The 253,174-nt window shown below is 48.7% G+C and overlaps 2 protein-coding genes across 13 annotated transcripts; one reads left to right on the top strand and one right to left on the bottom strand.

Annotated features, from left to right (window-relative positions):
* Positions 1 to 19,057: 19,057 nt before the first annotated feature.
* Positions 19,058 to 116,329, bottom strand: chtopa (chromatin target of PRMT1a). 6 transcript variants are annotated; one of them, XM_041179750.1, is made up of 6 exons: positions 116,176 to 116,329; positions 90,273 to 90,354; positions 86,116 to 86,266; positions 60,753 to 60,918; positions 28,885 to 29,007; positions 19,058 to 21,694 (listed from the first exon to the last, which is right to left on the bottom strand). In XM_041179750.1, exons 1-6 carry the CDS (start codon positions 116,231 to 116,233, stop codon positions 21,489 to 21,491), a joined length of 786 nt encoding a protein of 261 aa, XP_041035684.1. In that variant the 5' UTR covers positions 116,234 to 116,329; the 3' UTR covers positions 19,058 to 21,488. The 6 variants fall into 6 exon arrangements, with proteins under 6 accessions (XP_041035684.1, XP_041035685.1, XP_041035689.1 ...); XM_041179751.1 differs by having other exon boundaries at positions 60,753 to 60,915; positions 116,176 to 116,328; XM_041179755.1 differs by having other exon boundaries at positions 90,035 to 90,354; positions 116,176 to 116,243.
* A 258-nt stretch (positions 116,330 to 116,587) lies between these two features.
* gba (glucosidase, beta, acid) lies at positions 116,588 to 141,105 on the top strand. 7 transcript variants are annotated; one of them, XM_041179798.1, is made up of 11 exons: positions 116,588 to 116,606; positions 124,518 to 124,626; positions 125,785 to 125,976; positions 129,255 to 129,401; positions 129,591 to 129,724; positions 130,216 to 130,388; positions 131,119 to 131,356; positions 132,282 to 132,506; positions 132,910 to 133,073; positions 133,677 to 133,793; positions 140,113 to 141,105. In XM_041179798.1, the coding sequence occupies exons 2-11, from the start codon at positions 124,566 to 124,568 to the stop codon at positions 140,216 to 140,218; spliced, it is 1,557 nt and encodes a 518-aa protein (XP_041035732.1). In that variant the 5' UTR covers positions 116,588 to 116,606; positions 124,518 to 124,565; the 3' UTR covers positions 140,219 to 141,105. The 7 variants fall into 7 exon arrangements, with proteins under 7 accessions (XP_041035732.1, XP_041035727.1, XP_041035735.1 ...); XM_041179793.1 differs by having other exon boundaries at positions 116,593 to 116,644; XM_041179796.1 differs by having other exon boundaries at positions 116,598 to 116,663.
* The last annotated feature ends 112,069 nt before the right edge of the window (positions 141,106 to 253,174 follow it).

Here is a 253,174-nt window from a genome sequence, read left to right as displayed (position 1 = left end):
GGGGGGGGGGGGGAGTTTGGGTGAGGGGGGGTCCGGCGGTGGGGGGGGGGAGTTTGGGTGAGGGGGGGTCCGGGTGAGGTGGGGGGGGGGAGTTTGGGTGAGGGGGGGGAGTTTGGGTGAGGGGGGGTCCGGGTGAGGGGGGGGTCCGGCGGGGGGGGGGGGTGAGTTTGGGTGGGGTGGGGGGGGGGGGGGGAGTTTGGGTGAGGTGGGGGGGGGGGTCCGGCGGGGGCGGGGGGAGTTTGTCCGGGACCAGCGGCGGCTGCGGGGATCTCGGGCTGAAAAGTGAGACCCGCCTCCCGGCCTCTGCCGAGTCTGAGCTCCGGCTTCAGGCTCCGAGCGGCCGGGGGGAGAGTGTCCGGCGGATGCTGGTTCCCCCAATGCCGCCCTCGCCCCGCGCGCTTCACTTACCGATTCCTCCTCCGCCGCCGCCGCCGCCGCCGCCCCGGCGCCGTCCTCACTCCGGCCGAGTCCGATTCTAATCGCTCCGCCACCTCGCGCTTCACAACAACAACAATGAGCGTCTGCGCCCGCATGGGGCGCCAGCCCGCTCCACCAATCCGCGCCCACCTCACATCGCTCCTTTCACCGCGGCCCAATCAGCAATCGGCTCTCAGGCGGCCTTGACCAATCGCGGCGAGCGTTGCATCCGCGTACGCTGTGTGCGGCCTTGACGTCATGCGCCTGACGACTCCGGACGGCGCGGAGGCCTGGCGCCGCGAGTCTGCGCAGTGGCTACTCCTGTACAGGTGGAGGCCATTCAGCCCATCGTGTCTGCCCCGACCCTCTGAATGAGCAATGCACCTAGCGCGAATCTACCACTTTATCCCCATAACCCTGCACATTCATCCTTTTCAAATAACTCTCTCCTTCCCTTTTGGATGCCTCAATTGAACCTGCCTCCACCTCACTCTCAGGCGGCGCATTCCCAATCTTAACCATTCACTGTGCAAAAACAATTTTCCTCATATTATATTTCCTTCATTTGCAAGATACTTTAAATCTGTGCCCTGCCATTCCCAATCCTTTCACAAGTGCGGCTAGTTCCGTCCTATCTACTCTGTCCAGATCGCTCATAATTTTGACCTCTTCTCCAATCTTCTCCAGGCCTAACTTTTCCAATCTATCCTCATGCCTGAAGTTCCTCATCCATTCTCACAAATCTTTCCTGCACTCTATCCAATGCCTTTACGTCTTCTCTAAAATGTGGCACCTGGGACTGGGCATTTCCCCAGCTGCGACTGAAGGACAAGCTAACTGTAACCTCCTTGCTTTTGTACTCCGTGCCCCAATTAATAAAGCATAGGACACCCTATGTTTTTTTTAACGATTCTCTCAACCTGTCTGCCACCCAGGTCCCTCTGTTCCTGCACCTCCTTCGGTGTTGTATCCTTTATTTTGTATTGTCTCTCCATGATGTCCCTACCAAAATGAATCACTTCACATTTCTCCACATTGATCTTCAACTGCCACCTGTCCACCCATTCCACCAACATCATCCAATAAGCTGCTGGATATTGAAGGGGCAAGTTCCTCAAGAAAGAGGGCACAGAATATTTACGTAAAAGTGAAATACTGTGGATGCTGGAAATCTGATAGAAAAAACTCAGCAGGTCTGACAGCTTGATTAGAAGACTCATATTCAACTCAGAATCACAGTGCAGAAGAGGCCCTTCGGCCCATCGAGTCTGCACTGACCCTTGAGAAACACCTGACCTACCAACCTAATCCCATTTACCAGCACTTGGCCCATAGCCTTGGATGTTATGAGGTGCCAAGTGCTCATCCAGGTACTTTCTAAAGGATGTGAGGCAACCCGCCTCCACCACCCTTCCAGGCAGCGCATTCCAGACCCTCACCACTCTCTGGGTAAAAAAGGTTTTCCTCACATCCCCCCTAAACCTCCTGCCCCTCACCTTGAACTTATGCCCCCTTGTGACTGACTCTTCAACTAAGGGGAACAGCTGCTCCCTATCCACCCTGTCCATGCCCCTCATAATCTTGTACACCTCGATCAGGTCTCCCCTCAGTCTTCTCTGCTCCAACGAAAACAACCCAAATCTATCCAACCTCTCTTCATAACTTAAATGTTTCATCCCAGGCAACATCCCACCCAGGATTACAAGTATCTCCGGGACATAAAACCTTTCTCGGACTGCTGTTCCTGTCACATTCTGAGATCCACGCTCAGTGCCATGCGCCGCCATATGAACACACTCGACCTCTCCCTCCAGCAGCATCGCCATACCCTTTCTCAAAGCTGCACGTGCCCCCAGTTTCATTTTATTCTTCGTCTCATCCGACGCCTCAACAAGAAAATTTTGCTCTTTCTCTCAAGTGCTAAGGAATGCAAGTTCCAACAACTCATCGACTCCAACACCCATCTAGGACCCTCCACCCCTGCCTGACCCTCCGTCCCCACCCCATCTTCCAATCCCAGCCCCAGCCGTGTATTCACTATACCCCTTGACCTTCCCCTCTCCGATGCTGAACGTTCAGTGCTCAGCAAAGGACTTAGTTTCATACCCTTACGCCCTCACCTCAATGAATTTCGGGCTCGGTACGATGCTGAACTCTTCTTCCACCGTCTTCGTCTCCGGGCTCAGTTCTTTGGGCAGGAGTCCTCTCTCCGTTCAACGGATCCTTTTACCCACCTCCAATATTCTCCCTCCACCTGGACCCCTCCCTCTGGATTCTTACCTTCTCTTGATCTTTTCATTGAGAACTGTCGGCACGACATTAGTCGTCTCAATTTCTCCGCTCCTCTCACCCATTCTAATCTGTCCCTCTGAACTTACTGCACTCCATTCTCTCAGGTCCAACCCTGACATTGTCATCAAACCCGCTGACAAGGGTGGTGCTGTTGTTGTCTGGCGCATTGACCACTACCTCGCGAAGGCTGAGCGTCAACTCGCAGACACTTCCTCCTACCTCTCCCTGGACCATGACCCCACCACTGAACATCAAGCCATTGTTTCCAGGACTGTCACTGACCTCATCTCCTCTGGAGAACTTCCTCCCACAGCTTCCAACCTGATAGTCGCCCAACCTCGGACAGCCCGCTTCTATCTCCTACCCAAAATCCACAAACAGAACTGTCCCAGTAGACCAATCGTCTCAGCTTGCTCCTGCCCCACGGAACTCATTTCTCGTTATCTTGACTCCCTTCTCTCTCCCCTTGTCCAGTCCCTTCCCACCTACATCCGTGATTCCTCTGACACCTTACGTCACATCAACAATTTCCAGTTCCCTGGCCCCAACCGCTTCCTCTTCACCACGGACGTCCAATCCCTCTACACCTCCATCCCCCACCAGGATGGTCTGAGGGCCCTTAGCTTCTTCCTCGAACAGAGGCCCGAACAATCCCCATCCACCACTACTCTCCTCCGTCTGGCTGAACTTGTTCTCACATTTAACAATTTCTCCTTCAACTCCTCTCATTTCCTCCAAATAAGAGGTGTGGCTATGGGTACCCGCATGGGCCCCAGCTATGCCTGTCTCTTTACGGGGTACGTGGAACATTCCTTGTTCCTGTCCTACACTGGCCCCCTCCCACAACTCTTTCTCCGGTACATCGATGATTACTTCGGTGCTGCTTCATGCTCTCGGGAATTGGAAAAATTTATTAATTTTGCTTCCAATATCCACTCCTCCATCATTTTCACATGGTCCATCTCTGACACTTCCCTTCCCTTCCTTGACCTCTCTGTCTCGATCTCTGGTGATAGACTGTCCACCAATATCCATTACAAACCCACCGACTTCCACATCTACCTCGACTACAGCTCCTCACACCACGCTTCCTGTAAGGACTCCATCCCATTCTCTCAGTTCCTTCGCCTCCGTCACATCTGTTCTGATGATGCTACCTTCAAAAACAGTTCCTCCGACATGTGCTCCTTCTTCCTTAACCGAGGTTTTCCACCCACAGTGGTTGACAGGGCCCTCAACCTTGTCCGGCCCATCTCACGCGCATCCGCCCTCACGCCTTCTCCTCCCTCCCAGAAACATGATAGGGTCCTTGTCCTCACTTATCACTCCACCAGCCTCTGCATTCAAAGGATCATCCTCCGCCATTTCTGCCAACTCCAGCATGATGCCACCACCAAACACATCTTCCCTTCACCCCCCCCGGTAGCATTCCGTAGGGATCGTTCCCTCCAGGACACCCTGGTCCACTCCTCCATCACCCCCTACTTCTCAACCCCCACCTATGGCACCTCCACATGCCCATGCAAAAGATGTAACACCTGTCCCTTCACTTTCTCTCTCCTCACCGTCCAAGGGCCCAAACACTCCTTTCAAGTGAAGCAGCATTTCACGTGCATTTCCCCAACTTAGTCTACTGCATTCGCTGCTCCCAATACGGTCTCCTGTACATTGGAGAGACCAAACGTAAACTGGGTGACCGCTTTGCAGAACACCTGCGGTCTGTCCGCAAGAATGACCCAAACCTCCCTGTCGCTTGCCATTTTAATATTCCACCCTGCTCTCTTGCCCACATGTCTGTCCTTGGCCTGCTGCATTGTTCCAGTGAAGCCCAACGCAAACTGGAGGTACAGCACCTCATTTTCCGACTAGGCACTTTACAGCCTTCCGGACTGAATATTGAGTTCAATAATTTTAGATCTTGAACTCCCTCCTCCATCCCCACCCCCTTTCTGTTTCTTCCCCCTTCCTTTTTTTTCCAATAATTTATATAGATGTTTCTTTTCCCACCTACTTCCATTATTTTTAAATCTTTTATGCCCCCCCCCCACCCCCACCCCCACTAGAGCTGTACCTCGAGTGCCCTACCATCAATTCTTAATTAGCACATTTGTTTAGATAATATCACCAACTTCAACGCCTGGGTTCTTTTGTCTGTGACATCTTTTGATGACCTGCTCCTATCACTGCTTGCTTGTCCCTACAACAACACCGCCTCCCCCACCGCAACCCACCCTCCCCCCCCCCACCTTAATAAACCAGCTTATATTTCACCGCTCTCCTTGGATTCAACCAGTTCTGCTGAAGGGTCATGAGGACTCGAAACGTCAAGTCTTTTCTTCTCCGCCGATGCTGCCAGACCTGCTGAGTTTTTCCAGGTAATTCTGTTTTTGTTTTGGATTTCCAGCATCCTCAGTTTTTTGTTTTTATCCTAGTGAATCTCCTCTGCACCCCCTTCAGTGCAATCACATCGAAACATAAACTGTTTTTCTCTCTCCATGGCTTGACTGGCTCAGTTGTGCAAAGAAAGATCCCACTAACAGCAATGAAATAAATGATAATATAATCCAATAAAGTGACATTTTTTGAGATATCTATATCGGCCTACTCTGGAATACTGCTGTGAGATCACTTAAATCACCTGAGATGTTGGGCTTCATTGGAAAGTTGGCACCTCCAACTGTGCAGTGCTTGCAGTATCTATATGCATATATCTATACCCAAATAAACAGATCATAGCAGAGATAGGGAGGACAGGGACCCATAGGGGTTCCTCCTGAAAAGCAATGTTTTATTCATTCACGGTGTGTCAGTGTCACTGGTGAATAATATTTATTGTCTATCCCTAATTGCCCTTGAGAAAGTGGCAGGGAGTTGCTGCAGTCCATGTGGTGTAGGTACATCCAGTGTTAGGGAGGGAATTCCAGGATTTTGGCCCAGCAACAACGAAGAAATGGCAAAAGAGATCCAAGTCTGAATGGTGATATGAAGATGTGTTAGAATATCAATTTATAATGTCATCAGCTGGACTTGTTTACATAATAATGTCACCTGTTGAACATACATAAGCATTGAACTTTTGAAAAGGACACTTTTGCTAAGCAAAGGGCACTTGCCTACAACAGCGACCATGTTGCATTTGCAAAGGACACAAGCAGCTTTATGCAGACACAGTCTACCGCGCTCAGAGACAGTGGCTAAGTCCAAATTGAAGTCAGAGAGAGGTCACATGGCCAAGCTCTTGGATGTAAAATATACTAGATTTAAACTAACCACAGAGCCAACAGCCTTACCACTTCACTTTCTCTGAAACCTCTCTCATCAAAGCTGTTTGTGATTTGAAAACCCACCAGAAGACCTCATTGCTGCAGAGTTCTTAAAGGAGGATTTTGAATCAACACCAATGTCTCCAAGAGAAAAGAGAATCAATCAGCCATGCCTGCTGCAGTGATAAACTAAAGTACCAGCAACTACTGTGGAAAGTGGCCCTTCAGTTGCAAACAAGAATCCAGACAATCTATGTTTAATTTTCTGACTTTAATTTTTACTTGGCCAAGTTTTAAGATCTGATACTCTGCAGAGTTCTATTTCTATTTTAATGCTTGGGATGGCTGGGAGGTGGGCTTTGTGTCTGTGTTGTTTTTGCATCAGTGGTTCATTGGACATATTTGTACATTTTAAACCTTTTAATAATTTCTGCATCTTTGAGTGAGTTTTAGCAATAAAACTAACTTTTTACGTGTTAACCTAAGGAACCTGGCTGGCTTATTTCTTATACTGAGCTACACACAGTTAAGTATATATATTGAATAGGCAATATCACCTTAAGTTCAAACTCTGTTATAACCAAACCCAGGAGTGGGACAAAGAGAGGAGTCAGTTCACCCCTCCTAACCTGGTTATAACAATTGTGTGTCACTTGGAGGGGAATTTCCAGGTGTTGTCCCTAAGTGTCTGTGCCCTTGTTCTTGTGGATGGTAAGGGTCACAGCTTTGGAATGTGCTATCAAAGGAGCCTTATCAAGATGCTGTTGTGTATTTTATAGAGCTTAAACACTGCAGTCACATTGCACCAATGACAAAGGAAGTGAATATTTAAGGTGTTGGATGGGTTACCAATCAGATTGCTTTACTCTGGATGGTGTTGAGCTTCCTGAGTGCTGTTGAAGCTGTATTTATCCAGGCACATGGGGAGTATTCCATCACACTCCTGACTTGTGCTTTGTGGATGGACAGGTTTTGGGTAGTCAGTTGGTGAGTTGCTAGGCACAGGATACCTACTCTTACCTGTTTTTATGGTTACATTATTTGTATTCAGTTTCAGGTGGTCATCCCCAGCATGTAATGGTGGGAGATTCGATGGTGGTCATGCTGTTGAATGTCAAGCAGCAGATGGTTAGATGCTCTGCTTGGTTGGAGATGGTCATTGACTGACACTTGTATGGCAGGAATGTTAACAGCCCATTGAAAAGTTGGCCAGGTCTTGCTGGGTGCAGGCACATACTGTATCATTATCTGAGGAGTGGTGATGGAACTGGACGTTGTGCAATCACCAGCAAATATCTCCACTTCTGATTTTATGACAGGAGGGCCATTGATTAAGTAGCTGGAGATGGTTGAGCCTTGGACACTGCCCTGATGAGCTCCAGAAACAATGTCATGGGGCTGAGATAATTGACTTCCAACCACCATAAGTATCTTCCCTTATACTAGGTATGGCTCCAGCCAGTGAAGACATTTTTACTATTGACTGGTTTACCATTAAATTCAATTTTACTGGAGTTCCTTGATGCCACACTTGGTCAAATGGTGCCTTGATGTCACGAACTGTTACTCTCGCCTTGCCTCTGGAATGCAGTTCTTTTGTCCATGTTTGGACCAGGTTGTAATGTGGTCTGGAGCTCAACAATCCTGGCAGAACCCAAACTGAGCATCAATGACCACATTAAGTACCACCTGATAGCACTGTCAAAAAAAAATTGCCACTAACATGTAATCGTCCAGCCAAAAATACATTCTGCCTATCTCACAAATGAGTAATGTGGTATGTGAATTTCAGTGCTAGTGTCACGCTAGGTATGATGGCTCTATGTTCCAAAGAGTGGCGGATCATATCAAACAGCATGTTCCAGCCGCTGTTTGCAATGGGCAGGGTACAGGCAGTACCCAACCAGCCCGTGCTTGCTAAACTCAGAACAGTGTCCAACATAAGATGTGATTCCGTGATTGGACAACATTTGCTAAATAATCCTCAGTGTGCTAAGAATTACGCTGACAACCCATTTAAGGTGGTCAGTCAGGCTCGCAATGTGGTGCATTTGCGTGTACTGGAAGCTACATACATCGATACACAAGGCTCTGTTCTTTGCAGACAGAAAGAACATGTGCACAGTTTGTGCTTGTGGCAGTTAAAAAAAATACATGACAGCCATTCGCTGACTCATTCCTCAGGGCAATACCTTGACCAATCAGGGTCAAGGTGCCTGGTTTAAATTTCAATTTCGGCAGTTAATTATCAGTCACCATCACTGATGCATTCTCCATGGCAACACCTCTACCAGAGTCCACTTGCCAATCAGCACTCTCTTCACATACAGTATAACTTGTTTTCCCTTTATATTGGTATTCTTGCAAAGTGTCCTCATGAGTACAAGAGGAAAAGCTTATTGAATAATTTAATTGTACAATACCTTAAATCACAATGAAAGCTTTTTAAAACCCATCAAATTCATTGTCGTCGATGTACAATGCAAAGCGTTCGTTGAATCACTTTGGCTATAGCATCTTTGCAGGAATCCTAAATTTGGATCGAATATGGTGCTTTGTTTCAGAATCATTCCTCCACAACAAATCATCTTCCTCTCTATCCACTGAATTGGAAATTTTGCATTTTTTGAATGATCTGATGACAGTTTGTGCACTAACAGCATCCCAAGATTTGATGATGAAACCACACAAAACATCAAGCAGGGCAGCACACATATGTTAAGGTTTTTTCTCTGTGAACCATCCACTTATTCCATTTGGTGTCATGATCCTTGAATGGCTTGTTGTGGCATACATCCAAAGGTTGAATTATGGACCTAAGACCCCCTGTATACCTGCAATGTGGGTGGTGTTTCTTGGCAGATGCCTTCTGATCGGTTATATGGGATCACAACATGTCCCATACTAATAAAGCTGCATTCATTACATACACCACTGGGATGCCTAGTCCAAACATTATCTGTCCATAACTTCACTCCATCCTGATCCAACTAATTTTTGTCATGGATATGTACAAAACCTCCTGCAGGGAACTTGATTTGAAAATTACCAAAGGCTTTAATTTTGTCCCACTGCCCATGCAGGCTGGTACCACAATGAATCTCGTCGTCGTGTCCTGTGGTTTTCACTCGAATGGTTTTTCAAACCTTTACAGTCTGGTTGCTGGGCAAATTGAAATTCATGGACATTTCATCCAAGTTTCCAATGTGGCATGATGGATAATCATGTTTTTGTTGCTGCCTGATGATGAATCACTGGAAACTGGTCATTTTGGCATCGATGTCTTTTGGTAGTCTGAGTCTTCTGCCACAACACTCGATACTTTCATTCCACAAAGTGACTACTCCAGCTGGCTGTTGTTCTAAAATCGTTGCTGGACTCTTGGTTTGATTTGACCCACTTAACTGCAAATATAAGCATTACATTTCTGGTGACGATTTTCAAGGACACATTCCAATACATGCCTCTCAACATTAGGCCAGTGGCTGGCCCCTGTTCACATGGTGCCTTTTGTCTTAGGCAACTTCTTCAGGGCAAATTACTTCTTCCACCGGTTTTTCACTAACATCGAATTCCCTTGCTGCAGCAGTTATTTTAGGAGTTAGCAAATGTTCAGACTTATAGCTTGAAACCAGCTTCATACTTCATTTATATTGCTGGAAGACTAATTTCTCTTCATTGTTTGCCACGATGGGAGCGGGGTTGGGGGTGGGGTGAGGGGGTTTGCTGTGTGTCGGTGTATCTTAAACTCCCACACATCTTTACAACACAGCCCATATCACCTGCTCAATCCTCTGTGTCCAGTTATAAGTAAAACATGCTTTTTGGGGCAAAAATTTGAGACTGACTACTGATGCAAGCTGAGCATGGAGTGGCTGAAAAGGAGGGTCAACTTATATGCTCAGTACAGGCAAAAACAAAACTTTTGAGGCCAGAAAAATGGGGTCAGTTTATATGCTACAATTTACAGTAAGTAAATTTAAAAGGGAACTGATAACAAGGGCTAACAGTACTAAAAAAAATCATGAAAAATAAAGATAGTGTACTTGGGAGATTAGAACAGTAAAATAGATTATGCAAATGCAAGCAAATAATCTATTAAAAATGAGACAGCTAAAAAGAGATGCTATGACCACCCAGTGAAGGAAGAAGTCTAGTACAAATGATAAAGGTATGCTGGAAATATGAAATAAATAGTTTGCATCAATTTTCACTAACCATAGCAGCAGCAAGAACATAATTGATCTACAAAAGAATATAGAAAAATTATTTCCCCTCTTCAGCACAGTCTCCTTCTAATTCCATCCCCAACATAATCACAATTCTTCTCCATCGGCTTCTCCTCCTTTCCTGCAAGGTCACCTTTTCAAACCCATTCCTTGGCCTTCTTTTACCCGTAGAATTGACCCTCAATGAACTGCAAAAATGAACACCGCTGACACCTACCTCTTTCCACTACTGTCACTGAGCCTTCTAATTGCTATCTTACACTGAATATGGGATTTTGTATAAATTACACTCCCATAAGGGCATGTCAGGGATACTCAAGTCCTCTCCGTGGTTAACTCAAAAAGTTAAAGCATCAAACTTTAAGAAAAAGCATATAATTACGCAAAGATGGGTGGCAGGTCAGAAGTTTGGACAGAATATAAAAATCATCAAAACATGACTAAAAGATTAATAAGGAGGAGGAAATTAGAGCGCAAGAGAAAGCTACCTAGAAATATAAAAACAATTAGAGTTTCTAAAGACATTTAAATAAGAAAAAAATTAAAGTGTGTATATCCACATTCCTGCTTTCTCTCCATACATCTCGATGCCCTTAATATCCAAAAACTTTATATCAATTTCTTTCTCCATGTACTCAGTGACCCAGCCTCCACAGCCTTCTGTGGTAGAGAATTCCACAGGTTGACCACCCTCTGAGTGAAGAAATTTTTCCTTAACTCAGTCCTAATTGGCCTGCCCTGTATCCTGAGATCGTGGCCCCAGGTTCTAGACTCCCCAACCAGGGGAAATATCCTCCCTGCATCTAGTCTGTCTAGCTCTGTTAGAATTTTATGTGTTTCAATCAGATTCTCTCTCATTCTTCTAAACTCTAATGAACACAGGCCCAGTCGAACCAATCTCTCCTTTTACGACAGTCCTGCCATCCCCAGTATCAGCCTAGTGAACCTTTGTTGCACTCCTTCTATGGCATATATATCCTTGCTTAGGTAGGGAGAGCAAAACTGCACGCAATATTCCAAGTGTGGTCCCACTAAGACCCTGTATAAGTGCAGTAAGACATCCTTACTTCTGAACTCAAATCCTCTTGCAATGAAGGCCAACATACCATTTGCCTTCCTAATTGTTTGCTGCACCTGCCTGTTTCCTTTCACTGACTGATGTACAAGGACACCCAGATCCCTCTGTACATCCACATTTCCCAATATATCACCGTTTAAATAATACTCTGTCATCCTTCACAACAAAGCATTTAACTTCACATTTATCCACGTTATACTGCATCTGCCATGGTTTGCCCACACATACAATATGTTTAAAACACCCTGAAGCCTCTTTACAGCCTCTTCACAACTCAACCCCGCCCAGTTTTTTGTTGTTAGCAAACTTGGAAATATTGCATTTGGTTTCCTCATTCAAGTAATTTACATATATCGTGAATAGCTGGGGCGCAAGCACTGATCCCTGATCCCTACACCACTAGTTACCACCTGCCACTTGGAAAAAGACCCATTTATTCATACTCTGTGTTTCCACTCTGTCAACCAATTCTCAATCCATGTCTGTGTATTACCCCCAATCCCATGTGCTTTAATTTTGCCCACTAGCCTCTTATGTGGGCCCTTATCAAAAGCCTTCCTGAAATCCAAATGCACCAAATCCACAGTGAATCCACCCGCAGCTCCAGCTCCGAAATGCTGTTAGGCAGTAGCTGCAGCTAGACACACTTCTTGCACACAGGGTTATGAAGTGTCATGGCTTCCCACATAGCGCAGGAGGAGTATATCACAGGTGCGAGCTCTGCTGTCTTGACTTCCCTTTAGATTAAGCTCATTTGTTACTCCCTTTAAAAAAATACTAATTATGCTAGGGGCCTTATTCTACTCGAATCACTCCCACTACAGTCCAAAGTCCTCACCATATTTTGTTTAAGCTAATGGACTGCAGGGTGGTGATGGCGTAGTGGTATTGTCACTAGACTAGTAATTCAGAGACCCAAGGTAATGCTCTGAGGACCCGGGTTCAAATCCTGCCACGGGAGATGGTGGAATTTGAATTTAATAAAAAAATCTGGGTTTAAAAATCCAATTATGACCAAGAAACCATTCTCGATCATTGTAAAAACCTAATGCCCTTTCGGGAAGGAAATATGTTGTCCTTATCAGGTCTGGCTTACATGTGACTCCAGACCCACCCTTAAATGCCCTCTGAAAAAGCCTAGCAAACCACAGCAGACACAAAAAAGGAATGAAATCGGACAGATCACCTGACATCGACCTAGGTACCGACAATGGCAATCGCAGCCCTGTCAACTCTGCAAAGTTCTCCTGACTAACATCTGGGGGCCAGCTGCCTCCCAGATAGTCATCCTCACGGAATCATATCTTACAATTTCTCAGACTCCACTATCCCCTGGATATCTCCTGTCCCACTGGCAGGACAGTCCCAACAGAGGCAGTGGCACAGGGTATACAGTCAGGAGGGAGTTGTCCTGGGAGCCCTCAACATTGACTCCAGGCCCCGTGAAGCCACATGGCATCGGGTCAAACAGGGGCAAGGAAATCTCCTGCTGATTACAACGTACCACCCTCCGTCAACTGATGAATCAATGCTCTTCCATGTTGAACACCACTTGGAGGAAGCACTGAGGGTGGCAAGGGCACGGAAGGTACTCTGGGTGGGATGTTCAATGTCCGTCACCAAGAGTGGCTTGGTAGCACCATTACTGACCGAGCAGTAAATTACATAGCTGCTAGACTGGGCCTGTGGCAGTGGTGAGGGACCAAGAGGGTCCTCACCAACCTGCCTGCCGCAGATGCATCTGTCCATGACAGTATTAGGAGTGATCACCGCACAGTCATTGTGGAGACGAAAACCCTTCATCGTGTTTGTGGCACTACCATTGTGCTAAATGGAATAGATTTTGAACAGATCTAGCAACTCAAGACTGGGCATTCATGAGGTGCTGTGGGCCATCAGCAGAATTGTACTCAAACACCATCTGTAACCTCATGGCCCACTCTACCATTACCATCAAGCCAGGGGATCAGCCCTGGTTCAATGAAGAGTGCAGGAGGGCATGACAGGAGCAGCACCAGGCATACTTAAAAATGAGGTGCCAATCTGATGAAGCTATAAAACAGGACTACTAGTCTGCCAAACAGCATAAGCAGCAAGTGATGGACAGAGCTAAGCGATCCTACAACCAATGGATCAGACCTAAGTTCTGCAGTCCTGCCACATCCAGTCGTGAGTGGCGGTGGACAATTAAACAACTCACTGGAGGTGGCGGCTCCACGTATATCCCCATCCTCAATGATGGAGGAGCCCAGCACATCAGTGCAAAAGATAAGGCTGAAGCATTTGCTACAATCTTCAGCCAGAAGCGCCAAGTGCATGATCCATCTCGGCCTCCTCCGGAGCTCCCCAGCATCACAGATGCCAATCTTCAGCCAATTCAATTCACTCCACCTGATATCAAGAAATGGCCAAAGGCACTGGACACTACAACGGATTGTGCTCCAGAACTTGTCACACCCCTAACCAAGCTGCTCCAGTACAGCTACAACACTGGCATCTATCCGGCTTTGTGGAAAATTGCCCAGGTATGTCCTGTACACAAAAAGCAGGGAAAATCCAACCCGGCCAATTACCGCCCCATCAATCTACTCTCCCCGTCATCATTAAAGTAATGGATGGGTCATCAGTGCTATCAAGTGGCACTTGCTTAGCAATAACCTGCTCACTGATGCCCAGTTGGGGTTCCGCCAGGGCCATTCAGCTCCTGACCTCATTACAGCCTTGATTCAAACATGGACAAAAGAGCTGAACTCCCGAGGTGAGGTGAGAGTGACTGCCCTTGACATCAAGGCAGCTTTTGACCAAGTGTGGCGTCAAGGAGCCCCAGCAAAACTGGAGTCAATGGGAATCAGGGGGGAAACTCTCCACTGGTTGGAGTCATACCGAGCACAAAGGAAGATGGTTGTGGTTGTTGGAGGTCAGTCATCTCAGCTCCAGGACATCACTGCAGGAGTTCCTCAGGGTAGTGTCCTCGGCCCAACCATCTTCAGCTGCTTCATCAATGACCTTCCTTCCATCATAAGGTCAGAAGTGGGGATGTTCGCTGATGATTGCACAATGTTCAGCACCATTCACAACTTCTCAGATACTGAAGCAGCCCATATCCAAATGCAACAAGACCTGGACAATATCCAGGCTTGGGCTGACAAGTGGCAAGTAACATTCGCACCACAGAAGTGTCAGGCAATGACCATCTCTAACAAGAGAGACTCCAACCATTGCCCCTTGATGTTCAATGGTACTACCATCACTGAATACCCCAATATCAACATCCTAGGGGGTTACCATTGACCAGAAACTGAACTAGCCATATAAATATTGTGGCTCCAAGAGCTGGTAAGAGGCTAGGAATCCTGCGATGAGTAACTCACCTCCTGACTCCTCAAAGCCTGTCCACCATCTACAAAGTCAGGAATGTAATGGAATACTCCCCACTTGCCTGGATCAGTCCAGCACTTAAGCTGGACACCGTCCAGGTCAAAGAAACCCGCTGATTGGTACCACATCCACAAACTCTCACTCCCTCCACCACCGACGCACAGTAGCAGCAGTGTGCACCATCAACAAGATGTACTGCAGGAATTCACCAAGGCTCCTTAGACAGCATCTTCCAAACCCATGACCACTACCATCTAGAAGGACAAGGACGGCAGATAGATGGGAACACCACCACATGAAAGTTCCCCTCCGAGCCACTCACCATCCTGACTTGGAAGTATATTGCTGTTCCTTCACTGTCACTGGACTAAAATCCTGGAACTCCCTCCCGAACAGCACTGTGGGTGTACCTACACCACATGGACTGCAGCGGTTCAAGAAGGCAGCTCACCCACCACCTTCTCAAGGGCAACTAGGGATGGGCAATAAATGTTGGCCTAGCCAGCGAAGCCCACATCCTGTGAGTGAATTAAAAAAGTTTAATTAGTAGAAAAAGTAGAAGTACTGACCTGACCCTACTTACCAATCAGCTGCCTCCCCTGCATCGTCACTTTTTGAATCATGACGTCCTTGTGCAGCTTTCAGCCCCAGCTCCCACTCTTCTTAAATCTCCACTCTCTCAGCTCCCGCTCTTATTAACTCTCCACTCCTGCACTTCTTAAATCTCCACTCTCTCAGCTCCCGCTTTTTAAATCTCCACTACCGCTCTTCTTAAATCTCCACTCTCTCTGCTCCCGCTCTTCTTAAATCTCCACTCTCTCAGCTCCCGCTTTTTAAATCTCCGCTCTCTCAGCTCCCGCTTTTTAAATCTCCGCTCTCTCAGCTCCCGCTTTTTAAATCTCCGCTCCAGCTCTTCTTAAATCTCCACTCTCTCAACTCCTGCTCTTATTAAATCTCCGCTCCCGCTCTTCTTAAATCTCCACTCTCTCAGCTCCTGCTCTTCTTAAATCTCCGCTCCCGCTCTTCTTAAATCTCTGCTCTCTCAGCTCCCGCTTCTTAAATCTCCACTCCCGCTCTTCTTAAATCTCTACTCTCTCAGCTCCTGTTCTTATTAAATCTCTGCTCCCGCTCTTCTTAAATCTCCACTCTCAGCTCCTGCTCTTATTAAATCTCCGCTCCCGCTCTTCTTAAATCTCCAGTCTCTCAGCTCCTACTTATTAAATCTCCTCTACCACTCTTCTTAAATCTCCACTCTCTCAGCTCCTGCTCTTTTTAAATCTCTGCTCTCACTCAGCTCCCGCTCTTTTTAAATCTCCGCCAATCTCTCCTCTAGGTGCTGCAGACTGCCTATCCCAGGATCCTCCTCTTGCACTCAATAAGCATGAAGCTATTGAATATTATGGACTGTAAGATCATACATTGTGAAAGTGGCCACAAACCTCTTAAGATGACTGCAACTTCCCATGTGACTATGGGAATTCAAACTGTGGACAGTATTCACTTCTGTGGCCAATATTTAGTTAAACACAAACCTAAGGTTACTTCACAGTTACCAGTGAAGATCTCATTGTCTAAGGATGGACCAGTGTTTGAGGAATATGGGATCTCTGGGCTGTTTTTCTCCGAGTGCTTTATTGAACAAAAGGAGAATATTTGAGCTCAAGTTGGGACAGAGATAAGAGTGAATGACCACTGTCAACTGTCATTATATCATGGTGGTTTGGACAGAAGTGTTAACCCTGCAGTCATGTGACTGAAACTAAGTTTCAGGGGCTGCAGTTTAAAATATCCTGACCAAAGCAAATCCAGGAGAAAAACATCTGAAACACCAACATGCAGGTACAGCAAGTAATTAAGGAAGGCAAACGGAATGTTGGCTTTTATTGCAAGGGGGATGAGGTATAAAAGCTACGACTGTACAGAGTATTGATGAGACCACATCAAGAGTACTGTGTACAGTTTTGGCCACCTTACTTAAGGAGGAACATACTTGCTCTGGAAGTAGTTCAGAAAATGTTCATTAGGCTGATTCCTTGGATGAGGGGTATGTCACATGAGGAAAGGTTGAGCAGGTTGGATCCATATTCACTGAGGATGTTTCCTCTCATGGGGAATCTAGAAATAAGGGGCACAACTTAAAAATAAGAGGACGCCCATTTAAGACAGAGATGAGGACATTCTCCCCTCAGAGTCGCTATCTTTTGGAATTCTCTTCCCCAGCAAGCTGTGGAGGCTGGGTCATTAAATTTATTGAATGGGAGGCAAGCAGGAAAGTGGAGTGAAGGCCAGTCAGATTAACCATGATCTTAGGGAATGGCAGAGCGAGTTTGAGGAGCCAAATGCTCTTAATTACAGAGCTGACACTCGCAATGCTCAACCATTCAGAATTCTTTTCTAACCCTTGAACTCTGGATTGGAGACTCTCATCCTGATTATCCAAGGAGTCACCCAACAGCTGTACCATGCTGGTAGTTGGCACACAAAGATGTTCCACAGTTCATGTGTCACATTATGTATTAGTTGTGGCTGTGTGGGTTCCAGAGGCTGGAGTACAAAATCTAGGCTGGCACTCCAATACAGTACTGAGGAAGTTCTGCATTGTTGGAGGTACCCTTTTTTCTGGCGAGACATTAAACTGAAACTCCATCTGTCCTCTCAGGTGATGCCATGGCACTATTTTGAAGAGGAGAGTTATGCCCTGTGCTTTGGTCAACATTCATCCCTCAATCAACATTGCTAAACAGATTATTTAGTCCTCAATTGTTAGAATCCTCTCTCTTTAAACTGGATTCTTATTTTTAAAATATGCAAAGACATTGCATTATTTGGACATTGGGGGCTGCCTGCGAATTTTTGTAAAAGAGTCAAAAGCAAACTTCAAGTTTGAACCTGTGGTTTTACTGTCTCTTTTTGGGGAAGGGCTGAGAGCGGAAGGCTACCCTGTCCAGCTTGCTCTCTTTCTGCTTTGTGAAACAATGTGGGGTTCACCACCTGTAGCCAGATAATCCTCATCCGAGTGCAGTTTGTCTGCATAATTTGGAACTTGCTAGTTGAGACAGGGAGAATTGGTCCAACCATACTCTCCTCCACATGTAGCATTGGTGGTGAGCTTCCTGGCAACTACAAGGTACAAAAATCTAGGCTGGCACTCCAATACGTACGGCGAGAGTACTCACCCGAGGGAGCTTCAGACCTACAGCATTGAACCTCGGTGAACTTTAATTTTTTTCTCTAAGAAAATTTTCTTTTCCATCTGCCCAAGTCTGCAGAGACTACCTGGGGGCCTGTTTGCCCGTGTGCGCGCACGTGAGCTGGGGAACTGTAAAAGGGTTACTTACACTTCCAAATTACAACCGTGTGTCAGCCAGTTCTTCAAACTTGTTTAAAGGGAGTTTTTTTAAAAAAAAAAGCCTGGTTAGTATCTTTTCTTCTGGGTACTAGAAGTACAGGTAAATAATTGGCCATTTTGGTGAGAAATTAAACATTTAAATTAATGGTATAGCCTGCAGAGTAGTGGGGCTTGATAATTCACACACTCCTCCCAGCCCGGTTGTTACACAATCTAGACATTTCCTACATTACATCATTTTGTGGCACTCTCAGGTCGTGAAACGCTGCATAAATGCAAGTCTTTTATGTAACTGAACCTCATGAGACTTGCATTCTGTCCAACATTTGCAACAGGGTTACCAGTCCAAATGTGATACATAGGGTACTGATGAGGCCACATCTTGAGTACTGTGTACTCTTTACTATATACTTTGGTCTCTTTAAGGATGTAAATACATTGGAAGCAGTTGAAAGGCAGTTTACAAGACTAATACCTGGAATGGGAGGGGGTTGTCTCATGAGGAAAGGATACAGGCTAGACTTGCATCCATTGGTGTTTAGAAGAGTAAGAGGCAACTTGATTAAAACATAAGATCCTGACAAGTCTTGACAGGGTGGATGTGGAGAGGATGTTTTCTCTTGTGGGAGAATCTAGTATGAGGGTCCTCTGTTTTAAGATAAGGGGCTGTCCATTTAAGAGAGAGATGAGAATTTTTTTCTCTCAATGATTGAGTCTTTGGAACCCTTCCTGAAGAGGTGACGGGAGCAGTCCTTCAATATTTTTAAGGCAGAGGTAGATTCTTTATTAGCATTGGTGGGGTGGGGAGAAAGAAGGGTGTGTGAAAGGTTAGCAGGAATGCAAAGTTTATTCTACAACATAATCTTATTGAACGGTGGAGCAAACTTGAGTGGTCTACTCCTAATATGTATGTTCGAATGTATATGTTGTGCCAGGTCATTTGTGAATGTTGTTCCAAGTAAATGATCTGTTATTAATAGATTTGTGTTCATTGTGACCTGGCTAGACTCAGGATCCAATATCATAAATTTAACCATTTCTTACCCTTGGGTGTATTACAGTATTTATTTACAAAGGGCATGGATACCCTTTACATCACATGATAATAAATGGGTTAAAAGTATATTCCTTTCACATTGTAACAAATATTTTACAAATGCAATTAACTGTTGAATGAAAATTTAGTCCACAGGATATAGGTACAGACTCTAACTGGCTCCAATTAACCTGAGGCAGAGCTCCTGCTTCTGACCATCCCACAGCTGTAGCAGAAAAGGCACATGCAGACATCAGGTAACTTAGGTGTTAAACCCTCCACAGTTAAATATCTAACCACCACACAGCTGCTTGCCAGTCCCATGATTATTCTCTCCTTTCCATGTAGCTAAAGAACAAACAACATGAACAAATTGAAAAGTAAATTACTGCCACTGCCAGAAATCTAAAATAAAAACAGAAAATGCTGGAAACACCCAGGTCTGGCAGCATCTGTGGGGCAAGAAACTGAACATTTCAGGTCAGCAACCTTTCATCAGAATATGCAGAAATAGGTCTGTTCAGTAACTCCAAGGCGACACTCACAGGAGCTGGTCCCTTCACTAATGCAGCAAGAGAAAACACCAAACTATTTACGTAGTAACAAACCTAAGAGAATAGATTCAAGCTGCGATGCCGGAAGATGTCCTGTGCTGCGCAAGTCCCTTTTCGACAAAAAGCTGCAACAAAAAAAATCTTTTTTCAACAAGACTGAAGTTCTCTACTACCAAACGACTATCTATCTTCTTACTTCTGCTGCTACCACCTATATTTGGAACAACTTGATCTCAGTAACAACTGGCAGATCAAATAAGGACTCATTGCCTGCTGTGCCAAGTTAGCAAATTTCAATTTGGCAGAAATGAAGGCAATATAATCAGCCTCAGTGCCTCTAGGTTTACAAGATAGCAGCTTAATAATGAGCAATACATTGATCCACAAAAGTAACTGACTTTCACACACCGCAGAAACCAGGGAACTTGGGAGGCATGGGCTTATGGTACCAGGTGGTGCACCAAAATGTGCCCTTATGAAACTTTCTCAAAGGGTACGATGTATGTACATCCAATGCGATTTGCCCAAATTGGCCTAAAATTTTGACCTGGTGTTCAATTAGAGGGTTCAATCCTCAAAACACCTTAAATTAGCTTCAATCCATGCCTGCATTTATGCATCAAGCAAATACAAACCTGTTCCTTACCTGCATTATTTGAACAAATGACATCATGTGACTGTGACAAAGGTAACTTTCCCTCCTCACCCTTTTGACCCGTCTGCAGAATTTGACACCCACATCATCTTCCTCCAATGCCTCTCCCATCCTCCCCTTTTAAAATTCTTAAACCACTCCTATCTTGCCAACTGGACAGAACTCCTGCAATTCGCTGCTTATATTCCTTCAACACAATTGATGCAAGGACTGTACATCAGTGAACAAAATGCAGCCAGTTGTCCAGCTTTCCTCCTAAGAGTTACCTGTAGTTGAAGGATGCAGTGATGAATAAAGGTGAATAAGCAGCACCCAAGTGGGACACACACACACAAAACACCCCAGAGATGGGATCTGGGACAAGCCCAGAATGCTGTGTCGGAGAGGTGGGGCTGTGGAGTAGGGCTGGGCAGTCCTGGAAAGCTGTATCTGGATGCGAAACTGGGTTTTCTCAGAATGATGTAGGTGGGGACAGGAAGATGGGCATTTCTGGAATGCTGTGCCGGTAGGTGAAGCTGGGAATTCGGTGTCACGGGTGGGGTGAGATATGATCAATGGAATACTTGGCTTCAGTAGGACACCAGTGACATCTAATGGAGAATGTTTAGCAAAAACTGCACAATGTCATCACAGTACACCTCAGGCACACCAGATGGACACTCCATTTTCATTCCTGAAAACTAGACCGAGGAGCCTAACAAGATTGAGAAGGTTATCCGTCCGTCTGCTTAAATTACCACAACCTACTGCCCAAAGACAGGGGTGAGGTGAAAGAAAAACAAACACATTAAGACTGCAGCAGAAAAAACAACAGCAGATCTTTAGAACTCTAAAATTTTATGATAAACAGATTCTGCCACAAAGTGGCAGAACGTTAATGCAGTCTCCACTCTAAAAACAAGGGACGGGAAGGTTTTAACACAGTAAAAACAACCTTTGAAACTACAATATCCTCAGTCTCTAAGGAAAGAGAATAAACTTTATACAGTGGCATGATGATTACACAATTGAAAAGAACAGAGGGGTTTCCAAACAGAACCATGAACTTCTCAAAATGTAAAAACGTCAAAGGAAAGGAATTAAAAAGCAAAACCTTTGACATCCGACCATTTGTCAGTTCAAATACAGCTTATATGTTTCCCGAAAAGTCTTCTTTCGTTTCCTGTATAGTTTCGCTAGATTTGCGATTCAAGTTCGGATACTATCAGTAAAACTAGCATCTCCCATACAAATGGTGCTAATCATTTGCTTCGCCATCTGCTTGTGCCATGTAAGCATCAAGCTCAGCATCAAGGTGACCCTTCGTTTTCGACATGTACGCATCCAGTTGATTGTCCAGCTGCTCTCGGGTCAGTGGGGGACGGGTTGCTCCTCTTCCTCGCCCCCGACCCCTGCCTCGACTTGGGAAACCACCTCTACCACGACCCACTATTCCTCCACGACCTGAAACACAGATAGGTAAGAAAGCAAGTTGTGAAGAGGACACAAAGAGCCTGCAAAGAGATATCGATAGGTCAAGTGAGTGGGCAAACATCCGGCAGATACAGCATATAATGTGGGAAACTTGAGAATGCCCACTTTGGCATGGAGAATAGAATATTATTTAAATGGAGAGACTGCAGAATGCTGCTGTGTAGAGAGATCTGGGTGTCCTTGTACATGAAGCACAAAAAATAGCATACCAGTACAGGAAGTAATTAGGAAGGCAAATGGGATGTTGGCCTTTATTGTAAAGGGGCAGAGTATAAAAGTAGGGAATTCTAGCTACAATTGTACAGCGCATTGGTGAGACCGCACCTGGAGTGCTGTGTAGTTTTGGGTCTCCTTACTTAAGGAGGTACACTTGCATGAGAAGCAGTTCAGAGGTGGTTCACCAGGCAGATTCCTGGCATGAGGAGTTTGTCTTATGAGGAAAGGTTGAGCAGGTTGGGCCTGTACTCAGAGTTTCGAAGGATGGTGATCTTATTGAAACATAAGATTCCGAGGAAGCTTGACAGGGCAGATGCTGAGAGGATGTCTCCTCCCACGGAAGAATCTAGAACTAGAGAACAGAGTTTAAAATTAAGGGATCCCAGAGATAAGGGGAATTTTTTTTCTCTCAAAAAGTTGTTAGTGTTTCTAGTTCTCTTCCCCAGCAAATAGTGGAGGCTGGGCCAATGAATATATTTAGCTCTGAGTTAGACAGATTTTTGATTTGATAAGGAAATTGAGGATTATGCAGGGCAGGAAGGAAAATGGACTTAAGGCCACAATCAGATCAACCCTGATCTTATTGAATGATGGAGAAGGTCTGATGGACCGAATAACCTACTCGGCCCCTAATTCGTATGATCTTATGACTAGGGCACAATCAAGTGAATCATCATTTGTTTGGTGAGACTTTATGTTGGTGCTTTGTGTAAGCCCTACACACCAAAAGTTTCAGGTAAAAATCCAGGGCCTGTATCTCAACCAAGGTTAGGAATGGGGCTACAATTATCATTGGCATCATTATCATCACTGCGAATGGAAGGCAGAATCAGGTAGGAGTATGGCTCCTGATCACTATCCAAAGATTCTTGCTGGAAAGGGACTTCTGCAGACCTGAATCCTACCATGGCATATGCTGGAATTTGAATTCAATAAAAATCTGGAATTAAAAGTCTAATGACCACAAAACCATTGTCGATTGTCATAAAAACCAATCTTGTTCACTAATGTCCTTTAGGGAAGGAAATCTACCATCCTTACCTGGTCTGGCCTACATGTGACTCCAGACCCACATCAATGTGGTTGACTTTTAAACGCCCTCTGAAATAGCCTAGCAAGCCAATTGGCAAACCGCTACAAAGTCACCAAAAAAGGAATGAAAACGGATGAATTGCCCGACATCGACATGGCACCGGAAATGACAAAGGTAATCGCAGCCCTGTCCACCCTGCAAAGTCCTCCTTACTAAAATTTCTGGGAGCGAGTGCCAAAATTGGGAGAGCTGTCTCACAGACTAGTCAAGCAACATCCTGACATAGTCATCCTCACAGAATCATATCTTAAAGATAATGCCCTAGGCTCCACCATCACCATCCCTGGGTATGTCCTGTCCCACCAGGACAGACCCAGCAGAGGTGGGGGCACAGTGGTATACAGTCGGGAGAGAGTTGCCCTGGGAGTCCTCAACATTGACTCCGGACCCCATGAAGTCTCATGGTATCAGGTCAAACGTGGGCAAGGAAACCTCCTGCTGATTACCATGTACCGCCCTCCCTCAGCTGATGAATAATGCTCCCCCATGTTGAACACCACTTGGAGGGAGCACTGTGGATGGCAAGGGGGCAGAATGTACTCTGGGTGGGGGACTTCAATGTCCATCACCAAGAGTGGCTCAGTACCACCACTACAGACCGAGCTGGCCGAGTCCTAAAGGACATAGCTGCTTGACTGGGTCTGCGGCAGGTAGTGAGGGAACCAAGAGGGAAAAACATACTTGACTTCCTCCTCATCAAACTGCCTACCACAGACGTATCTGTCCATGTCAGTATCAGTAGGAGTGACCGTCATACAGTTGTCGTGGAGACGAAGTCCCACCTTCACATTGAGGATTCTCTTCATCGTGTTGTGTGGCACTACCACTGTGCTAAATGGGATAAATTTCGAACAGATCTAGCAACTCAAGCCTGGGCATCCATGAGGCGCTGTGGGCCATCAGCAGCAGCAGGATTGTACTCACACACAATCTATAACTTCATGGCCTGGCATATCCCCTGCTTTACCATTACCATCAAGCCAGGGGATCAACCATGGTTCAATGAAGAGTGCAGGAGGGCATGCCAGGAGCAGCACCAGGCATACCTAAACATGAGATGTTAACCTGGTGAAGCTATAACACAGGATTACTTGTGTGCCAAACAGCATAAGCAGAGAGTGATAGACAGAGCTAAGCGATCTCACAACCAACGAATCAGATCCAAGCTCTGCAGTCCTGCTGTATCCAATCGTGAATGGTGGTGGACAATTAAACAACTCACTGGAGGAGGAGGCTCCACAAATATCCCCATCCTCAATGATGGAGGAGCCCAGCACATCAGTGCAAAAGATAAGGCTGAAGTATTCGCAACGATCTTCAGCCAGAAGTGCCGACTGGATGATCCATCTTGGCATCCTCCGGAGGTCCCCAGCATCACAGATGCCAGTTTTCAGCCAATTCGATTCACTCCACGTGATTTCAAGAAACGCTGAAGGCACAGGATACTGCAAAGGTGACAGGCCCTGACAATATTCCAGCAATAGCACTGAAGACTTGTGCTCCAGAACTTGCCACGCCCCTAGCCAAGCTGTTTCAGTACAGCTACAACACTGGCATCTACTTGGCTATGTGGAAAATTGCCCAGGTCTGTCTGTACACAAAAAGCAGGACAAATCCAACCCGGCCAATTACCACCCCATCAGTCTACTCTCAGTCATCAGTAAAGTAATGGAAGGGATCATCAACAGGGCTATCAATTGGCAACTGCTTAGCAATAACCTGCTCACTGACACCCAGTTTGGGTTCCACCAGGGCCACTCAGCTCCTGACCACATTACAGCCTTGGTTCAAACATGGACAACAGAGCTGAACTCCCGAGGTGAGGTGAGTGTGACAGTCCTTGATATCAAGGCCACACGTGACAGAGTGTGGCATCAAGGAGCCCCAGCAAAACTGGAGTCAATGGGAATCAGGGGGAAAACTCTCCGCTGGTCGGAGTCATACTGAGCCCAAAGGAAGATGGTTGTGGTTGTTGGAGGTCAGTTATCTCAGCTCCAGGACATCACTGCAGGAGTTCCTCAGGGTAGTGCCCTCGGCCCAACCATCTTCAGCTGCTTCATCAATGACCTTCCTTCCATCATAAGGTCAGAAGTTGGGATGTTCAGCATCATGCTTGACTCCTGTCCAAATGCAGCAAGACCTGGACAATATCCAGGCTTGGACTGACAAGTGGCAAGTAACATTCGCACAACACAAGGGTCAAGCAATGACCATCTTGTTCCATCTCCAACAAGAGAGAATCCAACCATCGCCCCTTGACATTCAATGGCATTAGCAGCAATGAATCCCCCGCTATCAACAGGTCAGAGGTTAGGAACCGTGCGATGAGTAACCCACCTCCTGACTCCCCAAAGCCTATCCACCATCTACGAGGCACAAGTCAGGAGTGTGATGGAATACTCCCCACTTGCCTGGATGAATGCAGCTCCCACAACACTGAAGTCGCTGGACACCATCCAGTACAAAGCAGCCCGCTTGATTGGCAACACATCCACAAACATTCACTCCCTCCACTACCGACGCCCAGTAGCAGCAGTGTGCACCATCTGTAAAATGCACTAGGAATTCACCAAGGCTCCTTCGACAGCATCTTCCAAACACACGACCATTACCATCTAGAAGGACAAGAGCAGCAGGTACACAGGAACACCACCACCTGGATGTTCCCCTCCAAGTCTCTCACCATCCTGACTTGGAAATATATCAGCTGTTCCTTCACTGTCACTGGGTCAAAATCCTGGAGTCCCTCCCTAACAGCGCTGTGGGTGTACCTACACCACATGGACTGTAGTGGTTCAAGAAGGCAGCTCACCACCACCTTCTCAAGGGCAACTAGGGATGGGTAATAAATGCTGGCCCAGCCAGCAAAGCTCATACCCTGTGAATGAATAATAAAAAAAAAGCAAAGATAGGGCCTGGATTGGCTTTGATACCTGCCCTTCTCCAGTTTGAATAGCTTGCCAGCACACATTGCTGCACAAATTAAGAATTGAAAAAGTGAAAAATACCCTGCACCAGCATAGAAATCCATGGAAACAGGCCATTCAGCCCAACTAGCCTGTACTGGTATTTAGCAAGCACATTAGCAAATTGTCTTCTTCACATCATGTTTGTAACTCTTCAAACACATATCCTTTCAACCATCTACCAGTGCACTTGAAAGTTGCTGCCTCAACCACTAATCAAGGTAGCGAATTCCATAGCCTCACAATTGTCTAAAGTGTGTGTATTCTAAATCTCTTGTATTTAATCTTGTATCTATGGTAATTCGCTCAGATATTTGGATCAGTTTGGTTCTAACTTACTTCATCATTTCATAAGCTTAAAATTCATTCTTGAGATGCATGTATCACTGGCAAGGCTAGCATTTACTACCCATTTTCAGCTGCACTCGAGAAAGCCATCTTCTTGAACGGCTGCAGTGCATGGTTTAATGGTGCTTCACAGTGCCAACAGGCAGTGTGTTCCAGAATGTTGACCCATTATTGAAGGAATGTCAATAAATGTCTAGGTCAGGATGGTGTGCCTCCTGAAAGGAACTTAAAGGTGATGATTTTCTCATGCTCATTCTGCCCTTGCCTTTTTAGGTGATGAAGGTCATGGGTTTCAGAAATGCTGCATCAACACCTCTGGCAGAAGGTGGTCACAAACACTTTAGCCTTGGTAATTGCATTCATATGCTAGGCTCAATCATCATTGAAAACGGACATGCTCATTCAGATGACTTCTCCTGTTAGTAGTTTAATTGCTCACCACCATGACAGGGTTGCAAAGCTTTGACCTGATCAATTGTGGGATTGTTTTATTCTGATTATACAATGCCTTCTCTATTAAGGATACATGCAGTCCTGTACATCAATACTGCTCTGAAATTATTTTGAATCAGTCTTCAGAGGTTAGGATGAGGATAATGCACCTGACATTGTAGGGAAAATATTAATCAAGGAAGGACTGGAGCACTATAAAAGGTTAACGTAAGCAAGAAAATAATATTGAAAAAAATAATGGCACTAACGACTGATAAATCCCTAGCACCTGAAAACTGGCACTGCAGGGCCTTAAAGAAACTAGGCGAAGGAATTACAACTGCTTTAGCCAATACTTTTCAAAGCTCTCGAATCAGGAATGACCCCTTTAGTTGGTAAATTGCCAATGTAACTATTGTTTAAGAGGGACGAGAAAAAAACCACAAATAGATATTAAGTCTAACAGCTGTTGTGGGCAAGTTATTAGAATCTATAACTTAGGACAGGGTGACTGAGCACTTAAGAAGAATTTGAGTGGATCAGGGGAAATAACCTGAATTTGTAAATGCTAGGTCATGATAATGGACTTAATTGAATTTTGAGGAGGTAACTAAAGCAGTGAACAGAGGAGAGGAATGTACATGGGATATGCTTTAAATTGGCTTTGATAAGGATACACACAAGAAACTTAAAATCAAAGTTCTGTGCTGGGGCCTCAACTATTCACAACATTTATTAATGACAAGATAACAGATAGCCATTTATCCAAGTTTATAGATGACTGTATAGTAAGTAGCAGAAACAGAGCATAAAATTACAGACACAAAGACTAAGCAAGTGGGCAAAACCGCAGTAGATAGATCTCAATGGAAGCAAGTGTGAGGTCATCCATTCTGGACAAAAACGAAGGAATTTTGGCTAGGAACAGCGGAGGTCCAAAGGGATCTAAGGGGCCCTTAACATAGCTCACTAAAATGTAATTAAGAGGCTAATGGAATTTCAGTCTTTATAACTAGGGGGCTATATTATAAAGGGAAGGAAGTTTTGCTACAGCTATGCAAAGCCCTGGTTAGATCACACTGGGCTGTGTACAATTCTGGACTCTACATCATAAAGGATATACTGGCCCTGGAAGGAATGCAGTGTAGATTCACTAAAATGTTACCAGGGCTCAAAGGAGAAGAAATTACATGCGCTTGGCTTATGTTCCATGGAATACAGGGTGACCTATATAGGATATAGGTTACAGGGCAATTTGATCAAGGTTTTTAGGATTTTGAAAGCAACATATAGGGTAGAGAGAGAAACATTTTCTGCTGATGGGGGGAATCAACTTTAAAATCAAAGTCAAGCAATTCAGGAGATAAGTTAGGAAACACCATGCATAGGGTGATAGAAGCGTGGAACTCTTTCTCACTAAGAACAATAAATGCTAGCTCTATTAATAATTTTGAATCAGGGAAAGATGCACTTTTGCTAGCCAAAGGTATAAAAGGATAAGGAGTGAAGGCAGGTGATGGAGTTAGGACACAGATCTGGCATGGTCTAACTGATTGGAGAAATAGATTCAAGCTGAATTGCCTCCTGTTCCCATGTAAATAGTAATTTAATCTTAAGACTAAAATTTTCCTTATTGCAGATGTTAACTGACCTGTAGTTAATCACATTCGCTCTGTCATCCTTTCTAAAAATGGATATCACATTCTATCCAGTCCCCCTCTGCAATATCTTTCACTTTAGTAAAGACTAACTTGCTCCTTATGAAATCTCTGCCCCATCTTCTGACAATCCACAAGAACTCAACATCTCTCTCCAATCACCCTCCGACATGCTGTGGCCTCTGCTGATCCAATACATGCTCCTATTATGCAGCGAGACCCTGTTCAGCCTCCTTCATCCAACAGGACAAAACGTTTTGCTGCTTCACTCCAGTGTGTTGAATTAGAACATTAGGGATTCTCCTCTGATTCCCAGGTCAGCATACACTACCCTATAGCTACTCTGGTGTGTAATAGGTTGAGTCATTGCTGAAATTCAAGACAAATGTTTGAGAAGGTGAACAGTCAGGAACATGACGTATCCACTGGGTCAGTGGTAGCACTAACCTCTGCCACTGATCCCTCCTCGCCCAGGTGGGCCCCCTCGGCTCAGGCCTCCTCGGCCTCTCATTCCACCTCGTTTCAGTCCCAATCGTGGAACTCCACCACGTCCTCGGTTTGGACTCTGACCTAAGGAAAACAAATACATACATTAGATTAAAGCTGCTCTGTGCTCCACTTTATAGCTACTTGCTTCAGGGAGGCTGAAATTTGACTAAAGAGCGCCAAAGGAGCCACCATAAAAGTGCTGGTGGCATAAGATTAAAAAAGATGAAAGGTAAGACCCTGAAAAACCCTAGAGCTGGGGAGCGTAGCCAAATAATACAGATGTTCTTTTAGAAACAATTACAGCATGCCAAGCAGAACAAAGGGGCAAGGATCACTGTCACCACAGAGGGAGGGGGACGGCAGGGAGAAAAGAGAACGGTACATAAATAATGAGCCACACTCAGTGTACCACAAGATGATGAGGGTAGGATACAAAACGTTACCAGCTGCCCTCTTCCCAGGCCTTGTAAATGTTAAACAAAAACAGGATGTCAGAGCCCCAAGTTGAAGTGAAGCACAAGAATCTTAGAATACACTTGAACATTCCTGTGAATAGTCTGGTCTCCATTTTACAAAAATAACATAAGTACTAGAGGAGGTGCAAAAAAGATTTACTATACAATGATGTGATAGAATCATCAAAATTATGAAAGGATTTGATAGGGTAGATATAGAGATGTTTCCACTTGGGGAGACAAAACTAGGGATCATATAAGGTAAGCATCCATGAAACCATGAGGGAACTCAGGAGAAACTTCTTTATCCAGGGAGTGGTGAGAATGTAGAACTCATTGCCACAAGGTATAATTGAAATGAATAGCAGTTACATTTCAGGGGAAAGCTACTCTGCCTATGATGGAGAAAGGAATAGAATGATCTGTTAATGAGGTTAGATGGAGGAGGCTTGTGTGTGGGACATAAGCACAGAATGGGGCTGTTAGGCTGAAGACGTGTTTGTGCTGTAATTATCATGTACTACTATGCAAAAGCAGATGGGAAGTCTGGGCTGGTTCCTCAGGCAATGCAGGTAGAGTCCCTCATGAAACTGGATCTACTTTTCCTCCCCATCAGGAGATATATTAAGCCTGGTTGAGGGCCAACAAGTGCAGGGCAGCCATATGTTTACTACTGCTTTACATCAATGCTCACTTTATTGATTTTCACTCCCTTCCTAAATGTCCTGGGTTGCTTCTGTTCTTAGAATGATTGTATGCTGCAGGCCTCTCTCCAGCTCCCATTCCCAATGCATACATCTGTTAAGCCCTGGCAGCAGACACCAACAAGCTGACACAGGCAAGGGAAAGCCCTCTGCTTTCAGTCAGACAGACTGTGGTTAATGAGCCACAGGAGACTGGACTTCTGTTCCATTTGAGTTTGGCTTCACTTACTTCCAGTCATTATAAGAATGCTTCACTCAGCTTTACCTCAAACTTTGCCACCTCTAAAATTCTGAAACTACAAAGCTCTAGTATGGCAAACAGGTCCTCTTCTCCATAAGTTCCCCTTATCCCCCCCACCCACCACTTTCCTGACTCCCACTAGTCACAGCCCATTACCTCCTACAAGCACAAGCCATTGCACTGGGCACCATTTCACTCCACTAACCACACACTGTTAAACTCTCTCACACATATTCATTGGCATACAGTACGATTTAACAACATCCCAAGCCTATCCCCCTCCACCGACCAACTATCCTGATTGCCTTCCCCCAAGACCTACCTACTGCCCTGGTTGCCTAGCCTCTAGTCCCTGTCTACCTCTAAGCTGCTTTGCTTCTTTAGATTCACTCATTATAGAGATCACTCACACCCTAATAAACATTATTACCTGTAAAACAAACTACAAAGCTGATTACTCAGAAGCCTGGACCAGTAATGGCAGTTCACAATCAGCTGCCTTCATTGCCCACAGTCTCGTGCTAATATAGAAGCCCTTAGTTCCAAATGCCTTCCAAAATCAATGTACTTGCACCCCAAGACTTGACATGAGTTATGTCAATTGTGAATCATGGCACCCCACAGATCAGAGAGTGAGTAATCAGCAAACATAAACAAGAAAGCATTGTATGGCTGCTGCTCTAAATGGTTTCCAAAGTAGCGTGTGCAAATGTGGATGAGATTTCACAACTGGGTATCAGTTTGCTGTTATACATCAGGAGAATCAGGCACCTAATCACCTAGAACACCAGTCCTTCCCTTTGAGATCTAGAATCAAATCTACACAAACCAACAGGGAAAAGGTTCCTCTCAAGCACCTCGAGAGGTAGGAAATAAAATTAATGAGGATCACAACCCAGTTCCTAACAGACAAAATCATAACAAATAACTATCACATTTACTCAGAGCAACCAAAATGGAGCCCCCTTAAGTGCTCTTCAATTTTGGTCAGTGAGAAGCTAAGCTACATAGTGCAGGGATGCTCCAGGTTCCAATCACAGACTATCTAGACTTAGCACAAGGCTGTGATCACTGGCCATGGTGCCCCTCAGCTAGGAAGGTCAACCACTGTGGCTATGTGAGCACGTAGTGGCAATGACCAAACATTCATCCTCAATGCTCACATTAAAAAAGACCAGGCGGACAAGCTAACAATGTGGAACTGCACCACAGCGATGAATTCCTGCCTTTGAGGAGAAACTAAAATAAAATAATTCGGTGTTACAGCACAGAAGAAACCCTTGCATCTTAAGTCTGTTCAAGTGTTTTTCTCCATGCACACGAGGCACAGCTGCTTCATTTCAAACCTTAACACAAAGTAGGATTGCAAATGGGACACCCTTGTTCAAAGGGGATGCAAGGATAAGCCCAGCAACTACAGGCCAGTCAGTTTAGCCTCAATGGTGGGGAAGTTTTTAGAAATAATAATTGGGGATAAAATTAATAGTTACTTGGGAAAATGTGGGTAAATTAAGAAAAGCCAGCACGGATTTAGGGCAAATTGTGGTTAACTAAGTTGTTTTGAGTTTTTTGATGAGGTAACAGAGGGTAGATGAGGACAATGAGGTTGATGCAGATGTACTTCCAAAAGGCATTTGATAAAGTGCCGCACAACATACTTGGAATAAACTTATGAGTGCGTGGAATAAAAAGGACAGCAGCAATATAGATACAAAACTGGTTGAATGGACAGGAAACAGTAGTGGTGAACAGTTGCCTTTCGGACTGGAGTAAAGTTCCCCAGGGGGTCTGTGATAGGACCCCTGCCCTTCTCGATCTATATTAATGGCTAGATTGGTGCACAGGACACAATTTCAAAATTTGTGGATGACACAAAACTTGGAAGTATAGTGAACTGACTTCAAAGGGACATGGGCAGGCTGGTAGAATGGGCAGACATGTGGCAGATGAAATTTAATGCAGACCAGTGTGAAATAATATATTTTGGTAGGAATAACAGGGAGAAACAATATATTATAAAAGTTACAATTCTAAAGGGGATGCAGGAGCAGAGGGACCTGGGTGCATATGTGCAGAAAACATTGAAGGTGACAGGACAGGTTGGGAGAGCAGTTAATAATGTATATGGGATTCTGGGTTTTATAAAAAAGTGCATGGACTACAAGAACAAGGAAGTTATGATAAATTTGTATAAAACTCTGGTTTGGTCTCAACTGGGGCAATGCATCCAGTTCTGGGCACCACACTTTAGGAGGAATGCAAGATACATAATAATAGCTCCAGTGATAAGGAACGCCACTTAGAGAAGACTGAGGAGAGATATGATAGAGGTATTCAAAGCCATAAGGAATCTGGTCAGAGTAGGTAGGGAGAAACTGTCCCTATTGGCAGTAGAATCAAGAACCGGAGGACCAACTTAACTGACCAAAAGAAAATGTTGACCTGAGGAAACCTTCCTTATGCGGCAAGTCGTTTGGATCTGGGATGCACTGCACGAGTGTGTGTGCTGGAGGCAGATTTCATTGCGGCATTCAAAAGATCTTTATCTGAAGAGAAGTTTGTAGGACTGTAGGAATAAAAGTAGGGCAGTGGCAATAGGTGCATTGCTCTTGCAGAGCCCGGCACAGACAACAGGGTGAACTGCCTACATCTGTGCGTATTCATTCCATGTTTAATTCTATCCCTATTCCTGATTTTTACATTCAAAATAATGTTAGGTATATTCCTTTCTCCAACAAGTCAGGCTCAGCATTTCAGTCTATCTCCACTAGTGTAAAAACTTCCAAGCTGGTGACCGACTAGTCAAACAATTCCAGAACCTCATCAAGTACCAGAACCCCTGCTCCAACACACCCCCTACACCAGCACCAGGTCCCGAAATCAAACACACCCCCTACACCAGCACCAGGTCCCGAAATCAAACACACCCCCTACACCAGCACCAGGTCCCGAAATCAAACACACCACCTACACACCAGCACCAGGTCCCGAAATCAAACACACCCCCTACACCAGCACCAGGTCCCGAAATCAAACACACCCCCTACACCAGCACCAGGTCCCGAAATCAAACACACCCCCTACACCAGCACCAGGTCCCGAAATCAAACACACCACCTACACCAGCATCAGGTCCCGAAATCAAACACACCACCGACACACCAGCACCAGGTCCCGAAATCAAACACACCCCCTACACCAGCACCAGGTCCCGAAATCAAACACACCCCCTACACCAGCACCAGGTCCCTTAGGCAACACACCTCCTACACCAGCACCAGGTCCCGAAATCAAACACACCCCCTACACCAGCACCAGGTCCCGAAATCAAAACACACCCCCTACACCAGCACCAGGTCCCGAAATCAAACACACCCCCTACACCAGCACCAGGTCCCGAAATCAAACACACCCCTACACCAGCACCAGGTCCCTTACACAAACACACCCCCTACACACCAGCACCAGGTCCCTTAGGCAACACACCCCCTACACCAGCACCAGGTCCCGAAATCAAACACACCCCCTACACCAGCACCAGGTCCCGAAATCAAACACACCCCCTACACCAGCACCAGGTCCCGAAATTAAACACACCCCCTACACCAGCACCAGGTCCCGAAATCAAACACACCCCCTACACCAGCACCAGGTCCCGAAATCAAACACACCCCCTACACCAGCACCAGGTCCCGAAATCAAACACACCCCCTACACCAGCACCAGATCCCGAAATCAAACACACCCCCTACACCAGCACCAGGTCCCGAAAACAAACACACCACCTACACACCAGCACCAGGTCCCTTACCCAAACACCCCCCCGACACACCAGCACCAGGTCCCTTACGCAAACACACCCCCTACACACCAGCACCAGGTCCCTTACGCAAACACACCCCCTACACACCAGCACCCTTACGCAAACACATATCCTACACACCAGCACCAGGTCCCTTAGGCAACACACCCTCCACACACCAGCACCAGGTCCCTTATGCAAACACATCCGCTACTCAGCAGCACCAGGTCTCTTACTCAAACACACCTCCTACAAACAGGCACCAGGTCTCTTAAACAAACACACACCCTACACACCAGCACCAGGTCGCTGATGCAAACACACCCCCTACACACCAGCACCAGGTTCCTTACGCAAACACAGCCCCAACACACTAGCACCAGGTCCCTTACGCAAACACACCCCCTACACACCAGCACCAGGTCCCTTATGTAAACACACCCCCGACACATCAGCACCAGGTCCCTTACGCAAAAACACACCCTACACACTAGCACCAGGTCCCTTACGCAAATACACCCCTACACACAAGCATCAGGTCCCCTACTCAAACACACCCACTACACACCAGCGCCATGTACCTTACGCAAACACACCCCCTACACACGAGCACCAGGTCACTTGGGCAACACACACTCTACACTCCAGCACCAGGTCCCTTACTCAAACACACCTCCTACACACCAGCACCAGATCCCTTACGCAAACACATCCCCAACACACCAGCACCTGGTCCCTTACACAAACACACCCCCTACAAACCAGCATCAGGTCCCTTACTCAAAAATACCCCCTACACACCAGTACCAGGTTCCTTACGCAAACACACCACCTACACACCAGCACCAGGTCCCTTACTCAAAAACACCATCCACAAACCAGCACCAGGTCCCTTAGGCAAACACACCACCTACACACCAGCACCAGGTCCCTTACGCAAACACACACCCTACAAACCAGCACCAGGTCCCTTATGCAAAAAAAGCCCCTATACACCAGCATCAGGTCCCTTAGGCAAACACACCCCCTACACACCAGCACCAGGTCCCTTACGCAAACACACCCCCTACACCAGCACCAGGTCACTTAGGCAACACACCCTCTACACTCCAGTACCAGGTCCCTTACTCAAACACACCCCCTACACACCAGCACCAGAACCCTTACTCAAACACACCCTCGACAAACCAGCACCAGGTCCCTTACGCAAACACACCCCCTACACACCAGCATCAGGTCCCTTAGGCAAACACACCCCCTACACACCAGCACCAGGTCCCTTACTCAAACACGCCCCCTACACACCAGCACCAGGTCCTTTACGCAAACACACCCCCTACACACCAGCACCAGGTCCCTTACGCAAACACACCCCCTACAAACCAGCACCAGGTCCCTTACGCAAACACACTGCCTACACAACAGCACCAGGTCCCTTACGCAAACACAGCCCCTACACACCAGCACCAGGTACCTTATGCAAAAAAAACCCCTATACACTAGCACCAGGACCCTTACGCTAACACACCCCCTACACACCAGCACCAGGTCCCTTACGCAAACACACCCCCTACACCAGCACCAGGTCACTTAGGCAACACACCCTCTACACTCCAGCGCCAGGTCCCTTACTCAAACACACCCCCTACACACCAGCACCAGAACCCTTACTCAAACACACCCTTGACAAACCAGCACCAGGTCCCTTAGGCAAACACACCCCCTACACACCAGCATCAGGTCCCTTACTCAAACACGCCCCCTACACAGCAGCACTAGGTCCCTTACGCAAACACACCCCCTACACACCAGCACCAGGTCCCTTACGCAAACACACACCCTACAAACCAGCACCAGGTCCCTTACGCAAACACACTCCCTACACAACAGCACCAGGTCCCTTACGCAAACACAGCCCCTACACACCAGCACCAGGTACCTTATGCAAAAAAAACCCCTATACACTAGCACCAGGACCCTTACGCAAACACACCCCCTACACACCAGCACCAGGTCCCTTACGCAAACACACCCCCTACACCAGCACCAGGTCACTTAGGCAACACACCCTCTACACTCCAGCACCAGGTCCCTTACTCAAACACACCCCCTACACACCAGCACCAGAACCCTTACTCAAACACACCCTCGACAAACCAGCACCAGGTCCCTTACGCAAACACACCCCCTACACACCAGCATCAGGTCCCTTAGGCAAACACACCCCCTACACACCAGCACCAGGTCCCTTACGCAAACACACCCCCTACACACCAGCACCAGGTCCCTTACGCAAACACACACCCTACACAACAGCACCAGGTCCCTTACGCAAACACACTCCCTACACAACAGCACCAGGTCCCTTACGCAAACACAGCCCCTACACACCAGCACCAGGTACCTTATGCAAAAAAAACCCCTATACACTAGCACCAGGACCCTTACGCAAACACACCCCCTACACACCAGCACCAGGTCCCTTACGCAAACACACCCCCTACACCAGCACCAGGTCACTTAGGCAACACACCCTCTACACTCCAGCACCAAGTCCCTTACTCAAACACACCCTCGACAAACCAGCACAAGGTCCCTTACGCAAACACACCCCCTACACACCAGCACCAGGTCCCTTACGCAAACACACCCCCTACACACCAGCACCAGGTCCCTTACGCAAACACACCCCCTACAAAACAGCATCAGGTCCCTTACTCAAAAACTCCCACTACACACCAACACCAGGTTCCTCACGCAAACACACCCCCTACACACCAGCACCAGGTCCCTTACTCAAAAACACCCTCCACAAACCAGCACCAGGTCCCTTAGGCAAACACACCACCTACACACCAGCACCAGGTCCCTTACGCAAACACACACCCTACAAACCAGCACCAGGTCCCTTACGCAAACACACCCCCTACACACGAGCACCAGGTCCCTTACGCAAACACACCCCCTACACACCAGCACCAGGTCCCTTCAGCGAAAACACACCCTATACACCAGCACCAGGTCCCTGATGCAAACACACCCCCTACACACCAGCACCAGGTCCTTTACTCAAACACACCCAATACACACCAGCACCAGGTCCCTTCCTCAAACACACGCTACACACCAGCACAATGTCCCTTACGCAAACACATCCCCAACACACCAGCACCTGGTCCCTTACACAAACACACCCCCTACAAACCAGCATCAGGTCCCTTACGCAAACACACCCCCTACAAACCAGCACCAGGTCCCTTACGCAAACACACTCCCTACACAACAGCACCAGGTCCCTTACGCAAACACAGCCCCTACACACCAGCACCAGGTACCTTATGCAAAAAAAACCCCTATACACTAGCACCAGGACCCTTACGCAAACACACCCCCTACACACCAGCACCAGGTCCCTTACGCAAACACACCCCCTACACCAGCACCAGGTCACTTAGGCAACACACCCTCTACACTCCAGCACCAGGTCCCTTACGCAAACACACCCCCTACACACCAGCATCAGGTCCCTTAGGCAAACACACCCCCTACACACCAGCACCAGGTCCCTTACTCAAACACGCCCCCTACACACCAGCACCAGGTCCCTTACGCAAACACACCCCCTACACACCAGCACCAGGTCCCTTACGCAAACACACACCCTACACAACAGCACCAGGTCCCTTACGCAAACACACTCCCTACACAACAGCACCAGGTCCCTTACGCAAACACAGCCCCTACACACCAGCACCAGGTACCTTATGCAAAAAAAACCCCTATACACTAGCACCAGGACCCTTACGCAAACACACCCCCTACACACCAGCACCAGGTCCCTTACGCAAACACACCCCCTACACCAGCACCAGGTCACTTAGGCAACACACCCTCTACACTCCAGCACCAAGTCCCTTACTCAAACACACCCTCGACAAACCAGCACCAGGTCCCTTACGCAAACACACCCCCTACACACCAGCACCAGGTCCCTTACGCAAACACACCCCCTACACACCAGCACCAGGTCCCTTACGCAAACACACCCCCTACAAAACAGCATCAGGTCCCTTACTCAAAAACTCCCACTACACACCAATACCAGGTTCCTCACGCAAACACACCCCCTACACACCAGCACCAGGTCCCTTACTCAAAAACACCCTCCACAAACCAGCACCAGGTCCCTTAGGCAAACACACTCCCTACACAACAGCACCAGGTCCCTTACGCAAACACAGCCCCTACACACCAGCACCAGGTACCTTATGCAAAAAAAACCCCCTATACACTAGCACCAGGACCCTTACGCTAACACACCCCCTACACACCAGCACCAGGTCCCTTAGCGCAAACACACCCCTACACCAGCACCAGGTCACTTAGGCAACACACCCTCTACACACCAGCGCCAGGTCCCTTACTCAAACACACCCCATACACACCAGCACCAGGACCCTTACTCAAACACACCTGACAAACCAGCACCAGGTCCCTTACGCAAACACACCCCCTACACACCAGCATCAGGTCCCTTACTCAAACACGCCCCCTACACACCAGCACCAGGTCTCTTATGCAAACACACCCCCTACACACCAGCACCAGGTCCCTTACGCAAACACACACCCTACAAACCAGCACCAGGTCCATTACGCAAACACACTCCCTACACAACAGCACCAGGTCCCTTACGCAAACACAGCCCCTACACACCAGCACCAGGTCCCTTATGCAAACACATCCCCTACTCATCAGCACCAGGTCCCTTACTCAAAAACACCCCCTACGCACCAGCACCAGGACACTTAGGCAAACACACCCCCTACACACCAGCACCAGGTCCCTTACTCAAAAACAGCTCCTACACACCAGTACCAGGTCCCTTACTCAAACACACCTCCTACAAACAGGCACCAGGTCTCTTAAACAAACACATTCCCTACACACCAGCACCAGGTCCCTTAATCAAACACACACCCTACACACCAGCAACAGGTCGCTGACGCAAACACACACCCTACAAACCAGCACCAGGTCCCTTAAGCAAACACACTCCCTCCACAACAGCACCAGGTCCCTTACGCAAACACAGCCCCTACACACCAGCACCAGGTACCTTATGCAAAAAAAACCCCTATACACTAGCACCAGGTCCCTTACTCAAACACACCCCCTACACACCAGCATCAGGTCCCTTAGGCAAACACACCCCCTACACACCAGCACCAGGTCCCTTACTCAAACACGCCCCCTACACACCAGCACCTGGTTCCTGACTCAAACACACCTCCTACAAACAGGCACCAGGTCTCTTAAACAAACACATTCCCTACACACCAGCACCAGGTCCCTTAATCAAACACACACCCTACACACCAGCACCAGGTCGCTGACGCAAACACATCCCCTACTCATCAGCACCAGGTCCCTTACTCAAAAAACACCCCCTACACACCAGCACCAGGACTCTTAGGCAAACACAGCCCCTACACACCAGCACCAGGTACCTTATGCAAAAAAAACCCCTATATACTAGCACCAGGACCCTTACGCAAACACACCCCCTACACACCAGCACCAGGTCCCTTACGCAAACACACCCCCTACAAACAGGCACCAGGTCTCTTAAACAAACACATTCCCTACACACCAGCACCAGGTCCCTTAATCAAACACACACCCTACACACCAGCAACAGGTCGCTGACGCAAACACACACCCTACAAACCAGCACCAGGTCCCTTAAGCAAACACACTCCCTCCACAACAGCACCAGGTCCCTTACGCAAACACAGCCCCTACACACCAGCACCAGGTACCTTATGTAAAAAAAACCCCTATACACTAGCACCAGGTCCCTTACTCAAACACACCCCCTACACACCAGCACCAGAACCCTTACTCAAACACACCCTCGACAAACCAGCACCAGGTCCCTTACGCAAACACACCCCCTACACACCAGCATCAGGTCCCTTAGGCAAACACACCCCCTACACACCAGCACCAGGTCCCTTACTCAAACACGCCCCCTACACACCAGCACCAGGTCCTTTACGCAAACACACCCCCTACACACCAGCACCAGGTCCCTTACGCAAACACACACCCTACAAACCAGCACCAGGTCCCTTATGCAAACACACTCCCTACACAACAGCACCAGGTCCCTTACGCAAACACAGCCCCTACACACCAGCACCAGGTACCTTATGCAAAAAAAACCCCTATACACTAGCACCAGGACCCTTACGCTAACACACCCCCTACACACCAGCACCAGGTCCCTTACGCAAACACACCCCCTACACCAGCACCAGGTCACTTAGGCAACACACCCTCTACACTCCAGCGCCAGGTCCCTTACTCAAACACACCCCCTACACACCAGCACCAGAACCCTTACTCAAACACACCCTTGACAAACCAGCACCAGGTCCCTTACGCAAACACACCCCCTACACACCAGCATCAGGTCCCTTACTCAAACACGCCCCCTACACACCAGCACCAGGTCTCTTATGCAAACACACCCCCTACACACCAGCACCAGGTCCCTTACGCAAACACACACCCTACAAACCAGCACCAGGTCCCTTACGCAAACACACTCCCTACACAACAGCACCAGGTCCCTTACGCAAACACAGCCCCTACACACCAGCATCAGGTACTTTATGCAAAAAAAACCCCTATACACTAACACCAGGACCCTTACGCAAACACACCCCCTACACACCAGCACCAGGTCCCTTACGCAAACACACCCCCTACACCAGCACCAGGTCACTTAGGCAACACACCCTCTACACTCCAGCACCAGGTCCCTTACTCAAACACACCCCCTACACACCAGCACCAGAACCCTTACTCAAACACACCCTCGACAAACCAGCACCAGGTCCCTTACGCAAACACACCCCCTACACACCAGCATCAGGTCCCTTAGGCAAACACACCCCCTACACACCAGCACCAGGTCCCTTACTCAAACACGCCCCCTACACACCAGCACCAGTTCCCTTACGCAAACACACCCCCTACACACCAGCACCAGGTCCCTTACGCAAACACACACCCTACAAACCAGCACCAGGTCCCTTACGCAAACACACTCCCTACACAACAGCACCAGATCCCTTACGCAAACACAGCCCCTACACACCAGCACCAGGTCCCTTATGCAAACACATCCCCTACTCATCAGCACCAGGTCCCTTACTCAAAAACACCCCCTACACACCAGCACCAGGACACTTAGGCAAACACACCCCCTACACACCAGCACCAGGTCTCTTACTCAAACACACCTCCTACACACCAGCACCTGGTTCCTGACTCAAACACACCTCCTACAAACAGGCACCAGGTCTCTTAAACAAACACATTCCCTACACACCAGCACCAGGTCCCTTAATCAAACACACACCCTACACACCAGCACCAGGTCGCTGACGCAAACACATCCCCTACTCATCAGCACCAGGTCCCTTACTCAAAAACACCCCCTACACACCAGCACCAGGACTCTTAGGCAAACACAGCCCCTACACACCAGCACCAGGTACCTTATGCAAAAAAAACCCCTATATACTAGCACCAGGACCCTTACGCAAACACACCCCCTACACACCAGCACCAGGTCCCTTACGCAAACACACCCCCTACAAACAGGCACCAGGTCTCTTAAACAAACACATTCCCTACACACCAGCACCAGGTCCCTTAATCAAACACACACCCTACACACCAGCAACAGGTCGCTGACGCAAACACACACCCTACAAACCAGCACCAGGTCCCTTAAGCAAACACACTCCCTCCACAACAGCACCAGGTCCCTTACGCAAACACAGCCCCTACACACCAGCACCAGGTACCTTATGTAAAAAAAACCCCTATACACTAGCACCAGGTCCCTTACTCAAACACACCCCCTACACACCAGCACCAGAACCCTTACTCAAACACACCCTCGACAAACCAGCACCAGGTCCCTTACGCAAACACACCCCCTACACACCAGCATCAGGTCCCTTAGGCAAACACACCCCCTACACACCAGCACCAGGTCCCTTACTCAAACACGCCCCCTACACACCAGCACCAGGTCCTTTACGCAAACACACCCCCTACACACCAGCACCAGGTCCCTTACGCAAACACACACCCTACAAACCAGCACCAGGTCCCTTATGCAAACACACTCCCTACACAACAGCACCAGGTCCCTTACGCAAACACAGCCCCTACACACCAGCACCAGGTACCTTATGCAAAAAAAACCCCTATACACTAGCACCAGGACCCTTACGCTAACACACCCCCTACACACCAGCACCAGGTCCCTTACGCAAACACACCCCCTACACCAGCACCAGGTCACTTAGGCAACACACCCTCTACACTCCAGCGCCAGGTCCCTTACTCAAACACACCCCCTACACACCAGCACCAGAACCCTTACTCAAACACACCCTTGACAAACCAGCACCAGGTCCCTTACGCAAACACACCCCCTACACACCAGCATCAGGTCCCTTACTCAAACACACCCCCTACACACCAGCACCAGGTCCCTTACGCAAACACACCCCCTACACACCAGCACCAGGTCCCTTACGCAAACACACACCCTACAAACCAGCACCAGGTCCCTTACGCAAACACACTCCCTACACAACAGCACCAGGTCCCTTACACAAACACAGCCCCTACACACCAGCACCAGGTACCTTATGCAAAAAAAACCCCTATACACTAGCACCAGGACCCTTACGCAAACACACCCCCTACACACCAGCACCAGGTCCCTTACGCAAACACACACCCTACAAACCAGCACCAGGTCCCTTACGCAAACACACACCCTACACAACAGCACCAGGTCCCTTACGCAAACACAGCCCCTACACACCAGCACCAGGTACCTTATGCAAAAAAAACCCCTATACACTAGCACCAGGACCCTTACGCTAACACACCCCCTACACACCAGCACCAGGTCCCTTACACAAACACACCCCCTACACCAGCACCAGGTCACTTAGGCAACACACCCTCTACACTCCAGCGCCAGGTCCCTTACTCAAACACACCCCCTACACACCAGCACCAGAACCCTTACTCAAACACACCCTTTACAAACCAGCACCAGGTCCCTTACGCAAACACACCCCCTACACACCAGCATCAGGTCCCTTACTCAAACACGCCCCCTACACACCAGCACCAGGTCTCTTATGCAAACACACCCCCTACACACCAGCACCAGGTCCCTTACGCAAACACACACCCTACAAACCAGCACCAGGTCCCTTACGCAAACACACTCCCTACACAACAGCACCAGGTCCCTTACGCAAACACAGCCCCTACACACCAGCATCAGGTACTTTATGCAAAAAAAACCCCTATACACTAACACCAGGACCCTTACGCAAACACACCCCCTACACACCAGCACCAGGTCCCTTACGCAAACACACCCCCTACACCAGCACCAGGTCACTTAGGCAACACACCCTCTACACTCCAGCACCAGGTCCCTTACTCAAACACACCCCCTACACACCAGCACCAGAACCCTTACTCAAACACACCCTCGACAAACCAGCACCAGGTCCCTTACGCAAACACACCCCCTACACACCAGCAGCAGGTCCCTTAGGCAAACACACCCCCTACACACCAGCACCAGGTCCCTTACTCAAACACGCCCCCTACACACCAGCACCAGTTCCCTTACGCAAACACACCCCCTACACACCAGCACCAGGTCCCTTACGCAAACACACACCCTACAAACCAGCACCAGGTCCCTTACGCAAACACACTCCCTACACAACAGCACCAGATCCCTTACGCAAACACAGCCCCTACACATCAGCACCAGGTCCCTTATGCAAACACATCCCCTACTCATCAGCACCAGGTCCCTTACTCAAAAACACCCCCTACACACCAGCACCAGGACACTTAGGCAAACACACCCCCTACACACCAGCACCAGGTCTCTTACTCAAACACACCTCCTACACACCAGCACCTGGTTCCTGACTCAAACACACCTCCTACAAACAGGCACCAGGTCTCTTAAACAAACACATTCCCTACACACCAGCACCAGGTCCCTTAATCAAACACACACCCTACACACCAGCACCAGGTCGCTGACGCAAACACATCCCCTACTCATCAGCACCAGGTCCCTTACTCAAAAACACCCCCTACACACCAGCACCAGGACTCTTAGGCAAACACAGCCCCTACACACCAGCACCAGGTACCTTATGCAAAAAAAAACCCCTATATACTAGCACCAGGACCCTTACGCAAACACACCCCCTACACACCAGCACCAGGTCCCTTACGCAAACACACCCCCTACAAACAGGCACCAGGTCTCTTAAACAAACACATTCCCTACACACCAGCACCAGGTCCCTTAATCAAACACACACCCTACACACCAGCAACAGGTCGCTGACGCAAACACACACCCTACAAACCAGCACCAGGTCCCTTAAGCAAACACACTCCCTCCACAACAGCACCAGGTCCCTTACGCAAACACAGCCCCTACACACCAGCACCAGGTACCTTATGTAAAAAAAACCCCTATACACTAGCACCAGGTCCCTTACTCAAACACACCCCCTACACACCAGCACCAGAACCCTTACTCAAACACACCCTCGACAAACCAGCACCAGGTCCCTTACGCAAACACACCCCCTACACACCAGCATCAGGTCCCTTAGGCAAACACACCCCCTACACACCAGCACCAGGTCCCTTACTCAAACACGCCCCCTACACACCAGCACCAGGTCCTTTACGCAAACACACCCCCTACACACCAGCACCAGGTCCCTTACGCAAACACACACCCTACAAACCAGCACCAGGTCCCTTATGCAAACACACTCCCTACACAACAGCACCAGGTCCCTTACGCAAACACAGCCCCTACACACCAGCACCAGGTACCTTATGCAAAAAAAACCCCTATACACTAGCACCAGGACCCTTACGCTAACACACCCCCTACACACCAGCACCAGGTCCCTTACGCAAACACACCCCCTACACCAGCACCAGGTCACTTAGGCAACACACCCTCTACACTCCAGCGCCAGGTCCCTTACTCAAACACACCCCCTACACACCAGCACCAGAACCCTTACTCAAACACACCCTTGACAAACCAGCACCAGGTCCCTTACGCAAACACACCCCCTACACACCAGCATCAGGTCCCTTACTCAAACACACCCCCTACACACCAGCACCAGGTCCCTTACGCAAACACACCCCCTACACACCAGCACCAGGTCCCTTACGCAAACACACACCCTACAAACCAGCACCAGGTCCCTTACGCAAACACACTCCCTACACAACAGCACCAGGTCCCTTACACAAACACAGCCCCTACACACCAGCACCAGGTACCTTATGCAAAAAAAAACCCCTATACACTAGCACCAGGACCCTTACGCAAACACACCCCCTACACACCAGCACCAGGTCCCTTACGCAAACACACACCCTACAAACCAGCACCAGGTCCCTTACGCAAACACACTCCCTACACAACAGCACCAGGTCCCTTACGCAAACACAGCCCCTACACACCAGCACCAGGTACCTTATGCAAAAAAAACCCCTATTCACTAGCACCAGGACCCTTACGCTAACACAACCCCTACACACCAGCACCAGGTCCCTTACGCAAACACACCCCCTACACCAACACCAGGTCACTTAGGCAACACACCCTCTACACTCCAGCGCCAGGTCCCTTACTCAAACACACCCCCTACACACCAGCACCAGAACCCTTACTCAAACACACCCTTGACAAACCAGCACCAGGTCCCTTACGCAAACACACCCCCTACACACCAGCATCAGGTCCCTTACTCGAACACGCCCCCTACACACCAGCACCAGGTCTCTTATGCAAACACACCCCCTACACACCAGCACCAGGTCCCTTACGCAAACACACACCCTACAAACCAGCACCAGGTCCCTTACGAAAACACACTCCCTACACAACAGCACCAGGTCCCTTACGCAAACACAGCCCCTACACACCAGCATCAGGTACTTTATGCAAAAAAAACCCCTATACACTAGCACCAGGACCCTTACGCAAACACATCCCCTACACACCAGCACCAGGTCCCTTACGCAAACACACCCCCTACACCAGCACCAGGTCACTTAGGCAACACACCCTCTACACTCCAGCACCAGGTCCCTTACTCAAACACACCCCCTACACACCAGCACCAGAACCCTTACTCAAACACACCCTCGACAAACCAGCACCAGGTCCCTTACGCAAACACACCCCCTACACACCAGCATCAGGTCCCTTAGGCAAACACACCCCCTACACACCAGCACCAGTTCCCTAACGCAAACACACCCCCTACACACCAGCACCAGGTCCCTTACGCAAACACACACCCTACAAACCAGCACCAGGTCCCTTACGCAAACACACACCCTACAAACCAGCACCAGATCCCTCACGCAAACACAGCCCCTACACACCAGCACCAGGTGCCTTATGCAAACACATCCCCTACTCATCAGCACCAGGTCCCTTACTCAAAAACACCCCCTACACACCCGCACCAGGACACTTAGGCAAACACACCCCCTACACACCAGCACCAGGTCTCTTACTCAAACACACCTCCTACACACCAGCACCAGGTTCCTGACTCAAACACACCTCCTACAAACAGGCACCAGGTCTCTTAAACAAACACATTCCCTACACACCAGCACCAGGTCCCTTACTCAAAAACACCATCCACAAACCAGCACCAGGTCCCTTAGGCAAACACACTCCCTACACACCAGCACCAGGTCCCTTACGCAAACACACACCCTACAAACCAGCACCAGGTCCCTTATGCAAAAAAAGCCCCTATACACCAGCATCAGGTCCCTTAGGCAAACACACCCCCTACACACCAGCACCAGGTCCCTTACGCAAACACACCCCCTACACCAGCACCAGGTCACTTAGGCAACACACCCTCTACACTCCAGTACCAGGTCCCTTACTCAAACACACCCCCTACACACCAGCACCAGGTCCTTTACGCAAACACACCCCCTACACACCAGCACCAGGTCCCTTACGCAAACACACCCCCTACAAACCAGCACCAGGTCCCTTACGCAAACACACTGCCTACACAACAGCACCAGGTCCCTTACGCAAACACAGCCCCTACACACCAGCACCAGGTACCTTATGCAAAAAAAACCCCTATACACTAGCACCAGGACCCTTACGCTAACACACCCCCTACACACCAGCACCAGGTCCCTTACGCAAACACACCCCCTACACCAGCACCAGGTCACTTAGGCAACACACCCTCTACACTCCAGCGCCAGGTCCCTTACTCAAACACACCCCCTACACACCAGCACCAGAACCCTTACTCAAACACACCCTTGACAAACCAGCACCAGGTCCCTTAGGCAAACACACCCCCTACACACCAGCATCAGGTCCCTTACTCAAACACGCCCCCTACACACCAGCACCAGGTCCCTTACGCAAACACACCCCCTACACACCAGCACCAGGTCCCTTACGCAAACACACACCCTACAAACCAGCACCAGGTCCCTTACGCAAACACACTCCCTACACAACAGCACCAGGTCCCTTACGCAAACACAGCCCCTACACACCAGCACCAGGTACCTTATGCAAAAAAAACCCCTATACACTAGCACCAGGACCCTTACGCAAACACACCCCCTACACACCAGCACCAGGTCCCTTACGCAAACACACCCCCTACACCAGCACCAGGTCACTTAGGCAACACACCCTCTACACTCCAGCACCAGGTCCCTTACTCAAACACACCCCCTACACACCAGCACCAGAACCCTTACTCAAACACACCCTCGACAAACCAGCACCAGGTCCCTTACGCAAACACACCCCCTACACACCAGCATCAGGTCCCTTAGGCAAACACACCCCCTACACACCAGCACCAGGTCCCTTACTCAAACACGCCCCCTACACACCAGCACCAGGTCCCTTACGCAAACACACCCCCTACACACCAGCACCAGGTCCCTTACGCAAACACACACCCTACACAACAGCACCAGGTCCCTTACGCAAACACACTCCCTACACAACAGCACCAGGTCCCTTACGCAAACACAGCCCCTACACACCAGCACCAGGTACCTTATGCAAAAAAAAACCCCTATACACTAGCACCAGGACCCTTACGCAAACACACCCCCTACACACCAGCACCAGGTCCCTTACGCAAACACACCCCCTACACCAGCACCAGGTCACTTAGGCAACACACCCTCTACACTCCAGCACCAAGTCCCTTACTCAAACACACCCTCGACAAACCAGCACAAGGTCCCTTACGCAAACACACCCCCTACACACCAGCACCAGGTCCCTTACGCAAACACACCCCCTACACACCAGCACCAGGTCCCTTACGCAAACACACCCCCTACAAAACAGCATCAGGTCCCTTACTCAAAAACTCCCACTACACACCAACACCAGGTTCCTCACGCAAACACACCCCCTACACACCAGCACCAGGTCCCTTACTCAAAAACACCCTCCACAAACCAGCACCAGGTCCCTTAGGCAAACACACCACCTACACACCAGCACCAGGTCCCTTACGCAAACACACACCCTACAAACCAGCACCAGGTCCCTTACGCAAACACACCCCCTACACACGAGCACCAGGTCCCTTACGCAAACACACCCCCTACACACCAGCACCAGGTCCCTTCAGCGAAAACACACCCTATACACCAGCACCAGGTCCCTGATGCAAACACACCCCCTACACACCAGCACCAGGTCCTTTACTCAAACACACCCAATACACACCAGCACCAGGTCCCTTCCTCAAACACACACGCTACACACCAGCACAATGTCCCTTACGCAAACACATCCCCAACACACCAGCACCTGGTTCCTTACACAAACACACCCCCGACAAACCAGCATCAGGTCCCTTACGCAAACACACACCCTACACACCAGCACCAGGTCCCTTATGCAAACACACCCCCTACACACCAGCACCAGGTCCCTTACGCAAACACACACCCTACAAACCAGCACCAGGTCCCTTACGCAAACACACTCCCTACACAACAGCACCAGGTCCCTTACGCAAACACAGCCCCTACACACCAGCACCAGGTCCCTTATGCAAACACATCCCCTACTCATCAGCACCAGGTCCCTTACTCAAAAACACCCCCTACGCACCAGCACCAGGACACTTAGGCAAACACAGCCCCTACACACCAGCACCAGGTCTCTTACTCAAACACACCTCCTACACACCAGCACCAGGTCCCTTACTCAAAAACAGCTCCTACACACCAGTACCAGGTCCCTTACTCAAACACACCTCCTACAAACAGGCACCAGGTCTCTTAAACAAACACATTCCCTACACACCAGCACCAGGTCCCTTAATCAAACACACACCCTACACACCAGCAACAGGTCGCTGACGCAAACACACACCCTACAAACCAGCACCAGGTCCCTTAAGCAAACACACTCCCTCCACAACAGCACCAAGTCCCTTACGCAAACACAGCCCCTACACACCAGCACCAGGTACCTTATGCAAAAAAAACCCCTATACACTAGCACCAGGTCCCTTACTCAAACACACCCCCTACACACCAGCACCAGAACCCTTACTCAAACACACCCTCGACAAACCAGCACCAGGTCCCTTACGCAAACACACCCCCTACACACCAGCATCAGGTCCCTTAGGCAAACACACCCCCTACACACCAGCACCAGGTCCCTTACTCAAACACGCCCCCTACACACCAGCACCAGGTCCTTTACGCAAACACACCCCCTACACACCAGCACCAGGTCCCTTACGCAAACACACACCCTACAAACCAGCACCAGGTCCCTTACGCAAACACACTCCCTACACAACAGCACCAGGTCCCTTACGCAAACACAGCCCCTACACACCAGCACCAGGTACCTTATGCAAAAAAAACCCCTATACACTAGCACCAGGACCCTTACGCTAACACACCCCCTACACACCAGCACCAGGTCTCTTACGCAAACACACCCCCTACACCAGCACCAGGTCACTTAGGCAACACACCCTCTACAATCCAGCGCCAGGTCCCTTACTCAAACACACCCCCTACACACCAGCACCAGAACCCTTACTCAAACACACCCTTGACAAACCAGCACCAGGTCCCTTACGCAAACACACCCCCTACACACCAGCATCAGGTCCCTTACTCAAACACGCCCCCTACACACCAGCACCAGGTCCCTTACGCAAACACACCCCCTACACACCAGCACCAGGTCCCTTACGCAAACACACACCCTACAAACCAGCACCAGGTCCCTTACGCAAACACACTCCCTACACAACAGCACCAGGTCCCTTACACAAACACAGCCCCTACACACCAGCACCAGGTACCTTATGCAAAAAAAACCCCTATACACTAGCACCAGGACCCTTACGCAAACACACCCCCTACACACCAGCACCAGGTCCCTTACGCAAACACACACCCTACAAACCAGCACCAGGTCCCTTACGCAAACACACTCCCTACACAACAGCACCAGGTCCCTTACGCAAACACAGCCCCTACACACCAGCACCAGGTACCTTATGCAAAAAAAACCCCTATACACTAGCACCAGGACCCTTACGCTAACACACCCCCTACACACCAGCACCAGGTCCCTTACACAAACACACCCCCTACACCAGCACCAGGTCACTTAGGCAACACACCCTCTACACTCCAGCGCCAGGTCCCTTACTCAAACACACCCCCTACACACCAGCACCAGAACCCTTACTCAAACACACCCTTGACAAACCAGCACCAGGTCCCTTACGCAAACACACCCCCTACACACCAGCATCAGGTCCCTTACTCAAACACGCCCCCTACACACCAGCACCAGGTCTCTTATGCAAACACACCCCCTACACACCAGCACCAGGTCCCTTACGCAAACACACACCCTACAAACCAGCACCAGGTCCCTTACGCAAACACACTCCCTACACAACAGCACCAGGTCCCTTAAGCAAACACAGCCCCTACACACCAGCATCAGGTACTTTATGCAAAAAAAAACCCCTATACACTAGCACCAGGACCCTTACGCAAACACACCCCCTACACACCAGCACCAGGTCCCTTACGCAAACACACCCCCTACACCAGCACCAGGTCACTTAGGCAACACACCCTCTACACTCCAGCACCAGGTCCCTTACTCAAACACACCCCCTACACACCAGCACCAGAACCCTTACTCAAACACACCCTCGACAAACCAGCACCAGGTCCCTTACGCAAACACACCCCCTACACACCAGCATCAGGTCCCTTAGGCAAACACACCCCCTACACACCAGCACCAGGTCCCTTACTCAAACACGCCCCCTACACACCAGCACCAGTTCCCTTACGCAAACACACCCCCTACACACCAGCACCAGGTCCCTTACGCAAACACACACCCTACAAACCAGCACCAGGTCCCTTACGCAAACACACTCCCTACACAACAGCACCAGATCCCTTACGCAAACACAGCCCCTACACACCAGCACCAGGTCCCTTATGCAAACACATCCCCTACTCATCAGCACCAGGTCCCTTACTCAAAAACACCCCCTACACACCAGCACCAGGACACTTAGGCAAACACACCCCCTACACACCAGCACCAGGTCTCTTACTCAAACACACCTCCTACACACCAGCACCAGGTTCCTGACTCAAACACACCTCCTACAAACAGGCACCAGGTCTCTTAAACAAACACATTCCCTACACACCAGCACCAGGTCCCTTAATCAAACACACACCCTACACACCAGCACCAGGTCGCTGACGCAAACACATCCCCTACTCATCAGCACCAGGTCCCTTACTCAAAAACACCCCCTACACACCAGCACCAGGACTCTTAGGCAAACACAGCCCCTACACACCAGCACCAGGTACCTTATGCAAAAAAAAACCCCTATACACTAGCACCAGGACCCTTACGCAAACACACCCCCTACACACCAGCACCAGGTCCCTTACGCAAACACACCCCCTACAAACAGGCACCAGGTCTCTTAAACAAACACATTCCCTACACACCAGCACCAGGTCCCTTAATCAAACACACACCCTACACACCAGCAACAGGTCGCTGACGCAAACACACACCCTACAAACCAGCACCAGGTCCCTTAAGCAAACACACTCCCTCCACAACAGCACCAGGTCCCTTACGCAAACACAGCCCCTACACACCAGCACCAGGTACCTTAGGCAAAAAAAACCCCTATACACTAGCACCAGGTCCCTTACTCAAACACACCCCCTACACACCAGCACCAGAACCCTTACTCAAACACACCCTCGACAAACCAGCACCAGGTCCCTTACGCAAACACACCCCCTACACACCAGCATCAGGTCCCTTAGGCAAACACACCCCCTACACACCAGCACCAGGTCCCTTACTCAAACACGCCCCCTACACACCAGCACCAGGTCCTTTACGCAAACACACCCCCTACACACCAGCACCAGGTCCCTTACGCAAACACACACCCTACAAACCAGCACCAGGTCCCTTACGCAAACACACTCCCTACACAACAGCACCAGGTCCCTTACGCAAACACAGCCCCTACACACCAGCACCAGGTACCTTATGCAAAAAAAACCCCTATACACTAGCACCAGGACCCTTAGGCTAACACACCCCCTACACACCAGCACCAGGTCCCTTACGCAAACACACCCCCTACACCAGCACCAGGTCACTTAGGCAACACACCCTCTACACTCCAGCGCCAGGTCCCTTACTCAAACACACCCCCTACACACCAGCACCAGAACCCTTACTCAAACACACCCTTGACAAACCAGCACCAGGTCCCTTACGCAAACACACCCCCTACACACCAGCATCAGGTCCCTTACTCAAACACACCCCGTACACACCAGCACCAGGTCCCTTACGCAAACACACCCCCTACACACCAGCACCAGGTCCCTTACGCAAACACACACCCTACAAACCAGCACCAGGTCCCTTACGCAAACACACTCCCTACACAACAGCACCAGGTCCCTTACACAAACACAGCCCCTACACACCAGCACCAGGTACCTTATGCAAAAAAAACCCCTATACACTAGCACCAGGACCCTTACGCAAACACACCCCCTACACACCAGCACCAGGTCCCTTACGCAAACACACACCCTACAAACCAGCACCAGGTCCCTTACGCAAACACACTCCCTACACAACAGCACCAGGTCCCTTACGCAAACACAGCCCCTACACACCAGCACCAGGTACCTTATGCAAAAAACACCCCTATACACTAGCACCAGGACCCTTACGCTAACACACCCCCTACACACCAGCACCAGGTCCCTTACGCAAACACACCCCCTACACCAACACCAGGTCACTTAGGCAACACACCCTCTACACTCCAGCGCCAGGTCCCGTACTCAAACACACCCCCTACACACCAGCACCAGAACCCTTACTCAAACACACCCTTGACAAACCAGCACCAGGTCCCTTACGCAAACACACCCCCTACACACCAGCATCAGGTCCCTTACTCAAACACGCCCCCTACACACCAGCACCAGGTCTCTTATGCAAACACACCCCCTACACACCAGCACCAGGTCCCTTACGCAAACACACAACCTACAAACCAGCACCAGGTCCCTTACGCAAACACACTCCCTACACAACAGCACCAGGTCCCTTACGCAAACACAGCCCCTACACACCAGCATCAGGTACTTTATGCAAAAAAAACCCCTATACACTAGCACCAGGACCCTTACGCAAACACACCCCCTACACACCAGCACCAGGTCCCTTACGCAAACACACCCCCTACACCAGCACCAGGTCACTTAGGCAACACACCCTCTACACTCCAGCACCAGGTCCCTTACTCAAACACACCCCCTACACACCAGCACCAGAACCCTTACTCAAACACACCCTCGACAAACCAGCACCAGGTCCCTTACGCAAACACACCCCCTACACACCAGCATCAGGTCCCTTAGGCAAACACACCCCCTACACACCAGCACCAGGTCCCTTACTCAAACACGCCCCCTACACACCAGCACCAGGTCCCTTACTCAAACACGCCCCCTACACACCAGCACCAGTTCCCTTACGCAAACACACCCCCTACACACCAGCACCAGGTCCCTTACGCAAACACACACCCTACAAACCAGCACCAGGTCCCTTACTCAAAAACACCCCCTACACACCAGCACCAGGACACTTAGGCAAACACACCCCCTACACACCAGCACCAGGTCTCTTACTCAAACACACCTCCTACACACCAGCACCAGGTTCCTGACTCAAACACACCTCCTACAAACAGGCACCAGGTCTCTTAAACAAACACATTCCCTACACACCAGCACCAGGTCCCTTAATCAAACACACACCCTACACACCAGCACCAGGTCGCTGACGCAAACACATCCCCTACTCATCAGCACCAGGTCCCTTACTCAAAAACACCCCCTACACACCAGCACCAGGTCACTTAGGCAACACACCCTCTACACTCCAGCGCCAGGTCCCTTACTCAAACACACCCCCTACACACCAGCACCAGAACCCTTACTCAAACACACCCTTGACAAACCAGCACCAGGTCCCTTACGCAAACACACCCCCTACACACCAGCATCAGGTCCCTTACTCAAACACGCCCCCTACACACCAGCACCAGGTCCCTTACGCAAACACACCCCCTACACACCAGCACCAGGTCCCTTACGCAAACACACACCCTACAAACCAGCACCAGGTCCCTTACGCAAACACACTCCCTACACAACAGCACCAGGTCCCTTACACAAACACAGCCCCTACACACCAGCACCAGGTACCTTATGCAAAAAAAAACCCCTATACACTAGCACCAGGACTCTTACGCAAACACACCCCCTACACACCAGCACCAGGTCCCTTACGCAAACACACACCCTACAAACCAGCACCAGGTCCCTTACGCAAACACACTCCCTACACAACAGCACCAGGTCCCTTACGCAAACACATCCCCTGCTCATCAGCACCAGGTCCCTTACTCAAAAACACCCCCTACACACCAGCACCAGGACTCTTAGGCAAACACAGCCCCTACACACCAGCACCAGGTACCTTATGCAAAAAAAACCCCTATACATTAGCACCAGGACCCTTACGCAAACACACCCCCTACACACCAGCACCAGGTCCCTTACGCAAACACACCCCCTACACCAGCACCAGGTCACTTAGGCAACACACCCTCTACACTCCAGCACCAAGTCCCTTACGCAAACACACCCACTACAAAACAGCATCAGGTCACTTACTCAAAAACTCCCACTACATACCAGCACCAGGTTCCTCACGCAAACACACACCCTACAAACCAGCACCAGGTCCCTTCAGCGAAAACACACCCTATACACCAGCACCAGGTCCCTGATGCAAACACACGCCCTACACACCAGCACCAGGTCCTTTACTCAAACACACCCAATACACACCAGCACCAGGTCCCTTCCTCAAACACACACGCTACACACCAGCACAATGTCCCTTACGCAAACACAGTCCTAACACACCAGCACCAGGTCCACTACACAAACACACCCCTTACACACCAGCACCCTTACGCAAACACACACCGTACACACCAGAACCAGGTACCTTACTGAAACACACACCCTACACAACAGCTCCAGGTCCCTTACGCAAACATACCCCATGCACAGCAGCACCAGGTCCCTTACTCAAACACACACCCGACACAGCAAAAGGTCCCTTGGGCAAACACACCCTCTACACACCAGCATCAGGTCCCTTACTCAAACACACTCACTACACACCAGCACAAGGTCCCTTACTCAAACACACCCACTACACACCAGCACAAGGTCCCTTACGCAAACACACAACCTACAAACCAGCACCTGGTCCCTTACGCAAACACACCCACTACACCAGCACCAGGTCCCTTACGCAAACACACCCCCTACACACCAGCACCAGGTCCCTTATGCAAACACACCCCCGAGACACCAGCACCAGGTCCCTTACTCAAACACACCCCCTACACACCAGCACCAGATCACTTACTCAAACACACCCCCTACACACCAGCATCAGGTCCCATACGCAAACACAGCCCCTACAAACCAGCATCAGGTCCCTTACTCAAAAACACCCTCTACAAACCAGCAGCAGGTCACTTAGGCAAACAAACCTTCTACACACCAGCATCAGGTCCCTTACTCAAACACACCCCCTATACACCAACACCAGGTCCCTTTCGCAAACACACCCCCTCCGCACCAGCACCAGGTCCCTTACGCAAACACATCCCCTACACCAGCACCAGGTCCCTTACGGAAACACACCCACTACACCAGCACCAGGTCCCTTACGGAAAAACACCCCCTACACACCAGCACCAGGTCCCTTACACAAGCACATCCCCTACACACCAGCACCAGGTCCCTTAGCCAAACACTCCCTCTACACTGCAGCACCAGGTCCCTTATGCAAACACACCCCCTACACACCAGCACCAGGTCCCTTACGCAAATACACCCCTACACACCAGCACCAAGTCCCTTACGCAAATACACACCTACACACGAGCATCAGGTCCCTTATGCAAACACACCCACTACACACCAGCACCAGATCACTTACTCAAACACATCCCCTGCACACAAGCATCAGGTCCCTTACGCAAACACAGCCCCTACAAACCAGCATCAGGTCCCTTACTCAAACACACCCCCTATATACCAACACCAGGTCCCTTTCGCAAATACACCCACTACACACCAGCACCAGGTCCCTTACGCAAAGACACACCCTACACATCAGCACCAGGTCCCTTATGCAAACACACCCCCGACACACCAGCACCAGGTCCCTTACGCAAACACACCCCCGACACATCAGCACCAGGTCCTTACTCAAACACACCCCCTATATACCAACATCAGGTCCCTAACGCAAACACACCCCCTACACACCAGCACCAGATCCCTTACGCGAACACACCGCCTACACACCAGCACCAGGTCCCTTACGCAAACATACCCCCTACACACCAGCACCATGTACCTTACGCAAAAACACCCCCTACACACCAGCACCAGGTCCCTTACTCAAACACACCCAATACACACCAGCACCAGGACCCTTCCTCAAACACACACGCTACACACCAGCACCATGTCCCTTACTCAAACAAACCTCCTACACACCAGCACCAGGTCCCTTAATCGAACACACACCCGATAAACCAGCACCACGTCCCTGATGCAAACACACCCACTAAACACCAGCACCAGGTCTTTTACTCAAACACACACCCTACACACCAGCACCAGGTCCCTTACTCAAAAACAGCGCCTAAACACCAGCACCAGGTCCCTTACTCAAACACACACCCTACACACCAGCATCAGGACCCTTACGCAAACACACCCCTTGCACACCTGCACCAGGTCCCTTATGCAAACACACCCCCACCAGGTCCCTTAGGCAAACACACCCCCTACACACCAGCACCAGGCACCTAATGCAAAAAAAGCCCTTATACACCAGCACCAGGTCCCTTACGCAAACACACCCCCTACACACCAGCACCAGGCACCTAATGCAAAAAAAGCCCTTATACGCCAGCACCAGGTCCCTTACGCAAACACACCCCCTACACACCAACACCGGGTCCCTTACGCAAACACACCCCCTACACACCAGCACCAGGTCCCTTACACAAGCACACCCCCTACACACCAGCACCAGGTCCCTTACACAAGCACACCCCCTACACACCAGCACCAGGTCCCTTACTCAAACACACCTCCTACACACCAGCACCAGGTCCCTTACTCAAACACAACTCCTACACACCAGCATCAGGTTCCTAACGCAAAGACAACCCCTACACACCAGCACAAGGACCCTTACTCAAACACACACCCTACACACCAGCACCAGGTCCCTTACGCAAACACAACCCCTACACACCAGCACCAGGTCCCTTACGCAAACACAACCCCTACACACCAGCACCAGGTCCCTTACGCAAACACAACCCCTACACACCAGCACCAGGTCCCTTATGCAAACACACCCCCTACACACCAGCACCAGGTCCCTTAAGCAAACACACCCCCTACACACCAGCACCAGGTCCCTTATGCAAACACACCCCCTACACACCAGCACCAGGTCCCTTACGCAAACACATCCCCTACACACCAGTACCAGGTCCCTTACGCAAACACACACCCTACACAACAGCACCAGGTTCGTTACTCAAACACACACCCTACACACCAGCACCAGGTCCCTTACGCAAACACAACCCCTACACACCAGCACCAGGTCCCTTATGCAAACACACCCCCTACACACCAGCACCAGGTCCCTTACGCAAACACACCCCCTACACAGCAGCACCGGGTCTCTTACTCAAACACACACCCTACACACCAGCACCATGTTCCTTCGGCAAAAACACCCTCTACACATCAGCACCAGGTCACTTCCTCAAACACACCCCCTCCACACCAGCACCAGGTCCTTTACGCAAACACACCCCCTACAGACGAACACCAAGTCCCTTACTCAAACACAACCCCTACACACCAGTACCAGGTCCTTATGCAAACACACTCCCTACACACCAGCACCAGGTTCCTTACTCAAACACATTCCCTACACACCAGCACCAGGTCCCTTACTCAAGCACACCCCCTACACACCAGCACCAGGTCCCTTACTCAAACACAGCCCCTACACACCAGCACCAGATCCCTTACGCAAACACACCACCTACACACCAGCACCAGATCCCTTATGCAAACACACCCCCTACACACCAGCACCAGGACCCTTACTCAAACACACCTCCTACACACCAGCACCAGGTCCCTTACGCAAACACACCCCCTATACATCAGCACCAGGACCCTTACTCAAACACAGCCCCTACACACCAGCACCAGGTCCCTTACGCAGACACACCCCCTACACACCAGCACCCGGTCCCTTACGCAGACACACCCCCTACACACCAGCACCAGGTCCCTTACGCAGACACACCCCCTACACACCAGCACCCGGTCCCTTACGCAGACACACCGTTATAAACCATGACTGGGTCGCCTGCTCAAACTCATACCTTACACAAGCTTCACACAAAGCAGATTTAAAATATATATATATATATATATATATATACTGAGCAACTCAAAGTATGTTTCCCATTTGTCATCAAATGCATGTCTTGACGTCCCCAAAAGAAATACAAACACACAAGTTGATTGATAAATAAAGTGCCGATAGCTAATTAAAATTTAAGGGAAGGCGGTGGCAAAGTGGTAATGTTGCTGGACTAGTAACCCAGAGGCCCAGGCTGATGCTCTGGAAACCTGGGTTCAAATCCCACCATGGCAACTGGTGGCATTTGAATTTAAGGAGTAAATCTGGAATATAAAGCTAGTTTCAGTAATGGTGACCATTGTTGTAAAAACCCTGTTTCGCTAATGCCCTTTGGGGAAGGAAATTTGTCATCCTTACCTGCTTTGGCCTACATGTGACTCCAGGCCCACAGCAACATGGTTAACTCTTAACTACCCTCTGAAATGGCCAAGCAAGGGCAGTTAGGCAGGGATGGGCAACAAATGCTGGCCTTAGCAGTGACGCCCACATCCCATGAAAGTATAAAAATAACAGCAGCAATTTAGATTGAACAGCTGGAGCCTGGTTTACCAGGATTCAGGAAACCCAGCAGCTAGAGAGGCATGTACTGGCAGATCCAGCAGGAGTGTGCTGCAGTGTTTGTGCTCCCCTCCCTCCAACATCTCTCCCCATACCATCTGATGTTTCTGCACCAACCCCTGCAATTCTATGTCTACCCCCCCTTACCCTGGGTATATGCTGCTAAATGTGTCAGGGTCGCTGTATTTCTGAGATTCCTGGATGTTGACAATAACCCTGCTCTTCCTTCAAATATCAGGGCAGAAGTCAAATATACAAATGCCTATTGGTGATGGCTCCACCTATGGCAGTAGCCTTGCTGGGCTTTGGCAACAAACAAAGGAGTGGGGAATGGAAAACAAAATAGTATCATTGGTTGGAGGGACCAATGGACAACAGGTCCTAATACCTGTAAAGACATATTCACAGACATGACATATGGCTCTAACATTGGGATTGGGGTTGCAGCAATGGAAGATAAGGACTGGTACCATTATAGTGCATTCCACACCTTCAGGATGCCCCAAGTATTCCATAGGTAACAGGTAGTCAAAGGCTGTAATGTAGTGAAATTAGAGCAATCTCCCATCCATCATGCATCACATCAGCAGCCACTTATATGCAACTCAATGCACTGTAGATACCTTTTAATTACTTGTACAATGCCACCTACCTCGGAGAGGAAGCCCTCCTCTCGCACCTCCTCTTCCGCCACGACCAAGGCGCACACCTCCTCTTGGCGATCCCCGCCCAACAATTGGACCTCGTGCCAAAGTTCCCACCGGTCGTCCCAGTCGTGCTTGGATGTTGCTCTTACCTAGACGCTGTTTCAGACTCTTCTGGGCCAGAAAGTTACAAAATTAACTTCTGAATGTGGAAACAGTTCAAGATACATCATACAACTGTGTCGAATACTCTACAGTGCAGGACAATGCCTATAAATGCAGTTTCACATGCATGAGCAACAGGCTCCCACCCACTAAGTGTTAATAGTAAGTTAAACATAGTTAAGATAAACAGGTGAAGAGCACTTATAAAGAGGGGCTGCTGGGGTACTGGGTGATAAATATGATGCAGACATACGTAATGCATCGTGATTAAACTCATCAAGAAAATTGTCTAGCTTCACACCTCAACTGTCTTGGGATTCGACTAGCAATATAGTACAGAATGGTTGCCTATAAGGTGAAGATGGGAAACCAAGAATTTTTTTCCCCCCGGGCAGAAGACTGAAATTCCATTTGCTTTTGTGAAAAAAATGGCTGAACGCAGGTAGTCAATGTCACGTAGGACTACCCACTGCTGTTATCTAAATCCGAGTCTATGACCAATGGAAAAATTGAATGGATATGCGGCCATGGGTCAGACAGAAAACAAGGCATTGTCACTTCCTGACAAAAACTACATCAGCAGCAAAGCTTGTGAACTGGATGCTTGGCAGTTGACAGTAAAGGAGATTTGGATATTCTATTTAATTTCATGGGTAAAATTTATGAGAAAGATGATCTATTAAATGCCTATGAGGTACGGTCAGGCTTTGATTGATTTAGAAAGATGGATAGTTATTCCATGGAGAAATACATGAATTTTAATAGGGGCCATATAAAAGATTGTAGAAAATCAATTGGGAAATTCCTTGTTCAGTGCTCACTTTCAAATTTTTGGACTGTGCTAAGTGTCTCACAATGAAAGGCTCTTGGTTTTGAAGAGTTTGGTTTTCAAAGTACACGCTTTTGGATCAGATGTCTTGAGGCTTTAAAAAAAAAAAAAATTCCCGGGAAAACGGTCATTCCCTACAGCCTTCATAGCATAAATGGGACACTCAGCAGGGTCACAGAAGATGGAGGGGTCAACGATCACAGCCTTCTGAGACCATTCATATATGGGGCGCAGCCATTATACAATAAAAGATTACAGACAAAAGAAACAAGGATGGAGACGGCTTTGGCAGGTCTGGCAGGCAAGGGGATTGGAGTAATAAGATGAATGAACCCCCAGGATTGCCTGGGAAACTTAACAAGTGTTTCTGATGCGACTCGAAATATTAGATGGTAAACTGTTCAAAGCATGACAAAAAGGTTTACAAAGCTACGCACAACACAAAGTTCAGCAGCTTCAGTCTGATAACAAGTGTACTAGTCGCAGATTCATTTAATTGTACAACCACTATCCTACATATCGCAATGACAGTATGTGGGATGGATTGGTTGAAATATTATTTAGATTTACTCAGTAGTAAAGATCGAAGTAAGGTCTGGGAATATGAAAGTTCTACCTGTTTCTAGCTCTGGGGACCCAGGTTCGAATCCTGCCACGGCAGTTGTGGAATTTGAATTCAATAAAAATCTGGAATTAAAAAGTCTAATGATGACCACGAAACCATTGTTGTAAAAACCCATCTGGTTCACTAATGTCCTTCCCTGGTCTGGCCTGTGACTCCAGACCCACAGCAATGTGGTTGACTCTTAAATGCCCTCTGAAATGGTCTGAGCCACAGTTGTAACTCAAACCACAACAAAGAATGAAATACAAAGATGGGCGTCGACCTAGGCACCAGAAACGACAACGGCAATCGCAGCCCTGTCAACCCTGCACAGTTTTCCTTACTAACTTCTGGGGTTAGTGCTAAAATTGGGAGAGTTGTCTCACAGGCAAGTCAAGCAACAGCCTGACATAATCATCCTCACGGAATTATACCTTACAGATTATGTCACAGACACCACCACAATCACCATCCAGGCACCAGCAGAGGTGGCGGCACAGTGGTATACAGTCGGGAAAGAGTTCCCCTGGGAGTCCTCAATATCAACACCGGACCCCATGAAGTCTCAAGTCAAAGGTAACCTCCTGATTATCAGCGCCCTCCCTCAGTTGATAAATCAGTGCTCCTCCATATTGAACATCATTTGGAGGAAATACTGAGGATGGCAAGGGCACAGAATGTACCCTGGGTGGGGAGCTTCAATGTCCATCACCAAGAGTGGCTCGGTAGCACCACTACTGACCGAGCTCGCCAAGTCCTAAAGGACATAGCTGCTAGACTGGGTCTGCGGCAGGTGGTGAGGGAACCAACAAGAGGGAAAAACATACTTGACCTCATCCTCACCAACCTGCTTGCCACAGGTGTCCACGACAGTTTCTGTAGGAGTGGCCATCACAGAGTCATTGTGGAGACGAAGTCCCGCCTTCACATTGAGGATACCCTCCATCGTGTTGTGTGGCACTACCACCGTGCTAAATGGGATAGATTTCAAATAGATCTAGCAACTCAAGACTGGGCATCCAGGGGGCGCTGTGGGCCATCAGCAGCAGAATTGTACTCGAAACAAGTTCTTGCCTGGCATATCCCCCACTCTAGCATTACCATCAAGCCAGGGGATCAACCCTGGTTCAATGAAGAGTGCAGGAGGGCACCAGGTATACCTAAAACATGAGGTGTTAACCTGGTGAAGCTATAACACAGGATTACTTGTGTGCCAAACAGCATAAGCAGCAAGTGATCGACAGAGCTAAGTGATTCCACAACCAACGAATCAGATCCAAGCTCTGCAGTCCTGCTGTATCCAGTCGTGAATGGTGGTGGACAATTAAACAACTCACGGGAGGAGGAGGCTCCACAAATATCCCCAGCCTCAATGATGGAGGAGCCCAGCACATCAGTGCAAAAGATAAGGCTGAAGCATTCGCAACGATCTTCAGCCAGAAGTGCCGACTGGATGATCCATCTCGGCCTGCGAGCATCACAGATGCCAGTTTTCAGCCAATACGATTCACTCCACATGATTTCAAGAAATGGCTGAAGGCACTGGATACTGCAAAGGTGACAGGCCCTGACAATATTCCAGCAATAGCACTGAAGACTTGTGCTCCAGAACTTGCCACGCCCCTAGCCAAGCTGTTTCAGTACAGCTACAACATTGGCATCTACTTGGCTATGTGGAAAATTGCCCAGGTCTGTCTGTACACAAAAAGCAGGACAAATCCAACCCGGCCAATTACCGCCCCATCAGTCTATGCTTGATCATCGGTAAATGGATGGGGTCATCAACAGTGCTAACATGCGGCACTTGCTTAGCAATAACCTGCTCAATGATGCCCAAATTGGGTTCTGCCAGGGCCACTCAGCTCCTGACCTCATTACAGCTTTGGCTCAAACATGGACACAAGAGCTGAGCTCCTGAGGTGAGGTGAGAGCGACTGCCCTTGACATCAAGGCCACATTTGACAGAGTGAGGCATCAAGGAGACCTAGCAAAACTGGAGTCAATGGGAATCAGGGGGAAAACTCTTTGCTGGTTGGAGTCATATCGAGCACAAAGGAAGATGGTTGTGGGAGGTCAGTTATCTTAGCTCCAGGGCATCACTGCAGGAGTTCCTCAGGGTAGTGTCCTTGGCCCAACCATCTTCAGCTGCTTCATCAATGACCTTCCTTCCATAAGGTCAGAAGCGGGGGATGTTCGCACAATGGTCAGCACCATTCACGACTCCTCAGATACTGAAGCAGCTCATGTCCAAATGCAAGTAACATTTGCACCAAACAAGTGTCAGGCAATGACCATCTCCACCAAGAGAGAATCAACCATTGTCCATTGATGTTCAATGAAATTGCCATCACTGAATCCCCCAATATCAATATTCTGGGGCTGACCATTGACCAGAAACTGAACTGGATTAGCCATATAAATACTGTGGCTACAAGAGCAGGTCAGAGGCTAGGAATAGTGCAACGGGTAACTCACCTCCTGACTCCCCAAAACCAGTCCGCCATCTACAAGGCACAAGTCAGCAGTGTGATGGAATATTCCTCGTTTGCCTGGACGAGTGCAGCTCTCACAATATTCAAGAAGCTTGACAGCAAGACAAAGCAGCCCGCTTGACTGGCACCACATCCACAAACATTCATTCCCTCCACCACCAACGCACAGTAGCTGCAGTGTGTACTATCTACAAGATGCAGTGCAGGAATTCACCAAGGCTCCTTCGATAGCACCTTCCAAACCCTGACCACTACAGCCTAGAAGGATAAGGACAGCAGACACAAGGGAATACCACCACCACCTGGAGTTTCCCCTCCAAGTAACTCACCATCCTGACTTGGAAATATATCGGCTGGTCCTTCACTGTCACTGGGTCAAAATCCTGGAACTCCCTCCCTAAGAGCGCTGTGGGTGTACCTACACCACATGGACTGCAGCAGTTCAAGACGGCAGCTCACCACCACCTTCTCAAGGGCAATTAGGGATGGGCAATAAATGCTGGCCCAGCCAGCGAAGCCCACAACCCGTGAATGAATAAAAATGTTGCAGCGGGCTGCTCTATGGCAAGAAAAGTGATGTTGAAGATATTCTTAGCACTGATAGCCACATATTCATGGGAATGTAGGTCGATCAACATAAAAGCTGTATTTTTGCAGGGTAAAAGTTTTCAAAGTAGTGTTTGAAACCACCCAAAAAAGCTAGCAATGTGTGTGTGTGTGTGTGTGTGTGTGTGTGTGTGTGTGTGGAGGGCGGGGGGGGGGGAGGAGAAGAGGAGCTCTGAAAATTAAACAAATGCATTTATGGATAGAATTGAGGGCATGGTATTTCTTGATTAGATCAGTCTTGATGAAAATAGGCTTTATTCAGCTAAAGCAGATCCAGCAATCTTCTACTGGTATCACAAGAGAAACTGCCATGCATCATAAAGATGCCGAAAATGGTTTTCTATGGGGAGGTTCTGTGGAATTTGAGCAATTTTTTGTAGATAAAAGAGGAATTTAAGATCAGAAGTCAGGCTTCAGATGTCTTTAAATATATATACGCTTAGACATTAATCAGAATAGACTGGGAGCAAGCTTGAATCAACATCACATCTAGAAATTATTAATTGCATCCCGATAAATCAGGCTCGGTCATCACAGAAAGATGATCTGGTATCCAAAGAAGAAACAGAGCAGTTAAGAGGTTTGATTGCCGGGTTAAATTGGCTATGTACTCAGACAAGACCTGATACCAGTGATGGTGTATTGGAACTTAGCACTACGATGAAACACAACTGAGGAGTTTTGCAGGAAATGTAACATTTAAGGAATTGAGTATTGCTGAGAAGAGACATGCTGTCAAAGCCTTTTGTCTTGCGCTCATCAGGACAGAATTGCAAGAACACCAAATCTCAAAGGAAACAACAATTTATACCACATGTGAAGAGGGTGCCAACTGGTAGGCAAGTAGACCCTGATTGGCAGAGGTGTTGCCATGGAGAATGCACCATGGAAGTTAACTGCCAAGCTTTTGTTTAAATTCAAATCAGGCAAGTCAGCTCATGATTGATCAAAGCATTATCATGGGGAAGTGAATCAGGGAACAGCTCTTGGCCAAGCTTTTCTTTCATTGAAAAAGGCGCAATGCATGGACATGTTATTTCTGTATGCAAAGGACAGGGACCTGTGTGAATATATGTAGCTTCGAGCATGTGTAAATGAGCCAGCTACACTGTTAGACCAACTGAATCTTAATTTGGTTGTTAGTGTAATTCTTAGCACAACTGGAATTGTTAACAAGTGTTGACCAATCGCAGAATCGCATCTAATGCTGGACACTGCGTTCTGAGCTATGCAAGCATGGGTTGGTTGAGTATGGTCTGTTGCGAACAGCTGAAGGGCCTTGCTGTTCGATACAATCCACCAGTCATCGGGATTCAAGGCCTATGTACCTAGTATCTCACATGGTCTAAAATTCATATACCACATTACACATTTGGGTGGTAGGCAGAACTGCTTTTTGGCTTGGCAGCAGCATCCAGTTAGTGGAGAATACTATTCATGCTGCTGTTGAATAATACCAAAAAATGGCTAGAATCACCTGTTGCTGAAATACTCAAGACACCTTACTGTTCCAGGGTAATCTTAGGTAAACTGGGAACTTTTCAGAACCAAAAGTGGTGGCCTTAGGCCTAACTTTGCATGGTATATAGTGCGCAATGATCTTATCAGTGTAGCCATTATCCAGCAGGATGTGCCCTACATTGGCATCAAGCTTGCATGGTGAACAAATGGCTCAGGTCCCATTTACAGCGCGTGGAACTGTAGGAATCTCAACACATTGACCAGTGAAGGTGGGTTTCTGATAGACAGTAGCAGAGAATCCATTGGCAGATTTCTCAACTAGCAGGGAGGAAAGTGAGCTTGATTGCTCCATTTCAAAAGTGAATTTGAGCGCAGGATGGAGCCCAAAAAGGCTAAAAAAAATCTTACATGTAGCCGCAGATTCAAGTACAGCAAATGTATCATCTGCATACTGGAAACATGCAGGGGATTAAATTCAGAGAACTCAAGTTTCTAGCTCCAAATGACCTGAAGGACATGAAATTAGACCTTTTTAGTGACGCTTCTAATGCCAAACCTCCAGATGGTTATTCAAGTACAGCTGGGTTTTTCATATTCTTGTGGGTAAAAGTGTAAAGTGTTGTCCCTTGGACTGGAAAGCCAAGAAAATAAAAAGGGTAGATTAAAGTACCCTAGCTGCAGAAACACTGGCTCTAGTAGACACGATAGATAGGGGGTTTTACTTATCAAACATTTTGAGGAAAATCCTATACAAGGCATATTCTGAGAAAAGTCTGCCCATTGAATGCAATGTGGATAACCATTCTCCATGAGATAATCATTCGACATAGTGTGACTGAGAAAAGGTTAAGGATTGACCTAGCGAGCATAAAAGAAATGTGAGAGAAAAGAGATCTCCAAGATAAAACAAATCATTGCAAGTCACCAATAATTGGACTGCTCCACAAAGAGAAATGCCTGCTCAAATTGTTGGACGTCCTCGAAGAGGGATGTCTTTTACTATGATGGGTCATACAAAATATGGAAAGCAACTTCCTTTTGATCTGTTTTGTAATTATTTCAGTTTGTTATAAAGTTTTTGTTTAAAGAAGGAAGGAATCTGTTAATGGTATGTTAATTATATAGTTAAGATACAGGTGAAGGGCATTGTTTAATTAAGTACTGAGAGCAGTTTACTGCTGGTTATGCTTGGCCTAAATAGCCAAGTGGTTATGGTACTGGGTTTGTAACCCCAAGATCAGGAGTTCAAATCTCACAATGGCAAACTATGAAACAATGTAACTTCATCTGAAACAGATGGAAATGGGCTTATACTCGAAAGAGTTACATCTTAAGGGCTTGGCCTAAATAGCCAAGTGGTTATGGTACTGGGTTTGTAACCCCGAGATCAAGAGTTCAAATCTCACAATGGCAAACTATGAAACTATGTAACTTCATCTGAAACAGATGGAAACGAGTTTGTACTCGGAAGAGTTACAGTTCCAAGGTGAATTTAAAAGAGTATCATGAGTTCAAATCTCACAATGGTAAACTATGAAACAATGTAACTTCATCTGAAACAGATGGAAACAGGTTTACTCAAAAGAGTATCAAGACTTCAAATCTCACAATGGCAAACTATGAAACAATGTGACTTCATCTGAAACAGATGGAAACAGGTTTACTCAAAAGAGTATCAAGAGTTCAAATCTCACAATGGCAAACTATGAAACAATGTGACTTCATCTGAAACAGATGGAAACAGGTTTGTACTCGAAAGAGTATCAAGAGTTCAAATCTCACAATGGCAAACTATGAAACAATGTAACTTCACCTGAATAGGAACAGATGGAAATGTGTTTGTGCTCAAAAGAGTTACTGCTGGTTATGCTTGGCCTAAATGGCCAAGTGGTTATGGTACTGGGCTTGTAACCCCAAGATCAAGAGTTCAAATCTCACAATGGCAAACTATGAAACAATGTAATTTCATCTGAAACAGATGGAAACAGGTTTGTACTCAAAAGAGTTACAGTTGAGGCCTATATATATATAAAAAAAATCAAGAGTTCAAATCTCACAATGGCAAACTATGAAACAATGTAATTTCATCTGAATAGGAACAGATGGAAACATGTTTGGCTTGGCCTAAATAGCCAAGTGGTTATGATACTGGGTTTATAACCCCAAGATCAAGAGTTCAAATCTCACAATGGCAAACAATGTAACTTCATCTGAAACAGATAAAGTTAGTGTGGAATTGAGGACTCTGGCTGGGATCTTGTGACAAAAAAAGACTTGGTTCAGTTTAGGCTTGGCCTAAATAGCCAAGTGGTTATGGTACTGGGTTTGTAACGCCAAGATCAAGAGTTCAAATCTCACAATGGTAAACTATGAAACAATGTAACTTCATCTGAAACAGATGGAAACGTGTTTGTACTCAAAAGAGTTACTGCTGGGACATGGATGGTAGGCAGGCAGCAGACATATGTAACGTTGCATTCTGTGAATAAGCCTATTATGAAGAAAAGTATTAGTGTTTAGGTTCATCATTCACCAACTGGGTTGGCACTGGACTAAGGCTAAGTATCATCTCAGCAAACATGCGTTCTCAGCTAGTTCTGGCATCCTAATGCTGGAAGGATGATGTTTGCTACCTCAACCCTATTTGACATGAGGATTTGAATTACATGGTAAAATATGTTGTCCTCCTACCCTCATTTATCCATGGTCATCCTCGCATGCTAAGTGAGCTAGGGAAAACTCTTACTTTCTCTCACCAAAATGAATCAGGAAACTTTCTAAATAGCGAAAACCTAAAAGCAGTGGAGGTTCAAAGAGATATAGAAACATAGGAAGGAACAGGAGGAGGCCATTTACCCTCAAGCTTGTTCTATCATTCATTTTGGTCATGACTGATCTGTGAAATCACTCCATATATCCACCTTAGGCTCCTTAATAACTTTATATAACAAAATCTATCAATAAATTTAAAATTTACAGCTGAGTTAGCATCAATTGCTTGCATAAGGGAATTCCGAAGTTCTACCACCCTTTGCGTGAAGTGTTTATTAATTTTATTCCTGAGAGGTCATGTTCTAATTTTTCACCGTGCCCCCTAGTCCTGGACTTCCCAACCAAGAGAAATAGTTTTATCCTTGGATTCCAGGTACCATTCTGGGAAAACAAAAGCAAAATACTGCAGAAGCTAGACATCTGAAATAAAAACAAAAAAATGCTGGAAATATTCAGGTCAGACAACATTGGTGGATAGGAACAGAATTAACATTTCAGGTCATCGAAAGGAACATATCTGTTTTATTTCTGTTGCGACTGTTGTAAAGAACATATCTTTTTTATTTTCTTGGACTGTGGCTTTAAAAACTACCACAGCTACAGTTGAAGGACATGTTCATTGGAGCAGGGTAGAGGAATATTGACAATGTTGCTATCCTGGAACATAGGGTGCCATAAGAGAACAAGGTACTGGAAAGAGGTTCTGGGCTAAGGGGAGCTTGCTTCTTGACAGCATGTTAATTGGCTCCTGACCAGGTGACCAGGGTTGTGTGTGGTAACAGTGCAGCCAGAACAGCTCCTAACCTGCAAAGAGGGAAGACTCTCTCTCTCTGTTTGTAAGATTCCAGCAATTCTGCCATAATAACTAGCTGGGTATCCCTCATCTCTGTAACCTATTTTCTCTGAAAACCTCTGTCAAGAGAAAAAGGTGAAAAATTACCATTGAGGCATTGAAGAACAAGTTTCCCAACCACTGCGCCACAGATAAAGTGCAGGGAGACCACCTCGTGTCATCAACAAAAAACTGCAAGGAATTTGGAAGACATCAATCAAAATCAACCCATCTAACCCTGTACTCCAGATTGGTGCTATTGAACTGTTTTAGCTCTCCCTTAAAATCCATGTTGTGTGTGTCGTGTGTATAAACAGGGGTTTAAGGAGGAGTCGAGTTTAAGTTATTGAGATAGAAGTTAGCAGTTCATATTTCTTTCTTTTGCCACTAGTAAAAGACAATTTATTCAATAAACAGTTATTTACTTATTAAGTTTACAAACCTGGTGCTTGGATTCTGTTAACCTAAATTAAAAGTTAGATAGAATTGGGGCAATCTGATGGTTTGGTTAAACCTTTCACATCTGTCACAGCTGAGGGAACAGGGGGCTTGACATTACAGCGCCTTATCCCCAGTGAGTCATGACATCATGGAGGCCCTTCATCAGACCCAAGGGAAGATAGGATCATTCTGGTAAACCTACACTGCATGACCGCTGAGGCCAAGATATCCTTCTTAAGGTGCGGTACCTAGGACTGCTCACAGAACTCCAGTTGTGGTCTAAACAAGGTTTTGTATTACGGAAGAATGACCCCTTACACTTGAATGCTAGTCCTCTAGATATAAAGGCCAACATGCAATTATCCTTTTGATTATTTTCTGTACAGGTTTTAATGAGCTGTGCACCTAGATCCTTTCCACCAAATTTCTTCGGACCGTCACTGTTTCTAGCTTTTCATCATTTAGAAAGTATCCTGCTCTGTCATTTCAAGTTGCAAGTGGATGACCTTACTAATTTGAGATCCATTTGCCAGAGTTTTGCCCATTCACTTCATCTATTAACTATTATCTAGCACCACATTTTTGTAATTTAAATTATTCCATCTAGGCTGCTTATAATGCCACCCATCTTTGTGTCATCGGCAAATTTTGATATGTGGCTCTCTATCCCATCTGAGTCATAATATATAAGGTGAATAATTGAGGCCCCTGCACAGATCCTTGCAAGGCACCACAAGCCACATCCTATCAATTAGAGTACCAGTCCATTAGCCCTATTTTGTCTCCTGCCACTCAGCCAATCTCATAACCAGGTCAATAATTTGCCATCAATTCCACAAGTTTCCACTTTAGCCAACTGTCTTTTATGAAGGACTTTATCAATTGCCTTCTAGAAGAAGGCCACAAAAAAGGCATCCACAGACATTTCCCTAAACATGATTTTCATCACCTCTTCAAAACATTCAATCAATCAGGTTCATCAGAATCCATATTGGCCTTCTCCGGGCAGCTGAAAAATTTCAAGGCATTCAACCAGGCTGTTAATCACAGACACTACCAATTTTCTGCAAATGGATCTTGGGCAAACTGGTTTATAATTCTCTGGTTTTTCTTTGTCACCTTGCTTAAATAAGAGTGGCATGTGTTATTTTCTAATCTGAAGGAACAGTTCATGAGCCAAGAGAACTTGGAAGATTACAGTTAAGCCATTTGCAAGTTTCTCATCCATTTCCTTTAAAATCCTGGGATAGAAATTCTGATCCTAGGAATTTACTACTTTCTTCATTACTGCTATTTTGTTAATTTTAGTAATTTCTGGTCCCTGATTTAGTATTAAGCTCCATTGGGACTTGAGTGTCCAGGTACAGAAAATCAAAGCCTAATGAAATACTAGGCTTTATATGTAGAGGACTAGAATACAATGGAGTAGAAGTTAAGCTAAAGCTACACAAAATTCTGGTTAGACCTCACCTGCACATCTGTGTTGAACTCTAGGCATTACACTTTAGAAAGGAAAGACTGGCCTTGGAGGGAGTACAGCACAGATTTACCAGCAAGCTACCTGGGCTCCAAGGTTACACTAACTAGACAAGGGCAAAGTATTGCCGATGCTGGAAATCTGGAAGATAAACAGAAACTGCTAGAAATACTTAACAGGCCTGGTAGCATATGTGGAGAGAGAAACAAAGTGAATGTTTCCAATCAATGCTTCTTCCTTCGTCCACAAATGCTGCCAGAGTATTTCTAGGATTACACAAACTAGGGTTGTTTTCCCTGTAATTTAGGAAACTAAGGGGTGATTTGATCAACGTTTTCAAGACATTAAGGAGCACTGACAGGCTAGATAGCAGGAAACTTTCAGTTGGTTGGGAAGTCTAGGCTAAGCAACATGCTCAAAAACTAGACACCTTTCAGGAGTGAAGTTACAAACATTTCTATGCACAAAGGGTAGAAGTTAGGTATTCTCTTTTGCAAATGACAACTAATGCTAGGTGATGTTAATTTTAAATCTGAGATTAATACCTTTGGTTAAGAAAAATTTAACAAAGGCTATAGGCCAAAGGCAGGCATGTGGAATTACATCACAGATCAGCCATGATCTCATTGGATAATGGAAAAGGTAGTATGAAGGTCTAAACGGCATACTCCTAATCCTATGTCCCACAGTGACAGAAGTGTCACAGATAACGTCCCAGCTAACTGTGATCTCAGGGTGCCATTCCATGACAGGTGTTGAAATGATTGAAGACTCAGTAGATGATCAGAAAAATGAGCTTCTGGCAATCAAATAAATTGGAACTATTGACAAAACATGACTTTATCCTGTGAAATACCTATTAAGTTGGTAGGAAAATAGTTTACTTTGCAGAAAGCAACAGCCAGTCACATGAAGACAGCATGAGCCAACCTACAAAACAGCCAGCAATTCCAGCTACTCTTCACTCACAACTAATCACTGGAGCTCAGTCCTCCCCAACAAAAAACTAAACTTTGATATGGTAATCCCAGGAAATTACTTTTGTGAAATGCACACAAGAGCTTCTAAAATTCAGACTGAAACCATAAAATGGAGGTCCACCACAAAACATGCAGCAATACCATCAGTGCACCATCACCCTGGAAATTAACTCATCAGCAGGAATCCGTAACTAATCTTTTGACCAATTAGCTGAGTTCTTAAACACATTGAAAGGAGTGTAGGCCAATCTCGAGACTTGGGTGATATAGAAAAGCTTTTCAGATGCTACTTAAATATCATGTGCCCCTTTCCTGGACTTTCCTCCCACTACATAGTGGGAACGTTGTAGCATTAATATCCATTTTAAACTTTGTCAGGGGAACACATTTTAGTATCACAGAATCTTACAAAACAGAAGGCCATTTGGCCAATCGCACTTGTGTTCGTTCTTTGAAAATGATGTCCCAATTTAGTCCCACATTCCAGCTTTTCCCTCAACACCAAAAAATTACTTTCAAGACACCTTTTAATCATCGTTTAAAAGTTTGTATGGAATCTGATTCCATCACCATATAAGGTAATGTGTTCAAGTCATAAGAATCTTCTGTATTGTTAAGAGAGCTTTTCGTCTTGCATTCTCAGGGCACTTGCCAATATAAAGGTGGGGGGGGGGGGGGGGGGGGGGGGAAGAGAGAAACAACAATTTGTACTGTATGTGAAGAGTGCGCTAGTCGGTTGGCAAGTGGGGTTGCCATGAATAATGCACCATTGATGGCGACTGATAGTTAACTGCCAAGCATTGTTTGAAATTTAAACCAGGCAGCTTGACCTTGATTGATCAAGGCATGGCCCTGAGAAATGAGTCAGTGAATGGCTATCACTTATTTTGTGTAGCTGAAACAGGCACAATATTGTACACGTTCTTTCTGTCTGCAAAAGACAGGGCCCTTGTATTCGTATATTTAGGTTCCCGTACATGCAAATGCGCACATTGCAAGCCCGACTGACAATCTTAAATTGGTTGTCAGTGTAATGCTTAGCACACAGAGGATTATTTAGCAATTAGAGTCATGGAGGTCTACAGCACAGAAAAAGGCCCTTTGGCCCATCAAGCCTGAGCCAATCAAACAAGGTCCTCACTATTCTAATCCCATTGTCCAGCACGAGGCCCATAGCCCTGTATGCCATGGCATCGCAAGTGCACATCCAAATACTCCTTAAATGTTTCTGCCACCCTTTCAGGCAGAGAGTTCCAGGTTCCCACCACCCTCTGGGTGAAAAAATTCTTCCTCACATCCCCCCTAAATCTCCTGCCTCTTACCTTAAATCTATGCTCTCTGGTTATTGATCCCTCCACAAAGGGGAAAAGTTCCTTCCTGTCTACCCTATCTATGCCCCTCAATTTTATACACCTCAATCATGTCCCCCCTCAATCTCCTCTGCTCCAGGGAAAATAACACAATTGATCCAATCTCTTTTCATAATTAAAACTCTCCAACCCAGTCAACAACCTGGTAAAGCTCCTCTGCACTCTCTCTAGTGCAATCACATCCTTCCTATAATGCGGATTCCAGAACTGCACGCAGTGCTCTAGCTGTGGCCTAACCAGCGTTTTATCCAGCTCCAGCACAGCCTCCCTGCTCTTATATTCTATGCCTCGGCTAATAAAGGCAAGTATCCCATATGCCTCCTTAACCACATTATCTACCTGTCCCACTACCTTAAGGGGCTGGTGGACATGCACACCAAGGTCCCTCTGATCCTCGGTACTTCCCAGGGTCCTACTATTCATCGTGTATTCTCGTGCCTTGTTTGTCCTGCCCAAGTGCATCACCTCACACTCATCCAGATTAAATTTTATTTGCCACTGATCAGTCCATCTGACCAGCCCGTCTATATCCTCCTGTAATCTAAGGCTATCCTCCTCACTATTTACACCCCAACAATTCTTGTGTCATCCGCTAACTTACTGATCAATCCTCCTACATTCAAGTCTAAGTCGTTTATATATACCACAAACAGAAAGGGACCCAACACCGATCCCCCTGTGGAACCCCAATGGTCACAGGCATCCGATCACAAAAACAGCCCTCGACCTTCACCCTCTGTTTCCTGCCACTCAGCCAATTCTGGGTCCAATTTGCCTTGGATGCCATGGGCTCTTACCTTCGTTATCAGTCTCCCATGCGGGACCTTATCAAAAGCCTTGCTGAAGTCCAATGGACTATATCAAATGCATTGCGCTCATCCACACACCTGGTCACCTCTTCAAAAAAAATCAAATTGGTCAGACATGTCCTCCCCTTAACAAAACCATGCTGACTGTCCTTGATTAATTTCCACCTCTCCAAGTGTAGATTAATTCTGTCCCTCAATTGCTTCCAATAGTTTCCCCAGCATTGAGGTTAGACCGACTGGCCTGTAGTTCCCTGGTTTATCCCTTCCTCCCTTCTTGAATAACGGTACCACATTGGCTGTCCTCCAGTCCTCTGGTACCTCTCCTGTGGCCAGAGAGATATTGAAAATTATTGCCAGTGCCCCTGCTATCTCCTCCCTTGCCTCGGAATCACAGAATCACATCTAATGTTGATCACTGCATTTTGAATTTTGCAAGCACGGGCTGGTGGGGTATTGCTTGTACCCTGCCCATTGCAAACAGCGGTTGGAACATGCTGTTTGATATGATTCGCTAGTCTTTGGGACGTATGGCCTATGTATCTAGCGTCACACAAATTCATATACTATATAACTCATTTGTGTGATAGGCAGAGTATCTTTTTGGCTTGACGGCAGTATCCTGTTAGTGGCGAATGCCACTCATGCACAGTAGCAGCACAAAACAACTTGTTTCATTCGCTCATGGGACGTGGGCATCACTGGCTAGGCCAGCGTTTATTGCCCATCCCTAAGTGCCCTTGAGAAGATGGTGGTGTGCTGCCATCTTGAACCACTGCAGTTCATGTGTTGTAGGAGCAGCCAGAGTGCTGTTCTGCAGTATAAGGGTCTGGCACATATTGGGTTGATGTGGGGACTGAGAACAGTACTGCCTACGGAGTGATGGAAAAAGGCACATAGTCCAGGCCTAGGGTCAGGGTGGCATTGAGCAGACACATGTACAGACTAAGCATGGAGACAGCTCCTAGCCTGTACCCTTCACTGTCGATAAGAACATGTGCAAATTGTTCTAGTAATTAATAAAAACTTACAGTTAACCTACATAAGACCCCAGGAGACTGGCAGCATTGGGATAAAATCCCAGATCCTCACTAAAATGCAGAGACAAACCAAATGCTGGAAGGCTGAGAAAAATTCAACAAAGCATTCTGGCCTGAAAAGCAGAGGGGCAGAGGAAAAATTGCCAGAAAATGCTCCAGACCAAGTCCTGGAAGCTGAAGGCACCAACTTAAAATACCTTATTGCACAGAAGACTCCACTGAACCTCCTTCAGAAGTCCAGCTTCAGAGTGCAGAGGTGACAGAGCCTGCGAGGGTGAGCTAAATGTTTTAAAATTCCAAGTTGCAGCAAGTCCGGAGAACTCTCTAAGTAATTCAGTGCCAGAAGTGCCATTGGAAAGAAACCTGCCGCTAAAAGCCATTCCCCAGGCTGGAGCCTGAACTTGTTCGAAGCTCAGTAAAAAACACAAGCAGGAGCTCCAATGCGACCAACTCGGCAGTTTACAAATAGCTGCACAAAAGAGGTCAAGAGGTTGCCAATCCAGGTAGCCATTATTACATTTTTTTCAAGATTGCCATTTTGTGGACCCTGCTAAAACTGGCAAGCATGGGAAATCCCTTTGTCTCCAAGGAACAGCGATGTCATTTTGAATTCTAGACAAAGTTCCAGGAGACGGAGCATGTAGTCAGAGAGTTAAAAGAGCGCGAGAAGGAGCAAGCTGTGATGGGGATATTCTTGAACACCAAAAGGACAGAGACATGTTGGTGAATTGGGCAGACAAGTAGCAGATGAAGTTCAATGCAGAGAAGTGTGAGGTGATTTGTTTTGGCAGGGAAGATATGATGTGACAGTATAAAATAAAGGAAGAGCCTCTAAAGAAGCTGCAGGAACAGAGAGGCCTCAGTGTATATGTTCGTAGGTCACTGAAGATGGCAGAGCATGTTGAAAGGGCAGTTAATAAATATAGTATCTAGACTTTACTAATAGGGGCATTGAGTACAAGATTCGAGGCCTCATCTGAAGTACTGCATCCAGTTCTGGGTGCCGTACTTGAGGAAGGACATGAAGGCTTCGGAGAGAGTACAGAGGAGATTTACAAGAATGATTCCTGGGATGGAGAACTGTAGTTATGAGGATCGATTGGACAGGTTGGGACTGTTTTCTTTGGGCAAAAGGAAGCCGAGAAGAGATCTGATAGAGGTATTCAAGATCCTGAGGGTACTGGGAAACTGTTCCCACTCAAAAGAACATCAAGAACTAGATTCAAAATAATTGGAAAAAGGAGTAAATGTGATGTGAAGAAAACTTTTTTCACCCAGAGGGTTGATGGAGTCCGGAACAAACATCCTGAAGGGGTGGTGGAGACAAGTTCAATTGAGGTATTCAAAAGCAAATTGGACTGCTACCTGAAAAAAGAGAGAAAGTGCAAGGTTACAGGGATAAGGCAGGGGAGTGGGGCTAGGTGGAATGGTCTTCCAGAGAGCCAGTGCAGACTTGATGGGCCAAACGTCCTCCTTCTGCACTGTAAAGATACTGTGAAAGGATTTTAAAAACTTAAAGCGCAGCAAAGAAAATCGCCTACAAATCGAGTTCAAAAGCTCAGGGGAGCAACTGGTAGGGCAAAAGTATTAGTTTTGAAGGTTCTACTGAGATATTAAATTTAAAAAGAAACAGCTTGAATCAGTGCAGTGGTAGCCCGCCAAAGCCCAACAATCATGGGAACAGCAGAGAAGAAAAGCGGTTAATGCACAGACACTCTTAAAAGGCCAACGATATTTAAAGCTGTAAGTGCAAAAAATATTAAATGACCATGGGTCAAAAATGCAACATACCAGGTCAGTTTGGACTTATCTAAGGGCCAAACCCAACAGGAAATGTGGCATATTTGAAAAGAGAATTTGTAAACTACTAGAGTACATCAGGTCTAAGTGTAAAAAAAAATTAAAAGAGGTCCAGATCATTAGCATTTTTTTTCCTGGTTTGGTAAATTTGTGGATAAAGTAATGCTATTGCAAGGCACTGATGAATCTGCAACCAGCTTCGATGGGCTATTAACAGCCTTCGGCGAATATTTTAATCTTCAAGTGAAGAAGCTTGCACAACTTAAAAGAGGCAAAGAAAACCCCCCAGCAAAGCAACGAAAGAGGAAAGACTACCAGAACAAACCATACAAGGGCACCAGAGGCAGGAAACTTTCCAGAAATCCCAAAGGTATTTGGAAACCCAACGTGTTTCCAGAACTCTACCAGCAGCTGTCAGTGAATAACAAGGAGGAAACCTGCTGGAGGCAAGTCAAGAAAAAGATGAAGTAAAACCAGAAAATGTTCACATCAAAGCTGAAGTGGAAGATTTGATGCACAAGGTTCAAGGTGAGTAAATACCTTTGAAAATGAAGAATTTAGTCTATCATACAATGAACCAAACTGTTTGAGATCTAAACAAATTTCTGAGATCTCACAAAGGTACCAGGAGGAAATAATGACTCAATTCCACAGCTGGCAAATAGAATTGGGAGTTGGAAAAACTCAAACTTATGTACAGCCAGGCACAACAGCAGGTAGAAAAAGCTACTCAAAGAAGTTGCGGCCTTGAAAGATTCTTTGAAGAACCAATACATGCCCCTGGAAAAACATGAGCAGTTAAAGAAGTTCAAAACTATTCAGAAAAAGCTGCATTAGAATTGTCAGTACTGACAAAGTAATATACTGAAAGGCAGAGTGAGAAGATGAGGGCTGAACAAGAAAATAAACAGTTGAAAGAATAGCGAATTATCCTTCGAGATCAAATTCAAAAACAGTACAGAACCCTTCAAGCAACAAGGAGGAATAAAGACTTACCCTGAACAGCAGAATGGCAGAATAGCAAACTCAGTTAGGCTCTGTTAAATCACAAGAAAACACAAGACAAAGTAATTGAGCTTCACAACAAAGGGAAACCTAATGAAGGACCTTCACGTGCTGCAAGGATCCCTCAGGTCAGAGTTTGCTCCTCTGGAAAATTGTGAAGCGAAACAAAATGAATTTAACGCCACTCTGAAAGAACTGAAGAACCAGTTGGCAGAGAACATTCAAGAATGTTCTATCCTCTAGGAGGATGCCAAGAGATACAAGAAAGGGACTGCAGTGCTAATAAAAACGGTTGTACATCTGGAAGGAATCTTGGAAAAACATTTCATTTCCAAAGAGATTGTATATTATATGTACAAAGAGATGAAAATCAAGAACACAATGGCAAAAGTAGAAGTTCTCACTAAAGAGCATGAGGTGTCTCAAAAACAATTGGCAGAGTGGAAGGGGTCATATCAAAAGTGCTATCAAGTGGCACTTGCTTAGCAATAGCAGTTGTGGCTGTTGTTGTTGGAAGTCAGTTATCTCAGCTCCAGGACATCACTGCAGGAGTTCCTCAGGGTAGTGTCCTCAGCCCAACCACCTTCAGCTGCTTCACCAATGACCTTCCTTCCATCGGAAGGTCAGAAATAGGGATGTTCGCTGATGGCTGCACAATGTACAGCACCATTCACGACTCCTCAAATACTGAAGCAGTCCATGTCCAAATACAGCCTGAACAACAACTGGATAATATCCAGGCTTGGGTTGACAAGTAACATTTGGGCACACAAGCGCCAGGCAATGACCATCTCCAATAAGAGAGAATCCAACCATTGCCCCTTGATGTTCAATGGCATTACCATCATTGAATCCTTCATTATCAACGTCCTCAGGGTTACCATTGACTGAAAACTGAACTGGACTAGCCATATAAATACTGTGGCTACAAGAGCAGGTCGAAGGCTAGGAATCCTGTGACAAGTAACTCACCTCCAGGCTCCCCAAAGACTGTCCACCATCTACACCGCACAAGTCAGGAGTGTGATGGAATACTTCCCACTTGCCTGGGTGAGTGCTGCTCCTACAACATTCAAGAAGCTTGACACCATCCAGGACAAAGCAGCCCACTTGACTGGCACCATATCCACAAACATTCACTCTATCCCACACCGCACTGCTGGTGTGACATCTACAAGATGCATCGCAGGAATTCATCAAGGCTCTTTAGGCAGCATCTTCCAAACCCATGACCACTACCATCTGGAAGGACAAAGGCAGCTGTTGATGGGAACACCATCACCTGGAAGTTTCCAAAGCCACTCACCATCCTGACTTGGAAATATATCGCCATTACTTCACTGTTGCTGGGTCAAAATCCTGGAACTCCCTTCCTAACAGCACCATGGGTATACCTACACCACATGGACAGCAGCGATTCAAGAAGGCAGCTCACCACCACCTTCAAGGGCAACTAGGGTTGGGCAATAAATGATGGCCCAGCCAGTGAAGCCCACATCCCATGAATGAATATAAAAAAAATACAGAATGTGAGCTTGAAGGATAGCAAAGAGGAATTATACTCTGCTAAAGAAAAACTGATCAGCGTAGAGAATCAATTTTCACATACAAAAAAAGAATTTAAGGAAAAATGAGAACCGAGGAGAACACTGGAGTGCTCACAGGAAGTGGAACACTTGCAAGAGGATTTGAAACTTCTAAATTATGAACTTGTACAAGCAAATTCAACAAAGATTCAATTAAAACTTGAACTTCAAGTATCAGATATCTTCAGTAAACATTGTGAAACATGCCTGGGAAAGGAGAAGGAATTGCTGAAGAATCAGAACTGCTGCTTGTGTGCAGAATAACCAAAACTGAGGAAATTGTTGAGCTCTGATCTAACCTAAACAGCTTGATGGACGGGATTTGTAGTATGGAAGAACAAATCTCGACTTCGAAAGCAGATAAGGAGAATTCTAAGAAACACTGAGGATCTGACAAATGAACTGTGTCTAAAAAGTCAGCGCCCAGGCAAGAAACGTTCCAAACAGAACTGAATGCCCAGGTGAAGTTATAAAACAAAAGAGTTCCACAGATAGCTCTGAGACAAAGACAGCTCAACTCACCAGAATAGTTGCACAGCAGCGTTGTCCATTCTCATTACAGGTCCTGCAAAATCCTCAATGGACAGACCAGCCAACCACACAGGAGATACCCAATGCCTCCAGTGGAAGAGGTGAAAGAGAATGATCAGCAGCCTGAGGACTCTCTACGCTTGACCCCAACGGTACAGTAGGTTCGCAAAAACCTTCAGCCAGAAGTGCCGAGTTCCCAGTATCACAGGTGCCAGTCTTCAGCCAATTCGATTGACTCCAAGAGACTCTATCAAGAAATAGCTGAAGCCACTGGATACTGCAAAGGCTATGGGCCCTGACAACAGTACTGAAGGCTTGTGCGCTAGAACCTGCCACGCCCCTAGCCAAGCTGTTTCAGTACAGCTACAACACTGGCACTTACTCAGCTATGTGCAAGATTGCCCAGGTATGTCCTATACACAAAAAGCAGGACAAATCCAACCCAGCCAATTACCGCCCCATCAGCCTACTCTCCATTATCAGTAAAGTAATGGAAGGGGTCATCAACAGGGCTATCAAACAGCACTTGCTTAGCAATAACCTGCTCACTGGCACCCAGTTTGGGTTCCGTCAGGGCCGCTCAGCTCCTGACCTCATTATAACCTGGGTTCAAACATGGACAAAAGAGCTGAACTCCCGAGGTGAGGTGAGAGTGACTGCCCTTGACATCAAGGCTGCAATTGACAGTGAGGCATCAAGGAGCTCCGGTAAAATTGGAGTCAATAGGAATCAGGGGGAAAACTCTGCTGGTTGGAGTCATGCCAGCACAAAGGAAGATGGTTGTGGTTGTTGGAGGTCAGTCATCTCAGCTCCAGAACATCACTGCAGGAGTTCCTCAGGGTAGTGTCCTCTGTCGAGCCATCTTCAGCAATGACCTTCCTTCCATCATAAGATCAGAAATGGGGATGTTGGCTGATGATTGCACAATGTTCAGCACCATTCATGACGACTCAGATACGGAAGCAGTCCATGGCCAAGTGCAGCTAGACCTGGACAATATCCAGGCTTGGGCTGATAAGTGGCAAGTAACAAGTGCCAGGCAATGACCATCTCCAACGAGAATCCAACCATCACCCCTTGATGTTCAGTGGCATTACCATCACTGAATCCCCCAATATCAACATCCTGGGGGTTACCATTGATCAGAAACTGAACTGGACTAGCCATATAATAAATGTGGCTACAAGAGCAGGTTAGAGGCTAGGAATCCTGCAGCAAGTAACTTACCTCCTTACTCCCCAGAGCCTGTCCACCATCTACAAGGCACTCCATCAGGAGTGTGATGGGATACCTGGATGAGTTCCCACAACACTGAAGAAGCTGGACACTGTCCAGGACAAAGCAGCCCACTTGCTTGGCACCACATCCACAAACATTCACTCCCTCCACCACTGACGCACAGTAGCAGCAGTGTGTACCATCTACAAGATGTACTGCATGGATTCACCAAGGCTCCTTTGACAGCACCTTCCAAACCCATGACCACCACCACGTAGAAAGGCAAGGGCAGCAGACACATGGGAACACCACCACCTGGAAGTTCCCCTTCAAGTCATTCACCATGCTAACTTGGAAATATATCGCCGTTCCTTCACTGTCACTGGGTCAAAATCCTGGAACTCCCTAACAGCACTGTGGGTGCACCTACACCACATGGACTATAGCGGTTCGAGAAGGCAGCTCACCACCACCTTCTCAAGGGCAACTAGGGATGGGCAATAAAAACTGGCCCAGCCAGCAAAGCGCACATCCCTGAATGAATTAAAAAAAGGGTTAACACTGCAACCACTGTACATATGTTGCAATTTACAGCTGGCATGCCAAAGCAACAAGAGATGCTGGAACCTGGTAGCAACTGTCTATGGCCCACAATGAAAAGGAGGTGAGCATGCCACTAAACCTTCTTCTCGCCACAAAAACACACTTCCTCAGCCAGAAGACATCGAGATGCTCCACACAACAGAAAAAGCAAAAGAAGCAACAAGGACATGAACACAATGTTCATCTACAGAATCTCAGAATCTTAATGGCACAGGAGGCGGCCATTCGGCCCATCATGTCTGCACTGGCTCTCCAAATGAGCATTATGACCTAGCGCTTTTGCTCTGCCTTTTCCCCTTGCACATTCTCGCTATTCAAATAATCATCTAACGCCCTCTTGAATGCTTCAATTGAGGCTGCCTCCACCACACTTCCAGGCAGTGCATTCCAGACTTGAACCACTCAGTGAGAAAACGTTTTTTTCTCACGTCACATTTGCTTCTTTTGCAAATCGCTTTAAATCTGTGCCCCCTCGTTCTTGATCCTTTTACGAGTGGGAATAGCTTCTCCCTATCTACTCTGTGCAGCCCCCTCATAACTTTGAGCATCTCTATCAAATCTCCTCTCAGCCTTTTTCTGTCCAAGGAGAACAGTCCCAACCTTTCCAATCTACCCTTATAGCTGAAGTTTCTCATCCCTGGAACCATTCTTGTAACCTCTTCTGCACTGTCTCCGAACTGTTCACGTCCTTCCTATGATATGGTGTCCAGAACTGTACACAATATTCCAGCTGAAGTCTAACTAGTGCCTTATATAAATTCTGCTTAACCTCCTTGCTCTTGTACTCTATGCCCCTATTATGAAAGCCCAGGATACTATTGGCTTTATTAACTCCTCTCTATACCAGTCCTGCCACCTTCAATGATCTATGCACATATACATCTATGCTCCTGAAACCCCTTCAAAATTTCACCTTATTTTATATTGTCTGTCCATGTTCTTCCTATCAAAATGCATCACCTCACACTTCTCCGTATTGAGCTTCATCTGCCGCCTATCTGCCCACTCCACCAACTTGTCAATGTTCTCTTGAAGTTCCACACCATCCTCGCAGTTCACAACACTCCCAAGCTTCATATCAACCGCACACTTTGAAACTGTCCCCTGCACACTAAGATCTGGATTATTAATATCAGGAAAAGCAAGGGTCCCAATACCGAACCCTGGGGAACTCCACTACAAACCTTCCTACTGCCTGAAAAATATCCATTGACCATTACTCTCTGCTTCCTATTTTTCTGTCAATTTTGTATCCAGGGTGCTACTGTCCCTTTTATTCTATGAGCAATAACTTCTCAAGTCGGTTGTGTGGTACTGTGTCAAATGCATTTTCAAGGTCCATTTACACCACATCAACAACATTACCCTCATCAACCTTTTCTGTTACCTCAAAAAAACTCCAGCAATTTAATTAAATATGAATTCCCCTTTAGAAATCCATGCTGGTTCTTACTCATCAGCCCATATTTTTCCACATCGCTTCTAATTCTATCCCACATAACTGTTTCTAGAATCTTGCCCAACACTGAAGTTAAATTGACTGGTCTGTAACTGCTGGGCTTATCCTTATACCCTTTTTTGAACAATGTAATGTTTGCAATTCTCTAGTCAGAATCTTAACGGCACAGGAGGCCATTCGGCCCATCTGTCTGCACTGGCTCTCCAAACGAGCATTATGAACTAGTGCCTTTGCCCTGCCTTTTCCCTGTAGCCCTGCACCCTCTCTAATCCCATCATCTCCAAGAATTTAATTGGATTAGTCAGTTATCAGGTTCATCCCTTCCTTTTTGAACAGGGTTGTTAACATTTGCAATCCTCTTGCTCTCTGACACCATTCTAATATTAAAATCTAGTGGTCAGAGTTTCTGCTATCTTCACCCTATCTTCCCTCAGCAACCTAGGATGCAACACTATTGGGACTGGATAAGTTAACTTTAGAGTAATTCCAAACTATCAGGCACCTGCTTTTTATCTATTTCACTCTGACACCCACACAAATTTGAGATGAATTATCCTCCCAACTAGGGAGGGGATCTTTCAATCATTGAATCTGACTGGTTTTCTGAAGGCTTGCATTTTTCTCTTAAGTTTTTATTTCAACAATCTTTTCCTTCAATAGGATTTGAACCCAGTAAGAAAGAGGAATTTGTTTTGTGTTCTCTTTTTTTTGGGGGGGGGGGGACTATTTAAAAATGAACCAACTCTACAGTTCCACAATTGTTTGTTTTTTTTTCCCCATGGAGTCAGTAACCTATAAATGCATTTCCCTGAAGGAACAGTCTGAACATAGATATCACATTGGGTTTCTATTCTCTTGCTTTATAAACTATAACATTTCTTTAATAGCCTGGGTGAGTTTCAGAGTATTTCCATAAGTTGCTATCAGCACCTGCAATCGTGGAAAAAACAGTATTAAAATCCAGGCGTCTGGAAAAACGTATTGTCAGTCAGCAGAGCACATGATTCATCACGAATACAGCTTCTTGTCTGCAATTCTCCTTAAGAACTCCTGCCATCTGAGCACAGCTGAAGGTGAAGTCACCATACACTTCCTTGTAAGGAGGGAGGGGACCAATAAAAGGTACAATTACTCAGTAGTTTTTACACATGGACGAGTATCTGGTTAGATAGCACAACAATCAGGAATAGAGGAGCAGATCATTTCAGGACGCATTGCTGGAGAATGGTGCATGCCATGGAAATCCTGGGATGACAGGGAGAAGAAATGATGTCACCAGGAAGTTGTTGCTCACCTGCTTCAGTTTGAGAGCAGCTTGGACAGAGGGCCTGTTCTCCATCTGCTGCGCCAATCGGCGATTTCTGGCACTTGCCAGTTGCTGCTGCTGCATCGTTGCTCGAATGCTCACCGTTGGAGGCTGTTTGTTCTTCAGCATGTTGGTAAAGCTTCAAGGTTGAACAGAAGTGGTTTAAACAGGTTTTAATACACAGAACTCAAAGGCAATTCGAGCCCCTCAGCTACGGTGCCCCAGTTCCCAGTGAAAACCTTTCAGTATAGAGATATGTGGCACACTTCTTTGTTGTTAAAAAGTGTTCATTCCCCTGTGAGTCTGGGATTGCAACCATTGCAGGCTGAGTTAACAGAGAAAAAAAAGTGCAAGCATTTAGCAGAAGAAAAATCAAAGCAGCAAGATGAGAGCATGAAGGGAAAAGAGCAAGTGGCAAGGTGATTTGAAGAAAGGACTAAAACAGTCATAGCAATAGCAGAGAATATTAGAAGTAACAATACTGAAAAAATCTACTGATCTCACATCCATTCCATCTTGGACACAGGCTTTGCCCAAAGACTTAATTATCTGTAAAGGACAGTATATCTGATATTTTGCCCCTACATCTTACGTACAGCTGAGTCCCACACGGATTGTATGCCAACTTCAAGAATCGTTTCCAAATGTCAGGCATGGGGGATTCTCACAAACTCCAATCAGCTTCACTAACAAATAGAGCAGCAACATCTCATCTCAACCTTTCCAACTGAAGGAAAGTCTACAATCACCTTTAAATGTGAAACCAATTGTTTAACCGGATTACTAACCAATGCTAAAAACAAAACTAACCAGGCAGGGAAGTAACTTGCTCCCACAGCTAAAACAGAGAATTACAGTGACAGGGCAGCGCCAATGGCTCAGGTTAAGATTGGGTTAAGGTTAAGGCTAAGCCAAGGAGAGACTTCTATGGTTCTAGGTTAGGGGGAACTGGACAGGTTCCCTCAGAGTATTATCCTTACTGGAATTACTGGGAGTGAATCTGTATGAATGTAGGGGGAAGCACAGAACTGGATTTGATTGTTACATATTATAGTACTTACAGCATAGAAATAGGCCATTTGGCCTATGCTGATGTTTATGCTCCATAAAAGTCTCCTCCCATCCTTCATCAAACGTTATCAACATATCCTCTGTTGCTTTTTTCCTTTAGGTTTATCTTGTAAATTTTATATTGTACATTCTTCAGTGCCTTAACAACATTCTATAATGGAGATCAGAACTGTGCACAGTATTCCAAATGTGACCTAACCAAGGCTCTATACAAGTTTAACTTCTCTGCTTTTCAATTTCATACCTCTTCTGTTTGTTTGTATGGTCTTATTAATCTGTGTTTGTATGATCTTATCAATCTGTGTTTGTATGGTCTTATTAATCTGTGTTTGTATGGTCTTATTAATCTGTGTTTGTATGGTCTTATTAATCTGTGTCATGACTGTTAATGATTTGAGCACCTCTACATCCCACTGCTCCTCTACCCATTTAAACAATTATTTTCCAAGTAGTATGTGACCTCCTTATTCTTCCTACCAAAATATAGCATCTCACACTTATCCATATTGAAGTTAGTTTACCAGTTACACACCTATTTTACATGTTTATTGATGTTTTCCTGCATTTCGTCACAATCTACCTCTGCATTAACTACATTCCCCAATTTGGTGCCATCTGCAAATTTTTAAATTGCACTTCCAATTCCAGAGACCAATTTGTTCACGCAAACTGAACAGTGTTCCCAGCACCAATCCCCTTTCCCAGTCTGAGTAAGCATTCTCATTCTGCTACCTGCCCTGACTCCACATGTTCTGACCTTAGTCATGAGCATATGTGCAACACTTTGATGAAAGCCATTTGGAAATCTAAAACTACTGAATTACTCTAAACTGCCCTGTTACTTCTTCACAAAGAATTCAATAAGATTAATCAAGCATGATATTCCCTTTTGAAATTCCTGCTGTTGTATTTCAGTTATTTGATGTTTTTCTATTATATCTTTGAGTAAAGATTCTATTAGCTTTCCTATCACTGGCTTTAAGCTAATTGTCTATAGCTCCCTAAACATGATCCATTTCCCTTTTTAAATACAGGAATGACATTAACTGTTCATTAGTCTTCTTATACTATTCCCTTTTCAAACAAGAGCTACATACATTTAATAGTGGCTCTGCTTCCTTTGCCTAACTTCTTTCAGTATGTGTAAATGCAATCCATCAAGACCAAGGGTTTTAACCCAAGATTGATTAGTTTATCAATTACCGTTCTCCGTACTATTTTAAATATCTTTATCCTTTTTGATCTCTTCTTTCAATATTACATCTGCCACATTAAGTGCCCAGACAAATACTGAGACAAGTAATTATTTAATTTTACTGCTATTACTTGAATTAATTGTGTTTATCCTTTGGTGGTCCTATCCCTAATCCTGATTTCTCTTGTTATTTATCTATACAATACTTTTTATATTCCTTGATAATATGATTTGTGGTTTCTATTTGCTGTACCTTTTAGATTTCTTTTTCCTTTGTTGGCCATTTACTTAATGTAGGAATTTTAGTTTGATTTCAATTTTTCCCTTGTTTCTTCATTCACCATATTTCATTACTTGTTCTTGCTTATCAGTGGGATACATTTCTTTTATTGATCTCTTGATCATTTTTATGTTTTCAGCTGTTGTTCTATTTATTACTAACTCTTTCCAGATTATTTTCCCGCTTTCCATTCCAATACACTTAAAATCTGTTTTATCTACTTTATTACGTTGGCCTTTACCTTCTGTTACTTTCAATCTTTATTTTAAACCTTGATATGTCATGACCACTATTGCCTAGGTGCTCCCCTCATCTCACTTCAATCATCTGTTCTGGCTCATTTCCCATCATCAGGTCCTCCTTTATTATTTTTATGGCATGTGGGTGTCACTGGCAAAGTCAGCATTGGTTGCCTATCCCAAATTGCCCTTGAAGTTAATGGCTTGCTGGGGCAATTAAGGATCAACCACATTGCCGTGAGCCTAGAGTTACATGTAGGCCACACCAGGTAAGAAATGCAGATTACCCTCCCTAAAGGACATTAGTGAACCAGATGGGTTTTTGCATTTGCAACAATCAATGTTTCATGGTTACCATTAATGAGACTAGCTTTCAATTCCAGAATTTTATTAACTGAATTTAAATTCCTCCAGCTGCCATGCAGTGGTCCCTCTCTTATTGGGCCTTTCACATACTGGGTAAGATAGTCACTCTGCACAAATGATCACAACTTTACTCCCTGTACTCCTTTTACCAACTTTTCTTGCCATTCCCATTATCAAGATGTCTGTCTAGCTCAGAGTGGAAGCATAGTGGTTTGGGTGCCTATAACATACATCCAACAGGGCGTCAATGCCTTTGCAAAAAGAGTAAAAGAAAGGGGCCAAGAATACTTTATTGTAACGCTCAGGATATATATTATGAAGCCAGTGAGCAAAAGACTGGAACAAAGTGGGAAGAGCTGTATGTTACCCAACATGGCTGTGCCTTTCAAGAAAGGCCAGCACATTTTTACAACTGAAGAGAAACAGCTGAAAGTAGAGAGAAAGCAGATCATGAAGCAGATTTTGTGCCACTTACAAGACTCCAGGTGTATACAGGAGGCCTTTGGACTTGATTTATGGTGCCCACCAGCTGCCTCTTACAGATCAGACCACACAGCACAGCTGATGCGTCTGTCATGGACAGGACAGGGGGGCTGTTGCAGCCCAGATCAACTAGTCACCACTGCTGTAGTTTCTGTTCAAATTTATCAAAAACCACAAATAGCAGCAGGCTGGGGATGCGCAAGACTGTGCCAGCAATCTTACCACTAGGGTTATTTCCACAAAACCACATTCTTACAATCAGCTTGTTCTTACGTTCAGTGCAACAGCCCCGCATCATTCTACCACCTAGGTCACCGTCCTTCACAAAACGTTTTTTTTTTGCATCTGATAACTGCTTTATTTAAGTGCCATCAATTACTGGAGCAGTATTATACAAGGGAAGAGCAACATTCTCCTATGGTGAATCCCTGGAAATCACTGTGCACTTATATATCCTGTAATTGCTAATCAGCTACACGATTGGCACTTGAAATGTTGTCGGCTGCCTCACCGCTCGTTCAGTGACATCTTGGTTGTGCTTTTCAGCACAATCTTTGGTGTTGATGGGGCAGACATAATGAGACTTTGATGCTCTGCAAGAGAAAGAAAATTCACACAATAAGCATCCTGGATGGGGCAGTAACTATTAAGATCTTCACCTACAGTTGATTTCTACCAATATTAATGCAAAAAAAAAAGCCTGTAGATTTTCAGGATTGTCGCTTAGTTTTACTCAACTACATTGATATCAATTTACACATTAGACAGAATGTTGTTATAGTGACAGTTCTGTACACCAGCACTGCACACGTGCTACACAGTGGTCAACTTGTACCCACCAGTACTGTACCCAGTGTTAAGTACAAAGTCCTCATTAGTTTCCCCAAGTGGAGCATAACAACTTCCACACCAATATTTTCAGATAGTGAATCTCAATTTTTTTCATTTATTTTAAATCCTTCAACTATGACTTAGCCACATGATTTGTGCTTAATGTTGTCAGTTCCTTTGCCCCTCAATCCTAAAAACAATACAGCTTGTAACAAGCCTGCAAATTCAGCTTCATGTACATGTAAGCTCAGAGCAGTGAAAACACACAAAGATGCAGTTCCTAGTCAAAACCCTAGCCAATTCTGCTGTCACGGTCATTGCTAAAATGCATCACTCTTGGTCGTGTACACAACAGGTTAGTGCTGGAGTTACTGCTCCAACAGCCAGTGTTGGATCAAACAGAACAAGCAGAAGGGCAAGAACTTTGAGCCTTTTTTCACTGAATTCTTATGGGGTGAGGTTGCACAACCCTGGGGTTCCCCAGCTGTGTGTCTCTTTTGTGAGTATCAGCTAGGTATTGAACGTTGGGTGGGGGTGGGGAGGAAGAGAGTGAACATTGAAGAGAATCATAGCTGAGCCTGTCCTCAGACTCTCCAGCAAGATTCAACAGACAGCAGAATTGAAACCCCTTGATTGGCATTAGTGTCCCTGAAACAGAGATGTACAATTGTAATGCCAATAAAGCCAGCTAAGATCACTAATTCAGTACAGACTGAGAAATACAACTTCACTGGTGCTCTGTATAACCTAAGCAGCAGTTTTTCCCACCAATCTAACATGGAAGATGTTTAAAAGTTGTTTGAAGGTTTCATGGTGACAGCAGTAACATTGATCAAGACAAATTTACGGTTACACCATTTAAAAGTTGAGGGAACAGGCCAAGCCTACATACTAGACTCAATGCCCATCAGACCTACTTTAAACTTCAAAACCAGACAAGTCAGCTATTGTCAAACACGCTCAACTTAATAAACACCACATCCAATGGTCTAATTCTAAACTTCTCATCCATCACATGGTTGCCTACAAGATGCGCTAGGGAGATCTACCAAAACCACACCACCCCTCAAGATGGGGGCCTTCTCATCAGTGACATTTGGCTACCCTTACTCAAGAAACAAGACAACCCATTCTACAGTCGACCAATCAGTAGCAAAAACGTTAACATATACTGACCAATCAGCATCAAGAACGTTAACATGAACTGAGCTATTACAAACACAATTGCCTGACCAATCGGCAGTAAGATCCCACCCACATTCCCATCCTTCACTATACTTAACTACTTCTTTCACCTGCTCCAGTCAGTCCTCTAGATGATGGGCAGGGTAGGCAGCCTGAAACATTGGGGCCTATCATTCTTACAAGGCACTGATGAAGCTGCTCTTTTCAGTGCAAGCTTTTAAATGACATAACTAACTGTCTTCCTCATGAATGATACTGATTATAGATGAAATATTCAGGAGAAACAGGCCTTGTTATAAGACTACTTGTGTATATACGAGTTCCCTCATTTGAGTATCTCCACTTATGCTCAACTTTATCATATGCATCTCCAAAATTGCAACAGGAAATAGTGAACTGGGTGCAGAGACAACCCCCACCTCCACCAGTGCTCAAGCAATATATTTGGTGTCAATCGGTATTATTTGAGTAATTTGAAGGTTGACTACATCAAAAAATGACCAGGACAGATGCTCCCAAATCCCTGAACCTAGCTGTGAAACAACCAGAAAGTACAGTGGCCTTAGGTTTTTCGTGAACTGCAATGCTGCATCTGTATATTTCCATGGAGTAAAACTGCATTTACATCAAGTGCAATACTGCATGTGCAAACTCTCTCTCATTATGCAGTGACAGAAATAGAAAATGTAATTTATTCTTCCCAACTTAGCTGTGCCTGGAGAACGCATTTTGACCTGTATAATGTTAGGGTGATGGGGGCCAAAGGAGCAATTTGACCAGCACAACAATCAAAATATTAGTGTATTGGCTTCAGTGCAATTTATTCACCTTCAATATGTGGACATCAGTGCAGAGCCTAGCAACACTCTAGAGCAGATGCGCTAACTCTCCAATTAGAACATCACTCGGCTGCAACAAGACAGACATCAACAACTTGTATTTACATAGAATCTTTAACACAATAAAACATCCTGAGGTGCTTCGAAGGAGGATAATAAAGAAATATTTGACACCTAGCCACACCAATATTTGGCCGAAAGCTTGGTCAAAGAGGTAGTGTTAAGGAGCATCTTGAAGGAAGTAAGTGAGGTAGGGAGTCAGAAGTTTAGGGAGAGAATTCCAGAGCTTAAGGCTTAGACAGATGAAGGTACAGCCACCAATGTTGGTGCAACTAAAATCAGGTCAAAAGGTCAAAATTAAATGAGCACAACTATCTCGGAGGGTTGTGCGTTTGAGGGGATTACAGAGATGGGGAGTGAGGGCACGAAGGATGAGAATTTAAAATTGAGGCCTAGCTTAACCAGGTGTTAATGTAGGTCAGTGGTGATAAGAGGTAATGAACAAAGCTTTAGATAACCTCAAGTTCTGGCTGAGAATTTCGGCAGATGAGCTGAGGCCAGGTTGGTGTCAAGCAATATTATAGAGATTGAAATAGGTGGTCTTAGTGGTGGTCGGGGGAAGTTCATCTGACGATCAAAGATGACACCACAGTTGCAAACAGCCAGGATAAGCAACAAGACAACTGCCTGGGAGAGGGATGATGTGATATGGTTGGAGTTTGTAGCATGACCTATAAAAATGGCATCAGTCTTCCCAATATTTAACTGGAGGAAGTTTGAGTTTATCTAGTACTGCATGTCAAATAAGCAGTCAGATAATTTAGTGACAGTGGAGGAGTCAATAGAGGTGATAGTGAGGTAGAGCTAGGAGGCATCAGCTCAATGTCACCGAGTGGTAGCATGAAGATGAGGGGGGGGGGCCAAGGATAAACCCGCACAGTTACGCTGCCTCCAAGGGGAGCAGGAAGAAAAGCCATTGCAATTGATTCACTATCTACAATTCATCAGATAAGAATGGAACTAGATGAGATCAGTCCACTTGGCTGGACATCAATGGAGGGGGGAGGAGAATGAAGGTGTGGAAACCACATCAAAGGATGTAGACAAGTCAAAAAGGACAGGGAGAGAGTGTTTACTCATGTCATGGCTTTGTAGGATGTCATCTGTCACTTCAATAAGAGCCATTTGAGTACTGCAGCAAAGACAGAAGCCTGGAAAAACTCAGGTCTGGCAGCATCGGCTTTTTGTTTTGGATTTCCAGCATCCGCAGTTTTTTGTTTTTAAAGACAGAAGCCTGTTTGGAGAGATTCAAACTAAGAGTTCTAAGAAAGATGGGCAGGCAAGAAACTGGAGTGAAGGCAGAAGATCAGCCATGATTGTACTAAATGGCACAGCATGCTCGAGGGGCCAGGCGGTCTGCTCCTACTTCTTATGAATTTGGGAAGTGACAACACATTCAAGGACTTTGAGAGGCAAGGGAACTGGGGAGGGCTTGGGGGGGGGGGGGGTCGAGTTGTTTTTTTCTGAGGGGTGATGATTTTAGTTTTGAAGAGAACCATTAACAATATCAGCTAACATGGAAACCTGGAAGGGATATTGGGCAGTCAACAGTTAGTGGGAATAGTGTCAAGGGAGCAGGATGTGGGTTCTAATGGGCAAGATGAGCTTGGAGAGCAGTGGAGGGATGAGAAGAATAAAGTTCAGGTCAAAGGGGAAACTTTAGAGGAAGTTTAGCCCAGTGGGAGAGGGAAAGGAAGGGCTGATTAGATGGTCGCAATCTTAGTGACAAAGAAGTCTACTTGCACTTATTGTTGGGGATGAAGGTGGAGTCGCTGAATCAGTAATTGTCTTGCAGTTCTGATGAAAGGTCATTGACCTGAAATGTTAACTCTTTATCTCTCCACAGAAATAGGAAACAAGATGGGCATAGAGATCATGGATGGAATTGCTGAACTCAATGTTGAATCTGTAAGGCTTTACAGTGCCTAATCGAAAGATGAAGTCCCATTCCTTCAGCTTATGTTGAGCTTCACTAGAACACTGCAGGAGGCAAAGGGCAGAGCTGGGCATGAGAGCAAGGTGGAGAATTAAAATAATGGTTTACCAGAAGCTCAGATCATTATCGTTGAATTACGACTCTATAGGGGCAGGTGATGGTGCAATGGTATTGTCACTGGACTAGTAATCCAGAGACCTAAGGGTAATGCTCTGGGGACCGGGGTTCAAATCCCAGAAATGGAATTTGAATTCAATAAAAACCTGGAATTAAAAGTATAATGATGACCACAAAACCATTGTCGATTGTTGTAAAAACATATCTTTCAAACAAGGATCTTGGGGGTCCCTGAGGTCAACATATTGTTGCTGAAACAATCTCCAGAAAGACAGTCCTTGGAATTTACACCAACAGCCACAAGTTTGTCCATGTGAAAGTAACACTTGTTCAGAAATCATAGTGGAAATATTTGCATGCACAGACAGAGAGATAACCTACCCCACCACTGTTCAAGTCATTAAGAAAATACAACTTGCTCTGCAATGATGTGGATATGCCCTTGTGGGAAAAACTGACTGGTTACAGCCAAATTATTAACTTTTCATCAGAAATGTGAAATAAATCCCATTGGATATATAACTGTTATGAAGAAAGCCAAGCTCTGAATACTGCGATTCACATTGTCCACATGCAAAACTCATGAAGATATGAAGCTTCAATGAAATATCCTGTTGCTCATCAGACTGTCAGGACACCAGCTGAAGAGCCAACCCTAGAGGTGGATTCTAATTTCATTTTGTTTCATTTCTCTTTATATGTACTCTAAATAAAATCTCGATCAAGAAGCTTCAGCTGATACACACAGATCAGTCGGCCTTTCAGAAGCATGTGGTAGACAGAGCGGTCCTGCCATTTCATTGTGAAATCTAGGGCCTGCCACCGACAAAAATAAATATTACTTCAAATATTTCTCTGTCTACTGAAAAAGAAATCACTGGCTGTGAACAGATGTCTTGGGCTAACACAATGGAAGTTATTTCTACTGATGTACCAATATTCTCCCCACCCACCGCCAGCAGCAACAGGAGTGAAGACAAATGTGTCAATAATTACATTTCACACCTCCCCCCTGACTCTTCCCTAATTACCCTCGATCCACACTGTTACCCCACCCCCTCCCTCTCCCCGACTCTTCCCTAATTCCCTCGATCCAGTTACCCCACCCCCCTCACACCCCCTCCCCCTCTACTCGACTGTTCCCTAATTACCTTCGATCCACACCATTACCCCACCCCCCTCTCGCCCTGACGCTTCCCTAATTACCCTCCATCCACACCATTACCCCAACCCTGACTCTTCCCTAATTACCCTCCATCCACACCATTACCCCACCCCCTGACTCTTCCCTAATTACCCTCAATCCACACCATTACCCCACACCCCTCTCCCCCTGACTCTTCCCTAATTACCCTCCATCCACACTATTACCCCACCCCCCTCTCCCCTTGACTCTTCCCTAATTACCCTCCATCCACACCATTACCTCACCCCCTCCCCAGACCCTTCCCTAATTACCCTCCATCCACACCATTACCCCACCCCCTGACTCTTCCCTAATTACCCTCCATCCACAGCATTACCCCACCCCGACTCTTCCCTAATTACCCTCCATACACACCATTACCCCACCCCCTGACTCTTCCCTAATTACCCTCCATCCACACCATTACCCCACCCCCTGACTCTTCCCTAATTGCCCTCCATCCACACCATTACCCAACCCCCTGACTCTTCCCTAATTACCCTCAATCCACACCACTACCCCACCCCCTCTCCCCCTGACTCTTCCCTAATTACCCTCCATCCACACCATTTCCCCACCCCCCTCTCCCCTTGACTCTTCCCTAATTACCCTCCATCCACACCATTACCCCACCCCCCTCTCCCCCTGACTCTTCCCTAATTACCCTCCATCCACACCATTATCCCACCCCCCTCTCCCCTTGACTCTTCCCTAATTATCCTCCATCCACACCATTACCCCACCCCGACTCTTCCCTAATTACCCTCCATACACACCATTACCCCACCCCCGTCACCCTGACGCTTCCCTAATTACCCTCCAACCACACCATTACCCCATCCCCTGAATCTTCCCTAATTACCCTCCATCCACACCATTACCCCACCCCCTGACTCTTCCCTAATTACCCTCTATCCACACCATTACCCCACCCCCTGACTCTTCCCTAATTACCCTCAATCCACACCATTAACCCACCCCCTGACTCTTCCCTAATTACACTCCATACACACCATTACCCCTCCCCCTGACTCTTCCCTAATTACCCTCAATCCACACCATTACCCCACCCCCCTCTCCCCGACTCTTCCCTAATTACCCTCCATCCACACCATTACCCCACCCCCCTCTCCCCCTGACTCATCCATAATTACCCTCCATCCACAGCATTACCCCTCCCCCTGACTCTTCCCTAATTACCCTCAATCCACACCATTACCCCACCCCCCTCTCCCCCTGACTATTCCCTAATTACCCTCCATCCACACCATTACCCCACCCCCCTCTCCCCCTGACTCTTCCCTAATTACCCCCCATCCACACCATTACCCCACCCCCCTCTCCCCCTGACTCTTCCCTAATTACCCCCCATCCACACCATTTCCCCACCCCCCTCTCCCCCTGACTCTTCCCTAATTACCCTCCATCCACACCATTACCCCACCCCCCTCTCCCCCTGACTCTTCCCTAATTACCCTCCATCCACACCATTACCCCACCCCCCTCTCCCCCTGACTCTTCCCTAATTACCCTCCATACACACCATTACCCCACCCCCTGACTCTTCCCTAATTACCCTCAATCCACACCATTACCCCACACCCCTCTCCCCTTGACTCTTCCCTAATTACCCTCCATCCACACCATTACATCACCCCCTCCCCAGACTCTTCCCTAATTACCCTCCATCCACACCATTACCCCACCCCCTGACTCTTCCCTAATTACCCTCCACCCACACCATTACCCCACCCCCTGACTCTTCCCTAATTACCCTCCATCCACACCATTACCCCACCCCCTCTCCCCCTGACTCTTCCCTAATTACCCTCCATCCACACCATTACCCCACCCCCTGACTCTTCCCTAATTACCCTCCATCCACACCATTACCCCACCCCCTATCCCCCTGACTCTTCCCTAATTACCCTCCATCCACACCATTACCCCACCCCCTGACTCTTCCCTAATTACCCTCCATACACACCATTACCCCACCCCCTGACTCTTCCCTAAGTACCCTCCATCCACACCATTACCCCACCCCCTGACTCTTCCCTAATTACCCTCCATACACACCATTACCCCACCCCCTGACTCTTCCCTAATTACCCTCCACCCACACCATTACCCCACCCCCTCTCCCCCTGACTCTTCCCTAATTACCCTCCATCCACACCATTACCCCACCCCCTCTCCCCTGACTCTTCCCTAATTACCCTCCATCCACACCATTACCCCACCCCCTGACTCTTCCCTAATTACCCTCAATCCACACCATTACCCCACCCCCCTCTCCCCCTGACTCTTCCCTAATTACCCTCAATCCACACCATTACCCCACCCCCCTCTCCCCCTGACTCTTCCCTAATTACCCTCCATCCACACCATTACCCCACCCCCTGACTCCTCCCTAATTACCCTCAATCCACACCATTACCCCACCCCCTGACTCTTCCCTAATTACGCTCCATACACACCATTACCCCACCCCCCTCTCCCCCTGACTCTTCCCTAATTACCCTCAATCCACACCATTACCCCACCCCCTCTCGCCCTGACGCTTCCCTAATTACCCTCCATCCACACCATTACCCCACCCCCTGACTCTTCCCTAATTACCCTCCATACACACCATTACCCCACCCCCTGACTCTTCCCTAATTACCCTCCATCCACACCATTACCCCACACCCCTCTCCCCCTGACTCTTCCCTAATTACCCTCAATCCACACCATTACCCCACACCGCTCTCCCCCTGACTCTTCCCTAATTACCCTCCATACACACCATTACCCCACCCCCTGACTCTTCCCTAATTACCCTCCATCCACACCATTACCCCACCCCCCTCTCCCCCTGACTCTTCCCTAATTACCCTCCATCCACACCATTACCCCTCCCCCTGACTCTTCCCTAATTACCCTCCATCCACACCATTACCCCACCCCCTGACTCTTCCCTAATTACCCTCCATCCACACCATTACCCCACCACCTCTCCCCCTGACTCTTCCCTAATTACCCTCCATCCACACCATTAGCCCACCCCCTGACTCTTCCCTAATTACCCTCCATCCACACCATTACCCCACCCCCTGACTCTTCCCTAATTACCCTCCATCCACACCATTACCCCACCCCCCTCTCCCCCTGACTCTTCCCTAATTACCCTCCATCCACACCATTACCCCACCCCCTGACTCTTCCCTAATTACCCTCCATCCACACCATTACCCCACCCCCTCTCCCCCTGACTCTTCCCTAATTAGCCTCCATCCACACCATTACCCCACCCCCTGACTCTTCCCTAATTACCCTCCATCCACACCATTACCCCACCCCCTGACTCTTCCCTAATTATCCTCCATACACACCATTACCCCACCCCCTGACTCTTCCCTAATTACCCTCCATCCACACCATTACCCCACCCCATGACTCTTCCCTAATTACCCTCCATACACACCATTACCCCACCCCCTGACTCTTCCCTAATTACCCTCCATCCACACCATTACCCCACCCCCTGACTGTTCCCTAATTACCCTCCATACACACCATTACCCCACCCCCTGACTCTTCCCTAATTACCCTCCATCCACACCATTACCCCACCACCTCTCCCCCTGACTCTTCCCTAATTACCCTCCATCCACACCATTACCCCACCCCCTGACTCTTCCCTAATTACCCTCCATCCACACCATTACCCCACCCCCTGACTCTTCCCTAATTACCCTCCATCCACACCATTACCCCACCCCCCTCTCCCCCTGACTCTTCCCTAATTACCCTCCATCCACACCATTACCCCACCCCCTGACTCTTCCCTAATTACCCTCCATCCACACCATTACCCCACCCCCTCTCCCCCTGACTCTTCCCTAATTACCCTCCATCCACACCATTACCCCACCCCCTGACTCTTCCCTAATTACCCTCCATCCACACCATTACCCCACCCCCTGACTCTTCCCTAATTACCCTCCATACACACCATTACCCCACCCCCTGACTCTTCCCTAATTACCCTCCATCCACACCATTACCCCACCCCCTGACTCTTCCCTAATTACCCTCCATACACACCATTACCCCACCCCCTGACTCTTCCCTAATTACCCTCCATCCACACCATTACCCCACCACCTCTCCCCCTGACTCTTCCCTAATTACCCTCCATCCACCCCGTTACCCCACCCCCTGACTCTTCCCTAATTACCCTCCATCCACACCATTACCCCACCCCCTGACTCTTCCCTAATTACCCTCCATACACACCATTACCCCACCCCCTGACTCTTCCCTAATTACCCTCCATCCACACCATTACCCCACCCCCTGACTCTTCCCTAATTACCCTCCATCCACACCATTACCCCACCCCCTGACTCTTCCCTAATTACCCTCCACCCACACCATTACCCCACCCCCTCTCCCCCTGACTCTTCCCTAATTACCTTCCATCCACACCATTACCCCACCCCCCTCTCCCCCTGACTATTCCCTAATTACCCTCCATCCACACCATTACCCCACCCCCTGACTCTTCCCTAATTACCCTCCATCCACACCATTACCCCACCCCCTGACTCTTCCCTAATTACCCTCCATCCACACCATTACCCCACCCCCTCTCCCCCTGACTCTTCCCTAATTACCCTCCATCCACACCATTACCCCACCCCCTGACTCTTCCCTAATTACCCTCCATCCACACCATTACCCCACCCCCTGACTCTTCCCTAATTACCCTCCATACACACCATTACCCCACCCCCTGACTCTTCCCTAATTACCCTCCATCCACACCATTACCCCACCCCCTGACTCTTCCCTAATTACCCTCCATCCACACCATTACCCCACCCCCTGACTCTTCCCTAATTACCCTCCACCCACACCATTACCCCACCCCCTCTCCCCCTGACTCTTCCCTAATTACCCTCCATCCACACCATTACCCCACCCCCCTCTCCCCCTGACTATTCCCTAATTACCCTCCATCCACACCATTACCCCACCCTCTGACTCTTCCCTAATTACCCTCCATCCACACCATTACCCCACCCCCTGACTCTTCCCTAATTACCCTCCATCCACACCATTACCCCACCACCTCTCCCCCTGACTCTTCCCTAATTACCCTCCATCCACACCATTACCCCACCCCCTGACTCTTCCCTAATTACCCTCCATCCACACCATTACCCCACCCCCTGACTCTTCCCTAATTACCCTCCATCCACACCATTACCCCACCCCCCTCTCCCCCTGACTCTTCCCTAATTACCCTCCATCCACACCATTACCCCACCCCCTGACTCTTCCCTAATTACCCTCCATCCACACCATTACCCCACCCCCTCTCCCCCTGACTCTTCCCTAATTACCCTCCATCCACACCATTACCCCACCCCCTGACTCTTCCCTAATTACCCTCCATCCACACCATTACCCCACCCCCTGACTCTTCCCTAATTACCCTCCATACACACCATTACCCCACCCCCTGACTCTTCCCTAATTACCCTCCATCCACACCATTACCCCACCCCCTGACTCTTCCCTAATTACCCTCCATACACACCATTACCCCACCCCCTGACTCTTCCCTAATTACCCTCCATCCACACCATTACCCCACCACCTCTCCCCCTGACTCTTCCCTAATTACCCTCCATCCACCCCGTTACCCCACCCCCTGACTCTTCCCTAATTACCCTCCATCCACACCATTACCCCACCCCCTGACTCTTCCCTAATTACCCTCCATACACACCATTACCCCACCCCCTGACTCTTCCCTAATTACCCTCCATCCACACCATTACCCCACCCCCTGACTCTTCCCTAATTACCCTCCATCCACACCATTACCCCACCCCCTGACTCTTCCCTAATTACCCTCCACCCACACCATTACCCCACCCCCTCTCCCCCTGACTCTTCCCTAATTACCTTCCATCCACACCATTACCCCACCCCCCTCTCCCCCTGACTATTCCCTAATTACCCTCCATCCACACCATTACCCCACCCCCTGACTCTTCCCTAATTACCCTCCATCCACACCATTACCCCACCCCCTGACTCTTCCCTAATTACCCTCCATCCACACCATTACCCCACCCCCTCTCCCCCTGACTCTTCCCTAATTACCCTCCATCCACACCATTACCCCACCCCCTGACTCTTCCCTAATTACCCTCCATCCACACCATTACCCCACCCCCTGACTCTTCCCTAATTACCCTCCATACACACCATTACCCCACCCCCTGACTCTTCCCTAATTACCCTCCATACACACCATTACCCCACCCCCTGACTCTTCCCTAATTACCCTCCATCCACACCATTACCCCACCCCCTGACTCTTCCCTAATTACCCTCCACCCACACCATTACCCCACCCCCTCTCCCCCTGACTCTTCCCTAATTACCCTCCATCCACACCATTACCCCACCCCCCTCTCCCCCTGACTATTCCCTAATTACCCTCCATCCACACCATTACCCCACCCCCTGACTCTTCCCTAATTACCCTCCATCCACACCATTACCCCACCCCCTGACTCTTCCCTAATTACCCTCCACCCACACCATTACCCCACCCCCTCTCCCCCTGACTCTTCCCTAATTACCCTCCATCCACACCATTACCCCACCCCCTGACTCTTCCCTAATTACCCTCCATCCACACCATTACCCCACCCCCTCTCCCCCTGACTCTTCCCTAATTACCCTCCATCCACACCATTACCGCACCCCCTCTCCCCCTGACTCTTCCCTAATTACCCTCCATCCACACCATTACCCCACCCCCTGACTCTTCCCTAATTACCCTCCATCCACACCATTACCCCACCCCCTCTCCCCCTGACTCTTCCCTAATTACCCTCCATCCACACCATTACCGCACCCCCTCTCCCCCTGACTCTTCCCTAATTACCCTCCACCCACACCATTACCCCACCCCCTCTCCCCCTGACTCTTCCCTAATTACCCTCCATCCACACCATTACCCCACCCCCTCTCCCCCTGACTCTTCCCTAATTACCCTCCATACACACCATTACCCCACCCCCTGACTCTTCCCTAATTACCCTCCATCCACACCATTACCCCACCCCCTGACTCTTCCCTAATTACCCTCCATACACACCATTACCCCACCCCCTGACTCTTCCCTAATTACCCTCCATACACACCATTACCCCACCCCCTGACTCTTCCCTAATTACCCTCCATCCACACCATTACCCCACCCCCTGACTCTTCCCTAATTACCCTCCATCCACACCATTACCCCACCCCCTCTCCCCCTGACTCTTCCCTAATTACCCTCCATCCACACCATTACCGCACCCCCTCTCCCCCTGACTCTTCCCTAATTACCCTCCACCCACACCATTACCCCACCCCCTCTCCCCCTGACTCTTCCCTAATTACCCTCCATCCACACCATTACCCCACCCCCTCTCCCCCTGACTCTTCCTAATTACCCTCCATACACACCATTACCCCACCCCCTGACTCTTCCCTAATTACCCTCCATACACACCATTACCCCACCCCCTGACTCTTCCCTAATTACCCTCCATACACACCATTACCCCACCCCCTGACTCTTCCCTAATTACCCTCCATCCACACCATTACCCCACCCCCTGACTCTTCCCTAATTACCCTCCATACACACCATTACCCCACCCCCTGACTCTTCCCTAATTACCCTCCATCCACACCATTACCCCACCACCTCTCCCCCTGACTCTTCCCTAATTACCCTCCATCCACACCATTACCCCACCCCCTGACTCTTCCCTAATTACCCTCCATACACACCATTACCCCACCCCCTGACTCTTCCCTAATTACCCTCCATCCACACCATTACCCCACCACCTCTCCCCCTGACTCTTCCCTAATTACCCTCCATCCACACCATTTACCCCCCCCCCTGACTCTTCCTAATTACCCTCCATCCACACATTACCCACCACCTCTCCCCCTGACTCTTCCCTAATTACCCTCCATCCACACCATTACCCCACCCCCTGACTCTTCCCTAATTACCCTCCATCCACACCATTACATCCACCCCCCCCAGACTCTTCCCTAATTACCCTCCATCCACACCATTACATCACCCCCTCCCCAGACTCTTCCTAATTACCCTCCATACACACCATTACCCCACCCCCTGAACTCTTCCCTAATTACCCTCCATACACACCATTACCCCACCCCCTGACTCTTCCCTAATTACCTCCATCCACACCATTACATCACCCCTCCCAGACTCTTCCCTAATTACCCTCCATCCACACCATTAACATCACCCCCTCCGACTCTTCCTATTACCCTCCATACACACCATTACCCCACCCCCGGACTCTTCCCTAATTACCCTCCATACACACCATTACCACCCCCTGACTCTTCCCTAATTACCCTCCATCCACACCATTACCCCACCACCTCTCCCCCTGACTCTTCCCTAATTACCCTCCATCCACACCATTACCCCACCCCCTGACTCTTCCCTAATTACCCTCCATACACACCATTACCCCACCCCCTGACTCTTCCCTAATTACCCTCCATCCACACCATTACCCCACCACCTCTCCCCCTGACTCTTCCCTAATTACCCTCCATCCACACCATTACCCCACCCCCTGACTCTTCCCTAATTACCCTCCATCCACACCATTACCCCACACCTCTCCCCCTGACTCTTCCCTAATTACCCTCCATCCACACCATTACCCCACCCCCTGACTCTTCCCTAATTACCCTCCATCCACACCATTACATCACCCCCTCCCCAGACTCTTCCCTAATTACCCTCCATCCACACCATTACATCACCCCTCCCCAGACTCTTCCCTAATTACCCTCCATACACACCATTACCCCACCCCCTGACTCTTCCCTAATTACCCTCCATACACACCATTACCCCACCCCCTGACTCTTCCCTAATTACCCTCCATCCACACCATTACATCACCCCCTCCCCAGACTCTTCCCTAATTACCCTCCATCCACACCATTACATCACCCCCTCCCCAGACTCTTCCCTAATTACCCTCCATACACACCATTACCCCACCCCCTGACTCTTCCCTAATTACCCTCCATACACACCATTACCCCACCCCCTGACTCTTCCCTAATTACCCTCCATACACACCATTACCCCACCCCCTGACTCTTCCCTAATTACCCTCCATCCACACCATTACCCCACCCCCTGACTCTTCCCTAATTACCCTCCATACACACCATTACCCCACCCCCTGACTCTTCCCTAATTACCCTCCATCCACACCATTACCCCACCACCTCTCCCCCTGACTCTTCCCTAATTACCCTCCATCCACACCATTACCCCACCCCCTGACTCTTCCCTAATTACCCTCCATACACACCATTACCCCACCCCCTGACTCTTCCCTAATTACCCTCCATCCACACCATTACCCCACCACCTCTCCCCCTGACTCTTCCCTAATTACCCTCCATCCACACCATTACCCCACCCCCTGACTCTTCCCTAATTACCCTCCATCCACACCATTACCCCACCACCTCTCCCCCTGACTCTTCCCTAATTACCCTCCATCCACACCATTACCCCACCCCCTGACTCTTCCCTAATTACCCTCCATCCACACCATTACATCACCCCCTCCCCAGACTCTTCCCTAATTACCCTCCATCCACACCATTACATCACCCCCTCCCCAGACTCTTCCCTAATTACCCTCCATACACACCATTACCCCACCCCCTGACTCTTCCCTAATTACCCTCCATACACACCATTACCCCACCCCCTGACTCTTCCCTAATTACCCTCCATCCACACCATTACCCCACCCCCTGACTCTTCCCTAATTACCCTCCACCCACACCATTACCCCACCCCCTGACTCTTCCCTAATTACCCTCCATCCACACCATTACCCCACCCCCTCTCCCCCTGACTCTTCCCTAATTACCCTCCATCCACACCATTACCGCACCCCCTCTCCCCCTGACTCTTCCCTAATTACCCTCCACCCACACCATTACCCCACCCCCTCTCCCCCTGACTCTTCCCTAATTACCCTCCATCCACACCATTACCCCACCCCCTGACTCTTCCCTAATTACCCTCCATCCACACCATTACCCCACCCCCTCTCCCCCTGACTCTTCCCTAATTACCCTCCATCCACACCATTACCGCACCCCCTCTCCCCCTGACTCTTCCCTAATTACCCTCCATCCACACCATTACCCCACCCCCTGACTCTTCCCTAATTACCCTCCATCCACACCATTACCCCACCCCCTCTCCCCCTGACTCTTCCCTAATTACCCTCCATCCACACCATTACCGCACCCCCTCTCCCCCTGACTCTTCCCTAATTACCCTCCACCCACACCATTACCCCACCCCCTCTCCCCCTGACTCTTCCCTAATTACCCTCCATCCACACCATTACCCCACCCCCTCTCCCCCTGACTCTTCCCTAATTACCCTCCATACACACCATTACCCCACCCCCTGACTCTTCCCTAATTACCCTCCATCCACACCATTACCCCACCCCCTGACTCTTCCCTAATTACCCTCCATACACACCATTACCCCACCCCCTGACTCTTCCCTAATTACCCTCCATACACACCATTACCCCACCCCCTGACTCTTCCCTAATTACCCTCCATCCACACCATTACCCCACCCCCTGACTCTTCCCTAATTACCCTCCATCCACACCATTACCCCACCCCCTCTCCCCCTGACTCTTCCCTAATTACCCTCCATCCACACCATTACCGCACCCCCTCTCCCCCTGACTCTTCCCTAATTACCCTCCACCCACACCATTACCCCACCCCCTCTCCCCCTGACTCTTCCCTAATTACCCTCCATCCACACCATTACCCCACCCCCTCTCCCCCTGACTCTTCCCTAATTACCCTCCATACACACCATTACCCCACCCCCTGACTCTTCCCTAATTACCCTCCATCCACACCATTACCCCACCCCCTGACTCTTCCCTAATTACCCTCCATACACACCATTACCCCACCTCCTGACTCTTCCCTAATTACCCTCCATCCACACCATTACCCCACCCCCTGACTCTTCCCTAATTACCCTCCATCCACACCATTACCCCACCCCCTGACTCTTCCCTAATTACCCTCCATACACACCATTACCCCACCCCCTGACTCTTCCCTAATTACCCTCCATCCACACCATTACCCCACCCCCTGACTCTTCCCTAATTACCCTCCATCCACACCATTACCCCACCCCCTGACTCTTCCCTAATTACCCTCCATCCACACCATTACCCCACCCCCTGACTCTTCCCTAATTACCCTCCATCCACACCATTACCCCACCCCCTGACTCTTCCCTAATTACCCTCCATCCACACCATTACCCCACCCCCTGACTCTTCCCTAATTACCCTCCATCCACACCATTACCCCACCCCCTGACTCTTCCCTAATTACCCTCCATCCACACCATTACCCCACCCCCTGACTCTTCCCTACTTACCCTCCATACACACCATTACCCCACCCCCTGACTCTTCCCTAATTACCCTCCATCCACACCATTACCCCACCACCTCTCCCCCTGACTCTTCCCTAATTACCCTCCATCCACACCATTACCCCACCCCCTGACTCTTCCCTAATTACCCTCCATACACACCATTACCCCACCCCCTGACTCTTCCCTAATTACCCTCCATCCACACCATTACCCCACCACCTCTCCCCCTGACTCTTCCCTAATTACCCTCCATCCACACCATTACCCCACCCCCTGACTCTTCCCTAATTACCCTCCATCCACACCATTACCCCACCACCTCTCCCCCTGACTCTTCCCTAATTACCCTCCATCCACACCATTACCCCACCCCCTGACTCTTCCCTAATTACCCTCCATCCACACCATTACATCACCCCCTCCCCAGACTCTTCCCTAATTACCCTCCATCCACACCATTACATCACCCCCTCCCCAGACTCTTCCCTAATTACCCTCCATACACACCATTACCCCACCCCCTGACTCTTCCCTAATTACCCTCCATACACACCATTACCCCACCCCCTGACTCTTCCCTAATTACCCTCCATCCACACCATTACCCCACCCCCTGACTCTTCCCTAATTACCCTCCACCCACACCATTACCCCACCCCCTGACTCTTCCCTAATTACCCTCCATCCACACCATTACCCCACCCCCTCTCCCCCTGACTCTTCCCTAATTACCCTCCATCCACACCATTACCGCACCCCCTCTCCCCCTGACTCTTCCCTAATTACCCTCCACCCACACCATTACCCCACCCCCTCTCCCCCTGACTCTTCCCTAATTACCCTCCATCCACACCATTACCCCACCCCATGACTCTTCCCTAATTACCCTCCATCCACACCATTACCCCACCCCCTCTCCCCCTGACTCTTCCCTAATTACCCTCCATCCACACCATTACCGCACCCCCTCTCCCCCTGACTCTTCCCTAATTACCCTCCATCCACACCATTACCCCACCCCCTGACTCTTCCCTAATTACCCTCCATCCACACCATTACCCCACCCCCTCTCCCCCTGACTCTTCCCTAATTACCCTCCATCCACACCATTACCGCACCCCCTCTCCCCCTGACTCTTCCCTAATTACCCTCCACCCACACCATTACCCCACCCCCTCTCCCCCTGACTCTTCCCTAATTACCCTCCATCCACACCATTACCCCACCCCCTCTCCCCCTGACTCTTCCCTAATTACCCTCCATACACACCATTACCCCACCCCCTGACTCTTCCCTAATTACCCTCCATCCACACCATTACCCCACCCCCTGACTCTTCCCTAATTACCCTCCATACACACCATTACCCCACCCCCTGACTCTTCCCTAATTACCCTCCATACACACCATTACCCCACCCCCTGACTCTTCCCTAATTACCCTCCATCCACACCATTACCCCACCCCCTGACTCTTCCCTAATTACCCTCCATCCACACCATTACCCCACCCCCTCTCCCCCTGACTCTTCCCTAATTACCCTCCATCCACACCATTACCCCACCCCCTCTCCCCCTGACTCTTCCCTAATTACCCTCCATCCACACCATTACCCCACCCCCTCTCCCCCTGACTCTTCCCTAATTACCCTCCATACACACCATTACCCCACCCCCCTCTCCCCCGACTCTTCCCTAATTACCCTCCATCCACACCATTACCCCACCCCCTCTCCCCCTGACTCTTCCCTAATTACCCTCCATACACACCATTACCCCACCCCCCTCTCCCCCTGACTCTTCCCTAATTACCCTCCATACACACCATTACCCCACCCCCTGACTCTTCCCTAATTACCCTCCATACACACCATTACCCCACCCCCTGACTCTTCCCTAATTACCCTCCATCCACACCATTACCCCACCCCCTGACTCTTCCCTAATTACCCTCCATCCACACCATTACCCCACCCCCTGACTCTTCCCTAATTACCCTCCATCCACACCATTACCCCACCCCCTCTCCCCCTGACTCTTCCCTAATTACCCTCCATCCACACCATTACCCCACCCCCTGACTCTTCCCTAATTACCCTCCATCCACACCATTACCCCACCCCCTGACTCTTCCCTAATTACCCTCCATCCACACCATTACCCCACCCCCTGACTCTTCCCTAATTACCCTCCATCCACACCATTACCCCACCCCCTCTCCCCCTGACTCTTCCCTAATTACCCTCCATCCACACCATTACCCCACCCCCTCTCCCCCTGACTCTTCCCTAATTACCCTCCATCCACACCATTACCCCACCCCCTCTCCCCCTGACTCTTCCCTAATTACCCTCCATACACACCATTACCCCACCCCCCTCTCCCCCGACTCTTCCCTAATTACCCTCCATCCACACCATTACCCCACCCCCTCTCCCCCTGACTCTTCCCTAATTACCCTCCATACACACCATTACCCCACCCCCCTCTCCCCCTGACTCTTCCCTAATTACCCTCCATACACACCATTACCCCACCCCCTGACTCTTCCCTAATTACCCTCCATACACACCATTACCCCACCCCCTGACTCTTCCCTAATTACCCTCCATACACACCATTACCCCACCCCCTCTCCCCCTGACTCTTCCCTAATTACCCTCCATCCACACCATTACCCCACCCCCTGACTCTTCCCTAATTACCCTCCATCCACACCATTACCCCACCCCCTGACTCTTCCCTAATTACCCTCCATCCACACCATTACCCCACCCCCTGACTCTTCCTAATTACCCTCCATCCACACCATTACCCCACCCCCTGACTCTTCCCTAATTACCCTCCATCCACACCATTACCCCACCCCCTGACTCTTCCCTAATTACCCTCCATCCACACCATTACCGCACCTCCTCTCCCCCTGACTCTTCCCTAATTACCCTCCATACACCCCGTTACCCCCGCCCCACTCACCCTCTTTCCCCAACACATGCACCTTCAATAGCTCGCAGGCCCGGGGCGGAACAAAGAATGAATGGGGAGTCCGGACAGGCCGCCGGCTCACTCGGGTATTAAATCGGCGCGGCCCGGATTTGCCGGTGCGGGCGGGCGGGCCGGGCGGGCCGGATCTGCCGGGCCGGATTTGCCCGTTTTTAAGATGATTTTCGCTCTTCTGCAAAATGGCGGCGAAGCAGAGAGAAAATGGCGGCGCCGGCTCGTGACGTCAGCGCGGGACTGACCCGTTCAACCTTTCCCCAGAGTAAAACCAGCCAAAATCCCCAAACCCCGGGCGGCGGCCGCCGCCGGCCCCGCCCCCGAGCCGCCGCCGCCGGCCCCGCCCCCGCCCCGCCCCTCCACCCGAGCCCCTCCCCCAAAACGGCTGCCCCCGAGCCGCTGCCGCCGGCCCCGCCCCCGCCCCCGAGCCGCTGCCTCCGGCCCCGCCCCCGCCCCCGAGCCACCGCCGCCGGCCCCGGCCCCGCCCCTGGGCCGCCCCTCCACCCGCGCCCCTCCCCCAAAACGGCCGGCCCCGCCCCTCCACCCGAGGCCCCTCCCCCAAAACGGCCGCCCCCGTGCCCCGCCCCCAGGGCTGCAGCCATCAATACCTCCCCCCCAAGGCTGTATCAACCAACCCTCCCCCAAAAAAGCAGCAACCTTCCCCCCCCACACAACCCCAAAAAACATAAGCGGCAAAACCCCAAGTCCCAGCAGTAAAACCCTCAAAACCCCAGCTACCAGCTGCAACAGGCCCCCTACCATAGGGGGCCAGACAGCAGCCATCGGTGGTAAACCCCCCCCTCCCAAACTCAACCATCCTTACCCCAAAAAAGCACAGCCTTCAGCAGGAGCAAACCCCCAAAAAAGCACAGCCTTCAGCAGGAGCAAACCCCCAAAAAAGCACAGCCTTCAGCAGGAGCAAACCCCCAAAAAAGCACAGCCTTCAGCAGGAGCAAACCCCCAAAAAAGCACAGCCTTCAGCAGGAGACACCCCCCCAAAAAAGCACAGCCTTCAGCAGGAGACACCCCCCCCAAAAAAGCACAGCCTTCAGCAGGAGCAAACCCCCAAAAAAGCACAGTAAACGCCAAACTCAATAGAAATGAGCAATAAATCCCCTCAATAAACAAACAAATAGCATTAAATCACTTCAGTCAATATCCACAGTAGTTATCTCCCCTCAATAACTCTCCTCAAACACATAAAACCCCAAACTCAGCATTAACTGCCCTCAGTAAACAGCCTGGGAGGAAGCAAGCAAAGCTCAGCCTTAAAGACCCTCACTACACCTTAATAAACATTCTCAATAATCATACCACTTCAATAAAACAGCCTCAAAGAAGCCACCTCAAGTTCAGCATTGAAGAGCCTCAATAAACACACTGGACTCAATAGATAAAAAACAAAAAACTGTGGATGCTGGAAATCCAAAACAAAAACAGAATTACCTGAAAAAACTCAGCAGGTCTGGCAGCATCGGCGGAGAAGAAAAGAGTTGACGTTTCGAGTCCTCATGACCCTTCAACAGAACTGAACTCAATATCCTCACCACTAACAAAAAACTACCTCAGTAAACATCCTCAGAGCAACCACCTCAGTAAACCTTCAAACTTAATAAACCAACTCAGGGAAACCTCATCGATAAACTTCCATATCAGCCACAGATTACCTCAGTAAGCACCAACTGAACAAGCATCCTCAAATAAATCCTCAAACTAAACAGTAGTCCTGCTTCAGCAAACATTTTCAGCAATAAACCATTAGCATTAATAAAAACGCCCCACCCAAAGGTCAGCAAAACTCCCCATGATAAAACGCCCTGCCACAGCAATAAACCCTCAAAAAGCACCATTTCAGCACTAAAACCCCTCTAAAAAACCCCACAATACTAAGCCTCCTCAATATAGCCCATTTCAGAAATAAACCCTCACCTAAACAATAAACCACCTCCATACAGCCCTATTCTAGATCTGGTAATATGCAATGAGATAGGATTAATTAATAACCTTATAGTAAAGGAGCCTCCAGGTAGTAGCGACCATAACATGATAAATTTCATATTCAGTTTGAGGGAGAGAAGAGTGGGTCTAAGACTAGTGTTTTAAACTTAAATAAAAGCAATTAAGAGGTAAGATGACACGTGGCTAAAATGAACTTATTTTCTCCCTGATTTTGTTAGTTTATTGTTCGACTCACAAGAGTTAACGTAAACTGCTAAATTAATTAAGGGGTAGGTCAGTAAAGACACAGTAGTAGACATTTAGTATATATTTCATAATACTCGGCAAAGATACATTCCAGTGAGAAAGATGCACTATCCATGTCTAACCAATGAAGTTAACAATAGTATTAAATTGAAAACATATATAGATTTCTTCTGCTAAGACTAGTGGTAGGTTAGAAGATTGGACAGAACTTAAAAATCAGCAAAGAACAACTCGAAAAAAGAACAAATTAGAGTATGAGAGAAAGCTAGGTTTCTACAAATATTTATAAATTAAAATCTTCTGGAGTGTGTGTCAGGGAAATATAATGGGAAATAAGAAAATGGCAGACTTGGAGCAGAGATTTTGTACCTGTCTTCACTGTGGAAGACACAATTAACATCCGAGAAATATTTGTAAAATCAAGAGGCGAAAAGAAGGAACTTAAAACAAACACTGGGGAAAGGGTACTGAGAAAGCTATTAGAATTAAAGGCCCACAAGTCCTCTTGGGATAGACTTCATCCTAGGATCTTAAAAGAAATGGCTATGGAGATAGATGCAGTGGTTGTAATTTTTCCAAACTTCCCTAGATTCTAGAAAGGTCCCATCAGATTGCAGTAAATTCCTCTATTCAAGAAAGGAGGGAGATAGAAAGCAGGAAACTGCAGGCCAGTTAGCCTAACATCCGTCTTAGAGAAAATGCTGGAATCTATTAAGGAGGTTATAGCAGGGCACTTCGAAAATGTTAATGCAATCAGGCAGAGTCAAAACGTTGTGAAGAGAAAATATCATTTGACTAATTAGTGCTCTTTGTAGTAACAAGCAACATGGATAATAGGGAACGTATAGATGTGGTATAATTGGAATTCCAAAAGATATTTGATAAGATGCTAAATCAAAGGTTACTACACAAAATAAAAGTTCATGGTGTAATTAGCATGGGCAGAAATTTGGTTAGCTAACAGGAAACAAAGAGTAAGGGTAAATGGGTCAGTTTCAGGTTGGCAAGCTGTAACTAGTGGAGGTGCCACAGGGATCAGTGTTGAGGCCTCAAGTATTTATAATCTACGTCAATGACTTGGATGAAGGAAACAAGTATATGGTTGCTACATTTGTTGATGATGCAGATAGGTAGGAGAGTAAGTTTGATGAGGACATAAGGAGTCTGCAAAGGGATATAGATTAAGTTAAGTATAGGTTAAGTGAATGGGCAAAAATTTGGCAGATGGAGTACAATGTGGGAAAATATGAACTTTGGCAGGAAGAATAAAAACAGCATATTATTAAAATGAAGATTGCATAACTCTACAGTACAGAGGGATCTGGGTCTTGGTCCATGAATCACAAAATGTTAGTATGCAAGTACAGCAGGTGATTAGGAAGGGAAATGGAATGTTATTTATTGCAAGGGGAATGGAATATAAAAGTAGGGGATTTTTGTTACAGTTGTACAGGGAGGTTGTGAGACCACATCTAGATTAACCATATACAGTTTTAGTCTCCTTAATGAAGAAATTACACAATTGCATTAGCAGTTCAGGAAAAATTCACTTGACTGATTCCTAGGATGGAGAGATTGCTTTATGAGGAAAGGTTGCACGGATTGGGTCTGTATCCATTGGAGTTTAGAAGAATTGAGAGGTGATCGTATTGAAACAGGGTGGATGCTGACTAGGTGTTTTCCCTTGTGGGAGAGAACTGAGGAACAGAGTTTCAAAATAAGGGGTCCCCCATTTGAGAGGGAGATGAGAATGTTCTGGAGTCTGTGGAATTCTCTTCCCCAATGACCACAGGTTCAAGGAATATTTCTCAAGCTGTTAGATAAATTCTTAATTGACAAGGGAGTAGACAGGAAAGTAAGAGTTGAAAGTAAGAGTTGAAAGTAAGAGTTGAAAGTAAGAGTTGAAAGTAAGAGTTGAAAGTAAGAGTTGAAAGTAAGAGTTGAAGCCACAAGCAGATCAGCCATGATCCTATCCCATTGTGGAACAGGCTCAAGGGGCTGAATCGCCGTGTCCCTAGCACCCCGCGTCCCTAATTCCCGCGTCCCGATAACCCGGGTCCCTAATTCCCGCGCCCCGATAACCCGGGTCCCTAATTCCCGCGTCACGATAACCCGGGTCCCTAATTCCCGCGTCCCGATAACCCGGGTCCCTAATTCCCGCGTCCCGATAACCCGGGTCCCTAATTCCCGCGTCCCGATAACCCGGGTCCCTAATTCCCGCGTCCCGATAACCCGGGTCCCTAATTCCCGCGCCCCGATAACCCGGGTCCCGATAACCCGGGTCCCGATAACCCGGGTCCCTAATTCCCGCGCCCCGATAACCCGGGTCCCGATAACCCGGGTCCCGATAACCCGGGTCCCTAATTCCCGCGTCCCGATAACCCGGGTCCCTAATTCCCGCGTCCCGATAACCTGGGTCCCGATAACCCGGGTCCCGATAACCCGGGTCCCTAATTCCCGCGCCCCGATAACCCGGGTCCCTAATTCCCGCGCCCCTATAACCCGGGTCCCTAATTCCCGCGTCCCGATAACCCGGGTCCCGATAACCCGGGTCCCGATAACCCGGGTCCCGATAACCCGGGTCCCTAATTCCCGCGCCCCGATAACCCGGGTCCCTAATTCCCGCGCCCCGATAACCCGGGTCCCTAATTCCCGCGCCCCGATAACCCGCGACCCGATAACCCGGGTCCCTAATTCCCGCGCCCCGATAACCCGCGCCCCGATAACCCGGGTCCCTAATTCCCGCGCCCCGATAACCCGCGCCCCGATAACCCGGGTCCCTAATTCCCGCGCCCCGATAACCCGGGTCCCTAATTCCCGCGCCCCGATAACCCGGGTCCCTAATTCCCGCGCCCCGATAACCCGCGCCCCGATAACCCGGGTCCCTAATTCCCGCGCCCCGATAACCCGCGCCCCGATAACCCGGGTCCCTAATTCCCGCGCCCCGATAACCCGTGTCCCGATAACCCGGGTCCCTAATTCCCGCGCCCCGATAACCCGGGTCCCTAATTCCCGCGTCCCGATAACCCGGGTCCCTAATTCCCGCGCCCCGATAACCCGGGTCCCTAATTCCCGCGTCCCGATAACCCGCGTCCCTAATTCCCGCGCTCCGATAACCCGGGTCCCGATAACCCGGGTCCCGATAACCCGGGTCCCACGCCCAGAATCCCCGAAATAAAAAGAACGGTTCCCTCCCTCGCGGCCTCCACCCGGTGCCGTGGATTCTCTCTCAGGCAAGGCCGGGGATGAGGCACCGGGAGCGGATGTCTGAGCCGAAGGGAAGTGCGGCCATTGGGGCCCCGGAAAAGGGAGGTCGCTGCTCCCTGAGGCCGGGGACCCGGTTCGGTTCCCGTCCGGCGGCTCCGGTCACTGACCGAGATGGGGGGGGGGGGTTGGGGGGGGGGGAAGCTGCCGCTTAGGTTCAGTTTATTTAAGGAGGAGCCGCCCCCCCTCCCCTCCCCTCCCCTCTCACCTGCGATGGGCAGAGCTGAGCCATACTGCCGCTGGCGAAGCTGAACAGCAGAATCCATTAGGCCCAGTGAGGAGCGGGAGCAGGAGCCGCGGCGTCAGAGCAACGCGCCCGGGTCACGTGGTGTGCGCGGCTCCTGTCAATCAACCCCGGTCACGTGGTGAGGCGCACGGCGACCGACCTGGTCACGTGGGGACCAGACCTCCGTCCCGTGGTACAGACATCAGTCACGTGGTGGGGCGCGCGGCGACCAATCCGACATCAGTCACGTGGTGGGGCGCACGGCGACCAATCCGGTCGCACGGTGTGCCGACGTTAGTCACGTGGTGGGGCGCACGGCGACCAATCCGGTCGCACGGTGTGCCGACGTTAGTCACGTGGTGGGGCGCACGGCGACCAATCCGGTCGCACGGTGTGCCGACGTTAGTCACGTGGTGAGGCTCCTGTCAGGAGGACGGTGGAGAACCAGAGGGTATTTTGGGGGGAAAGCAGTAAGGGGCAAGGTTGGGCCTTGCGAGTTTGTAATAAGCAGACACGACAGTCATTGCACCTTTCAATATCCAGAGGTTAACTTTACAGCACTGGACAAACTTAAAGGAAATAGTTTAGGTTTTAATCTGTCTGGTTTGCAAATGGAGAATATGGAGATAAGAATTGGTTTGCTTATATTGAGCTTTCTCTTGATGGCTCCAGGGATCCAGGCCTGGGAAGGACAGGGTCAGCAGGTTTTATTCCTGAATTTAGGTTGTGAAAAGGTTATCCAATAGTTCCAAGTCTTGGCAATAATGTTGGCTTTAGAGTGGGTGGTGGAGGCAGAGCTCATTGGGAGTGGTTGTTGGTTCAGATCCATCACCGGTATTTGGTCTCTGCCCAATCTTGTTTTTCTGAACTCAAACAGGATTCGACTCTTGAAGTTTTTCACTTATTGTACAATGCAACAGTTGGGAACTGTGGTGGGTTTTTAATGGATGCCAGCACATAAAGGTGTGGTAGGGGATGAGACAACAGATTCGTTGACTGAAAGGTCGACAAATCACTTGATTCCGGATATCGAGATTTCATTCGGAAAGGCTGGAAATTAAACCATTATTAAGAATAAATATGTGCGTTAAGGCAACAAAAGTGGGATATGGACGAGAAAGGAAGGCATTTATATCAGATTCGAAACAATGTGAAGTTCTCTAGTAAATTCACTGGGGAGTGTAGAAGGGTGTCATGAGATATCAATAGCTATAAAGTTATTGGAAATTATTTTTAAAATGTAAGGGGTCTGTGTCTATGCGTGTCTTAATTGGATTAAAATCAGCTAGTCTGGGTGCTTCGTGGGGTAGTTTTTGAGATGTTCATTAGATAACCATAAAGAGGATAGAAAGTGAAGTGTAAATTTGCGTTTGTTAAATAAAGCATTCAAGAATGGGAGTAAAATCTTGCACCTAGCTGGGAGACGCCAAGCAATGTGTTTATTTTTTCTCAGCTTAATAAAATTGGTGGAATGAAAGGATATTATTGTTAGGAGATTTAACGTTAACAGCCTGGTGATACAATGGAAAATTTACATTCAAAGGAAAAGCTAGGTATAAACAGAAAGGAGTTTGTGTGTGTAAGGCAGAGACATTTAAGATCTAACCAATGTGTAAGCCTATGACTGCAAAGGAACCAAATTGCAAGGGACCTCATTTTGAATTCATAAGGTCAAATGAGCTTTGCCTGGTGTCTGTCTAAAGTAAATGGGTTATTGTTGCCTTGGTGAAGATTTACCTGGGAGTGATTAATTTGGGGATTTGTTTAGAAGTTATTGTGGTAGCAACTTGTAGACATGTGTATGTGTTTAATTTGTTCTAAATTAATAAGTATTTAATTTAGTTTTATATAAAAAAACTTCAAGGCTTGGTGGCCTTATTCCTGAATTCAGAGCTGCATCTCAAATATACCAATTGAAACTATAGGTTATGACAGTTATTCAAGTTTCCCCCTGGGTTTTAACAACTCAGCCTTTACCAATTGCTGTGTTATAATAAGGATGAAGTGATTATGTGCAGGATTAGGATTGGGCCTTGTGGGTTAAATAAGTCTCTATTTAATATGGAAACAAGTTGATGATTTGTGCAATTGGCGGAGCATGTTTTATTACACTGTACTAAGTTTGCAGCTGAAAGGGGAGCTATGCAATCTAATTTATATCAGAAGGATATACAGTGATATGGTGGCTAGTATTTTAGCAGCAGGGGGGAAGGAAATGGAGGGAGGGGGGGAGGGGGAGGGAAATGGAGGGAGGGGGGAAGGGGGAGGGAAATGGAGGGAGGGGGAAAGGGGGGGAAGGGGAGGGGGGTCAGTACAGGTAGGAGGGGAGAGGGGGTCAGTACAGGTGGGAGTGGAGTGGCGTGGGGGTCAGTACAGGTGGGAGGGGAGAGGGGGTCAGTACAGGTGGGAGTGGGGTGGGGGGTCAGTACAGCGGGGAGGGGGTGGGGGGTCAGTACAGCGGGGTGGGGGAGGGGGGTCAGTACAGGTGGGAGTGGGGCAGGGGGGGTCAGTACAGCAGGGAGGGGGAGGGGGTGTCAGTACAGGGGGAAGGGCAGGGGGCAGGGGGGTGTCAGTACAGGGGGGAGGGGGGTCAGTACAGGGGGGGAGTCAGTACAGTGGGGGTGGGGAGGGGGAGTCAATACAGGGGGAGGGGGGAGTCAATACAGGGGGGAGGGGGGAGTCAATACAGGGGGGAGGGGGAGTCAATATGGGGGGAGGGGGAGTCAGTGCAGCGGGGAGGGGGTGGGTGGGGGTCAGTGCAGCGGGGGAGGGGGTGGGTGGGGGTCAGTGCAGGGTGGTGTTGGGGGTCGTCAGTGCAGGGGCGAGGGGTGGGGGGGGTCAGTGCTGGGGGGAGGGGTGAGGGTGTCAGTGCAAGGGGGGGGGGGTCAGTGCAAGGGGGGGGAGGGGTCAGTGCAAGGGGGGGGGAGGGGAGGGTCGGCTCAGAGCTGGTGGGGGGGAGGGGAGGGTCAGTGCGGGGGCGGGGAGGGGAGGGGTGGTCAGTGCAGGAGGGGAGGGGTGGTCGGGGAGGGGAGGGGGTCAGTGCAAGGGGGAAGGGGAGGGGGTCAGTGCAAGGGGGAAGGGGAGGGGGTCAGTGCAAGGGGGAAGGGGAGGGGGTCAGTGCAGGGGGGAGGGGAGGGGGTCAGTGCAAGGGGGAAGGGGAGGGGGTCAGTGCAATGCGGGGAGGGAGGAGAGGGGGTCAGTGCAAGGGGGAAGGGGCGGGGGTCAGTGCAGGGGGGAAGGGGAGGGGGTCAGTGCAGGGGGGAAGGGGAGGGGGTCAGTGTAAGGGGGGGGGGTCAGTGCAAGGGGGGGGAGGGGGAGGGTCGGCTCAGAGCTGGTGGGGGGGAGGGGGAGGGTCAGTGCGGGGGCGGGGGAGGGGTGGTCAGTGCAGGAGGGGAGGGTGGTCGGGGGAGGGAGGGGGTCAGTGCAAGGGGAAGGGGAGGGGGTCAGTGCAAGGGGAAGGGGAGGGGGTCAGTGCAAGGGGGAAGGGGAGGGGGTCAGGTGTAAGGGGGAAGGGGAGGGGGTCAGTGTAAGGGGGAAGGGGAGGGGGTCAGTGCAAGGGGGAAGGGAGGGGGTCAGTGTAAGGGGGAAGGGGAGGGGGTCAGTGCAAGGGGGAAGGGGAGGGGGTGGTCAGTGTAAGGGGGAAGGGGAGGGGGTCAGTGTAAGGGGGGAGGGGAGGGGGTCAGTGCAGGGGGGAGGGGAGGGGGTCAGTGCAAGGGGGAAGGGGAGGGGGTCAGTGTAAGGGGGGAGGGGAGTCGGGGTCAGTGCAGGGGGGAGGGGAGGGGGTCAGTGTAAGGGGGGAAGGGGGAGGGGGTCAGTGCAGGGGGGAAGGGAGTCGGGGGTCAGTGCAGGGGGAAGGGGAGGGGGTCAGTGCAATGCGGGGAGGGGAGTCGGGGTCAGTGCAGGGGGGAGGGGAGGGGGTCAGTGCAGGGGGGAGGGGAGGGGGTCAGTGCAAGGGGGAAGGGGAGGGGGTCAGTGTAAGGGGGGAGGGGAGTCGGGGTCAGTGCAGGGGGAAGGGGAGTGGGGTCAGTGCAGGGGGGAGGGGAGTCGGGGTCAGTGCAAGGGGGAAGGGGAGTCGGGGTCAGTGCAAGGGGGAAGGGGAGGGGGTCAGTGCAAGGGGGAAGGGGAGGGGGTCAGTGCAGGGGGAAGGGGAGGGGGTCAGTGCAATGCGGGGAGGGGAGAGGGGGTCAGTGCAGGGGGGAGGGGAGTGGGGGTCAGTGCAGGGGGGAGGGGAGTGGGGGTCAGTGCAGGGGGAAGGGGAGGGGGTCAGTGCAAGGGGGAAGGGGAGGGGGTCAGTGCAGGGGGAAGGGGAGGGGGTCAGTGCAATGCGGGGAGGGGAGAGGGGGTCAGTGCAGGGGGGAGGGGAGGGGGTCAGTGCAGGGGGGAGGGGAGGTGGGGTAGGAGAGAGGGGGTCAGTGCAGGGGGGAGGGTAGGAGAGAGGGGGTCAGTGCAGCGGGGAGGGGAGTCAGTGCTTTGGGGAGGGGGGTCAGTGCTGTGGGAGTTGGAGGGGAGGGGGAAGTCAGTGCTGAGGGGAGGTGGGGTCAGTGCTGAGGGGAGTGGGAGGGGGGTCAGTGCTGAGAGGGTGTAGGGGGAGGTGGGGTCAGTGCTGAGGAGGGGGAGGTGGAGGGGGGGGTCAGTGCTGAGAGGGTGTAGGGGGAGGTGGGGTCAGTGCTGAGGAGGGGGAGGTGGAGGTGGGGTCAGTGCTGAGGAGGGGGAGGTGGAGGGGGGGGTCAGTGCTGAGAGGGTGTAGGGGGAGGTGGGGTCAGTGCTGAGGAGGGGGAGGTGGAGGGGGGGGGAGTCAGTGCTGAGAGGGTGTAGGGGAGGTGGGGTCAGTGCTGGAGGTGTAGGGGGAGGTGGTGGGGGTCAGTGCTGAGGGGAGTGGGGAGGGGGGTCAGTGCTGAGGGGAGTGGGAGGGGGGTCAGTGCTGAGAGGGTGTAGGGGGAGGTGGGGTCAGTGTGAGAGGGTGTAGGGGGAGGTGGGGTCAGTGCTGAGAGGGTGTAGGGGGAGGTGGGGTCAGTGCTGAGGGGAGTGGGAGGGGGGTCAGTGCTGAGAGGGTGTAGGGGGAGGGGGGTCAGTGCTGAGAGGGTGTAGGGGGAGGGGGGTCAGTGCTGAGGAGGGGAGAGGTGGAGGGGGGGTCAGTGCTGAGAGGGTTGTAGGGGAGGTGGGGTCAGTGCCTGAGAGGGTGTAGGGGGAGGGGGGTCAGTGCTGAGAGGGTGTAGGGGGAGGTGGGGTCAGTGCTGAGAGGGTGTAGGGGGAGGGGGGTCAGTGCTGAGAGGGTGTAGGGGGAGGGGGGTCAGTGCTGAGGAGGGGGAGGTGGGGTCAGTGCTGAGAGGGTGTAGGGGGAGGGGGGTCAGTGCTGAGGAGGGGGAGGTGGAGGGGGGGTCAGTGCTGAGAGGGTGTAGGGGGAGGTGGGGTCAGTGCTGAGAGGGTGTAGGGGGAGGGGGGTCAGTGCTGAGAGGGTGTAGGGGGAGGTGGGGTCAGTGCTGAGAGGGTGTAGGGGGAGGGGGGTCAGTGCTGAGAGGGTGTAGGGGGAGGTGGGGTCAGTGCTGAGAGGGTGTAGGGGGAGGGGGGTCAGTGCTGAGGAGGTGGAGGTGGGGTCAGTGCTGAGAGGGTGTAGGGGGAGGGGGGTCAGTGCTGTGGGAGTTGGAGGGGAGGGGGAAGTCAGTGCTGAGGGGAGGTGGGGTCAGTGCTGAGGGGTTGGATGGGACAGGGGGTCAGTGCTGAGGAGGGGGAGGTGGAGGGGGAAGTCAGTGCTGAGGGGAGGGGGGTCAGTGCTGAGAGGGTGTAGGGGGAGGTGGGGTCAGTGCTGAGAGGGTGTAGGGGGAGGTGGGGTCAGTGCTGAGGAGGGGGAGGTGGAGGGGGGGGTCAGTGCTGAGAGGGTGTAGGGGGAGGAGGGGTCAGTGCTGAGAGGGTGTAGGGGGAGGTGGGGTCAGTGCTGAGGAGGGGGAGGTGGAGGGGGAAGTCAGTGCTGAGGGGAGTGGGAGGGGGGTCAGTGCTGAGAGGGTGTAGGGGGAGGTGGGGTCAGTGCTGAGGAGGGGGAGGTGGAGGTGGGGTCAGTGCTGAGGAGGGGGAGGTGGAGGGGGGGTCAGTGCTGAGAGGGTGTAGGGGGAGGTGGGGTCAGTGCTGAGGGGAGTGGGAGGGGGGTCAGTGCTGAGAGGGTGTAGGGGGAGGTGGGGTCAGTGCTGAGAGGGTGTAGGGGGAGGTGGGGTCAGTGCTGAGAGGGTGTAGGGGGAGGTGGGGTCAGTGCTGAGGAGGGGGAGGTGGAGGGGGGGGTCAGTGCTGAGAGGGTGTAGGGGGAGGAGGGGTCAGTGCTGAGGAGGGGGAGGTGGAGGTGGGGTCAGTGCTGAGGGGTTGGATGGGACAGGGGGTCAGTGCTGAGGAGGGGGAGGTGGAGGGGGAAGTCAGTGCTGAGGGGAGGGGGGTCAGTGCTGAGAGGGTGTAGGGGGAGGTGGGGTCAGTGCTGAGGAGGGGGAGGTGGAGGGGGGGTCAGTGCTGAGAGGGTGTAGGGGGAGGTGGGGTCAGTGCTGAGAGGGTGTAGGGGGAGGTGGGGTCAGTGCTGAGAGGGTGTAGGGGGAGGTGGGGTCAGTGCTGAGAGGGTGTAGGGGGAGGTGGGGTCAGTGCTGAGAGGGTGTAGGGGGAGGGGGGGTCAGTGCTGAGGGGAGTGGGAGGGGGGTCAGTGCTGAGGGGAGTGGGAGGGGGGTCAGTGCTGAGAGGGTGTAGGGGGAGGTGGGGTCAGTGTGAGAGGGTGTAGGGGGAGGTGGGGTCAGTGTGAGAGGGTGTAGGGGGAGGTGGGGTCAGTGCTGAGAGGGTGTAGGGGGAGGGGGGTCAGTGCTGAGAGGGTGTAGGGGGAGGGGGGTCAGTGCTGAGGAGGGGGAGGTGGAGGGGGGGGTCAGTGCTGAGAGGGTGTAGGGGGAGGGGGGGTCAGTGCTGAGGAGGGGGAGGTGGAGGTGGGGTCAGTGCTGAGAGGGTGTAGGGGGAGGGGGGTCAGTGCTGAGAGGGTGTAGGGGGAGGGGGGTCAGTGCTGTGGGAGTTGGAGGGGAGGTGGGGTCAGTGCTGAGGGGAGTGGGAGGGGGGTCAGTGCTGAGAGGGTGTAGGGGGAGGGGGGTCAGTGCTGAGAGGGTGTAGGGGGAGGGGGGTCAGTGCTGAGAGGGTGTAGGGGGAGGGGGGTCAGTGCTGTGGGAGTTGGAGGGGAGGTGGGGTCAGTGCTGAGGGGTTGGATGGGACAGGGGGTCAGTGCTGAGGAGGGGGAGGTGGAGGGGGGGTCAGTGCTGAGGGGAGTGGGAGGGGGGTCAGTGCTGAGTGGGTGTAGGGGGAGGTGGGGTCAGTGCTGAGGAGGGGGAGGTGGAGGGGGGTGACAGTGCTGAGGGGTTGGATGGGACAGGGGGTCAGTGCTGAGGGGAGTGGGAGGGGGGTCAGTGCTGAGAGGGTGTAGGGGGAGGTGGGGTCAGTGCTGAGAGGGTGTAGGGGGAGGTGGGGTCAGTGCTGAGAGGGTGTAGGGGGAGGTGGGGTCAGTGCTGAGGAGGGGGAGGTGGAGGGGGGGGTCAGTGCTGAGGGGTTGGATGGGACAGGGGGTCAGTGCTGAGGGGAGTGGGAGGGGGGTCAGTGCTGAGAGGGTGTAGGGGGAGGTGGGGTCAGTGCTGAGGAGGGGGAGGTGGAGGGGGGGGTCAGTGCTGAGGGGAGTGGGAGGGGGGTCAGTGCTGAGAGGGTGTAGGGGGAGGTGGGGTCAGTGCTGAGGGGAGTGGGAGGGGGGTCAGTGCTGAGAGGGTGTAGGGGGAGGTGGGGTCAGTGCTGAGAGGGTGTAGGGGGAGGTGGGGTCAGTGCTGAGGAGGGGGAGGTGGAGGGGGGGGTCAGTGCTGAGGGGTTGGGGGGGTGGGGTCAGTGCTGATTAGGGGCTACTCTGTGAGCAGGCAGGTCTGAACCCACAACCTCCTGACTTCAGCAATGACACTTCTACTGAAATAAAAACAAAAAACTGCGGATGCTGGAAATCCAAAACAAAAACAGAATTACCTGGAAAAACTCAGCAGGTCCGGCCGCATCGGCGGAGAAGAAAAGAGTTGACGTTTCGAGTCCTCATGACCTGTCGAAGGGTCATGAGGACTCGAAACATCAACTCTTCTTCTCCGCCGATGCTGCCGGACCTGCTGAGTTTTTCCAGATAATTCCGTTTTTGTTTTACACTTCGACTGAACCAAGGCTATAAATATGAATGGAAATCAATCTGTACTTGTCCAAAGTTACTCCAGGCAGTTTGTTACACCTGGACGTTTTAGGGTTTTATTTTTCTCTTTGTTGATATTTTGCCCTGTCATTTTCTGTTCCTTTAGGACACAAGTGTGGAGCTGGAGATGCTGTAGGCACTTTCCTTTTCTAGGATGTCAACTTTCTGGTTGTCTTTTTGTTTGCTTCCTCTCTGGACAGTCCTTCCAGTCACAGGTAAACAATCACCGTGGAAGTGGAACTGAAACCTACATTTCCCACACTCCTTATGGATGCTGAGTTTTGGTTGGCATCCTGATGACACCAAACTTTGACTTCCATTTTCAAACGGGTTCCTTTTTTAATGTCAGGCTCCCCTAGATTGATGCAAATCACTGGGATTCTAGCCGAGATATGGGCCCACTTACCCAAAGCCATCTAGACGCTAAAAAGCTACTGTGTCGAGGAGGATTGACATCTGAGGTGACCCCACAGCAGGACAAAATTTCGGAGCAAGGTCCCAAAACCTGCTTTGGGAGCTGGCCTGATGCAGTATGATTATTTCTGTGAACAATACAAGGTAGCATTTCGCTCTGCACAGATTTACTGGACTGGCTGCTGCTGCTGCTGCACGCTTTCCATTACCTGGCCCTCATTTCCCATCCAGCCCTTGCATTCCACCCTGTGGCGAGACCAGGAGTCAATGGAGGGCTCTTTCCAGGGGTTCAGACACATTGGAAATTTGAGTTTTGGTTTCCTGGTAATTTTGCAGCCTGTGTGTTTGTTCTACTTGGAGGTATTGTGGAAAACATTGACAAAAGTTTGACCTATTAAATGAGTTCAAATATAACTGACAGGAGTACAGAAGAAATTTGTTGGTTTTGTTTAATAATTAGGGCTTCATAAAACTTTTGGAAAAATCCTAGATTAACAACTGATGTAAGGAGTCACAGAATAGGGGTTATAATGCAGGTCAGACTGGATATAACACTTCCTAACCAATAGGAAAGTGCTTATAAATGGGAACTATACAGGCCAGAGAAATGTGCTGCATTATTACATCCTCATTCATTAAGCAATGCCCCAAACACTCAAGGTGTGTACCATGCTTTCTAGAAAGCATGGCTTCCCCTAATCTCAAGAAAACCCTCTTATTGCATCACTGATATTTTTCCACATCCCACAAAGTCATACTCAAGGCTTCTAAGTGAGGGGTTCCAAATAAGAGCACATGTTGTGCCTATTGTCTTTCACAATTGTAAAACCTGTTATATCACGGGAAAAATGGCTCATATACCAGAGGGCAACTAGTTACCACCTCCAGGAGATTAAGGAGGGGGTTGAAAATGGGATGAAAAGCTGCTTTAACAATTTGTGTTTCTCTTGCATTCTTAGCTGGTAAACCATGTGCTGCCCAGAGTTTTGGGGGGACTTCAGTGGTTTGTGTGTGCAATGCGACATACTGTGATACGATAGACCCACTGGTGTTACCAAAGAAAGGCTATTACCTTTTATATGAAACCAGCAAGGCTGGCAAAAGGCTTGAGAGCAAAACCGGAAAAATCCTGACTAATACCAAACAACAAGGTAATGTTACAATTGATGCTTTTTAAAAATTCTTTCATGGGATGTGCTTGACAGTATTTGTTGCCCATTCCTACTTGCCGTTGAGAAGGCGTTGGTGGTGGTGGTGAGCTGCCTTCTTGAACTGCTGCAGCCGTATTCACTAAGCTTTGCTTAAAGGTCACAATCTAAAGCAATAATTTGCTGAAGTAAAACCATATTTAAACATTCCTATTTTTGTCAACAATTGCTTTTGCGCATCTTTATTCAATGATGATCAACAGACTGTGGCCATTGTGAACAAACTCTGCAGCATTTAAACAAGTTTGGCCACACCATTCTCTTCCAATGTCTCTCTTCTGTTGTCCAGCTGAGTTTGACTTCCACCTCTAACATGGTTTCAGCAGCAGATGGGAAAGTTGGGCACTCAGTTATGTCTTTGTTACCTCCAGACTAGACCATTCTGGCACTCTCCTGGCTGGTCTTCTACCTTTCACCATAAATTTGATCTCACCCAAACTGCTGCCCACATCTTAACTCACACCACGATCCATTCCCCCACTATCAGCACAACTTTGTTCACTGGCCTACATTGGCTCCTAGGCTGGCAACATATTGATTTAAAAATTCTCATTCCTGTTTGCAAATCCCTCCATGCCCTCACCTCTCCCCCCATCTCTGTAACCTCCAACCCTCTAAGATCTGTGCTCTCCTCCAATTTTGGCCTTTTGCACATCCGATTTTCATTGCTCCACTGTTGGTGGCCATGCCTTCAGCAGCCCAGGCCCTAAGCTCTGGAATTCTCTCCCCATACCTCTCTGCCTCAGTCCTCCTTTAAAATGCTTCTTAAAACCTACCAAAGGATATGGGAAGCAGGCAGGGAAGTGGAGTTGAGCCATGATTGTATTGAAAGGCAGGACAGCTATAAGGGTCTACTCATATTTCTTATCTTTGACCAAGCTTTAGGTCATCTCTCTTAATGCAGTTTGGTGTCAAACAAAATTTGACAATGCTTCTGTGAAGTGCAGTGAGATATTTTAATACATTAAAAGTACTATATAAAAGGAAGTTGTTGGTGCCTTCACTTAATTCCATACTCCTGTCTTAGCATGTCAATGAGAAATAGGAGGGATTTTGTAGGTACCATTGCAGGGACAGGAAGAGAAACCATTGGAGGAGACCGTTGCAGGGACAGGAAGAGAAACCATTGGAGGAGATTCTCTGGCTAACCCTTAGTATCAAAAAGACAACATCAAGTTTCACATGATAGAGCTGTACCTCACTACCACATCTTTCAACCCCTTCACTTCTGATTTGTCAGATTGCTTTTTTGACATCCATTATTAGATATTTTATTAATTATTTCACTGGATGTGGGCATCACTGGCTATGCCAGTATTTGTTCTCCATCCCTAACTGCCCTTGAGGAGGTAATGGCAAGCTGCCTTCTTGAACCGCTGCAGTCCATATGACGTGGGTACACCCACAGTGCTGTTAGGGGACAGTTCCAGGATTTTGACCCAGTGAAAGTGAAGGAATGGCTAATTTAGTTCCAAGTCAGGATGGTGTGGTTTGATGGGGAACTTGCAGGTGGTGTTGTTCACAAGTATCTGCTAACCTTGTCCTTCTAGGTATAGGGGTCATGAGTTTGGAAGGTGTGGTGGAAGGAGCTTTGGTGAATTACTGCAGTGCATCTTGTAGAAGATATGTACTGCTGCTACTGTGTTGGTGGTGGAGGGAGTGAATGTTGTTAATTCCAAAATTGTATGTCGAGGAAGAATGAGTCTGAAACTAGCTTGTACCTTCAAAAAGGTTTGCTTCCAAGTCAGTCCACTTAACCAGCTTGCAGTCCTTCTTATCTAGACAGGTATTAAGTACCTCAAACCTGTTGGACAAAGTCAGGGGCTGAGGCTCCTCCATTACTGCATGCTGGTTTCCCTCACCTGCCTGACTCTCAGTCATATCCTCCTGTCGCTGACCGCTGACTAACTACGAAAGTTTTGTCTAACCCAAGGGGAGTGACTGCCTCCTGGAACAAAGTGTTCCAGTGCCCCACAATGTCCACAACTCAGACTCCAACTCAGTAACTCAGAGCCAAAGTTACCCAAACTGCAGACACTTTCTGCAGAAACATTTACCCAAGATTGCAGTGCATTGCACAGCTTCCCACATGCTGCAGTCACAGCACACCACCGGCCCTGCCTTTGCTGTCCAACTTTATTTATTTACGCAATTAGTTAATAATTTACACCAATAAAATAATAGAAAGTTGCACTCACCTAGCTTGGAAACAAGGAAGAAAACTCATCAACCACTGGAGGCTGAGCAAAACACCTCTTTTCCCCTGTGCACCAAACTGCCAACTCTTCACTCAATTTACATCCCACTCAGGCATAGTCTGGTACCCACACAGCCCTTTATGTGCATAGGTTTAAAACTATCTGCTTATATAGAGTCTCTGATGATTACTACCTAGCTCAGCTTTTTACAGTAATTAACATCTATTGAGGCCAACTACTTTCAGCTGATTGACAGATAACTGCCACTTCCGGCAGTTCCCTGTTTAACTGGGCTATTCAACTAACAATGTTTTAAAAGTAAGAACCTAACTCGTAATCTAAATTTAAAGTTCAGAAAAGCTTACCAGAAATTCCCACCTGAGCCAGGTACCCAACTTCTCACTCGGGCATAGCCTATTGTTCTCTCATTCCTTTCTGAAGACAGAAGCCATTGCCCTCGGCCCTCACCGCAAACTCTGTTCCCTTGCCACCAACTTCAGCTCTCTTTGGTCACTGTCTCAGGCTGAAGCAGACTGTTTGCAGCCTCTATGACCTACTGGACTAGGAGCTGAAACCCTGATTGCCATATCATTCTCATCACCTAGATTGTCTACTTCCATCTGTGTAATATCTCCTGACTCCACCTCTGCATCTGCTTATCCGCTGCTGAAACCCTCATCCATACATGTCGCCTGCAGATTTCACTGTTCCAATACTCTTTTGGCTGCCCCCCCATAGCCTTCCTTCATAACCTTCAGCTCTCCAAAACTCTGCTCCATGTATCCAATCTCGCTCACCAACACCCCTATCCTGGTTGATCCACATTAGCTCTCTATTCCCCAACATTCACCTTTGTCTTCAAATCCCTTTAAGGCGTTCATATCTCTGCAACCTCCTCCGGTCGTGGACATCTTCATGCACCTTTCAATCCTAATTCTTTTTATGAATCAATGGCAAAGAGTTGAATGTTGCTGAGGTTTCCTGTGTACTTACTGTCCCTTTGATGATGGCCTGTTTGCCTAGGTTTGCAGCTGATCTTTGATGTGAAGAAGAAATACCAGCGGATTAAAGGCTTTGGTGGTGCAATAACCGATGCTGCAGCCATTAACATTCTGTCTCTTTCTGCCGGATCCCAGGAAAATCTCCTCCGATCCTATTTCTCTGAAGAAGGTTTGTGTGAAACAGAATTAAAATTTTACCATACTGCAGTGCAACCAGAATTATGACCATGCAGTTGTATGGTTATATACTCAATGTTCAAACCTCATGTTTACCTGTGGTGTTGCCTACTTTCTCTACAGGAAAGCTCTGGTCTGGAAACACTGACATTTTTAACGTTTCCAATTTTTCAAAATGCAGGAATTGAGTACAATATTATCCGTGTACCAATGGCAAGTTGTGATTTTTCTACACATGTGTACACGTATGATGACTATCCTGGAGACCTGGATCTCCAGCACTTCAGTTTGACAGAGGAAGACACCAAAATGAAGGTAAAATGCTTCACCTATAGAAATTTAAAAGGGGAAATGCAATGAGACCAAGTTTGACATTTGGGAGTGGGGATGGCAGTCACTGCATTACAGACATGCTTGTATCAGCAGCCCTTCCCTGTTCCCACTTCTTCACTTGTTCCTACACTCATCCTCCCTTTCATGCCTCATCCTTCAATGTCCCTTCTCTCCCATTTCCCCTCCCTCAACCCCTTTCTTCAGCTCCTCCTTCCCCCTATTTGCTCCCCATCCCCTATCTCGCCCACTCCTCCCCTTTCCCATATACATGCCCCAACCCCTACTGCCCCTCCTCTCCTATTCCCCTGCTCCTCTTTCCTCCTAACCCCTCCTCTGCTCACCATTCACCCCTCCTCTCACCATTTCCCCTTCTCCTTCTATATTTTAAACATCCCAAGCGGTGCCTATAAAATCACCCTATGCATGGTGGATTCTATCCACAGTTTCAATTTGATTTTTTTTTCTCCAACTAGATCCCAATAATACAGGCAGCCAAGGCATTGTCCAAACGCCCCTTGTACTTGTTTGCCAGTCCGTGGACTGCTCCAGCCTGGATGAAAACAAACAATTCAACGATTGGGAAGGGTACCTTGAAGGGAAAGCCTGGGGGACAATACTACAAGTTATGGGCAAACTACTTCATCAGGTGAGAGAGAGAGAGAGGGAGCAAGAGATGCACAATGTGATTGGATCAGCAGCTTCTCCCCCAGAAGATGCACAGGGACAAACAGTCTTGGCTGTCTTTCAGTCCCTGATGGGGACACACTGTCCTTTATCATGCATTGTAAGAACTGGGATCCCATTAACGTCCATCACTTGGCCTTGTGTGATTCTGTTCTTTAAGATTAAACCCTGTTGAATTTAGAACAACACATGCAGGTGAAAAAGTCAGGCACTAGTTTTTCTGCTCTTGTTTCTGGCCTCTGATCTGAGCATTTCTTGTCACAGATTGTAACTCTCTTTATAAATTAATTACATTTCTGAAAATCCACCCATTTCTTAGTGAGAATGATCTTGTTATTGAGCTCAGTTCTCTATATTCTCTCACTTTCACCCTGTGTTCTCTTGCCCTTTGTAAATTTCCACAAGGTCTGTTTCACCTGTAGGGGATGACATTTTCTGACATAAATCCCTCCCCATCGAATTAGTGACCCCACCACATGCCAGTGCTCAAGGACTCAACCACCACGCGTCGTAGATTCTCCACATTCAGCGCTTTAAACTCAGTTGCCAGATTTGAATTACCATTCCAAGGTGAAAAAGGGAACAATTTAGGGTTACACTTTAAAATGTACTCTTGTAAAAAAAATTAAACTAATCGGTCTATTTTAATCTAGTCTATTTTATTGTCCATTTCCCCATAATCTTGTTTCCAGGTTTCTGGATGAATATGCAAAACACAACCTCACTTTTTGGGCTGTGACGATACAGAATGAGCCCACCACAGGGCTGATAACTAACTACAGCTTCCAGTGCATGGGATTCACAGCAGAGCTGCAGCGAGACTTCATTGTGCTTGATCTGGGACCTGCATTACAGAACAGTACTCACAAGGACGTGCAGCTCATGATCCTAGATGACCAGAGAATCTTATTGCCGTACTGGGCAAAAGTGGTGAGTGTCATTTGAGATTAAGTCTCAGAAATGACAGCTACATTCAATTAGGTCTAAAAATCAGCTTTTTATTCATAACCTGAGAGAGAATAATAGGGCATTCGATGTAAAGTATGCTTCTTAGAACGTAAGAACAGAAGAAATAGGAACAGGAGTATGCCACACAGCCCATTGAGCCTGATCTGTTATTCAACATGATCACGGCTGATCTTGGGCTTCAACTCCAGTTTCCTACCCGCACCCCAAATCCCTTAATCCCCTGAGAGACCAAAAGCCTGTCTATCTCAGCCTTAAGTGTATTCAGTGATGGAGCATCCATAACCCTCTGGGGTAGAGAATTCCAAAGATTCACAACCCTCTGACTGAAGAAATTTCATCTCAGTCCTAAATGATTGGCCCCTATCCTGAGACTGCCCCCACTGGTTCCACGAGCACCAGAAACCCCTCAGATTTTACCCTATGAAGCCCCTTCAGAATTTTGTAGGTTGCAATGAGATCGCCTCTCATTCTTCTATATGCAAGTGCTGAAATTTACCAACAAAATCTCGGTCTTGTAATCCAAATTGAAGAGAAATGAAACCACCTTTGAATTAACACCTGCAAAACACCAATTCAATAATATTGCAGGAGGGGTGGACAGGGGTAACTGGTGGGCAAAGAGAGAGAGAGGTGGTTGGGTAGGAGAGTGGATGTGCAAGAGGGAGAGAGGACAGGAAGCCGGACAGGTGGCTAAAGGGTGCATGGGTAGGTCATAAAGCAAATTTCCAGTGCCTGTTTCCTCCTCGTCTCTGCTCGGACCGTGGGTGAAGAGCAAGTCCATGCACAATCACTCTGAAACCCCCAGAGAGTCGGCATGAGGACTTGTACAGCCTGGCCAAGGATCAACAGCACTGGCTCTGAAACATCTTTTCCTCTATCCTGTCAGGTCCTGGGTGATGTGCATGTGGCTCAATATGTGCACGGTGTTGCAGTGCACTGGTACCTCGATATGCTGACACCAGCTGATAAAACTCTGGGTACTACACACTATCTCTTCCCAGAATATTACCTGTTTTCTTCAGAGGCCTGCACTGGATTCATGCCATGGGAACACAGAGTACAACTGGGAAGCTGGGAACGAGGTGCCATGTACAGCCACGACATCATCCAGGTGAGTGGATAACGGAATGGAAATCAGTTCAGCGAATCTAAATCCTGAGGCCCACCATGTGGAGCCCCCAGGTAGCGATAATGGGATTCTGGTAAATCCCCCACAATTAGTTAGGTATTTGTTTTGTGATATCTGCTATCTTAATGGGGATAAATCAAAGTATGACCACTTACCCCTTCTCGATGTCTCCTAGTGTGCGGTTAACAGTGGCTGCTCAATTAACCTCAGCACCAACAGCCAATGGAGAGCAAAGTCTCACTGGCCCCTTCATGATCATTAGCAAGAGTAATGATTGGTGGGTGGACTTGACACAGAGTAAACCTGGTTCTGGGCTATACTACAGGGGGAAGCAGACCGAGGCGTGAAATACTCATCTTCATGTTCTTTCTGACACACATTCCAGAATCTGAATAATTTTGTAACTGGTTGGACAGATTGGAACATGGCCTTGAACTTGCAAGGTGGTCCTAACTGGGTGAAAAACTTTGTAGACAGTCCAGTCATCGTGAACAGCAGTCAGGACACCTTCTACAAACAGCCCATGTTGTACCACATGGCACACTTCAGGTGAGAGCCATTTGTCTTACAGATGGTATAATTCTGCAGTGGGTGGTGTTTACACAATGCAGACATCAAATATTAGGCATATTGAGTACCAAATAAAACTAGGTAAACATTCCCTGATGTTACTGATGTTCAGCCAGAGTTCAGTGTGACAAGACTTGATACTGAGAATATGTCCCATTTCCAAAATCATCCCCACAGGAAGGTTGCAGCAAAGACCAGTTGCTGCTGGACAGAGAGCACTAATCTGTCTGATATTTGATTTAAGAGTAAGAACCCTGTCTAGTTTTACTGTCACTTCTGGCTTCACACTATCTTTCTGACTACTCAGGTGTCTGGAATGTACACCAAGTGTTGGAAACTCCAGTCTATCTCTTACAGTATGTGGCCAAAGGGTTTGTCTCATTCAGTCAGACCTTCCAACTGGCACAAGTCCAGCTTGTGGGAAAATACTTGCCACCTGCTGTTTAAACAGCAATCGAGAAAAAAAGTCAATAAGAGCCACGGTGGGGTATCACTTCACCTCATTCTGACTTGGAACGAAGCTGGTCTTTCGTGGGGTTTGGATGGTTTTTACTCTGTTTGAACATTTTCCTTTCTCTGCAGTAAGTTTGTTCCTGAGGGCTCTCTACGTGTTGGACTTGATCCCAGTGCTGCTACTGAGCTGGAAACCGTGGCTTTCCTCCGTCCAGATGGGAGTGCAGTCGTCAACGTACTAAACTGGTGAGGAGCAGCTGTTACTATGGCTCAGTGAGAAAGAGCTGGAAATTTTTAGTGTGGCCCAGGAGGCCATTGAGCCTATTTAGCCCATGCCAACTCCCTGTAGACATATCGAGCTCTATCCCCGTAGCTCTGCTAATTTATTTCCCTCAAGTGCCTATCCAATTTCTTTTTGAAACATTCATTAGGCAGAATCACCCCAGATTTTCACTAACTGCGGCAGCGGGCAGGTAAAACAGTGTTTTACCCAGCGGCTGCAATGGCGGCTTTTCATGTCATACCATCCCAAACCCGCCACGTTAACTATGCATTTCCGGGAAACACGCCATGTCTATCGCTGGCTGGCTCTCATTTGCCCGCCATGCCATCACCTCGCCACTTCAGCAGGCTGGCTGCCATGCACATATCTCTCTTAGCGCTTCCAGCCCACAACTGCTGCAAAGAAAACATGGCCCTGAAAAGCAAAAAGACTGCAAGCACCCAGGTTCAACGACGCATCCCTTGAGCACCTTTTGGACACGGTGGAGGCGTGCCATGATGTCCTCTACCCCCTCTCAGGCCGCAGGATGGGCAACAACCTCACTAACCCGGCTTGGGAAGTGGCGGCCAGCACGAACACCCTTCAAAAGAGGACAGCCACCCAGTGCCGCGAGAGGACGATTGATGATCTCCGTTCCGTCAGGGTAAGTCACTCATCTCATCACTCTCAGCTCACACACAGTCAAACCCATCAGACATCCACAGGGCCCTCACTCACTGCCGGTTCAACGGACATTACTCTCTCTCGCTCATCTATCACAGGCCACTGCCACAGGCACATCTGGGAAACAGCCGACAGAGTCCATGACCCAGGGCCTCCAATCAAGCTCCGAAGAAACCTCTGAAGAGGAATCTGGAGGCACCCTCCTTAAAGTCCAGTCACCGCACTCACCCACACCCTCCACCAGCGCAGAGACACACACCTCATTGGGACCTAGCTTTAGAGTAGCCTTGGGGTCACAATCCGGAGAGCACATCGCACTGTCTGATCCACAGCAGGTGGAGGCAGGGACTTCCCAGGCGTCCAGCATTTGGAGGGCTGCTGAAGGTTAGAACGTTGCTGAGTCCGAGTCAGATGAGGAGCCTCTGGACTCGGTCATGTCACAGTTGCTGGAGGTGCAAAGGCAAGCTCAGGAACATCAGGAAGGGATGTCCGCTGCACCCCTCAGATTGCAAGGCACGAAGGAGCAGTCTGTCCGTCTTCAGGCTGAGGTGATAGCGCCGGCATTGCAACACACTGAGGTCAACACTGGCAGGATAGCAACCTCCAAGGAGACCTTGGTACAGGACGTCACTCCTGCACTGCTGCGCGGGCTCAACTCCAATGCTGATGCCATATTTTGCCTCCAGTAGTATGTACGCAAGAGAGGTGCGGGGCAACTCGATCTCACTCCAGCTGCCCCTTCTCAAGGAGTCAGCTTGGGCACCCATAGGAAGGAGGATCAACAGGTGGACCTCCTCCTCCTCCTCTCCCCCCACCAAGGGCCATCCACCCAGGTGACTCCAGGAATGCCCGGCCCATCTGAACCCCCTCTTCCTGTGACCTCAGCAGCTCCAGCTCCACAGGCCGAGGGGGGTGACACTGCCACATAGCAGGACCCTGAAAGCAGGCTGGGGCCCTCCAGGTCTTGGCCCTCCTGAGTCATCACAGACAGGGCATCACAATCAGCTACCTCCACCACCACTGTGGATGTCCGGGGAGCACCAAGACGTAGTGGCAGGGTTAGGAAAGTTAAGAAGATGTAGTTGCACAGCTTGGGCACGTGTATTAAATACTTGTACATGCTGTTCACTGTTGTCAATAAACTCCTAAGAATGTCTCCCAGCCTATGGCTCCTTGTTCTGATGAGCAATGTTCATGCTCCTCGGATGTGAAACCTTTTTGCTCAAGACAAAGGCAAGTGTCTCAGTCCACGGCCTCTTCCCTGAGCTTTGTGCAGCCTTCAAACCAAAGTGATGGTCTGGCCTCACACTCCCTGGACTCATTACTGATGCCTGCACCTTGACAGTGCTGGTCATTGCTGCCCATGTCGTGGGAAGGCGTCACAAGTACCGTCATTCTCTCGGTGTGCTCTCAGCATCTTTAAGGTGGGCTGGCACCCATCTGTTCAGCATCTGTGACCAGTGACCCTGTGCTCCTGAAGGGGGACAGGTGCTGAAGGCGGACAAAGCATCAGATGCTTTTAAAGTTTCACAGCTGCATCTCCATGATATGACCCTGATCATGGAGCGCGAGCGAGCTGCCCTTGGCCAGTCGGGAGTCAGACATTCTCAGAGGCTGTGTGAAGATCTATGGAGTGTCCTCAGTGTATGTTGTCATCATCCTCTTGCCTCCAGTGCGTCTCCATGACAGGAGCATTCTCACAGAGAGTATGTGTGTTGCCATAAGCCAGACTGGAGCCCAATGTTCACAGGTGCAATTTGAGGATCTACGGTGTCTCCTCACTGCATGTTGTCAACATCCTCCACAAATCTGGCAGCCGTGAGGGTCTCCCGAGCGTGCCTGCCTTGTCCAGCCAGTGCGAGGACCTCATCGTTGCCTTTGAGGACCTCCTCACCCTCATCCCAGTTGGCGTCCTCCTCATCAGAGTAGACCTCCAACTCCTCCATCACTTCCTCAGCCAGCTTGTCTCCCCTTTGCAGCACAAGGTTATAAAGGGCACAGCAGACAATGACGATGCGTGACATCCTCTGTGGGCTGTATTGCAGGGCTCCACCAGACCGGGCCAGGAATCAGAACCTCATTTTCAGCATCTTAACGGCCTGCTCCACCAAGTTGTGAGTTGCAGCATGAGCCTCATTATAGCGTCGCTCTGCTGCAGACTGAGGCCCCCACACGGGTATCATCAGCCACGGCCTCTGTGAGTAGTCCTTGTCCCCGAGGAGCCAACCCTGCAGCTTCTGTGGACCCTGGAAGACTGCAGGGATCTGTGACCGACTGAGAATGTAGGACTCTTCCACACTCCCTGGAAACCATGCGCAGACCTGCAGGAAGCCTTTGTGGTGGTCGCACACCAGCTGCACATTCAGCGAATTGAATCCCTTGCGGTTGACATAGTTGACCGCGTGTTGCTATGGAGATCTGAATGCCACTTGAGTGCAGTCGATGGCACCCTGCACCTGCAGGAAACCCGAGATCTGGGCAAATCCAATCACTCTTGCATCCTGGCTGTCCTGGTCCCGGGTGAAATGCACAAAGTTATGTACCCTCGCAAAGATGGCATCCGTGACCTCTTGGATACATTTGTGATATCTGAGAGATCGCCTGTGGAGCTCTGAAAGGAGGCACTGGCGTAGAAATTAAGCGCCTTGGTCACTTTCACAGCCACTGACAGTGGATGCCCTCCATGTCCCTGTGGCGCCAAATCCTACAATAGCTGGCAGACGTGTGTGACCAGTTCCCTAGACATGCGCAGTCTTCGGCGACACTAGTTCTCCACCATCTGCAGGAATGAAAGGCGGCGTTTATAGACCCTGGGTCTAGCTAGGCTCTTCAGTAGCATGTGCGGGAGCCCCAGCTGCTTCTTCTTCCTGAGGGTGCTGCTCCTCCCTCTGCGCAGCCAGGCACCTCCATCACTCTCTTCTCTGTTGTCTTCGCTGTGTGTAAACCACGAGGCCACAGCTAGTTCACCAGGCTCCATGATCCTGATATACTCCTCCTGCAGGATGAAAGAGAGAGACCCGTGGCTTAACATGGATGTACTTAGAACCTGCCTTAGTTAAGTCTGAAGGCCCCTTAACACATCCCAGACACTGCTGGCCACCACTTGGATGGCCAGAGATTAGTGCCCTGTATGGCTGCCCGAAACCCAACCTTCCTCCGCCCCTCTCCACCCGACCGATTGGCAGCAGCTTCACCCACTGGACTGCAGGCTGTGCTGTCAGCTCAGGCACAGGCATTCTCCTAACCTGCACTGCATGGCTGCCCTGTTAGCTTGAACCACTGGGGAGACTGGTCCAAACCAGGATGCTGACAGTGCAAGGGACTGCGAGCGCCTGCACCAGTGACTGCTCCATGGCCAGCTTTAGCGAGGAGATTGTACAACGTGCCCAGTCGTCCAACTATTCTGCAGTCCAATAAAACACTCATTGCTTTGCAGTCTGTGCCCGAGGGGTGAAAAGCTCTGGAGCACTTGGTGGCACTTTGCCTCTGCGTTGCAGGAGTGGGCAGAGAAGCTAGAGGCCCGACTCCAGTCATATCAATGTGACTGCATGTGAACTGTCTCAGCTGCAGAGGAATGGTCACTTTATACAAGGTTTCCTTAATGGATGGCCGCTTCCCTCGCCCAACCACCTCCCCTGCCCACTCCGCCTCCCCCACACATCACACATCACACATGCTTGTGCGCTACCTCCAACTTTGGGGCAGCCCTAGCCCTTCCCCTCCCCAATGTGCCTCAACCTCAGGGTGTGGCAGGGCAGGGCGGGGGAGGGGGGATGAGTCTGGCGGGCTGGGCAGATGTTATGCAGATGTATTACAATGAGCTTCTCAACATCCGATGGCAGGAAACGCGTCCCAGATGATTGCAAACTAGTTTCACGATGTTGTGAAACCAATTTTTGGCCTTCTTGCCATATTGTGCGTTCATGCCACCGAACATACCCTCCGCCAGCGGGCACAGATGATTCTGCCCATTGTCTCTGATTCCACCATCCTTGTAGGCAGAGTGTTCCATTACCACTTGTCCAAAACTTTAAATCTGAATCCCCTATTCCTTGTACCATAAACTAATGGAAGCAGTTTTTCTATGTCTACATTATCTAAACCTGTCATAATCTTGTACACCTCAATCAATTCTCTCCTCAATTTCTTTTCCTCTAAGAACTCAGCTTTTCTAACCTAATCTTGCAACTAAACTCTCTCAACCATGGAACCATTCTGGTAAATCTTCTCTGCACCTTCTCAAGGACCTTCACATCCTTCCTAAAGTGTGGCAAACAGAACTGGACACATTACTCTCATGTGGCCTCACCATAGCTTTAGAAAGGTTCAATATAACTTCCTGCTTTTTACTCAGTACCTCTATTTACCAGGTGTCATATGCTTTGCAAATCACTCTCTCACTATGTCCTGCCACCTTCAGTGATCTCTGCACATGAATCCACAGGTCCCAATGTCCCTGCACACTCTTTAATACTGTGCTATTAACCCTATCTTTCCCTTCCCTAACCCTCCTGCCAAAATGCATCATCTAGCACTTCTCTGAGTTAAATTCCATCTGTCACTTGTCTGCCCACTCCGCTAGCCTATCTATGTTCTGTTGTAGCGGGTTGGTATCATCCTCAGTTTGCCAAGTCCAAATTTGGCATAATTGGCAAATTTCTGAAATTTTACTCTGTATTTCAATATCCAAGACATTTATATCTACCTAAAAATAAAAGGCCTAGTGCTAGCACCCCACATGATAAAATCCTCCTTGAATCACACACACAGTCACAGAATGTTACAGCACAGAAGGAGGCCATTCAACCCATCATGTCTGCATCAGCTCTCCAAATGAGCATTATGACTGCGCGCCATTGTCCTGCCTTTTCCCTGTATCCTTACACATTGTTTCTATTCAAATAATCATCTAACCTCTGAATGTCTCGATTGAACCCATCTCCAGCACACTTTCAAGCAGTGCATTGAGTCACTTAAGAGTGTGAAAGTGGTGATTCTCCCATTGGCATTGGATGAGTCACAATGAAAGAACTAAACTGATACCTTATATGAGGATCTTTGGTAACTGCAACTGGTAATGTTCACATTGCAGAACATGCAAGTGCAATATTATTATACACGATTATTGAAAGTATAGATGAACTGAAAGCCATTAAATTCAATCACAATTTTGAATACCAGAGTATTGGATTCTAGATGACAGTGAGGAAACTGAATGAGCATTTGACTTTAAAATGCCATGCCGATTTTGAGGAGAGACAGTGGAAGCAGATGGTGATTCAAAAGGCAACTGGATAGATATTCAGCAGAGAAAGCAGTTATGGAGAGAATAATCGATATTATTTTGCCAACTTTGAGACTGAGCAGTTGAGGCTGAAGTGATCTTTTTCAGCCTGTACAGTACCAAATGATATAAATGATTGCCTTTTACCTATTGTGTACAGTACATGTGCAGGGAGTTGACAGTGAGACAGACAAGGGCAGTACAGTACTAGATTGGAGTGAACCATTCCCTTTTACCCACTGTGTACTGACCCTGTCCAGGAGCTGACATATACAAGATCATTTCACCCAGATTAGAATTTTAAGAGCTGATAACTTTTCCTCTTACTGTTGCAGGACCCCGAATGACATTGATTTTGTGATCTGGGACCCAGAACATGGCTTTATCAAAGCACATTCACCTGCAGAATCTATCCAGTCTTATTTATGGAAATTGCACTAAATCTTTCACAAGATGTGGCAGTGAGGTCATCCCTGATATGAAGAACCATTAGCTGCACAATGCTAATAATTACACAAATTTATTAATTTGTGTGCTTTGGTATGTTCTTTTCTCCATTTTATTACACTTCCTCAACTTGTTTTGAAACTTTATTACTCCATTCATGATCAATGGAAAGTATCAGTACTGCATATCATCAGCAAATAACTGTTTCGACTCATGAAGCAGAGTGTAAACAACTTTCCAATAATTCTCTTTGGTGTTGGGGAAACTTCTAGGACTGCAATTCAGGACAGAATTAATTGTCACATAGATAATTGTGCATTAATTAAGGAGACCCAGCATGGATTTCTTAAGGGAAAATCATGTTTAACTAGCTTGCTAGTGTTTTTCAAAAACGTAACAGAGCAGGTTGATGAGGGCAATGCTGTTGATGTGGTGTATATGGACTTCTAAAGGGCATTTGATACAGTGCCACATGACAGATTAGTGAGCAAAGTTATAGCTCAGGGAATAGGAGGGACAGTAGCATCATGGATACAAAATTGGCAGAGTGACAAGAAACAGAGGAGTGATTAATGGATGTTTTGGAAGCTGGACAAAGATTTGTAGCGGAGTTCCCCAGGTATTGGCACCCTTGACTTTCCTGATATATATTAAATCTAGACCTGGTATACAGGGAACAATTTCAAAATTTGCAATGATACAAAAGTTGGAAACATCGTAAACTGTGAGGAGGACAGCACAGGTCTTCAATAGGGCATAGACAAGCCAGTGGGAAGTGTGGACAGGTAGCAGATGAAGTTCGATGCAGAGAAATATGAGGCCATTTTGGTAGGAAGAACATGGTGTTATGTAAATAAGACATTAAAGAAATCCAAACTGTGTACATTAGACTTTATTCTTTTTAAATGGAGTTTTTGCTGAACTGCAACAAGATGGCTGCTACAAGTCATATGACCACAGGATTACCCTTTGTTCTGGAAGCTTCCAATAGGAGTTGCAAGAACAAAAAAGTTCTCCTGTCATCACTGTAGAATCTCACCCAATTGTAAGGACATTATAATCACGAAACCTCAGACTTCCAGGGATTGAAACTTGTTATTCTTGCTGAGGTGCAAACACTCCCATCTCGCACTTGGAACTGCCAAGGTCCATTTCAAAGGGGCACCACTGAGAGGACAACGGACATCATTTACTCCTTGATAAGCTCACCCCTCTAGTGGACTCAGAGGCTCTGCCCAAACAATGGCTTCCCAACCCAAGATCCTCAACATGGATGGTAACACTTTCAAAAGCTACTGGCTGAGACATTGTCAGTCCTGAAACCAAAGCCTGTTCCAGACACCAGATAAAGATCCCTTTTGAAATCAATGTGGAGAAAGAATGTCACATGACTCGAGTGACCATTTTGAAATCTCTATATTACTTTGAGAACTGAGAACCCCCCAGTCTGCTGAATTACCAACGAATTGAACAGCCCTACAGCAGGACTCCCAGCTGACCAAGCTGCTGGTCACCATGTCTCAACTTCTCAAAGCCTGTTTCATTGCCTGCCAAGCAGACTAAGCACAGAAATCCCCTCATGCTGCATTGTTATTCATTTTAAGGACTCATGGTGTTATTCCCAACCAGGAACTCATCTGTACTGAACTTTGCCATGAAGGAAACACCCTCTGGACTTTAACTTTCTGGACTCTGGAACTTATGTAAACTAAGATTCATTTCTGTGGTTCTTTTGCTATTGTTATCCATAGTTGTAAAAACTCCCTCTTTTCCATCTCCCTTACTTTGTGCGTGTGTGTGTGTGTGTGTGTGTGAGGTTGCAAACATCCCCCCTCCCCACCCATCCCCCCCTCCCCCATCCCCTGGGCTCGAATGTGAAATAAACTACCGTCTCAGTTAATCCTAAAGAGAGTTTGCTGCATGGTGCTTATAAAATTAGACCACACAAACTGAAGGTTTGGGGAAATTCACTACAGCCTATTTTTAAAATAATTCAAAAACACCTCTGCTTACGGGTAGACAGGGAGACAATAAGGGAGTACAGTTTGCCTTTCTCCGGTACGTAACAATGGAGAGACAGTATAAAGTAAAGGGTATAACTCTAAAGGGGGTGCAGGAGCAGTGGGACCTGGGTGTACATGTGCTTAAGGCATTAAAGGTGGCAGGACAGGTTGAGTGAGCAGTTAATAAAGCCTACGTTATTCTTGGCTTTATTAGTAGGGCATAGAGTACAAGAGCAAGGAGGTTATGTTGAGCTTTTATAATACAATAGTTGGACCTCAGCTGGAGTATTGCATCCAGTTCTGAGCATTTTAGGAAAGATGTGAAGACATGGGAGAGAGTGCATTAGAGGTTTACGAGAATGATTCCAGGTATGAGGAACTTCAGTTATGAAGATAAATTGGAGAAGTTGTGATTTTTTTTTCCCTTGGAGGAAAGAAGACTGAGAGGAGGTTTGATAGAAGAATTCAAAAACCATGAGGGACCCGGACGGAGTGGAAAGGGAGGAACTGTTCCTGTTGAAGGAAGGATCAAAACAAGAGGGCACAGATTTAAAGTAATTAGCAAAAGAAGCAAGTGACATGAAAAACCTTCTTATGCAGTGAGTGCTGAGGGTTTGGGGTGCACTGCCTGAGAGTGTGGTGGAGAGAGGTTCAATTGAAGCATTCAGCAGGGAATTAGACTGTTATCTGAAAAGGAAGAATGTGTTGGATTACAGGGAGAAGGTAGGAGTGGCACTAGGGGAATTGCTCGTTCAGAGAGCTGGTGCAGACACAATGGGCTGAATGGCCTCCCTTCAGTGCTGTAATAATTTTATTATTCTGTGAATACTCTAGCCTGGACTGAAATACCTCAGACTGGTCTGAAATAATCCAGTCTGGCCTGAAAACCCCTTCATTAGGATGGAAAGTGAAGAAGTCCAACCTGAAACTAGAGTCCTAAATCTTAACAAAGGAAACTACGAGGGTATGAAGTGTGATTTGGCTAAGATAGATTGGGGAACTTCATTAAAAGGCATGATGGTGGATAGGCAATGGCTAATATTTAAGGAGCGAATGCATGTATTGAAACAGTGATACATTCCTTTCTGGTGCAAAAACACAATAGGGAAAGTGACTTAACCATGGCTAACAAAATAAATTAAGGATAGAATCAGATCCAAAGAGGAGCCGTGTAAAGTTGCTAGAAAACATAGCAAGCCTGAGGATTGGGAGCAGTTTAGATTTCAGCAAAGAAGGACCAAGAGATTGATTATGAGGGAAAAATAGAGTAGGAGAGTAAACCTGCTGTAAAAGCTTCGATAAGTATGCAAAAAGAAAAAGATTCATGAAAACAAATGTTACATCCCTTACAGTCTGAAACAGGAGCATTTATAATAGAGAACAAGGAAAGGACACAGCAATTAAGCAACTACTTTAGCGCTGTCTTCATGGAGGAAGACACAAATAACTTCCCAAAATACTAGGGACCCAAGGGTCTAGTGAGGAGGAGGAATAGAAGGAAATTACTATTACAAAACAATAGTGCTGGAGAAATTAATGGGACCAAAAGCTAATAAATCCCCAGGGCCCGATAATCTACATCCCAGGGTACTAAAGGAGGTGGCTGTGGAAATAGTGGATGTGTTGGTTGTCATCTTCCAAAATGTTGTAGATTCTGGAATATTCCCAGCAGATTGGAGGGTGGCAAATATAATCACACTATTGAAACAAGGAGGGAGGGATTAAACAGGGAATTACAGACCAGTTAGCCTAACATCAGTAGTAGGGAAAGTGCTAGAGCCTATCATAAAGGATGTGATAACAGGACACTTAGAAAATATCAATGGGATTAGACAAAGTCAACATGAAAGGGAAATCATGTTTGACAAACCTACTGGTGTTCTTTGAGGACGTAACTAGCAGGATAGATAAGGGAGAACCAGTGGATGTGGTGCATTTGGATTTTCAGAAAGCTTTTGATAAAGTCCCACATAAGAGGTTGGTGTATAAAATTAAAGAACATGGGATTGGGGGTAACATATTGGCATGGATTGAGAATTGGTCAGCAGACAGAAAACAGAGTATGAATAAATGGGTCTTTTTCAGAATGACAGGCAGTGATTAGTGCGGTACCACAAGGATCAGTGCTTGGGCCCCAGCTATTCACAATATATCAATAATTTGGATGAGGGAACCAAATGTAACATTTCCAAATTTGTTGATGGACATGAAACTTGGTGGGAATGTGAGCGATGAGGAGGGTGTGAAGAGGCTTCAAGGCAATTTAGACAGGTTGGGTAAGTGGGCAAATAAATGGCAGCTGCAGTATAACGTGGATGAGTGTGAAGTTATCCACTCAAATAGGAAAAACAGAATGGCAGAGTATTATTTAAATGGTGATAGATTGGGAAATGTTGATGTACGAAGGGACCTGGGTGTCCTTGTACACCAATCACTGAAAGCAAGCATGCAGGTACAGCAAGCAGTTAAGAAAGCAAATGGTATGTTGGCCTTCATTGCAAGAGGACTTGATTACAGGAGCAAGGATGTCTTACTGCAGCTGTACAGGGCCTTGGTGAGACCACATCTGGAGTATTGTGTGCAGTTTTGGTCTCCTTACCTAAGAAAGGATACACTTGCCTTAGAGGGAGTGCAAGGAAGGTTCACCAGACTGATTCTTGGGATGGTAGGATTGTCGTATGAGATTGAGCCAACTAGGCCTGTATTCAGTGTAGTTTAGAAGAATGAGAGGGGATCTCATTGAAAAATATAAAATTTGGACAGGGATGGACAGACTGGATGCAGGGATGATGTTTCCTCTGGCTGGGGCGTCTAGAACAAGAGGTCATAGTATCAGAATGTGGGATAGCGGGATAGACCACTTAGGACTGAGATGAGGAGAAACTTCTTCACTCAGAGGGTGGTGAACCTATGGAATTCACTACCACAGAGGCTGTGGAGGCCAAGTCACTGAATATATTTAAGAAGAAAATAGATACATTTCTGGACTCTAAAAGCATCAAGGGGTATGGGAAGAGCGCAGAGGTACGGCTTTGAGATAGAGGATCAGCCATGACCATATTGAATGGCGGAGCAGGCTTGAAGCTCTGAATGACTTAGTCCTGCTCCTATTTTCTATGTTTCCATGTTTCTATGAAATACTCCAGTCTGGTGTGAATTCTCCTGTCTGTTCTGAAATACTCCAGTCTGGTGTGAATACTCCTGTCTGTTCTGAAATACTCCAGTCTGATGTGAATACTCCTGTCTGCTCTGAAATACTCCAGTCTGGTCCGAATACTCCTGTCTGCTCTGAAATACTCCAGTCTGGTGTGAATACTCCTGTCTGCTCTGAAATACTCCAGTCTGGTCCGAATACTCCTGTCTGCTCTGAAATACTCCAGTCTGGTGTGAATACTCCTGTCTGTTCTGAAATACTCCAGTCTGGTGTGAATACTCCTGTCTGCTCTGAAATACTCCAGTTTGGTCTGAATACTCCTGTTTGCTCTGAAATACTCCTGTCTGGTCTGAATACTCCTGTTTGCTCTGAAATATTCCACTCTGGTCTGAATACTCCTGTCTGTTCTGAAATACTCCAGTCTGGTCTGAATACTCCTGTATGCTCTGAAATACTCCAGTCTGGTCTGAATACTCTAGTCAATTCTGAATACCCCAGCCTGGTCTGAAATACTCCAGTCTGGTCTGAATACCCCTGTGTGCTCTGAAATACCCCAGTCTGGTCTGAATACCCCAGCCTGGTCTCAAATACTCCAGTCTGGTCTGAATACTCCTGTCTGCTCTGAAATACTCAAGTCTGTTCTGAATATCCCTGTCTGCTCTGAAATACTCTAGTCTAGTCTGAATACTCCTGTCTGTTCTGAAATACTCCAGTCTGGTCTGAATACCTCCGTTTGGTCTGAATACTCCAGTTTGATCTGAAATATTCTAGTCTGGTCTGAATACTCCTGTCTGAGCAGAAATATTCCAGTCTGGTCTGAATACTCCTGTCTGTTCTGAAATACTCCAGTCTGGTCTGAATACCTCCGTTTGGTCTGAATACTCCAGTTTGATCTGAAATATTCTAGTCTGGTCTGAATACTCCTGTCTGAGCAGAAATATTCCAGTCTGGTCTGAATACTCCTGTCTGTTCTGAAATACTCCAGTCTAGTCTGAATACCCCAGCCTGGTCTGAAATACACCAGTCTGGTCTGAATACTCCAGTCTGATCTGAAATACTCCAGTCTGGCCTGAATACTCCTGTCTGCTCTGAAATACTCCAGTTTGGTCTGAATACTCCAGTCTGATCTGAAATATTCCAGTCTGGCCTGAGTACTCCAGTCTGGTCTGAATACTCCTGTCTGTTCTGAAATACCCCAGTCTAGTCTGAAGATCCCCGTCTGGTCTGAAATACCCCAGCCTGGTCTGAAATACCCCAGTCTAGTCTGAAGACACCCGTCTGATGTGATATACCCCAACCTGGTCTGAAATACCCCAGCCTGGTCTGAAATACCCCAGCCTGGTCTCAAATACTCCAGTCTGGTCTGAATACTGCTGTCTGCTCTGAAATACTCCAGTCTGGTCTGAATACCGCAGCCTGGTCTGAAATATTCTAGTCTGGTCTAAATACTCCTGTCTGCGCAGAAATATTCCAGTCTGTTCTGAAATACTCCAGTCTAGTCTGAATACCCCAGCCTGGTCTGAAATACTCCAGTCTGATCTGAATACTCCAGTCTGGCCTGAATACTCCTGTCTGCTCTGAAATACTCCAGTTTGGTCTGAATACTCCAGTCTGATCTGAAATATTCCAGTCTGGCCTGAGTACTCCAGTCTGGCCTGAATACTCCTGTCTGTTCTGAAATACCCCAGTCTAGTCTGAAGACCCCCGTCTGATCTGAAATACCCCAGTCTGGTCTGAATACCCCAGCCTGGTCTGAAATACCCCAGTCTAGTCTGAAGACCCCCATCTGGTGTGAAATACCCCAGCCTGCTCTGAAATACCCCAGTCTGGTCTGAATACCCCAGCCTGGTCTGAAATACCCCAGTCTAGTCTGAAGACCCCCGTCTGGTGTGAAATACCCCAGCCTGGTCTGAAGACCCCTGTCTGGTATGAAATACCCCAGCCTGGTCTGAAATGCCCCAGTCTGGTCTGAATACCCCAGCCTGGTCTGAAATATTCCAGTCTGTCCTGAGTACTCCTGTCTGGTCTGAAATACCCCAGTCTAGTCTGAAGACCCCCGTCTGGTGTGAAATACTCCAGTCTGATCTGAAATACTCGAGTCTGGTCTGAATACTCCAGTCTGGTCTGAATTGCCTTTGCTACAGTCTTCAGCCAGAAGCACCAAGTGGATGATCCATTCACGCCATATAAATACCAGACACTGACTATCTCCAACAAGAGAGAATCTAACCATCTCCCCTTGACATCCAATGTCATTAACATCACTGAATCCCTCATTATCGATTTCCTGAGGGTTATCATTGACCAGAAACTGATCTGGACTAGCCATATAAATACTGTGGCTGTAGGTCAGAGGCTAGGAATCCTGCAGTGAGTTACTCACCTCCTGACTCCCCAATGCCTGTCTACCACCTACAAGGCACAAGTCAGGGGTGTGATGGAATACTCCCCACTTGCCTGGATGAGTGCAGCTTCTACAGCTTGACGCCATTCTGTGTTTATTGAAAGAAGCCTGGTTAAAGGGGGCATAACTTCAAGGTGAGGGGCAAGAGGTTTAGGGGGGGATGTGAGAAAAAACTTTTTTACCCAGAGGGTGGTGACGGTCTGGAATGCGCTGCCTGGGAGGGTGGTGGAGGCGGGTTGCCTCACATCCTTTAAAAAGTACCTGGATGAGCACTTGGCACCTCATAACATTCAAGGCTATGGGCCAAGTGCTGGTAAATGGGATTAGGGAGGTAGGTCAGGTGTTTCTCATGTGTTGGTGCAGACTCGATGGGCCTCTTCTGCATTGTGTGATTCTGTGATTTTGTGAAAGCCACTTTTATTCTGGGTCTATAATAATTGGCCATTTTGGTGAGTGAATTAAACTTTTAAACTAAAGGTACAACCTGTGGTGTAGCGGGGCTAGATAAACTGTGCACTCGTCCCATTCCAGTCATAACAATAACAGAGAGGGTGATGAGCGTGATGCTTTTAATGTGCTGCACACAGACTTCCAAAAGGTATTTGACACACTGCCAAACAACAGACTTGTGAGCAAGGTTATAGCTCATGGAATAAAAGAATCAGTGTCAGCACGGTTACGCGATTGGCTGGATGACAGGAGGCAGAGAGCACTGGTAAATGGATGTCTTTCCTGCTGGAGGGTTTGGGGGAAACTGTTTTTTAAAAGCGGGCAGGCTGTTTTGCTTTGGGGGAGAAAGCAAGACGGATCAACTACTTGGATAAAGAAGACAACAGCTCCTGAAGCTCCAACCCAGTCGAAACCAAAAGTGAACGGAAGTTACTCCGAAGTCGTGCTATGTTCCGAAATCAACCGGCTGCAAGTTTTCTACGAAGCCCACTTGAAAGGCAGTGTAAGAGGCAAGGATAGTTTCGCAGACCAGAACTGAGAATCCAACCATACAACCCAGAAACCATGCCAACAACATTTCTCCCTTCCTCTTGAACATTGACTTTTAACCTTCTGGCATAATTCCTCGATTTTATCTGACGATTTTTGTGTGTGTGTGAGAGAGTTAGGCTATTTAGAAAGAGTAATTATTGTAATTTCATACCATATATTCATGCAGTACTTGATAAGTCTGGTTTTATAATAAATTAATAATGTTGTTGTTTATTGAAGAAACCTGGGCATTGACCAGTCATTCTGAGATTCATAGGTAACACACTTATTTGGCCATATAGCTGGATGGAAGAACTATATGTTGTGACCTGTGGAGTAGTGGAACTAGAGAGAGACAGTGCACTCCCCCCATCTCTGTTGTAACAACAGTAAGACCAACAGATCGTTCCCTCAATCAGAGGGAAAGTGAGCAAATCCCAAACTTCTCTTCAGCCTGGGGAACTGAACTGGCCCTGGCCTGGTTCAGGCCCAAAGGTTCATTCTAATATTGTTTCATGAGATGTGGTGCCACTAGAAAGGCCAGCAGTTATTAATAACCCTTGATCAGACGATGGGAAACCACTGTCAGTTTCCAAGACTGACTTGAAATTTTTCAACATTCATAACACGAGATGGGAGGATGTGGTTAAAAGACCAGACTGGAGTATTTCAGACCAGACTAGGGTATTTCAGACCACACAGGAGTATTTCAGACCAGACTGGGGTATTTCAGACCACACAGGAATATTTCAGACCAGACTGGGGTATTTCAGACCACATTGGGGTATTTCAGACCACACAGGAGTATTTCAGACCAGACTGGGGTATTTCAGACCACACAGGAGTATTTCAGACCAGACTGGGGTATTTCAGACCACATTGGGGTATTTCAGACCACACTGGGGTACTTCAGACTAGAAAGGAGCATTTCAGAGCAGACTATATTGTTTCAGAACAGACTGGAGGATTCAGACCGGTCTGGGGTATTTCAGACCAGAACGGAGGATTTCAGACCAAGCTGGGTTATTTCCGACCAGACTGGGGTATTTCAGACTACAAAGGAACATTTCAGACCGGACTGGGGTATTTCAATCCAGACTGGAGTATTTCAGACTACAAAGGAGCATTTCAGACCAGATTGGATTATTTCAGACCAGTCTGGGTTATTTCAGACCAGACTGTGGTTTTTCAGACAAGGCTGGGTTATTTCAGACCAGGCTAGGGTATTTCAGAGTGGGATGGGGTATTTCAGAGGAGGATGGGGTATTTCAGACCAGACTGGGGTATTTCAGAGTGGGCTGGTGTATTTCAGAAAGGGATGGGATATTTCAGAGCGGGATGGGGTATTTCAGACCAGGCTGTGGTATTTCAGACCAGGCTGGAGTATTTCAGAGCAGGATGGGGTATTTCAGAGCAGGCTGGGCTATTTCAGACGAGGCTGGGGTATTTCAGTCCAGACTGGGGTATTTCAGACCAGGCTGTGGTACTTCAGACCAGGCAGGGGTATTTCAGACCAGACTGGGGTATTAAGAGCAGGCTGGGGTATTTCAGTCCAGGCTGGGGTATTTCAGACCAGGCTGGGGTATTTCAGATCAGACCGGGGTATTTCAGAGTAATCTGGAGTATTTCAGACCCGACTGGAGTATTTCAGACCAGACTGGGGTATTTCTGATCAAACTGGGGTATTTCAGATCAGTCTGGGCTATTTCAGACCAGGCTGGGGTATTTCAAACCGGACTGCGGTATTTCAGATCGGACAGCGGTATTTCAGACCGGACTGGGGTATTTTAGACCGGGCTGGGGTATTTCAGACCAGACTGGGGTATTTCAGACCGGGCTGGGGTATTTCAGAGCGGGATGGGATATTTCAGAGCGGGATGCGGTATATCAGACCAGACTGGTGTATTTCAGACCAGACTGGGGTATTTCAGGCCAGACTGCGGTATTTCAGAACGGGATGGGGTATTTCAGATCAGACTGGGGGATTTCAGATCAGACTGGGGTAGTCCAGAGCAGGCTGGGGTATTTCAGACCAAGCTGGGGTATTTCAGAACAGGCTGGTGTATTTCAGATCAGACTGGAGTATCTCAGAGCCGGATGGTGTATTTCAGATCAGACTGGGGTATTTCAGAGTAATCTGGAGTATTTCAGACCAGACTGGAGTATTTCAGACCAGACTGGGGTATTTCAGATCTGACTGGGGTATTTCAGAGCAGACTGGAGTATTTCAGACCAGACTGGCGTGTTTCAGACCAGACTGGGGTGTTTCAGATCAGACTGGGGTAGTTCAGATCTGAATGGGGTGTTTCAGAGGAGGCTGGGGTATTTCAGACCAGAGTGGGGTATTTCAGACCAGGCTGGGCTATTTCAGACCAGGCTAGGGTATTTCAGAGCGGGATGGGGTATTTCAGAGCATGATGGGGTATTTCAGACCAGACTGGGGTATTTCAGATCAGACTGGGGTATTTCAGACCAGACTGGGGTATTTCAGACCAGGCTGGGCTATTTCAGACCAGACTGGGGTATTTCAGTCCAGACTGGGGTATTTCAGACAAGGCTGGGGTATTTCAGATCAGGCTGGGGTATTTCAGACCAGGCTGGGGTACTTCAGTCCTGGCTGGGGTATTTCAGACCACACTGGGGTATTACATACCAGACTGGGGTATTTCAGACCAGACTGGGGTATTTCCAATCAAACTGGCATATTTCAGATCAGTCTGGGCTATTTCAGACCAGGCTGGGGTATTTCAAACCGGACTGGGGTATTTCAGATTGGACTGCAGTATTTCAGACCGGACTGGGGTATTTCAGACCGGGCTGGGGTATTTCAGACCAGACTGGGGTATTTCAGACCGGGCTGGGGTATTTCAGACCTGCCTGGGGTATTTCAGAGCAGACTGGTGTATTTCAGATCAGATTGGGGTATTTCAGACCAGGCTGGGGTATTTCAGACCAGACTGGGGTATTTCAGATCAGATTGGGGTATTTCAGACCAGGCTGGGGTATTTCAGGCCAGACTGGGTTATTTCAGAGTGGGATGGGGTATTTCAGATCAGACTGGGATATTTCAGAGCAGTCTGGGGTATTTCAGACCCGACTGGAGTATTTCAGACCAGACTGGGGTATTTCAGAGCAGACTGGGGTATTACGGACCAGACTGGGGTATTTCAGACCAGAGTGGGGTATTTCAGACCAGACTGGGGTATTTCAGACCGGGCTGGGGTATTTCAGAGCGGGATGCGATATTTTAGAGCGGGAGGCGGTATTTCAGACCAGACTGGTGTATTTCAGACCAGACTGCGGTATTTCAGATCAGATTGGGGTATTTCAGACCAGGCTGGGGTATTTCAGGCCAGACTGGGTTATTTCAGAGTGGGATGAGGTAATTCTGATCAGACTGGGATATTTCAGAGCAGTCTGGGGTATTTCAGACCCGACTGGAGTATTTCAGACCAGACTGGGGTATTTCAGAGCAGACTGGGGTATTACGGACCAGACTGGGGTATTTCAGACCAGAGTGGGGTATTTCAGACCAGACTGGGGTATTTCAGACCGGGCTGGGGTATTTCAGAGCGGGATGCGATATTATAGAGCGGGAGGCGGTATTTCAGACCAGACTGGTGTATTTCAGACCAGACTGGGGTATTTCAGATCAGATTGGGGTATTTCAGACCAGGCTGGGGTATTTCAGGCCAGACTGGGTTATTTCAGAGTGGGATGGGGTATTTCAGATCAGACTGGGATATTTCAGAGCAGTCTGGGGTATTTCAGACCCGACTGGAGTATTTCAGATCAGACTGGGGTATTTCAGAGCAGACTGGGGTATTACGGACCAGACTGGGGTATTTCAGACCAGAGTGGGGTATTTCAGACCAGACTAGGGTATTTCAGATCAGACTGGGGTAGTTGAGAGCGGAATGGGGTATTTCAGATCAGACTGGGGGATTTCAGATCAGACTGGGGTAGTCCAGAGCAGGCTGGGGTATTTCAGACCAGGCTGGGGTATTTCAGAACAGGCTGGTGTATTTCAGATCAGACTGGAGTATCTCAGAGCCGGATGGTGTATTTCAGATCAGACTGGGGTATTTCAGAGTAATCTGGAGTATTTCAGACCCGACTGGAGTATTTCAGACCAGACTGGGGTATTTCTGATCAAACTGGGGTATTTCAGATCAGTCTGGGCTATTTCAGACCAGGCTGGGGTATTTCAAACCGGACTGCGGTATTTCAGATCGGACAGCGGTATTTCAGACCGGACTGGGGTATTTTAGACCGGGCTGGGGTATTTCAGACCAGACTGGGGTATTTCAGACCGGGCTGGGGTATTTCAGAGCGGGATGGGATATTTCAGAGCGGGATGCGGTATATCAGACCAGACTGGTGTATTTCAGACCAGACTGGGGTATTTCAGGCCAGACTGCGGTATTTCAGAACGGGATGGGGTATTTCAGATCAGACTGGGGGATTTCAGATCAGACTGGGGTAGTCCAGAGCAGGCTGGGGTATTTCAGACCAAGCTGGGGTATTTCAGAACAGGCTGGTGTATTTCAGATCAGACTGGAGTATCTCAGAGCCGGATGGTGTATTTCAGATCAGACTGGGGTATTTCAGAGTAATCTGGAGTATTTCAGACCCGACTGGAGTATTTCAGACCAGACTGGGGTATTTCAGATCTGACTGGAGTATTTCAGACCAGACTGGCGTGTTTCAGACCAGACTGGGGTGTTTCAGATCAGACTGGGGTAGTTCAGATCTGAATGGGGTGTTTCAGAGGAGGCTGGGGTATTTCAGACCAGACTGGGGTATTTCAGATCTGACTGCGGAATTTCATAGCAGGATGGGGTATTTCAGATCAGACTGGGGTATTTCAGACCTGGCTGGGGTATTTCAGACCTGGCTGGGGTATTTCACACCAGACTGGGGTATTTCAGACCTGGCTGGAGTATTTCACACCAGACTGGGGTATTTCAGACATGGCTGGGGTATTTCAGACCAGACTGGGGTATTTCAGACCAGGCTGGGGTATTTCAGAGCAGTCTGGGGTATTTCAGACCAGACTGGGGTATTTCAGACCAGACTGGGGTATTTCAGACCAAACTGGCGTATTTCAGACCAGACTGGGGTATTTCAGATCAGACGAGGGTAGTTCAGATCTGAATGGGGTGTTTCAGAGGAGGCTGGGTATTTCAGACCAGGCTGGGGTATTTCAGATCTGACTGCGGTATTTCATAGCAGGATGGGGTATTTCAGATCAGACTGGGTTATTTCAGATCAGACTGGGGTATTTCAGACCAGGCTGGGGTATTTCAGACCAGACTGGGGTATTTCAGACCAGGCTGGGGTATTTCAGACCAGACTGGGGTATTTCAGACCTGGCTGGGGTATTTCAGACCGTGCTGGGGTATTTCAGACCAGACTGGGGTACTTCAGACCAGACTGGCGTATTTCAGACCAGACTGGGGTATTTCCGATCAAACTGGGGTATTACAGATCAGTCTGGGCTATTTCAGAGCAGGCTGGGGTATTTCAAACCGGACTGGGGTATTTCAGATCGGACAGCGGTATTTCAGACCGGACTGGGGAATTTTAGACCGGGCTGGGGTATTTCAGATCAGACTGGGGTATTTCAGACCGTGCTGGGATATTTCAGAGCGGGATGGGATATTTCAGAGCAGACTGGTGTATTTCAGATCAGATTGGGGTATTTCAGACCAGGCTGGGGTATTTCAGACCAGACTGGGGTATTTCAGATCAGATTGGGGTATTTCAGACCAGGCTGGGGTATTTCAGGCCAGACTGGGTTATTTCAGAGTGGGATGGGGTATTTCAGATCAGACTGGGATATTTCAGAGCAGTCTGGGGTATTTCAGACCCGACTGGAGTATTTCAGACCAGACTGGGGTATTTCAGAGCAGACTGGGGTATTACGGACCAGACTGGGGTATTTCAGACCAGAGTGGGGTATTTCAGACCAGACTGGGGTATTTCAGACCGGGCTGGGGTATTTCAGAGCGGGATGCGATATTTTAGAGCGGGAGGCGGTATTTCAGACCAGACTGGTGTATTTCAGACCAGACTGGGGTATTTCAGATCAGATTGGGGTATTTCAGACCAGGCTGGGGTATTTCAGGCCAGACTGGGTTATTTCAGAGTGGGATGAGGTAATTCTGATCAGACTGGGATATTTCAGAGCAGTCTGGGGTATTTCAGACCCGACTGGAGTATTTCAGACCAGACTGGGGTATTTCAGAGCAGACTGGGGTATTACGGACCAGACTGGGGTATTTCAGACCAGAGTGGGGTATTTCAGACCAGACTGGGGTATTTCAGACCGGGCTGGGGTATTTCAGAGCGGGATGCGATATTATAGAGCTGGAGGCGGTATTTCAGACCAGACTGGTGTATTTCAGACCAGACTGGGGTATTTCAGATCAGATTGGGGTATTTCAGACCAGGCTGGGGTATTTCAGGCCAGACTGGGTTATTTCAGAGTGGGATGGGGTATTTCAGATCAGACTGGGATATTTCAGAGCAGTCTGGGGTATTTCAGACCCGACTGGAGTATTTCAGATCAGACTGGGGTATTTCAGAGCAGACTGGGGTATTACGGACCAGACTGGGGTATTTCAGACCAGAGTGGGGTATTTCAGACCAGACTAGGGTATTTCAGATCAGACTGGGGTAGTTGAGAGCGGAATGGGGTATTTCAGATCAGACTGGGGGATTTCAGATCAGACTGGGGTAGTCCAGAGCAGGCTGGGGTATTTCAGACCAAGCTGGGGTATTTCAGAACAGGCTGGTGTATTTCAGATCAGACTGGAGTATCTCAGAGCCGGATGGTGTATTTCAGATCAGACTGGGGTATTTCAGAGTAATCTGGAGTATTTCAGACCCGACTGGAGTATTTCAGACCAGACTGGGGTATTTCTGATCAAACTGGGGTATTTCAGATCAGTCTGGGCTATTTCAGACCAGGCTGGGGTATTTCAAACCGGACTGCGGTATTTCAGATCGGACAGCGGTATTTCAGACCGGACTGGGGTATTTTAGACCGGGCTGGGGTATTTCAGACCAGACTGGGGTATTTCAGACCGGGCTGGGGTATTTCAGAGCGGAATGGGATATTTCAGAGCGGGATGCGGTATATCAGACCAGACTGGTGTATTTCAGACCAGACTGGGGTATTTCAGGCCAGACTGCGGTATTTCAGAACGGGATGGGGTATTTCAGATCAGACTGGGGGATTTCAGATCAGACTGGGGTAGTCCAGAGCAGGCTGGGGTATTTCAGACCAAGCTGGGGTATTTCAGAACAGGCTGGTGTATTTCAGATCAGACTGGAGTATCTCAGAGCCGGATGGTGTATTTCAGATCAGACTGGGGTATTTCAGAGTAATCTGGAGTATTTCAGACCCGACTGGAGTATTTCAGACCAGACTGGGGTATTTCAGATCTGACTGGGGTATTTCAGACCAGACTGGCGTGTTTCAGACCAGACTGGGGTGTTTCAGATCAGACTGGGGTAGTTCAGATCTGAATGGGGTGTTTCAGAGGAGGCTGGGGTATTTCAGACCAGACTGGGGTATTTCAGATCTGACTGCGGAATTTCATAGCAGGATGGGGTATTTCAGATCAGACTGGGGTATTTCAGACCTGGCTGGGGTATTTCAGACCTGGCTGGGGTATTTCAGACCAGACTGGGGTATTTCAGACCTGGCTGGGGTATTTCACACCAGACTGGGGTATTTCAGACATGGCTGGGGTATTTCAGACCAGACTGGGGTATTTCAGACCAGGCTGGGGTATTTCAGACCAGACTGGGGTATTTCAGACCAGACTGGGGTATTTCAGACCAGACTGGGGTATTTCAGACCAAACTGGCGTATTTCAGACCAGACTGGGGTATTTCAGATCAGACGAGGGTAGTTCAGATCTGAATGGGGTGTTTCAGAGGAGGCTGGGTATTTCAGACCAGGCTGGGGTATTTCAGATCTGACTGCGGTATTTCATAGCAGGATGGGGTATTTCAGATCAGACTGGGTTATTTCAGATCAGACTGGGGTATTTCAGACCAGACTGGTGTATTTCAGACCAGACTGGGGTATTTCAGGCCAGACTGCAGTATTTCAGAACGGGATGGGGTATTTCAGATCAGACTGGGGGATTTCAGATCAGACTGGGGTAGTCTAGAGCAGGCTGGGGTATTTCAGACCAAGCTGGGGTATTTCAGAACAGGCTGGTGTATTTCAGATCAGACTGGAGTATCTCAGAGCCGGATGGTGTATTTCAGATCAGACTGGGGTATTTCAGAGTAATCTGGAGTATTTCAGACCCGACTGGAGTATTTCAGACCAGACTGGGGTATTTCAGATCTGACTGGAGTATTTCAGACCAGACTGGCGTGTTTCAGACCAGACTGGGGTGTTTCAGATCAGACTGGGGTAGTTCAGATCTGAATGGGGTGTTTCAGAGGAGGCTGGGGTATTTCAGACCAGACTGGGGTATTTCAGATCTGACTGCGGAATTTCATAGCAGGATGGGGTATTTCAGATCAGACTGGGGTATTTCAGACCTGGCTGGGGTATTTCAGACCTGGCTGGGGTATTTCACACCAGACTGGGGTATTTCAGACCTGGCTGGAGTATTTCACACCAGACTGGGGTATTTCAGACATGGCTGGGGTATTTCAGACCAGACTGGGGTATTTCAGACCAGGCTGGGGTATTTCAGAGCAGTCTGGGGTATTTCAGACCAGACTGGGGTATTTCAGACCAGACTGGGGTATTTCAGACCAAACTGGCGTATTTCAGACCAGACTGGGGTATTTCAGATCAGACGAGGGTAGTTCAGATCTGAATGGGGTGTTTCAGAGGAGGCTGGGTATTTCAGACCAGGCTGGGGTATTTCAGATCTGACTGCGGTATTTCATAGCAGGATGGGGTATTTCAGATCAGACTGGGTTATTTCAGATCAGACTGGGGTATTTCAGACCAGGCTGGGGTATTTCAGACCAGACTGGGGTATTTCAGACCAGACTGGGGTATTTCAGACCTGGCTGGGGTATTTCAGACCGGGCTGGGGTATTTCAGACCAGACTGGGGTACTTCAGACCAGACTGGCGTATTTCAGACCAGACTGGGGTATTTCCGATCAAACTGGGGTATTACAGATCAGTCTGGGCTATTTCAGAGCAGGCTGGGGTATTTCAAACCGGACTGGGGTATTTCAGATCGGACAGCGGTATTTCAGACCGGACTGGGGAATTTTAGACCGGGCTGGGGTATTTCAGATCAGACTGGGGTATTTCAGACCGTGCTGGGATATTTCAGAGCGGGATGGGATATTTCAGAGCGGGATGCGGTATATCAGACCAGACTGGTGTATTTCAGACCAGACTGGGGTATTTCAGGCCAGACTGCAGTATTTCAGAACGGGATGGGGTATTTCAGATCAGACTGGGGGATTTCAGATCAGACTGGGGTAGTCTAGAGCAGGCTGGGGTATTTCAGACCAGGCTGGGGTATTTCAGAACAGGCTGGTGTATTTCAGATCAGACTGGAGTATCTCAGAGCCGGATGGTGTATTTCAGATCAGACTGGAGTATCTCAGAGCCGGATGGTGTATTTCAGATCAGACTGTGGTATTTCAGAGTAATCTGGAGTATTTCAGACCCGACTGGAGTATTTCAGAACAGACTGGGGTATTTCGGATCTGACTGGGGTATTTCAGACCAGACTGGCGTATTTCAGACCAGGCTGGGGTATTTCAGACCAGACTGGCGTATTTCAGAGCGGTATGGGGTATTTCAGAGCAGTCTGGGGTATTTCAGACCAGACTGGGGTATTTCAGAGCAGTCTGGGGTATTTCAGACCAGACTGGCGTATTTCAGACCAGACTGGGGTATTTCAGATCAGACTGGGGTATTTCAGATCTGACTGCAGTGTTTCATAGCAGGATGGGGTATTTCAGATCAGACTGGGTTATTTCAGATCAAACTGGGGTATTTCAGACCAGGCTGGGGTATTTCAGACCAGGCTGGGGTATTTCAGACCTGGCTGGGGTATTTCAGACCAGACTGAGGTATTTCAGACCTGGCTGGGGTATTTCAGACCAGACTGGGGAATTTCAGACATGGCTGGGGTATTTCAGACCAGACTGGGGTATTTCAGACCAGGCTGGGGTATTTCAGACCAGACTGGGGGATTTCAGACCTGCCTGGGGTATTTCAGAGCAGGCCGGGGTATTTCAGACCAGACTGGGGTATTTCAGACCAGGCTGGGGTATTTCAGACCAGACTGGGGGATTTCAGACCAGACTTGGGTATTTCAGACCAGTCTAGGCTATTTCTGACCAGCCTGGGGTATTTCAAACTGGACTGCGGTATTTCAGATCGGACTGCGGTATCTCAGACCGGACTGGGGTATTTTAGACCGGGCTGGGGTATTTCAGACCAGACTGGGGTATTTCAGACCGGGCTGGGGTATTTCAGAGCGGGATGGGATATTTCAGAGCGGGATGCGGTATATCAGACCAGACTGGTGTATTTCGGACCAGACTGGGGTATTTCAGGCCAGACTGCGGTATTTCAGAACGGGATGGGGTATTTCAGATCAGACTAGGGAATTTCAGAACAGGCTGGTGTATTTCAGATCAGACTGCAGTATCTCAGAGCCGGATGGTGTATTTCAGATCAGACTGGGGTATTTCAGAGTAATCTGGAGTATTTCAGACCCGACTGGAGTATTTCTGACCAGACTGGGGTATTTCAGAATTACCTGGAAAAACTCAGCAGGTCTGCCAGCATCGGCGGAGAAGAAAAGAGTTGACGTCAACTCTTTTCTTCTCCGCCGATGCTGCCAGACCTGCTGAGTTTTTCCAGGTAATTCTGTTTTTGTTTTGGATTTCCAGCATCCGCAGTTTTTTTGTTTTTATCTCTGGGGTATTTCAGATCTGACTGGGGTATTTCAGAGCAGTCTGGGGTATTTCAGACCAGACTGGCGTATTTCAGACCAGACTGGGGTATTTCAGATCAGACTAGGGTAGTTCAGATCTGAATGGGGTGTTTCAGAGGAGGCTGGGGTATTTCAGACCAGGCTGCGGTATTTCAGATCTGACTGTGGTATTTCATAGCAGGATGGGGTATTTCAGATCAGACTGGGTTATTTCAGATCACACTGGGGTATTTCAGACCAGGCTGGGGTATTTCAGAACTGGCTGGGGTATTTCAGATCTGACTGGGGTATTTCAGAGCGGTTTGGGGTATGTCAGACCAGACTGGGGTATTTCAGACCAGACTGGGGTATTTCAGATCAGACTGGGGTAGTTCAGATCTGAATGAGGTGTTTCAGAGGAGGCTGGGGTATTTCAGACCAGGCTGGGGTATTTCAGATCTGACTGCGGTATTTCATAGCAGGATGGGGTATTTCAGATCAGACTGGGTTATTTCAGATCAGACTGGGGTATTTCAGACCAGGCTGGGGTATTTCAGAACTGGCTGGGGTATTTCAGACCTGGCTGGGGTATTTCAGACCAGACTGAGGTATTTCAGACCTGGCTGGGGTATTTCACACCAGACTGGGGTATTTCAGACATGGCTGGGGTATTTCAGACCAGACTGGGGTATTTCAGACCAGGCTGGGGTATTTCAGATCAGTCTGGGCTATTTCAGACCAGGCTGGGGTATTTCAAACCGGACTGGGGTATTTCAGATCGGACAGCGGTATTTCAGACCGGACTGGGGAATTTTAGACCGGGCTGGGGTATTTCAGACCAGACTGGGGTATTTCAGACCGGGCTGGGATATTTCAGAGCGGGATGGGATATTTCAGAGCGGGATGCGGTATATCAGACCAGACTGGTGTATTTCAGACCAGACTGGGGTATTTCAGGCCAGACTGCGGTATTTCAGAACGGGATGGGGTATTTCAGATCAGACTGGGGGATTTCAGATCAGACTGGGGTAGTCTAGAGCAGGCTGGGGTATTTCAGACCAGGCTGGGGTATTTCAGAATAGGCTGGTGTATTTCAGATCAGACTGGAGTATCTCAGAGCCGGATGGTGTATTTCAGATCAGACTGGGGTATTTCAGAGTAATCTGGAGTATTTCAGACCCGACTGGAGTATTTCAGACCAGACTGGGGTATTTCAGATCTGACTGGGGTATTTCAGAGCAGTCTGGTGTATTTCAGACCAGACTGGCGTATTTCAGACCAGACTGGGGAATTTCAGACATGGCTGGGGTATTTCAGACCAGACTGGGGTATTTCAGACCAGGCTGGGGTATTTCAGACCAGACTGGGGGATTTCAGACCTGCCTGGGGTATTTCAGAGCAGGCCGGGGTATTTCAGACCAGACTGGGGTATTTCAGACCAGGCTGGGTATTTCAGACCAGACTGGGGGATTTCAGACCAGACTTGGGTATTTCAGACCAGGCTGGGATATTTCTGACCGGGCTGGGGTATTTCAAACCGGACTGCGGTATTTCAGATCGGACTGCGGTATCTCAGACCGGACTGGGGTATTTTAGACCGGGCTGGGGTATTTCAGACCAGACTGGGGTATTTCAGACCGGGCTGGGGTATTTCAGAGCGGGATGGGATATTTCAGAGCTGGATGCGGTATATCAGACCAGTCTGGTGTATTTCGGACCAGACTGGGGTATTTCAGGCCAGACTGCGGTATTTCAGAACGGGATGGGGTATTTCAGATCAGACTGGGGTATTTCAGAACAGGCTGGTGTATTTCAGATCAGACTGCAGTATCTCAGAGCCGGATGGTGTATTTCAGATCAGACTGGGGTATTTCAGAGTAATCTGGAGTATTTCAGACCCGACTGGAGTATTTCTGACCAGACTGGGGTATTTCAGATCTGACTGCGGTATTTCATAGCAGGATGGGGTATTTCAGATCAGACTGGGTTATTTCAGATCAGACTGGGGTATTTCAGACCAGGCTGGGGTATTTCAGAACTGGCTGGGGTATTTCAGATCTGACTGGGGTATTTCAGAGCGGTTTGGGGTATGTCAGACCAGACTGGGGTATTTCAGACCAGACTGGGGTATTTCAGATCAGACTGGGGTAGTTCAGATCTGAATGAGGTGTTTCAGAGGAGGCTGGGGTATTTCAGACCAGGCTGGGGTATTTCAGATCTGACTGCGGTATTTCATAGCAGGATGGGGTATTTCAGATCAGACTGGGTTATTTCAGATCAGACTGGGGTATTTCAGACCAGGCTGGGGTATTTCAGAACTGGCTGGGGTATTTCAGACCTGGCTGGGGTATTTCAGACCAGACTGAGGTATTTCAGACCTGGCTGGGGTATTTCACACCAGACTGGGGTATTTCAGACATGGCTGGGGTATTTCAGACCAGACTGGGGTATTTCAGACCAGGCTGCGGTATTTCAGATCAGTCTGGGCTATATCAGACCAGGCTGGGGTATTTCAAACCGGACTGGGGTATTTCAGATCGGACCGCGGTATTTCAGACCGGACTGGGGAATTTTAGACCGGGCTGGGGTATTTCAGACCAGACTGGGGTATTTCAGACCGGGCTGGGATATTTCAGAGCGGGATGGGATATTTCAGAGCGGGATGCGGTATATCAGACCAGACTGGTGTATTTCAGACCAGACTGGGGTATTTCAGGCCAGACTGCGGTATTTCAGAACGGGATGGGGTATTTCAGATCAGACTGGGGGATTTCAGATCAGACTGGGGTAGTCTAGAGCAGGCTGGGGTATTTCAGACCAGGCTGGGGTATTTCAGAACAGGCTGGTGTATTTCAGATCAGACTGGAGTATCTCAGAGCCGGATGGTGTATTTCAGATCAGACTGGAGTATCTCAGAGCCGGATGGTGTATTTCAGATCAGACTGGGGTATTTCAGAGTAATCTGGAGTATTTCAGACCCGACTGGGGTATTTCAGAGCAGGCCGGGGTATTTCAGACCAGACTGGGGTATTTCAGACCAGGCTGGGGTATTTCAGACCAGACTGGGGGATTTCAGACCAGACTTGGGTATTTCAGACCAGTCTAGGCTATTTCTGACCAGCCTGGGGTATTTCAAACTGGACTGCGGTATTTCAGATCGGACTGCGGTATCTCAGACCGGACTGGGGTATTTTAGACCGGGCTGGGGTATTTCAGACCAGACTGGGGTATTTCAGACCGGGCTGGGGTATTTCAGAGCGGGATGGGATATTTCAGAGCGGGATGCGGTATATCAGACCAGACTGGTGTATTTCGGACCAGACTGGGGTATTTCAGGCCAGACTGCGGTATTTCAGAACGGGATGGGGTATTTCAGATCAGACTGGGGTATTTCAGAACAGGCTGGTGTATTTCAGATCAGACTGCAGTATCTCAGAGCCGGATGGTGTATTTCAGATCAGACTGGGGTATTTCAGAGTAATCTGGAGTATTTCAGACCCGACTGGAGTATTTCTGACCAGACTGGGGTATTTCAGAATTACCTGGAAAAACTCAGCAGGTCTGCCAGCATCGGCGGAGAAGAAAAGAGTTGACGTCAACTCTTTTCTTCTCCGCCGATGCTGCCAGACCTGCTGAGTTTTTCCAGGTAATTCTGTTTTTGTTTTGGATTTCCAGCATCCGCAGTTTTTTTGTTTTTATCTCTGGGGTATTTCAGATCTGACTGGGGTATTTCAGAGCAGTCTGGGGTATTTCAGACCAGACTGGCGTATTTCAGACCAGACTGGGGTATTTCAGATCAGACTAGGGTAGTTCAGATCTGAATGGGGTGTTTCAGAGGAGGCTGGGGTATTTCAGACCAGGCTGGGGTATTTCAGATCTGACTGCGGTATTTCATAGCAGGATGGGGTATTTCAGATCAGACTGGGTTATTTCAGATCACACTGGGGTATTTCAGACCAGGCTGGGGTATTTCAGAACTGGCTGGGGTATTTCAGATCTGACTGGGGTATTTCAGAGCGGTTTGGGGTATGTCAGACCAGACTGGGGTATTTCAGACCAGACTGGGGTATTTCAGATCAGACTGGGGTAGTTCAGATCTGAATGAGGTGTTTCAGAGGAGGCTGGGGTATTTCAGACCAGGCTGGGGTATTTCAGATCTGACTGCGGTATTTCATAGCAGGATGGGGTATTTCAGATCAGACTGGGTTATTTCAGATCAGACTGGGGTATTTCAGACCAGGCTGGGGTATTTCAGACCTGGCTGGGGTATTTCAGACCTGGCTTGGCTATTTCAGACCAGACTGAGTTATTTCAGACCTGGCTGGGGTATTTCACACCAGACTGGGGTATTTCAGACCAGACTGGGGTATTTCAGACCAGACTGCGGTATTTCAGACCAGGCTGGGGTATTTCAGATCAGTCTGGGCTATTTCAGACCAGGCTGGGTATTTCAAACCGGCTGGTATTTCGACGGACAGCGGTATTTCAGACCGGACTGGGGAATTTTAGACCGGGCTGGGGTATTTCAGACCAGACTGGGGTATTTCAGACCGGGCTGGGATATTTCAGAGCGGGATGGGATATTTCAGAGCGGGATGCGGTATATCAGACCAGACTGGTGTATTTCAGACCAGACTGGGGTATTTCAGGCCAGACTGCGGTATTTCAGAACGGGATGGGGTATTTCAGATCAGACTGGGGGATTTCAGATCAGACTGGGGTAGTCTAGAGCAGGCTGGGGTATTTCAGACCAGGCTGGGGTATTTCAGAATAGGCTGGTGTATTTCAGATCAGACTGGAGTATCTCAGAGCCGGATGGTGTATTTCAGATCAGACTGGAGTATCTCAGAGCCGGATGGTGTATTTCAGATCAGACTGGGGTATTTCAGAGTAATCTGGAGTATTTCAGACCCGACTGGAGTATTTCAGAACAGACTGGGGTATTTCGGATCTGACTGGGGTATTTCAGACCAGACTGGCGTATTTCAGAGCAGGCTGGGGTATTTCAGACCAGACTGGCGTATTTCAGAGCAGTCTGGGGTATTTCAGAGCAGTCTGGGGTATTTCAGACCAGACTGGGGTATTTCAGAGCAGTCTGGGGTATTTCAGACCAGACTGGCGTATTTCAGAACAGACTGGGGTATTTCAGATCAGACTGGGGTATTTCAGATCTGACTGCAGTATTTCATAGCAGGATGGGGTATTTCAGATCAGACTGGGTTATTCCAGATCAAACTGGGGTATTTCAGACCAGGCTGGGGTATTTCAGACCAGGCTGGGGTATTTCAGACCTGGCTGGGGTATTTCAGACCAGACTGAGGTATTTCAGACCTGGCTGGGGTATTTCAGACCAGACTGGGGAATTTCAGACATGGCTGGGGTATTTCAGGCCAGACTGGGGTATTTCAGACCAGGCTGGGGTATTTCAGACCAGACTGGGGTATTTCAGAGCAGTCTGGGGTATTTCAGACCAGACTGGCGTATTTCAGACCAGACTGGGGTATTTCAGATCAGACTGGGGTATTTCAGATCTGACTGCAGTATTTCATAGCAGGATGGGGTATTTCAGATCAGACTGGGTTATTTCAGATCAAACTGGGGTATTTCAGACCAGGCTGGGGTATTTCAGACCAGGCTGGGGTATTTCAGACCTGGCTGGGGTATTTCAGACCAGACTGAGGTATTTCAGACCTGGCTGGGGTATTTCAGACCAGACTGGGGAATTTCAGACATGGCTGGGGTATTTCAGACCAGACTGGGGTATTTCAGACCAGGCTGGGGTATTTCAGACCAGACTGGGGGATTTCAGACCTGCCTGGGGTATTTCAGAGCAGGCCGGGGTATTTCAGACCAGACTGGGGTATTTCAGACCAGGCTGGGGTATTTCAGACCAGACTGGGGGATTTCAGACCAGACTTGGGTATTTCAGACCAGGCTGGGATATTTCTGACCGGGCTGGGGTATTTCAAACCGGACTGCGGTATTTCAGATCGGACTGCGGTATCTCAGACCGGACTGGGGTATTTTAGACCGGGCTGGGGTATTTCAGACCAGACTGGGGTATTTCAGACCGGGCTGGGGTATTTCAGAGCGGGATGGGATATTTCAGAGCTGGATGCGGTATATCAGACCAGTCTGGTGTATTTCGGACCAGACTGGGGTATTTCAGGCCAGACTGCGGTATTTCAGAACGGGATGGGGTATTTCAGATCAGACTGGGGTATTTCAGAACAGGCTGGTGTATTTCAGATCAGACTGCAGTATCTCAGAGCCGGATGGTGTATTTCAGATCAGACTGGGGTATTTCAGAGTAATCTGGAGTATTTCCGACCCGACTGGAGTATTTCTGACCAGACTGGGGTATTTCAGATCTGACTGCGGTATTTCATAGCAGGATGGGGTATTTCAGATCAGACTGGGTTATTTCAGATCAGACTGGGGTATTTCAGACCAGGCTGGGGTATTTCAGAACTGGCTGGGGTATTTCAGATCTGACTGGGGTATTTCAGAGCGGTTTGGGGTATGTCAGACCAGACTGGGGTATTTCAGACCAGACTGGGGTATTTCAGATCAGACTGGGGTAGTTCAGATCTAAATGAGGTGTTTCAGAGGAGGCTGGGGTATTTCAGACCAGGCTGGGGTATTTCAGATCTGACTGCGGTATTTCATAGCAGGATGGGGTATTTCAGATCAGACTGGGTTATTTCAGATCAGACTGGGGTATTTCAGACCAGGCTGGGGTATTTCAGAACTGGCTGGGGTATTTCAGACCTGGCTGGGGTATTTCAGACCAGACTGAGGTATTTCAGACCTGGCTGGGGTATTTCACACCAGACTGGGGTATTTCAGACATGGCTGGGGTATTTCAGACCAGACTGGGGTATTTCAGACCAGGCTGGGCTATTTCAGACCAGGCTGGGGTGTTTCAAACCGGACTGGGGTATTTCAGATCGGACTGCGGTATTTCAGACCGGACTGGGGTATTTTAGATCGGGCTGGGGTATTTCAGACCAGACTGGGGTATTTCAGACCGGGCTGGGGGTATTTCAGAGCTGGATGGGATATTTCAGAGCGGGATGCGGTATATCAGACCAGACTGGTGTATTTCAGTCCAGACTGGGGTATTTCAGGCCAGACTGCGGTATTTCAGAACGGGATGGGGTATTTCAGATAAGACTGGGGGATTTCAGATCAGACTGGGGTAGTCTAGAGCAGGCTGGGGTATTTCAGACCTGGCTGGGGTATTTCAGAACAGGCTGGTGTATTTCAGATCAGACTGGAGTATCTCAGAGCCGGATGGTGTATTTCAGATCAGACTGGAGTATCTCAGAGCCGGATGGTGTATTTCAGATCAGACTGGGGTATTTCAGAGTAATCTGGAGTATTTCAGACCCGACTGGAGTATTTCAGAACAGACTGGGGTATTTCAGATCTGACTGGGGTATTTCAGACCAGACCGGCGTATTTCAGACCAGGCTGGGTATTTCAGACCAGACTGGGGTATTTCAGAGCAGTCTGGGGTATTTCAGACCAGTCTGGGGTATTTCAGACCAGACTGGGGTATTTCAGAGCAGGATGGTGTATTTCAGACCAGACTGGTGTATTTCAGACCAGACTGGGGTATTTCAGATCAGACTGGGGTATTTCAGATCTGACTGCAGTATTTCATAGCAGGATGGGGTATTTTCAGATCAGACTGGGTTAGTCCAGATCAGACTGGGGTATTTCAGGGCAGGCTGGGGTATTTCAGACCAGGCTGGGGTATTTCAGACCTGGCTGGGGTATTTCAGATCAGACTGGGTTATTTCAGACCTGGCTGGGGTATTTCAGACCAGACTGGGGTATTTCAGACATGGCTGGGGTATTTCAGGCCAGACTGGGGTATTTCAGACCAGGCTGGGGTATTTCAGACCAGACTGGGGTATTTCAGACCAGACTGGGGTATTTCAGACCAGACTGGCGTATTTCAGACCAGACTGGGGTATTTCAGATCAGACTGGGGTATTTCAGATCTGACTGCGGTATTTCATAGCAGGATGGGGTATTTCAGATCAGACTGGGTTATTTCAGATCAGACTGGGGTATTTCAGACCAGGCTGGGGTATTTCAGACCAGGCTGGGGTATTTCAGACCTGGCTGGGGTATTTCAGACCAGACTGAGGTATCTCAGACCTGGCTGGGTTATTTCACACCAGACTGGGGTACTTCAGACATGGCTGGGGTATTTCAGACCAGACTGGGGTATTTCAGACCAGGCTGGGGTATTTCAGACCAGACTGGGGGATTTCAGACCTGCCTGGGGTATTTCAGAGCAGGCCGGGGTATTTCAGACCAGACTGGGGTATTTCAGACCAGGCTGGGTTATTTCAGACCAGACTGGGGGGATTTCAGACCAGACTGGGTATTTCAGACCAGGCTGGGATATTTCTGACCGGGCTGGGGTATTTCAAACCGGACTGCGGTATTTCAGATCGGACTGCGGTATCTCAGACCGGACTGGGGTATTTTAGACCGGGCTGGGGTATTTCAGACCAGACTGGGGTATTTCAGACCGGGCTGGGGTATTTCAGAGCGGGATGGGATATTTCAGAGCTGGATGCGGTATATCAGACCAGTCTGGTGTATTTCAGACCAGACTGGGGTATTTCAGATCAGACTGGGGTATTTCAGATCTGACTGCAGTATTTCATAGCAGGATGGGGTATTTCAGATCAGACTGGGTTATTTCAGATCAAACTGGGGTATTTCAGACCAGGCTGGGGTATTTCAGACCTGGCTGGGTATTTCAGACCTGGCTGGGGTATTTCAGACCTGGCTGGGGTATTTCAGATCTGACTGTGGTATTTCAGAGCAGGCTTGGGTATTTCAGACATGACTGGGATATTTCAGACCAGACTGGGGTTTTTCAGACCAGGCTGGGGTACTTCAGACCAGACTGGGGGCTTTCAGACCTGCCTGGGGTATTCAGAGCAGGCCGGGGTATTTCAGACCAGACTGGGGTATTTCAGACCAGGCTGGGGTATTTCAGACCAGACTGGGGGATTTCAGACCAGACTTGGGTATTTCAGACCAGGCTGGGATATTTCTGACCGGGCTGGGGTATTTCAAACCGGACTGCGGTATTTCAGATCGGACTGCGGTATCTCAGACCGGACTGGGGTATTTTAGACCGGGCTGGGGTATTTCAGACCAGACTGGGGTATTTCAGACCGGGCTGGGGTATTTCAGAGCGGGATGGGATAATTCAGGAGCTGGATGCGGTATATCAGGACCAGTTCTGGTGTATTTCGGACCAGACTGGGGTATTTCAGGCCAGACTGCGGTATTTCAGAACGGGATGGGTATTTCAGATCAGACTGGGTATTTCAGAACAGGCTGGTGGTATTTCAGATCAGACTGCAGTATCTCAGAGCCGGATGGTGTATTTCAGATCAGACTGGGGTATTTCAGAGTAATCTGGAGTATTTCAGACCCGACTGGAGTATTTCCTGACCAGACTGGGGTATTTCAGATCTGACTGCGGTATTTCATAGCAGGATGGGGTATTTTCAGATCAGACTGGTTATTTCAGATCAGACTGGGGTATTTCAGACCAGGCTGGGGTATTTCAGAACTGGCTGGGGTATTTCAGATCTGACTGGGGTATTTCAGAGCGGTTTGGGGTATTTCAGACCAGACTGGGGTATTTCAGACCAGACTGGGGTATTTCAGATCAGACTGGGGTAGTTCAGATCTGAATGAGGTGTTTCAGAGGAGGCTGGGTATTTCAGACCAGGCTGGGATATTTCAGATCTGACTGCGGTATTTCATAGCAGGATGGGGTATTTCAGATCAGACTGGGTTATTTCAGATCAGACTGGGGTATTTCAGACCAGGCTGGGGTATTTCAGTCCTGGCTGGGGTATTTCAGACCTGGCTGGGGTATTTCAGACCAGACTGAGGTATTTCAGACCTGGCTGGGGTATTTCACACCAGACTGGGGTATTTCAGACCAGACTGGGGTATTTCAGACCAGACTGGGGTATTCAGACCAGGCTGCGATAACCTTAATCTTCCGCGTTTTCCCCGGGGGGTCGGACCAGTGGGTATTAAGACCGCAGTACTTTCGAACCGGCCGGAGTGGCCAGATCCGACCGGGCTGGTCTATTTCTTGGATCAGACAGGGGGATTTCAGGGAGTACCGGGCTGGGGTTTATCCAGACCAGGCTGGGTATTTCAAACCGGACTGGGGTATTTCAGATCGGACCGCGGTATTTTCAGACCGGACTGGGATTTTTAGACCGGGCTGGGGTATTTCAGACCAGACTGGGGTATTTCAGACCGGGCTGGGATATTTCAGAGCGGGATGGGATATTTCAGAGCGGGATGCGGTATATCAACCAGACTGGTGTATTTCAGAACCAGACTGGGGTAGTTCAGGCCAGACTGCGGTATTTCAGAACGGGATGGGGTATTTCAGATCAGACTGGGGGATTTCAGATCAGACTTGGGGTAGTCTAGAGCAGGCTGGGTATTTCAGACCAGGCTGGGGTATTTCAGAACAGGCTGGGGTATTTCAGATCAGACTGGAGTATCTCAGTGCCGGATGGTGTATTTCAGATCAGACTGGAGTATCTCAGAGCCGGATGGTGTACTTCAGATCAGACTGGGGTATTTCAGAGTAATCTGGGGTATTTCAGACCCGACTGGGGTATTTCAGAGCAGACTGGGGTATTACGGACCAGACTGGGGTATTTCAGACCAGGCTGGGGTATTTCAGACCAGACTGGGGTATTTCAGACCAGACTTGGGTATTTCATACCAGTCTAGGCTATTTCTGACCAGCCTGGGGTATTTCAAACGGACTGCGGTATTTCAGATCGGACTGCGGTATCTCAGACCGGACTGGGGTATTTTAGACCGGGCTGGGGTATTTCAGACCAGACTGGGGTATTTCAGACCGGGCTGGGGTATTTCAGAGCGGGATGGGATATTTCAGAGCGGGATGCGGTATATCAGACCAGACTGGTGTATTTCGGACCAGACTGGGGTATTTCAGGCCAGACTGCGGTATTCAGAACGGGATGGGGTATTTCAGATCAGACTGGGGTATTTCAGAACAGGCTGGTGTATTTCAGATCAGACTGCAGTATCTCAGAGCCGGATGGTGTATTTCAGATCAGACTGGGGTATTTCAGAGTAATCTGGAGTATTTCAGACCCGACTGGAGTATTTCTGACCAGACTGGGGGTATTTCAGAATTACCTGGAAAAACTCAGCAAGTCTGCCAGCATCGGCGGAGAAGAAAAGAGTTGACGTCAACTCTTTTCTTCTCCGCCGATGCTGCCAGACCTGCTGAGTTTTTCCAGGTAATTCTGTTTTTGTTTTGGATTTCCAGCATCCGCAGTTTTTTTGTTTTTATCTCTGGGGTATTTCAGATCTGACTGGGGTATTTCAGAGCAGTCTGGGGTATTTCAGACCAGACTGGCGTATTTCAGACCAGACTGGGGTATTTCAGATCAGACTAGGGTAGTTCAGATCTGAATGGGGTGTTTCAGAGGAGGCTGGGGTATTTCAGACCAGGCTGGGGTATTTCATTCTGACTGCGGTATTTCATAGCAGGATGGGGTATTTCAGATCAGACTGGGTTATTTCAGATCACGACTGGGGTATTTCAGACCAGGCTGGGGTATTTCAGAACTGGCTGGGGTATTTCAGATCTGACTGGGGTATTTCAGAGCGGTTTGGGGTATGTCAGACCAGACTGGGGTATTTCAGACCAGACTGGGGTATTTCAGATCAGACTGGGGTAGTTCAGATCTGAATGAGGTGTTTCAGAGGAGGCTGGGGTATTTCAGACCAGGCTGGGGTATTTCAGATCTGACTGCGGTATTTCATAGCAGGATGGGGTATTTCAGATCAGACTGGGTTATTTCAGATCAGACTGGGGTATTTCAGACCAGGCTGGGGTATTTCAGAACTGGCTGGGGTATTTCAGACCTGGCTGGGGTATTTCAGACCAGACTGAGGTATTTCAGACCTGGCTGGGGTATTTCACACCAGACTGGGGTATTTCAGACATGGCTGGGGTATTTCAGACCAGACTGGGGTATTTCAGACCAGGCTGGGGTATTTCAAACCGGACTGGGGTATTTCAGATCGGACAGCGGTATTTCAGACCGGACTGGGGAATTTTAGACCGGGCTGGGGTATTTCAGACCAGACTGGGGTATTTCAGACCGGGCTGGGATATTTCAGAGCGGGATGGGATATTTCAGAGCGGGATGCGGTATATCAGACCAGACTGGTGTATTTCAGACCAGACTGGGGTATTTCAGGCCAGACTGCGGTATTTCAGAACGGGATGGGGTATTTCAGATCAGACTGGGGGATTTCAGATCAGACTGGGGTAGTCTAGAGCAGGCTGGGGTATTTCAGACCAGGCTGGGGTATTTCAGAATAGGCTGGTGTATTTCAGATCAGACTGGAGTATCTCAGAGCCGGATGGTGTATTTCAGATCAGACTGGAGTATCTCAGAGCCGGATGGTGTATTTCAGATCAGACTGGGGTATTTCAGAGTAATCTGGAGTATTTCAGACCCGACTGGAGTATTTCAGAACAGACTGGGGTATTTCGGATCTGACTGGGGTATTTCAGACCAGACTGGCGTATTTCAGAGCAGGCTGGGGTATTTCAGACCAGACTGGCGTATTTCAGAGCAGTCTGGGGTATTTCAGAGGCAGTCTGGGTATTTCAGACCAGACTGGGGTATTTCAGAGCAGTCTGGGTATTTTCAGACCAGACGGCGTATTTCAGAACAGACTGGGGGTATTTCAGATCAGACTGGGGTATTTCAGACCAGACTGCAGTATTTCATAGCAGGGTGGTATTCAGATCTGACTGGGGTATTTCAGACCAGACTGGGGCATTACAGACCAGGCTGGGGTATTTCAGACCTGTCTGGGGCATTTCAGACCTGGCTGGGGTATTTCAGACCAGACTGAGTATTTCAGACATGGCTGGGGTATTTCAGACCAGACTGGGGTATTTCAGACCAGGCTGGGGTATTTCAGACCAGGCTGGGGTATTTCAGACCAGGCTGGGGTATTTCAGACCAGACTGGGGTATTTCAGAGCAGTCTGGGGTATTTCAGACCAGACTGGCGTATTTCAGACCAGACTGGGGTATTTCAGATCAGACTGGGTATTTCAGATCTGACTGCAGTGTTTCATAGCAGGATGGGGTATTTCAGATCAGACTGGGTTATTTCAGATCAAACTGGGGTATTTCAGACCAGGCTGGGGTATTTCAGACCAGACTGGGGCATTTCAGACCTGGCTAGGGTATTTCAGACCAGACTGAGGTATTTCAGACCCTGCTGGGTATTTCACACCAGACTGGGGGATTTCAGACCTGCCTGGGGTATTTCAGACCAGACTAAAGTATTTCAGACCAGGCTGGGGTATTTCAGACCAGACTGGGGGATTTCAGACCTGCCTGGGGTATTTCAGAGCAGGCCGGGGTATTTCAGACCAGACTGGGGTATTTCAGACCAGGCTGGGTTATTTCAGACCAGACTGGGGGATTTCAGACCAGACTTGGGTATTTCAGACCAGGCTGGGATATTTCTGACCAGGCTGGGGTATTTCAAACCGGACTGCGGTATTTCAGATCGGACTGCGGTATTTCAGACCGGATTGGGGTGTTTTAGACCGGGCTGGTTTATTTCAGACCAGACTTGGGTATTTCAGACCGGGCTGGGGTATCTCAGAGCGGGATGGGATATTTCAGAGCGGGATGCGGTATATCAGACCAGCCTGGTGTATTTCGGACCAGACTGGGCTATTTCAGGCCAGACTGCGGTATTTCAGAACGGGATGGGGTATTTCAGATCAGACTGGGGTATTTCAGAACAGGCTGGTGTATTTCAGATCAGACTGCAGTATCTCAGAGCCGGATGGTGTATTTCAGATCAGACTGGGGTATTTCAGAGTAATCTGGAGTATTTCAGACCCGACTGGAGTATTTCAGACCAGACTGGTGTATTTCAGATCTGGCTGCGCTATTTCATAGCAGAATGGGGTATTTCAGATCAGACTGGGTTATTTCAGATCAGACTGGGTTATTTCAGACCAGCTGGGGTATTTCAGACCTGGCTGGGGTATTTCAGATCTGACTGGGGTATTTCAGAGCGGTTTGGGGTATGTCAGACCAGACTGGGGTATTTCAGACCAGACTGGGTATTTCAGATCAGACTGGGGTAGTTCAGATCTGAATGAGGTGTTTCAGCGGAGGCTGGGGTATTTCAGACCAGGCTGGGGTATTTCAGATCTGACTGCGGTATTTCATAGCAGGATGGGGTATTTCAGATCAGACTGGGTTATTTCAGATCAGACTGGGGTATTTCAGACCAGGCTGGGGTATTTCAGAACTGGCTGGGGTATTTCAGACCTGGCTGGGGTATTTCAGACCAGACTGAGGTATTTCAGACCTGGCTGGGGTATTTCACACCAGACTGGGGTATTTCAGACATGGCTGGGGTATTTCAGACCAGACTGGGGTATTTCAGACCAGGCTGGGGTATTTCAGATCAGTCTGGGCTATTTCAGACCAGGCTGGGTTATTTCAAACCGGACTGGGGTATTTCAGATCGGACAGCGGTATTTCAGACCGGACTGGGGTATTTTAGACCGGGCTGGGGTATTTCAGACCAGACTGGGGTATTTCGGACCGGGCTGGGATATTTCAGAGCGGGATGGGATATTTCAGAGCGGGATGCGGTATATCAGACCAGACTGGTGTATTTCAGACCAGACTGGGGTATTTCAGGCCAGACTGGGGTATTTCAGCCCTTTTTGGGGTATTTCAGATCAGACTGGGGGATTTCAGATCAGACTGGGGTAGTCCAGAGCAGGCTGGGGTATTTCAGACCAGGCTGGGGTATTTCAGAACAGGCTGGTGTATTTCAGATCAGACTGGAGTATCTCAGAGCCGGATGGTGTATTTCAGATCAGACTGGAGTATCTCAGAGCCGGATGGTGTATTTCAGATCAGACTGGGGTATTTCAGAGTAATCTGGAGTATTTCAGACCCGACTGGAGTATTTCAGAACAGACTGGGGTATTTCCGATCTGACTGGGGTATTTCAGACCAGACTGGCGTATTTCAGAGCAGGCTGGGGTATTTCAGACCAGACTGGCGTATTTCAGAGCAGTCTGGGGTATTTCAGAGCAGTCTGGGGTATTTCAGACCAGACTGGGGTATTTCAGAGCAGTCTGGGGTATTTCAGACCAGACTGGCGTATTTCAGAACAGACTGGGGTATTTCAGATCAGACTGGGGTATTTCAGATCTGACTGCAGTATTTCATAGCAGGATGGGGTATTTCAGATCAGACTGGGTTATTCCAGATCAAACTGGGGTATTTCAGACCAGGCTGGGGTATTTCAGACCAGGCTGGGGTATTTCAGACCTGGCTGGGGTATTTCAGACCAGACTGAGGTATTTCAGACCTGGCTGGGGTATTTCAGACCAGACTGGGGAATTTCAGACATGGCTGGGGTATTTCAGGCCAGACTGGGGTATTTCAGACCAGGCTGGGGTATTTCAGACCAGACTGGGGTATTTCAGAGCAGTCTGGGGTATTTCAGACCAGACTGGCGTATTTCAGACCAGACTGGGGTATTTCAGATCAGACTGGGGTATTTCAGATCTGACTGCAGTATTTCATAGCAGGATGGGGTATTTCAGATCAGACTGGGTTATTTCAGATCAAACTGGGGTATTTCAGACCAGGCTGGGGTATTTCAGACCAGGCTGGGGTATTTCAGACCTGGCTGGGGTATTTCAGACCAGACTGAGGTATTTCAGACCTGGCTGGGGTATTTCAGACCAGACTGGGGAATTTCAGACATGGCTGGGGTATTTCAGACCAGACTGGGGTATTTCAGACCAGGCTGGGGTATTTCAGACCAGACTGGGGGATTTCAGACCTGCCTGGGGGTATTTCAGAGCAGGCCGGGGTATTTCAGACCAGACTGGGGTATTTCAGACCAGGCTGGGGTATTTCAGACCAGACTGGGGGATTTCAGACCAGACTTGGGTATTTCAGACCAGGCTGGATATTTCTGACCAGGCTGGGGTATTTCAAACCGGACTGCGGTATTTCAGACCAGACTGCGGTATCTCAGACCGGACTGGGGTATTTTAGACCGGGCTGGGGTATTTCAGACCAGACTGGGGTATTTCAGACCGGGCTGGGGTATTTCAGAGCGGGATGGGATATTTCAGAGCGGGATGCGGTATATCAGACCAGTCTGGTGTATTTCGGACCAGACTGGGGTATTTCAGGCCAGACTGCGGTATTTCAGAACGGGATGGGGTATTTCAGATCAGACTGGGGTATTTCAGAACAGGCTGGTGTATTTCAGATCAGACTGCAGTATCTCAGAGCCGGATGGTGTATTTCAGATCAGACTGGGGTATTTCAGAGTAATCTGGAGTATTTCCGACCAGACTGGCGTATTTCAGACCAGACTGGGGTATTTCAGATCTGACTGCGGTATTTCATAGCAGGATGGGGTATTTCAGATCAGACTGGGTTATTTCAGATCAGACTGGGGTAGTCCAGAGCAGGCTGGGGTATTTCAAACCAGGCTGGGTATTTCAGATCTGACTGGGGTATTTCAGAGCGGTTTTGGGGTATGTCAGACCAGACTGGGGTATTTCAGACCAGACTGGGGTATTTCAGATCAGACTGGGTAGTTCAGATCTGAATGAGGTGTTTCAGAGGAGGCTGGGGTATTTCAGACCAGGCTGGGGGTATTTCAGATCTGACTGCGGTATTTCATAGCAGGATGGGGGTATTTCAGATCAGACTGGGTTATTTCAGATCAGACTGGGGTATTTCAGACCAGGGCTGGGGTATTTCAGAACTGGCTGGGGTATTTCAGACCTGGCTGGGGTATTTCAGACCAGACTGAGGTATTTCAGACCTGGCTGGGGTATTTCACACCAGACTGGGGTATTTCAGACATGGCTGGGGTATTTCAGACCAGACTGGGGTATTTCAGACCAGGCTGCGGTATTTCAGATCAGTCTGGGCTATATCAGACCAGGCTGGGGTATTTCAAACCGGACTGGGGTATTTCAGATCGGACCGCGGTATTTCAGACCGGACTGGGGAATTTTAGACCGGGCTGGGGTATTTCAGACCAGACTGGGGTATTTCAGACCGGGCTGGGATATTTCAGAGCGGGATGGGATATTTCAGAGCGGGATGCGGTATATCAGACCAGACTGGTGTATTTCAGACCAGACTGGGGTATTTCAGGCCAGACTGCGGTATTTCAGAACGGGATGGGGTATTTCAGATCAGACTGGGGGATTTCAGATCAGACTGGGGTAGTCTAGAGCAGGCTGGGGTATTTCAGACCAGGCTGGGGTATTTCAGAACAGGCTGGTGTATTTCAGATCAGACTGGAGTATCTCAGAGCCGGATGGTGTATTTCAGATCAGACTGGAGTATCTCAGAGCCGGATGGTGTATTTCAGATCAGACTGGGGTATTTCAGAGTAATCTGGAGTATTTCAGACCCGACTGGAGTATTTCAGAACAGACTGGGGTATTTCGGATCTGACTGGGGTATTTCAGACCAGTCTGAGGTATTTCAGATCAGTCTGGTGTATTTCAGACCAGTCTGAGGTATTTCAGATCAGTCTGGGGTATTTCAGACCAGTCTGGGGTATTTCAGACCAGACTGGGGTATTTCAGAGCAGGCTGGGGTATTTCAGACCAGACTGGCGTATTTCAGAACAGACTGGGGTATTTCAGATCAGACTGGGGTATTTCAGATCTGACCGCAGTATTTCATAGCAGGATGGGGTATTTCAGATCAGACTGGGTTATTTCAGATCAAACTGGGGTATTTCAGACCAGGCTGGGGTATTTCAGACCAGGCTGGGGTATTTCAGACCTGGCTGGGGTATTTCAGACCAGACTGAGATATTTCAGACCTGGCTGGGGTATTTCAGACCAGACTGGGGAATTTCAGACATGGCTGGGGTATTTCAGACCAGACTGGGGTATTTCAGACCAGGCTGGGGTATTTCAGACCAGACTGGGGGATTTCAGACCTGCCTGGGGTATTTCAGAGCAGGCCGGGGTATTTCAGACCAGACCGGCGTATTTCAGACCAGACTTGGGTATTTCAGACCAGGCTGGGCTATTTCTGACCAGGCTGGGGTATTTCAAACCGGACTGCGGTATTTCAGATCGGACTGCGGTATCTCAGACCGGACTGGGGTATTTTAGACCGGGCTGGGGTATTTCAGACCAGACTGGGGTATTTCAGACCGGGCTGGGGTATTTCAGAGCGGGATGGGATATTTCAGAGCGGGATGCGGTATATCAGACCAGACTGGTGTATTTCGGACCAGACTGGGGTATTTCAGGCCAGACTGCGGTATTTCAGAACGGGATGGGGTATTTCAGATCAGACTGGGATATTTCAGAACAGGCTGGTGTATTTCAGGTCAGACTGCAGTATCTCAGAGCCGGATGGTGTATTTCAGATCAGACTGGGGTATTTCAGAGTAATCTGGAGTATTTCAGACCCGACTGGAGTATTTCTGACCAGACTGGCGTATTTCAGAGCAGTCTGGGGTATTTCAGACCAGACTGGCGTATTTCAGACCAGACTGGGGTATTTCAGATCAGACTAGGGTAGTTCAGATCTGAATGGGGTGTTTCAGAGGAGGCTGGGGTATTTCAGACCAGGCTGGGGTATTTCAGATCTGACTGCGGTATTTCATAGCAGGATGGGGTATTTCAGATCAGACTGGGTTATTTCAGATCAGACTGGGGTATTTCAGACCAGGCTGGGGTATTTCAGACCGGGCTGGGGTATTTCAGATCTGACTGGGGTATTTCAGAGCAGGCTTGGTTAATTCAGACCAGATTGGGGTATTTCAGACCAGACTGGGGTATTTCAGATCAGACTGGGGTAGTTCAGATCTGAATGGGTGTTTCAGAGGAGGCTGGGGTATTTCAGACCAGGCTGGGGTATTTCAGATCTGACTGCGGTATTTCATAGCAGGATGGGGTATTTCAGATCAGACTGGGTTATTTCAGTTCAGACTGGGGTATTTCAGACCAGGCTGGGGTATTTCAGTCCTGGCTGGGGTATTTCAGACCTGGCTGGGGTATTTCAGACCAGACTGAGGTATTTCAGACCTGGCTGGGGTATTTCACACCAGACTGGGGTATTTCAGACCAGACTGGGGTATTTCAGACCAGACTGGGGTATTTCAGACCAGGCTGGGGTATTTCAGACCAGACTGGGGGATTTCAGACCTGCCTGGGGTATTTCAGATCTGACTGGGGTATTTCAGACCAGACTGGGGTATTTCAGATCTGACTGCGGTATTTCAGAGCAGGCTGGGTTATTTCAGACCAGACCGGCGTATTTCAGACCAGACTGGGGTATTTCAAACCAGACTGGGGTATTTCCGATCAAACTGGGGTATTTCAGATCAGTCTGGGCTATTTCAGACCAGGCTGGGATATTTCAAACCGGACTGGGGTATTTCAGATCGAACTGCGGTATCTCAGACCGGACTGGGGTATTTTAGACCGGGCGGGGTTATTTCAGACCAGACTGGGGTATTTCAGATCAAATTGGGGTATTTCAGATCAGTCTGCTGTATTTCAGACCAGGCTGGATTATTTCAGACCGGTCTGGGGTATTTCAGATTGGACTGGGGTATTTCAGACCGGACTGCGGTATTTCAGACCGGACTGGGGAATTTCAAACCGGACTGGGGTATTTTAGAGCGGGCTGGGGTATTTCAGAGCGGGATGGAATATTTCAGAGCGGGATGGGGTATTTCAGACCAGACTGGTGTATTTCAGACCAGACTGGGGTATTTCAGATCAGACTGGGGTATTTCACAGTGGGATGGGGTATTTCAGAATAGACTGGGGTATTACAGACCAGACTGGGGTATTTAAGAGTAGACTGGCGTATTACAGACCAGACTGTGGTATTTCAGACCAGACTGGGGTATTTCAGACCAGGCTGGGATATTTCAGACCAGACTGGGGTATTTCAGACCAGAGTGGGGTATTTCAGACCAGGCTGGGATATTTCAGACCAGGCTGGGCTATTTCAGACCAGGCTGGGGTATTTCAGTCCAGACTGGGGTATTTCAGACAAGGCTGGGTTATTTCAGACCAGGCTGGGGTATTTCAGACCAGGCTGGGGTATTTCAGACCAGACTGGTGTATTTCAGATCAGACTGGAGTATCTCAGAGCCGGATGGTGTATTTCAGATCAGACCGGGGTATTTCAGAGTAATTTGGAGTATTTCAGACCCGACTGGAGTATTTCAGACCAGACTGGGGTATTTCTGATCAAACTGGGGTATTTCAGATCAGTCTGGGCTATTTCAGACCAGGCTGGGGTATTTCAAACCGGACTGCGGTATTTCAGATCAGACAGCGGTATTTCAGACCGGACTGGGGTATTTTAGACCGGGCTGGGGTATTTCAGACCAGACTGGGGTATTTCAGACCGGGCTGGGTATTTCAGAGCGGGATGGGATATTTCAGAGCGGGATGCGGTATATCAGACCAGACTGGTGTATTTCAGACCAGACTGGGGTATTTCAGGCCAGACTGTGGTATTTCAGAACGGGATGGGGTATTTCAGATCAGACTGGGGGATTTCAGATCAGACTGGGGTAGTCCAGAGCAGGCTGGGGTATTTCAGACCAAGCTGGGGTATTTCAGAACAGGCTGGTGTATTTCAGATCAGACTGGAGTATCTCAGAGCCGGATGGTGTATTTCAGATCAGACTGGGGTATTTCAGAGTAATCTGGAGTATTTCAGACCCGACTGGAGTATTTCAGACCAGACTGGGGTATTTCAGATCTGACTGGGGTATTTCAGAGCAGACTGGAGTATTTCAGACCAGACTGGCGTGTTTCAGACCAGACTGGGGTGTTTCAGATCAGACTGGGGTAGTTCAGATCTGAATGGGGTGTTTCAGAGGAGGCTGGGGTATTTCAGACCAGACTGGGGTATTTCAGATCTGACTGCGGAATTTCATAGCAGGATGGGGTATTTCAGATCAGACTGGGGTATTTCAGACCTGGCTGGGGTATTTCAGACCTGGCTGGGGTATTTCACACCAGACTGGGGTATTTCAGACATGGCTGGGGTATTTCAGACCAGACTGGGGTATTTCAGACCAGGCTGGGGTATTTCAGAGCAGTCTGGGGTATTTCAGACCAGACTGGGGTATTTCAGACCAGACTGGCGTATTTCAGACCAAACTGGCGTATTTCAGACCAGACTGGGGTATTTCAGATCAGACTAGGGTAGTTCAGATCTGAATGGGGTTTTTCAGAGGAGGCTGGGGTATTTCAGACCAGACTGGGGTATTTCAGACCAGGCTGGGGTATTTCAGACCAGACTGGCGTATTTCAGACCAGACTGGGGTATTTCCGATCAAACTGGGGTATTACAGATCAGTCTGGGCTATTTCAGAGCAGGCTGGGGTATTTCAAACCGGACTGGGGTATTTCAGATCGGACAGCGGTATTTCAGACCGGACTGGGGAATTTTAGACCGGGCTGGGGTATTTCAGACCAGACTGGGGTATTTCGGACCGGGCTGGGATATTTCAGAGCGGGATGGGATATTTCAGAGCGGGATGCGGTATATCAGACCAGACTGGTGTATTTCAGACCAGACTGGGGTATTTCAGGCCAGACTGCGGTATTTCAGAACGGGATGGGGTATTTCAGATCAGACTGGGGGATTTCAGATCAGACTGGGGTAGTCTAGAGCAGGCTGGGGTATTTCAGACCAGGCTGGGGTATTTCAGAACAGGCTGGTGTATTTCAGATCAGACTGGAGTATCTCAGAGCCGGATGGTGTATTTCAGATCAGACTGGAGTATCTCAGAGCCGGATGGTGTATTTCAGATCAGACTGGGGTATTTCAGAGTAATCTGGAGTATTTCAGACCCGACTGGAGTATTTCAGAACAGACTGGGGTATTTCGGATCTGACTGGGGTATTTCAGACCAGACTGGCGTATTTCAGAGCAGGCTGGGGTATTTCAGACCAGACTGGCGTATTTCAGAGCAGTCTGGGGTATTTCAGAGCAGTCTGGGGTATTTCAGACCAGACTGGGGTATTTCAGAGCAGTCTGGCGTATTTCAGACCAGACTGGCGTATTTCAGAACAGACTGGGGTATTTCAGATCAGACTGGGGTATTTCAGATCTGACTGCAATATTTCATAGCAGGATGGGGTATTTCAGATCAGACTGGGTTATTTCAGATCAAACTGGGGTATTTCAGACCAGGCTGGGGTATTTCAGACCTGGCTGGGGTATTTCAGACCTGGCTGGGGTATTTCAGACCAGACTGAAGTATTTCAGACCTGGCTGGGGTATTTCAGACCAGACTGGGGAATTTCAGACATGGCTGGGGTATTTCAGACCAGACTGGGTTATTTCAGACCAGGCTGGGGTATTTCAGACCAGACTGGGGTATTTCAGAGCAGTCTGGGGTATTTCAGACCAGACTCGCGTATTTCAGACCAGACTGGGGTATTTCAGATCAGACTGGGGTATTTCAGATCTGACTGCAGTATTTCATAGCAGGATGGGGTATTTCAGATCAGACTGGGTTATTTCAGATCAAACTGGGGTATTTCAGACCAGGCTGGGGTATTTCAGACCAGGCTGGGGTATTTCAGACCTGGCTGGGGTATTTCAGACCAGACTGAGGTATTTCAGACCTGGCTGGGGTATTTCAGACCAGACTGGGGAATTTCAGACATGGCTGGGGTATTTCAGACCAGACTGGGGTATTTCAGACCAGGCTGGGGTATTTCAGACCAGACTGGGGGATTTCAGACCTGCCTGGGGTATTTCAGAGCAGGCCGGGGTATTTCAGACCAGACTGGGGTATTTCAGACCAGGCTGGGTTATTTCAGACCAGACTGGGGGATTTCAGACCAGACTTGGGTATTTCAGACCAGGCTGGGATATTTCTGACCAGGCTGGGGTATTTCAAACCGGACTGCGGTATTTCAGATCGGACTGCGGTATCTCAGACCGGACTGGGGTATTTTAGACCGGGCTGGGGTATTTCAGACCAGACTGGGGTATTTCAGACCGGGCTGGGGTATTTCAGAGCGGGATGGGATATTTCAGAGCGGGATGCGGTATATCAGACCAGACTGGTGTATTTCGGACCAGACTGGGGTATTTCAGGCCAGACTGCGGTATTTCAGAACGGGATGGGGTATTTCAGATCAGACTGGGGTATTTCAGAACAGGCTGGTGTATTTCAGATCAGACTGCAGTATCTCAGAGCCGGATGGTGTATTTCAGATCAGACTGGGGTATTTCAGAGTAATCTGGAGTATTTCAGACCCGACTGGAGTATTTCTGACCAGACTGGGGTATTTCAGATCTGACTGGGGTATTTCAGAGCAGTGTGGGGTATTTCAGACCAGACTGGCGTATTTCAGACCAGACTGGGGTATTTCAGATCAGACTAGGGTAGTTCAGATCTGAATGGGGTGTTTCAGAGGAGGTTGGGGTATTTCAGACCAGGCTGGGGTATTTCATTCTGACTGCGGTATTTCATAGCAGGATGGGGTATTTCAGATCAGACTGGGTTATTTCAGATCAGACTGGGGTATTTCAGACCAGGCTGGGGTATTTCAGAACTGGCTGGGGTATTTCAGATCTGACTGGGGTATTTCAGAGCGGTTTGGGGTATGTCAGACCAGACTGGGGTATTTCAGACCAGACTGGGGTATTTCAGATCAGACTGGGGTAGTTCAGATCTGAATGAGGTGTTTCAGAGGAGGCTGGGGTATTTCAGACCAGGCTGGGGTATTTCAGATCTGACTGCGGTATTTCATAGCAGGATGGGGTATTTCAGGTCAGACTGGGTTATTTCAGATCAGACTGGGGTATTTCAGACCAGGCTGGGGTATTTCAGAACTGGCTGGGGTATTTCAGACCTGGCTGGGGTATTTCAGACCAGACTGAGGTATTTCAGAACTGGCTGGGGTATTTCACACCAGACTGGGGTATTTCAGACATGGCTGGGGTATTTCAGACCAGACTGGGGTATTTCAGACCAGGCTGGGGTATTTCAGATCAGTCTGGGCTATTTCAGACCAGGCTGGGGTATTTCAAACCGGACTGGGGTATTTCAGATCGGACAGCGGTATTTCAGACCGGACTGGGGAATTTTAGACCGGGCTGGGGTATTTCAGACCAGACTGGGGTATTTCAGACCGGGCTGGGATATTTCAGAGCGGGATGGGATATTTCAGAGCGGGATGCGGTATATCAGACCAGACTGGTGTATTTCAGACCAGACTGGGGTATTTCAGGCCAGACTGCGGTATTTCAGAACGGGATGGGGTATTTCAGATCAGACTGGGGGATTTCAGATCAGACTGGGGTAGTCTAGAGCAGGCTGGGGTATTTCAGACCAGCCTGGGGTATTTCAGAACAGGCTGGTGTATTTCAGATCAGACTGGAGTATCTCAGAGCCTGATGGTGTATTTCAGATCAGACTGGAGTATCTCAGAGCCGGATGGTGTATTTCAGATCAGACTGGGGTATTTCAGAGTAATCTGGAGTATTTCAGACCCGACTGGAGTATTTCAGAACAGACTGGGGTATTTCGGATCTGACTGGGGTATTTCAGACCAGACTGGCGTATTTCAGAGCAGGCTGGGGTATTTCAGACCAGACTGGCGTATTTCAGAGCAGTCTGGGGTATTTCAGAGCATTCTGGGGTATTTCAGACCAGACTGGGGTATTTCAGCGCAGTATGGGGTATTTCAGACCAGACTGGCGTATTTCAGAACAGACTGGGGTATTTCAGATCAGACTGGGGTATTTCAGATCTGACTGCAGTATTTCATAGCAGGATGGGGTATTTCAGATCAGACTGGGTTATTTCAGATCAAACTGGGGTATTTCAGACCAGGCTGGGGTATTTCAGACCAGGCTGGGGTATTTCAGACCTGGCTGGGGTATTTCAGACCAGACTGAGGTATTTCAGACCTGGCTGGGGTATTTCAGACCAGACTGGGGAATTTCAGACATGGCTGGGGTATTTCAGACCAGACTGCGGTATTTCCGACCAGGCTGGGGTATTTCAGACCAGACTGGGGGATTTCAGACCTGCCTGGGATATTTCAGAGCAGGCCGGGGTATTTCAGACCAGACCGGCGTATTTCAGACCAGACTTGGGTATTTCAGACCAGGCTGGGCTATTTCTGACCAGGCTGGGGTATTTCAAACCGGACTGCGGTATTTCAGATCGGACTGCGGTATCTCAAACCGGACTGGGGTATTTTAGACCGGGCTGGGGTATTTCAGACCAGACTGGGGTATTTCAGACCGGGCTGGGGTATTTCAGAGCGGGATGGGATATTTCAGAGCGGGATGCGGTATATCAGACCAGACTGGTGTATTTCGGACCAGACTGGGGTATTTCAGGCCAGACTGCGGTATTTCAGAACGGGATGGGGTATTTCAGATCAGACTGGGATATTTCAGAACAGGCTGGTGTATTTCAGGTCAGACTGCAGTATCTCAGAGCCGGATGGTGTATTTCAGATCAGACTGGGGTATTTCAGAGTAATCTGGAGTATTTCAGACCCGACTGGAGTATTTCTGACCAGACTGGGGTATTTCAGATCTGACTGGCGTATTTCAGAGCAGTCTGGGGTATTTCAGACCAGACTGGCATATTTCAGACCAGACTGGGGTATTTCAGATCAGACTGGGGTAGTTCAGATCTGAATGGGGTGTTTCAGAGGAGGCTGGGGTATTTCAGACCAGGCTGGGGTATTTCAGATCTGACTGCGGTATTTCATAGCAGGATGGGGTATTTCAGATCAGACTGGGTTATTTCAGTTCAGACTGGGGTATTTCAGACCAGGCTGGGGTATTTCAGAACTGGCTGGGGTATTTCAGACCTGGCTGGGGTATTTCAGACCAGACTGAGGTATTTCAGACCTGGCTGGGGTATTTCACACCAGACTGGGGTATTTCAGACATGGCTGGGGTATTTCAGACCAGACTGGGGTATTTCAGACCAGGCTGGGGTATTTCAGACCAGACTGGGGGATTTCAGACCTGCCTGGGGTATTTCAGATCTGACTGGGGTATTTCAGACCAGGCTGGGGTATTTCAGATCTGACTGCGGTATTTCAGAGCAGGCTGGGTTATTTCAGACCAGACCGGCGTATTTCAGACCAGACTGGGGTATTTCAAACCAGACTGGGGTATTTCCGATCAAACTGGGGTATTTCAGATCAGTCTGGGCTATTTCAGACCAGGCTGGGGTATTTCAAACCGGACTGGGGTATTTCAGATCGAACTGCGGTATCTCAGACCGGACTGGGGTATTTTAGACCGGGCGGGGTTATTTCAGACCAGACTGGGGTATTTCAGACAGGGCTGGCGTATTTCAGAGCGGGATGGGATATTTCAGAGCGGGATGCGGTATATCAGACCAGACCGGTGTATTTCAGACCAGACTGGGGTATTTCAGACCTGGCTGGGGTATTTCAGACCAGATGGGGAATTTCAGACATGGCTGGGTTATCTCAGACCAGACTGAGGTATTTCAGAACAGACTGGGGTATTTCGGATCTGACTGGGGTATTTCAGACCAGACTGGCGTATTTCAGACCAGGCTGGGGTATTTCAGACCAGACTGGCGTATTTCAGAGCGGTTATGGGGTATTTCAGAGCAGTCTGGGGTATTTCAGACCAGACTGGGGTATTTCAGAGCAGTCTGGGGTATTTCAGACCAGACTGGCGTATTTCAGACCAGACTGGGGTATTTCAGATCAGACTGGGGTATTTCAGATCTGACTGCAGTATTTCATAGCAGGATGGGGTATTTCAGATCAGACTGGGTTATTTCAGATCAAACTGGGGTATTTCAGACCAGGCTGGGGTATTTCAGAACTGGCTGGGGTATTTCAGATCTGATTGGGGTATTTCAGAGCGGTTTGGGGTATTTCAGACCAGACTGGGGAATTTCAGACATGGCTGGGGTATTTCAGACCAGACTGGGGTATTTCAGACCAGGCTGCGGTATTTCAGACCAGACTGGGGGATTTCAGACCTGCCTGGGGTATTTCAGAGCAGTCCGGGGTATTTCAGACCAGACTGGGGTATTTCAAACCAGGCTGGGGTATTTCAGACCAGACTGGGGGATTTCAGACCAGACTTGGGTATTTCAGACCAGGCTGGGCTATTTCTGACCAGGCTGGGGTATTTCAAACCGGACTGCGGTATTTCAGATCGGACTGCGGTATCTCAAACCGGACTGGGGTATTTTAGACCGGGCTGGGGTATTTCAGACCAGACTGGGGTATTTCAGACCGGGCTGGGGTATTTCAGAGCGGGATGGGATATTTCAGAGCGGGATGCGGTATATCAGACCAGACTGGTGTATTTCAGACTAGACTGGGGTATTTCAGGCCAGACTGCGGTATTTCAGAACGGGATGGGGTATTTCAGATCAGACTGGGGTATTTCAGAACAGGCTGGTGTATTTCAGATCAGACTGGAGTATCTCAGAGCCGGATGGTGTATTTCAGATCAGACTGGGGTATTTCAGAGTAATCTGGAGTATTTCAGACCCGACTGGAGTATTTCAGACCAGACTAGCGTATTTCAGACCAGACTGGGGTATTTCAGATCAGACTAGGGTAGTTCAGATCTGAATGGGGTGTTTCAGAGGAGGCTGGGGTATTTCAGACCAGGCTGGGGTATTTCAGATCTGACTGCGGTATTTCATAGCAGGATGGGGTATTTCAGATCAGACTGGGTTATTTCAGATCAGACTGGGGTATTTCAGACCAGACTGGGGTATTTCAGAACTGGCTGGGGTATTTCAGATCTGACTGGGGTATTTCAGAGCAGTTTGGGGTATTTCAGACCAGACTGGGGTATTTCAGACCAGACTGGGGTATTTCAGATCAGACTGGGGTAGTTCAGATCTGAATGAGGTGTTTCAGAGGAGGCTGGGGTATTTCAGACCAGGCTGGGATATTTCAGATCTGACTGCGGTATTTCATAGCAGGATGGGGTATTTCAGATCAGACTGGGTTATTTCAGATCAGACTGGGGTACTTCAGATCAGACTGGGGTATTTCAGACCAGGCTGGGGTATTTCAGAACTGGCTGGGGTATTTCAGACCTGGCTGGGGTATTTCAGACCAGACTGAGGTATTTCAGACCTGGCTGGGGTATTTCACGCCAGACTGGGGTATTTCAGACATGGCTGGGGTATTTCAGACCAGACTGGGGTATTTCAGATCAGGCTGGGGTATTTCAGATCAGTCTGGGCTATTTCAGACCAGGCTGGGGTATTTCAAACCGGACTGGGGTATTTCAGATCGGACAGCGGTATTTCAGACCGGACTGGGGAATTTTAGACCGGGCTGTGGTATTTCAGACCAGACTGGGGTATTTCAGACCGGGCTGGGATATTTCAGAGCGGGATGGGATATTTCAGAGCGGGATGCGGTATATCAGACCAGACTGGTGTATTTCAGACCAGACTGGGGTATTTCAGGCCAGACTGCGGTATTTCAGAACGGGATGGGGTATTTCAGATCAGACTGGGGGATTTCAGATCAGACTGGGGTAGTCTAGAGCAGGCTGGGGTATTTCAGACCAGGCTGGGGTATTTCAGAACAGGCTGGTGTATTTCAGATCAGACTGGAGTATCTCAGAGCCGGATGGTGTATTTCAGATCAGACTGGAGTATCTCAGAGCCGGATGGTGTATTTCAGATCAGACTGGGGTATTTCAGAGTAATCGGGAGTATTTCAGACCCGACTGGAGTATTTCAGAACAGACTGGGGTATTTCAGACCTGACTGGGGTATTTCAGACCAGACTGGGGTATTTCAGAGCAGGCTGGGGTATTTCAGACCAGACTGGCATATTTCAGAGCAGTCTGGGGTATTTCAGAGCAGTCTGGGGTATTTCAGACCAGAGTGGGGTATTTCAGAGCAGTCTGGGGTATTTCAGACCAGACTGGCGTATTTCAGAACAGACTGGGGTATTTCAGATCAGACTGGGGTATTTCAGATCTGACTGCAGTATTTCATAGCAGTATGGGGTATTTCAGATCAGACTGGGTTATTTCAGATCAAACTGGGGTATTTCAGACCAGGCTGGGGTATTTCAGACCAGGCTGGGGTATTTCAGACCTGGCTGGGTTATTTCAGACCAGACTGAGGTATTTCAGACCTGGCTGGGGTATTTCAGACCAGACTGGTGAATTTCAGACATGGCTGGGGTATTTCAGACCAGACTGGGGTATTTCAGACCAGACTGGGGTATTTCAGACCAGACTGGGGTATTTCAGATCAGACGGGGGTATTTCAGATCAGACTGGGGTATTTCAGACCAGGCTGGGGTATTTCAGACCTGCCTGGGGTATTTCAGATCTGACTGGGGTATTTCAGAGCAGTTTGGGGTATTTCAGACCAGACTGGGGTATTTCAGACCAGACTGGGGTATTTCAGATCAGACTGGGGTAGTTCAGATCTGAATGGGGTGTTTCAGAGGAGGCTGGGGTACTTCAGAGCAGGTTGGGGTATTTCAGACCAGACTGGGGTATTTCAGATCTGACTGCGGTATTTCATTGCAGGATGGGGTATTTCAGATCAGACTGGGTTATTTCAGATCAGACTGGGGTATTTCAGACCAGGCTGGGGTATTTCAGAACTGGCTGGGGTATTTCAGACCTGGCTTGGGTATTTCAGACCAGACTGAGTTATTTCAGACCTGGCTGGGGTATTTCACACCAGACTGGGGTATTTCAGACATGGCTGGGGTATTTCAGACCAGACTGGGGTATTTCAGACCAGGCTGGGGTATTTCAGACCAGACTGGGGGATTTCAGACCTGCCTGGGGTATTTCAGATCTGACTGCGGTATTTCAGAGCAGGCTGGGTTATTTCAGACCAGACCGGCGTATTTCAGACCAGACTGGGGTATTTCAAACCAGACTGGGGTATTTCCGATCAAACTGGGGTATTTCAGATCAGTCTGGGCTATTTCAGACCAGGCTGGGGTATTTCAAACCGGACTGGGGTATTTCAGATCGAACTGCGGTATCTCAGACCGGACTGGGGTATTTTAGACCGGGCTGGGGTATTTCAGACCAGACTGGGGTATTTCAGACCGGGCTGGGGTATTTCAGAGCGGGATGGGATATTTCAGAGCGGGATGCGGTATATCAGACCAGACTGGTGTATTTCAGACCAGACTGGGGTATTTCAGACCTGGCTGCGGTATTTCAGACCAGATGGGGAATTTCAGACATGGCTGGGTTATTTCAGACCAGACTGGGGTATTTCAGACCAGGCTGGGGTATTTCAGACCGGACTGGCATATTTCAGACCAGACTGGGGTATTTCCGATCAGACTGGGGTAGTTCAGATCTGACTGTGGTATTTCAGAGCAGGTTGGGGTATTTCAGACCAGACTGGTGTATTTCATAGCAGGATGGGGTATTTCAGATCAGACTGGGTTATTTCAGACCAGACTGGCGTATTTCAGACCAGGCTGGGGTATTTCAGACCAGACTGGGGTGTTTCAGAGCAGTCTGGGGTATTTCAGAGCAGTCTGGGGTATTTCAGACCAGACTGGGGTATTTCAGAGCAGGATGGTGTATTTCAGACCAGACTGGGGTATTTCAGACCAGACTGGGGTATTTCAGAGCAGTCTGGGGTATTTCAGATCTGACTGCAGTATTTCATAGCAGGATGGGGTATTTCAGATCAGACTGGGTTATTTCAGATCAGGCTGCGGTATTTCAGACCAGGCTGGGGTATTTCAGACCTGGCTGGGGTATTTCAGACCTGGCTGGGGTATTTCAGACCAGACTGAGGTATTTCAGACCTGGCTGGGGTATTTCAGACCAGACTGGGGAATTTCAGACATGGCTGGGGTATTTCAGACCAGACTGGGGTATTTCAGACCAGTCTGGGGTATTTCAGACCAGACTGGGGGATTTCAGACCTGCCTGGGGTATTTCAGAGCAGGCCGGGGTATTTCAGACCCAGACCGGCGTATTTCAGACCAGACTTGGGTATTTCAGGCCAGGCTGGGCTATTTCTGACCAGGCTGGGGTATTTCATACCGGACTGCGGTATTTCAGATCGGGACTGCGGTATCTCAGACCGGACTGGGGTATTTTAGACCGGGCTGGGGTATTTCAGACCAGACTGGGGTATTTCAGACCGGGCTGGTGTATTTCAGACCAGACTGGGGTATTTCAGGCCAGACTGCGGTATTTCAGAACGGGATGGGGTATTTCAGATCAGACTGGGGTATTTCAGAACAGGCTGGTGTATTTCAGATCAGACTGCAGTATCTCAGAGCGGGTTGGGGTATTTCAGATCAGACTGGGATATTTCAGAGCAGGCTGGAGTATTTCAGACCCGACTGGCGTAATTCAGACCGGACTGGGGTATTTCAGATCTGACTGGGGTATTTCAGAGCGGTCTGGGGTATTTCAGACCAGACTGGCGTATTTCAGACCAGACTGGGGTATTTCAGATCAGACTAGGGTAGTTCAGATCTGAATGGGGTGTTTCAGAGGAGGCTGGGGTATTTCAGACCGGACTGGGGAATTTTAGACCGGGCTGTGGTATTTCAGACCAGACTGGGGTATTTCAGACCGGGCTGGGATATTTCAGAGCGGGATGGGATATTTCAGAGCGGGATGCGGTATATCAGACCAGACTGGTGTATTTCAGACCAGACTGGGGTATTTCAGGCCAGACTGCGGTATTTCAGAACGGGATGGGGTATTTCAGATCAGACTGGGGGATTTCAGATCAGACTGGGGTAGTCTAGAGCAGGCTGGGGTATTTCAGACCAGGCTGGGGTATTTCAGAACAGGCTGGTGTATTTCAGATCAGACTGGAGTATCTCAGAGCCGGATGGTGTATTTCAGATCAGACTGGAGTATCTCAGAGCCGGATGGTGTATTTCAGATCAGACTGGGGTATTTCAGAGTAATCGGGAGTATTTCAGACCCGACTGGAGTATTTCAGAACAGACTGGGGTATTTCGGATCTGACTGGGGTATTTCAGACCAGACTGGCGTATTTCAGAGCAGGCTGGGGTATTTCAGACCAGACTGGCATATTTCAGAGCAGTCTGGGGTATTTCAGTGCAGTCTGGGGTATTTCAGACCAGAGTGGGGTATTTCAGAGCAGTCTGGGGTATTTCAGACCAGACTGGCGTATTTCAGAACAGACTGGGGTATTTCAGATCAGACTGGGGTATTTCAGATCTGACTGCAGTATTTCATAGCAGTATGGGGTATTTCAGATCAGACTGGGTTATTTCAGATCAAACTGGGGTATTTCAGACCAGGCTGGGGTATTTCAGACCAGGCTGGGGTATTTCAGACCTGGCTGGGTTATTTCAGACCAGACTGAGGTATTTCAGACCTGGCTGGGGTATTTCAGACCAGACTGGTGAATTTCAGACATGGCTGGGGTATTTCAGACCAGACTGGGGTATTTCAGACCAGACTGGGGTATTTCAAACCAGACTGGGGTATTTCAGATCAGACGGGGGTATTTCAGATCAGACTGCGGTATTTCAGACCAGATGGGGAATTTCAGACATGGCTGGGTTATTTCAGACCAGACTGGGGTATTTCAGACCAGGCTGGGGTATTTCAGACCGGACTGGCATATTTCAGACCAGACTGGGGTATTTCCGATCAGACTGGGGTAGTTCAGATCTGACTGTGGTATTTCAGAGCAGGTTGGGGTATTTCAGACCAGACTGGTGTATTTCATAGCAGGATGGGGTATTTCAGATCAGACTGGGTTATTTCAGACCAGACTGGCGTATTTCAGACCAGGCTGGGGTATTTCAGACCAGACTGGCGTATTTCAGAGCAGTCTGGGGTATTTCAGAGCAGTCTGGGGTATTTCAGACCAGACTGGGGTATTTCAGAGCAGTCTGGGTTTATTTCAGACCAGACTGGCGTATTTCAGACCAGACTGGGGTATTTCAGATCAGACTGGGGTATTTCAGATCTGACTGCAGTATTTCATAGCAGGATGGGGTATTTCAGATCAGACTGGGTTATTTCAGATCAAACTGGGGTATTTCAGACCAGGCTGGGGTATTTCAGACCAGGCTGGGGTATTTCAGACCTGGCTGGGGTATTTCAGACCAGACTGAGGTATTTCAGACCTGGCTGGGGTATTTCAGACCAGACTGGGGAATTTCAGACATGGCTGGGGTATTTCAGACCAGACTGGGGTATTTCAGACCAGTCTGGGGTATTTCAGACCAGACTGGGGGATTTCAGACCTGCCTGGGGTATTTCAGAGCAGGCCGGGGTATTTCAGACCAGACCGGCGTATTTCAGACCAGACTTGGGTATTTCAGGCCAGGCTGGGCTATTTCAGACCAGGCTGGGGTATTTCAAACCGGACTGGGGTATTTCAGATCGGACTGCGGTATCTCAGACCGGACTGGGGTATTTTAGACCGGGCTGGGGTATTTCAGACCAGACTGGGGTATTTCAGACCAGACTGGGGTATTTCAGGCCAGACTGCGGTATTTCAGAACGGGATGGGGTATTTCATACCAGACTGGGGTATTTCAGAACAGGCTGGTGTATTTCAGATCAGACTGCAGTATCTCAGAGCCGGATGGTGTATTTCAGATCACACTGGGGTATTTCAGAGTAATCTGGAGTATTTCAGACCCGACTGGAGCATTTCTGACCAGACTGGGGTATTTCAGATCTGACTGGGGTATTTCAGAGCGGTCTGGGGTATTTCAGACCAGACTGGCGTATTTCAGACCAGACTGGGGTATTTCAGATCAGGACCTAGGGTAGTTCAGATCTGAATGGGGTGTTTCAGAGGAGGCTGGGGTATTTCAGACCGGACTGGGGAATTTTAGACCGGGCTGTGGTATTTCAGACCAGACTGGGGTATTTCAGACCGGGCTGGGATATTTCAGAGCGGGATGGGATATTTCAGAGCGGGATGCGGTATATCAGACCAGACTGGTGTATTTCAGACCAGACTGGGGTATTTCAGGCCAGACTGCGGTATTTCAGAACGGGATGGGGTATTTCAGATCAGACTGGGGGATTTCAGATCAGACTGGGGTAGTCTAGAGCAGGCTGGGGTATTTCAGACCAGGCTGGGGTATTTCAGAACAGGCTGGTGTATTTCAGATCAGACTGGAGTATCTCAGAGCCGGATGGTGTATTTCAGATCAGACTGGAGTATCTCAGAGCCGGATGGTGTATTTCAGATCAGACTGGGGTATTTCAGAGTAATCGGGAGTATTTCAGACCCGACTGGAGTATTTCAGAACAGACTGGGGTATTTCGGATCTGACTGGGGTATTTCAGACCAGACTGGCGTATTTCAGAGCAGGCTGGGGTATTTCAGACCAGACTGGCATATTTCAGAGCAGTCTGGGGTATTTCAGTGCAGTCTGGGGTATTTCAGACCAGAGTGGGGTATTTCAGAGCAGTCTGGGGTATTTCAGACCAGACTGGCGTATTTCAGAACAGACTGGGGTATTTCAGATCAGACTGGGGTATTTCAGATCTGACTGCAGTATTTCATAGCAGTATGGGGTATTTCAGATCAGACTGGGTTATTTCAGATCAAACTGGGGTATTTCAGACCAGGCTGGGGTATTTCAGACCAGGCTGGGGTATTTCAGACCTGGCTGGGTTATTTCAGACCAGACTGAGGTATTTCAGACCTGGCTGGGGTATTTCAGACCAGACTGGTGAATTTCAGACATGGCTGGGGTATTTCAGACCAGACTGGGGTATTTCAGACCAGACTGGGGTATTTCAAACCAGACTGGGGTATTTCAGATCAGACGGGGGTATTTCAGATCAGACTGGGGTATTTCAGACCAGGCTAGGGTATTTCAGAACTGGCTGGGGTATTTCAGATCTGACTGGGGTATTTCAGAGCAGTTTGGGGTATTTCAGACCAGACTGGGGTATTTCAGACCAGACTGGGGTATTTCAGATCAGACTGGGGTAGTTCAGATCTGAATGGGGTGTTTCAGAGGAGGCTGGGGTATTTCAGACCAGGCTGGGGTATTTCAGATCTGACTGCGGTATTTCATAGCAGGATGGGGTATTTCAGATCAGACTGGGTTATTTCAGATCAGACTGGGGTATTTCAGACCAGGCTGGGGTATTTCAGACCTGGCTGGGGTATTTCAGACCTGGCTGGGGTATTTCACACCAGACTGGGGTATTTCAGACATGGCTGGGGTATTTCAGACCGGGCTGGGGTATTTCAGACCAGACTGGGGTATTTCAGACCGGGCTGGGGTATTTCAGAGCGGGATGGGATATTTCAGAGCGGGATGCGGTATATCAGACCAGACCGGTGTATTTCAGACCAGACTGGGGTATTTCAGACCTGGCTGCGGTATTTCAGACCAGATGGGGAATTTCAGACATGGCTGGGTTATTTCAGACCAGACTGGGGTATTTCAGACCAGGCTGGGGTATTTCAGACCGGACTGGCATATTTCAGACCAGACTGGGGTATTTCCGATCAGACTGGGGTAGTTCAGATCTGACTGTGGTATTTCAGAGCAGGTTGGGGTATTTCAGACCAGACTGGTGTATTTCAGAGCAGGATGGGGTATTTCAGATCAGACTGGGTTATTTCAGATCAGACTGGGGTATTTCAGACCAGGCTGGTGTATTTCAGACCTGGCTGGCTTATTTCAGATCTGACTGGGGTATTTAAGACCAGACTGGGGTATTTCAGACCAGACTGGGGTATTTCAGACCTGGCTGGGGTATTTCTGACCAGATGGGGTATTTCAGACATGGCTGGGGTATTTCAGACCAGACTGGGGTATTTCAGACCAGGATGGGGTATTTCAGACCAGACTGGCATATTTCAGACCAGACTGGGGTATTTCCGATCAGGACTGGGGTAGTTCAGATCTGACTGTGGTATTTCAGAGCAGGTTGTGGTATTTCAGACCAGACTGGGGTATTTCAGATCTGACTGCGGTATTTCACAGCATGAATAGGGTATTTCAGATCAAACTGGGTTATTTCAGATCCGACTGGGGTATTTCACACCAGACTGGGGTATTTCAGACATGGCTGGGGTATTTCAGATCAGTCTGGGCTATTTCAGACCAGGCTGGGGTATTTCAAGCCGGACTGGGGTATTTCAGATCGGACTGCGGTATCTCAGACCGGACTGGGGTATTTTAGACCGGGCTGGGGTATTTCAGACCAGACTGGGTATTTCAGACCGGGTTGGGGTATTTCAGAGCGGGATGTGATATTTCAGAACGGGTTGCGGTATATCAGACCAGACTGGGGTATTTCAGACCAGACTGAGGTATTTCAGACCTGGCTGGGGTATTTCACACCAGACTGGTGTATTTCAGACATGGCTGGGGTATTTCAGACCAGACTGGGGTATTTCAGACCAGGCTGGGGTATTTCAGACCAGACTGGCGTATTTCAGACCAGACTGGGGTATTTTCGATCAAACTGGGGTATTTCAGATCAGTCTGGGCTATTTCAGACCAGGCTGGGGTATTTCAAACCGGACTGGGGTATTTCAGATCGGACAGTGGTATTTCAGACCGGACTGGGGAATTTTAGACCGGGCTGGGGTATTTCAGACCAGACTGGGGAATTTCAGACCGGGCTGGGATATTTCAGAGCGGGATGGGATATTTCAGAGCGGGATGCGGTATATCAGACCAGACTGGTGTATTTCAGACCAGACTGGGGTATTGCAGGCCAGACTGGGGTATTTCAGGCCAGACTGCGGTATTTCAGAACGGGATGGGGTATTTCAGATCAGACTGGGGGATTTCAGATCAGACTGGGGTAGTCAAGAGCAGGCAAGGGTATTTCAGACCAGGCTGGGGTATTTCAGAACAGGCTGGTGTATTTCAGATCAGACTGGAGTATCTCAGAGCCGGATGGTGTATTTCAGATCAGACTGGAGTATCTCAGAGCCGGATGGTGTATTTCAGATCAGACTGGGGTATTTCAGAATAATCTGGAGTATTTCAGACCCGACTGGAGTATTTCAGAACAGACTGGGGCATTTCGGATCTGACTGGGGTATTTCAGACCAGACTGGCGTATTTCAGACCAGGCTGGGGTATTTCAGACCAGACTGGCGTATTTCAGAGCAGTCTGGGGTATTTCAGAGCAGTCTGGGGTATTTCAGACCAGACTGGGGTATTTCAGAGCAGTCTGGGGTATTTCAGACCAGACTGGCGTATTTCAGACCAGACTGGGGTATTTCAGATCAGACTGGGGTATTTCAGATCTGACTGCAGTATTTCATAGCAGGATGGGGTATTTCAGATCAGACTGGGTTATTTCAGATCCAAACTGGGGTATTTCAGACCAGGCTGGGGTATTTCAGACCAGGCTGGGGTATTTCAGACCTGGCTGGGGTATTTCAGACCAGACTGAGGTATTTCAGACCTGGCTGGGGTATTTCAGACCAGACTGGGGAATTTCAGACATGGCTGGGGTATTTCAGACCAGACTGGGGTATTTCAGACCAGTCTGGGGTATTTCAGACCAGACTGGGGGATTTCAGACCTGCCTGGGGTATTTCAGAGCAGGCCGGGGTATTTCAGACCAGACCGGCGTATTTCAGACCAGACTTGGGTATTTCAGGCCAGGCTGGGCTATTTCAGACCAGGCTGGGGTATTTCATACCGGACTGCGGTATTTCAGATCGGACTGCGGTATCTCAGACCGGACTGGGGTATTTTAGACCGGGCTGGGGTATTTCAGACCAGACTGGGGTATTTCAGACCGGGCTGGTGTATTTCAGACCAGACTGGGGTATTTCAGGCCAGACTGCGGTATTTCAGAACGGGATGGGGGATTTCAGATCAGACTGGGGTATTTCAGAACAGGCTGGTGTATTTCAGATCAGACTGGAGTATCTCAGAGCCGGATGGTGTATTTCAGATCAGACTGGGGTATTTCAGAGTAATCTGGAGTATTTCAGACCCGACTGGAGTAATTCAGACCAGACTGGGGTATTTCAGATCTGACTGGGGTATTTCAGAGCAGTCTGGGGTATTTCAGACCAGACTGGCGTATTTCAGACCAGACTGGGGTATTTCAGATCAGACTGGGGTAGTTCAGATCTGAATGGGGTGTTTCAGAGGAGGCTGGGGTATTTCAGACCAGGCTGGGGTATTTCAGATCTGACTGCGGTATTTCATAGCAGGATGGGGTATTTCAGATCAGACTGGGTTATTTCAGATCAGACTGGGGTATTTCAGACCAGGCTGGGGTATTTCAGACCTGGCTGGGGTATTTCAGACCTGGCTGGGGTATTTCAGACCAGACTGGGGTATTTCAGACCTGGCTGGGGTATTTCACATCAGACTGGGGTATTTCAGACATGGCTGGGGTATTTCAGACCAGACTGGGGTATTTCAGACCAGGCTGGGGTATTTCAGACCAGACTGGGGGATTTCAGACCTGCCTGGGGTATTTCAGATCTGACTGGGGTATTTCAGACCAGACTGGGGTATTTCAGATCTGACTGGGGTATTTCAGAGCAGGCTGGGTTATTTCAGACCAGACCGGCGTATTTCAGACCAGACTGGGGTATTTCAAAACCAGGACTGGGGTATTTCCGATCAAACTGGGGTATTTCAGATCAGTCTGGGCTATTTCAGACCAGGCTGGGGTATTTCAAACCGGACTGGGTATTTCAGATCGAACTGCGGTATCTCAGACCGGGACTGGGGTATTTTAGACCGGGCGGGGTTATTTCAGACCAGACTGGGGTATTTCAGGACAGGGCTGGCGTATTTCAGAGCGGGATGGGATATTTCAGAGCGGGATGCGGTATCATTCAGACCAGACCGTGTATTCAGACCAGACTGGGGTATTTCAGACCTGGCTGGGGTATTTCAGACCAGATGGGGAATTTCAGACATGGCTGGGTTATCTCAGACCAGACTGAGGTATTTCAGAACAGACTGGGGTATTTCGGATCTGACTGGGGTATTTCAGACCAGACTGGCGTATTTCAGACCAGGCTGGGGTATTTCAGACCAGACTGGCGTATTTCAGAGCGGTATGGGGTATTTTAGATCAGGCTGGGGTATTTCAGACCAGACTGAGGTATTTCAGACCAGAATGGGGTATTCCAGACTGGCGTATTTCAGACCAGACTGGGGTATTTCAGATCAGACTGGGGTATTTCAGATCTGACTGCAGTATTTCATAGCAGGATGGGGTATTTCAGATCAGACTGGGTTATTTCAGATCAAACTGGGGTATTTCAGACCAGGCTGGGGTATTTCAGAACTGGCTGGGGTATTTCAGATCTGATTGGGGTATTTCAGAGCGGTTTGGTGTATTTCAGACCAGACTGGGGAATTTCAGACATGGCTGGGGTATTTCAGACCAGACTGGGGTATTTCAGACCAGCCTGGGTATTTCAGACCAGACTGTGGGGATTTCAGACCTGCCTGGGGTATTTCAGAGCGCCCGGGGTATTTCAGACCAGACTGGGTATTTTCAGACCAGGCTGGGTTATTTCAGACCAGACTGGGGGATTCAGACCAGACTTGGGTATTTCAGACCAGGCTGGGATATTCTGACCAGGCTGGGGTATTTTCAACCGGACTGCGGTATTTCAGATCGGACTGTGCGTATCTCAGACCGGACTGGGGTAATTTTAGACCGGGCTGGGTATTTCAGACCAGACTGGGGTATTTCAGACGGGCTGGGTATTTCAGAGCGGATGGGATATTCAGAGCGGGATGCGGTATATCAGACCAGACTGGTTTATTTCGGAACCAGACTGGGGTATTTCAGGCCAGACTGCGGTATTTCAGAACGGGATGGGGTATTTCAGATCAGACTGGGGTATTTCAGAACAGGCTGGTGTATTTCAGATCAGACTGCAGTATCTCAGAGCCGGATGGTGTATTTCAGATCAGACTGGGGTATTTCAGAGTAATCTGGAGTATTTCAGACCCGACTGGAGTATTTCTGACCAGACTGGGGTATTTCAGATCTGACTGGGGTATTTCAGATCAGACTAGGGTAGTTCAGATCTGAATGGGGGTTTCAGAGGAGACTGGGGTATTTCAGACCTGCCTGGGGTATTTCAGATCTGACTGCGGTATTTCATAGCAGGATGGGGTATTTCAGATCAGACTGGGTTATTTCAGACCAGACTGGGGTATTTCAGAACAGACTGGGTATTTCAGAACAGGCTGGGGTATTTCAGATCTGACTGGGGTATTTCAGAGCAGGCTGGGGTATTTCAGATCTGACTGGGGTATTTCAGACCAGACTGGGGTATTTCAGATCAGACTGGGCTATTTCAGATCTGAATGGTGTGTTTCAGAGGAGGCTGGGGTATTTCAGACCAGGCTGGGTTATTTCAGATCTGACTGCGGTATTTCAGAGCAGGATGGGGTATTTCAGATCAGACTGGGTTATTTCAGATCAGACTGGGGTATTTCAGATCAGACTGGGGTTTTTCAGACCAGGCTGGGGTATTGCAGACCTGGCTGGTGTATTTCAGACCTGGCTGGGGTATTTCAGGACCAGACTGAGGTATTTCAGACCTGGCTGGGGTATTTCACCGCAGGACTGGGGTATTTCAGACATGGCTGGGGTATTTCAGACCCGATGGGGTATTTCAGATCAGGCTGGGTATTTCAGATCAGTCTGGGCTATTTCAGACCAGGCTGGGGTATTTCAAACCGGACTGGGGTATTTCAGATCGGACAGCGGTATTTCAGATCGGACTGGGGTATTTCAGATCAGACCGTGGTATTTCAGACCAGACTGGGGTATTTCAGGCCAGACTGGGGTATTTCAGAGCGGGATGGGGTATTTCAGACCAGACTGGGGTATTTCAGACCAGGCTGGGGTATTTCAGACCAGACTGGGGTATTTCAGACCAGACTGGGGTATTTCAGACCAGGCTGGGGTATTTCAGACCAGACTGGGGTATTTCAGACATGGCTGGGGTATTTCAGACCAGACTGGGGTATTTCAGACCAGACTGGGGTATTTCAGATCAGACTGGGGTATTTCAGATCTGACTGGGGTATTTCAGAGCAGGATGGGGTATTTCAGATCAGACTGGGGTATTTCAGACCAGACTGGGGTATTTCAGACCAGGCTGGGGTATTTCAGACCAGACTGGGGTATTTCAGACCTGGCTGGGGTATTTCAGACCAGACTGGGGTATTTCAGACCAGGCTGGGGTATTTCAGACCAGACTGGGGTATTTCAGACTAGGCTGGGGTATTTCAGACCAGACTGGGGTATTTCAGACCAGTCTGGGGTATTTCAGACCAGGCTGGGGTATTTCAGACCAGGCTGGGGTATTTCAGAGCAGGCTGGGGTATTTCAGACCAGACTGGTGTATTTCAGACCAGACTGGGGTATTTCAGACCTGGCTTGGGTATTTCAGACCAGGCTGGGGTATTTCAGACCGGACTGGGGTATTTCAGATCGGACTGGGGTATTTCAGACCGGACTGGGGTATTTCAGACCAGACTGGGGTATTTCAGACCAGACTGGGGTATTTCAGACCGGGCTGGGGTATTTCAGACCAGACTGGGGTATTTCAGACCAGACTGGGGTATTTCAGAGCAGGATGGGGTATTTCAGACAGGCTGGGGTATTTCAGAGCAGGCTAGTGTATTTCAGATCAGACTGGGGTATTTCAGAGCCGGCTGGGATATTTCAGATCAGACTGGGGTATTTCAGATCAATCTGGGGTATTTCAGACCCGGACTGGAGTATTTCTGACCAGACTGGGGTATTTCAGATCTGACTGGCGTATTTCAGAGCAGTCTGGGGTATTTCAGACCAGACTGGCGTATTTCAGACCAGACTGGGGTATTTCAGATCAGACTGGGGTAGTTCAGATCTGAATGGGGTGTTTCAGAGGAGGCTGGGGTATTTCAGACCAGGCTGGGGTATTTCAGATCTGACTGCGGTATTTCATAGCAGGATGGTGTATTTCAGATCAGACTGGGTTATTTCAGATCTGACTGCGGTATTTCAGACCAGGCTGGGGTATTTTCAGAACTGGCTGGGGTATTCAGACCTGGCTGGGTATTTCAGACCAGACTGAGGTATTTCAGACCTGGCTGGGGATATTCACTCAGACTGGGGTATTTCAGACATGGCTGGGTATTTCAGACCAGACTGGGGTATTTCAGACCAGGCTGGGGTATTTCAGACTTGACTGTGGGGATTTCAGACCTGCCTGGAGTATTTCAGATCTGACTGGGGTATTCAGACCTGCCTGGGGTATTTCAGATCTGACTGGGGTATTTCAGAGCAGGCTGGGTTATTTCAGACCAGACCGGCGTATTTCAGACCAGACTGGGGTATTTCAAAACCAGACTGGGGTATTTCCGATCAAACTGGGGTATTTCAGATCAGTCTGGGCTATTTCAGACCAGGCTGGGGTATTTCAAACCGGACTGGGGTATTTCAGATCGAACTGCGGTATCTCAGACCGGACTGGGGTATTTTAGACCGGGCGGGGTTATTTCAGACCAGACTGGGGTATTTCAGACAGGGCTGGCGTATTTCAGAGCGGGATGGGATATTTCAGAGCGGGATGCGGTATATCAGACCAGACCGGTGTATTTCAGACCAGACTGGGGTATTTCAGACCTGGCTGGGGTATTTCAGACCAGATGGGGAATTTCAGACATGGCTGGGTTATCTCAGACCAGACTGAGGTATTTCAGAACAGACTGGGGTATTTCGGATCTGACTGGGGTATTTCAGACCAGACTGGCGTATTTCAGACCAGGCTGGGGTATTTCAGACCAGACTGGCGTATTTCAGAGCGGTATGGGGTATTTCAGAGCAGTCTGGGGTATTTCAGACCAGACTGGGGTATTTCAGAGCAGTCTGGGGTATTTCAGACCAGACTGGCGTATTTCAGACCAGACTGGGGTATTTCAGATCAGACTGGGGTATTTCAGATCTGACTGCAGTATTTCATAGCAGGATGGGGTATTTCAGATCAGACTGGGTTATTTCAGATCAAACTGGGGTATTTCAGACCAGGCTGGGGTATTTCAGAACTGGCTGGGGTATTTCAGATCTGATTGGGGTATTTCAGAGCGGTTTGGGGTATTTCAGACCAGACTGGGGAATTTCAGACATGGCTGGGGTATTTCAGACCAGACTGGGGTATTTCAGACCAGGCTGCGGTATTTCAGACCAGACTGGGGGATTTCAGACCTGCCTGGGGTATTTCAGAGCAGTCCGGGGTATTTCAGACCAGACTGGGGTATTTCAAACCAGGCTGGGGTATTTCAGACCAGACTGGGGGATTTCAGACCAGACTTGGGTATTTCAGACCAGGCTGGGCTATTTCTGACCAGGCTGGGGTATTTCAAACCGGACTGCGGTATTTCAGATCGGACTGCGGTATCTCAAACCGGACTGGGGTATTTTAGACCGGGCTGGGGTATTTCAGACCAGACTGGGGTATTTCAGACCGGGCTGGGGTATTTCAGAGCGGGATGGGATATTTCAGAGCGGGATGCGGTATATCAGACCAGACTGGTGTATTTCGGACCAGACTGGGGTATTTCAGGCCAGACTGCGGTATTTCAGAACGGGATGGGGTATTTCAGATCAGACTGGGGTATTTCAGAACAGGCTGGTGTATTTCAGATCAGACTGCAGTATCTCAGAGCCGGATGGTGTATTTCAGATCAGACTGGGGTATTTCAGAGTAATCTGGAGTATTTCAGACCCGACTGGAGTATTTCTGACCAGACTGGGGTATTTCAGATCTGACTGGGGTATTTCAGATCAGACTAGGGTAGTTCAGATCTGAATGGGGTGTTTCAGAGGAGGCTGGGGTATTTCAGACCAGGCTGGGGTATTTCAGATCTGACTGCGGTATTTCATAGCAGGATGGGGTATTTCAGATCAGACTGGGTTATTTCAGATCAGACTGGGGTATTTCAGACCAGACTGGGGTATTTCAGAACTGGCTGGGGTATTTCAGATCTGACTGGGGTATTTCAGAGCAGTTTGGGGTATTTCAGACCAGACTGGGGTATTTCAGACCAGACTGGGGTATTTCAGATCAGACTGGGGTAGTTCAGATCTGAATGAGGTGTTTCAGAGGAGGCTGGGGTATTTCAGACCAGGCTGGGATATTTCAGATCTGACTGCGGTATTTCATAGCAGTATGGGGTATTTCAGATCAGACTGGGTTATTTCAGATCAGACTGGGGTACTTCAGATCAGACTGGGGTATTTCAGACCAGGCTGGGGTATTTCAGAACTGGCTGGGGTATTTCAGACCTGGCTGGGGTATTTCAGACCAGACTGAGGTATTTCAGACCTGGCTGGGGTATTTCACGCCAGACTGGGGTATTCAGACATGGCTGGGGTATTTCAGACCAGACTGGGGTATTTCAGATCAGGCTGGGGTATTTCAGATCAGTCTGGGCTATTTCAGACCAGGCTGGGGTATTTCAAACCGGACTGGGGTATTTCAGATCGGACAGCGGTATTTCAGACCGGACTGGGGAATTTTAGACCGGGCTGTGGTATTTCAGACCAGACTGGGGTATTTCAGACCGGGCTGGGATATTTCAGAGCGGGATGGGATATTTCAGAGCGGGATGCGGTATATCAGACCAGACTGGTGTATTTCAGACCAGACTGGGGTATTTCAGGCCAGACTGCGGTATTTCAGAACGGGATGGGGTATTTCAGATCAGACTGGGGGATTTCAGATCAGACTGGGGTAGTCTAGAGCAGGCTGGGGTATTTCAGACCAGGCTGGGGTATTTCAGAACAGGCTGGTGTATTTCAGATCAGACTGGAGTATCTCAGAGCCGGATGGTGTATTTCAGATCAGACTGGAGTATCTCAGAGCCGGATGGTGTATTTCAGATCAGACTGGGGTATTTCAGAGTAATCGGGAGTATTTCAGACCCGACTGGAGTATTTCAGAACAGACTGGGGTATTTCGGATCTGACTGGGGTATTTCAGACCAGACTGGCGTATTTCAGAGCAGGCTGGGGTATTTCAGACCAGACTGGCATATTTCAGAGCAGTCTGGGGTATTTCAGAGCAGGCTGGGGTATTTCAGACCAGAGTGGGGTATTTCAGAGCAGTCTGGGGTATTTCAGACCAGACTGGCGTATTTCAGAACAGACTGGGGTATTTCAGATCAGACTGGGGTATTTCAGATCTGACTGCAGTATTTCATAGCAGTATGGGGTATTTCAGATCAGACTGGGTTATTTCAGATCAAACTGGGGTATTTCAGACCAGGCTGGGGTATTTTAGACCAGGCTGGAGTATTTCAGACCTGGCTGGGTTATTTCAGACCAGACTGAGGTATTTCAGACCTGGCTGGGGTATTTCAGACCAGACTGGTGAATTTCAGACATGGCTGGGGTATTTCAGACCAGACTGGGGTATTTCAGACCAGACTGGGGTATTTCAAACCAGACTGGGGTATTTCAGATCAGACGGGGGTATTTCAGATCAGACTGGGGTATTTCAGACCAGGCTAGGGTATTTCAGAACTGGCTGGGGTATTTCAGATCTGACTGGGGTATTTCAGAGCAGTTTGGGGTATTTCAGACCAGACTGGGGTATTTCAGACCAGACTGGGGTATTTCAGATCAGACTGGGGTAGTTCAGATCTGAATGGGGTGTTTCAGAGGAGGCTGGGGTATTTCAGACCAGGCTGGGGTATTTCAGATCTGACTGCGGTATTTCATAGCAGGATGGGGTATTTCAGATCAGACTGGGTTATTTCAGATCAGACTGGGGTATTTCAGACCAGGCTGGGGTATTTCAGACCTGGCTGGGGTATTTCAGTCCTGGCTGGGGTATTTCAGACCAGACTGAGGTATTTCAGACCTGGCTAGGGTATTTCACACCAGACTGGGGTATTCCAGATCAGGCTGGGGTATTTCAGACCAGACTGGGGGATTTCAGACCAGGCTGGGGTATTTCAGACCAGACCGGGGGATTTCAGACCAGGCTGGGGTATTTCAGATCTGACGGTGGGTATTTCAGAGTAGGCTGGGTTATTTCAGACCAGACCGGCGTATTTCAGACCAGATCTGGGGTATTTCAAACCAGACTGGGGTATTTCCGATCAAACTGGGGTATTTCAGATCAGTCTGGGCTATTTCAGACCAGGCTGGGGTATTTCAAACCGGACTGGGGTATTTCAGATCGAACTGCGTTATCTCAGACCGGACTGGGGTATTTTAGACCAGGGCTGGGGTATTTCAGACCAGGACTGGGGTATTTCAGACCGGACTGGGGTCTTTCAGATCGGACTGGGATATTTCAGAGCGGGATGCGGTATATCAGACCAGACCGGTGTATTTCAGACCAGACTGGGGTATTTCAGACCTGGCTGCGGTATTTCAGACCAGATGGGGAATTTCAGACATGGCTGGGTTATTTCAGACCAGACTGGGGTATTTCAGACCAGGCTGGGGTATTTCAGACCGGACTGGCATATTTCAGACCAGACTGGGGTATTTCCGATCAGACTGGGGTAGTTCAGATCTGACTGTGGTATTTCAGAGCAGGTTGGGGTATTTCAGACCAGACTGGTGTATTTCATAGCAGGATGGGGTATTTCAGATCAGACTGGGTTATTTCAGACCAGACTGGCGTATTTCAGACCAGGCTGGGGTATTTCAGACCAGACTGGCGTATTTCAGAGCAGTCTGGGGTATTTCAGAGCAGTCTGGGGTATTTCAGACCAGACTGGGGTATTTCAGAGCAGTCTGGGGTATTTCAGACCAGACTGGCGTATTTCAGACCAGACTGGGGTATTTCAGATCAGACTGGGGTATTTCAGATCTGACTGCAGTATTTCATAGCAGGATGGGGTATTTCAGATCAGACTGGGTTATTTCAGATCAAACTGGGGTATTTCAGACCAGGCTGGGGTATTTCAGACCAGGCTGGGGTATTTCAGACCTGGCTGGGGTATTTCAGACCAGACTGAGGTATTTCAGACCTGGCTGGGGTATTTCAGACCAGACTGGGGAATTTCAGACATGGCTGGGGTATTTCAGACCAGACTGGGGTATTTCAGACCAGTCTGGGGTATTTCAGACCAGACTGGGGGATTTCAGACCTGCCTGGGGTATTTCAGAGCAGGCCGGGGTATTTCAGACCAGACCGGCGTATTTCAGACCAGACTTGGGTATTTCAGGCCAGGCTGGGCTATTTCTGACCAGGCTGGGGTATTTCATACCGGACTGCGGTATTTCAGATCGGACTGCGGTATCTCAGACCGGACTGGGGTATTTTAGACCGGGCTGGGGTATTTCAGACCAGACTGGGGTATTTCAGACCGGGCTGGTGTATTTCAGACCAGACTGGGGTATTTCAGGCCAGACTGCGGTATTTCAGAACGGGATGGGGTATTTCAGATCAGACTGGGGTATTTCAGAACAGGCTGGTGTATTTCAGATCAGACTGCAGTATCTCAGAGCCGGATGGTGTATTTCAGATCACACTGGGGTATTTCAGAGTAATCTGGAGTATTTCAGACCCGACTGGAGCATTTCTGACCAGACTGGGGTATTTCAGATCTGACTGGGGTATTTCAGAGCGGTCTGGGGTATTTCAGACCAGACTGGCGTATTTCAGACCAGACTGGGGTATTTCAGATCAGACTAGGGTAGTTCAGATCTGAATGGGGTGTTTCAGAGGAGGCTGGGGTATTTCAGACCGGACTGGGGAATTTTAGACCGGGCTGTGGTATTTCAGACCAGACTGGGGTATTTCAGACCGGGCTGGAATATTTCAGAGCGGGATGGGATATTTCAGAGCGGGATGCGGTATATCAGACCAGACTGGTGTATTTCAGACCAGACTGGGGTATTTCAGGCCAGACTGCAGTATTTCAGAACGGGATGGGGTATTTCAGATCAGACTGGGGGATTTCAGATCAGACTGGGATAGTCTAGAGCAGGCTGGGGTATTTCAGACCAGGCTGGGGTATTTCAGAACAGGCTGGTGTATTTCAGATCAGACTGGAGTATCTCAGAGCCGGATGGTGTATTTCAGATCAGACTGGAGTATCTCAGAGCCGGATGGTGTATTTCAGATCAGACTGGGGTATTTCAGAGTAATCGGGAGTATTTCAGACCCGACTGGAGTATTTCAGAACAGACTGGGGTATTTCGGATCTGACTGGGGTATTTCAGACCAGACTGGCGTATTTCAGAGCAGGCTGGGGTATTTCAGACCAGACTGGCATATTTCAGAGCAGTCTGGGGTATTTCAGAGCAGTCTGGGGTATTTCAGACCAGAGTGGGGTATTTCAGAGCAGTCTGGGGTATTTCAGACCAGACTGGCGTATTTCAGAACAGACTGGGGTATTTCAGATCAGACTGGGGTATTTCAGATCTGACTGCAGTATTTCATAGCAGTATGGGGTATTTCAGATCAGACTGGGTTATTTCAGATCAAACTGGGGTATTTCAGACCAGGCTGGGGTATTTCAGACCAGGCTGGGGTATTTCAGACCTGGCTGGGTTATTTCAGACCAGACTGAGGTATTTCAGACCTGGCTGGGGTATTTCAGACCAGACTGGTGAATTTCAGACATGGCTGGGGTATTTCAGACCAGACTGGGGTATTTCAGACCAGACTGGGGTATTTCAGACCAGGCTGGGGTATTTCAGATCTGACTGTGGTATTTCAGATCAGACTGGGGTATTTCAGACCAGGCTGGGGTATTTCAGACCTGGCTGGGGTATTTCAGATCTGACTGGGGTATTTCAGAGCAGTCTGGGTTTATTTCATACAAGACTGGGGTATTTCAGACCAGACTGGGGTATTTCAGATCAGACTGGGGTAGTTCAGATCTGAATGGGGTGTTTCAGAGGAGGCTGGGGTATTTCAGACCAGGCTGGGGTATTTCAGATCTGACTGCGGTATTTCATAGCAGGATGGGGTATTTCAGATCAGACTGGGTTATTTCAGATCAGACTGGGGTATTTCAGACCAGGCTGGGGTATTTCAGACCTGGCTGGGGTATTTCAGACCTGGCTGGGGTATTTCAGACCAGACTGAGGTATTTCAGACCTGGCTGGGGTATTTCACACCAGACTGGGGTATTTCAGACATGGCTGGGGTATTTCAGACCAGACTGGGGTATTTCAGACCAGGCTGGGGTATTTCAGACCAGACTGGGGGATTTCAGACCTGCCTGGGGTATTTCAGATCTGACTGCGGTATTTCAGAGAAGGCTGGGGTATTTCAGACCAGACTGGTGTATTTCAGACCAGACTGGGGTATTTCAGACCAGACTGGGGTATTTCCGATCAAACTGGGGTATTTCAGATCAGTCTGGGCTATTTCAGACCAGGCTGGGGTATTTCAAACCGGACTGGGGTATTTCAGATCGGACTGCGGTATCTCAGACCGGACTGGGGTATTTTAGACCGGGCTGGGGTATTTCAGACCAGACTGGGGTATTTCAGACCGGGCTGGGGTATTTCAGAGCGGGATGGGATATTTCAGAGCGGGATGCGGTATATCAGACCAGACTGGTGTATTTCAGACCAGACTGGGGTATTTCAGACCTGGCTGCGGTATTTCAGACCAGATGGGGAATTTCAGACATGGCTGGGTTATTTCAGACCAGACTGGGGTATTTCAGACCAGGCTGGGGTATTTCAGACCAGACTGGCGTATTTCAGACCAGACTGGGGTATTTCAGATCAGACTGGGGTAGTTCAGATCTGACTGTGGTATTTCAGAGCAGGTTGGGGTATTTCAGACCAGACTGGTGTATTTCATAGCAGGATGGGGTATTTCAGATCAGACTGGGTTATTTCAGATCAGACTGGGGTATTTCAGACCAGGCTGGTGTATTTCAGACCTGGCTGGCTTATTTCAGATCTGACTGGGGTATTTAAGACCAGACTGGGGTATTTCAGACCAGACTGGGGTATTTCAGACCTGGCTGGGGTATTTCTGACCAGATGGGGTATTTCAGACATGGCTGGGGTATTTCAGACCAGACTGGGGTATTTCAGACCAGGATGGGGTATTTCAGACCAGACTGGCATATTTCAGACCAGACTGGGGTATTTCCGATCAGACTGGGGTAGTTCAGATCTGACTGTGGTATTTCAGAGCAGGTTGTGGTATTTCAGACCAGACTGGGGTATTTCAGATCTGACTGCGGTATTTCACAGCAGGATAGGGTATTTCAGATCAAACTGGGTTATTTCAGATCCGACTGGGGTATTTCACACCAGACTGGGGTATTTCAGACATGGCTGGGGTATTTCAGATCAGTCTGGGCTATTTCAGACCAGGCTGGGGTATTTCAAGCCGGACTGGGGTATTTCAGATCGGACTGCGGTATCTCAGACCGGACTGGGGTATTTTAGACCGGGCTGGGGTATTTCAGACCAGACTGGGGTATTTCAGACCGGGCTGGGGTATTTCAGAGCGGGATGTGATATTTCAGAACGGGTTGCGGTATATCAGACCAGACTGGGGTATTTCAGACCAGACTGAGGTATTTCAGACCTGGCTGGGGTATTTCACACCAGACTGGGTTATTTCAGACCAGACTGGGGTATTTCAGACCAGACTGGGGTATTTCAGACCTGGCTGGGGTATTTCACACCAGACTGGGGTACTTCAGACATGGCTGGGGTATTTCAGACCAGACTGGGGTATTTCAGACCAGGCTGGGGTATTTCAGACCAGACTGGCGTATTTCAGACCAGACTGGGGTATTTTCGATCAAACTGGGGTATTTCAGATCAGTCTGGGCTATTTCAGACCAGGCTGGGGTATTTCAAACCGGACTGGGGTATTTCAGATCGGACAGTGGTATTTCAGACCGGACTGGGGAATTTTAGACCGGGCTGGGGTATTTCAGACCAGACTGGGGAATTTCAGACCGGGCTGGGATATTTCAGAGCGGGATGGGATATTTCAGAGCGGGATGCGGTATATCAGACCAGACTGGTGTATTTCAGACCAGACTGGGGTATTTCAGGCCAGACTAGGGTATTTCAGGCCAGACTGCGGTATTTCAGAACGGGATGGGGTATTTCAGATCAGACTGGGGGATTTCAGATCAGACTGGGGTAGTCAAGAGCAGGCAAGGGTATTTCAGACCAGGCTGGGGTATTTCAGAACAGGCTGGTGTATTTCAGATCAGACTGGAGTATCTCAGAGCCGGATGGTGTATTTCAGATCAGACTGGAGTATCTCAGAGCCGGATGGTGTATTTCAGATCAGACTGGGGTATTTCAGAGTAATCTGGAGTATTTCAGACCCGACTGGAGTATTTCAGAACAGACTGCGGCATTTCGGATCTGACTGGGGTATTTCAGACCAGACTGGCGTATTTCAGACCAGGCTGGGGTATTTCAGACCAGACTGGCGTATTTCAGAGCAGTCTGGGGTATTTCAGAGCAGTCTGGGGTATTTCAGACCAGACTGGGGTATTTCAGAGCAGTCTGGGGTATTTCAGACCAGACTGGCGTATTTCAGACCAGACTGGGGTATTTCAGATCAGACTGGGGTATTTCAGATCTGACTGCAGTATTTCATAGCAGGATGGGGTATTTCAGATCAGACTGGGTTATTTCAGATCAAACTGGGGTATTTCAGACCAGGCTGGGGTATTTCAGACCAGGCTGGGGTATTTCAGACCTGGCTGGGGTATTTCAGACCAGACTGAGGTATTTCAGACCTGGCTGGGGTATTTCAGACCAGACTGGGGAATTTCAGACATGGCTGGGGTATTTCAGACCAGACTGGGGTATTTCAGACCAGTCTGGGGTATTTCAGACCAGACTGGGGGATTTCAGACCTGCCTGGGGTATTTCATAGCAGGCCGGGGTATTTCAGACCAGACCGGCGTATTTCAGACCAGACTTGGGTATTTCAGGCCAGGCTGGGCTATTTCTGACCAGGCTGGGGTATTTCATACCGGACTGCGGTATTTCAGATCGGACTGCGGTATCTCAGACCGGGCTGGGGTATTTCAGACCAGACTGGGGTATTTCAGACCGGGCTGGTGTATTTCAGACCAGACTGGGGTATTTCAGGCCAGACTGCGGTATTTCAGAACGGGATGGGGTATTTCAGATCAGACTGGGGTATTTCAGAACAGGCTGGTGTATTTCAGATCAGACTGCAGTATCTCAGAGCCGGATGGTGTATTTCAGATCACACTGGGGTATTTCAGAGTAATCTGGAGTATTTCAGACCCGACTGGAGCATTTCTGACCAGACTGGGGTATTTCAGATCTGACTGGGGTATTTCAGAGCGGTCTGGGGTATTTCAGACCAGACTGGCGTATTTCAGACCAGACTGGGGTATTTCAGATCAGACTAGGGTAGTTCAGATCTGAATGGGGTGTTTCAGAGGAGGCTGGGGTATTTCAGACCAGTCTGGGGCATTTCAGATCTGACTGCGGTATTTCATAGCAGGATGGGGTATTTCAGATCAGACTGGGTTATTTCAGATCAGACTGGGGTATTTCAGACCAGGCTGGGGTATTTCAGAACTGGCTGGGGTATTTCAGATCTGACTGGGGTATTTCAGAGCAGTTTGGGGTATTTCAGACCAGACTTGGGTATTTCAGACCAGACTGGGGTATTTCAGATCAGACTGGGGTAGTTCAGATCTGAATGGGGTGTTTCAGAGGAGGCTGGGGTATTTCAGACCAGGCTGGGGTATTTCAGATCTGACTGTGGTATTTCATAGCAGGATGGGGTATTTCAGATCAGACTGGGTTATTTCAGATCAGGCTGCGGTATTTCAGACCAGGCTGGGGTATTTCAGACCAGGCTGGGGTATTTCAGACCTGGCTGGGGTAGTTCAGACCAGACTGAGGTATTTCAGACCTGGCTGGGGTATTTCACACCAGACTGGGGTATTTCCGACATGGCTGGGGTATTTCAGACCAGACTGGGGTATTTCAGACCAGGCTGGGGTATTTCAGACCAGACTGGGGGATTTCAGACCTGCCTGGTGTATTTCAGATCTGACTGGGGTATTTCAGACCAGACTGGGGTATTTCAGATCTGACTGCGGTATTTCAGAGCAGGATGGTGTATTTCAGACCAGACCGGCGTATTTCAGACCAGACTGGGGTATTTCAGACCAGACTGGGGTATTTCCGATCAAACTGGGGTATTTCAGATCAGTCTGGGCTATTTCAGACCAGGCTGGGGTATTTCAAACCGGACTGGGGTATTTCAGATCGGACTGCGGTATCTCAGACCGGACTGGGGTATTTTAGACCGGGCTGGGGTATTTCAGACCAGACTGGGGTATTTCAGACCGGGCTGGGGTATTTCAGAGCGGGATGGGATATTTCAGAGCGGGATGCGGTATATCAGACCAGACCGGTGTATTTCAGACCAGACTGGGGTATTTCAGACCTGGCTGCGGTATTTCAGACCAGATGGGGAATTTCAGACATGGCTGGGTTATTTCAGACCAGACTGGGGTATTTCAGACCAGGCTGGGGTATTTCAGACCAGACTGGCATATTTCAGACCAGACTGGGGTATTTCCGATCAGACTGGGGTAGTTCAGATCTGACTGTGGTATTTCAGAGCAGGTTGGGGTATTTCAGACCAGACTGGTGTATTTCATAGCAGGATGGGGTATTTCAGATCAGACTGGGTTATTTCAGATCAGACTGGGGTATTTCAGACCAGGCTGGTGTATTTCAGACCTGGCTGGCTTATTTCAGATCTGACTGGGGTATTTCAGACCAGACTGGGGTATTTCAGACCAGACTGGGGTATTTCAGACCTGGCTGGGGTATTTCTGACCAGATGGGGTATTTCAGACATGGCTGGGGTATTTCAGACCAGACTGGGGTATTTCAGACCAGGATGGGGTATTTCAGACCAGACTGGCATATTTCAGACCAGACTGGGGTATTTCCGATCAGACTGGGGTAGTTCAGATCTGACTGTGGTATTTCAGAGCAGGTTGTGGTATTTCAGACCAGACTGGGGTATTTCAGATCTGACTGCGGTATTTCACAGCAGGATGGGGTATTTCAATCAAACTGGGTTATTTCAGATCCGACTGGGGTATTTCACACCAGACTGGGGTATTTCAGACATGGCTGGGGTATTTCAGATCAGTCTGGGCTATTTCAGACCAGGCTGGGGTATTTCAAGCCGGACTGGGGTATTTCAGATCGGACTGCGGTATCTCAGACCGGACTGGGGTATTTTAGACCGGGCTGGGGTATTTCAGACCAGACTGGGGTATTTCAGACCGGGCTGGGGTATTTCAGAGCGGGATGTGATATTTCAGAACGGGATGCGGTATATCAGACCAGACTGGGGTATTTCAGACCAGACTGAGGTATTTCAGACCTGGCTGGGGTATTTCACACCAGACTGGTGTATTTCAGACATGTCTGGGGTATTTCAGACCAGACTGGGGTATTTCAGACCAGGCTGGGGTATTTCAGACCAGACTGGCGTATTTCAGACCAGACTGGGGTATTTTCGATCAAACTGGGGTATTTCAGATCAGTCTGGGCTATTTCAGACCAGGCTGGGGTATTTCAAACCGGACTGGGGTATTTCAGATCGGACAGCGGTATTTCAGACCGGACTGGGTAATTTTAGACCGGGCTGGGGTATTTCAGACCAGACTGGGGTATTTCAGACCGGGCTGGGATATTTCAGAGCGGGATGGGATATTTCAGAGCGGGATGCGGTATATCAGACCAGACTGGTGTATTTCAGACCAGACTGGGGTATTTCAGGCCAGACTGCGGTATTTCAGAACGGGATGGGGTATTTCAGATCAGACTGGGGGATTTCAGATCAGACTGGGGTAGTCAAGAGCAGGCAAGGGTATTTCAGACCAGGCTGGGCTATTTCAGAACTGGCTGGTGTATTTCAGATCAGACTGGAGTATCTCAGAGCCGGATGGTGTATTTCAGATCAGACTGGAGTATCTCAGAGCCGGATGGTGTATTTCAGATCAGACTGGGGTATTTCAGAGTAATCTGGAGTATTTCAGACCCGACTGGAGTATTTCAGAACAGACTGGGGTATTTCGGATCTGACTGGGGTATTTCAGACCAGACTGGCGTATTTCAGACCAGGCTGGGGTATTTCAGACCAGACTGGCATATGTCAGAGCAGTCTGGGGTATTTCAGAGCAGTCTGGGCTATTTCAGACCAGACTGGGGTATTTCAGAGCAGTCTGGGGTATTTCAGACCAGACTGGCATATTTCAGACCAGACTGGGGTATTTCAGATCAGACTGGGGTATTTCAGATCTGACTGCAGTATTTCATAGCAGGATGGGGTATTTCAGATCAGACTGGGTTATTTCAGATCAAACTGGGGTATGTCAGACCAGGCTGGGGTATTTCAGACCAGGCTGGGGTATTTCAGACCTGGCTGGGGTATTTCAGACCAGACTGAGGTATTTCAGACCTGGCTGGGGTATTTCAGACCAGACTGGGGAATTTCAGACATGGCTGGGGTATTTCAGACCAGACTGGGGTATTTCAGACCAGTCTGGGGTATTTCAGACCAGACTGGGGGATTTCAGACCTGCCTGGGGTATTTCAGAGCAAGCCGGGGTATTTCAGACCAGACCGGCGTATTTCAGACCAGACTTGGGTATTTCAGACCAGGCTGGGCTATTTCTGACCAGGCTGGGGTATTTCATACCGGACTGCGGTATTTCAGATCGGACTGCGGTATCTCAGACCGGACTGGGGTATTTTAGACCGGGCTGGGGTATTTCAGACCAGACTGGGGTATTTCAGACCGGGCTGGTGTATTTCAGAGCGGGATGGGATATTTCAGAGCGGGATGCGGTATATCAGACCAGACTGGTGTATTTCAGACCAGACTGGGGTATTTCAGGCCAGACTGCGGTATTTCAGAACGGGATGGGGTATTTCAGATCAGACTGGGGTATTTCAGAACAGGCTGGTGTATTTCAGATCAGACTGCAGTATCTCAGAGCCGGATGGTGTATTTCAGATCAGACTGGGGTATTTCAGAGTAATCTGGAGTATTTCAGACCCGACTGGAGTATTTCTGACCAGACTGGGGTATTTCAGATCTGACTGGGGTATTTCAGAGCAGTCTGGGGTATTTCAGACCAGACTGGCGTATTTCAGACCAGACTGGGGTATTTCAGATCAGACTAGGGTAGTTCAGATCTGAATGGGGTGTTTCAGAGCAGGCTGGGGTATTTCAGACCAGGCTGGGGTATTTCAGATCTGACTGCGGTATTTCATAGCAGGATGGGGTATTTCAGATCAGACTGGGTTATTTCAGATCAGACTGGGGTATTTCAGACCAGGCTGGGGTATTTCAGAACTGGCTGGGGTATTTCAGACCTGGCTGGGGTATTTCAGACCAGACTGAGGTATTTCAGACCTGGCTGGGGTATTTCACACCAGACTGGGGTATTTCAGACATGGCTGGGGTATTTCAGACCAGACTGGGGTTTTTAAAACCAGGCTGGGGTATTTCAGACCAGACTGGGGGATTTCAGACCTGCCTGGTGTATTTCAGATCTGACTGGGGTATTTCAGACCAGACTGGGGTATTTCAGATCTGACTGCGGTATTTCAGAGCAGGCTGGGTTATTTCAGACCAGACCGGCGTATTTCAGACCAGACTGGGGTATTTCAGAGCAGACTGGGGTATTTCCGATCAAACTGGGGTATTTCAGATCAGTCTGGGCTATTTCAGACCAGGCTGGGGTATTTCAAACCGGACTGGGGTATTTCAGATCGAACTGCGGTATCTCAGACCGGACTGGGGTATTTTAGACCGGGCTGGGGTATTTCAGACCAGACTGGGGTATTTCAGACCGGGCTGGTGTACTTCAGAGCGGGATGGGATATTTCAGAGCGGGATGCGGTATATCAGACCAGACCAGTGTATTTCAGACCAGACCGGCGTATTTCAGACCAGACTGGGGTATTTCAGACCAGACTGGGGTATTTCCGATCAAACTGGGGTATTTCAGATCAGTCTGGGCTATTTCAGACCAGGCTGGGGTATTTCAAACCGGACTGGGTTATTTCAGATCGAACTGCGGTATCTCAGACCGGACTGGGGTATTTTAGACCGGGCTGGGTTATTTCAGACCAGACTGGGGTATTTCAGACCGGGCTGGGGTATTTCAGAGCGGGATGGGATATTTCAGAGCGGGATGCGGTATATCAGACCAGACCGGTGTATTTCAGACCAGACTGGGGTATTTCAGGCCTGACTGCGGTATTTCAGAACGGGATGGGGTATTTCAGATCAGACTGGTGTATTTCAGACCAGACTGGGGTATTTCAGGCCTGACTGCGGTATTTCAGAACGGGATGGGGTATTTCAGATCAGACTGGGGTAGTCCAGAGCAGGCTGGGGTATTTCAGACCAGGATGGGGTATTTCAGAACAGGCTGGTGTATTTCAAATCAGACTGGAGCATCTCAGAGCCGGATGGTGTATTTCAGATCAGACTGGGGTATTTCAGAGTAATCTGGGGTATTTCAGACCCGACTGGAGTATTTCAGACCAGACTGGGGTATTTCAGATCTGACTGGGGTATTTCAGATCAGTCTGGGGTATTTCAGACCAGACTGGCGTATTTCAGACCAGACCGGGGTATTTCAGATCAGACTAGGTTAGTTCAGATCTGAATGGGGTGTTTCAGACCAGGCTGGTGTATTTCAGACCTGGCTGGCTTATTTCAGATCTGACTGGGGTATTTCAGACCAGACTGGGGTATTTCAAACCAGACTGGGGTATTTCAGACCTGGCTGGGGTATTTCAGACCAGATGGGGTATTTCAGACATGGCTGGGGTATTTCAGACAAGACTGGGGTATTTCAGACCAGGCTGGGGTATTTCAGACCAGACTGGCATATTTCAGACCAGACTGGGGTATTTCCGATCAGACTGGGGTAGTTCAGATCTGACTGTGGTATTTCAGAGCAGGTTGGGGTACTTCGAACCAGACTGGGGTATTTCATAGCAGGATGGGGTATTTCAGATCAGACTGGGTTATTTCAGATCAGACTGGGGTATTTCAGACCAGACTGGTGTATTTCAGACCTGGCTGGCTTATTTCAGACCTGACTGGGGTATTTCAGACCAGACTGGGGTATTTCAGACCAGACTGGGGTATTTCAGACCTGGCTGGGGTATTTCTGACCAGATGGGGTATTTCAGACATGGCTGGGGTATTTCAGACCAGACTGGGGTATTTCAGACCAGGATGGGGTATTTCAGACCAGACTGGCATATTTCAGACCAGACTGGGGTATTTCCGATCAGACTGGGGTAGTTCTGTTCTGACTGTGGTATTTCAGAGCAGGTTGTGGTATTTCAGACCAGACTGGGGTATTTCAGATCTGACTGCGGTATTTCACAGCAGGATGGGGTATTTCAGATCAAACTGGGTTATTTCAGATCCGACTGGGGTATTTCACACCAGACTGGTGTATTTCAGACATGGCTGGGGTATTTCAGATCAGTCTGGGCTATTTCAGACCAGGCTGGGGTATTTCAAACCGGACTGGGGTATTTCAGATCGGACTGCGGTATCTCAGACCGGAATGGGGTATTTTAGACCGGGCTGGGGTATTTCAGACCAGACTGGGGTATTTCAGACCGGGCTGGGGTATTTCAGAGCGGGATGTGATATTTCAGAACGGGATGCGGTATATCAGACCAGACTGGGGTATTTCAGACCAGACTGAGGTATTTCAGACCTGGCTGGGGTATTTCACACCAGACTGGTGTATTTCAGACATGGCTGGGTTATTTCAGACCAGACTGGGGTATTTCAGACCAGGCTGGGTTATTTCAGACCAGACTGGGGGATTTCAGACCTGCCTGGGGTATTTCAGATCTGACTGGGGTATTTCAGACCAGACTGGGGTATTTCAGATCTGACTGGGGTATTTCAGAGCAGGCTGGGGTATTTCAGACCAAACTGGCGTATTTCAGAGCAGACTGGGATATTTCAGACCAGACTGGGGTATTTCTGATCTGACTGGGGTATTTCAGACCAGACTGGGGTATTTCAGATCTGACTGGGGTATTTCAGACCAGACTGGGGTATTTCAGATCTGACTGGGGTATTTCAGAGCAGGCTTGGGTATTTCAGAGCAGGCTCGGGTACTTCAGACCAGTCTCGGATATTTCAGACCAGGCTCGGGCATTTCAGACCAGGCTGGGGTACTTCAGATCTGACTGTGGTATTTCAGAGCAGGCTCGGGTATTTCAGACCAGTCTTGGATATTTCAGACCAGGCTCGGGTATTTCAGACCAGGCTGGGGTACTTCAGAACAGAGTGGAGTATTTCAGACCAGACTGGGGTACTTCAGAACAGACTGGAGTATTTCAGACCAGGCAGGGTTTTTTCATACCAGACTGGGGTATTTCAGACCAGACTGGGGTATTTCCGATCAAACTGGGGTATTTCAGATCAGTCTGGGCTATTTCAGACCAGGCTAGGGTATTTCAAACCGGACTGGGGTATTTCAGATCGGACAGCGGTATTTCAGACCGGACTGGGGTATTTTAGACCGGGCTGGGGTATTTCAGACCAGACTGGGGTATTTCAGACCGGGCTGGGGTATTTCAGAGCGGGATGGGATATTTCAGAGCGGGATGCGGTATATCAGACCAGACTGGTGTATTTCAGACCAGACTGGGGTATTTCAGGCCAGACTGCGGTATTTCAGAATAGGATGGGGTATTTCAGATCAGACTGGGGGATTTCAGATCAGACTGGGGTAGTCTAAAGCAGGCTGGGGTATTTCAGATCAGGCTGGGCTATTTCAGAACAGGTTGGGGTATTTCAGACCTGGCTGGGGCATTTCCGACCTGGCTGGGGTATTTCACACCAGATTGGGGTAGTTCAGACATGGCTGGGGTATTTCAGACCAGACTGGGGTATTTCAGACCAGGCTGGGGTATTTCAGACCAGACTGGGGGACTTCAGACCTGCCTGGGGTATTTCAGATCTGACTGGGGTATTTCAGACCAGACTGGGGTATTTCAGATCTGACTGCGGTATTTCAGAGCAGGCTGGGGTATTTCAGACCAAACCGGCGTATTTCAGACCAGACTGGAGTATCTCAGAGCCGGATGGTGTATTTCAGGTCAGACTGGGGTATTTCAGAGTAATCTGGAGTATTTCAGACCCGACTGGAGTATTTCAGACCAGACTGGGGTATTTCAGATCTGACTGGGGTATTTCAGAGCAGTCTGGGGTATTTCAGATCAGACTGGCGTATTTCAGACCAGACTGGGGTATTTCAGATCAGACTGGGGTAGTTCAGATCTGAATGGGGTGTTTCAGAGGAGGCTGGGGTATTTCAGACCAGGCTGGGGTATTTCAGATCTGACTGCGGTATTTCATTCCAGGATGGGGTATTGCAGATCAGACTGGGTTATTTCAGATCAGACTGGGGTATTTCAGACCAGGCTGGGGTATTTCAGACCTAGCTGGGGTATTTCAGACCTGGCTGGGGTATTTAAGACCAGACTGGGGTATTTCAGACCTGGCTGGGGTATTTCACACCAGACTGTGGTATTTCAGACATAGCTGGGGTATTTCAGACCAGACTGGGGTATTTCAGACCAGGCTGGGGTATTTCAGACCAGACTGGTGTGTTTCAGACCAGACTGGGGTATTTCAGATCAGACTGGGGTACTTCAGATCTGACTGCGGTATTTCATAGCAGGATGGGGTATTTCAGATCAGACTGGGTTATTTCAAATCAGACTGGGGTATTTCAGACCAGGCTGGGGTATTTCAGACCTGGCTGGGGTATTTCAGTCCTGGCTGGGGTATTTCAGTCCAGACTGAGGTATTTCAGACCAGACTGGCATATTTCAGACCAGACTGGGGTATTTCAGACCAGGCTGGGGTATTTCAGATCTGACTGCGGTATTTCATTGCAGGATGGGGTATTTCAGATCAGACTGGGTTATTTCAGATCAGACTGGGGTATTTCAGACCAGGCTGGGGTATTTCATACCTGGCTGGGGTATTTCAGACCTGGCTGGGGTATTTAAGACCAGACTGGGGTATTTCAGACCTGGCTGGGGTATTTCACACCAGACTGTGGTATTTCAGACAGAGCTGGGGTATTTCAGACCAGACTGGGGTATTTCAGACCAGGCTGGGGTATTTCAGACCAGACCGGCGTGTTTCAGACCAGACTGGGGTATTTCAGATCAGACTGGGGTACTTCAGATCTGACTGCGGTATTTCATAGCAGGATTGGGTATTTCAGATCAGACTGGGTTATTTCAAATCAGACTGGGGTATTTCAGACCAGTCTGGGGTATTTCAGACCTGGCTGGGGTATTTCAGACCTGGCTGGGGTATTTCAGTCCAGACTGAGGTATTTCAGACCAGACTGGCATATTTCAGACCAGACTGGGGTATTTCAGACATGGCTGGGGTATTTCAGACCAGACTGAGGTATTTCAGACCAGACTGGCATATTTCAGACCAGACTGAGGTATTTCAGACCAGACTGGCATATTTCAGATCAGACTGGGGTATTTCAGACCTGGCTGGGGTATTTCACACCAGACTGTGGTATTTCAGACATAGCTGGGGTATTTCAGACCAGACTGGGGTATTTCAGACCAGGCTGGGGTATTTCAGACCAGACTGGCGTGTTTCAGACCAGACTGGGGTATTTCAGATCAGACTGGGGTACTTCAGATCTGACTGCGGTATTTCATAGCAGGATGGGGTATTTCAGATCAGACTGGGTTATTTCAAATCAGACTGGGGTATTTCAGACCAGGCTGGGGTATTTCAGACCTGGCTGGGGTATTTCAGACCTGGCTGGGGTATTTCAGTCCAGACTGAGGTATTTCAGACCAGACTGGCATATTTCAGACCAGACTGGGGTATTTCAGACATGGCTGGGGTATTTCAGACCAGACTGAGGTATTTCAGACCAGACTGGCATATTTCAGACAGACTGAGGTATTTCAGACCAGACTGGCATATTTCAGATCAGACTGGGTTATATCAGATCAGACTGGGTATTTCACACCAGACTGGGGTATTTCAACATGGCTGGTGTATTTCAGATCAGTCTGGGCTATTTCTGACCAGGCTGGGGTATTTCAAACCGGACTGGGGTATTTCAAATCGGACTGCGGTATCTCAGACCGGACTGGGGTATTTTAGACCGGGCTGGGGTATTTCAGACCAGACTTGGGTATTTCAGACCGGGCTGGGGTATTTCAGAGCGGGATGGGATATTTCAGAGCGGGATGTGATATATCAGACCAGACTGGTGTATTTCAGACCAGACTGGGGTATTTCAGACCGGGCTGGGATATTTCAGAGCGGGATGGGATATTTCAGAGCGGGATGCGGTATATCAGACCAGACTGGTGTATTTCAGACCAGACTGGGGTATTTCAGGCCAGACTGCGGTATTTCAGAACGGGATGGGGTATTTCAGATCAGACTGGGGGATTTCAGATCAGACTGGGGTAGTCCAGAGCAGGCTGGGGTATTTCAGACCAGCCTGGGGTATTTCAGAACAGGCTGTTGTATTTCAGATCAGACTGGAGTATCTCAGAGCCGGATGGTGTATTTCAGATCAGACTGGGGTATTTCAGAGTAATCTGGAGTATTTCAGACCCGACTGGAGTATTTCAGACCAGACTGGGGTATTTCAGATCTGACTGGGGTATTTCAGAGCAGTCTGGGGTATTTCAGACCAGACTGGCGTATTTCAGACCAGACCGGGTATTTCAGATCAGACTAGGGTAGTTAAGATCTGAATGGGGTGTTTCAGAGGAGGCTGGGGTATTTCAGACCAGGCTGGGGTATTTCAGATCTGACTGCGGTATTTCATAGCAGGATGGGGTATTTCAGATGAGACTGGGTTATTTCAGATCAAATTGGGGTATTTCAGACCAGGCTGGGGTATTTCAGACCAGGCTGTGGTATTTAGGACCTGGCTGGGGTATTTCAGACCTGGCTGGGGTATTTCAGACCAGTCTGAGGTATTTCAGACCTGGCTGGGGTATTTCAGACCTTGCTGGGGTATTTCACACCAGACTGGGGTACTTCAGACATGCCTGGGGTATTTCAGACCAGACTGGGGTATTTCAGACCAGGCTGGGGTATTTCAGACCAGACTGGCGTATTTCACACCAGACTGGGGTATTTCAGACATGGCTGGGGTATTTCAGACCAGGCTGGGGTATTTCAGACCAGACTGGGCGATTTCAGACCAGACTGGGGTATTTCAGATCTGACTGTGGTATTTCAGAGCAGGCTCGGGTATTTCAGACCAGGCTCGGATATTTCAGACCAGGCTCGGGTATTTCAGACCTGGCTGGGGTACTTCAGAACAGACTGGAGTATTTCAGACCAGACTGGGGTATTTCAGAACAGGCTGGAGTATTTCAGACCAGGCAGTGTTTTTTCATACCAGACTGGGGTATTTCAGACAAGACTGGGGTATTTCTGATCAAACTGGGGTATTTCAGATCAGTCTGGGCTATTTCAGACCAGGCTGGGTATTTCAAACCGGACTGGGGTATTTCAGATCGGACAGCGGTATTTCAGACCGGACTGGGGTATTTTAGACCGGGCTGGGGTATTTAGACCAGACTGGGGTATTTCAGACCGGGCTGGGGTATTTCAGAGAGGGATGGGATATTTCAGATCAGACTGGCGTATTTCAGACTAGACTGGGGTATTTCAGATCAGAACTGGGGTAGTTCAGATCTGAATGGGGTGTTTCAGAGGAGACTGAGGTATTTCAGACCAGGCTGGGGTATTTCAGATCTGACTGCGGTATTTCATAGCAGGATGGGGTATTTCAGATCAGACTGGTTATTTCAGATCAGACTGGGGTATTTCAGACCAGGCTGGGGGTATTTCATACCTGGCTGGGGTATTTCAGACCTGGCTGGGGTATTTCACACCAGACTGGGGTATTTCAGACATGGCTGGCATATTTCAGACCAGACTGGGGTATTTCAGAACAGGCTGGGGTATTTGAGACCAGACTGGCGTATTTCAGACCAGACTGGGGTATTTCAGATCAGACTGGGGTAGTTCAGATCTGACTGTGGTATTTCAGAGCAGGTTGGGATATTTCAGACCAGACTGGGGTATTTGAGATCTGACTGCGGTATTTCATAGCAGGATGGGGTATTTCAGATCAGACTGGGTTATTTCAGATCAGACTGGGGTATTTCAGACCTGGCTGGGGTATTTCAGACCTGGCTGGGGTATTTCAGACCTGGCTGGGTTATTTCAGACCAGACTGAGGTATTTCAGACCTGGCTGGGGTATTTCACATCAGACTGGGGTATTTCAGACATGGCTGGGGTATTTCAGACCAGACTGAGGTATTTCAGACCAGGCTGGGGTATTTCAGACCAGACTGGGGGATTTCAGACCTGCCTGGGGTATTTCAGATCTGACTGGGGTATTTCAGACTAGACGGGGGTATTTCAGATCTGACTGCAGTATTTCAGAGCAGGCTGGGGTATTTCAGACCAGACGGGCGTATTTCAGACCAGACTGGGGTATTTCAGACCAGACTGGGGTATTTCCAATCAAACTGGGGTATTTCAGATCAGTCTGGGCTATTTCAGACCAGGCTGGGGCATTTCAAACAGGACTGGGGTATTTTAGATCGGACTGCGGTATTTCAGACCGGACTGGGGTGTTTTAGACAGGATGGGGTATTTCAGAGCGGGATGGGATATTTCAGAGCGGGATGCGGTATATCAGACCAGACTGGTGTATTTCAGCCGAGACTGGGGTATTTCAGGCCAGACTGCGGTATTTCAGAACGGGATGGGGTATTTCAGAACTGACTGGGGGATTTCAGATCAGACTGGGGTAGTCCAGAGCAGGCTGGGGTATTTCAGACCAGGCTGGGGTATTTCAGAACAGGCTGGTGTATTTCAGATCAGACTGGGGTATTTCAGAGTAATCTGGAGTATTTCAGACCCGACTGGAGTATTTCAGACTAGACTGGCGTATTTCAGACCAGACTGGGGTATTTCAGATCAGACTGGGATAGTTCAGATCTGAATGGGGTGTTTCAGAGGAGGCTGGGGTATTTCAGAGCAGGCTGGGGTATTTCAGACCAGGCTGGGGTATTTCAGATCTGACTGCGGTATTTCAGACCAGGCTGGGGTATTTCAGACCTGGCTGGGGTATTTCAGATCTGACTGGGTTATTTCAGAGCAGTCTGGGGTATTTCAGACCAGACTGGGGTATTTCAGACCAGGCTGGGGTATTTCAGACCAGACTGGGGTATTTCAGACCAGGCTGGGGTATTTCAGATCTGACTGCGGTATTTCATTGCAGGATGGGGTATTTCAGATCAGACTGGGTTATTTCAGATCAGACTGGGGTATTTCAGACCAGGCTGGGGTATTTCATACCTGGCTGGGGTATTTCAGACCTGGCTGGGGTATTTAAGACCAGACTGGGGTATTTCAGACCTGGCTGGGGTATTTCACACCAGACTGTGGTATTTCAGACAGAGCTGGGGTATTTCAGACCAGACTGGGGTATTTCAGACCAGGCTGGGGTATTTCAGACCAGACCGGCGTGTTTCAGACCAGACTGGGGTATTTCAGATCAGACTGGGGTACTTCAGATCTGACTGCGGTATTTCATAGCAGGATTGGGTATTTCAGATCAGACTGGGTTATTTCAAATCAGACTGGGGTATTTCAGACTAGTCTGGGGGTATTTCAGACCTGGCTGGGGTATTTCAGACCTGGCTGGGTATTTCAGTCCAGACTGAGGTATTTCAGACCAGACTGGCATATTTCAGACCAGACTGGGGTATTTCAGACATGGCTGGGGTATTTCAGACCAGACTGAGGTATTTCAGACCAGACTGGCATATTTCAGACCAGACTGAGGTATTTCAGACCAGACTGGCATATTTCAGATCAGACTGGGGTATTTCAGACCTGGCTGGGGTATTTCACACAGACTGTGGTATTTCAGACATAGCTGGGGTATTTCAGACCAGACTGGGGTATTTCAGACCAGGCTGGGGTATTTCAGACCAGACTGGCGTGTTTCAGACCAGACTGGGGTATTTCAGATCAGACTGGGGTACTTCAGATCTGACTGCGGTATTTCATAGCAGGATGGGGTATTTCAGATCAGACTGGGTTATTTCAAATCAGACTGGGGTATTTCAGACCAGGCTGGGGTATTTCAGACCTGGCTGGGGTATTTCAGACCTGGCTGGGGTATTTCAGTCCAGACTGAGGTATTTCAGACCAGACTGGCATATTTCAGACCAGACTGGGGTATTTCAGACATGGCTGGGGTATTTCAGACCAGACTGAGGTATTTCAGACCAGACTGGCATATTTCAGACCAGACTGAGGTATTTCAGACCAGACTGGCATATTTCAGATCAGACTGGGTTATATCAGATCAGACTGGGGTATTTCACACCAGACTGGGGTATTTCAAACATGGCTGGTGTATTTCAGATCAGTCTGGGCTATTTCTGACCAGGCTGGGGTATTTCAAACCGGACTGGGGTATTTCAAATCGGACTGCGGTATCTCAGACCGGACTGGGGTATTTTAGACCGGGCTGGGGTATTTCAGACCAGACTTGGGTATTTCAGACCGGGCTGGGGTATTTCAGAGCGGGATGGGATATTTCAGAGCGGGATGTGATATATCAGACCAGACTGGTGTATTTCAGACCAGACTGGGGTATTTCAGACCGGGCTGGGATATTTCAGAGCGGGATGGGATATTTCAGAGCGGGATGCGGTATATCAGACCAGACTGGTGTATTTCAGACCAGACTGGGGTATTTCAGGCCAGACTGCGGTATTTCAGAACGGGATGGGGTATTTCAGATCAGACTGGGGGATTTCAGATCAGACTGGGGTAGTCCAGAGCAGGCTGGGGTATTTCAGACCAGCCTGGGGTATTTCAGAACAGGCTGTTGTATTTCAGATCAGACTGGAGTATCTCAGAGCCGGATGGTGTATTTCAGATCAGACTGGGGTATTTCAGAGTAATCTGGAGTATTTCAGACCCGACTGGAGTATTTCAGACCAGACTGGGGTATTTCAGATCTGACTGGGGTATTTCAGAGCAGTCTGGGGTATTTCAGACCAGACTGGCGTATTTCAGACCAGACCGGGGTATTTCAGATCAGACTAGGGTAGTTAAGATCTGAATGGGGTGTTTCAGAGGAGGCTGGGGTATTTCAGACCAGGCTGGGGTATTTCAGATCTGACTGCGGTATTTCATAGCAGGATGGGGTATTTCAGATGAGACTGGGTTATTTCAGATCAAATTGGGGTATTTCAGACCAGGCTGGGGTATTTCAGACCAGGCTGTGGTATTTAGGACCTGGCTGGGGTATTTCAGACCTGGCTGGGGTATTTCAGACCAGTCTGAGGTATTTCAGACCTGGCTGGGGTATTTCAGACCTTGCTGGGGTATTTCACACCAGACTGGGGTACTTCAGACATGCCTGGGGTATTTCAGACCAGACTGGGGTATTTCAGACCAGGCTGGGGTATTTCAGACCAGACTGGCGTATTTCACACCAGACTGGGGTATTTCAGACATGGCTGGGGTATTTCAGACCAGGCTGGGGTATTTCAGACCAGACTGGGCGATTTCAGACCAGACTGGGGTATTTCAGATCTGACTGTGGTATTTCAGAGCAGGCTCGGGTATTTCAGACCAGGCTCGGATATTTCAGACCAGGCTCGGGTATTTCAGACCTGGCTGGGGTACTTCAGAACAGACTGGAGTATTTCAGACCAGACTGGGGTATTTCAGAACAGGCTGGAGTATTTCAGACCAGGCAGGGTTTTTTCATACCAGACTGGGGTATTTCAGACAAGACTGGGGTATTTCTGATCAAACTGGGGTATTTCAGATCAGTCTGGGCTATTTCAGACCAGGCTGGGGTATTTCAAACCGGACTGGGGTATTTCAGATCGGACAGCGGTATTTCAGACCGGACTGGGGTATTTTAGACCGGGCTGGGGTATTTAGACCAGACTGGGGTATTTCAGACCGGGCTGGGGTATTTCAGAGCGGGATGGGATATTTCAGATCAGACTGGCGTATTTCAGACTCGACTGGGGTATTTCAGATCAGACTGGGGTAGTTCAGATCTGAATGGGGTGTTTCAGAGGAGACTGAGGTATTTCAGACCAGGCTGGGGTATTTCAGATCTGACTGCGGTATTTCATAGCAGGATGGGGTATTTCAGATCAGACTGGTTATTTCAGATCAGACTGGGGTATTTCAGACCAGGCTGGGGGTATTTCATACCTGGCTGGGGTATTTCAGACCTGGCTGGGGTATTTCACACCAGACTGGGGTATTTCAGACATGGCTGGCATATTTCAGACCAGACTGGGGTATTTCAGAACAGGCTGGGGTGTTTCAGACCAGACTGGCGTATTTCAGACCAGACTGGGGTATTTCAGATCAGACTGGGGTAGTTCAGATCTGACTGTGGTATTTCAGAGCAGGTTGGGGTATTTCAGACCAGACTGGGGTATTTCAGATCTGACTGCGGTATTTCAGACCAGACTGGGGTATTTCAGATCAGACTGGGTTATTTCAGATCAGACTGGGGTATTTCAGACCTGGCTGGGGTATTTCAGACCTGGCTGGGGTATTTCAGACCTGGCTGGGTATTTCAGACCTGGCTGGGGTATTTCAGACCTGGCTGGGGTATTTCAGATCTGACTGTGGTATTTCAGAGCAGGATGGGGTATTTCAGACCAGGCTGGGGTATTTCAGACCATGCTGGGGTATTTCAGACCAGACTGGGGGATTTCAGACCTGCCTGGGGTATTTCAGATCTGACTGGGGTATTTCAGACTAGAATGGTGTATTTCAGATCTGACTGGGGTATTTCAGAGCAGGCTGGGGTATTTCAGACCAGACTGGGGTATTTCAGACCAGACTGGGGTATTTCAGACCAGACTGGGGTATTTCCAATCAAACTGGGGTATTTCAGATCAGTCTGGGCTATTTCAGACCAGGCTGGGGTATTTCAAACCGGACTGGGGTATTTCAGATCGGGACTGCGGTATTTCAGACCGGACTGGGGTGTTTAGACAGGATGGGGTATTTCAGAGCGGGATGGGATATTTCAGAGCGGGATGCGGTATATCAGACCAGACTGGTGTATTTCAGCCGAGGACCTGGGGTATCTCAGGCCAGACTGCGGTATTTCAGAACGGGATGGGGTATTTCAGAACTGACTGGGGGATTTCAGATCAGACTGGGGTAGTCCAGAGCAGGCTGGGGTATTTCAGACCAGGCTGGGGTATTTCAGAACAGGCTGGTGTATTTCAGATCAGACTGGGGTATTTCAGAGTAATCTGGAGTATTTCAGACCCGACTGGAGTATTTCAGACTAGACTGGCGTATTTCAGACCAGACTGGGGTATTTCAGATCAGACTGGGATAGTTCAGATCTGAATGGGGTGTTTCAGAGGAGGCTGGGGTATTTCAGAGCAGGCTGGGGTATTTCAGACCAGGCTGGGGTATTTCAGATCTGACTGCGGTATTTCAGACCAGGCTGGGGTATTTCAGACCTGGCTGGGGTATTTCAGATCTGTCTGGGTTATATCAGAGCAGTCTGGGGTATTTCAGACCAGACTGGGGTATTTCAGACCAGGCTGGGGTATTTCAGACCAGACTGGGGGATTTCAGACCTGCCTGGGGTTTTTCAGATCTGACTGGGGTATTTCAGAGCAGGCTGGGGTATTTCAGACCAAACCGGCGTATTTCAGACCAGACTGGGATATTTCAGACCAGACTGGGGTATTTAGGACCTGGCTGGGGTATTTCAGACCTGGCTGGGGTATTTCAGACCAGTCTGAGGTATTTCAGACCTGGCTGGGGTATTTCAGACCTGGCTGGGGTATTTCACACCAGACTGGGGTACTTCAGACATGGCTGGGGTATTTCAGACCAGACTGGGGTATTTCAGACCAGGCTGGGTATTTCAGACCAGACTGGCGAATTTCACACCAGACTGGGGTATTTCAGACATGGCTGGGGTATTTCAGACCAGACTGGGGTATTTCAGACCAGGCCGGGGTATTTCAGACCTGCCTGGGGTATTTCAGACCAGACTGGGCGATTTCAGACCAGACTGGGGTATTTCAGATCTGACTGTGGTATTTCAGAGCAGGCTCGGGTATTTCAGACCAGGCTCGGATATTTCAGACCAGGCTCGGGTATTTCAGACCTGGCTGGGGTACTTCAGAACAGACTGGAGTATTTCAGACCAGACTGGGGTACTTCAGAACAGACTGGAGTATTTCAGACCAGGCAGGGTTTTTTCATACCAGACTGGGGTATTTCAGACCAGACTGGGGTATTTCTGATCAAACTGGTGTATTTCAGATCAGTCTGGGCTATTTCAGACCAGGCTGGGGTATTTCAAACCGGACTGGGGTATTTCAGATCGGACAGCGGTATTTCAGACCGGACTGGGGTATTTTAGACCGGGCTGGGGTATTTCAGACCAGACTGGGGTATTTCAGACCGGGCTGGGGTATTTCAGAGCGGGATGGGATATTTCAGAGCGGGATGCGGTATATCAGACCAGACTGGTGTATTTCAGACCAGACTGGGGTATTTCAGGCCAGACTGCGGTATTTCAGAACGGGATGGGGTATTTCAGATCAGACTGGGGGATTTCAGATCAGACTGGGGTAGTCCAGAGCAGGCTGGGGTATTTCAGACCAGGCTGGGGTATTTCAGAACAGGCTGGTGTATTTCAGATCAGACTGGAGTATCTCAGAGCCGGAGGGTGTATTTCAGATCAGACTGGGGTATTTCAGAGTAATCCGGAGTTTTTCAGACCCGACTGGAGTATTTCAGACCAAACTGGGGTATTTCAGATCTGGCTGGGGTATTTCAGAGCAGTCTGGGATATTTCAGATCAGACTGGCGTATTTCAGACCAGACTGGGGTATTTCAGATCAGACTGGGGTAGTTCAGATCTGAATGGGGTGTTTCAGAGGAGACTGAGGTATTACAGACCAGGCTGGGGTATTTCAGATCTGACTGCGGTATTTCATAGCAGGATGGGGTATTTCAGATCAGACTGGGTTATTTCAGATCAGACTGGGGTATTTCAGACCAGGCTGGGGGTATTTCATACCTGGCTGGGGTATTTCAGACCTGGCTGGGGTATTTCAGACAAGACTGGGGTATTTCAGACCAGGCTGGGGTATTTGAGACCAGACTGGCGTATTTCAGACCAGACTGGGGTATTTCAGATCAGACTGGGGTAGTTCAGATCTGACTGTGGTATTTCAGAGCAGGTTGGGATATTTCAGAGCAGACTGGGGTATTTGAGATCTGACTGCGGTATTTCATAGCAGGATGGGGTATTTCAGATCAGACTGGGTTATTTCAGATCAGACTAGGGTATTTCTGACCTGGCTGGGGTATTTCAGACCTCGCTGGGGTATTTCAGACCTGGCTGGGTTATTTCAGACCAGACTGAGGTATTTCAGACCTGGCTGGGGTATTTCACATCAGACTGGGGTATTTCAGACATGGCTGGGGTATTTCAGACCAGACTGAGGTATTTCAGACCAGACTGGTGTATTTCAGACCTGCCTGGGGTATTTCAGATCTGACTGGGGTATTTCAGACTAGACTGGGGTATTTCAGATCTGACTGCAGTATTTCAGAGCAGGCTGGGGTATTTCAGACCAGACGGGCGTATTTCAGACCAGACTGGGGTATTTCAGACCAGACTGGGGTATTTCCGATCAAACTGGGGTATTTCAGATCAGTCTGGGCTATTTCAGACCAGGCTGGGGCATTTCAAACAGGACTGGGGTATTTTAGATCGGACTGCGGTATTTCAGACCGGACAGGGGTGTTTTAGACCGGGCTGGGGTATTTCAGACCAGACCCGGGTATTTCAGACCGGGATGGGGTATTTCAGAGCGGGATGGGATATTTCAGAGCGGGATGCGGTATATCAGACCAGACTGGTGTATTTCAGCCCAGACTGGGGTATTTCAGGCCAGACTGCGGTATTTCAGAACGGGATGGGGTATTTCAGAACTGACTGGGGGATTTCAGATCAGACTGGGGTAGTCCAGAGCAGGCTGGGGTATTTCAGACCAGGCTGGGGTATTTCAGAACAGGCTGGTGTATTTCAGATCAGACTGGGGTATTTCAGAGTAATCTGAAGTATTTCAGACCCAACTGGAGTATTTCAGACCAGACTGGGGTATTTCAGATCTGACTGGGGTATTTCAGAGCAGTCTGGAGTATTTCAGACTAGACTGGCGTATTTCAGACCAGACTGGGGTATTTCAGACCAGACTGGGGTATTTCAGACCAGGCTGGGGTATTTCAGACCAGACTGGGGGATTTCAGACCTGCCTGGGGTATTTCAGATCTGACTGGGGTATTTCAGTCCAGACTGGGGTATTTCAGATCTGACTGCGGTATTTCAGAGCAGGCTGGGTTATTTCAGACCAGACCGGCGTATTTCAGACCAGACAGGGGTATTTCAGACCAGACTGGGGTATTTCTGATCAAACGGGTATCTCAGATCAGTCTGGGCTATTTCAGACCAGGCTGGGGTATTTCAAACCGGACTGGGTTATTTCAGATCGGACTGTGGTATTTCAGACCGGAGTGGGGTGTTTTAGACCGGGCTGGGGTATTTCAGAAAAGTCTGGGGTATTTCAGACCGGGCTGGGGTATTTCAGAGCGGGATGGGATATTTCAGAGCGGGATGCGGTATATCAGACCAGAATGGTGTATTTCAGACCAGACTGGGTATTTCAGGCCAGACTGCGGTATTTCAGAACGGGATGGGGTATTTCAGATCAGACTGGGGGATTTCAGATCAGACTGGGGTAGTCCAGAGCAGGCTGGGGTATTTCAGACCAGGCTGGGGTATTTCAGAACAGGCTGGTGTATTTCAGATCAGACTGGAGTATCTCAGAGCCGGATGGTGTATTTCAGATCAGACTGGGGTATTTCAGAGTAATCTGGAGTATTTCAGACCCGAATGTAGTATTTCTGACCAGACTGGGGTATTTCAGATCAGACTAGGGTAGTTCAGATCTGAATGGGGTGTTTCAAAGGAGGCTGGAGTATTTCAGACCAGGCTGGGGTATTTCAGATCTGACTGCGGTATTTCATAACAGGATGGGGTATTTCAGATCAGACTGGGTTATTTCAGATCAGACTGGGGTATTTCAGACCAGGCTGGGATATTTCAGACCTGGCTGGGGTATTTCAGTCCAGACTGAGGTATTTCAGACCTGGCTGGGGTATTTCAGACCTGGCTGCGGTATTTCAGACCTGGCTGCGGTATTTCACACCAGACTGGGGTACTTCAGAATTGGCTGGGGTATTTCAGACCAGACTGGTGTATTTCAGACCAGGCTGGGGTATTTCAGACCAGACTGGCGTATTTCAGACCAGACTGGGGTATTTCAGATCAGACTGGGGTAGTTCAGATCTGACTGTGGTATTTCAGAGCAGGTTGGGATATTTCAGACCAGACTGGGGTGTTTCAGATCTGACTGCGGTATTTCATAGCAGGATGGGGGATTTCAGATCAGACTGGGTTATTTCAGATCAGACTGGGGTTTTTCAGACCAGGCTGGGGTATTTCAGACCTGGCTGGGGCATTTCAGACCTGGCTGGGGTATTTCAGATCAGACTGAGGTATTTCAGATCAGACTGGGGTATTTCACACCAGACTGGGGTATTTCAGACCTTGCTGGGGTATTTCAGACCTGGCTGGGGTATTTCAGACCAGTCCGAGGTATTTCAAACCTGGCTGGGGTATTTCACACCAGACTGGGGTATTTCAGACATGGCTGGGGTATTTCAGACCAGACTGGGGGATTTCAGACCTGCCTGGGGGATTTCAGACCTGCCTGAGGTATTTCAGACCAGACTGGGGTATTTCAGATCAAACTGGGGTATTTCAGATCAGTCTGGGCTATTTCAGACCAGGCTGGGGTATGTCAAACCGGACTGGGGTATTTCAGACCAGACTGGTGTATTTCAGACCGGACTGGGGTGTTTTAGACCAGACTGCGGTATTTCAGAACGGGATGGGGTATTTCAGATCAGACTGGTGTATTTCAGATCAGACTGGAGTATCTTAGAGCCGGATGGTGTATTTCAGATCAGACTGGGGTATTTCAGAGTAATCTGGTGTATTTCAGACCCGACTGGAGTATTTCAGACCAGACTGGTGTATTTCAGATCTGACTGGGGTATTTCAGAGCAGTCTGGGGTATTTCGGACCAGACTGGCGTATTTCAGACCAGACTGGGGTATTTCAGATCAGACTAGGGTAGTTAAGATCTGAATGGGGTGTTTCAGAGGAGGCTGGGGTATTTCAGACCAGGCTGGGGTATTTCAGATCTGACTGCGGTATTTCATAGCAGGATGGGGTATTTCAGATCAGGCTGGGGTATTTCAGACCAGGCTGGGGTATTTAGGACCTGGCTGGGGTATTTCAGACCTGGCTGGGGTATTTCAGACATGGCTGGGGTATTTCAGACCAGACTGGGGTATTTCAGACCAGGCTGCGTTATTTCAGACCAGACTGGCGTATTTCAGGCCAGACTGGGGTATTTCAGATCAGACTGGGGTAGTTCAGATCTGACTGTGGTATTTCAGAGCAGGTTGGGGTATTTCAGACCAGACTGGTGTATGTCAGACCTGCCTCGGGTATTTCATATCTGACTGGGGTATTTCAGACCAGACTGGGGTATTTCAGATCTGACTGGGGTATTTCAGAGCAGACTGGGGTATTTCAGATCTGACTGTGGTATTTCAGAGCAGGCTCGGGTATTTCAGACCAGGCTCGGATATTTCAGACCAGGCTCGGGTATTTCAGACCGGGCTGGGGTATTTCAGAACGGGCTGGGATATTTCAGACCAGACCGGGGTATTTCAGACCGGGCTGGGGTATTTCAGAGCGGGATGGGATATTTCAGAGCGGGATGCGGTATATCAGACCAGACTGGTGTATTTCAGACCAGACTGGGGTATTTCAGGCCAGACTGCGGTATTTCAGAACGGGATGGGGTATTTCAGATCAGACTGGGGGATTTCAGATCAGACTGGGGTAGTCCAGAGCAGGCTGGGGTATTTCAGACCAGCCTGGGGTATATCAGAACAGGCTGGTGTATTTCAGATCAGACTGGAGTATCTCAGAGCCGGATGGTGTATTTCAGATCAGACTGGGGTATTTCAGAGTAATCTGGAGTATTTCAGTCCCGACTGGAGTGTTTCAGACCAGACTGGGGTATTTCAGATCTGACTGGGGTATTTCAGAGCAGTCTGGAGTATTTCAGACTAGTCTGGCGTATTTCAGACCAGTCTGGGGTATTTCAGATCAGACTGGGGTAGTTCAGATCTGAATGGGGTGTTTCAGAGGAGGCTGGGGTATCTCAGACCAGGCTGGGGTATTTCAGATCTGACTGCGGTATTTCATAGCAGGATGGGGTATTTCAGATCAGACTGGGTTATTTCAGATCCGACTGGGGTATTTCAGACCAGACTGGGGGATTTCAGACCTGGCTGGGGTATTTCAGATCTGACTGGGGTATTTCAGACTAGACTGGGGTATTTCAGATCTGACTGCAGTATTTCAGAGCAGGCTGGGGTATTTCAGACCAGACGGGCGTATTTCAGACCAGACTGGGGTATTTCAGACCAGACTGGGGTATTTCCGATCAAACTGGGGTATTTCAGATCAGTCTGGGCTATTTCAGACCAGGCTGGGGCATTTCAAACAGATCTGGGGTATTTTAGATCGGACTGCGGTATTTCAGACCAGACTGGGGTGTTTTAGACCGGGCTGGGGTATTTCAGACCAGACCCGGGTATTTCAGACCGGGATGGGGTATTTCAGAGCGGGATGGGATATTTCAGAGCGGGATGCGGTATATCAGACCAGACTGGTGTATTTCAGCCCAGACTGGGGTATTTCAGGCCAGACTGCGGTATTTCAGAACGGGATGGGGTATTTCATAACTGACTGGGGGATTTCAGATCAGACTGGGGTAGTCCAGAGCAGGCTGGGGTATTTCAGACCAGGCTGGGGTATTTCAGAACAGGCTGGTGTATTTCAGATCAGACTGGGGTATTTCAGAGTAATCTGGAGTATTTCAGACCCAACTGGAGTATTTCAGACCAGACTGGGGTATTTCAGATCTGACTGGGGTATTTCAGAGCAGTCTGGAGTATTTCAGACTAGACTGGCGTATTTCAGACCAGACTGGGGTATTTCAGACCAGACTGGGGTATTTCAGACCAGGCTGGGGTATTTCAGACCAGACTGGGGGATTTCAGACCTGCCTGGGGTATTTCAGATCTGACTGGGGTATTTCAGACCAGACTGGGGTATTTCAGATCTGACTGCGGTATTTCAGAGCAGGCTGGGTTATTTCAGACCAGACCGGCGTATTTCAGACCAGACAGGGGTATTTCAGACCAGACTGGGGTATTTCTGATCAAACTGGGGTATCTCAGATCAGTCTGGGCTATTTCAGACCAGGCTGGGGTATTTCAAACCGGACTGGGTTATTTCAGATCGGACTGTGGTATTTCAGACCGGAGTGGGGTGTTTTAGACCGGGCTGGGGTATTTCAGAAAAGACTGGGGTATTTCAGACCGGGCTGGGGTATTTCAGAGCGGGATGGGATATTTCAGAGCGGGATGCGGTATATCAGACCAGAATGGTGTATTTCAGACCAGACTGGGTATTTCAGGCCAGACTGCGGTATTTCAGAACGGGATGGGGTATTTCAGATCAGACTGGGGGATTTCAGATCAGACTGGGGTAGTCCAGAGCAGGCTGGGGTATTTCAGACCAGGCTGGGGTATTTCAGAACAGGCTGGTGTATTTCAGATCAGACTGGAGTATCTCAGAGCCGGATGGTGTATTTCAGATCAGACTGGGGTATTTCAGAGTAATCTGGAGTATTTCAGACCCGACTGGAGTATTTCAGACCAGACTGGGGTATTTCAGATCTGACTGGGGTATTTCAGAGCAGTCTGGGGTATTTCAGACCAGACTGGCGTATTTCAGACCAGACTGGGGTATTTCAGATCAGACTAGGGTAGTTCAGATCTGAATGGGGTGTTTCAGAGGAGGCTGGGGTATTTCAGACCAGGCTGGGGTATTTCAGATCTGACTGCGGTATTTCATAGCAGGATGGGGTATTTCAGATCAGACTGGGTTATTTCAGATCAGACTGGGGTATTTCAGACCAGGCTGGGGTATTTCAGACCTGGCTGGGGTATTTCAGTCCAGACTGAGGTATTTCAGACCTGGCTGGGGTATTTCAGACCTGGCTGCGGTATTTCAGACCTGGCTGCGGTATTTCACACCAGACTGGGGTACTTCAGAATTGGCTGGGGTATTTCAGACCAGACTGGTGTATTTCAGACCAGGCTGGGGTATTTCAGACCAGACTGGCGTATTTCAGACCAGACTGGGGTATTTCAGATCAGACTGGGGTAGTTCAGATCTGACTGTGGTATTTCAGAGCAGGTTGGGATATTTCAGACCAGACTGGGGTATTTCAGATCTGACTGCGGTATTTCATAGCAGGATGGGGGATTTCAGATCAGACTGGGTTATTTCAGATCAGACTGGGGTTTTTCAGACCAGGCTGGGGTATTTCAGACCAGACTGAGGTATTTCAGACCTGGCTGGGGTATTTCACACCAGACTGGGGTATTTCAGACATGGCTGGGGTATTTCAGACCAGACTGGGGTATTTCAGACCAGGCTGGGGTATTTCAGACCAGACTGGGGGATTTCAGACCTGCCTGGGCTATTTCAGATCTGACTGGGGTATTTCAGACCAGACTGGGGTATTTCAGATCTGACTGGGGTATTTCAGAGCAGGCTGGGGTATTTCAGACCAATCTGGCGTATTTCAGACCAGACTGGGATATTTCAGACCAGACTGGGGTGTTTCAGAGCAGTCTGGGGTTATTTCAGACCAGCTGGGGTATTTCAGATCTGACTGTGGTATTTCAGAGCAGGCTGGGGTATTTCAGACCAGGCTGGGTATTTCAGACCAGGCTGGGGTATTTCAGAACAGACTGGGGTATTTCAGACCAGACTGGGGTATTTCAGACCAGACTGGGGTATTTCAGACCAGACTGGGGTATTTCAGACCAGACTGGGGTATTTCAGACCAGGCTGGGGTATTTCAGAGCAGGACTGGGGTATTTCAGACCAGACTGGGGTTTCAGACAGACTGGGGTATTTCAGACCAGACTGGGCTATTTCATACCAGGCTGGGGTATTTCAAACCGGACTGGGGTATTTCAGATCGGACTGCGGTATTTCAGACCGGACTGGGTATTTTAGACCGGGCTGGGGTATTTCAGACCAGACTGCGGTATCTCAGACCGGACTGGGGTATTTTAGACCGGGCTGGGGTATTTCAGACCAGACTGGGGTATTTCAGAATGGGCTGGGGTTTCTCAGAGCGGGATGGGATATTTCAGAGCGGGATGCGGTATATCAGACCAGACTGGTGTATTTCACACCAGACTGGGGTATTTCAGACCAGACTGGGGTATTTCAGGCCAGACTGCGGTATTTCAGACCGGACTGGGGTGTTTTAGACCGGGCTGGGGTATTTCAGACCAGACTGGGGTATTTCAGACCGGGCTGGGGTATTTCAGAGTGGGATGGGATATTTCAGAGCGGGATGCGGTATATCAGACCAGACTGGTGTATTTCAGACCAGACTGGGGTATTTCAGGCCAGACTGGGGTATTTCAGAACGGGATGGGGTATTTCAGATCAGACTGGGGGATTTCAGATCAGACTGGGGTAGTCTAGAGCAGGCTGGGTTATTTCAGACCAGGCTGGGGTATTTCAGAACAGGCTGGTGTATTTCAGATCAGACTGGGGTATTTCAGAGCCGGATGGTGTATTTCAGATCAGACTGGGGTATTTCAGAGTAATCTGGAGTATTTCAGACCCGACTGGAGTATTTCAGACCAGACTGGGGTATTTCAGATCTGACTGGGGTATTTCAGAGCAGTCTGGGGTATTTCAGACCAGACTGGGTTATTTCAGATCAGACTGGGGTAGTTCAGATCTGAATGATGTGTTTCAGAGGAGGCTGGGGTATTTCACACCAGGCTGGTGTATTTCAGATCTGACTGCGGTATTTCATAGCAGGATGGGGTATTTCAGATCAGACTGGGTTATTTCAGATCAGACTGGGGTATTTCAGACCAGGCTGGGGTATTTCAGACCTGGCTGGGGTATTTCAGACCTGGCTGGGTTATTTCAGACCAGACTGGGGTATTTCAGACCTGGCTGGGGTATTTCACACCAGACTGGGGTATTTCAGACATGGCTGGGGTATTTCAGACCAGACTGGGCTATTTCAGACCAGACTGGCGTATTTCAGACCAGACTGGGGTATTTCAGATCAGACTGGGGTAGTTCAGATCTGACTGTGGTATTTCAGTAGCAGGTTGGGGTATTTCAGACCAGACTGGGGTATTTCAGATCTGACTGCGGTATTTCATAGCAGGATGGGGTATTTCAGATCAGACTGGGTATTTCAGACCAGCCTGGGGTATTTCAGACCTGGCTGGGGTATTTCAGACCTGGCTGGGGTATTTCAGACCAGACCGAGGTATTTCAAACCTGGCTGGGGTATTTCACACCAGACTGGGGTATTTCAGACATGGCTGGGGTATTTCAGACCAGACTGAGGTATTTCAGACCAGGCTGGGTTATTTCAGACCAGACTGGGGGATTTCAGTCCTGCCTGGGGTATTTCAGATCTGACTGGGGTATTTCAGACCAGACTGGGGTATTTCAGATCTGACTGCGGTATTTCAGACCAGACTGGGGTATTTCCGATCAAACTGGGGTATTTCAGATCAGTCTGGGCTATTTCAGACCAGGCTGGGGTATTTCAAACCGGACTGGGGTATTTCAGACCAGACTGGTGTATTTCAGATCGGACTGGGGTGTTTTAGACCAGACTGCGGTATTTCAGAACGGGATGGGGTATTTCAGATCAGACTGGAGTATCTCAGAGCCGGATGGTGTATTTCAGATCAGACTGGGGTATTTCAGAGTAATCTGGAGTATTTCAGACCCGACTGGAGTATTTCAGACCAGACTGGTGTATTTCAGATCTGACTGGGGTATTTCAGAGCAGTCTGGGGTATTTCGGACCAGACCGGCGTATTTCAGACCAGACTGGGGTATTTCAGATCAGACTAGGGTAGTGAAGATCTGAATGGGGTGTTTCAGAGGAGGCTGGGGTATTTCAGACCAGCCTGGGGTATTTCAGATCTGACTGCGGTATTTCATAGCAGGATGGGGTATTTCAAATCAGGCTGGGGTATTTCAGACCAGGCTGGGGTATTTAGGACCTGGCTGGGGTATTTCAGACCTGGCTGGGGTATTTCAGACCAGTCTGAGGTATTTCAGACCTGGCTGGGGTATTTAAGACCTGGCTGGGGTATTTCAAACCGACTGGGGTACTTCAGACATGGCTGGGGTATTTCAGACCAGACTGGGGTATTTCAGACCAGGCTGCGGTATTTCAGACCAGACTGGCGTATTTCAGACCAGACTGGGGTATTTCAGATCAGACTGGGGTAGTTCAGATCTGACTGTGGTATTTCAGAGCAGGTTGGGGTATTTCAGACCAGACTGGTGTATGTCAGACCTGCCTCGGGTATTTCATATCTGACTGGGGTATTTCAGACCAGACTGGGGTATTTCAGATCTGACTGGGGTATTTCAGACCAGACTGGGTTATTTCAGATCTGACTGTGGTATTTCAGAGCAGGCTCGGGTATTTCAGACCAGGCTCGGATATTTCAGACCAGGCTCGGGTATTTCAGACCGTGCTGGGTTATTTCAGACCGGGCTGGGATATTTCAGACCAGACCGGGGTATTTCAGACCGGGCTGGGGTATTTCAGAGCGGGATGGGATATTTCAGAGCGGGATGCGGTATATCAGACCAAACTGGTGTATTTCAGACCAGACTGGGGTATTTCAGGCCAGACTGCGGTATTTCAGAACGGGATGGGGTATTTCAGATCAGACTGGGGGATTTCAGAACCAGACTGGTGTAGTCCAGAGCAGGCTGGGGATTTCAGACCAGCCTGGGGTATATCAGAACAGGCTGGTGTATTTCAGATCAGACTGGAGTATCTCAGAGCCGGACTGGTGTATTTCAGATCAGACTGGGGTATTTCAGAGTAATCTGGAGTATTTCAGTCCCGACTGGAGTGTTTCAGACCAGACTGGGGTATTTCAGATCAGTCTGGGCTATTTCAGACCAGGCTGGGGTATTTCAGACCGGACTGGGGTATTTCAGATCGGACTGGGGTATTTCAGACCGGACTGGGGTATTTTAGACCGGGCTGGGGTATTTCAGACCAGACTGGGGTATTTCAGACCAGACTGGGGTATTTCAGGCCAGACTGCGGTATTTCAGAACGGGATGGGGTATTTCAGATCAGACTGGGGGATTTCAGAACAGACTGGGGTAGTCCAGAGCAGGCTGGGGTATTTCAGACCAGCCTGGGGTATATCAGAACAGGCTGGTGTATTTCAGATCAGACTGGAGTATCTCAGAGCCGGATGGTGTATTTCAGATCAGACTGGGGTATTTCAGAGTAATCTGGAGTATTTCAGTCCCGACTGGAGTGTTTCAGACCAGACTGGGGTATTTCAGATCTGACTGGGGTATTTCAGAGCAGTCTGGAGTATTTCAGACTAGACTGGCGTATTTCAGACCAGACTGGGGTATTTCAGATCAGACTGGGGTAGTTCAGATCTGAATGGGGTATTTCAGAGGAGGCTGGGGTATCTCAGACCAGGCTGGGGTATTTCAGATCTGACTGCGGTATTTCATAGCAGGATGGGGTATTTCAGATCAGACTGGGTTATTTCAGATCCGACTGGGGTATTTCAGACCAGGCTGGGGTATTTCAGACCTGGCTGGGGTATTTCAGATCTGTCTGGGTTATTTCAGAGCAGTCTGGGGTATTTCAGACCAGACTGGGGGATTTCAGACCTGCCTGGGGTATTTCAGACCAGACTGGGGTATTTCAGACCAGACTGGGGTATTTCAGATCTGACTGGGGTATTTCAGACCAGACTGGGGTATTTCAGATCTGACTGCGGTATTTCAGAGCAGGCTGGGGTATTTCAGACCAGACCGGCGTATTTCAGACCAGACTGGGGTATTTCAGACCAGACTGCGGTATTTCCGATCAAACTGGGGTATTTCAGATCAGTCTGGGCTATTTCAGACCAGGCTGGGTTATTTCAAACCGCACTGGGTTATTTCAGATCGGACTGCGGTATTTTAGACCGGAGTGGGGTGTTTTAGACCGGGCTGGGGTATTTCAGACCAGACTGGGGTATTTCAGACCGGGCTGGGGTATTTCAGAGCAGGATGGGATATTTCAGAGAGGGATGCGGTACATCAGACCAGAATGGTGTATTTCAGACCAGACTGGGTTATTTCAGGCCCAACTGTGGTATTTCAGAACGCGATGGGGTATTTCAGATCAGACTGGGGGATTTCAGATCAGACTGGGGTAGTCCAGAGCAGGCTGGGGTATTTCAGACCCGGCTGGGGTATTTCAGAACAGGCTGGTGTATTTCAGATCAGACTGGAGTATCTCAGAGCCGGATGGTGTATTTCAGATCAGACTGGGGTATTTCAGAGTAATCTGGAGTATTTCAGACCCGAATGGAGTATTTCAGACCAGACTGGGGTATTTCAGATCTGACTGGGGTATTTCAGAGCAGTCTGGGGTATATCAGACCAGACTGGCGTATTTCAGACCAGACCGGGGTATTTCAGATCAGACTGGGGTAGTTCAGATCTGAATGGGGTGTTTCAGAGGAGGCTGGGGTATTTCAGACCAGGCTGGGGTATTTCAGATCTGACTGCGGTATTTCATAGCAGGATGGGTCTATTTCAGATCAGACTGGGTTACTTCAGATCAGACTGGGGTATTTCAAACCAGGCTGGGGTATTTCAGACCTGGCTGGGGTATTTCAGACCTGGCTGGGGTGTTTCAGACCAGACTGAGGTATTTCAGACCTGGCTGGGGTATTTCAGACCTGGCTGGGGTATTTCAGACCAGACTGGGGTATTTCAGACCAGGCTGGGGTATTTCACACCAGACTGGCGTATTTCAGACCAGACTGCGGTATTTCAGATCAGACTGGGGTAGTTCAGATCTGACTGTGGTATTTAGAGCAGGTTGGGATATTTCAGACCAGACTGGGGTATTTCAGATCTGACTGCGGTATTTCATAGGAGGATGGGGTATTTCAGATCAGACTGGGGTAATTCAGACCTGGCTGGGGTATTTCACACAAGACTGGGGTATTTCAGACATGGCTGGTGTATTTCAGACCAGACTGGGGTATTCCAGACCAGGCTGGGGTATTTCAGACCAGACTGGGGGATTTCAGTCCTGCCTGGGGTATTTCAGATCTGACTGGGGTATTTCAGACCAGACTGGGGTATTTCAGATCTGACTGGGGTATTTCAGACCATGCTCGGGTATTTCAGATCAGACTGGAGTATTTCAGACCAGACTGGGGTACTTCAGAACAGACTGGAGTATTTCAGACCAGGCAGGGTTTTTTCATACCAGACTGGGGTATTTCAGTCCAGACTGGGGTATTTCCGATCAAACTGGGGTATTTCAGATCAGTCTGGGCTATTTCAGACCAGGCTGGGGTATTTCAAACCGGACTGGGGTATTTCAGATCGGACTGCGGTATCTCAGACCGGACTGGGGTATTTTAGACTGGGCTGGGGTATTTCAGACCAGACTTGGGTATTTCAGACCGGGCTGGGGTATTTCAGAGCGGGATGGGATATTTCAGAGCGGGATGCGGTATATCAGACCAGACTGGTGTATTTCAGACCAGACTGGGGTATTTCAGACCAGACTGGGGTATTTCAGACCTGACTGGGGTATTTCAGACCAGGCTGGGGTATTTCAGACCAGACTGGGTTATTTCAGATCAGACTGGGGTATTTCACACCAGACTGGGGTATTTCAGACATGGCTGAGGTATTTCAGACCAGACTGGGGTATTTCAGACCAGGCTGGGGTATTTCAGACCAGACTGGGTGATTTCAGACCTGCCTGGGGTATTTCAGAACTGACTGGGGTATTTCAGATCAGATTGGGGTATTTCAGATCTGACTGGGGTATTTCAGAGCAGACTGGGGTATTTCAGACCAAACCGGCGTATTTCAGACCAGACTGGGATATTTCAGACCAGACTGGGGTGTTTCAGACCTGGCTGGGGCATTTCAGACCTGGCTGGGGTATTTCAGATCTGACTGGGGTATTTCAGACCAGACTGGGGTATTTCAGACCAGACTGGCGTATTTCAGACCAGACTGGGGTATTTCAGATCAGATTGGGGTAGTTCAGATCTGACTGTGGTATTTCAGAGCAGGTTGGGTTATTTCAGACCAGACTGGGGTATTTCAGATCTGACTGCAGTATTTCATAGCAGGATGGGGTATTTCAGATCAGACTGGGTTATTTCAGATCAGACTGGGGTATTTCAGACCAGGCTGGGGTATTTCAGACCTGGCTGGGGTATTTCAGACCAGACTGAGGTTTTTCAGACCTGGCTGGGGTATTTCACACCAGACTGGGGTATTTCAGACATGGCTGGGGTATTTCAGACCAGACTTAGGAATTTCAGACCAGGCTGAGGTATTTCAGACCAGACTGGGGTATTTCAGACCAGAGTGGGGTATTTCAGATCAGACTGGGGTATTTCAGATCTGACTGGGGTATTTCAGGGCAGGCTGGGGTATTTCAGACCTGACTGGCGTATTTCAGACCAGACTGGGGTATTTCAAACCGGACTGGGGTATTTCAGATCGGACAGCGGTATTTCAGACCGGACTGGGGTATTTTAGACCGGGCTGGGGTATTTCAGACCAGACTGGTGTATTTCATACCGGGCTGGGGTATTTCAGAGCGGGATGGCTTATTTCAGAGCAGGATGCGGTATATCAGACCAGACTGGTGTATTTCAGACGAGACTGGGGTATTTCAGGCCAGACTGCGGTATTTCAGAATGGGATGGGGTATTTCAGATCAGACTGGGGGATTTCAGATCAGACTGGGGTAGTCCAGAGCAGGCTGGGGTATTTCAGACCAGGCTGGGGTATTTCAGAACATGCTGGTGTATTTCAGATCAGACTGGAGTATCTCAGAGCCGGATGGTGTATTTCAGATCAGACTGGGGTATTTCAGAACAGACTGGAGTATTTCGGACCAGGCTGGGTTCTTTCATACCAGACTGGGGTATTTCAGATCAGACTGGGGTATTTCCGATCAAACTGGGGTATTTCAGATCAGTCTGGGCTATTTCAGACCAGGCTGGGGTATTTCAAACCGGACTGGGGTATTTCTGATCGGACTGCGGTATTTCAGACCGGACTGGGGTATTTTAGACCGGGCTGGGGTATTTCAGACCAGACTGGGGTTTTTCAGACCAGACTGGGGTATTTCAGGCCAGACTGCGGTATTTCAGAACGGGATGGGGTATTTCAGATCAGACTGGGGGATTTCAGATCAGACTGGGGTTCTCCAGAGCAGGCTGGGGTATTTCAGACCAGGCTGGGGTATTTCAGAACAGGCTGGTGTATTTCAGATCAGACTGGGGTATCTCAGAGCCAGATGGTGTACTTCAGATCAGACTGGGGTATTTCAGCGTAATCTGGGGTATTTCAGACCCGACTGGGGTCTTTCAGACCAGACTGGGGTATTTCAGATCTGACTGGGGTATTTCAGAGCAGTCTGGTGTATTTCAGACCAGACTGGCTTATTTCAGACCAGACTGGGGTATTTCAGATCAGACTGGGGTAGTTCAGATCTGACTGTGGTATTTCAGAGCAGGTTGGGGTATTTCAGACCAGGCTGGGGTATTTCAGACCAGAGTGCGGTATTTCATAGCAGGGTGGGGTATTTCAGATCAGACTGGGTTATTTCAGATCAGACTGGGGTATTTCAGACCAGGCTGGGGTATGTCAGACCTGGCTGGGGTATTTCAGACCAGACTGGGGTATTTCAGACCTGGCTGGGGTATTTCAGACCTGGCTGGGGTATTTGAGACCAGACTGAGGTATTTCAGACCTGGCTGAGGTATTTCACACCAGACTGGGGTATTTCAGGCATGGCTGGCGTATTTCAGACCAGACTGAGGTATTTCAGACCAGGCTGGGATATTTCAGACCAGACTGGGGGATTTCAGACCTGGCTGGGGTATTTCAGATCTGACTGGGGTATTTCAGACCAGACTGGGGTATTTCAGATCTGACTGCGGTATTTCAGAGCAGGCTGGGGTATTTCAGACCAGACCGGCGTATTTCAGACCAGACTGGGGTATTTCAGACCAGAATGGGGTACTTCCGATCAAACTGGGGTATTTCAGATCAGTCTGGGCTATTTCAGTCCAGACTGGGGTATTTCAAACCGGAATGGGGTATTTCAGATCGGTCTGTGGTATTTCAGATCAGATTGGGTTATTTCAGACCAGGCTGGTGTATTTCAGACCAGACTGGGGTATTTCAGATCAGTCTGGGGTACTTCAGAACAGACTGGAGTATTTCAGACCAGACTGGGGTACTTCAGAACAGACTGGAGTATTTCAGACCAGACTGGGGTACTTCAGAACAGACTGGAGTATTTCAGACCAGACTGGGGTACTTCAGAACAGACTGGAGTATTTCAGACCAGGCTGGGTTTTTTCATACCAGACTGGGGTATTTCAGACCAGACTGGGTTATTTCCGATCAAACTGGGGTATTTCAGATCAGTCTGGGCTATTTCAGACCAGGCTGGGGTATTTCAAACCGGACTGGGGTATTTCAGATCGGACTGCGGTATTTCAGACCGGATTGGGGTGTTTTAGACCGGGCTGGTTTATTTCAGACCAGACCGGGGTATTTCAGACCGGGCTGGTGTTTTTCAGAGCGGGATGGGATATTTCAGAGCAGGAAGCGGTATATCAGACCAGACTGGTGTATTTCAGACCAGACTTGGGTATTTCAGGCCAGACTGCGGTATTTCAGAACGGGAGGGGGTATTTCAGATCAGACTGGGGGCTTTCAGATCAGACTGGGGTAGTCCAGAGCAGGCTCGGGTATTTCAGACCTGGCTGGGGTATTTCAGAACAGGCTGGTGTATTTCAGATCAGACTGGAGTATCTCAGAGCCGGATGGTGTATTTCAGATCAGACTGGGGTATTTCAGAGTAATCTGGAGTATTTCAGACCCGACTGGAGTATTTCAGACCAGACTGGGGTATTTCAGATCTGACTGGGGTATTTCAGAGCAGTCTGGAGTATTTCAGATTAGACTGGCGTATTTCAGACCAGACTGGGGTATTTCAGATCAGACTAGGGTAGTTCAGATCTGAATGGGGTGTTTCAGAGGAGGCTGGGGTATTTCAGACCAGGCTGGGGTATTTCAGATCTGACTGCGGTATTTCATAGCAGGATGGGGTATTTCAGATCAGACTGGGTTATTTCAGATCAGACTGGGGTATTTCAGACCAGGCTGGGGTATTTCAGACCTGACTCTGGTATTTCAGATCTGTCTGGGTTATTTCAGAGCAGTCTGGAGTATTTCAGACCAGGCTGGGGTATTTCAGACCAGACTGGCGTATTTCAGACCAGACTGGGGTACTTCAGATCAGATTAGGGTAGTTCAGATCTGACTGGGGTATTTCAGAGCAGGCTGGGGTATTTCAGACCAGACTGGCGTATTTCAGACCAGATTGGGATATTTCAGATCAGACTAGGGTAGTTCAGATCTGAATGGGGTATTTCAGACCAGACTGGGGTATTTCAGATCTGACTGGGGTATTTCAGACCATGCTCGGGTATTTCAGATCAGACTGGAGTATTTCAGACCAGACTGGGGTACTTCAGAACAGACTGGAGTATTTCAGACCAGGCAGGGTTTTTTCATACCAGACTGGGGTATTTCAGTCCAGACTGGGGTATTTCCGATCAAACTGGGGTATTTCAGATCAGTCTGGGCTATTTCAGACCAGGCTGGGGTATTTCAAACCGGACTGGGTATTTCAGATCGGACTGCGGTATCTCAGACCGGACTGGGGTATTTAGACTGGGCTGGGTTTATTTCAGACCAGACTTGGGTATTTCAGACCGGGCTGGGGTATTTCAGAGCGGGATGGGATATTTCAGAGCGGGATGCGGTATATCAGACCAGACTGGTGTATTTCAGACCAGACTGGGGTATTTCAGACCAGACTGGGGTATTTCAGACCTGACTGGGGTATTTCAGACCAGGCTGGGGTATTTCAGACCAGACTGGGTTATTTCAGATCAGACTGGGGTATTTCACACCAGACTGGGGTATTTCAGACATGGCTGAGGTATTTCAGACCAGACTGGGGTATTTCAGACCAGGCTGGGGTATTTCAGACCAGACTGGGTGATTTCAGACCTGCCTGGGGTATTTCAGATCTGACTGGGGTATTTCAGATCAGATTGGGGTATTTCAGATCTGACTGGGGTATTTCAGAGCAGACTGGGGTATTTCAGACCAAACCGGCGTATTTCAGACCAGACTGGGATATTTCAGACCAGACTGGGGTGTTTCAGACCTGGCTGGGGCATTTCAGACCTGGCTGGGGTATTTCAGATCTGACTGGGGTATTTCAGACCAGACTGGGGTATTTCAGACCAGACTGGCGTATTTCAGACCAGACTTGGGTATTTCAGATCAGATTGGGGTAGTTCAGATCTGACTGTGGTATTTCAGAGCAGGTTGGGTTATTTCAGACCAGACTGGTGTATTTCAGATCTGACTGCAGTATTTCATAGCAGGACGGGGTATTTCAGATCAGACTGGGTTATTTCAGATCAGACTGGGGTATTTCAGACCAGGCTGGGGTATGTCAGACCTGGCTGGGGTATTTCAGACCAGACTGGGGTATTTCAGACCTGGCTGGGGTATTTCAGACCTGGCTGGGGTAGTTGAGACCAGACTAAGGTATTTCAGACCTGGCTGAGGTATTTCACACCAGACTGGGGTATTTCAGGCATGGCTGGCGTATTTCAGACCAGACTGAGGTATTTCAGACCAGGCTGGGATATTTCAGACCAGACTGGGGGATTTCAGACCTGGCTGGGGTATTTCAGATCTGACTGGGGTATTTCAGACCAGACTGGGGTATTTCAGATCTGACTGCGGTATTTCAGAGCAGGCTGGGGTATTTCAGACCAGACCGGCGTATTTCAGACCAGACTGGGGTATTTCAGACCAGAATGGGGTATTTCCGATCAAACTGGGGTATTTCAGATCAGTCTGGGCTATTTCAGTCCAGACTGGGGTATTTCAAACCGGAATGGGGTATTTCAGATCGGTCTGTGGTATTTCAGATCAGATTGGGTTATTTCAGACCAGGCTGGTGTATTTCAGACCAGACTGGGGTATTTCAGATCAGTCTGGGGTACTTCAGAACAGACTGGAGTATTTCAGACCAGACTGGGGTACTTCAGAACAGACTGGAGTATTTCAGACCAGACTGGGGTACTTCAGAACAGACTGGAGTATTTCAGACCAGACTGGGGTACTTCAGAACAGACTGGAGTATTTCAGACCAGGCAGGGTTTTTTCATACCAGACTGGGGTATTTCAGACCAGACTGGGTTATTTCCGATCAAACTGGGGTATTTCAGATCAGTCTGGGCTATTTCAGACCAGGCTGGGGTATTTCAAACCGGACTGGGGTATTTCAGATCGGACTGCGGTACTTCAGACCGGACTGGGGTGTTTTAGACCGGGCTGGGGTATTTCAGACCAGACCGGGGTATTTCAGACCGGGCTGGTGTTTTTCAGAGCGGGATGGGATATTTCAGAGCAGGAAGCGGTATATCAGACCAGACTGGTGTATTTCAGACCAGACTTGGGTATTTCAGGCCAGACTGCGGTATTTCAGAACGGGAGGGGGTATTTCAGATCAGACTGGGGGCTTTCAGATCAGACTGGGGTAGTCCAGAGCAGGCTCGGGTATTTCAGACCTGGCTGGGGTATTTCAGAACAGGCTGGTGTATTTCAGATCAGACTGGAGCATCTCAGAGCCGGATGGTGTATTTCAGATCAGACTGGGGTATTTCAGAGTAATCTGGAGTATTTCAGACCCGACTGGAGTATTTCAGACCAGACTGGGGTATTTCAGATCTGACTGGGGTATTTCAGAGCAGTCTGGAGTATTTCAGATTAGACTGGCGTATTTCAGACCAGACTGGGGTATTTCAGATCAGACTAGGGTAGTTCAGATCTGAATGGGGTGTTTCAGAGGAGGCTGGGGTATTTCAGACCAGGCTGGGGTATTTCAGATCTGACTGCGGTATTTCATAGCAGGATGGGGTATTTCAGATCAGACTGGGTTATTTCAGATCAGACTGGGGTATTTCAGACCAGGCTGGGGTATTTCAGACCTGACTCTGGTATTTCAGATCTGTCTGGGTTATTTCAGAGCAGTCTGGAGTATTTCAGACCAGGCTGGGGTATTTCAGACCAGACTGGCGTATTTCAGACCAGACTGGGGTACTTCAGATCAGATTAGGGTAGTTCAGATCTGACTGGGGTATTTCAGAGCAGGCTGGGGTATTTCAGACCAGACTGGCGTATTTCAGACCAGATTGGGATATTTCAGATCAGACTAGGGTAGTTCAGATCTGAATGGGGTGTTTCAGAGGAGGCTGGGGTATTTCAGACCATGCTGGGGAACTTCAGATCTGACTGTGGTATTTCATAGCAGGATGGGGTATTTCAGATCAGACTGGGTTATTTCAGATCAGACTGGGGTATTTCAGACCAGGCTGGGGTATTTCAGACCTGGCTGGGTTATTTCAGACCTGGCTGGGGTATTTCAGACCAGACTGGGGTATTTCAGACATGGCTGGGGTATTTCAGACCAGACTGGGGTATTTCAGACCAGGCTGGGGTATTTCAGACCTGACTGGCGTATTTCAGACCAGACTGGGGTACTTCAGACCAGACTGGAGTATTTCAGACCTGGGTGGGGCATTTCAGACCTGGCTGGGGTACCTCAGAACAGACTGGTGTATTTCGGACCAGGCTGGGTTCTTTCATACCAGACTGGGGTATTTCAGGCCAGACTGCGGTATTTCAGAACGGGAGGGGGTATTTCAGATCAGACTGGGGGCTTTCAGATCAGACTGGGGTAGTCCAGAGCAGGCTCGGGTATTTCAGACCTGGCTGGGGTATTTCAGAACAGGCTGGTGTATTTCAGATCAGACTGGAGCATCTCAGAGCCGGATGGTGTATTTCAGATCAGACTGGGGTATTTCAGAGTAATCTGGAGTATTTCAGACCCGACTGGAGTATTTCAGACCAGACTGGGGTATTTCAGATCTGACTGGGGTATTTCAGAGCAGTCTGGAGTATTTCAGATTAGACTGACGTATTTCAGACCAGACTGGGGTATTTCAGATCAGACTAGGGTAGTTCAGATCTGAATGGGGTGTTTCAGAGGAGGCTGGGGTATTTCAGACCAGGCTGGGGTATTTCAGATCTGACTGCGGTATTTCATAGCAGGATGGGGTATTTCAGATCAGACTGGGTTATTTCAGATCAGACTGGGGTATTTCAGACCAGGCTGGGGTATTTCAGACCTGACTGGGGTATTTCAGATCTGTCTGGGTTATTTCAGAGCAGTCTGGAGTATTTCAGACCAGGCTGGGGTATTTCAGACCAGACTGGCGTATTTCAGACCAGACTGGGGTACTTCAGATCAGATTAGGGTAGTTCAGATCTGACTGGGGTATTTCAGAGCAGGCTGGGGTATTTCAGACCAGACTGGCGTATTTCAGACCAGATTGGGATATTTCAGATCAGACTAGGGTAGTTCAGATCTGAATGGGGTGTTTCAGAGGAGCCTGGGGTATTTCAGACCATGCTGGGGAACTTCAGATCTGACTGTGGTATTTCATAGCAGGATGGGGTATTTCAGATCAGACTGGGTTATTTCAGATCAGACTGGGGTATTTCAGACCAGGCTGGGGTATTTCAGACCTGGCTGGGTTATTTCAGACCTGGCTGGGTTATTTCAGACCAGACTGGGGTATTTCAGACATGGCTGGGGTATTTCAGGACCAGACTGGGGTATTTCAGACCAGCTGGGGTATTTCAGACCTGACTGGCGTATTTCAGACCAGACTGGGGTACTTCAGACCAGACTGGAGTATTTCAGACCTGGGTGGGGCATTTCAGACCTGGCTGGGGTACCTCAGAACAGACTGGTGTATTTCGGACCAGGCTGGGTTCTTTCATACCAGACTGGGGTATTTCAGACCAGACTGGGGTATTTCCGATCAAACTGGGGTATTTCAGATCAGTCTGGGCTATTTCAGACCAGGCTGGGGTATTTCAAACCGGACTGGGGTATTTCTGATCGGACTGCGGTATTTCAGACCGGACTGGGGTATTTTAGACCGGGCTGGGGTATTTCAGACCAGACTGGGGTATTTCAGACCAGACTGGGGTATTTCAGGCCAGACTGCGGTATTTCAGAACGGGATGGGGTATTTCAGATCAGACTGGGGGATTTCAGATCAGACTGGGGTTCTCCAGAGCAGGCTGGGGTATTTCAGACCAGGCTGGGGTATTTCAGAACAGGCTGGTGTATTTCAGATCAGACTGGAGTATCTCAGAGCCAGATGGTGTACTTCAGATCAGACTGGGGTATTTCAGAGTAATCTGGGGTATTTCAGACCAGACTGGGGTATTTCAGACCAGACTGGGGTATTTCAGACGGGGCTGGGGTATTTCAGAGCAGTCTGGTGTATTTCAGACCAGACTGGCGTATTTCAGACCAGACTGGGGTATTTCAGATCAGACTGGGGTAGTTCAGATCTGACTGTGGTATTTCAGAGCAGGTTGGTGTATTTCAGACCAGGCTGGGGTATTTCAGACCAGAGTGCGGTATTTCATAGCAGGGTGGGGTATTTCAGATCAGACTGGGTTATTTCAGATCAGACTGGGGTATTTCAGACCAGGCTGGGGTATGTCAGACCTGGCTGGGGTATTTCAGACCAGACTGGGGTATTTCAGACCTGGCTGGGGTATTTCAGACCTGGCTGGGTTATTTCAGACCAGGACTAAGGTATTTCAGACTGGCTGAGGTATTTCACACCAGACTGGGGTATTTCAGA

The sequence above is a fragment of the Carcharodon carcharias genome, chromosome 36 (genome assembly GCF_017639515.1).
Source record: "Carcharodon carcharias isolate sCarCar2 chromosome 36, sCarCar2.pri, whole genome shotgun sequence".
In the NCBI taxonomy this organism is placed as follows: domain Eukaryota; kingdom Metazoa; phylum Chordata; class Chondrichthyes; order Lamniformes; family Lamnidae; genus Carcharodon; species Carcharodon carcharias.
This window is presented reverse-complemented; position numbering and strand designations above follow the sequence as displayed.

Coding starts and splice junctions, on each gene's coding strand:
- chtopa (XM_041179750.1), bottom strand. CDS start 116,233: ATGGATTCTGCTGTTCAGCTTCGCCAGCGGCAGTATGGCTCAGCTCTG. Junction 90,355..116,175: donor CTCAGCTCTGCCCATCGCAG/GTGAGAGGGGAG, acceptor TTTCTCTTGCAG/AGCATCAAAGTCTCATTATG. Junction 86,267..90,272: donor AAGATGTCACTGAACGAGCG/GTGAGGCAGCCG, acceptor TCAACCTTGAAG/CTTTACCAACATGCTGAAGA.
- gba (XM_041179798.1), top strand. CDS start 124,566: ATGTCAACTTTCTGGTTGTCTTTTTGTTTGCTTCCTCTCTGGACAGTC. Junction 131,357..132,281: donor TGCCGTACTGGGCAAAAGTG/GTGAGTGTCATT, acceptor CTATCCTGTCAG/GTCCTGGGTGATGTGCATGT. Junction 132,507..132,909: donor ACAGCCACGACATCATCCAG/GTGAGTGGATAA, acceptor CACACATTCCAG/AATCTGAATAATTTTGTAAC.